This window comes from Ranitomeya variabilis, chromosome 3 (assembly GCF_051348905.1).
Source record: "Ranitomeya variabilis isolate aRanVar5 chromosome 3, aRanVar5.hap1, whole genome shotgun sequence".
In the NCBI taxonomy this organism is placed as follows: Eukaryota; Metazoa; Chordata; class Amphibia; order Anura; family Dendrobatidae; genus Ranitomeya; species Ranitomeya variabilis.
Genome location: NC_135234.1, coordinates 461,510,075 through 461,754,329, shown reverse-complemented (window position 1 = coordinate 461,754,329; position 244,255 = coordinate 461,510,075). Strand labels below are relative to the sequence as shown.

The 244,255-nt window shown below is 46.1% G+C and overlaps 1 protein-coding gene across 2 annotated transcripts; it reads right to left on the bottom strand.

The window, feature by feature from the left end:
- Positions 1–30,888: 30,888 nt before the first annotated feature.
- UXS1 (UDP-glucuronate decarboxylase 1) lies at positions 30,889–178,901 on the bottom strand. 2 transcript variants are annotated; one of them, XM_077296603.1, is made up of 16 exons: positions 178,589–178,901; positions 155,622–155,649; positions 124,230–124,281; positions 123,455–123,498; positions 117,900–117,960; positions 116,218–116,398; positions 111,274–111,378; positions 109,953–110,012; positions 109,519–109,640; positions 108,528–108,647; positions 83,168–83,211; positions 41,222–41,282; positions 40,035–40,092; positions 31,986–32,089; positions 31,687–31,798; positions 30,889–31,583 (listed from the first exon to the last, which is right to left on the bottom strand). In XM_077296603.1, exons 1-16 carry the CDS (start codon positions 178,680–178,682, stop codon positions 31,549–31,551), a joined length of 1,281 nt encoding a protein of 426 aa, XP_077152718.1. In that variant the 5' UTR covers positions 178,683–178,901; the 3' UTR covers positions 30,889–31,548. The 2 variants fall into 2 exon arrangements, with proteins under 2 accessions (XP_077152718.1, XP_077152720.1); XM_077296605.1 differs by having other exon boundaries at positions 124,230–124,278.
- Positions 178,902–244,255: the final 65,354 nt, after the last annotated feature.

Genomic DNA, 244,255 nt, shown 5'->3' with positions numbered 1-244,255 from the left:
CACGGTTGCATGGGCGATCAGGTGTGGGTGTGGTGGGGGCAGGTAAGCTGTACATTCAACTCATTCTGACTCCAAGCCAGAAGGGGGAGCTCTGAACCTGGTTTTCAGGGGTACTTCCCTATATACATTCTTGTCTGGAGGAGTAGTTAGATAGTCTGGTGCAGACAAGGAAAAGTGAAGGAGCACAGGAGAACTACAGAGCTGGAAGGAAGCCATGACTGGGCTCCTTCCAGGCAGAGGCGTAGAAACCGGGCACCGGGAGCCCGAGGCTGTGTGGAACTACAAGTCCCACAACACATCATCCAGATATCGCCCCCAGAACAATAATATCTGGTTCCACCAGGAGGACCCTTCCTCCTCAAATGTGTGTGATGGTCTACTATTCACATTGATTTTATGGAGGTTAAGGACCTCTTTTTAGAAGACTATTAGTAAAAGTTACGTTTTAAAACCACATTTTGATTTTTTTCTTTGCTAATGATCACCAAACATTAACACATTTCATTTAGAGAGCTAACAAAAAAAGTTAAAAACACTTAAAAAGCATCCAAGCAATGGATTGCCCAAATTGATCCAAGAAATACATATGCTCAATAATAAATGCCCCTAACAGCCTGATAACAACAATAACACAATCAATAATAAAAAATTAATACATTCATTGGAACTCTACACTGCAGATGTTGGGAAGGATTTGTGAGCAGAAGAGGGCAGTTGTTAACTGCCAGCATCAACAAGGCCATCGGTATTCAGTTCAGACTCCACAAATAAGACCTCAGGAGTGGACATGGATGTCAGACTTACTGTATGTACCATCCTCTAAAACTTTGAGGACTCCACCAAGATGGTGAGAGGCGATGACGTCATAATTAGCGCCACCATCCCGCTTCTCTGTTTTCTGAAATGCTCACAAAGAGGATGTATGGCAGGCGAAGCATGATGAGATGGAGCAAGGAACCATGCAGGGTGATTACACACAGCCCAGTCTCATCTCATCCCAACATTGATTGGGTGACAATGAGGAGGAAGAGGAGGAGGAAGAACAGGAGCTTGTTTCGTGCACTATAGAAGTTACTACCTGCACAACTGTCATACCGTCTGTTCAGCATGGATGGCCTGAGGACAGGGAGTAGGATGAGGAGAGGCTGGTCAGTCATCCTCTTGGTGAGGACACGGAACTCTTGACTGTTAGCAATCTGGCATGCATGGCTGAGTTTATGCTACGCTGCCTTTTCCGTGACCCTCACGGTCTCCAAATTTTGGGTGACAGTCATTACTGGTTGGTGACACTTCTAGACCCATGCTACAAGGAGAACTTTCTATCTCGTATTTCCGAGGCCGACAGGTCTACTAAAATGGGACAGTACCAGAAGGCCATTGTTGTGGAATTATTAAAAAAATTTCCATCAGAAAATGCTGGCGGCAGAGGTCACAGTTCGTTGGACAACCATGGAGTACATGCGATAGAGACACAACTGCAATCCAGCAGAGGCAGGGGAACACTGTCAAAGCTCAGGGAGAGTTTTCTCAGACCCTGCTATTGCACATGCCCTGAGGCACAGGGTACTCTCACAAGGAGTGCAAAGTTTGGGAAGATGCTGAGGGAGTACCTTGCTGACCGTAGCAACGTCCTCCGTGATTCCTCTGTGCCTTATAATTATTGGGTATCCAAGCTGAACACATGGTATATGGCATGGCTGTCTACGCCTTGGAGGTCCAGGCCTGCCCTGCCGCTAGCGTTTTGTCAGAGCTGGTTTTTAGTGCCGCTGGTGGAATTATAACTGATAAGCTCATCTGTCTGTCAACTGAGAATGCTGACAGGCTGACTCTTATAAAAATGAACAAGGGCTGGACTGTGCCTGACTTCTCAACACCACCGAATGATAGCAGTGTAACATAAACTCAAACCCAGTGTCTTTATTTGAGAGGTCTAGTCCCTTGCACCTCTTCTCATCCACACATGGTTATACACTTCCTGATTTTGGCTATTTGCTGTTGTCCTCCTCCTTCTCCTCATCCTCGTCCACCATATCACCAAGGGGACTGTGGTCTGTGATGCAACACCCACATAATTTTTTTAAAGGGTGTTTATGATGCCAGTAAAAAAATTTGTTGAACAGTATGTTCATGTATACCCCCAGGGGTAAATGTTTGTCAGCCCATACACTTAGTGCATGGGCATTGCAAGTATAGGAGACCCGCTCCTTTCTAATGGGAACATTTTTTTATGAGGCACTCCTCCACATCTCTTCCAAGGGGCATTGGAGTGCCTCCAAATTTTTGTCAGCCCTTGCATTCACTGTATAGGCAAACAGTATAGGGGACCCATTTCCTAATAATGGGAACATTGTTTTTAGGAGGCCCTCCTGTACGTCTCTTCAAACGGGTAGTCGGATGCGTCCAAATTTTGGGCAGCCCTGCCACTCACTGCATATGCAATAACAGTATAGGAGACCCACTGATAGTGAGGGCTGAACATAGCCCAAGGTGTGGAGGAGGATCTTTGTTTTTGGTTATTTATTTTGCCTTATATACAAGCCATTATCCTGGAAAGGATGTTCTTTAACATATTTACCAGGAAAATCAATTTTGGTTTAGTTTTTGTAAAAGTGGTGTAAGACTCTGACAACATTGTTCACAGCAGTGACTTGGGAGTCAGAAATGCTTCCAGGGGTTTTCCCCATGCTGTTCCCATGTCATTTGAGCACTGTTCCCATCGATTTCTGCAATTTCTAGTCCCTCTGCAGACCACCGGGGGCCGCCGGATAAATGCTCGAGTTTCCCATAGACTTACATTGGGCTCGTTGCTTGGGTCAAGCACGCCAGTATTCCAATTTGCTTGACCTGAGCAATGAGCACCCGAGTATTTTAGTGCTCGCCCATCACTATTCCTAGGTCAAAGCCTCTAGTTTCAATTTATTGTCTTTCTTAAGTCTAGAGCTCATGGCTATACATTGTCCTCTAAAAACTGCTTTGTGCTCTTCCCATAACGTTGCTTCTGATGAAACTGAACCTATTTTAAGTTCAAAATGTAATTTTAAATGAGGGTGAAGCTCCTCTCTGAGATGAGGCTTTTTTAATAACGTCTCATTAAGTCCCCAGTGGCATGATTGGGTATACAGGGAGGAGCTCTTCAGTGAAATTTCAATTGGGGCATGATCTGTCCATGTTATGGGACCAATTCCCACACCTGCCAGTATACAAAGGATAGGGGTGTTCTCGAAAAAGTAATCTATACGTGTATGGGTACTATGAGGTGTTGAAAAAAAGGAGAAAGACCTGTCCCCTGGATGATTAATTTTCCATAAATCATAAAGAATATTTCTTAAAGAGCTTATGAAATTCCTTAGAAATATGAATTTGGGATGGAAATGGTGGTTTACCAGATAAGGCAGAACTATCCATAGTTTTGGAGAACATCATGTTAAAATCCCCTCCTAAGGTTATAGCTTCAGGTGGGAGATATGAAATCTTAAGCATAACTTGTTTAAGAAATTTGATTTAGGTTGCATTAGGAGCACAGTTGGAGCAGCCCCCAAACGCAGGGCAGCGGGGTACTCGGTTCCCGGGTCTCTCGGTTCTGGGGATGTCGCGGTGGCCTGACCCGGTCCGTGGCCCTGCTAAGGGGCGCCCAAATAAAGATGTAGGTGACGGTGTAGGTCGCAGAAAATAACGAGGACACAGGGTTGCAGTCTCTTTACCTTTTTATTGAAGACTTCGGCATCCGCAATCCAGAGCACTGCTAACAGGGCTGGCTGAGACCGGCCGGTCCAAATGCACATCCAGAGTTCCCTTTGCAGGTGGAAATCAGTGCCTTCCTACTAGCGCCTGTGTGTTGTAGTACTTCCCTGCTGAGCACCACGGGATAGTCCTCACAACTGTCGTGTATGTTTCTGTTCTTTCTCTCCGTCCCCTAGATGATATGGATAGGATGCACCCGTATGACAGGGTAGGCCTGGAGTTATTTTATAGGGACCCTAAAGATGCCCCTCTCCCACAATTGCCTCCGTTGTCTTCATTAGGTGTAAAAGGTGAGACAGCCAACCTAAAGTTAACTGCCCTGCCGTAGTTCAAAGTAATGCGTAGAGCCTATTACTTCCTCGGTGCTCCGGCCACCGGCTACGCGCCTCAGAAGGATGTTGCCGATCTTGGGGCACGACTCCTTCTGGTTCTATCGCCTTTGTGCTGTGATCTCGTCTCTCACTTCTCCACAATATACTTCGCTTCGTGTCCTTTCTTAGGAGACTGCCGCTATAGGGTACAGGCACGGCTCCGTGACGATCTGTCTGTGCTAGGCCGCTGTCAGGATCCCACCCCTGACAGGTCCTCTCCCAAACTCTCCCGGGCTGCTTTCTCCCTCACTTCCTATCCAACCCCCAGTTTTACCCATGTGTGAGGAGTGGCCTAGTAAATAGGACCTTTTGCTCCCCCTGGCGGCCGGAGTGTAATGTGTGACTGTGATACCTGGCAAGGTGAACTCTTTTAGTGCAATCAGACGTACCATCACTCCCCCTGGTGGAAGAGCGACGTTACTGCAACGACCAGGACTCTGGGGCGCTGCACATACGTTACACAATATAAGAGGATTTCCCCGAGGGTGCCTTCTAATATTATGTATCTTCCATCATGATTCAAATAAGAGGAGGTTACCTTTATTGGGCATGTTCTTGAAAAAAGAATGGCTGCACCAGCTTTTTTTCCTATCTTGTATGGCAGAGAAAATTGTGGGGAAATGATGCAGAGCAAAGTTAAAGGAACCAAATTTATTAAAGTGAGTTTCCTGAAGGAACAATACACTGTGTGCAGAATTATTAGGCAAGTTGTATTTTAGAGGATTATTTTTATTATTGATCAACAACTATGTTCTCAATCAACCCAAAAGACTCATAAATATCAAAGCTTAATTTTTTTTGAAGTTGTAGTGTTTTTTTTTTTAGATTTGGCTATCTTAGGAGGATATCTCTTTGTGCAGGTAACTATTACTGTGCAGAATTATTAGGCAACTTAATAAAAACCAAATATATTCCCATCTCACTTGTTTATTTTCACCAGGTAAACCAATATAACTGCACAAAATTTAGAAATAAACATTTCTGACATGCAAAAACAAAACAAAAAACCCCCAAAAATTAGTGACCAATACCTTTCTTTATGATGACACTCAACAGCCTTCTATCCATAGATTCTGTCAGTTGCTTGATCTGTTTACGATCAACATTACGTGCAGCAGCCACCACAGCCTCCCAGAGACTGTTCTTAGAGGAGTACTGTTTTCCCTCCCTGTAGATCTCACATTTTATGAGGGACCACAGGTTCTCTATGGGGTTCAGATCAGGTGAACAAGGGGGCCATGTCATTATTTTTTCTTCTTTGAAACCTTTACTGGCCAGCCACGCTGTGGAGTAGTTGGAGGCATGTGATGGAGCATTGTCCTGCATGAAAATCATGTTTTTCTTGAACGATACCGACTCCTTCCTGTACCACTGCTTGAAGAAGTTGTCTTCCAGAAACTGGCAGTAGGTCTGGGAGTTGAGCTTCACTCCATCCTCAACCTGAAAAGGTCCCACAAGTTCATCTTTGATGATACCAGCCCATACCAGTACCCCACCCTCCACCTTGCTGGCGTCTGAGTCGGAGTGGAGCACTCTGCCCTTTACTGATCCAGCCTCTGGCCCATCCATCTGGCCCATCAAAAGTCACACTCATTTCATCAGTGCATAAAACCTTTGAAAAGTCAGTCTTAACATATTTCTTGGCCCATTCTTGATGTTTTATCTTATGTTTCTTGTTCAAAGGTGGTCGTTTTTCAGCCTTCCTAACCTTGGCCATGTCCCTGAGTATCACACACCTTGTGCTTTTTGTTACTCCAGTAATGTTGCAGCTCTGAAATATGGCAAAACTGGTGGCAAATGGCATCTTGGCAGCTTCACGCTTGATTTTCCTCAATTCATGGGTAGTTATTTTGCACTATTTTTGCCCAACACGCTTCTTGTGACCCTGTTGGCTATTTGCCATGAAACGCTTGATTGCTCGGTGATCATGCTTCAAAAGTTTGGCAATTTTAAAACTGCTGCATCAGTCTGCAAGACATCTCACAATTTTGGACTTTTCAGAGCCCGTCAAATCTCTCTTCTGACCCATTTTGCCAAAGGAAAGGAAGTTGCCTAATAATTAAGCACACCTTATATAGGGTTTTGATGTCATTAGACAACACCCCTCCTCATTACAGAGATGCACATGACCTGACTTACTTAATTGGTAGTTGGCTCTCAAGCCTGAACAGCTTGGAGTAGGACAACATGTATAAAAAGTATCATGTGATCAAAATACAACTTGCCTAATAATTCTGCACACAGTGTACATCTGCTTTTAAGAATCTAATTTCAGTTAAGGTTAAATGTCGCTTAACATTTTGAGTTAAGGCCTTTGACATTGAGTGAGACGCATTTAATCATGGTGGATATAAAAGGAGTAAGTATGCCAATGTAGACTCACCAAGGCTGGAGAAAGGAGGTAAAGTCTTGAGATTCATTAGGTTGCCTTTATGGTCAAAAGGTCTGGAAATGCAAAGAGGGGATGTAAAAACAGGAAGGGAGGGGAAACATACGTTGATATCTGACAAATAACAAATAAAAGTATCAAATATGCAGAAAAACATCACTTAAAGGAATTGTTTAAACTAATATTCCTATCTCCTATGGAAATCTGAACAACAACAAAGTATGTGTTCAAGATTTCCGTGGGAGCAATGGTATAGCCTCTCTAGACTCCCTTGAAATTGAAGGAACCAAAACTATTATAACTAGCAACAATTAAGATGATCAGAGAATTAAGTTTTAACTGGGAGGAAAGTCCCAGCAACTAAATGGTTAATCTTATATTCATGTGGGCCGAATTATAAAGCAGTACAAAACTTGGATATGATATTCATATACTACCACAGTGGAAACCCAAAATACAGAGAAAAAATTAAGCAGACTTTGTGTAAGTCATAATAGTTCTTGTCTCATTGGTAGTGAAGTGGGCTGAGTGGAGTTTGATCTTCCTCGTTTCTTTCGACTTGTTTGCCACAATGGGGAGGGGAAGGTGATGGCAATCCTAGTTCCCAGTCAAAGATCTCTGGAAGCGGAATATTTAAAGTTTTGCAGAAGGAAGGCAAGTCACTATGAACTTTCAAGGATGCTGATCGCCCCTCCACCCTAGCTGTGAGAGAGAAGGGGAATCCCCATCAATAGATGATGTGCAGGGCCGGACTGGCCATCGGGCAGTTCTGGCAGATGCCAGAAGGGTCGGTGCCAGTGGTGGGCTGCTGCACAGTGTGCCGTTGTCAGTGGCGCCAGCGCCGACTCGCCCCCCGCCGCATTCAACTATACCGGCGTCTATGATGCCGGTACAGTTGAATGCAATGAAGGAGGAGAGCGTGTCTAACGATGCTCCCTCTCCCATCATTCCCCGCTCTGCCTCGCGCTGACACTGCGGGTGCACGATGATGACATATCATCGCGCACCTGCTGTGTGCCGGGCAGTGAAGCGGCAGCTACCGAGACTGGAGCAGGGAGCAAAGCGGGCATGAGGAGAGGTGAGGAGTGTGTTTTTTTTTTCAACTGGATTGTGGGGCCATTTTCGGGGGGGGGGGGGGGGCTGTGCTGTATACTACTACGTAGGCTGTGTGGGCTGTATACCACTGTGAGGGCTGTATACTACTACGTGGACTGTATAGTACTGTGTGGGCTGTATACTGCTACGTGGGTGGGCTGTGCTATATTATGCAGGCTGTGCTATATACTATGCAGGTTGTGCTATATACTATGCAGGTTGTGCTATATACTATGTGGGTTGTGCTATATACTATGCAGGCTTTGCTATATACTATGGGGGTATATTATAGTCTATGGGGAGGCCATGTTATACACTATGTGGCTGTGTTATATACTATTGTGGGGGTATATTATATTCTATGGGGGAGGCTTTGTTATATACTATGGGGGGCTGCATTACATTCTATGGGGGGCTACATTATATATTATGGTGAGGTGGGCTGTATTATATTCTATGGGGGGCTGTATTAGATTGTATGAGGGATGATTGCATCATACTCTTTGATGGGGCTGCATTATATTCTATGGGGGGGTGGGCTGTATTATATTCTATTCGGGGCTACATTATATTCTATGGGGGACTACATTATATTCTATGGGGGGCTGTATTACAGTGGGGCAAAAAAGTATTTAGTCAGTCAGCAATAGTGCAAGTTCCACCACTTAAAAAGATGAGAGGCGTCTGTAATTTACATCATAGGTAGACCTCAACTATGGGAGACAAACTGAGACAAAAAAATCCAGAAAATCACATTGTCTGTTTTTTTTATCATTTTATTTGCATATTATGGTGGAAAATAAGTATTTGGTCAGAAACAAACAATCAAGATTTCTGGCTCTCACAGACCTGTAACTTCTTCTTTAAGAGTCTCCTCTTTCCTCCACTCATTACCTGTAGTAATGGCACCTGTTTAAACTTGTTATCAGTATAAGAAGACACCTGTGCACACCCTCAAACAGTCTGACTCCAAACTCCACTATGGTGAAGACCAAAGAGCTGTCAAAGGACACCAGAAACAAAATTGTAGCCCTGCACCAGGCTGGGAAGACTGAATCTGCAATAGCCAACCAGCTTGGAGTGAAGAAATCAACAGTGGGAGCAATAATTAGAAAATGGAAGACATTCAAGACCACTGATAATCTCCCTCGATCTGGGGCTCCACGCAAAATCCCACCCCGTGGGGTCAGAATGATCACAAGAACGGTGAGCAAAAATCCCAGAACCACGCGGGGGGACCTAGTGAATGAACTGCAGAGAGCTGGGACCAATGTAACAAGGCCTACCATAAGTAACACACTACGCCACCATGGACTCAGATCCTGCAGTGCCAGACGTGTCCCACTGCTTAAGCCAGTACATGTCCGGGCCCGTCTGAAGTTTGCTAGAGAGCATTTGGATGATCCAGAGGAGTTTTGGGAGAATGTCCTATGGTCTGATGAAACCAAACTGGAACTGTTTGGTAGAAACACAACTTGTCGTGTTTGGAGGAAAAAGAATACTGAGTTGCATCCATCAAACACCATACCTACTGTAAAGCATGGTGGTGGAAACATCATGCTTTGGGGCTGTTTCTCTGCAAAGGGGCCAGGACGACTGATCCGGGTACATGAAAGAATGAATGGGGCCATGTATCGTGAGATCTTGAGTGCAAACCTCCTTCCATCAGCAAGGGCATTGAAGATGAAACATGGCTGGGTCTTTCAACATGACAATGATCCAAAGCACACCGCCAGGGCAACGAAGGAGTGGCTTCGTAAGAAGCATTTCAAGGTCCTGGAGTGGCCTAGCCAGTCTCCAGATCTCAACCCTATAGAAAACCTTTGGAGGGAGTTGAAAGTCCGTGTTGCCAAGCGAAAAGCCAAAAACATCACTGCTCTAGAGGAGATCTGCATGGAGGAATGGGCCAACATACCAACAACAGTGTGTGGCAACCTTGTGAAGACTTACAGAAAACATTTGACCTCTGTCATTGCCAACAAAGGATATATTACAAAGTATTGAGATGAAATTTTGTTTCTGACCAAATACTTATTTTCCACCATAATATGCAAATAAAATGATAAAAAAACAGACAATGTGATTTTCTGGATTTTTTTGTCTCAGTTTGTCTCCCATAGTTGAGGTCTAACTATGATGTAAATTACAGACGCCTCTCATCTTTTTAAGTAGTGGAACTTGCACTATTGCTGACTGACTAAATACTTTTTTGCCCCACTGTATATGTATATTCTATGAGGGGTGATTGCATCATACTCTGAGGGGGCTGCATTAAACTATGAGGGGGCTGCATTATTTTCTATGGGGGGTTACATTATACTCTGTGGGGTGGCTGCATTTTACTCTGTGGGGTGGTGGCTGCATTATACTATATGGGGCTGCATTATACTGTATCGAGGACTATGGGGAATACTTTATACTATATGAAGAACTATGGGGTGCATTATACTATGGGAAGTGAATTGTACTACATGGATGACTATGGCGGGGCATTATACTATATGGAGCACTATGAGGAGTGTATTATGCTATATGGAGGACTGAGCAGTGTATTTTAATATATCAAGGACTATAGGGAGTGTATTATACTATATGGAGGACTGTGGTGCACATTATAATATATGGAGGACTATGGGGTGTATTTTACTAAACAAGTAAAATGCTGCATATTCAGATTGTTTTTGCTGGAACAAAAATCATTGTTCTCAGCAGCACATCGCCCGGTGTAAACTTTTGATGTGCTGCTGATAACATGATACTGTATGGTGATCTGTTAGTGATCTATTAGTGATCGTTCTGTCCCATCATTATTCCTCAGCTGGTGGAAAGAGGCCTGGAAACAAGCGTTGAACAACTTCAGTATTGTCAATCAAACTCATTTAGCGGCCTGAACTCAGCACATGTAAATACAACCGAAATGCTTTTGTGTGATGTTCAGTATGTTAGCATTTGGGGCCCCATTATAAACTTTGTGCAGCGCCCCAGGGTCCTGGTCGTTGCAGTAATGTCGTTCTTCCACCAGGGGGAGTGATGTTACGTCTGAAGGCAATAAAGGAGATCTCTTTACCAGGTATCACAAACCATACACCACACTTCACACTCCAGTCCACCAGGGGGAGCTATTCTCCTATCTATTAGGACACTCTTCACAATTAGGTAAAACTGGTGATCTGGATAGGAAGTGAGGCAGAAGCTGACTGGGCTTCACCCAGGCAGCACCTGTCAGGCAGCCAGAGGGGTAAGAGGAACATCTAAGAGTTGCAGACAGAGTGGTCCCTAACAGGGGTGGATCCTGTCAGAGGCCTAGACAGAAAGCCACAGAGCTGCATCGGCCCAGCGAGCGGCAGCATCCTAAGAAAGAGACACAAACAGTGAATTGTATTGTAGAGGGTGAGAAACGAAGTCATAGCACAAGGAGAGGAAACCATAAGGAGTTCTGCCCTGCAAAAGGCTGCCTCCTTTCTGAGGCACAGGATCCAGTAGCCGGAACACCGAGGGAGCAATTGTCTCCAAGCCTTGCTCCAGAGACTGGCAGGACAGATAATTCCACGTTACATGCCTGACCTATACCCAGGAGGCATGGTGGCAACTTGTGGGGGCTGGGGCGTGCTAGAGTCCCTGTAAAAAGCCTCAGGCCATCAGTCATATGGGTTGTTCCTATCCATCTGGGGGACAGAGAGAAAGACATAACATCTAGAACATCTACAACAGTTGTGAGGACCTTATGAGAGGCTCAGCAGTAAGGTACTACAACATCCAGGCGCTAGAGGAAGGCTAATGATTTCCACCTGGATAAGGGGACTCTGGATTTGCCTTCAGACTGGCTGGACTCTGCCTACCCTGTGATCCGGTGCTCTGGACTGTGGATGCTGAAGCCTTCAGTAAAGATAAAGAGACTGCAACCTTGTGTCTTCGTTCTTCACTGCGCCTTACGCCTCATACCATTCCCCATCTACACACTGGGAAGCCCTGGGGACACACTTCACCTGTGGGAAGGTATATCATCTAGCTGCCATAACATCACCCCAGCGGACCCCTCACAGCAGCGTCGGTCACCCTGACTGAATACCACAGGTGGCGTCACGAACACAAACTATCCCTTTAAAGACCTTTCCCCCATTTATCAACGGACGTCCCTAGGGCCACGGACCGGGTCAGCCACCGTGACATCCCCCTTGAGAACCGAAGGGTCCGACACCGAGTACCCCACTGCCCTACTGGGGGCGCTCCAATCTTTTGTCGTCACGAACAGGATCTACTTAAGCCTGAAAATCGGGTCATGTGCGCCTAAGAACTGTGCCAGAATTGTATTTGAACTGTGATTTGCTAAAAGACTGTGTATTACAAAAGACCGCCAAAATTCCCACCAAAACCACCGCCATTACAGCGCCATGAGGAGCGCAGGAAAAGAAGAAGGGCGTGGAGTTGTGGGTGTGAACGAACTGAGAAGCGCGAAAAATAATGGCCGCCCAGTCAAAATATCTCTGTACCTCGAGGACGTGTCCGTCAGCAGCCGAGATCCACCTCCTGATCCTCAATGGCGGGTGGAGACAAAGGAAAAGAAACCGCCCCCGGAGAGCGGGAAAAGGGCGAGGAAGGAGCAGGCATGGTGACCCCCAGATACCGGAGTGGAGCCGCTCCGACCCAGCGCAGACCCCCGTCACCGGAGGAGTATGCAGACATGCCACCGCTGGAGAGGATGGACCTCTTGGAGCTGCCAGAGGAGTCGCAATCCCTACCACCGCTGGTCTTGGCGCCTTCCTCGGAGGAGTGGAACGGCGTTGGAGGAGTTCCCCACGTGCAGGTACCAGGCACAGCCGCATCTTGGGGATCTGTCTGTCCCCCGCGACTGCACCTTCCCCCGCTACGACTGCCGGAACCCCAATGGCCTCACTACCAGGCCCCGGATCACATGGGCATGACCTTAGGGTCCTTCCCTGGGGAGAGTACCGGCGACGCCTAATAACTGAGAGGAGGGAAGAGGCGGAACAAGAGGCTCAGGGTGACTTGCAGGATGACTTCCCACCAAAATGGGGTGTTGTCGTAGTCTTCCACCCCCAGAAAGAAAAGGGCTTCATCCAAGAAATCGGATTGCCAGTGAGGGTCCACGTCACTCGGGATGAAGTGGAACCCTGCCTCAGAGGAGAATACACGGACCCAGACTTATATCCCGGGGATGCCGTGACCTACATCCGGTACCGGAAGGGAAAAGGTTGGTGGGCTCGGGATGTGCAGAGATGCGCAGCCCTCATAGCGTCACCCAGGGACCAGGAAAGCGCACCTACCACTGAGCCAGCAGCCGCAGCCCCCATTGTGGCAACTGCCCACAACCAAGCCACACAGACTTCCATTGTGGCCCATGATCTCACGGTTCATGAGAGACGAACCAATGGCATTTATCCAGCACCGGGTGCAACCCTGGACCTTACCCTTCCCAGGCCAGGAAGGATTACGTGCCAGGTAAAGCCCTGGAAGCCGTCTAAATAACCGAACGCTGACAAGAATGTAAATAGTTCCAAAAACTTTCCATTTTCTACTTTAAAACCGCTAGGGTTGCCTCTTAAAGGGGTCCCATGCTTAAAGGGATCCTATGTTTTGCACAAGCTTCTTTATTGCTACTGTGCATGATCACAAACTGTCCTTGTAAATAGTTGGCACCTTCTTAAGGGTGCTTTCTACTGGTTTTACATAGGAGGCTTTTACAGAGACTGCCTCTAACAGAAACTGCTGTTAATCTTGCTGTAAAAACTGCTTTGCTTTTCAGACCTGAAGAAAAACCCGTTGGTGTGGCAGAATTCCGGGTCAGGATACACATCTTGTAGCCCACCCAAGACCAACGATGGGGGTTCATCACGGGTCCCTCGCATCACGTCACCTTTAAACTGACTTGAATACTGATGATGTGATTGATATGTTGCACTACTTCAGAAAAGACTTGGGTTTACCCTTAAAGGGAATGTTTACTTGTTGCACTTTGCCTAAAAGTGATAATGTTTGAACGTATTGAGTAGTTAGATAGTAATAATGTTTACACAGCCGATAGTATGTAGAAGAAAAGGTTTGATAATGTATTTTAGATAAACTGAAAGAAAATGCAGTGGGCCCGTGGACGTTAATAGACTGTTCTGCATTTAAATAAAGTAAGCACGTGGGGGTTAGGCTGGGTTCACATTGCATTAATGTGTGCACGCTAACGGACAGCGTTGCACGGCAAAAATGTCGCAATTAACACCGTGCAACGGGTCCGTTAGCGTGCCCATTGACAGCAATGTCAATTTCTCCTGCAGCGCATTCCTAGCGCGTGCCTTTTTCGGCTCGCGCTAGTGATGTGCCGTTCTTCTGTGACGCGCCTCGGACGCTGCTTGCAGCATCCGCGGCGCGCCCGAGGTCCGTTCCCCGCTCTCGCAGATCGGGGATCTGCGAGAGTGGGGACGTTAACGCGACCCCAAACACGGCCCCTAAATAAACATTGCGTTAGCGCAATCCGCTAGCGCTAAACGGATTGCCCTAACGCAATGTGAACCTAGCCTTAGTTGAAAGTTTGCACTTAGAACTGTTTTGCAGTTAAATAAAATAAAATGTTTGCCTATGCACTTAATAGATAGTATACCTGTACGGGTAATTATATTTCATAGGTAGTCAGTACATCTGTTATTGGTCAGATATAGGAGCAAGTCAGTAATGTAAATATGTTCTTGTTTGTAACGTTCAAGAGTTCTCACCTCCCATAAAGGGAAACTTAGTTAAATTAATTTGTTTTATAGCATTTAAAAATTTGCATGTCTTTTGCTAATGTATTGTTGTTTTCTTTTCCCAGTCCGGGAGTACTAGATTTAACCCCAGGGTCCTGGTCGTTGCAGTAATGTCGTTCTTCCACCAGGGGGAGTGATGTTAAGTCTGAAGGCAATAAAGGAGATCTCTTTACCAGGTATCACAAACCATACAACACACTTCACACTCCAGTCCACCAGGGGGAGCTATGCTCCTATCTATTAGGGCACTCTTCACAATTAGGTAAAACTGGTGATCTGGATAGGAAGTGAGGCAGAAGCTGACTGGGCTTCACCCAGGCAGCACCTGTCAGGCAGCCAGAGGGGAAAGAGGAACATCTAAGAGTTGCAGACAGAGTGGTCCCTGACAGGGGTGGGATCCTGTCAGAGGCCTAGACAGAAGGCCACAGAGCCGAGTCGGCCCGGCGTGCGGCAGCATCCTAAGAAAGAGACACGAACAGCGATTTGTATTGTAGAGGGTGAGAAACTAAGTCATAGCACAAGGAGAGGAAACCATAAGGAGTTCTGCCCTGCAAAAGGCTGCCTCTTTTCTGAAGCACAGGATCCGGTAGCCAGAACACCGAGGGAGCAATCGTCTCCAAGCCTTGCTCCAGAGGCCGGCAGGACAGATAATTCCACGTTACCTGCCCGACCTATACCCAGGAAGCACGCTGGCAACTTGTGGGGGCTGGGGCGTGCTAGAGTCCCTGTAAAAAGCCTCAGGCCATCAGTCATATGGGTTGTTCCTATCCATCTGGGGGACAGAGAGAAGGCTACCGATTTCCACCTGGATAAGGGGACTCTGGATTTGCCTTCAGACCGGCCGGACTCTGCCTACCCTGTGATCCGGTGCTCTGGACTGTGGATGCCTTCAGTAAAGATAAAGAGACTGCAACCTTGTGTCTTTGTTCTTCACTGCGCCTTAAACTCACACCATTCCCCAATCTACACACTGGGAAGCCCTAGGGACACACTTCACCTGTGGGAAGGTATACCATCTCGCTGCCATAACATCACCCCAGCGGACCCCTCACAGCAGTGTCTGTCACCCTGACTGAATACCAGAGGTGGCGTCACGAACACAAACTCTATCCCTTTAAAGACCTTTCCCCATGTATCAACGGATGTCCCTAGAGCCATGGACCGGGTCAGCCACCGTGCCATCCCCCTTGAGAACCGAAGGGCCCGGTACCGAGTACCCCACTGCCCTACTGGGGGCGCTCCATTTGCCTAGGGCCCCACTTTGCCTAAAACCGGCCCTGCCTACAAGTGTACAAAGATATTATACAGTCACCATGTGACAAGTGGGCCTGTGTAACTTCAAAAGCCAGGGCTGAATTTTAGTCTCAGTCCGGCCCTGATGATGTGACACTCCTGTACAGTGGAGAGAAGGGGGCGAAGATGTCGCCTTTTTTACAATGTTATCCAGGATAGATTGGAGAATAGCTGGAAGTTGATCCTTTATAGTCCAGACTTTGCATTGTACGTGCTATGGAGACAATAGCTTCCTTAGTAGCAAAGTTGTGAAAGCAGCATATAATGTCACGTGTCAATAAGGAGTAAAAACTGAACGAAAAGGTCACAGCAAATAATAGGACAAAGTTTGAAAATATAAAATGTGATTTTTATTGAGACAAAAGATAAAAAATGGGCAAGTAATGGCACTTACAACACACAGAGAGTACCTCCAAACACAGGTGTGACCACAAACATTGGGGTAGCAATTGCATGAGACAAATAAGTGAAATGGTAGGCTAAGAAGTAAAAAAACAACTGTATACACCAGCCTGACCAAAGAACTGAGGCGAGCTTCCAGGGCTGCTGAGCGCAGATGGAAAAGATCCCACTCCAACGAACACTTCATCGCATTCAAACAGTCCGTCACTACTTTCAAGACCACACTCGCCACCACAGCTAAACAAACCTACTTCTCATCTCTCATATCCTCCCTGTCTCACAACCCTAAACAGTTATTCAACACCTTCAATTCTCTCCTCTGTCCCCCAGCACCTCCTCCCTCCCCACTTATCTCAGCTGAAGACTTTGCCTCATTTTTCAAGCAGAAGATTGATAACATCAGAGACAGTTTTGGTCAACAACCCCCAGAGCCCTTCCTCCCGACTTCCCAGCCCTCCACCTCCAAAACCAACTTCTCCACCATTACAGAAGATCAACTCTCCACTCTACTCTCAAGATCGCATCTCACCACCTGTGCACTTGACCCGCTCTCATCGGACTTCATCCCAAACCTCACCACAGTCTTCATCCCAACCCTAACCCATCTCTTCAACCTATCACTAACAACTGGTGTTTTCCCCTCAAGCTTTAAACATGCCTCCATTACACCTATCCTCAAAAAGCCTTCTCTTGACCCATCCTCTGTATCTAGCTATCGCCCTATTTCACATCTCCCCTATGCCTCCAAACTACTGGAACAACATGTCTACCTTGAACTGTCTTCCCATCTCTCTTCTTGATCTCTCTTTGACCGCTTACAATCTGGCTTCCGGTCACACCATTCCACTGAAACTGCCCTAACTAAGGTCACCAATGACCTCTTAACCGCCAAGAGCAAGCGACATTACTCTGTCCTCCTCCTCCTCGACCTGTCGGCTGCCTTTGACAAAGTGGACCATTCCCTATTATTACAGACCCTCTCATCCCTTGGCATCACAGACTTGGCCCTATCCTGGATCTCATCATACCTAACAGACCGGACATTCAGCATCTCCCACTCACACACCACCTCCTCACCTCGCCCCCTATCTGTCGGAGTCCCACAAGGTTCAGTCCTAGGGCCCCTGCTCTTCTCCATTTACACCTTTGGCCTGGGACAGCTCATAGAATCTCATGGCTTTCAGTATCACCTCTATGCTGATGACACACAGACCTACATCTCTGGACCAGATATCACCTCCCTACTAACCAGAATCCCTCAATGTCTATCCGCTATTTCATCCTTCTTCTCTGCTAGATTTCTGAAACTTAACATGGACAAAACAGAATTCATCATCTTTCTCCCATCTCACATGACCCCCCCCCCCCAACGAACCTATCCATTACAGTAAATGGCTGCCCACTCTCCCCAGTCCCACAAGCTCACTGCCTCGGGGTAATCCTTGATGCTGATCTCTCCTTCAAACCACATATCCAAGCCCTTTCCACTTCCTGCCGACTTCAACTCAAAAATATTTCACGAATCCGTACATTCATCAACCAAGAATCTGCAAAAACCCTAGTCCATGCCCTCATAATCTCTTGCCTTGACTACTGCAACCTCCTGCTCTGTGGCCTCCCCTCTAACACTCTCACACCCCTCCAATCTATTCTAAACTCTGCTGCCTGACTAATGCACCTGTCCCCCCGCTATTCCCCAGCCTCTCCCCTCTGTCAATCCCTTCACTGTCTCCCCATTGCCCAGAGACTCCAGTACAAAACCCTAACCATGACGTACAAAGCCATCCACAACCTGTCTCCTCCATACATCTGTGACCTCGTCTCCCGGTACTTTCCTGCACGCAATCTCCGATCCTCACAAGACCTCCTTCTCTACTCCCCTCTTATTTCCTCTTCCCACAATCGTATACAAGATTTCTCTCGCGTATCACCCCTACTCTGGAACTGTCTACAACACATCAGACTCTCGCCTACCATCGAAACCTTCAAAAAGAGCCTGAAGACCCACCTCTTCCGACAAGCCTACAACCTGCAGTAACCACCGATCGACCAAACCGCTGCATGACCAACTCTATCCTCGCCTACTGTATTCTCACCCATCCCTTGTAGATTGTGAGCCTTTGCGGGCAGGGTCCTCTCTCCTCCTGTACCAGTTATGACTTGTATTGTTTAAGATTATTGTACTTGTTTTTATTATGTATACCCCTCCTTACATGTAAAGCGCCATAGAATAAATGGCGCTATAACAATAAATAATAATAATAATAATAATATATATATAAAAAAATTCATATGAAGACATTCACAATTAGGTCCATCATGGAATTAAATCCAATTGCTTGTGTGAAGAAAACAAGGGTATGATATCTAAAATACAAAAGGTATTGTGTGCTCATGCAGACAAAAGAATCAAATAGAAAATTTTTTGGGTAGAAAGGAGGAAACCACTAAATCAAGATGTGCCTGTGCACAAAAAAGTAATTGTAATCAAAATCAATCAGCACTGGGATAGAAATGGCATATGGCAGAGAGGCAGATGTACAGTGCCTACAAGTAGTATTCAACCCCCTGCAGATTTAGCAGGTTTACACATTTGGAATTAACTTGGCATTGTGACATTTGGACTGTAGATCAGCCTGGAAGTGTGAAATGCACTGCAGCAAAAAAGAATGTTATTTCTTTTTTTTTTTTTTAAATTGTGAAAAGTCTTTTCAGAGGGTCATTTATTATTCAACCCCTCAACCCACCAGAATTCTGTTTGGTTCCCCTAAAGTATTAAGAAGTAGTTCAGGCACAAAGAACAACGAGCTTCACATGTTGGGATTAATTATCTCTTTTTCCAGCCTTTTCTGACTATTTAAGACCCTCCACAAACTTGTGAACAGCACTCAAACATGGTCAACATGGGAAAGACAAAGGAGCATTTCAAGGCCATCAGAGACAAGATCGTGGAGGGTCACAAGGCTGGCAAGGGGTACAAAACCCTTTCCAAGGAGTTGGGCCTACCTGGCTCCACTGTTGGGAGCATCATCCGGAAGTGGAAGGCTTATGGAACTACTGTTAGCCTTCCACGGCCTGGACAGCCTTTGAAAGTTTCCTCCCGTGCCGAGGCCAGGCTTGTCCGAAGAGTCAAGGCTAACCCAAGGACAACAAGGAAGGAGCTCCGGGAAGATCTCATGGCAGTGGGGACATTGGTTTCAGTCAATACCATAAGTAACGTAGTCCACCGCAATGGTCTCCGTTCCAGACGAGCCCGTAAGGTACCTTTACTTTAAAAGCGTCATGTCAAGGCTCGTCTACAGTTTGCTCATGATCACTTGGAGGACTCTGAGACTGACTGGTTCAAGGTTCTCTGGTCTGATGAGACCAAGATCGAGATCTTTGGTGGCAACCACACACGTGACGTTTGGAGACTGGATGGCACTGCATACGACCCCAAGAATACCATCCCTACAGTCAAGCATGGTGGTGGCAGCATCATGCTGTGGGGCTGTTTCTCAGCCAAGGGGCCTGGCCATCTGGTCCGCATCCATGGGAAGATGGATAGCACGGCCTACCTGGAGATTTTGGCCAAGAACCTCCGCTCCTCCATCAAGGATCTTAAGATGGGTCGTCATTTCATCTTCCAACAAGACAACGACCCAAAGCACACAGCCAAGAAAACCAAAGCCTGGTTCAAGAGGCAAAAAATCAAGGTGTTGCAGTGGCCTAGTCAGTCTCCTGACCTTAACCCAATTGAAAACTTGTGGAAGGAGCTCAAGATTAAAGTCCACATGAGACACCCAAAGAACCTAGATAACTTGGAGAAGATCTGCATGGAGGAGTGGGCCAAGATAACTCCAGAGACCTGTGCCGGCCTGATCAGGTCTTATAAAAAGACGATTATTAGCTGTAATTGCAAACAAAGGTTATTCCACAAAATATTAAACCTAGGGGTTGAATAATAATTGACCCACACTTTTATGTTTAAAATTTATAAAAATTTAACTGAGCAACAAAACTTTTTGGTTTGTAAGATTTATGCATCTGTTAATAAATCCTGCTCTTGTTTGAAGGCTCTAACTTATTTGCATCTTATTAAACCTGCTAAATCTGCAGGGGGTTGAATACTACTTGTAGGCACTGTATATTAAAGCCTGTGGAGTATATACAGATATAAATTCACTATGGATAAAGAAAAGGTATGCAAGGTGACAGGCAAAAATCTAAATAACTAACGTAGCATAGCTGAATAAAATGGTTACCTGTGCGGTCAGGTGAGTGGATGCAGGAATGCGCCCGACGGGCGTTTTGGAATAAATCCTTCATCAGGGGGTGTCACGTGGTAAAGCTGAAGATCCCTTTGGCCTTAGAGCACGGTGAGCTCTATCTAGCTTAATTTTGTTAGTGTTTGGAAGGCTTAGGATTCTATTGAAGATGGATTCCAAAATTTTTGAGAGGTCCTTATTTCCCTCTTGTTCGGGAAGACCCCTTAATCGGATATTATTACGCCTCGCTGTCCTCTATTATCGAAGTCCTCTAAATGCTGATAAGAAGCCCTAAGAGTTTCTGCCTTAGTGGACACGGATTCCTGGAGCAGAGTCAAATGTTTATATGTATTGTTGTGAGCTCCTTCTAATGACTCTATACGTACTGCAATAAATTTATTAACCTGATGGTCATGCAACACAGCGATCTCGGATCTACGTGTAGATTTCACCTCTAAGATGAGGGCCTCAAAATCCTCCCTAGTGGGAATTTGTTGTAAATAGACATGTATTTCCTCAGGAATAGAGGGTCTTAAAGGAGAATTAGTAATGGAAGAAGCGGAGCCAAGGTTGCTGTTCCCTGACTCCGATTCCTCAATAAGGGCAAAGAGGGATGGGGTAGCCACTAGGTCTCCTGGGGAGTCAGTTCGGTTTGCAGAGGTAAGAGTATCTTTGTTTACGCACTTTGATGGGGTCTTTATGGTTTAGGAGGCATAATGGAATCAAAAGATTTTGCTGCTATAGCGTTTCCAGTAGCTTCTGTTATGGACCTGGTGGTTAGGTGCACCTGGAATGACCTGATGGTTAAACTAGAAGACAGGACAAGCTCTGGGAAGTGGGAACTCTGCTGACCGCAAATCCTAATCCTATAACACACACACTAGAAATAGCTGTGGAGCGTACCTAACTCTCCCTAGACGCCTCTTCACAGCCTAAGAGCTAACTACCCCTAAAGATAGGAAAATAAGCCTTACCTTGCCTCAGAGAAATTCCCCAAAGGTAAAGGCAGCCCCTCACATATATTAACTGTGGGTTAAGAGGAAAGTCACAAACACAGGGATGAAACAGGTTTCAGCAAAGGAGGCCAGACTTACTAAATAGACTGAGGATAGGAAAGGGATCTATGCGGTCAGCACAAAAAACTACAAAAAGCCACGCAGAGTGTGCAAAAAGACCCCCGCACCGACTCACGGTGCGGAGGTGCCACTCTGCGACCCAGAGCTTTCAGCTAGCAAGGCAATATCATGTTAGCAAGCTGGACTAGAACTTAGCAAGTACTAAGAAATATATTCAGTACACAATGAACAACAAATGAACTAGCAGGGACTTAGCTTCTGCTGGAGTAGACAGGTCATCAGAAAGATCCGAGAGAGATCTGAACCAGTACTGATACATTGACAGCTGGCATGGAGTAACGATCTGAGTGGAGTTAAATAGAGAAGCCAACCTAGCCCCAAACGAGGGCAGCTGAGGAAGCAACCTCAGAACCAGCAGTTCCACTCACAGCCACCAGAGGGAGTCCACGGACAGAACTCGCCGAAGTACCATTCATGACCACAGGAGGGAGTTCGAGAACGGAATTCACAACAAGCTTCTGTTGAAAATAGAGATATTTCTGTAACACAAGAAAACTTAAAGTAAGAATGGCACTAGGCAGGTTGAAAAACAGCTAGTTCAGTGGTAGACGTAGGATCCTAATTAAGACACTCATGAGTGGTGTTCAACGTCAGATATTTATGTAAATCCAAGAAGAAAAAATAGAAGTGGCACTTACCCCGATGTTGCTGTGAATCAAAGTCCTTTATTCATATTACGAAGGAACAAACATAATATGGAGAGGCGGTTTGTAAGAGTAACGGTGCAGGAAGGAGGAAGAAAGGACGACGGCCGTTTCGCGCTTGTGCGCTTCCACAGGTCCAGGACCACGTCGTCCTTTCTTCCTCCTTCCTGCACCGATACTCTTACCAGCCGCCTCTCCATATTATGCTTGTTCCTTCGTAATATGAATAAAGGACTTTGATTCACAGCAACATCGGGGTGAGTGCCACTTCTATTTTTTCTTCTTGGATAGAGATATTTCTGTCATAGGGAGTTTGCCTGATGATGGGTTAAATTCCAGATTTGAGAGGGAGAGATTTGAGGTATTGCTGTCTCAAAGTCCCCCTGCTGAGAAGCTAAAGCATACATTGGGTGGAATTTTCCTGCACCTACTTTACTTGGGTCTGGAATATTGGCCCCTGACTGAGAAGGTCCAGAATCTCTGGCAGGATCCATGGGTCTGATAGGGAAATTGTCCTTAACAGGGAAAACCAAGGTCTTTTTGGCCAGAAGGAGGCAATCATAATCACTCTCGCCTGATCACTGATTTTCATCACTACCGCTGGAATCATGGCTACCAGAAGAAAAGCGTAAGCAATCTTGATGTTCCAGGGAATCTGGAGGGAGTCTACTGCAAATGGGTTTCCCCTTGGGTTTAGAGAACAGAACCTTTTTACCTTCCTTGTTGTTGCACAGATCTATTTCCGGCACTCCCCATTGACTATCAGCTGGAACACTCTGGAGTTTAAGGCCCATTCCCCCTGCTTTAGTCTTTTGTGGCTCAGGAAGTCTGCCTTGACATTTTCTGCCCCCCTTATGTGTAGTGCCGTAGGGACAAGAAATGTTGTTCTGCCACCTGGAAAATGCTGTTGGCTGCTACCATTAGGGAGTAGGACCTTGTTCCCCCTGGTGATTGATGTATGCCTCCGTGGCTTGGTTGTCTGACATAATGCAGACCTGGCGACCCAGGAAGGGAGAAAGCTTTCTATAGCCATTTCTGCCACCCACAGTTTTTAGATTTGATGTTTCCAGCTCTGGAGGCACCCATGACCCCTGAATCGCCTGACTTATCAGGTGTGCCCCCCACCCTGAGATGCTGGCGTCTGTAGTGATTATGTCACTTATCGGCCTTTCTCCTGGAACTCCTGACGTCAAGTTCGACCTGTCCGTCCACCACCTGAGGGACTGTCTGATCTCTGAAGAAAGACCTACCCTCCCTTCTAAACACAGTTTTAGCGATCTTTATGTGGACATTATCTCCCACTGCAGCTGTCTGGTATGGAATTGGGCCCATTTTACTGCTGGGATACAGGATGTTAAGGTTCCCAACAGGGACATTGTTTTTCTCAGGGCCATCTGTGGGAGTTCTATGGCTGCCGAGGCTAGGTTCATCATCTTCTCTACCTTGCCTATGGGCAAGAAGCAAGCCTGCAGTTCTGAGTTCAGGACAAGGCCCAAGAAGGTCTGTACCTTTAGGGGGTTGTAGCCTTGACTTTTGAGTATTCACCATCCAGCCCAGTTCTTGTAAGGTCGCTGACACCTCCTTCAACCGCGCAGCAGAGTGTTCTCCTTATTTCCCCACTATCAGAAAGTTGTCCAGATAAGGAACGATAACGGTGTTCTGGATGCGGAGGAAGGCCATCATCTCCGCTACCACTTTGGTGAATACTCTCGGGGCTACTGACAGTCCAAAGGGAAGCGCTCGGAACTGAAAATGTCTGACTTCTCCTTGAATTTGTAGGGCTACCATCAGGTACTTCTGATAGTCCGAATGGATTGGGATGTGATAGTATGCATCCTTTAAGTCGACTACCACCATAAAACAGTTGCGATGGAGAAGTTTTGCGGCTGTACTCACTGACTCCATCTTGAAGGTATGATTTTTCCCCCAGCAATTGAGACCTCTGAGATTTATGATGGTTCTGAATGAGCCATCCGGTTTTTTTTTTAAATCAAAAAGAGGGGTGAATAAAACCCCTTCCCTTTGTGTTCATCTGGAACCTCGCGTAAAACTTGTTTATCCACTAGGCCCAGAATCTCCATCTCTAGGGCAAGGTGTTCTGTCAATCTTCTGACGGGGTTACTACAAATATTTGATGTGGTGGATGATAGAACTCTATCCTCAGGCCTTCCTTCACTATATTCAGGACCCAGGCGCTGGAGATGTTCTCCCAGGCCCGAACAAAGAGTGAAAGCCTTCCCCCTACTGCTGTTCTGGCCTCATTGGAAGTGGAGGAGAGAGGACCGCCGAACATGAATCCACACTCCCTTTTCCCTCTATCTTCCCACTTCCTTCTCTCTCCCGGAGGACGTCCTCTATTGAATTTCTTCCTCAGAAAGGATGATCTTCTCTGCTCCCCTAAGAACCCAGGAAAGCCCTTCTTTCTGTCACCTTTCTCTAGGATGATGACATTCACGGAGATCACTCACCACCCGATGTCAATCAAGGGCACCGGATTCAGAGGCTGCGGTGGGACACATGATATATTCTTTCTGGACACAGAGGAGCCCTGAGATGCCCTGCTCCTCTGGCTGGGACGGCTGCTGCTTCTGCCACTTGAATAGCTGCCTTCCTTGTGTCCACGCTAATGGTGAGCAGTCTGCTGTGCTGGCTGCTGCAAATTGCTTTGGTCCATCCTTATCAGATGCGATGATCTGGGCTCAGCAGACTGCAAAAGCAGTCCAGACGCTCTTCATTCCAAATACTGGCCAGCATTGCATAGGGCGCAGTCATTTTGCTTCCAGTGCACTTTCCTGAAGTCACTCGGGCGTGCCTACCAGCATGCCTTGAGGCGCCGACATCTAGCAGCACCCGAAAGTAGCCCCATCCACTCTACGACGCTGAAAGCAGCTGGGAGCCAGCCCGGGTACGCAGCAGGGGGAGGGCGGAGCAAGTCAGGATAGAGCCGAATGTGCCGTCCGCGCCCGCTTGTACATCAAGCCCCCTGGGGACCCATGTACAGCACTACCATCAACTCTGTTCTTCCAGCGTCGGGACTGACCTGGGACCTTTCCTTGGAGACCATCCATTTCAGTACGGGAATCCCATCAAGGACAGGAACCCAACTGAAGTGGGGGAGAGGTACCGCCCGCCCTTTTATTTCAGTAGGTTCCTGTCCTGGCTGGGTGGATGCCTCACAGGTGTGCTGTCATGGGTGAAAAAAAAACCCGGGAGATTTCAGCCCCAGGCAGCAGCGGCAGCCGGCACTTCCTCAGTTACCATCCACAAGACAGCAGGAGACCTCAAGCCTGGACAGCCGATGGTGCTAGGACCCAGGGTGCTTCCACACCTCTCCCAGACCAGGCAGGGAGACCGAACTACCTGGTCTCCCACAGGCAGCAGCCCAGAGAGAATCAAAGCAGGTGAGGGCTCAGCTTGGTGTTCGGCGGATCTTCATGCAGCTGTATTCCCGTGGGGAGGCCACTCTCCTTCTCCAAGCTGCACTGAGCACAAGCACAAAGATGGCAGCTGCAGCTTTTCCTACGTGCTGCTTCACCAGATCAAATGCCCAATGTCCTCTTCACAGCTTTACTATTTCCCCACTCACTCAGGATGCTTAGAACAATTTTTGAGACCCCAGTGAATGGTTCTCCTCCAGGATATTGTATAGGATGAACAGAGCTCAGCTCAGACACGTCTTCTCAGGTCCACAGTATAACAATGAGCCTTGCTATGAGGATTTTTAAGTTTTATTATTTTCTACTACAGCATCTTTAATGCTTCTTTGGGGGCACTACATGTAGGTTAAATGCTACCAAGGGACGAGGGATAGAAAATTTAGCTTTTAATCAGATCACACAAAGAAAGAAATATTTAGTGCTGCATACAGTAGTGTTCAAAAGAATAGCAGTCCAATGTGACTAACCAGATTAACAACTATTTTTGGTACAAATTATATTACAACACGACAAACAATTTACCAGCTGGCGCAGTAGATTCTAAGAAAACCAACAGTCTCACCATTCATCATATGCATGTTTTTGAGTCTGTATCTGAATAATTAATTGAAAGCGGGTGTGTTCAAAATAATAGCAACGTGGACTTCAATTAGTGAGGTAAATCATTCTGTGAAGAAACAGGTGTGAATCAGGTGTGAATAAGGTGGCCCTTATTTAAGGGTGAAGCTAGGATATGTTGTACATGCATTTCTCCTTGAAAGCCTGAGAAATATGAGTAGTTCGAGACAATGTTCAGAAACAGTGTACTTTGATTAAAAAGTTGATTGGAGAGGGTAAAACTTATAAAGAAGTGCAGACAATAATAGGCTGTACTGCTAAAATGATCTCCAATACTTTAAAATGGAAAGCCAAACCAGAGAGACGTGGAAGAAAATAGAAGACTACCATTCGAATGGATGGAAGAATAGCCAGGATGGCAAAGGCTCAGCCAATGATAAACTCCAGGATGATCATAGACAGTCTCAAGTTACCTGTGAGTATTGTGACAGTTAAGGTACCTTCACACGAAGCGACGCTGCAGCGATAGCGACAACGATGCCGATCGCTGCAGCGTCGCTATTTGATCGCTGGGGAGCTGTCACACAGACCGCTCTCCAGCGACCAACGATGCCGAGGTCCCCGGGTAACCAGGGTAAACATCGGGTTGCTAAGCGCAGGGCCGCGCTTAGTAACCCGATGTTTACCCTGGTTACCAGCGTAAAAGTAAAAAAAAACAAACAGTACATGCTCACCTGCGCGTCCCCCAGCGTCTGCTTCCTGACACTGACTGAGCTCCGGCCCTAACAGCACAGCGGTGACGTCACCGCTGTGCTTTCACTTTCACTTTAGGGCCGGGCTCAGTAAGTGTCAGGAAGCAGACGCTGGGGGACGCGCAGGTGAGTATGTACTGTTTGTTTTTTTTACTTTTACGCTGGTAACCAGGGTAAACATCGGGTTACTAAGCGCGGCCCTGCGCTTGGTAACCCGATGTTTACCCTGGTTACCAGTGTAAAATATCGCTGGTATCGTTGCTTTTGCTTTCAAACACAACGATACACGGCGATCGGACGACCAAATAAAGTTCTGGACTTTATTCAGCGACCAGCGACATCACAGCAGGATCCTGATCACTGCTGCGTGTCAAACGAAACGATATCGCTAGCGAGGACGCTGCAACGTCACGGATCGCTAGCGATATCGTTACAAAGTCGTTTCGTGTGAAGGTACCTTTAGAAGAGGCCTGTGTGAAGCTAATCTCTAGAAGTCCCTGCAAAGTCCCACCATTAAACCCCCCCCCCCAAAAAAAAAAAAAAACCCACAAAAACCATCTACTGAAGCGGATACAATTTACCAAAGAACGTATCTACCGGCAAAAGAGAAATGGAGAAACATTTTGTTGACTGATTAAACTAAAATTGTTTTTGGGTCCAAGGGAGCAGACAGTTCGTCAGATGATCCCCAAACTCTGCATTCAAGCCACAGTACACTCTGAAGACAGTGAAGCATGATGGTGCAAGAATCATGATAAGGGCATGGTTCTCTTACTATGGTGCTGGACCCATTTACTGCATAACAGGGATCATCGACCAGTTTGCGTATATTAAAATACTTGAAGTCGTCATGTTGTCTTGCGCTGAAGAGGATATGCCTTTGAAATGGGTGTTTCAACAAGACAACGACCCTAAACACACCAGTAAACGATTAAAATCTTGGTTTCAGTCCAACAAAATTGAGGTTATAGAGTGGCCAGTCCAATCCCCAAGCCGTAATCCGATAGAACACTTGTAGTGTGATGTAAAAAATGCCATTTCTGAGGCAAAGCCAACAAATGTAAAAAAAAAAAAAAAATTATTGTGGACTGTAGTCCACGCATCCTGGGCTGAATAACAGTTGACAGGTACCAGAAGTTGGTCAACTTTATGCAACATAGATGTGACGCAGTTTAAAAAACAAACAAACTGTAGGTATACAACTATTAGGTTAGTGATCCACAAAAAAGTACATATTGTGAGTTTGCAAAGACATATGCAGAGACTATTTTTTAGAACAGCCCAATGTTCATTTTTTATTTTCTGTAAAGTAGTTAACATTTTCTATACATTTTCCTTAATGTTTTGTATTGGAAAATTGTGCAATGTTCCCAATGCATGGAAATAAAAACTACTATAAAGATTTTATGATTAACTCATGTTTTTGAACACACTGCTATTATTTTGAACCCAACTGTACCTGGGCACTGGCATCGGTTTCCCTTTTTTTTTTTTTAGGGAACCCATATAAAAAAAAACAAAACAAAACACTGTCCTCTTGTGTGGTCTTTCCTTTAATTCTGGACCCTTTCCATTTTGTGTCCCTTTTAGTGATAAGTGAATATACTCGTTACTCGAGATTTCCCGAGCACGCTCGGGTGTCCTCCAAGTAATTTTTAGTGCTCGGAGTTTTAGTTTTCATCGCTGCAGCTGAATGATTTACATCTGTTAGCCAGCATAAGTACATGTGGGGATTCCCTAGCAACCAGGTAACCCCCACATGTACTTATGCTGGCTAACAGATGTAAATCATTCAGCTGCGGCGCTAAAAACTAAACTCCGAGCACTAAAAAATACTCGGAGGACACCCGAGCGTGCTCGGGAAATCTCGAGTAACGAGTATATTTCGCTCATCACTAGTCCCTTTGGTTCAGAACCCCCTAAAAATTTGTCCTTGATGTACAAAAAGGTGTTTTGAATTTAAGGGAATTAATGTGGGGTAACCCTTTCTTTGAGTCTGTGGTTTTAGCCAAGATCTCATCTACGGATGACCCGAAGAGTTATTCGCCCTCAAAAGGGTATGCCGCAGACTAGACTTTAGGTGGAAGTCTCCGGTCCAGTTTTTTAAGCCAGAGGGCTCTTCTAGCTGAATTTGACAAGGCACAGGTAGGCGCTTGTAAACCAGGCTACGTCTGCCTGTCCATTAGAAGCCCTGCATCATCGAACAGGAAGCAATGTATTTCAGAACACCTTGCACATGGCTAAAATTTAACTTGGCTACTTTATCCCAGACTTCCGTCCTCGATTTCAAAGGGGTACTTTGGTTTCATCTCCTTGGGGATGAAAGCCTTCCTGTCTGTCTTTTTCCAGAATACTTTCTTGATTGAGAACAGTTATGGTAGTAATTTGGCCTGCTTTGGGAAGCGGAGTTCAAATTTCCTAGCCACACGAGGTGATAAACCAGTTAAAATATAAATTAAGGGGGGGTAGTCCCTTTTACACCCCGGGCCCTGTAGGTTTGGATTTTTTTTTCCCTTAAGAATAATGACCTTCATTTAAAAACTGCATTTTGTGTTATCTTTGTCTAATATTTAAATTTGTTTGGTGATCTGAAACAAAAAAAAAGTGTGACAAACATGAAAAAGAATAGGCAATCAGGAAAGGGACAAACTTTCACACCGCTGTCTATAAACAGTATACCCATGTATAATACACCTGTGTGTACTATGAAAGTATGTGTAGTAAGTGTGTATTATATATGACAGGTACAGTATTTCTTAATATATGCTCCATTGGGAGGGTGATAGGGGATGGGCTCAGGGGTTAGTCCCAGCCTGGAATTGTCAGAGCAGTAATAACAGGAGGCAGCCTGTCAGAATACAGGCAGTGATTTACTAGCTGTGATCCCAACCTCTGTGCGCTCTGGTTCTTGCTGTGTGCGGATGAGAAACCCAATCTTGCAGCAACCAGACAACATTGCGCTCGGCTCCGTGATCAGTGTCAGTAAATCACTGCTTGGAAAGTCTGACTGCAGCTGCTCCCTCCTGTCATTAAGGCTCTAAACAACGATTTTTGCCTTTCTTTGTTAGTAGAACAGGAGGTAGTCATGGGGACATTGAAATCCTGGCCGCAGCTGTGAGTTCATTCCACCCTGACAGTGTAGCTGGAAAAGTGTGTGCAGAGAGCAGGAGGCAAGGTCATAACAGGCAGCAGATAGTTCTCCCTCCCAACTCGTCCTATGAGGACACAGGCTGAACTGTGGAAACTAAAGTACTAAAGTAGTGTGCGCGGAGAACCTCCACAGCTGGCATCTCCTATCACAGCCTGCAGGGGAGACTGAAGTTCATAGCATAGCTGTGGGCTTCAAGAAAATGGTGCTGATCTCCTACCATAGCTGTGAGGTGGACAGCCCAGGGGGCCATGCCCAGGTCACAGCTAGAGGCACGACAAGGCAGGAGATTCGGTCTGACACTAACTGCAACTCCTATGCCCAGGGGCTGCCATATTTGATGTGTGTAAGTGTCAAGCTCAGACACTTACACACCAGCAAATGAAAACGGCAGCCCCCAGTGCCTGAAGACATATATAACAAGCTATAAAAACAGCAAATTTAATTTTTTATTAAAAATTATTGATTACGATTAGTGATGAGCAAATATACTCATTGCTCGGGTTTTCCCGAGCATGCTCGGGTGATCTCCGAGTATTTGTTAGATACAGTTTTCATCGCCTCAGTTACATGATTTACGGCTGCCAGAACGTTGAATACATGTGAGGAATTCCCTAACAAACAGGCATTCCTCACATGTATTCAGCGTATCTGGCAGCTGTAAATCATGCAACTGAGGCGATAAACTATATCTCCGAGCAATAAAAAATACTTGGAGGTCACTCGAGTAACGAGTATACTCGCTCATCACTAATTACGATATATAATCAATAATTACCGTAATACAAAACAAAAAATTGCAGCACCTTCCCTTAAAAACCGTATATACTCATTCAAACTCATAATGTAAATTTATATGCGTAAGAAAAGCACTAGCTGGCTATTGTTCTTATTTTATTAAAATCGCATATTCAACCACCATAAACTGATAATACTTTATTTTCTTTATCCAAGAATACACTTAACAACACAATAGTGATTCAAAATATTCTTATTTATCAGAGCTGCTTTCCAATTGAAATTTACAGCTTTGTGAACATTGAGGAGAACAAAGATGAGGTTTAAGTAACAAAAAAAAAAAAAAAAACGGCAAAAGAAAATAACAGAAAACCACAAAGCTTACCCACATGTTTTCCCACTCTTCAGGAGTATATTTAAATTGGCAGTATGAAAGAGTGGACCCTTACAAGACTGCCCCATGTAATGCATAGAGTACATACCATATTAAAGTACCTACCATATCTTTTATACATATATAAATAAATTGGCATTTTTATTTCCATGTTCACTTCAGCTTCAAAAAGAAACTAGTAATTTAAACCCGTTGTACTCGGCAGAGTCTGAAAAGGACTAAATGGTGATTCTTAGCTGGCCCCACCACCAGCAATAGGGCTGACCTGTCCTGAGACAGTTGCCAAAAACAGTCACAGCAAGATATATAAAATGTGGAGATTTCCATGGATTTCCTACTCTACTGTACATAGAAAGACATCTTTAAAAAGTGCAAGGCAATGTTTGCAGTTCTCAAATGTTAATAGGCACATCCATTCCTTTAAAGCAAGCTTCATAGGGAAATTCCAGTTTTATTCTTCATGATACCCCCTCAGAAGTCTATTTTCTTGTAAAAGAAACAAGGGGAAAGGGAGAACAAAAATTACATCCTGTAAACCATCAAGATAGCCGTTCTTCTTCACGGAGTGTTCAGTTATGTCGCATTCTACCTTTTTTTATTCTTGCCGGTTTTGGCTTGGGTATATATTGGTTATTTGCTTGGTATTCAAGTTCTTTGCTAAAGTAGTGAATTGTTTTATTCAAGCCTTCCTCTAGTGGAACCTGAGAAGAAAGAATAGCAAGAAAAACCATGTTACGGTAGCTTTCCGAACTTACACCAAGCAGTCAACAAGCAGTAATAAAGCAATTCAGAAACATATAACGTTAAAGAAATAAAACCTATATAGTATCTATTAATCTCCAACTGTACTGTGGAAATAATGCTATGATTAGCTTCCAGTATACATACCACAGGTTCCCATCCAAGTAGAAGTTTGGCTTTCCGGATATCTGGTTTTCGCCTTTGTGGATCATCTTGAGCTTCTGAAAGAAACTGTATTTCTCCACCACTCCCTATAATGGAAGAATAAACACTTAACAGTGGTTTGTGTTTTTTAGAACCATTAAAGCAAAAATAGATTAGTACTACCCTTGCCAAGTATGTACTTCTGAGCAAAATTGTACCTGAACCAGGGCAGCATGATCTTCCTTGGTTGACACTCGAATGTCGGCATCTTGCAATTAGTGGACCCCAGTGATGTCATGAAGTGCATCTTACCATTTTATTGGAGGGGTCTAAGTAATTGCAAGAAGTGCCCATTATGTTGGCATTCAAATGACGGACCAGGAAGTTTCCTTTCCCTTGGATGGCAGCCACGAAGTACAAAAAATGACACCAGACCAAGTTAGTGGAAATCTGGCACTCATCTTCTAATGAATTACAATCTTAAGTGCAGTGTCAAAGGTGTCTAATGTTTCCCATGGATAAAAATATGGCTGGCCTATGATGTTCAGACACCAATTTAACACGTACAAATTCTATCAAGTGTTTTTCAAGCACAGAACTTTTACATATTCTAGTCTATCTATGGTGCAGTTTATATGTCTATTTTGGGGCAGAACTCTACAAAATTACCCAAAGACATGTCCGATTTTGATCTGGACCACAGATTAATCTTGCCAAGTTTGGAAATTTGTCTGTTTGGAGCCATTAAAGACAAAACATGGCAACTTGCATATCACATGTGCTGTCCATTTGATAATAGAAGCCTGAGAAACCTAGTTTTTCTCTAGTCACCCTCCAAGACAGCACCATAGAAAGATACTCCCCGCCCTAATAAGGACAGGAAACAAAGGGTTCAAATAGCCTCCCCACTTCCTCTCTCCAGTGTTTTTTCCCATCACTATGGGGCATGAGGAGGTCCTCCGGCAGTGCACTGTGGCCGGCGACAGACTGCCTAGCAAACCTTTTTCAAAGCCGGGCAGCTCAGGCGATCGCTCCAGCCTTCACCTCCTGATAGCTGATCCCATCTCTTCTGGACACAGGACTCTTCCACTCTTCCTGCGCCTTCGATTAAAGCAGAGTGGCAGGAGCTGGGGGCCTCTCTGAGCTCCCCGCCTCTCCTCCTTCTCTCTTCCACCTCATGTTGTGTCAGGGGTGGTAACTGGAAGTGATGTAAGACGCGAGCGGTGGTCAGGTGACGTCACTTCAGTTTGTGTTCCACGGTGGAATGAACCACCGGAAGAACCGCTTGCGAGGGTACTTGCGCTTGCCGGGGCATAGTGGATCGAAGCGCACCTGGCGTCCTGGGATCTTTGGGTGAAGCACACCAATAACGACTGGAATAGTCTGCCTCTGGAAGATATTTCAAGCAGAGGGGGAGGATCATCCCATCAGGATGTCACGCTGGGATCTCGACTCCTATATAAGGAGCCTAGATAGGCACCACAAGGTATGCTATGATGGAGGGTGGTTGTGCTACATGCGCTGCATCTTCAGAACACAGCACGGTCCAGAACCCAGTAAGTACCTGGCTATGGTGTCTATCTTTGGAGCAGGAACATCCTTAGGAAGTTGTACTTACTGGTCCCTTCTCTCCTCTTTTTAGGGAGACAAGGATCCTGCTCCAAAATGGCAAGGCAAGTTGTCTCATAAATGTGCCATGTGTCTTAATATATTACCTTCTTTACACAAGAAACAACTGTGTCAAGACTGCACAGACAAAATTGTTAAAGAGGAACAGCCCTTTTTGATAGAAGAGTTAAGGGGAATGGTTCGCCAGGAAGTTCAATCATCCCTAGCCTCTTTTCCCCCAGTTCTTCCCAGTAACGTCATCAGGGGCAAAAAAAAGAGGAAGATATCCGTAGAGGAGCAGTCTGACTGACTCTCAGGGAGGTCCGGGATACTTCACCAGTGAGTGGTGGGAAGGCGGCAAATCTGTTTTAGGTACTGAACAGTCCCAAAGCAGTAAAAAAATATTACTTTGCATCAGAAGATAAGGAAGAGCTTTTGACAGCGGTGTGAATAGTGGTTAAGAACACAGTTCAGGATGAAATGTTTGAGGGTCTAAGAACGGAGAAGAAATTAATACTTCCAGTACATGAGAACGTACAAAAGTGGATACTGAATGAGTGGAAACTGCCAGAAAAGAGTTTAGTAACACCTATATAGCTGAAAAGAAGACTGCAGTTGGAGGAGAAAATATCCAAATGCTGGACAGAAATACCAAAAGTGGATATTCAAGTAGCAAAGGTGGCAAAAAGACAACCTTTCCCTTTGAAGATTCCTTCCAATTACGAGACCCTATGGATCGCAAGACTGATCGTCTGCTGAAAAAATCCTGGGAGACGTCCTTGTGTTCAAGAGAAGAACTACTGGGGTCTATAACTCTCTTACGAAAAGCCACGGGGTTCCTGGCCAACACCATCATAGAGTCGGTAAAGATGGCAGCTAGATCTTTGGTCTTATCGAATTCAGCTAGAAGGGCGTTGTGGCTGAAGTTATTGAGCAGAGACATCGCCTCAAAGATCAAACTTTGCTCTATTATCTTCAAAGGGGAGTATATGTTCGGTCCAGCCCTAGACGAATTATTGGAATCGACAACAGACAAGAAGAACATACTGCCAGAATCCAAAGTGGCCAAGAAAAGAAACTGTCCTTTCGTCCCCCTCAATTAACTGTCCTCGTATAGATGAAAGGGGGAAACCGGACGCTGGAGCTGTCCCAAGGGAGAGAGAGAAACATCTTGCTCTCCCAGGTACAATGTCAAGAAAAACAATGATGTTGAATCTGTAGGGGGTCGGATCTCCGGGTTTCTCTCCCAGTGGGAACTTCTTACCCCCAATCAATGGGTGCGACAGTCTGTCCAAACCGAGGTAAAGATAAAGTACTCCTCCAGACCGCCACAAATATTGAGAATAACCTCCCAATCATCTCAGGAGTTACAAAGCGCCTTAATGACTGGTCTCCAAAAGTTACTCTCTGCCGGGGTGGTATCCCCAGTTCTGAAAAAAGAGTGCTGATCACGACATTATTCCCCTGTGTTCCTAGTATTAAATTATAGTGTTTTTTTTTTTTTTTTTAAGACCTCTAAATATGTATATAAAGTACAGGAGGTTCACGATGGAATAGTTAAAAAGCACCATTCCATTGGTTGGACAAGGCTTCGTAATGGTAAACATAGACCTCCGGGATGCTTACCATCACATCACCATTCACCCAACACATCAAAGTTATCTGAGGTTTGCAGTAGCTCAGGGACGGCAAATACGTCGCTATCAGTTCAAAGTCCTCCAATTCGGCATTTCTTCAGCACCACTGTTCACCAAAATAATGGTGGAGGTGACTGCGACCATCCGGAACAAAAATATCTGTATTGTGCCTTTACCTAGACGATCTGCTACTCCTAGGCAAATCAGAAACTGTCCTCGAGGGCCACATACGAGAAGTTCTCAGTCTTCTTACATCTTAGGCTAGGTTCACATTGCGTTAATGGGTTAACACGAACGGACTGCGTTGCACGGCGAAATTGTCGCAATTAACGCCGTGCAACGGGTCCGTTAGCGCACCCATTGACAGCAATGTGATTTTTCCCTGTAGCGCATCGCTAGCGCATGCCATTTTCGGCACGCGCTAGCGATGTGCCGTTCTTTTGTGACGGACCTTGGACGCTGCTTGCAGCGTCCGAGGTGCGCCCGAGGTCCGTTCCTCGCTAGCGCAGATCGGGGATCTGCGCTAGCAGGGGCGGCGAAAGCGGACCCTAGAGAAACATTGCGTTAGCGCAATCCGCTAGCGCTATGCGCTTAACGGATTGCCCTAACGCAATGTGAACCTAGCCTTAGGGATGGTTAATAAACTATCAAAAATCCAATCTGATTCCATCCACCAGGAGCATCATCTTGGGAATAATGTTGGACTCACAATACCAGATGTCTCAACTGCTGAAGGAGAAAAATACTGATCTGGTCCAAGATAACAGCCTTACGTAATCGAAGAAAAGTATCTCTCAGGTTGGCAATGTCAGCACTAGGGTCCATGACCTCCTGTATCCCAGTGGTAACTTGGGCTATGGCCCACACAAGAGGTTTGCAATCCCATATTCTACATGGCTGGGATGGTGCCCTGGTGTCCCTGGGCAAAACTATTCATTTACCAGGTCGAGTAAGAGCCTCCCCCTCAGCTGGTGGCTCAACCTTAAAAATTTTAGCAGGGGAGTAGCCTGGGATCAAAATCCCTTATCAACAGTCACAACAGATGCCAGTGGAAGAGGATGGGGAGCCACGATCTCCCATGCCACATTCAAGGGGGTATGGTCCCAAGTTTTCAGCATTCGCTCTTCCAACTTCAGGGAGTTGAAGGCGGTTGAGGATGCACTAAAAGCAGCAGTTGACTTTGAAAAAGGGATTCATATAAAATTATATTCGGAAAATATGACCACAGTGTCTCATCTGCGACACCAAGGGAGCATGAGACCCGAAGGCCTGAAGGCAATTTCAAGCAACGACACATGCACTGCCTATCTGCATTCCACCTAAAGGGAAAACCGATACACCCAGGAGAATGGAGCCTAGGTAGCGGAGTATTTCAGGTGTTAACAGAAAAATGGGGTCTCCCAGAAGTAGACCTGTTTGCTACTCATCTAAATACAGAAGTGAGCAAATACTTCTCTCTAGACCCAAACGACATGCATAGCGGTGGATGTTTTAACCCACCGCTGGAACTTCAAGTTGGCATGCGCCTTCCGTCCGATTCCTCTCCTATCAAAGACGTTGCAGAAAATAAGGAGAGACAAGACAAAGACCATACTAGTAGCGCCTCATTGGTCAAGAAGCCGATTCGGCTCTCTGAACAATTTATAGGTAGATGGCCTGCTGGTTCTTCCACCAACCTTCTCCACCAAGGGCCGATTTGTCACCTGGATCCTCAAACCTTACAGCTTGTGGCCTGGCTTCTGAATCCATCATCCTAAAGGCTAGAGGTCTCTTGAATAAGGTGGTAAAGACTATGGATGAGCGAATAGCTTCTGATAACTCCTTATCCGAATAACTATAGCGCTTGCCGAATAGCTGCATCAGGACCCTGGATACCTGGAGTGCTCCCAATAATCATCTGTTTCGCACCGCAGTTGTGTGACAGTCACAACATATGCATGGACAGACTGTTTGTTGGGCTCTCCCTGTATGTGTTGTGACCGTCACACAGCCGCGACATGCAGCTGCGGTGCCAAACAACTGATTATCGGGAGCGATCTAGGTATTCGGGTTCCCGATGCAGCTATTCCGGAAGCACTATAGGTTTTCGAATAAGGAGTTAACCGAAGCTATTCGCTCATCCCTAGTAAAGACACTTCAAGGAAGTCAGTAAACAATTCTATCTACAACACAATATGTAAAACCTTCATATTGTGGTGCGGTTCTAACCAGCCGAATTAATTACATCCGAATGTGGCGCAAATCCTCGATTTTTTTTTTTTTTTTACAGAGTGGGCTGGAGAAAGGTCTGAAGACTAGCACTTTGAAAGTCCACGTTGCAGCTGTCAGCTCTCTCTCTTGTACTTTTACCAGACTCTAGTTGCTATCGCTGGGTGAGAAGATTTATGATTGCAGCCTTTTGTCTACAACCTAGGGTTCCCAATTTGGACCCAGCCAGGGATCGGAATGTGGTTTTCAAGGGCCTCACAATACCTTCATTTGAACCTATAGAAACTATAGACTTGCATAAATTGTCTTGGAAAGCAGTTTTTCCTGTTGGCCATCACGACAGCAAGAAGAGTGGGTGAACCACAGGCTCTCTCAGAGAACCCCACTTACGAATCTTAGAGGACAGAATTATTTTACGCCTAGATCCAACCTTTTTACCCAAGGTATCCTCAGAGTTCCATAGGTCCCGATAAACCGTACTGCCTTCTTTGTCAAAACTCGTCCAATAGTAAAGAAACGGAGTTTCAAACTCTGGATGTATTTAGAATGGTCCATCACTATCTTCAAAAGGTGAAGACTCTGGAGGAAGGACCGGAAAATCTTCATACAACAATTTGGGAAAAATAAGGGAATGAAGATTTGCTCTTTGAAGAGCACGATCGCAAATTGGATTAAGAAGGCAATATGTGGGCCTAAAGAAAACCAAAAGTTGGTACCTCCAGCAAATTTTACAGAACAATCCACCAGAGCTGTATTAGTCTCATAGGCTCAGAGGGCAAGCGCCTCTGTCAATCAGATTTGCAGAGTTGCCACCTGTTCCTCGGTCCATACTTTTTCAAAACATCACAGACTAGATTTAATGTCTAATACCAATTTGGCCTTTGGAAGGAAGGTTCTCCAGGCCATTTATTGTCACTTCCTAAAAATGATTCTTTGGCATTCCTCCTATGGTGCTGTCGTAGAGAAAATAAAATTAGACTTATTGGTATTTCGATGTATAGGAACCCACCACGACAGCAGGGGTAATCCCACCCTATTTTCTTGTTTCATTTGGGTGATTTAAATAAATATTGAAGCATATCTGGGTAGTCCTTTATAAATACACTAGAGAGAGGAAGGTACATTAGGCAGTCTGTTGCCGGCCTCAGAGCACCGCAGGAGGACCTCCTTATGACCCCTAGGGTCAGGAAAAAAAACAAAACAAAAAAAAACACTGGAGAGAGGAAGTGTGGAGGGGGCTATATGAACTCTGTTTCCTCTCCCTATTAGGGCGGGGAGTATCCTCCTATGGTGCAGTGGTGGAGTTTCTAGAAATAGAATTACCGGTAAGTAATTTTAATTTTTTCCTTTTGCATACGAGAAAAGCCTGAAGAAAATAATTGTAAAACTGATAGTGGCAAACAAATGAAAAATTGGTCATTTTTTTGTGTACTAGAAAAATGATCATTGCCCATCCTTCTCACACATTTTAATTAAAAGTCACAAATGAGGTCCAGCAGCCAGCATGGTCACAGTCAGCAGACCTGCTCTATTTTCCAGTGGCCAAGTGGATATGCAAGAGCAGTTTTCATTTCATTTAAATATTAAGAATGGAAACAAAACAGCAACATTTAACAGTTTATTTACTAGATACTATTTTGTGCTGCATAAGTTTGGAGCTGCAGCATAATTACAATATTTTTATAAAAACTCTTGTTATGAAAATTGTGGGATATTTGATAAAGCAAAAGAAAATACACAGCGGTCCAGTGGGTGGAGATAGTGAAGGCCGCCAATCAGTGATCAGACCGAACCACTGGACCTCTAAGCCAAGAATAAGCAAGGATATAACTTTACACATGTTAGGGCTTGTTTCCACTTGCGAGAAACACGTCCGTGTCTCGATGGGAAAACCAAGCTCTGGCGCCGGCACTCCAGAGCGGAGCGTGCGGCCGCATAGAAACACATGGAGCTGCACAGCTCCGCTCCAAAGTGCCGGCGCCAGAGCTTGGTTTCCACATGCGAGACACGGACGTGTTTCTTGCAAGTGGAAACAAGCCCTTATACTGAATCTCTCTCACAAACGTCCACTATACATTATTCTGCTCAGATGCTCCTTCACTATAACAATGTCAATAGATTTCATGCAAATGGTCTATTCAGAGAGGAAGAGAACTAGAACTCTAGTGCCATCTATTGGAAGTAGCAATCCTAAATAGATTTCATAGCGTTTTCAAGGTGAGGGTTCCTTTCAATGCAAAGATATGTGTTGTAAGGACAAACTGATATTTGGAATAATACTTTTTAATTTAGACAGCTATGTGGCAGAACAGTCTAAGCTGTAGATTTATCTTCAACATCCAAGTGATTCCATGGAGACCAATGGGTTCAGCTATAAATCAATAAACCACTTGAAAGAAAACAAAATGGTATCAATACTAATCAAAGACCTTTATCAGCAATTCACACAGTACACATACTGGCTACAGGTATTGAAAAATACAGAGTGGACTAACAAGTCCCCATTTACAGTCTGAGGGGTGTGTATGTATAATTATCCATCTGGTGATTACACATCTATTCAACAATTAGCAGGTTTCTCAATGGGGCGAGAACTCACCAACAAGTTGCTTAATTAATCTGGCAAATTCCAGGATGGTGTGCTCTTCTGGGTTTCCCTGTGGAGCAGACAACAGCAGATTAAAACTTTAATTGCAAATTGTAATTACCGTAATAACTTCACTGCTGAGATTAATGATTAGCTTTAAAACATTCTTCCGGTTACTTAGACTCCAATTACTTTACCAGGTGAAATGAACAATAATGTACAAAATAATGATGTTGTAGATTAGTTTTACCCTTCAGCGAGTCACGTGCCAATCATTGTGTTGCCTCCCTACCATACTAATGTGGTTACATGCTACCCTGGCTTTGAGTCATCCAGAGCATGCCAATTTACATCACTCGCAATATACTGCTTGTCAATTTATGCTGCAAGTCCATAGAGGAAGTCAATTTACATTACAGATATTCTTAAAATGTCATACCCAGCTCTGTTACATTGGAAAGGGGTTGAATTTTGGAAACAACCCCAAAACATTTGTAATTGATTGTAGAAGAAAAAAAATGCTACAAAATAAAAATGCTTAAAAAAAAAATAGAAATGTCAGTCTACATGTTGAGATCACTGACATTACTAAGGCTGTGACCATACAGTCCTGGGAGATCTCACATTACTACACGTGTCTTTTCAGGCAATTGAAGGTTTGGTGCAAATTGCAAAACTGCAAACTAATCTATATGCCAGGATCTTCGAATCTTTTAAATTTTTACTTTGTGATTAAGGTTTTGAAAAATGCGATCATCTCCAGAACACACCCATAAATAAGCCTCCAGTTACATTATTAACAGGAGAGTAGATCTGTTCCGGTCACGTCCTGACCTTTTACTTTTTTTTAAACTTTTAAAGGGAACCTGTCACCCCCTGGGCGTTTTTAAGTAAAAGAGCCACCTTCTTCAGCACTAGGGCTGCATTCTGTGAAGGTGGCTCTTTTACTTAAAAATGCCCTGGGGAGGTGACAAGTTTCCTTTAAGGTTGGAATCACAATTGTAGGCGATGCCCAGGAGTAAAAGGAAGGAAAGACTGACATTTAATCCCAGATTCATAAAAGCGATTTTGCCAGAATTCTAGCAAAAAAAAAAAAAAAAAGTGCAAGCAGCCACAAAATCTGGTCACGATGTATTTTAAGCTCGATAATGAAATATTACAGCAGAATGTAAATGTAAACCCAGATAAAGGAAACTTACCAGATTCACGGGACTGCTGACATTGCTGTTCATTAAAGCCACAAGCCCATTAACCAGGTCACTGGTAGAGAGAAGAACCAGTTCATTATTAAGGTTTCTTAAAAATCGGTCATTAGTTACGTTTTGGAACTACGGTCTGTTGGTATTGTTTTCTGTTAAGGGGTTGTTCGGTCTTCTGATGAAAGTCTGCAGTCACTAGACTTCTGAATTTATCCGTGCGTCCACTACACGCTGTCAAGATTCTACTGTGTTGTCAGTGACAGCGGGGGCTGTAACGTGACCACAAGGAAGCGGTTTCAATACTTCTGGCCACATTCTGACAAGAAGTGCCTGGCCTTGCTCAATTCATCTTTATTGATGCTGAGCATGTTTCACTGGCACCCGACTGCAGTATGCAACACGTATACTTGTAGTCATGCGACTGCCCGCTCTCAGAGATACCAGTGAATCCAGGCAGCTCATGCTGTAAGAATTCAGAAGTCTGCAATCACATGGCTGGACAACCCCTTTAACCAATACAGGTAGTGGCTTCCAAAAGCATTCCCCCACCTTGGCATTATTTGTGCTTTGCTACCCTCAAACCTGCAATTTCACTTTTTTGAGGGTTTGCATCAATTCATATGAAGTACATGCCTACAACTGTGAGGCTGTGTGCACACATTGCGGTTTTTTAGCTATAAAAACACGATAAAAACGCATAAATAACACATACATATGCATCCTATCATTTAGAATGCATTCTGCAATTTTTATGCACGATGCGTTTTTTCCACGAAAAAAGGCATCGCGGTAAAAAACCCAGCATGTTCATTAATTTTGCGTTTTTTTCCCGCGGTTTTCCCGCTATATAATGCATTGGGAAAGCTCCGGAAAAACCGCGAAAAAAAACCCGCGAAAAAAACGCATGCAGTTTTCTTGCAGAAAATGTCCGGTTTTCTTCAGAAATTTTCTGCAAGAAATTCTTACGTGTGCACATACCCTGAACATTTGGTTTTCTTTTTATTGTGAAACAATCAACAAATAGTACAAAATAACTGAAAACTTCAGTGTGCATAACTATTCACCCCAGAAAGTCAGTACTTTGCGGAGCCTCCTTTTGTAGCAATTACAGCTGCAAATCGCTTTGGATAAGGCTACTTTCACACTAGCGTTTTTTTGCATACGTCGCAATGCGTCGTTTTGGCAAAAAAACGCATCCTGCAAAGTCGTCTGCAGGATGCGTTTTTTCCCCATAGACTAACATTAGCGACGCATTGACACACATCGCAACCGTCGGACCACCGGCCGCAAAAAACGTTACATGTAACTTTTTTTGTGCCGACGGTTCGCCATTTCCGACCGCGCATGCGCGGCTGGAACTCCGCCCCCACCTCACAATGGGGCAGCGGATGCGTGGAAAAACAGCATCCGCTGCCCCCGTTGTGCGGCGCATGCACAGTATGCGTCGGTACGTCGGGCCGACGCAGCGCGAAGGCCCCGTACCGACGCTAGTGTGAAAGTAGCCTATGTCTCAGAGATCCCCACATCTGACCACAGGGATTTTTGCCCATTCCTCAAGGCAAATGCTCCAGCTCCTGCAAGTTAGATTGTTTCCTTTCGTGAACAGTTAATCTTCAACTCCAAATTGGATTAACCCCTTAACGATCGCTGATCCACATTTAAACGGTGGTCTTTAGGGGAATTATTCCCCCACTGCCGTTTTAAAATGACGATGAGGAATAAGGGAATAGCCCCCCCTCCGGCAATGGCAATTCCAGCGGGTGTCAGCTGCACACGACAGCTGACACCCTGCAGTATAGGCCTTGGACAGCTTTCCGACCTACTGGTGCCGATTAACCCCTTAAATACACCTGTGAATCGAGACAGCGGTATTTAAGTTGTTGGAAGGGGGGGCACAAGACCCCCTTAGTAACTATCGGACCCCCGCAATGAGAATCTCAGGTCCCGATTATTACCATGGCACTACGAGGTCATGTGATGACCCTAGGGTACAGTGGCCTTTAAGCTGGGTCTCATACTCTGTCAGTGAGAAAAATTATACATGTCCCACAGTAAAACGGAGTTAAAAAAAGTGAAAAAAGCAAAATAAAATGTCAAAATGTATATATAAAAAAACCCTGAAAAAAGTGCACACATCACTAAAATCTGTTAAGCCACTAAAAATGCAGCATTTGTGATAAAACAAAAAAAGTACACAATTCGGAATGACCTGCTCTATAAAACTGGCACGCAATTTATTGTTTGACAAATGCCATAGAAAGAAACAAAAAATATATGCCAAAAGTGTCACTTTTTCATCATACAGACTCAGAAAATAAGTAAATAAAAAGCAATCAAAAATGTAAAAGAAAAAAAAAAGAATCCCTAATATGGCTCATTCGGCAAAAAAAAAAAAAAAAAAGTTACGGCTCAGAATATGATGTGAAAACAAAATTCATTTTTGTAAAATATTGTTTTTAGGCTAAAAACATCAAATCATAAAACAAAATACAAGTCTTATCGATGTAATTGTACCGACCTGACAAACAAATCTGTATTAAATTACTTTTAACGCATGGTGAACGGTACAAAAAAAAAACAAAAACGAAAAAACAAACAAACCTAAATTTGCTGGTTTTAGTTCATTTTTTGTCTGAAAAATCTGAATAAAAAGTGATAAAAAATGATGCACCCCAAAATGGTACCAAGAAAATCTGCAACTCGTCCCACAAAAAAGCCCCCACACAGCTCTGTTCGCCAAAATATTTTTTATTTACAAAAATTTCCAGCTCTCAGAATATGGTGACAAAACTACTTTTATATTAAAAAAAAAAAGGATTTACTTTGTTATGGCAGCAAAACCTAAAACAATCCCCCCCCCCCCGCACTATATAAATCAGATATCGCTGTAATCGCACCGACCCAAAGACTAAATCCACCTTATCACTTGTACCGTACGGTGAACAATGCAAAATTAAAACTGAGAACTATTCTTGTACTGCTGTATTTAATTGTTCATTCTACATCCCAAAAACCGGAAAAAGGCTCGGCTCACATTTATCCTGCGCGCTCCAAAAACCGCGATTCAGACAAAACCCCGGACGGAACCACTCAATTATGAGGCAGATGGAGTCCCTTTGGACTGGTCTGATTTCCAGCAGTGTCCCATCATTTTAGTTGTCTTTTTAGTGAACAAGTGTGGGCGACCACAGATGTGTGCACTTCTACCGGAGCAGATGCCAAATAGAGCATGAAGTGTCTCCACCTGCCTCATGGTGGGCGGTTCCGTTGGGGGTTTTATCTGATTTGCATTTTTGTGGGATTTACACAGAAACCCCTACGCAAATGCTCAGCGTAGAACAAAAATGTGATCCCAGCCTTATAATGGAAGTGATCGAAAATTATTATGTACCCCAAAATGTTACGAATAAAACCCCTAATTTTTCCCACACAACCAAATCCCACTCAGGTCAGTCATTGTAACTATAGGGGGTTCCAACGTTACTGGTAGAACAAAGTCTCTGGAGAAGTGACATGGCTCCCACCCTCAAATAAAATCCAGTGAATTTTGCGCTCCCAAAGCCAAATACCCACATCCTTTTGAGCCCCACTGTGCCTAAACGAAAGTAAGTGGCCATGTTTGGCATTATTGTAATGGAGAGAAGGCACCTAATTTACGGGTACGTTTCACCATAAGCACAAGCTGGGCACAATGTATGGGGGCGCTACAATGTATGGGGGGCACTACACTGTGTGGGGACACAATGTATGGGTACTAGACAGGCAGATTTGCAATTCTCCAGAAGAAAAACAAGCCTGGCTTGGATGTTACAAAATAGTCACTGCAGCCGAAGATGAATTTATTGAGAGGTGCAGTTTCTACAATGGGGTCACTTGTTTTTTTCTGCTGTTCTGGCACCTTATGAGCTCCGCAAATGTTGACCACAAACTATTCTAGCAAAATCTGTGCTCCAAAAGCCAAATAGCCCTCCCTTTTTAGCCCTGACATGTGGCCTAACAGTAATTTCTGGGCAGCACTGGATTCTGGAGAAATTGCGCATTAAATTGTGGGATTTAGTTTCACACATAAACCCTCGTGTGCCTGGCAAATTTGCAGCAAGTACAAAAATCATATTTTTACCACTAAAATGTCATTTCCACATCTCAATGTTCTAAACTTCTGTGAGGCACCTAAGGGTTCAAAATACTCACACCCCTAGATGAATTCCTTGAGGGGTTTAGTTTCTAAAATGGAGCAAATTTTGGGGGTGTTTCACTGTTTAGGCACATCAGGGGCTCTCCACATGCGACATGATGCCCACAGACCATTCCATCAAAGCCTGCGTTCCAAAACATCACTGCTTCCTTTCCAAGCCCTGCTGTGCGCCCAAACAGTAGTTTTACTCCATATAGGGGGTTATCAGCATACTCAGGAGAAATTGAACAGCAAATTCTTTTGTTACCCTTGTGAAAATAAAAAAAAATTGGGGCTAAAAGTACGTTTGTGGGTAAAATGTGATTGTTTATTTTCACAGCTCTACGTTATAAACTGCAGTGAAGCAACTGGGGGTTTAAGGTGCTCAACACACATCTAGATATAGTTTCCAAAATGGAATAACTTGGGTGGGGTTTCCACTGTTTAGGCACATCTGAGGGCTCTCCAAACACGACACCTCGTCCACTCCTGATTCCAGCCATTTTTGTGTTAAAGCCAAAACAGTGCCTCTTCCCTTCCGAGACCTGCTAAGCGCACAGTGGATTTCCCCCTCATATCAGCCATCTGTGCACTCAGGAGAAATTGCACAACAAACTTTGGGGTCCATTTTCTCCTGTTACCCTTGTGAAAATAGCAAATTTGGAGCTAAAGTAAAATTTTGGTGAAAAAACTGAATTTTTTTTTTCCTTCCACATTGCTTTAGTAACCTGAATGGTTACCATAATAAACTTCTTGAACGTGGTTTTGAGTACTTTGAGAGGTGCAGATTTTAGAATGGTGTCCCATTTGGGTATCTTCTGTCATATAGGCCCCATAAAGTCAAATGTGATGTGGTCCCTAAAAAAAATGGTTTTGTAAATTTTGTTGGAAAAATGAGAAATTGCTGATGAACTTAGCCCTTCTAACTTCCTAACAAAAAAATACATACATGTTTCACAAATGATGAAGATGTAAAGTAGACATGTAAGAAATGTTATTTATTAACTATTTTGTGCAACGTAACTTTCTGATTTAAGAGCATAAGAATTAAAAGTTTGAAAATTGCGAAATATAAGTAATATCGAACAAATGTTACCACTATTATGAAGTACAATACGTCATGAGAAAACCCTCAGAATTAGTGAGATTCGTTATTATCACAAAGTGACACTAGTCAGATTTCAAAAATTTGCCTGGTCATTAAAGTCACTAAGTGATTAAGGTATGGGCTTCAACTCACTCCACTCCAAAACATTTACACATTTCCCCTTGAACCACTCAAGTGTTTCTTTCGCAGTATGGTTTGAATCATTTATGTTAAGGTGAATCTCCGCAACGGTCTCAAATCACTGACAAACAGATTTAGTTCAAGAATACCCCTGTATTTCGCACCATCCATCTTTCCCTCGACTTGACCATTTTCTGTTGAAAAACATCCGCACAGTATGATGCTGCCACCATGTTTTACTGTGGGGGTGGTGTTATTGAGGTGACGAGCTGTGTTTGTTTGGCACCACACATAGCATTTACCTTGGTGGCCAAAGAGTTCAATTTTGGTTAATCTGACCACAGCATCTTCCTCCATGCATTTGGGGAGTCATATCTTTTGGCAACCTGAAAACAAGCCTTACAATTTGTGTGTAAGTAAAGGCTTTTTTTCTGATCATTTTTCCATAAAAGCCACCTCTATGGAGTATACTTTGTTGGGAATTCTGCAGCTCCTTCAAGGTTACTTTTGGCCTCTGTGCTACCTCTCTAATTAATGCTTTCCTTGCACGGGCTGAGTGTTTTAGTGGGCGGCTCTCAATTGGCAGGTTTGTTGTGGTACCATGTTCTTTCCATTTGATAAAGGATTTGATGGTGCTCTGGGGAGGAGGGGGGAATCAGATTGGGATATACATACTTTTTTTATATAACCCAAACCTGACTTGTACTTAACAACATTGTGCCTGACTTGTTTTTTAGATATTTCCTTGGTCTTCATGATGCTTGGTTAGGGTTGACTCTTGCTTAATGGTGTTGCAGCCTTTAAGGGCTTTCAGAAAAGATGTGTATATACAGACAGATCATGTGACAAACTGCACACGTGTACTTCCTTTCACTAAGCATGTGACTTAAGCCGGGGGTCACACTTGCGTGTGCAATGCGAGAGACTCGCACAAGTCTCTTACATCAATACCCAGCACTGCAGTCGGCACTCGGGACCACAGTGTGCGGCTGCATGTATTTCTATGCAGCTGAACGCACCGATCCCGAGTGCCGGCGGCAGTGCCGGGTATTAATGCGCGAGTCTCTCACATTGCATACGCAAGTGTGACCCCGGCCTTATGAAGGCAATTGCTTACACCAGAAATTTTTAGGGGTTTCATAGCAAAATGGGTGAACACATATGTACATGCATCACACACAAATCTGATTACAAAAGTCTTTAAACATAAGATGTAATGTTACAAAATTGGTAAAAATGAGGGTGTATATACTTTCGCCAAATCACTGTATATTGTAAGGTCATGTGGCCTAGGTTGGTTACGCTTAACTGCAGGCTGTGCACAAGACATCAGGGAGTCCATCTCTTCTGTCATCAGTTTTGCTACAATTCTGCAGTAAGGGCGAGATCCAACAGTGCGGACAAATCTCTTCCCAACGGCAGTGGCCAATGGCTACATGGTTGTTAAACAAAATTTACTCTGCGGGTTGGAAGTGTTTTTATGCTGCAGTGTGCCAGATAATCTGTCCAAGAGAGAGATAAGCAGCCTTATGACCCCCTTAAGGCACAGTCAGATGACCGTATACATCAGACCGCAATGGATGGAGTGGACAGCTCGTCTCCCATATATTTCTATGGAGAAGTCACACTTGGGTCTGGAGACACCCCCTTGGGCTCTCTGTGCATTGCTGTTGATTTATACAGTTGTCTGAATGTGGCCTTAGAGAAAGAAAAACAGCGAGATCTCACAAGTAAAGCAGACTGCAGGAAAGCAGAGTATGTCTTTCATTATTTAGGCCACATTCAGACAAGGTGGATTTGTTATAGAGTCACTGTGTACAATAATTCACATGGAACAAAATAAAATGTGGCAACATGAATTACCTGGAGATTTGTTAACAAAATGTGTCTTAACTCATCACTAGGGTGTGTTCGCACTGTTTTTCTAGCAAATTTTGGATCAGAAAATGCCGGGTCAAAAAAAAAAAAAAAAAAAAAAAAAAAAAGGTGGCACTTTCCCCATGACTAAAAGATTATTCCTTTATTATACCCAGGAGGAGGATACAGGCTGGATTTAGCGCTTGGCAGCTTGTACCGTCCGTCGCTCTTTTCTTTCTGTATCACCACCCAGATGTAATAGAGGAATAACTTTTTATTATCATCATCTCAGTAATGGGAAAGTGTCTACGCTGAACACAGATTTTACCTCAGAATGGAGAAATCTGATAAAGACTGAACAATTTTGGCAGAAAGAAGAAAATCTCTGATAAGATATATTACAAAGATGCTTATTTTCATGTGTGCTATTGATTTATAATAAAAACGATGGTTACGTTTTAAACAATGATATTTATCTCCATCTGTGGCTCCATTTTTTGATTACAATTACTAGTAGTGCCGAACTATCCTCTTCATTAGTTGCTCAAAAATCTTCAGAATAATGGACCTTATTTCATTTCTATGTAAAAATTACACGCTGGTCATATGCTAAGGCCATTGTTAAAATGCTCAATCTTTCAAAAACAGCCATCAATTAGAAGTAGTGACACGTCCATTAATTCTGGCATTTTCTTCCAGAAAGACGCTCGTCGATTGGAAGGCCAAAAAGATGTCTGAGCAGGAGACCTGATGACTACCTGGAGCAGCGCTGAGAAAGGTTGGCTGGTGGAGGCATCTGACTAGTCACAGCGCCACTAAGCACAGCCACTAGTCACACACATACACCTAGCTGCAATTGTACATCCAGGCTCAGATTCACGAGGTGTAAAAAGGCAACCCCCCCTCAACCATTGTCGTCATCTCCATAGGGAACTTGAACCTACAAATTGTTTGATTGCTTATGCTATATACTGCAATACTGTGGTGGCTCGGTCTCCATAGTAGATCATGATATTCACTAATTACCGGTACTTAAATACTGTGGAATTGCACTGATTAGCAATAAATCACATTCTAAGCAGACTGAGCCTCATAGGAGAATCTAGATTACAGCGATGGGGGCCTTCAGTAGGCAACAGCTGCCATGGTAATCCATTGGTCATCAACGAGTTTGTTGCATGAGGCCGATGAGATTCAATGTGCGTGATAACCATCTTACATCCATTTAAATGCCACGGGCAGAGATTGACAGCAGCATCTAAATGGTTAACAGTCACAGCTGGAGCTCAGCTTTGGCCACGGCTGTTAGGAGACATATACTGGCTATGTAATATAGTCGGCAACAGCCACATGTGGAGGAAGCTCAGAGTCTCCTCAACATACTGGGAAGGGGACCTCATGTGAATTCCCGCCCCAGTGCAGGAAGTCATTAAAGACCACATAACATGGAACAGACCATACCCATCACCATGCCAGCAGTGGATATGCTGGAAATTACAAATATTGGGAAGGTAACTAAGGTGCAGCAAGCACTAAGCCTATAGATTACACAGATGGACAATCCTATATTATGCTGATAAATGCCATCACTCAGCGGGAGATCCAAATCTGCACCCTGTGTGGTAAATTATTGCTGCGGCATTAGGGGTAGATAGGAGAGGATGTCACATAGCCGGTGTAATATGGCGATGCATCATCCTGATCTCTAATTAATGATGCAGAGAACACCACTTCATAGACCATTGCTTTTATCCAAACCCCCCTCACATTTACAGTTATTACATATAATGGTTTTAGACAAAAGTCATTTATTGTACAAGCTGTGCAATATACTGTCACTTCTCCAGAACTCTGGTGACACATTTTATCATGTGGACATAAACACAATAGGGCCTTAGCCATATGATTACCGCAAGGGTGTCTGTGTCCATCACATACATTGTACAGGTATATGGGTGTAAACAAAGAATGTACCTATGGATAATTAACCAGCAAAACTTCTGAATATCAGAAAAAATCTGATTATCTTCATTTTCCGTTTTGATGGATGCACAGTGACACCATCTGCAGCAAGTTGATGCTGCAGCTCTCTGGAGATGGTCTGAGGATTGTCCTTCACTGATCTCACCATTCTTCTTCTCTGCCTTTCTGATGTTTTTCTTGGCCTGCCACTTCTGGCCTTAACAAGAACTGTACCTGTGTTCTTCCATTTCCTTACTATGTTCCTCACAGTGGAAATTGACAGGTTAAATCTCTGAGACAGCTTTTTGTATCCTTCCACTGAACAACTATGTTGAATAATCTTTGTTTTCAGATCATTTGACAGTTGTTTTGAGGAGCCCATGATGCCACTCTTCGGAGGAGATTCAAACAGGAGAACAACTTGCAAGTGGCCACTTTAAGTAGCTTTTCTCATGATTGCATACACCTAGCTATGAAGTTCAAAGCTCAATGAGGTTACAAAACCAAAAAAAGTGCTTTAGTAAGTCAGTAAAAAGTAGGTAGGAGTATTTAAAACAAGAAAATGATAAGGGTGCCCATACTTATGCACCTGTCAAATTTTGTTTGAATGCAGATTGCACATTTTCTGTTAGTACAATAAACCTCATTTCAAGGCAGAAACATTACTGTGTCCAATATTTATTAGATATATGAAACTGAAATAAATGTTGCAAAATAAACCATTTTTATAAAACATTAAGCTTAAGATTAATAGGGGTGCCCAAACTTTTTCATATGACTATATCTATCTATCTATAGATAGATAGATAGATATACACACACACATATATACACACTAGATGGTGGCCCGATTCGAACGCATAGGGTATTCTAGAATATGCATGTCCACGTAGTATATTGCAGTGACATCGTATACAGCACAGAGCCACATAGTATATTGCCCAGTGACGTAGTATATTGCACAGCGACGTAGTATATTGCCCAGCCACATATGTCACAGGTTAAAAAATACAAAATAAACATACTCACCTTCCGATCCGAGGGCCCCTTGTAGTTCTAACATACTCACCATACTTGTAGTTCTGTCGCCTGTGCGCGGTACAGGTGGCAGCTTCCGGTCCCAGGGTGTGATGACGTCGCGGTCACATGACCGTGACGTCATGGCAGGTCCTGCTCGCGCAGGCCCTGTGATGACGTCGCGGTCACATGACCGTGGCGTCATGGCAGGTCCTTCTGCCACACGATCCTTGGTATCGGAACCTGCTGCTTGCACAGAGTGGTTACTGGAGGGTGGCGAGGAGCGGGAAAGGCAGCGGAAGGTGAGTATACAGGTCCTTCTCAAAAAATTAGCATATAGTGTTAAATTTCATTATTTACCATAATGTAATGATTACAATTAAACTTTCATATATTATAGATTCATTATCCACCAACTGAAATTTGTCAGGTCTTTTATTGTTTTAATACTGATGATTTTGGCATACAACTCCTGATAACCCAAAAAACCTGTCTCAATAAATTAGCATATTTCACCCGTCCAATCAAATAAAAGTGTTTTTTAATAACAAACAAAAAAACCATCAAATAATAATGTTCAGTTATGCACTCAATACTTGGTCGGGAATCCTTTGGCAGAAATGACTGCTTCAATGCGGCGTGGCATGGAGGCAATCAGCCTGTGACACTGCTGAGATGTTATGGAGGCCCAGGATGCTTCAATAGCGGCCTTAAGCTCATCCAGAGTGTTGGGTCTTGCGTCTCTCAACTTTCTCTTCACAATATCCCACAGATTCTCTATGGGGTTCAGGTCAGGAGAGTTGGCAGGCCAATTGAGCACAGTAATATCATGGTCAGTAAACCATTTACCAGTGGTTTTGGCACTGTGAGCAGGTGCCAGGAAGCATGAAGTGCTCCAAAATCTCCTGATAGCTAGCTGCATTGACCCTGCCCTTGATGAAACACAGTGGACCAACACCAGCAGCTGACATGGCACCCCACACCACTGACTGTGGGTACTTGACACTGGACTTCAGGCATTTTGGCATTTCCTTCTCCCCAGTCTTCCTCCAGACTCTGGCACCTTGATTTCCGAATGACATGCAAAATTTGCTTTCATCAGAAAAAAGTACTTGGGACCACTTAGCAACAGTCCAGTGCTGCTTCTCTGTAGCCCAGGTCAGGCGCTTCTGCCGCTGTGTATGGTTCAAAAGTGGCTTTACCTGGGGAATGCGGCACCTGTAGCCCATTTCCTGCAAACGCCTGTGCACGGTGGCTCTGGATGTTTCCACACCAGACTCAGTCCACTGCTTCCTCAGGTTCCCCAAGGTCTGGAATCGGTCCTTCTCCACAATCTTCCTCAGGGTCCGGTCACCTCTTCTCGTTGTACAGCGTTTTCTGCCACATTGTTTCCTTCCAACAGACTTACCATTGAGGTGCCTTGATACAGCACTCTGGGAACAGCCTATTTGTTGAGAAATTTCTTTCTGGGTCTTACCCTCTTGCTTGAGGGTGTCAATGATGGCCTTCTTGACATCTGTCAGGTCGCTAGTCTTACCCATGATGGGGGTTTTGAGTAATGAACCAGGCAGGGAGTTTTTAAAAGCCTCAGGTATCTTTTGCATGTGTTTAGAGTTAATTAGTTGATTCAGAAGATTAGGGTAATAGGTCGTTTAGAGAACCTTTTCTTGATATGCTAATTTATTGAGACAGGTTTTTTGGGTTATCAGGAGTTGTAGGCCAAAATCATCAGTATTAAAACAATAAAAGACCTGACAAATTTCAGTTGGTGGATAATGAATCTATAATATATGAAAGTTTAATTGTAATCATTACATTATGGTAAATAATGAAATGTAACACTATATGCTAATTTTTTGAGAAGGACCTGTATAATGATTTTTAACATTAGATCCTTTTACTATTGACGCTGCATAGGCAGCGTCAATAGTAAAAACTTGGTCACACAGGGTTAATAGCGGCGGTAACGGAGTGGGTTAACCGTGGCATAACGCGGTCCGTTACCGCTGGCATTAACCCTGTGTGAGCCGTGACTGCGGGGAGTATGGAGCGGCCGCCCAGCACTGACTTCAGGGGAGTAGGGAGGGACTAATTGGACTGTGTCCGTTGCTGATTGGTCGCGGCAGCCATGACAGGCAGCTGGCGAGACCAATCAGCGAGTTAATAGCCGTGACGGAAGTCGCCGACAGAAGTACCCCTTAGACAATTACACTGTATGTATGTATGTATGTATGTATGTATGTATGTATGTATGTATGTATGTATGTATGTATGTATGTATGTATGTATGTATGTCCGGGATTGGCATCTGAACCGTCGCAGCTACAGGCACAAAATTTTGCACAGTCACACGTCTGGACCCCGAGAGCGTCAAAGCTATGTTGTGAGGTGAAATTTTAACCCCGGACTTTCCAATTCACCAAACAATTTTGCCCCTATCTACATAATGGGGAAAAAATGAAAGGAAAAGTGTTGGAGGCAAATTAACAGCTGCCAGATGTGAACAAGGGGGACTTAAAGAATGAGAGCGATGGCGCCAAAGAGTATATACTGTACAGTTGCTAAGGTGGGGCCCCAACATGGGATAATCACCACACCACCACGGGGATATGAACACACACACAAAATGCGCCACACACTACCACGTGCTCGAACACATATACCACCCTCAGCACACATTTCACCACACATACACCAACCTCGCCACATAAAAGTCGAAACACAAAAGTCGCCGCTCAAAACTCGCCACGCGCAAAACTCTCCACATGCAAAACTCGCCACACGTGCAAAACTCACCTCATGGAAAACTCGCCACACGCAAAACTTGCACACGCGAAAAAATTGCCACATGCACAAAAGTTGCAACACATGCAAAAGTTGCCTCACACAAAACTTGCACATACTCAAAAGGCACCACACATAAAACTCGCCACGCGCAAAACTCGCCATGCGCAAAACTTGCTGCACACAACTTGCTACACTAACCTGTCACATGCAACTCGACACACAAAAAGTTGCTACACGCATGTCGCCACACGCAACTCAACACACACAACTTGACACACGAAACTCGCCCTAAAACACACACAAGTCTGGTATTATCCTTCAAAAATAAAAATCTGATTAATAAGCAGACAAACTACAAGAGCAACAAATGTACCATATAGGAATTCGGCAGCTGTCAGTCACATGACCAGTCTATTATGTGTATGTGTGTGAGCTAATATATACTGCCAGGGGGTGGGCTTACTGTTGGCTGGGGATTTATCAGGCTGCCAATTTAGCTTACAAATACTGAGGTAAAAATACTGACCAAATAACGTGTGAACGAGGTCTAATACAGGAGGAGATGACATACAGATATATACTATATACAGGAGGAGATGACATACAGGTACATGCAGGAGGAGATGACATACAGGTATATACTATATACAGAAGGAGATGACACACAGGTATATACTATATACAGGAGCAGATTACCTACAGGTATATAGTATATACAGGAGGAGATGACATACAGGTATATGCTATGTATAGGAGGAGATGACATACAGGTATATACTATATACAGGAGGAGATGACACAGATATATACTACATACAGGTGAGATGACACACGTATATACTATATACAGGAGGAGATGACATACAGGTATATACTATATACAGGGGAGATGACACAGCAGGTATATACTATATACAGGGGAGATGACATACAGGTATATACTATATGCAGGAGATGACATACAGGTGTATACTATATATAAGGGAGATGACAAACATGTATATACTGAGGTGAAAATGAGAGGTGTGAGGTGAAAATGAAAAGGTGTGAGTGCAAAATGAGAGGAGTGAGGGAAAATAGTGGAGTGATCGGAAAATGACAGATGTGAGGTCGAAATGACAAGTGTTAGGGGGGAATGAGAGGAGTGAGGGGGAAAATAAGAGGAGCGAGGGGGAAAATGAGAGGTGTGAGGGAGAAAATGAGAGATGTGAGGGGGAAAATGAAAGATGTGATGGGGAAAATGAGAGGCGTGATGGGAAAATAAGAGAAGTGAGGTGCTATAACTAACCACAGATATTTATTATGCCCAGGCAACGCCGGGCTCTTCAGCTAGCTTAGATTTACAATCTCCATGCTTTTCTCATGGTCAACTTTATGTGGCCTGTTCAAGAGTTGGAACAGCCAAAAATCTGTTTGTCTTTGCACCTGAAGGAAAAACTAAGAATGTCGTTTATCAAAAGGCTCTCGATTAAGTAGTAGAAGATTACTTCACATTACTTGGCAAATTTAGTTAAATCTGTGTGGAGTATCTCTGGTGTTGAAATATATGTTGTAAAATGCTTCTATTAGCTTAGTTTTTGCCTTCAAATAATTACATTTCTATCTATTTGTTTTGTGGTTTTTTGTGCAGAATAAATTTTTGTTAACACATTCTATTTTGCTAACAGCAGTTATTACCCCGGGCGAAGCCGGGTAGTACAGCTAGTATATGTATATAGATATATATGTATGTGTGTATATATCTATCGATAGATATATATATATATACACACATACATATACACACATATTATATATATATATATATATATACATATACACACACACACATATATCTATAATATAACGCTGGGAGCGTCACTCTGTCCGAAGCCTTTATAGACTGCGCAAGCGCCGGCGCAGTCTGGACCTCACAGAGCGACGCTCCCAGGAGATCGCGGTATGCGTAAGCGCTGAACGCACACTGCGATCTCCAACGGAGAAACAGGGACGAGCCAGGAGGCGGAGGGTGAGTATACTTACCCGTCCCGTTCCACCGACGCCATTCCGGGCCATGAATATCCCCCTGCTTCCGGAATCGGCGCCTGCGCAGTCCGCGCTTTCCGGCGCGATTTTCTTGAAGACACCGTGTGTCTTCAAGAAAATGGCGCCGGAAAGCGCGGACTGTGCAGGCGCCGATTCCGGCACCAGGAGGACACAGAAAATGGCGCTGGAAATGAATAAGGTACCGCAAGTAACAAATTGCTGTGCCATGAGGCTGTGGCACTTCATGCCACAGCTATTTGTTACTTACGCCACTTACGTCCACAGCCACGCACAGCCGCCCGCACCCAGCACAGCCGCCCGCACCCAGCACAGCCGCCCGCACCCAGCACAGCCGCCCGCACCCAGCACAGCCGCCCGCACCCAGCACAGCCGCCCGCACCCAGCACAGCCGCCCGCACCCAGCACAGCCGCCCGCACCCAGCACAGCCGCCCGCACCCAGCACAGCCGCCCGCACCCAGCACAGCCGCCCGCACCCAGCACAGCCGCCCGCACCCAGCACAGCCGCCCGCACCCAGCACAGCCGCCCGCACCCAGCACAGCCGCCCGCACCCAGCACAGCCGCCCGCACCCAGCACAGCCGCCCGCACCCAGCACAGCCGCCCGCACCCAGCACAGCCGCCCGCACTCAGCACAGCCGCCCGCACTCAGCACAGCCGCCCGCACTCAGCACAGCCGCCCGCACTCAGCACAGCCGCCCGCACTCAGCACAGCCGCCCGCACTCAGCACAGCCGCCCGCACTCAGCACAGCCGCCCGCACTCAGCACAGCCGCCCGCACTCAGCACAGCCGCCCGCACTCAGCACAGCCGCCCGCACTCAGCACAGCCGCCCGCACTCAGCACAGCCGCCCGCACTCAGCACAGCCGCCCGCACTCAGCACAGCCGCCCGCACTCAGCACAGCCGCCCGCACTAACATCATTAGTGAGGGATACGTAAAAATATAATGGATATGAAATGGTTTACTGTATGTAAACCATGTCTCATATCCTGTCAGGCACTGAATTGCCGGCTTTTCTATAGGACACCTGTGTGTATTTCTCGCAAGGCAGACGTGTGGTCCGTGTGTAATCCGTATTTTTCTTGCCCCCATAGACTTTCATTGGCGTATTTTTCCTCGTTATACGCTGACAATCGCAGCATGCTGCGATTTTCTCAGCCCGTAAAATACGGCCGAGAAATATACAGCTGGTGGAAGCTGCCCCATAGAGAAAAATTGGTCCGTGTGCAATGCGTTGTTTTTGCGCCTCTCCCTCACCCGTATTTCTCTCTAGTGTGACGCCGGCCTAATAGAGGAAGGAAACTCACAAAAGAAGCCAGTGGGAATCCAGTCGCCCCAACGCACGTTTCGTTGCTACTTCATCATTCAGGACGCGTGTGTTGGAAGAGGAATGGAAGAAGTTTTACAGCATAGAAGAGCATATCAGATTGACCCTATAGGGAGATGTGTAAGTTAGGTGGTATAAAACGTCAGATAGAGATCACGTGGACATGTTAGAATCAATGACAGTGGTAGTGAAGTAATGCCCCCAATGCGGTGCATGCGCAGTAGTCAACCGCCACACACATCCACCATTCGGCGGTCCCGGAATGCAAGTGAGTAGCGCCATCATGGAGATGGCGCATGTGCACCCAGTGTCCACGTCACGGTGGACTAGAGGCAGAACATATGACGCATGCGCACCGGAGCGAAAAGACAAGAGAGCACAGAAGAGACGCGGCTAGGAAATAGGTTTATAGATGGATAAATACAGGTAAGACCTAAAGAATGGACCAAAGGACATGACAAGAGGAAATGATGGAATGGCACTATGTTAAATGAAAATATGGAATACATTAAGATGTATGGATGGTGGACGAAAATAAAAAATATTTAACCAATTTCAATTGTGTCAAGCTGTCATATTATTGAAAGGAGCAAAATGATAGTGGAAGAGAAATTAAAGTGTGGTGAAAAGAAGGGAAGAATAAGAAGCTAATGATAATCTGATTTGAGCTAAGATAATGCTATGAAAAAGAGCAACATAGCAGTCAAAATTAGTGAAGTATATAAGCAAATCTAGGCATAGATTTTGTGAGTATATAAAAAAAAAAAAAAAAAAAAAACGACCAGTAGCAAAAATATTATGGCTGTAAACTTGTAAATCTCATATTTTAAAGATGCTATGGCATAATAAAGAAAATATTAGGAATTGAGGGTGTATAAATCCCCTAAAAGATGTATTAAAGTGCAAGTGCTTATTATATTATGGACAAATCAATTTTAAGAGCCTAAAAAAAAAAAAAAAAAAGTATCCCTCATTTGTTGAGAATTCACATACAGACCAGTGGTGACTTCACTAGTCCTATGGACTTTATATTTACGGATGGGATATACACCATTTGTATGAATGGGGGAGAGTACAAACAATGATATTTTTTGATTCTTAATGTTCCCAAAAATTCATATACTATCATTGAATCATGCAGTTAATTTAATATAAGCCCTATTACTTTCAACAAATAATGAATATTCTTTTTGGCTCTTAATCCCTTAACGACCAGAGGTATTTTCGTTTTTGCTCCCCTCCTTCCTAGAGCCATAACTAATAATTTTTTGGTCAAAATAGCGATGTGAGGGCTTGTTTTTTTGTGGGACGAGACCATTGGTTTTAACATATCGTGTACTGTAAAAAAAAATTGCAGGTGCAGTGAAACACCAAAAAAGTACAATCCCACTTTTTTTTCTTACCATGTTCACTAAATGCTAAAACTGACCTACCTCTGATTATCCAGTTTTAATATATACATCTTCTAGGGCCCTCATTTCCTAATATTAACTTTATTGTGCCATAACATCTTTAAAACATGAGATTTGCAATTTTACAGCCATAATATGTTTGCTACTGGTCTTTTTTTGATACGCAAAATCTGTGCCTAGATTTGCTTCTATATATTTTCTGGCTACAATTTGAAGTCCCTCTTGTACTGTAAATTCATTTTTATAATAGCTCTTCAATAAAATATTGTTTTTAAAGTGTACATACATGCCTTCTTAATCCCGTAAGTATACTGTTTGGGAAGTGTTGTGTTTCTGATGTCTTGGAGGTTTATGTAATCACGATTGTGACTGATTGCTGTGATCATTTATCCCTGACTTGTCTGGGGTGTTCCTTGGTTTTCATGATGTTGCTTGATCCCTAATGTTCTCAAACAAACCTGTGAGGCCTTTACAGAAAGCAGTAGTTCCACTGAGAATAAATTACACACAGGTGGACTCAATTTACTAATTATGTGAATTCTGGAGGCAATTGGTCACTCAGGAATTTATGTATTTAGGGGTGCGGAATACAAATTCACATCAATCTTCAGATTTATATTTTTAAAATAATTTAAAAAAATGCATAATTTCCTTTATACTTCACAAATACTTGATACTTTGTATGATACACTAGCACTTTTAAGTTTGTGGGCATAATATGAAGTGTGGAAAAGTTCATGGGGGCATGAATACTTTTTCAAAGGATAATACAGCTCTGGCAAAAATGAAGAGCCCACCACATCAAAACCCTGTCTGTCATGATTCCCAATGGCAGGGACACGGGCAAAAACGGACTAGCTCTAGGAAGATGGTATCTCAGGTAACCGCGATGCTGAACCTAACACGCAAATAAAAATAGCCAGGGGGTGTGCCTATGTTTTATCCCTAGACACCTCGCGCCAGCCGGAGATCTAGCTGCCCCTAGAAGAGGAATACACAGACCTGGCTTGCCTCCAGGGAAACCCCAAACGTTATAGTAGCCCCCCACATATAATAACGGTTAGGCAAGAGGAAAACACAAACGCAGTATGAATATAGATTCAGCAAAGTGAGGCCCTCTGACTAGATAGATGAAAATACAAAAGAGGACTTCGCGGTTACCTCAAAACCCTAAGGAGCCATCCTGAAACTACCTTGACTCCGTTATCAACTCATGACACCGGAGTAGTAATTTCAGATCACTAGAGCTTCCAGCAGCACGAGAAATACAAATGCATGCTGGACAAAACAAACACAAAAAAGCCAAAGATTTCAACTTAGCTGAATTGCAGACTTGGAGCAGGTAGCAAGCAACAGAGGTGCTCTGGTAACATTGATCACCGGCACTAGAATGACTGAGAAGCCAGACTAAATAGGAAACTCCCAGTTTCCTGATGGGAACAGGTGCAAGACAAAAGTCAGCCAGTACCACCAGTAACCACCAGAGGGAGCCCAAAAACAGAATACACAACAGTACCCCCCCCTTAAGGAGGGGGCACCGAACCCTCATGAGAACCACCAGGGCGATCTGGATGCGCCCTATGAAAGGCGCGAACCAAATCAGAGGCATGAACATTGGAGGCAGTCACCCAAGAATTATCCTCCTGACCGTATCCCTTCCATTTAACCAAATATTGAAGTCTCCGTCTGGAAACGCGAGAGTCCAAAATCTTCTCCACAACATACTCCAATTCACCCTCCACCAGCACAGGAGCAGGAGGCTCAACAGAAGGAACAACCTGTACCTCGTACCTCCGCAACAACGACCGATGGAAGACATTATGAATGGTGAAAGATGCTGGTAGGTCCAAACTAAAAGATACAGGATTAAGAATCTCCAAAATCTTATAAGGACCAATGAACCGAGGTTTAAACTTAGGAGAAGAGACCTTCATAGGGACAAAAAGAGAAGATAACCACACCAAGTCCCCAACGCGGAGATGATGACCCACACGACGATGACGATTAGCAAACTGCTGAGTCTTCTCCTGAGACAACTTCAAATTGTCCACCACATGACTCCAAATCCGGTGCAGTCTATCCACCACAGAATTCACTCCAGGACAATCCGAAGATTCCACCTGACCAGATGAAAAACGAGGGTGAAACCCAGAATTGCAAAAGAAAGGAGAAACCAGAGTAGCAGAACTGGCCCGATTATTGAGGGCAAACTCTGCCAACGGCAAAAAGGTGACCCAATCATCCTGATCAGCAGACACAAAACACCTCAAATAAGTCTCCAAAGTCTGATTAGTTCGCTCCGTCTGGCCATTAGTCTGAGGATGGAACGCAGATGAAAAAGACAAATCAATGCCCATCCTGGCACAGAACGCTCGCCAGAACCTAGACACAAATTGAGATCCTCTATCAGACATGATGTTTTCCGGGATACCATGTAAGCGAACCACATTCTGAAAAAATAAAGGAACCAACTCCGATGAAGAAGGCAATTTGGGCAAGGGTACCAAATGAACCATCTTAGAAAAACGGTCACACACCACCCAAATGACGGACATTTTCTGAGAAACCGGGAGATCCGAGATAAAGTCCATAGAGATGTGCGTCCACGGCCTCTTCGGAATAGGCAGGGACAACAACAATCCACTAGCCCGAGAACAGCAAGGCTTGGCCCGAGCGCAAACATCACAAGACTGTACAAAGGTACGCACATCCCGAGACAGGGAAGGCCACCAGAAGGACCTGGCCACCAAATCTCTGGTACCAAAAATTCCAGGGTGGCCCGCCAACACAGAAGAATGAACCTCTGAGATGACTCTACTGGTCCACTCATCTGGAACAAACAATCTCCCAGACGGACAACGATCAGGCCTATCAGTCTGAAACTCCTGCAAAGCACGTCGCAAGTCTGGGGAGACAGCAGACACAATCACTCCATCCTTAAGGATACCCGTAGGCTCCGAATCACCAGAGGAGTCAGGCTCAAAACTCCTAGAAAGAGCATCTGCCTTCACATTTTTCGAGCCCGGCAAGTATGAAACCACAAAATTAAACCGAGAGAAAAACAATGACCAGCACGCCTGTCTAGGATTCAGACGCCTGGCAGACTCAAGGTAAATCAGATTCTTGTGATCAATCAAGACCACCACCTGATGTCTAGCACCCTCAAGCCAATGACGCCACTCCTCAAATGCTCACTTCATAGCCAAGAGCTCCCGATTACCGACATCATAATTTCGCTCGGCGGGTGAAAATTTTCGAGAGAAGAATGCACATGGTCTCATCACTGAGCAATCGGGACTTTTCTGCGACAAAACCGCCCCCGCTCCAATCTCGGAAGCATCAACCTCAACCTGAAAAGGGAGCGAAACATCAGGCTGGCGCAACACAGGGGCAGAAGAAAAGCAGCGCTTAAGCTCCCGAAAGGCCTCCACAGCCGCAGAGGACCAATTGGCAACATCAGCACCCTTCTTAGTCAAATCAGTCAGAGGTTTAGCAACACTTGAAAACCCAGTTATAAATCGACGATAGAAATTAGCAAAGCCCAAGAACTTCTGAAGACTCTTCAGGGAAGTAGGCTGCGTCCAATCACAAATAGCCCGAACCTTGACAGGATCCATCTCAACAGAAGAAGGGGAAAAAATATACCCCAAAAAGGAGATCTTCTGAACCCCAAAGATACACTTTGAACCCTTTACAAACAGAGAATTGGACCGCAAAACCTGAAAAACCTTCCTAACCTGTTGAACATGCGACTCCCAGTCATCCGAAAAAATCAAAATATCATCCAAATACACAATCATAAATTTATCCAGGTATTTACGGAAAATATCGTGCATAAAGGACTGAAAGACTGAAGGAGCATTAGAAAGACCAAAAGGCATTACCAAATACTCAAAATGGCCCTCGGGCGTATTAAATGCAGTTTTCCACTCATCTCCCTGCTTAATCCGCACCAAATTATACGCACCCCGAAGATCAACCTTAGAGAACCACTTTGCCCCTTTAATACGAGCAAATAAATCAGTCAATAGTGGCAATGGATACTGGTATTTGACTGTAATCTTATTCAACAGGCGATAATCAATACAGGGCCTCAGGGAGCCATCTTTTTTACCCACGAAAAAAACCCCTGCTCCTAAAGGGGAAGAGGATGGACGGATATGTCCCTTTTCCAAGGACTCCTTAATATACTCTCGCATAGCAGCATGCTCAGGCACAGATAGATTGAACAAACGACCCTTGGGAAACTTGCTGCCCGGAATCAAGTCTATAGCACAATCGCAATCCCTGTGAGGGGGGAGAGAACTAAGTTTAGGCTCCTCAAATACATCACAATAATCAGACAAAAATGCCGGAATTTCAGAGGGAGTAGATGAAGCAATGGAAACCAAAGGTACTTCCCCATGAGCCCCCTGACATCCCCAACTTAACACAGACATTGTTTTCCAGTCAAGGACTGGATTATGAGTTTGCAACCATGGCAATCCAAGCACTAAGACATCATGCAAGTTATGCAACACAAGGAAGCGAATCACCTCCCGATGGTCAGGAGTCATACACATAGTCACTTGTGTCCAGAATTGTGGTTTATTCCTAGCCAAAGGTGTAGAGTCGATACCCTTCAGAGGAATATGAACTTCCAAAGGCTCTAGGCTAAACCCACAACGTCTGGCAAAGGACCAATCCATAAGACTCAAGGAAGCGCCAGAATCCACATAGGCATCCACAGTAATAGTTGATAATGAACAGATCAAAGTTACAGACAAAATAAACTTAGACTGTAAGGTGCCAATTGCAAAAGACTTATCAACCTTTTTTGTGCGTTTAGAGCATGCTGATATAACATGAGCAGAATCACCACAGTAGAAGCACAACCCATTTTTACGCCTATAATTCTGCCGTTCACTTCTGGACAGAATTCTATCACATTGCATAATCTCCGGTGCCTGCTCAGAAGACACCGCCAAATGGTGCACAGGTTTGCGCTCCCGTAAACGCCGATCAATCTGAATAGCCATAGTCATGGATTCATTCAGACCTGTGGGCGTAGGAAACCCCACCATGACATCTTTAACGGCGTCAGAGAGACCTTCTCTGAAATTCGCCGCCAGGGCGCACTCATTCCACTGAGTAAGCACAGACCATTTTCGAAATTTTTGACAATATATTTCAGCTTCATCATGCCCTTGAGAGAGGGCTATCAAGGCCTTTTCAGCCTGAATCTCCAAATTAGGTTCCTCATAGAGCAACCCCAGTGCCAGAAAAAACGCATCCACATTGAGCAGCGCAGGATCCCCTGGTGCCAATGCAAATGCCCAACTCTGGGGGTCACCCCGCAACAAGGAAATAACAATTCTAACCTGCTGAGCAGGGTCTCCAGCGGAGCGAGATCTCAGAGAAAGATACAATTTACAATTGTGCTTAAAATTCAGAAAACGAGATCCATCTCCAGAAAAGAACTCAGGTATAGGGATCTTGGGTTCAGACATAGGAGCATGTATAACATAGTCTTGGATATTTTGAACCTTAGAGGCAAGAGTATTAAGATTTGAAGCTAAACTCTGGATATCCATTTCTCAACAGCAGAGATCTGAGCCATTCAGGGGTTTAAGAGGAGAAAAAAAAACAAAAAAACAGCAGATGGCAATTATGGCTAGACAGAACTTCTGAGTAAAAAAAAAAAAAAAAAAATGTCAGAAACTTCTTTTTTTCTCTCCTTCTTTAGCCAATACCTTTAATACATTATGGCCGGCAATACTGTCATGATTCCCAATGGCAGGGACACGGGCAAAAACGGACTAGCTCTAGGAAGATGGTATCTCAGGTAACCGCGATGCTGAACCTAACACGCAAATAAAAATAGCCAGGGGGTGTGCCTATGTTTTATCCCTAGACACCTCGCGCCAGCCGGAGATCTAGCTGCCCCTAGAAGAGGAATACACAGACCTGGCTTGCCTCCAGGGAAACCCCAAAAGTTATAGTAGCCCCCCACATATAATAACGGTTAGGCAAGAGGAAAACACAAACGCAGTATGAATATAGATTCAGCAAAGTGAGGCCCTCTGACTAGATAGATGAAAATACAAAAGAGGACTTCGCGGTTACCTCAAAACCCTAAGGAGCCATCCTGAAACTACCTTGACTCCGTTATCCACTCATGACACCGGAGTAGTAATTTCAGATCACTAGAGCTTCCAGCAGCACGAGAAATACAAATGCATGCTGGACAAAACAAACACAAAAAAGCCAAAGATTTCAACTTAGCTGAATTGCAGACTTGGAGCAGGTAGCAAGCAACAGAGGTGCTCTGGTAACATTGATCGCCGGCACTAGAATGACTGAGAAGCCAGACTAAATAGGAAACTCCCAGTTTCCTGATGGGAACAGGTGCAAGACAAAAGTCAGCCAGTACCACCAGTAACCACCAGAGGGAGCCCAAAAACAGAATACACAACACCTGTCATGGGCAGCCCAATCTCCAGACCTGAACCCCACTGAAAACCTCTGGAATGTAATCAAGAGGAAGATGGATAGTCACAAGCCATCAAACCAAGAAGAATTGCTTACATTTTTACACCAGAAGCAGTGTGAAAGACTGGTGGAAAGCATGCCAAGACGCATGAAAGCTGTGATTAAAAATCATGGTTATTCCACAAAATATTGATTTCTGAACTCTTCCTGAGTTACAACATTAGTATTGCTTCTAAATGATTCTAAACTTGTTTTCTTTGCATTATTTGAGGTCTGAAAGACCTGTTTTGTTTTTGTTTTTTTAATTTTGACCATCTTTCTTTGTCAGATAAAAATACAAAATGTACTGCTTGGAAATTCGGAGGCATGTTGTCAGTTTATAGACTAAAAGAACAATTTACATTTTACTGAAAAATATACCTGTAAAGAGAAAAATCAGACAAACTGAACATTTTGCAGTGGTCTCAATTTTTACCAGAGCTGTATTTAGAATATAATATGTAATATATAATAATATAATATGTAATATGTAGTATAATATGTAATATAAATATAATATATAGTATATAATCTGTAATATATAACATATAGTATAATATAGATTAGATTATACAAGTCTACACATACACACACACACCACACTTGTGTGCCTGCAGCAACACACAATATCAGTGACTGAGCTCTGCTAAATTTTTAAAATTATTAGAAAACCAAGTATCATTTCCTTTATATTTATACTTCTCAAATACTTGATACTTTGCATTTTATGTGACAGACTAGCACATTTCTTCACATGACATCAGAAACGTTAAATGTGGAGAGGAGAAATATATCTATATATCTATATGTATCACTCCATTGTGACATCACCAGAACCCACAGACAAGATCACAGGGAGAGTCAGACGTGACATCACAAGTCAGAATATTCTCAGCCAGGCAGCATGTGTTCAGGTTACACAAGGATTTGACAAGCAAGGTATTTATGGCAGTTCCCTCACATGAAAGGGAAATGTAAAGTGGGGGCCCACTCGTTTAGGTTTTACTCTGGGTGCACAGACAGCTCTGGGGTCCATTTTGGGCAATCACAGCTGAATGCACTAGTCTCCTGAAACCTGGGGACATGTTGGAAGTCGGAACCCTCCCTGCTGTAATACAACGCAGTAAAATTTTTTAAAAAAGGTCATAAAATTACTTTTTGGAGGAAAAAAAAATAAATTATATATACTCATACATTCTGTAATATGCCCTGTCTAACACCCCATTCACTAGCACTGTATTCTGATATATTGTCAAGTTTCTTTGCTAAAATCGGCAACAAATACATTGTGGTAATATGGATCAAAGTTTTTTTTTGTTTTCTTAACCCCTTTGAGACAAAGCCTGTTTTCACCTTCCTGACCAGGCCCATTTTTACAATTCTGACCACTGTCACTTTATGAGGTAATAACTGTGGAACACTTAAAGGGATCCCGGAGAGTCTGACATTGTTGTCTTGTGACATTGTCCTTTATGATAGTGGTATATAGACCCCTCAAAGTGACTTCAAATGTGAGATGGTCCCTTAAAGAAAATGGTTTTGCAAAATTTTGAAACTTTGAATTTTTATGCCCTTAAATCAGTCATAGTGCACAAAATAGTTAATAAATAACATTTCCCACAATGTCTTCTTTACATTAGCACAATTTTGGAACTACATTTTTTTGTTAGGAAGTTATAAGGGTTAAAAGTTGACCAGCGATTTCTCAGTTTTTTAACAAATTTTACAAAACCATTTTTTTTAAGGGACCATCTCACATTTGAAGTCACTTTGAGGGGTCTATATGATAAAATACCTATAAGTGACACCATTGTAAAAACTGCACCCCTCAAGGTGCTCAAAAACCACATTATTTTTTAATTACCGTATATACTCGCGTATAAGCCGACCCCCCTAATTTTGCCACAAAAAACTGGGAAAACTTAATGACTCGAGTATAAGCCTAGGGTGGGAAATGCAGCAGCTACCGGTAAATTTCAAGAGTAAAAATAGATACCAATAAAAGTAAAATTAATTGAGACATCAGTAGGTTAAGTGTTTTTGAATATCCATATTGAATCAGGAGCCCCATATAATGCTCCATAAAGTTCATGATGGGCCCCATAAGATGCTCTATACAGACACTTGCCCCTTATAGTGCTGCACAAACGTTATGGCCCCATAGATGCTCCATACAGGCACTTGCCCCATATAATGCTGCACAAGCATTATGGCCCCATAGATGATCCATACAGGCACTTGCCCCATATGCTGTGGCTGCGGTAAAAAAAAATAAAAAAAATCACATACTCACCTCTCCGTCGCGCAGGCCCCCGGCACTTTTCACCTGCTCCTCTTTCCTGTGTGGCTCAGTCTTCAGCGTTCTCCGCACTGACGTTCAGGCAGGCGGCGCGCACTGACCACGTCACGGCGCCCTCTGACCTGAGCTGACCCCTATGGGAGGTGGAGCCGCATATTCATTTCTGTAATGTGCGGTACCATGTGCCCGCTCAGTACAGGAAGGAGATGCAGCGCTGGAAGCAGGGACGTACAGGGACCGCGCCGGGAGCAGGTAAGTATAATTACACAGCCCCCTCCCCTGCTGACCCCCTGGTATGACTCGAGTATAAGCCGAGAGGGGGACTTTCAGCCCCAAAAAATGGGCTGAAAATCTCGGCTAATACTCGAGTATATACGGTATGATTATTTCTTTATATAGCACCATTGATTCCATGGTGCTTTACATGAGAGAGGGTTACATACAAATTACAGATATCACTTACAGTAAGCAAACTAACAATTACAGACTGATACAGAGGGGAGAGGACCCCGCCCTTGCGGGCTTACATTCTACAGGATGGTGGGGAAGGAGACAGTAGGTCGAGGGTTGTAGGAGCTCCGGTGTTGGTGAGGCGGTAGCTCCGGTAGTGGTGAGGAGGCAGCGGGGTCAGTGTAGGCTGTAGGCTTTCCTGAAGAGGTGGGTTTTCAGGTTCCATCTGAAGGATCCGAATGTGGATGATAGTCGGATGTGTTGGGGCAAAGAATTCCAGAGGATGGTGGGGGGGGGGGGGTGGGGGGGATATTCGGGAGAAGTCTTGGAGGCGATTGGGTGAGGAGCGAATAAGTGTGGAGGAGAGAAGGAGGTCTTGGGAGGACCGGAGATTACGTGAGGGAAGATATTGGGAGATTAGTTCAGAGACATATGGAGGAGACAGGTTATGGATGGCTTTGTAGGTTAGTATTAGTAATTTGAACTGGATACGCTGAGAGAATGGGAGCCAGTGAAGAGATTTGCAGAGGGGGGAAGTGGAGGAGTAGCGAGGAGAGAGATGAATCAGTCGGGCAGCAGAGTTAAGGATGGACTGGAGAGGTGCGATAGTGTTAGCAGGGAGGCCACAGAAAAGGATGCTGCAGTAGTTGAGGCGGGAGAGGAGGGCATGCACAAGGATTTTAGTAGATTGACAGTTGAGGAAAGGATGGATTCTGGAGATATTTTTGAGCTGGAGGTGACAGGAGGTGGAAAGAGCTTGTATGTGCGGTTTGAAGAACAGCGCAGAGTCAAGGGTTACTCAGAGGCAGCGGACTTCTGGTACAGGGGAAAAGCGTGATGTCATTAATTGCGATCGATAGCTCAGGTAAGGAAGATCTATGAGATGGAGGAAAGATGACGAGTTCAGATTTGTCCAAATTGAGTTTGAGGAAGCGAGAGGAGAAGGAGGATATGGCTGATAGACATTCAAGAAGTTTATTAACCCTTCAGGTGCTTCACAGGAATTAATGGAATGTGGAAGGAAAAAATGAACATTTAACTTCTTTTCACCAAAATGATCTTTAAGCAACCATTTTTTTTTAATTTTCTAAAGGGTAAAAGGAGAAAATATTTACCCCATATGTGGGGAAACCACAGTTTGGGCGCACGGTAGGGCTCGGAATGGAAGGAGTGACGTTTTGGATTGCAGACTTTGATGGAATGTTTGCGAGCGTCATGTTGCATTTGCAGAGACCCTGATGTGCCTAAACAGTGGAAATCCCCCACAATTGACCCCATTTTGGAAACTAGACCCCTGAAGGAATTTATCTAGAGGCATAGTTTTATGGTAATTATGCTTTTAGTTTTACTGGTGTATGAATTTATAATGTGGCGGTATGTGTAAGATGTGTGCGGTACATCAGATTATAAAAGTGTGTTGTGTCAACAGGGTAAAAACAAATTTTACTAATTTGTGGACGTGTGGTATGCTTTGAAGCAATCATTAATGCAAAGGCAAGGTTTCTCAGGGCAGGTTTCACAATGGTAAGTTGTGTCCTTTCGGATTCCCCTCTTGGAGGATACTCTGCACCGTTTTTGTGATCGTCCTGTCCTCGCTGTTTGGGGAACCTGTCCTGGGAAATGTTGACCTGGGACAATACAGGCACTATCAGATTCAGAAGTACTGGGACCCTCACCTTCCTGAGTGCCAAACATTAGGGCCTTGATGCCTTCCTCCTGAAACTGAAGGAAGGTCTCCGTATTACCTGCAGATCGGAACAGCACAAAAGCATTGTACATTGCCATCTGTACAAAGTGAACGGCCAGTTTTTTGTGCCATACTTTGCGTTTTCGCATGGCACTGTAGGGTTGGAGGACCTGATCTGAGAGATCTACACCACCCATGTACTGACTGTAATCCAAGACACAATCTGGCTTTGGGACTGGTGTTGTGGTCCCTCAAACAGTGACAAGGAAGAGGTTGTCACTGTGTATGGTGGTCAAGAAAAGGACATCATTTTGTCCTTATACTTGACCACCAGCGTGTTGTTGCTGCATTGGGCTCTGCTTTTGCCTTATCTCAGCGTCTGCCCAATTAGCGGCTAAGGGAGGCCTCACTGATTTTTTTCAAACTGTGCTACATGCAACTGTACCTCTGGCAAAGAGGGTCTTAAAGGAAAGGTGCCGCATTTTATTTTTTGTATTAAAAATGATTGTTTATGTAAACAATTATTTTTAATACAAATTTACATTTTTTAACTTTAGCATTTTTTTTATTATTAATTTTTTTTTCAGCCACTGGGCGCCGCCATTTTGCTTTGCAGGAGTGTAAGTGTAGCTGCACGGCACTTTCACTCTGCATTTACGGCAGCCCAGGGCATAGAGATCTGCAGTCGGGAGCCGACTATACCTACCATTATAATCTGCTTTCTGCTGTGTCTGACCACGCCCCCTGAGCCGTCCACACCACAGTAGAGGCAGGAGACCAGCGCCATCTTCCTGGAGCTCACACTGCAGCTGTGAGCTCCAGCTTACCAGGATAATCAAAGGAGCCCTGCAGCTATAGGAGGAGGAGGAGGAGACCAAGGACGGGAGGGAGAAGGACTCAGCCGGGAGCCGTGAAGTAAGTATCAGTGGGGAGGGGGAGAGGGAATCTAATCCTCTCCTTTGTGGTGCTGACTGAGCAGTTATCTCCTCTCATGTGTGTTACTGTGCTGTGTATCTACTCCTCTCCTGTGTGATACTGTCTGCTTAGCCATGCATCTAATCATCTCCTGTGTGATACTAACTGAGCTGTGTATCTAATCCTCTCCTGTGTGATACTGTGTGCTGAGCCATGCATCTAATCCTATACTGTGTGATACTATGCTGAGCCGTGTATCTAATCCTCTCCTGTGTGATAATATGTTGAGCCGTGTATCTAATCCTCTCCTGTGTCATACTGTCTGCTGAGCCGTGTATCTAATCCTATCCTGTATGATACTGTCTGCTGCGCCGTGTATCTAATCCTATCCTGTGTGATACTGTCTGCTGCGCGTGTATCTAATCCTATCCTGTGTGATACTTTCTGCTGCGCGTGTATCTAATCCTCTCCTGTGTGATACTATGTTGAGCCGTGTATCTAATCCTCTCCTGTGTCATACTGTCTGCTGAGCCGTGTATCTAATCCTATCCTGTATGATACTGTCTGCTGCGCCGTGTATCTAATCCTATCCTGTGTGATACTTTCTGCTGCGCGTGTATCTAATCCTCTCCTGTGTGATACTATGTTGAGCCGTGCATCTAATCCTCTCCTGTGTCATACTGTCTGCTGAGCCGTGTATCTAATCCTATCCTGTATGATACTGTCTGCTGAGCCGTGTACCTAATCCTGTGTGATACTGTGTGCTGAGCCATGCATCTAATCCCATACTGTGTGATACTATGCTGAGCCGTGTATCTAATCCTATCCTGTGTGATACTATGCTGAGCCGTGTATCTAATCCTATCCTGTATGATACTGTCTGCTGCGCCGTGTATCTAATCCTATCCTGTGTGATACTATGCTGAGCCGTGTATCTAATCCTATCCTGTATGATACTGTCTGCTGAGCCGTGTACCTAATCCTATCCTGTGTGATACTGTCTGCTGCGCCGTGTATCTAATCCTATACTGTGTGATACTATGCTGAACCGTGTATCTAATCCTATACTGTGTGATACTGTATGCTGACCTGTGTATCTAATCCTATACTGTGCTGACCTGTGTATCTAATCTGCTCCTGTGTGATACTGTCTGCTGAGGCTACTTTCACACTTCCGTCAGTACGGGGCCGTCGCAAACCGTTGGCCCGACGTACCGACGGATGTTGTGGTAAATTTAGCACAACGTGGGCAGTGGATGCAGTCTTACGACGCATCCGCTACCCAGTGTGATGAGCGGGGAGGAGGGTGCGGAGTTCCGGCCGCGCATGAGCGGGCAGAAAAAGCGGAACCGACGGACAAAAAAAGTTACATGGTACTTTTTTTTGCGCGTCGCGGCCGCCGAAACACAACGCATCCGTCGCACGACGGATGCGACGTGTGGCCATACGTCGCAATGTGTCGCTAATGTAAGTCTATGGGGAAAAAGCACATCCTGCGGGCAACTTTGCAGGATGCGTTTTTTCTCCAAAACGAAGCATTGTGACGTATCCCTAAAGACGAAAGTGTGAAAGTAGCCTGAGCCGTGTATCTAATCCGCTCCTGTGTGATACTGTCTGCTGAGCCATGTATCTAATCCTATCCTGTGTGATACTGTCTGGTGAACAGTGTATCTAATCCTCTCCTATGCACTCCTCTCCCCCCTGCATGTCTTTCCCCATTGCACACACAACTCAATGCGTGCGATAACAGGAGCTGCAGGGGTCATGCTGTATTATGGCATTATGTGAGATCTATATGACGGTATTATGTGATCTGTATGGTGGTATTATGCTTTATCAGTATTGTGAGAATTATATGGTGGTATTGTGTGTGATCTATATGGCGGTATTATGTGAGATCTATATGGCGGCATTGTGACAAGTATGTGGCGGTATTGTGTGATCTATATGGCGGTATTATGTGAGAACACTATGGAGGTATTATGTGTGATCTATATGGCGGTATGTGAGAACACTGGCGGTATTATGTGTGTGGTCTATATGGTGGTATTATGTGAGAACTGTATGACAGTATTGTGTGATCTATTTGATGGTATTGTGTGTGATCTATATGGCGGTATTATGTGTGATCTATATGGCGGTATTATGTGAGAACACTATGGCAGTATTATCTTCAGAAAGCGGACCATTATAGGGTGGTTCTGGCTGAGCACCTGCACGCGGGTCTGGGGTAATAGAGGGGGCAGCATGACCTCCAGTTAGGTGCAGTCAGGGGAGGGCTGGTGAGGCAGCTGAAGAGGAGTCTCATTTTTATCGTTACTATATGGCTACATTTCCTTCCCAGCGTCAGCCCGTACTTCGCCTGTCGCCTCACTTTCACACATCGCCAGGACAGGATGGAGAAGACAGGATCTGAGGAGGGGAATGGGGTCTGCATGCAAAGTCTGGATCAGAACAGGCCATCAATCCGCAGAAATGTTTCCTGGATTTCTGAGGAGACGGTCCATCCATGTGTATAAAAGACAGCGCTCTATGTACAATCCCTGGCTGCTCTGCGCACCAAACAGGGTGCCCCCCATAGACCAGCACACTGCTCTCCTGAAATACTCTGTGCTGCTGTCACCCTGCTCCCTCCACCACATATCTCCCAGAATCCTTGCTGCCTGCCATCATCGGTGACTGTCTACTTGTCAGTATAAGGCTGCTTTCACACTAGCGTCAGTACGGGCCCGTCGCAGTGCGTCGGCCCGACGTACCGACACATGCTGTGAAAGAAATGCCCGACGTGGGCAGTGGAAGCAGTCTTACGACGCTTCCGCTGCCCCATTGTAAGGTCCGGGGAGGAGGGGGCGGAGTTTCGGCCACACATGCGCGGTCGAAAATGTTGGACTCGACGCACAAAAAAAGTTACATGTAACATTTTTTTGTGGCGGCGGTCCGCCAAAACACGACGCAACTGTCGCACGACGGTTGCGACGTGTGGCAATACATCGCAATGCGTCGGTAATGTTAGTCTATGGTGAAAAAACGAATCCTGCAGACAACTTTGCAGGATGCGTTTTTTTTCTCTCCTGAATGACGCATTGCGACGTATTGCAAACAACGCTAGTGTGAAAGTAGCCTAAGGCTGCGGTCACACTAGCAGTATTTGGTCAGTATTTTACCTCAGTATTTGTAAGCCAAAACCAGGAGTAGGTGATAAATACAGAAGTGGTGCAGATGTTTCTGTTATACTTTTCCTCTATTTGTTCCACTCCTGGTTTTGGCTTACAAATACTGAGGTAAAATACTGACCAAATACTGCTAGTGTGACCGCAGCCTTACTCTGCAGTCACCAACAAAATGGCTGCTCACTGGATTCCTGAATATCATCCTCTCTTATCCCTTAGCAGACACCCAGAAGGGAAGGAGAGGAGACATCACACACGTCAGCAGACTCCGCCCATAATTACTGCAGTGCTGTAATGTGAGCTAGTTGTACACGAGGTTTTTCTGAAATTTCAGCAGCTGCTCCCCCTAGTGTTTAAAAGTGGAAATTCCAAAACTTTTAAAATTATTTTTCATATTTTACTAAATTATAAACAAATGATAATATTTTTTAAGAAAATGTAAACATTAATTCTTTACATTTTTACAATTGCTGCAAAAAAAAATTTTTTTGATGGCACCTTCCCTTTAAAGAGCGGGATGCTGGTGTAAAAATTATCAATGTAGAGGTGATAACCCTTATCCAGCAGGTGGTGGTGGTGGAGGTGAATATAGTCTTCTTAAAGAATGGGCCTTATTTTTTCCCCAAACCCTGGGGATGTGTGTGTAAGTGGTGCTTTTACACGTGTAATGTGTGGGGCTTGTGTATAGGGTACAATTTATTATTAAAAAAACAAAAACAAAAGAAAAAACTGAAAAAAAAGGAGATAGAAGAAAGAAAAATGAAAAGAAAAATCAGACGTAAAAAAATTAGTAGAAAAAAAAACCCTTTTTTCTTGTAAACTGTGGTGTCTGTTCACATGGGGTGCATTTGGATAGCGCTGGGCAGGCCCGCCTGATCTAATAGAAGGGTGTCACTACTAGGCCTGCCTGGATGCTGTGCATCTCCATTGTGTGAACAGCGCCACATACAAGTCTTATGTGCAGCAATGTGCCAAGCAGCCACCCCCTCCATTAGTTTGGTAGGCCGTGAGTGGCTGCCTCATCGGTTATGCTGCACCTGTGTTTTTTTCCATCTTAACCACATGGGTCCACTGCATCCTGATAGTGCCTTTGTTTGGAGGCCTAGGCAGGTAAGCATCTCTGCCATGTTTTGCTGTTTTTCTCATTTTTGGAGGATCTCTGAATCCTTTTTTTGTGCTTTTAGCTATAAACCCCCCCCCCCAAAAAAAAATAGATGTTCACTACACTAATGCCTTCCCTATAAATTTGCCAGACGCAACTAATTCTTTTTTTACCCAAGAAAAACGAATGTCACCAACAATGTGATATACACTCCCCTAATGCGCTAGAAATTACCCAGCGATAGCAGGTTTTTTTTATGCCAAAAACAAGAAGAAAAAAAAAACGCTACCTCCCTACCTATAAAACTACTCTATACGTTTTTCCCCACCTAAAATAAGATCGGACGTCACCAAACACTGACGCCGGCTATATTAACACACTACCTATAAAACTACTCTGTACGATTTTTTTCTCTAAAACAAGATCGGTCATCACTAACGCTGTGACGCCAGCTACACTATGGACGAGATAGGGCCATGCATACCAGGATAGGGATGAGGGGGCTATGCATACCAGGATAGGGATGAGGGAGCCATGCATACCAGGATAGGGATGAGGGGGCCATGCATACCAGGATAGGGATGAGGGGGCCAGGCATACCAGGATAGGGAATATTAAGTACAAAATTGACCACATTTTACTTCAATTTTTTTCCTCTTACTGCTGTAAGAGCAGTGAGACTATGGAACTCTCTGCCTTATGATATTGTAATGAGTGACTCATTGCTTCAATTTAAGAGGGGACTGGATACATTTCTGGAAAAGTATAATATTACAGGGTATATATATTAGATTCCTTGATAAGGCATTGATCCAGGGAACTAGTCTGATTGCCGTATGTGGGGTCGGGAAGGAATTTGTTTCCCCATGATGGAGCTTACTCTTACCACATGGGGGTTTTTTGCCTTCCCCTGGATCAACATGTTAGGGCATGCTAGGCTATGGGTTGAACTAGATGGACTTAAAGTCTTCCTTCAACCTTAATAACTAAGTAATAACTATGTAACTATGTAACTAATTTCCTCCTCTAAAACCTAGTTGAGTCTTATGGTCCAGTGCGTCTTATAATCTGAAAAAAACGGTACCTAGGTAGGGATAGGGTAAGATAGTGTACTGTATGTATATACATAGGAATATTGAATACAGAACTAGTACATGGTAAAAGCAATTGGTGAAGATACAGATAGATTTGATATTTGATAGCTATACAAGTTGAGAAAAGATAATGAAAAGCTTCATAGGTGATACAGATCTAGCTACAAATCTACCAATGTATCACCTATCACACTTGCCATTATCCTTTATCAACTTACAGAAAGATTTGATCTTAAATAGATACCTAGCTATATATCTTCACTGCCTTTACCATGCTATTTAGTGTCTGATTAGTTCTATATTAATAGTAATAATAATTTTATTTATATAGCGCCAACATATTCCGCAGCGCTTTACAAATTATATAGGGGACTTGTACAGACAATAGACATTACAGCATAACAGAAATCACAGTTCAAAATAGATACCAAGAGGAATGAGAGCCCTGCTCGCAAGCTTACAAACTATGAGGAAAAGGGGAGACACGAGAGGTGGATGGTAACAATTGCTTTGAGAGGTGGATGGTAACAATTGCTTTAGTTAATCGGACCAGCCATAGTGTAAGGCTCGGGTGTTCATGTAAAGCTGCATGAACCAGTTTACTGCCTAAGTGTGTAGCAGTACAGACACAGAGAGCTATTAACTGTATAAAGTGTATGAGAACATGATGCGAGGAACCTGATTATGGTTTAAGTTTTTTTTTTTTTGAATGGGCCACACAGGGATAGTTAGGTTAATGCGTTGAGGCGGTAGGCCAATCTGAACAAATGAGTTTTTAGGGCACGCTGAAAACTGTGGGGATTAATCGTATTAACTTGGGTAGTGCATTCCAAAGAATTGGCGCAGCACGTGTAAAGTCTTGGAGACAGGAGTGGGAGGTTCTGATTATTGAGGATGCTAACCTGAGGTCATTAGCGGAGCGGAGGGCACGGGTAGGGTGGTAGACTGAGACCGGAGAGGAGATGTAGGGTGGTGCTGAGCCATGGAGTGCTTTGTGGATGAGGGTAGTAATTTTATATTGGATTCTGGAGTGGATGGGTAACCAGTGTAATGACTGGCACAAGGTAGAGGCATCGGTGTAACGGTTGGTGAGGAATATGATCCTGGCTGCTGCATTCAGGACAGATTGGAGCACGGAGAGTTTGGTAAGAGGGAGGCCGATTAGTAGAGAGTTACAATAGTCCAGACGAGAATGAATAAGAGAAACAGTAAGAGTTTTTGCAGAGTCGAAAGTAAGAAAAGGGGAAATTCTAGAAATGTTTTTGAGATGCATATAAGAAGAGCGAGCCATATTCAATATACCTATGTATATACATACACTATCTTACCCTATTCCCTACCTAACTAGGTAGCCAGCCAGAAAAGTAATAAATATTATATATTTTAATGGTGAGGTGGAACTTATTATTCTAATACTAGTAATATCAAATTTGTTGGGAGCAATTTTGTGTGCGCCTAGGATCGCAGTGGCGATGCCAGCCTCTTGAATGTGCTCCTGCATTGGTCCTCTGCACACAGTGGGCGGCATTTTGTTAAAAAAAAAAATAAAAAATGTTTCTAGGACCCTACATTGAATGAGCAGGCGTAATATTTAAAATAGAAGGCAGATCACGTTCGGTGACCATCGGTGATCATTTAACCCCTTTACCCCCAAGGGTGGTTTGCACGTTAATGACAGGGCTAATTACAATTCTGACCACTGTCCCTTTATGAGGAACGCTTCAACGGTACCCGGTGATTCTGACATTGTTTTCTCGCGACATATTGTACTTCATGATAGTGGTAAAATTTCTTTGATATTACTTGCGTTTATTTGTGAAAAAAAAAACACGGAAATTTGGTGAAAATGTATCTTTTTTCTAACTTTGAATTTTCATGCCCTTAAAGGGAACCTGTCACCCCCCCAGGCGTTTGTAACTAAAAGCCATCTTGTGCAGCATTTATTCTGACAAGGTGGCCCTTTTAGTTATTGTTCGTCGCACTGCAGAAATAATCACTTTTGAATTTGGTTCCTCATACCTGTAAAATCGCCAGGGAGGCAGGCCTTTCCCCCCTCATCCAAACGCCTCCCAGCCGTCAATCTGCGAGAAGGGCGCCGCCTGCTCGGCGTTATTCAGTTGTCCAGGCGCCTGCGCGGTCATATTCTGCCTTGGGCATGCGCAGTTTGCGCTGCCCAACAACTGACATCACTTGATGTCTTGTTTACTGCGCCTGCGTGCACCCGTGGGATCTCGGGCCACGTGTGCAAGCAGGCGCAGCAAACAAGACATCAAGTGATGTCATTTGTCGGGAAGCGAACTGCGCATGCCCAGGGCAGAATATGACCACGCAGGTGCCTGGACAACTGAACAACACCAAGGAGGCAGTGCCCTTCTCGCAGAGTGACGGCTGGGAGGCATTTGGATGAGGGGGGAAAGACATGCCTCCCTGGCGATTTCACAGGTATGAGGGACCAAATTCAAAAGTGATTATTTCTGCAGTGCAACGAATAATAACTAAAAGAGCCACCTTGTCAGAATGCAGCATTAGTGCTGCACAAGATGGCTCTTTTAGTTACAAACGCCTGGGGGGGTGACAGGTTCCCTTTAAATCACAGAGATATGTTACACAAAATACTTAATAAGTAACATTTCCCACATGTCTAATTTACATCAGCACAATTTTGGAACCAAAATTTTTTTGTTTGTAAGGCTACTTTCACACTAGCGTCGGGCCGAGGTTCCCGACGCTAGCGTGGTCTCCACCGCACAACGGGGGCAGCGGATGCATTTTTCCAGCGCATCCGCTGCCCCATTGTGAGGTGCGGGGAAGTGCGGGGAGGTGGGGGCGGAGTTCCGGCCGCGCATGCGCGGTCGGAAAAAGCGGACCGACGGGAGCAAAAAACGTTACATGTAATGTTTTTTGCTCCCGACGGTCCGCCACAGCACGGCGCAACCGTCGCACGACGGTTGCGACGTGTGTCATTGCGTCGCAAATGCGTCGCTAATGTTAGTCAATGCAGAAAAAAACGCATCCTGCAAGCACTTTTGCAGGATGCGTTTTTTCGGCAAAACGACGCATTGCGACGTAATGCAGTTAACGCCAGTGTGAAAGTAGCCTTAGGGAGTTATAAGGGTTAAAAGTTGACCAGCGATTTCTCAGTTTTACAACACCATTTTTTTTTTTTTTAGGGACCACATCACATTTGAAGCCACTTTGAGGGGTCTATATGATAGAAAATATCAAAAAGTCACCATTCTAAAAACTGCACCCCTCAAGGTGCTCAAAACCACATTCAATAAGTTTATTAACCCTTCAGGTGCTTAACAGGAAATTTTGGAATGTTTAAAAAAAAAACAAAAAAAAACAAAAAAAAACAACGAACATTTAACTTTTTTCCACCCAAAAATTACTTCAGATCCAATTTGTTTTAATTTTACCAATGGTAACAGGAGAAATTGGACCCCAAAAGGTGTACAATTTATCCTGAGTACGCAGATACCCCATATGTGGGGGTAAACCACGGTTTGGGTGCATGGCAGAGCTCGGAAGGGAAGGAGCGCCATTTGACTTTTCAACGCAGTATTGGCTGTAATTGAGATCAGACGCCATGTCGCGTTTGGAGAGCCCCTGATGTGCCTAAACAGTGGAAACCCCCCACAAGTGACACGATTTGGGAAACTAGACCACCTAAGGAACGTATCTAGATGTGTGGTGTGCACTTTGAACCCCCAATTGTTTCACTAAAGTTTATAATGTAGAGCCGTGAAAATTAAAAAATCAATTTTTCCACAAAAATGATCTTTTAGCCCCCAATATTGTATTTTCACAAGGGTATCAGGAAAAATTGGACCCCAAAAGTTGTTGTACAATTTGTCCTGAGTATGCAGATACCCTATATGTGGGAGAAAACTACTGTTTGGGCACACGTCGGGGCTCGGAAGGGAAGAAGTGGCATTTTGGAATGCAGACTGATGGAATGGTCTGCGGACATCACGTTGCATTTGCAGAGCCCGTGATGTACCTAAACAGGTAGAAACCCCCCACAAGTGACCCCATATTGGAAACTAGACCCCCCAAGGAACTTATCTAGATGTGTTGTGAGAACTTTGAACCCCCCAAGTGTTTCACTACAGTTTGTAACGCAGAACTGTGAAAATAAAAAATCTTTTTCTTTTCCACAAAAAAGATTTTTTTAGCCCCCAGTTTTGTATTTTCCCAAGGGTAACAGGAGAAATTGGACCCCAAAAGTTGTTGTGCAATTTGTCCTGAGTACGCTGATACCCCATATGTGCGGGTAAACCACTGTTTGGGCGCACTGTAGAGCTCAGAAGGGAAGGAGCGCCATTTTACTTTTTCAACGCAGAATTGGATGGAATTGAGATCAGACGCCATGTTGCGTTTGCAGAGTCCCTGATGTGCCTAAACAGTGGAAACCCCCCCAATTCTAACTCCAACCCTAACCCCAACACACCCCTAACCCAACCGTAAACGTAATCCAAACCGTAGCCCCAAGCCTAACTTTAGCCCCAAGCCTAACCCTAATGGGAAAATGGAAATAGATACATTTTTTTTACTTTATTAGTTTTCCCCAACTAAGGGGGTGATAAAGGGGGTTTGATTTACTATTTAAAGTGGGTTTTTATAGCGGATTTTTGTTTGGCAGCTGTCACACACTAAAAGACGCTTTTGATTGCAAAAAATATTTTTTGCGTCACCACATTTTGAGAGCTATAATTTTTCCATATTTTGTTCCACAGAGTAATGTGAGGTCTTGTTTTTTTGCGGAACGAGTTGACGTTTTTATTGGTACCATTTTCGTCCACATGACATTTTTTGATCGCTTTTTATTCCGATTTTTGTTAGGCAGAATGAACAAAAACCAGCAATTAATTTAATTTCTTTTGGGGAAGGGGGGGTGTTTATACCGTTCCGCGTTTTGGTAAAGCAGTTTTATTCTTTGGGTCAGTACGATTACAGAGATACCTCATTTATATCGTTTTATGTTTTGGCGCTTTTATACAATAAAAACTATTTTATATAAAAATATAATTGTTTTTGCATCGCTTTATTCTGAGGGCTACAACTTATTTTTTCGCTGATGGCAGCTCGTTTTTTGCGGGACAAGATGACGTTTTCAGCGGTGCCATGTTTATTTATATCCATCTTTTTGATAGCGTGTTATTCCACTTTTCGTTCTGCGGTATGAAAAAGCATTGTTTTTTGCCTCGCTTTTTATTATTTTTTTACGGTGTTCACTGCAGGGGTTAACTAGTGATACAGTTTTATAGGTCGGGACGTAACGGACGCGGAGATACTAAATTACTAAATATGTGTACTTTTATTGTTTTTTTATTTACATAAAGAAATGTATTTGTTGGAACAATATTTTTTTTTCTTTATTAAGGATTTTTTTTTTTAAACTTTTTTACTTTGTCCCACGGTGGGACATCACTACATAGTGTCAGATCGCTGATTTGACACTTTGCAGAGCTCTGTGTCAGATCAGCGATCTGACAGGCAGTGCAGGCGCTGACAAGCCACCTCCATGCAGGACCCGGAAGGACCCCCGCGGCCATCTTGGATCCGGGGGCCTACAGGGAGGACACGCTCTGAATAACGCGATCATATCGCGTTGTTCTGATGGTCTCAGGGAAGCACGCAAGAGCCCCCTCCCTGCGTGATGCTTCCCTATGCCACCGGAACGTTGCAAACTTGTTTGATCGCAGTGTTCCGTGGGTTAATGTGCTGGGAGCAGTCCGTGAAAGTTCCTGGCAGTGCCGGATGTCAGCAGTGATAATCAGCTGACACCCAGCCACGCTCCCCCCGTGAGCGCGGCTGATCGCATATGATGTACTATCCCGTCGATGGTCATACGGGCCCAGGTCACCTCGACGGGATAGTACGTCTGATGTCAGAAAGGGGTTAGGCACAGAATGATAATGAAGAGGCCAGAGAACCAAGAAAAGACCCCCACAGGCACGCCCCGAAGCACAAACATATCAAATGAAAACGTCAAACAAAGATTACACATGAATCAAAACAGATTTCTTCACAGCAGGTATCATTTTAATCAGTAACAGCGCCAACATGACAATATCAGTAGTTATCGAGTATAATCCTGCTGACAGGTTCTCCAAGTCTTTACTAAAGATACCTTCACACTGAACGATATCGCTAGCGATCCGTGATGTTGCAGCGTCCTGGATAGCGATATCGTTGCGTTTGACAGGCAGCAGCGATCAGGATCCTGCTGTGTCATCGTTGGTCGGAGCTAGAAGGCCAGCACCTTATTTCGTTGCTGGATCTCCCGTAGACATCGCTGAATCGGTGTGTGTGACGCCGATTCAGTGATGTCTTCACTGGTAACCAGGGTAAACATCGGGTTACTAAGGGCAGGGCCGCGCTTAGTAACCCGATGTTTACCCTGGTTACCAGCGTAAACGTAAAAAACAAACACTACATACTTACATTCCAGTGTCTGTCCCCCGGCGTTCTGCTTCCCTGCACTGTGTCAGCGCCGGCTGGCCGTAAAGCAAAGCACAGCGGTGACGTCACCGCTGTGCTTTCCGGCTGGCGCTTACACAGTGCAGAGAAGCACAGTGCCGGGGGACAGACACCGGAATGTAAGTATGTAGTGTTTGGTTTTTACGTTTACGCTGGTAACCAGGGTAAACATCGGGTTACTAAGCGCGGCCCTGCGCTTAGTAACCCAATGTTTACCCTGGTTACCAGGGGACTTCGCATAGTTGATCGCTGGAGAGCTGTCTGTGTGACAGGTCTCCAGCGACCACACAGCGGCGCTGCAGCGATCGGGATCGTTGTCTAGATCGCTGCAGCGTCGCTAAATGTGACGGTACCTTAAGTGAAATGACTCAAAAATGGTGGCAGAATAAGAAATCTTATATAATAGAGAAACACACACACTAACCTGACATATTGAAACGCCCTAGTCTGTGATCCGGATCCATAAACCTACAGAAGAAAAATTAAAATCGTTACTTTTACGGCAAAATAGGATCTATTTTAAAAGACCCTCATCACCAATACAAAAGTAGAATTAACTATATTCCTTTTATAACATGTATGCAGTAGGAAAAATGGCTTAATAGATAAAACCTTGTGAGGCAGTCTTCTAACAACTCTTTCCTGTAAATAGAACAATTCCAAAAAAGTTAGGGCGTTAATTAAATTACAGACTTTCAGAAAGAATTTCACTAACACCTTAAGGGTATGTGCACACGTCCGGAATGCATGCAGAATTTTCCTGAGATAAACCTGAGGTTTTCCGCAGGAATTCTGCATGCGTACTTTTCACGTTTTTTGGTGCAGATTTTGCGCGTTTTTTTTGCGGATTGTATGCGTTTTTTCTGGACACTCCAAAACTATGGGAAATCACCATAAAATCAGCAAAAATAATGAACATGATGCTTCTTTTCCCGCAATGCATTTTTTTTGCAGAAAAAAACGCATCATGTGCACAAAAAATGCGGAATGCATTCTAATTGACAGGATGCATATGTATGCGTTTATTACTATTATTATTATTTATTTATATAGCACCATTAACTACATGGTGCTGTACATGAGAAAGGGGTTACATACAGAGTTATACAGTGCCTAAGGCCATGTTCACACTCTGCGGCCTGCTCTGCGGGTTCTCCCGCAGCGGAATTGATAAATCTGCAGGGCAAAACCGCTGCGGTTATCCCTGCAGATTTATCGCGGTTTGTTCCGCGGTTTTCGCTGCGGGTTTCCACCTATACTATTGATGCTGCATATGCAGCAATAAGCAGCATCAATAGTAATGTAAAAAATAATAAAAATTGGTTATACTCACCCTCCGATGTCCGGATCTCCTCGGTGCTGCAGGCGGCTGTGCCGACAAGGACCTTCGTGACATCACGGTCATGTGACCGCGGCATCATCACGGTCATGTGACCGCGACGTCACCACAGGTCCTGCTCGCACAGCAACTGAGACCGGACGCCGCGGGCAGCGCTGAGAGGTGAGTATAGCATCATTTTTTATTTTAATTCTTTTTTTTACACCAAAATATGGTTCCCAGGGCCTGGAGGAGAGTCTCCTCTCCTCCACCCCGGGTACCATCTGCATCGCTGCCATTCTGCACCAAGAAGTGACATGCTCCTTTTTTTCCGCAGAAAAGCCGCACGGCTTTTTCCGCGGAAATCCGCAGCGTGGGCACAGCGGGTTTTGTTTTCCATAGGGTAACATTGTACTGTACCCTGCATGGAAAACTGCTGCGGATCTGCAGTGTCAAATCCGCTGCGGATCCGCGGCAAAACCCGCAAAGTGTGAACGTAGCCTAAAAGTAGTATTCAACCCCCTGCAGATCTAGCAGGTTTAATAAGATGCAAATAAGTTAGAGCCTTCAAACTTCAAACAAGAGCAGGATTTATTAACAGATGCATAAATCTTACAAACCAAAAAGTTTTGTTGCTCAGTTAAATTTTTATAAATTTTAAACATAAAAGTGTGGGTCAATTATTATTCAACCCCTAGGTTTAATATTTTGTGGAATAACCTTTGTTTGCAATTACAGCTAATCGTCTTTTATAAGACCTGATCAGGCCGGCACAGGTCTCTGGAGTTATCTTGGCCCACTCCTCCATGCAGATCTTCTCCAAGTTATCTAGGTTCTTTGGGTGTCTCAAGTGGACTTTAATCTTGAGCTCCTTCCACAAGTTTTCAATTGGGTTAAGGTCAGGAGACTGACAAGGCCACTGCAACACCTTGATTTTTTGCCTCTTGAACCAGGCCTTGGTTTTCTTGGCTGTGTGCTTTGGGTCGTTGTCTTGTTAGAAGATGAAATGACGACCCATCTTAAGATCCTTGATGGAGGAGCGGAGGTTCTTGGCCAAAATCTCCAGGTAGGCCGTGCTATCCATCTTCCCATGGATGCGGACCAGATGGCCAGGCCCCTTGGCTGAGAAACAGCCCCACAGCATGATGCTGCCACCACGAAGCTTGACTGTAGGGATGGTATTCTTGGGGTCGTATGCAGTGCCATCCAGTCTCCAAACGTCACGTGTGTGGTTGGCACCAAAGATCTCGATCTTGGTCTCATGAGACCAGAGAACCTTGAACCAGTCAGTCTCAGAGTCCTCCAAGTGATCATGCGCAAACTGTAGACAAGCCTTGACATGACGCTTTGAAAGTAAAGGTACCTTACGGGCTCGTCTGGAAAGGAGACCATTGCGGTGGAGTACGTTACTTATGGTATTGACTGAAACCAATGTCCCCACTGCCATGAGATCTTCCCGGAGCTCCTTCCTTGTTGTCCTTGGGTTAGCCTTGACTCTTCGGACAAGCCTGGCCTCGGCACGGGAGGAAACTTTCAAAGGCTGTCCAGGCCGTGGAAGGCTAACAGTAGTTCCATAAGCCTTCCACTTCCGGATGATGCTCCCAACAGTGGAGACAGGTAGGCCCAACTCCTTGGAAAGGGTTTTGTACCCCTTGCCAGCCTTGTGACCCTCCACGATCTTGTCTCTGATGGCCTTGGAATGCTCCTTTGTCTTTCCCATGTTGACCATGTATGAGTGCTGTTCACAAGTTTGGGGAGGGTCTTAAATAGTCAGAAAAGGCTGGAAAAAGACATAATTAATCCAAACATGTGAAGCTCATTGTTCTTTGTGCCTGAACTACTTCTTAATACTTTAGGGGAACCAAACAGAATTCTGGTGGGTTGAGGGGTTGAATAATAAATGACGCTCTGAAAAAACTTTTCCAAATTTTTTTAAAAAATAAACAAAGAAATAACATTCTTTTTTGCTGCAGTGCATTTCACAATTCCAGGCTGATCTACAGTCCAAATGTCACAATGCCAAGTTAATTCCAAATGTGTAAACCTGCTAAATCTGCAGGGGGTTGAATACTACTTGTAGGCACTGTAGATATCATTTACAGTAAACAGGTTTACAGTGACACACTGGTACAGAGGGGAGAGGACCTTGTCCTTGCGGACTTACATTCTATGGGATAGTGGGGAAGAGACAGAAGGTAGGGATGAGGCGGCGGCGGCTCTGGCGGTGGTGAGGCGGCGGCTCGGTTATTGTAGGCTGTAGGCTTTCCTGAAGAGATGGGTTTTCAGGTTCCGTCTGAAGGATCCGAGGGTGGTGGATAATCGGACGTGTTGAGGTATGGAATTCCAGAGGATGGGGGATATTCGGGAGAAATCTTGGAGGCGATTGTGTGAGCAACGAATAAGTGTGGAGGAGAGTAGGAGGTCTTGGGATGAACGAAGATTACGTGAGGGAAGATAGTGGGAGATTAGTTCAGAGATATAGGGAGGGGACAGGTTGTGGATGGCTTTGTAGATCAGTGTTAGTAGTTTGAACTGGATTCGTTGGGGGATTGGGAGCCAGTGGAGGGATTTGCAGAGGGGAGAAGCAGGGGAGTAGCGAGGAGAGAGGTGGATTAGGCGGGCAGCAGAGTTGAGGACAGACTGGAGTGGTGCAAGAGAGTTAGCGGGGAGGCCACAGAGGAGGGTGTTGCAGTAATCGAGGCGGGAGATAATGAGAGCATGCACAAGAGTTTTGGTAAAGTGTGGGTTGAGGAAAGGACGGATTCTGGCAATATTTTTGAGTTGGAGGCGACAGGTGGTGGCAAGAGCTTGGACGTGAGGTTTGAAGGAAAGGGCAGAGTCAAGAGTTACCCCGAGGCAGCGGATTTCAGGAGCGGGAGAGAGCGTGATGCCGTTTACCATAATAGATAGATCAGGTAGGGGGGATACGTGAGGTGGGGGAAAGATGATGAGTTCGGTTTTGTCTACATTGAGTTTTAGGAAGCGAGAGGTGAAGGAGGATATGGCTGACAGACACTTCGGGATTCTGGACAGCAGGGAGGTGACATCTGGGCCAGAGGTAGATCTGAGTGTTGTCTGCATACAGGTGGTACTGGAAGCCATGGGACTTTATGAGTTGTCCTAGGCCAAGGGTATAGATGGAAAAAAGTAGGGGTCCTAGGACAGAGCCTTGAGGGACTCCGACAGAGAGAGGGCGGGATGAGGAGGTAGTGTGGGAGTGGGAAACGCTAAATGTGCGGTTGGATAGGTATGAGGCAATTCAGGACATGGCGAGGTCTTTGATGCCAAGGGAAGAAAGAATCTGTAGCAGTAGGCAGTGATCGACTGTGTTGAAAGCAGAGGACAGGTCAAGAAGGAGGAGGATGGAGAACTGTTAGCCTTGGCTGTGACTAGGTCATTAGTAATTTTTGTCAGGGCAGTTTCGGTGGAGTGGTGGGGGCGGAAGCCAGATTGGAGGTTGTCAAGGAGAGAGTTAGATGAGAGGTGGGAGGAAAGTTGACCATGGACATGCTGCTCAAGGAGTTTTGAAGCAAACGGGAGCAGTGATATGGGGCGATAGCTGGGCATAGCAGTTGGGTCAAGGTTAGTTTTTTTGAGGATGGGTGTGATGGTGGCATGTTTGAAGGCAGAGGGAAATGTACCAGAAGAGAGCGATAGTTTGAATAGATGGGTTAGGGCTGGAATAAGCATGTTAGTGAGGTTGGGGAGCAGGTGGGAAGGGATGGGGTCAAGTGCACAGGTGGTGAGGTGTGATTTGGAAAAGAGGCGAGTAAGCTCTCCTTCAGTGATGTTGGAGAGGGAGGTTATTAGGGAAGGGCAGAGGTCTGGTATATGGAGTGGTTGGGGTGGTGGACAAGTAAAGGTTTGCCTTGTTTGGTCAATCTTGTTTTTGAAGTAGGTGGCAAAGTCCTCGGAAGAGATGAAGGGAGTTGGAGGTGGCAGTGGTGGGCGGAGGAGGGAGTTAAATGTGCTGAACAGTTGTTTTGGGTTGTAGGATAGTGAAGATACAAGGTTAGTGAAATAGGTCTGTTTAGCAGAGGTGAGGGCTGATTTGAAGTCAAATGTAGCTTGTTTGAAGGCAGTGAAGTCGTCTGGCAGGCGTGTTTTCTTCCAACGCCGCTCTGCAACCCTGGATGTTTGTCGAAGTTTTTTTGTGACATTGTTATGCCAAGGTTGCCTATTGGTTTGTCGCACTGTGCCATGCGTGAGGGGCGACTGAGTCTATGGCTGATGTGAGGGTCGAGTTATAGAAAGCGGTGGCGCTGTCTGTGTCGTGCAGTGAAGATATGGAGGACAGGGGTAGGAGAGAGTCTGAGTGTCTAGATGTGCGAGGTTTCTGCGAGGATGTGGTAATGGCTGGACATGGGGGCAGGTGAGGAGGACAAGGATGAGAAGGTGAGTAGATGGTGGTCAGATAGGGGGAAGGGAGAGTTTGTGAGATTAGATAAGGAACAAAGGCGGGTGAAGATGAGGTCTAGTGTATGTCCGTCTGTGTGGGTGGCTGTGGTGGACCAATGGGCGAGCCCAAACGATGAAGTAAGGGCCAGTAGTTTGGAGGCTGCTGGGTGTCAGTAGGGATATTAAAGTCACCCATGATGATGGTGGGGATGTCGGCAGAGAGAAAGTGAAGGAGCCAGGTGGAGAATTGGTCGATGAAGGCAGTGGCTGAGCCAGGTGGTCGGTATATGACAGCCATTTGGAGATTGGTGGGAGCGTAAATACGGACAGAGTGAACCTCGAAAGAAGGGAGGATAAGGGAGGGTGGGGGTTGGATAGGGTTGAAGGAGCAGTTTTAAGAAAGAAGGATACCCACTCCTCCACCATGTCTGTTGCCAGAGCGAGGAGTGTGGGTAAATTTGAGGCCACCGTAACTCAGTGCTGCAGGCGAGGCCGTGTCAGGGGGCGTCAGCCAGGTCTCAGTGAGGGCCAGGAAGAAAAGGTTGCGAGAAGTGAGGAGATCATGGACCATGTGGAGCTTGTTGCAGACAGAGCGGGCATTCCAAAGTGCCCCAGAGAGGGGAAGCAGTGTGGTGGGGGTCAGTTGCACAGGTTTTAAGTGTGAGGGGTTGCGGTGGTTTCTCATAGTGTGAGGATAGGGTAAGGGGTAGTAATGTATGAGGCGGGGGGCAGGATTGGGGGGATGTGCGTTTATATAGCGTTTTTATCGCGAAAAAAAACGTGCAAATTCCTGAACGTGTGCACATACCCTGAAGGTGCAGATATTTCTTCCCTCCTTAAAGAAGTTGTCCACTACTATAACCTTTTTTTTCATAAATCTTGCTATTATGTGCCACTGAAAACATCTACTGTGTTTATTTTAGCAATATTACCTTTTATCATGCTGTAGCAGCACATCTTTAGTGCTGGATTCAGCTCTCATGGGGTTAATCGACAACTTCCTTTCTCCTGAGTTATTGTGCTCTAATACTACAAGTTCCACGATGCATTGCACTCGCCTGTAACTCTGCACCTGGCACACCCACTCCAAAACACACCCCAACCCCTCCCTCTCCCTTCAAAAAGATTTGTGATGTCATTTCTATCCAACCTCCTCTTTTACATTTGTCCAACCCACACTCCATTACACACGGATAGATAGATCTATCTATCTATCTATCTATCTATCTATCTATCTATCTATCTATCTATCTATCTATCTATGTCTATTTCCATAGATATGTCCATATCCATGTTTCTAAACCCCTTGGAGCTTTTTTCGTTTATCGCTCCCTTTCTTTCCAGAGCCATCATTTTTCCGTCAATATGGCCATGTGAGGGCTTGTTTTTTGCGGGACAAGTTCTACTTTTGAACGACACCATTGGTTTTACCATGTCGGGTAACAGAAAATGTGGAAAAAATTCAAAGTGCAATGAAATGGCAAAAAAAGTGCAATCCCACACTTGTTTTTTGCTTGGCTTTTTTTGCTAGGTTCACTAAATGCTAAGGCTGTGTGCACACGTTGCGGATCTGATTGCAGGGGTCTGCGGGCTGTTCGGATGTGTGCGGCACTGTGCGGGACTGTTCAGGTGTGTGCAGGGTCTGCGGGCTGTTCGGATGTGTGCGGGACTGTTCAGGTGTGTACAGCCCTGTGCGGGACTGTTCAGGTGTGTGCGCGAGGCTGTGAGGGGGGGTCTTTTGGGGTGTGTGTGCATGCATCATCCGATGGGACAACAAGTACGCAGCATCCAATCTGCAGCTCATTCGGATGTAATCCGGACAGTGGACACACATCCTACGCTATCCATACATCTATCAATAGATATATCTATCCAGACACATCTACAGATAGATATATGAATAGATAACTGCAAAACTGCACCAGGTTTTGATGCAGTTTTTGGTGCAGTTTTGATGCTTTTTTTGGTGCGGTTTATGCGCGGTTTTAATGCAGTTTTTGGAAATAAATAAACGGAAAATGTGCATGATTTGAATGGAAACATGCATGAAAAATCGGATTCCAAGGCCGGATTCATCATTTCACAGCTCAGTTTCATACGTTTTTTTGCCAGATCCGTCGCTGTGCGTTTTTTCGCCGGACAGAAAAAACGTTCCTCTGTATGTGTTTTCCATCCGGCGGAAACAGCTTTTTTGACGGATCCGGCAAAAAACGGATGAAACGTGTGGCCATCAGGCGCAATCCGGCGCTAATACAACTCTATGAGAAAAAAACGGATCCGACGGAAAAAAATGGATCCGTTTTTTTTCAAAACTCGCCGAATTGTGCCTCACGGCAAAAACCTGATGTGTGAAAGCAGCCAAATATATGGATAGATACATCTATGTATCTATCTATAAATATATCTATGGATAGATATATCCATAGATATATAATAGGAAGGCCGATGTTTCTAAGGCCTCTTTCACACTAGCGTCGTGCACTGCACATCGCAATGCGTCGTTGTGGAGAAAAAAACGCGTCCTGCAAAGTTGTCTGCAGGATGCGTTTTTTCTCCATAGACTTTTATTAGCGACGCAGTACGACGGCCCCTTACCGATGCTAGTGTGAAAGCAGCCTAAGGCTACTTTCACACTTGCGTTTTAACTAATCCGTCTTTTTGGGGAAAAAACGGATCCTGCAAATGTGCTCGCAGGATGCGATTTTTACCCATAGACTTGTATTAGTGACGGATTGCGACGGATGGCCACACGTCGCGTCCGTCGTGCAACGAATGCGTCGTGTTTTGGCGGACCATTGGCACGTCCGTCGCGTCTGCCATTTTCTACCGCGCATGCGCGGCCAAAACTCCGCCCCCTCCTCCTCGGACTTCAGAATGGGCAGCGGATGCGTTGAAAAACTGCATCCGCTGCCCACGACGTGCACAAATTTCACAATGTGCGTCGGTACGTATGCCCGACGCATAGCGATGCACCCGTACCGACGCAAGTGTGAAAGAGGCCTTAATGAGCGTTTAATTTAATAAAAACCGGAAAAAAACGGCGTGGGCTCCCACGCAATTTTCTGCGCCAGAGGGGGAAAGCCGACGGCCGGGGGCCAATATTTGTAGCCTGCTATGAATATCAGCCCGCAGCTGTCTGCGTAGCCTTTACTGGCTATTAAAATAGGGGGACCCCCCCAAAAAAATGACGTGGGGTCCCCCTATATTTTATAGCCAGATAGGCTACGCAGACAGCTGTGGGCTGATATTCATAGCCCAGTGAGGGGCCATGGATATTGGTCCCCCCCCCCCCGGCTACAAATACCAGTCCGCAGCCGCCCCAGAAATGGCGCATCTGTAAGATGCCCCAGAAATGGCGCATCTGTAAGATGCGCCAATTCTGGCACTTAGCCCCTCTCTTCCCACTCCCGTGTAGCGGTGGGATATGGGGTAATAAGGGGTTAATGTAACCTTGCTATTGTAAGGTGACATTAAGCCGGGTTAATAACGGAGAGGCGTCAATAAGACGCCTATCCGTTTTTAACCCAATACTAAAAAAGGGTTAATAAAACACGCACACATTAGGAAAAAGTATTTTAATATTCTTCATTTCACCATACTTACCATACTTCAGCGCCTGCAAAAAACGTAAAATAATCCGTATACTACCTGTCCGCCGTAGTTCAATTAATAACGAGTGTCCCACGACAATCTCTCCTATAGAACAGTGACATCGAGTGATGTCACTGCTCTATAGGACCTCAGTGACACACTGACAGGAGACAATGGCTCCTGCAGTGCATCACTGAGATTACTAAAGTTCACTGGTATCACTTTATGGCAAAAAGCTGCGTGGGAACTTTCTCATACAGCAATGCCATAAAGTGAAACTAGGGACTATTATCTCACAGGGGCATAGGAATACATTGAGGGGAATACATTGTGGAAGGATACCTTCCTCCCCTCATTGTGTTCCTGGGGCCCCTGGAGAGTGGTTGCTTTAGCTGATGCTCCTGCTCTCCACGGGAGATCGTCGAGGGACACTCGTTTTAATTGGATTTCTGCGGATCAGGGAGTATATTGGTTGTTTATTATTTTAAAATTTTTTACAGATGACAATGGCTTCGGGGATCAAGGTGACAAGTGATGGTGAGTATGTACTCTATGTTACATGTACTGTATGTCTGTATGTATGTATGTACTGTATGTATATACTGTATGCGGCATGTCGTCGCATGTTGTCGCATGCTGCATGTCGTCGCATGCTGCATGGCGCATGTCGTCGCATTCTGCATGTCGTCGCATTCTGCATGTCGTCGCATGGCGCATGTCGTCGCATGGCGCATGCCGTCGCAGGCTGCATGTCGCCGCAGGCTGCATGTCGCCACATGCTGCATGTCGTCGCATGGCGCATGTCGTCGCATGGCGCATGTCGTCGCATGCTGCATGTCGTCACATACTGCATGTCGTCGCATGCTGCATGTCGTCGCATGGCGTCGCATGTTCTGTATGTGTTCTATGTATGTATGTACTGTATATGTGTGTGTTTTTTTTTTTTTACATTCAACACATTTGCCGGATGATGGGACTACTACTGTCCCATCATTGGCTAATGTGTCACTGACTGTCACTGTAGCAGGCAGAGCCCGATGGGACTTGTAGTCCCATCGGACATGCCTGCACACAGAGACAACGCAGCCGCCACCACCACCGCACAGCCACACTCCAGCACCTTCGGCGGCACCTTCAGCACCACGCAGACCCCTGCCGTCGCACCAGCCGCCGCCTCGGGACCGGCCACCGCCTCGGGACTGGCCGCCAACGTACATTTCGGCCAGCAGATCCCAGCACCACAGACACCAGCACAGCCCCGCCCGCCCCCAGCAAAGCCCCGCCCGCCCCCAGCACAGCCCCGCAGGCAGCCCACAGTCCCGCCCACAGCCCAGTCACTCGAGTGACTGCTGACTGTGCGGCTTGGACACGCCTGTTACTGACGTCACGTCAATTTCCAGAGTCTGGAAATTGACGTGACGTCACCGGAAATAAGCGGTGGCTGCAGCCTGGGGATCACGTGACCCGGACTAAGCCACCAGCATAGCGCCGCTCACAGGCGAAAACGGCAACGCAAGGTATTTACACAATTCATCAGGGGACCCGAGGGGGATACATTGGGGGGATAATTGAAAGTAGTGGACAACCCCTTTAACTTTCAAGATCCACAATTGCATTATTTTTCCAGTAACACAACTGTATGAAGGCTTTAGGATTCTTTGCAGGATGAGTTGCAGTTCTGTATAAAAATTTTCTTTATGAAATAGAGTACACTGCATAACAAAAATATTCCGAGTAATAAAAAACAAAAAAAACACCCACTAAGATATAAATACACACTTGTTTTATGACAAAACCCTCCCATCAGACTTTATTTTCTCTTAATATATTGCTGTCATCGTAATATAGGAGGTCGAGGCGGCGGACCAGGTCGAGGCGGCGGACCAGGTCGAGGCGCCATACGAGCAGGGCTGTGGAGTCGGTAAGCCAAACGGAGGAGGAGGCGGCGGCGGACCAGGTCGAGGCGCCATACAAGCAGGGCTGTGGAGTCGGTAAGCAAAACGGAGGAGGAGGAGGCGGCGGACCAGGTGGAGGCGCCATACGAGCAGGGCTGTGGAGTCGGTAAGCCAAACGGAGGAGGAGGAGGCGGACCAGGTCGAGGCGCCATACGAGCAGGGCTGTGGAGTCGGTAAGCCAAATGGAGGAGGAGGAGGAGGAGGAGGAGGAGGAGGAGGAGGAGGAGGAGGAGGAAGACCAGGTCGAGGCGCCAAACGAGCAGGGCTGTGGAGTCGGTAAGCCAAACGGAGGAGGAGCAGGAGGACCAGGTAGAGGCGCCATACGAGCAGGGCTGTGGAGTCGGTAAGCCAAACGGAGGAGGAGGAGGAGGCGGCGGCGGCGGACCAGGTCGAGGCGCCATACGAGCAGGGCTGTGGAGTCGGTAAGCCAAAAGGAGGAGGAGGAGGACCAGGTCGAGGCACCATACGAGCAGGGCTGTGGAGTCGGTAAGCCAAACGGAGGAGGAGGAGGAGGAGGACCAGGTCGAGGCGCCATACGAGCAGGGCTGTGGAGTCGGTAAGCCAAACGGAGGAGGAGGAGGAGGAGGCGGCGGACCAGGTCGAGGCGCCATACGAGCAGGGCTGTGGAGTCGGTAAGCCAAACGGAGGAGGCGGACCAGGTCGAGGCGCCATACGAGCAGGGCTGTGAAGTCGGTAAGCCAAACGGAGGAGGCGGACCAGGTCGAGGCGCCATACGAGCAGGGCTGTGGAGTCAGTAAGCCAAACGGAGGAGGAGGAGGAGGAGGCGGCGGACCAGGTCGAGGCGCCAAACGAGCAGGGCTGTGGAGTCGGTAAGCCAAACGGAGGAGGAGGAGGCGGACCACCAGGTCGAGGCGCCATACGAGCAGGGCTGTGGAGTCGGTAAGCCAAACGGAGGAGGCGGACCAGGTCGAGGCGCCATACGAGCAGGGCTGTGGAGTCGGTAAGCCAAACGGAGGAGGCGGACCAGGTCGAGGCGCCATACGAGCAGGGCTGTGGAGTCAGTAAGCCAAACGGAGGAGGAGGAGGAGGCGGCGGAACAGGTCGAGGCGCCATACGAGCAGGGCTGTGGAGTCAGTAAGCCAAACGGAGGAGGAGGCGGCGGCGGACCAGGTCGAGGCGCCATATGAGCAGGGCTGTGGAGTCGGTAAGCCAAACGGAGGAGGAGGCGGCGGACCAGGTCGAGGCACCATACGAGCAGGGCTGTGGAGTCGGGTAAGCCAAACGGAGGAGGAGGAGGAGGACCAGGTCGAGGCGCCATACGAGCAGGGCTGTGGAGTCGGTAAGCCAAACGGAGGAGGAGGAGGAGGAGGCGGACCAGGTCGAGGCGCCATACGAGCAGGGCTGTGGAGTCGGTAAGCCAAACTGAGGAGGAGGAGGCGGCGGCGGACCAGGTCGAGGCGCCATACGAGCAGGGCTGTGGAGTCGGTAAGCCAAACGGAGGAGGAGGAGGAGGAGGCGGACCAGGTCGAGGCGCCATACGAGCAGGGCTGTGGAGTCGGTAAGCCAGGAGGAGGACCAGGTCGAGGCGCCATACGAGCAGGGCTGTGGCGTCGGTAAGCCAAACGGAGGAGGAGGAGGAGGACCAGGTCGAGGCGCCATACGAGCAGGGCTGTGGAGTCGGTAAGCCAAACGGAGGAGGAGGCGGCGGCGGACCAGGTCGAGGCGCCATACGAGCAGGGCTGTGGAGTCGGTAAGCCAAACGGAGGAGGAGGAGGAGGCGGCAGCGGACCAGGTCGAGGCGCCATACGAGCAGGGCTGTGGAGTCGGTAAGCCAAACGGAGGAGGAGGAGGCGGACCAGGTCGAGGCGCCATACGAGCAGGGCTGTGGAGTCGGTAAGCCAAATGGAGGAGGAGGAGGCGGCGGCGGACCAGGTCGAGGCGCCATACGAGCAGGGCTGTGGAGTCGGTAAGCCAAACGGAGGAGGCGGACCAGGTCGAGGCGCCATACGAGCAGGGCTGTGGAGTCGGTAAGCCAGGAGGAGGAGGAGGAGGCGGACCAGGTCGAGGCGCCATACGAGCAGGGCTGTGGCGTCGGTAAGCCAAACGGAGGAGGAGGAGGAGGACCAGGTCGAGGCGCCATACGAGCAGGGCTGTGGAGTCGGTAAGCCAAACGGAGGAGGAGGAGGCGGTGGACCAGGTCGAGGCGCCATACGAGCAGGGCTGTGGAGTCGGTAAGCCAGGAGGAGGAGGAGGACCAGGTCGAGGCGCCATACGAGCAGGGCTGTGGAGTCGGTAAGCCAAACGGTGGAGGAGGAGGAGGCGGCGGACCAGGTCGAGGCGCCATACGAGCAGGGCTGTGGAGTCGGTAAGCCAAACGGAGGAGGAGGAGGAGAAGGCGGCGGACCAGGTCGAGGCGCCATACGAGCAGGGCTGTGGAGTCGGTAAGCCAAACGGAGGAGGAGGAGGCGGCAGCGGACCAGGTCGAGGCGCCATACGAGCAGGGCTGTGGAGTCGGTAAGCCAAACGGAGGAGGAGGAGGAGGAGGCGGCGGACCAGGTCGAGGCGCCATACGAGCAGGGCTGTGGAGTCGGTAAGCCAAACGGAGGAGGAGGAGGACCAGGTCGAGGCGCCATACGAGCAGGGCTGTGGAGTCGGTAAGCCAGGAGGAGGAGGAGGAGGAGGAGGAGGAGGACCAGGTCGAGGCGCCATACGAGCAGGGCTGTGGAGTCGGTAAGCCAAACGGAGGAGGAGGAGGAGGACCAGGTCGAGGCGCCATACGAGCAGGGCTGTGGAGTCGGGAAGCCAAACGGAGGAGGAGGAGGAGGACCAGGTCGAGGCGCCATACGAGCAGGGCTGTGGAGTCGGTAAGCCAAAAGGAGGAGGAGGAGGACCAGGTCGAGGCGCCACACGAGCAGGGCTGTGGAGTCGGTAAGCCAAACGGAGGAGGAGGGAGAGGCGGACCAGGTCGAGGCGCCATACGAGCAGGGCTGTGGAGTCGGTAAGCCAAACGGAGGAGGAGGAGGCGGCGGACCAGGTCGAGGCACCATACGAGCAGGGCTGTGGAGTCGGTAAGCCAGGAGGAGGAGGAGGACCAGGTCGAGGCGCCATACGAGCAGGGCTGTGGAGTCGGTAAGCCAAACGGAGGAGGAGGAGGCGGCGGCGGACCAGGTCGAGGTGCCATACGAGCAGGGCTGTGGCGTCAGTAAGCCAAACGGAGGAGGAGGAGGAGGAGGTGGACCAGGTCGAGGCGCCATACGAGCAGGGCTGTGGCGTCGGTAAGCCAAACGGAGGAGGAGGAGGAGGAGGAGGACCAGGTCGAGGCGCCATACGAGCAAGGCTGTGGAGTCGGTAAGCCAAACGGAGGAGGAGGACCAGGTCGAGGCGCCATACGAGCAGGGCTGTGGAGTCGGTAAGCCAAACGGAGGAGGAGGAGGAGGAGGAGGAGGAGGAGGAGGACCAGGTCGAGGCGCCATACGAGCAGGGCTGTGGCGTCGGTAAGCCAGGAGGAGGAGGAGGAGGCGGACCAGGTCGAGGCGCCATACGAGCAGGGCTGTGGCGTCGGTAAGCCAAACGGAGGAGGAGGAGGAGGAGGACCAGGTCGAGGCGCCATACGAGCAGGGCTGTGGAGTCGGTAAGACAAACGGAGGCGGAGGCGGACCAGGTCGAGGCGCCATACGAGCAGGGCTGTGGAGTCGGTAAGCCAAACGGAGGAGGAGGAGGCGGCAGCGGACCAGGTCGAGGCGCCATACGAGCAGGGCTGTGGAGTCGGTAAGCCAAACGGAGGAGGAGGCGGCGGCGGCGGACCAGGTCGAGGCGCCATACGAGCAGGGCTGTGGAGTCGGTAAGCCAAACGGAGGAGGAGGAGGACCAGGTCGAGGCGCCATACGAGCAGGGCTGTGGAGTCGGTAAGCCAAACGGAGGAGGAGGCAGACCAGGTCGAGGCGCCATACGAGCAGGGCTGTGGAGTCGGTAAGCCAAACGGAGGAGGAGGAGGCGGCGGCGGACCAGGTCGAGGCGCCATACGAGCAGGGCTGTGGAGTCGGTAAGCCAAACGGAGGAGGAGGAGGACCAGGTCGAGGCGCCATACGAGCAGGGCTGTGGAGTCGGTAAGCCAAACGGAGGAGGAGGCAGACCAGGTCGAGGCGCCATACGAGCAGGGCTGTGGAGTCGGTAAGCCAAACGGAGGAGGAGGAGGCGGCGGCGGACCAGGTCGAGGCGCCATACGAGCAGGGCTGTGGAGTCGGTAAGCCAAACGGAGGAGGAGGAGGCGGACCAGGTCGAGGCGCCATACGAGCAGGGCTGTGGCGTCGGTAAGCCAAACGGAGGAGGAGGAGGAGGACCAGGTCGAGGCGCCATACGAGCAGGGCTGTGGAGTCGGTAAGCCAAACGGAGGAGGAGGACCAGGTCGAGGCGCCATACGAGCAGGGCTGTGGAGTCGGTAAGCCAAACGGAGGAGGAGGAGGAGGCGGACCAGGTCGAAGCGCCATACGAGCAGGGCTGTGGAGTCGGTAAGCCAGGAGGAGGAGGAGGAGGCGGACCAGGTCGAGGCGCCATACGAGCAGGGCTGTGGAGTCGGTAAGCCAAACGGAGGAGGAGGCGGCGGACCAGGTCGAGGCGCCATACGAGCAGGGCTGTGGAGTCGGTAAGCCAAACGGAGGAGGAGGAGGCGGCGGCGGCCCAGGTCGAGGCGCCATACGAGCAGGGCTGTGGAGTCGGTAAGCCAAACGGAGGAGGAGGCGGCGGCGGACCAGGTCGAGGCGCCATACGAGCAGGGCTGTGGAGTCGGTAAGCCAAACGGAGGAGGAGGAGGAGGAGGCGGCAGCAGACCAGGTCGAGGCGCCATACGAGCAGGGCTGTGGAGTCGGTAAGCCAAACGGAGGAGGAGGAGGCGGCGGCGGACCAGGTCGAGGCGCCATACGAGCAGGGCTGTGGAGTCGGTAAGCCAAACGGAGGAGGAGGAGGCGGCGGCGGACCAGGTCGAGGCGCCATATGAGCAGGGCTGTGGAGTCGGTAAGCCAAACGGAGGAGGAGGAGGCGGACCAGGTCGAGGCGCCATACGAGCAGGGCTGTGGAGTCGGTAAGCAAAACGGAGGAGGAGGAGGAGGCGGACCAGGTCGAGGCGCCATACGAGCAGGGCTGTGGCGTCGGTAAGCCAAACGGAGGAGGAGGAGGACCAGGTCGAGGCGCCATACGAGCAGGGCTGTGGAGTCGGTAAGCCAAACGGAGGAGTAGGAGGAGGAGGAGGACCAGGTCGAGGCGCCATACGAGCAGGGCTGTGGCGTCGGTAAGCCAAACGGAGGAGGAGGAGGACCAGGTCGAGGCGCCATACGAGCAGGGCTGTGGAGTCGGTAAGCCAAACGGAGGAGGAGGAGGAGGACCAGGTCGAGGCGCCATACGAGCAGGGCTGTGGAGTCGGTAAGCCAAACGGAGGAGGAGGAGGCGGCGGACCAGGTCGAGGCGCCATACGAGCAGGGCTGTGGAGTCGGTAAGCCAGGAGGAGGAGGAGGAGGAGGAGGAGGACCAGGTCGAGGCGCCATACGAGCAGGGCTGTGGAGTCGGTAAGCCAAACGGAGGAGGAGGAGGAGAAGAAGGAGGAGGAGGCGGACCAGGTCGAGGCGCCATACGAGCAGGGCTGTGGAGTCAGTAAGCCAAACGGAGGAGGAGGAGGAGGAGGTGGCAGCGGACCAGGTCGAGGCGCCATACGAGCAGGGCTGTGGAGTCGGTAAGCCAAACGGAGAAGGAGGAGGAGGACCAGGTCGAGGCGCCATACGAGCAGGGCTGTGGAGTCGGTAAGCAAGGAGGAGGAGGAGGACCAGGTCGAGGCGCCATACGAGCAGGGCTGTGGAGTCGGTAAGCCAAACGGAGGAGGAGGCGGCGGACCAAGTCGAGGCGCCATACGAGCAGGGCTGTGGAGTCGGGAAGCCAAACGGAGGAGGAGGAGGACCAGGTCGAGGCGCCATACGAGCAGGGCTGTGGAGTCGGTAAGCCAGGAGGAGGAGGAGGAGGACCAGGTCGAGGCGACATACGAGCAGGGCTGTGGAGTCGGTAAGCCAAACGGAGGAGGAGGAGGCGGACCACGTCGAGGCGCCATACGAGCAGGGCTGTGGAGTCGGTAAGCCAGCAGGAGGAGGAGGAGGCGGCGGCGGACCAGGTCGAGGTGCCATACGAGCAGGGCTGTGGCGTCAGTAAGCCAAACGGAGGAGGAGGAGGAGGAGGTGGACCAGGTCGAGGCGCCATACGAGCAGGGCTGTGGCGTCGGTAAGCCAAACGGAGGAGGAGGACCAGGTCGAGGCGCCATACGAGCAGGGCTGTGGAGTCGGTAAGCCAAACGGAGGAGGAGGACCAGGTCGAGGCGCCATACGAGCAGGGCTGTGGAGTCGGTAAGCCAAACGGAGGAGGAGGAGGAGGAGGAGGAGGAGGAGGAGGACCAGGTCGAGGCGCCATACGAGCAGGGCTGTGGCGTCGGTAAGCCAGGAGGAGGAGGAGGAGGCGGACCAGGTCGAGGCGCCATACGAGCAGGGCTGTGGCGTCGGTAAGCCAAACGGAGGAGGAGGAGGAGGACCAGGTCGAGGCGCCATACGAGCAGGGCTGTGGAGTCGGTAAGCCAAACGGAGGAGGAGGAGGAGGAGGACCAGGTCGAGGCGCCATACGAGCAGGGCTGTGGAGTCGGTAAGACAAACGGAGGCGGAGGCGGACCAGGTCGAGGCGCCATACGAGCAGGGCTGTGGAGTCGGTAAGCCAAACGGAGGAGGAGGAGGCGGCAGCGGACCAGGTCGAGGCGCCATACGAGCAGGGCTGTGGAGTCGGTAAGCCAAACGGAGGAGGAGGCGGCGGCGGCGGACCAGGTCGAGGCGCCATACGAGCAGGGCTGTGGAGTCGGTAAGCCAAACGGAGGAGGAGGAGGACCAGGTCGAGGCGCCATACGAGCAGGGCTGTGGAGTCGGTAAGCCAAACGGAGGAGGAGGCAGACCAGGTCGAGGCGCCATACGAGCAGGGCTGTGGAGTCGGTAAGCCAAACGGAGGAGGAGGAGGCGGCGGCGGACCAGGTCGAGGCGCCATACGAGCAGGGCTGTGGAGTCGGTAAGCCAAACGGAGGAGGAGGAGGACCAGGTCGAGGCGCCATACGAGCAGGGCTGTGGAGTCGGTAAGCCAAACGGAGGAGGAGGCAGACCAGGTCGAGGCGCCATACGAGCAGGGCTGTGGAGTCGGTAAGCCAAACGGAGGAGGAGGAGGCGGCGGCGGACCAGGTCGAGGCGCCATACGAGCAGGGCTGTGGAGTCGGTAAGCCAAACGGAGGAGGAGGAGGCGGACCAGGTCGAGGCGCCATACGAGCAGGGCTGTGGCGTCGGTAAGCCAAACGGAGGAGGAGGAGGACCAGGTCGAGGCGCCATACGAGCAGGGCTGTGGAGTCGGTAAGCCAAACGGAGGAGGAGGACCAGGTCGAGGCGCCATACGAGCAGGGCTGTGGAGTCGGTAAGCCAAACGGAGGAGGAGGAGGAGGCGGACCAGGTCGAGGCGCCATACGAGCAGGGCTGTGGAGTCGGTAAGCCAGGAGGAGGAGGAGGAGGCGGACCAGGTCGAGGCGCCATACGAGCAGGGCTGTGGAGTCGGTAAGCCAAACGGAGGAGGAGGAGGCGGCGGACCAGGTCGAGGCGCCATACGAGCAGGGCTGTGGAGTCGGTAAACCAAACGGAGGAGGAGGAGGCGGCGGCGGCCCAGGTCGAGGCGCCATACGAGCAGGGCTGTGGAGTCGGTAAGCCAAACGGAGGAGGAGGCGGCGGCGGACCAGGTCGAGGCGCCATACGAGCAGGGCTGTGGAGTCGGTAAGCCAAACGGAGGAGGAGGAGGAGGAGGCGGCAGCAGACCAGGTCGAGGCGCCATACGAGCAGGGCTGTGGAGTCGGTAAGCCAAACGGAGGAGGAGGAGGCGGCGGCGGACCAGGTCGAGGCGCCATACGAGCAGGGCTGTGGAGTCGGTAAGCCAAACGGAGGAGGAGGAGGCGGCGGCGGACCAGGTCGAGGCGCCATATGAGCAGGGCTGTGGAGTCGGTAAGCCAAACGGAGGAGGAGGAGGCGGACCAGGTCGAGGCGCCATACGAGCAGGGCTGTGGAGTCGGTAAGCCAAACGGAGGAGGAGGAGGAGGCGGACCAGGTCGAGGCGCCATACGAGCAGGGCTGTGGCGTCGGTAAGCCAAACGGAGGAGGAGGAGGACCAGGTCGAGGCGCCATACGAGCAGGGCTGTGGAGTCGGTAAGCCAAACGGAGGAGGAGGAGGAGAAGAAGGAGGAGGAGGCGGACCAGGTCGAGGCGCCATACGAGCAGGGCTGTGGAGTCGGTAAGCCAAACGGAGGAGGAGGAGGCGGCGGCGGACCAGGTCGAGGCGCCATATGAGCAGGGCTGTGGAGTCGGTAAGCCAAACGGAGGAGGAGGAGGCGGACCAGGTCGAGGCGCCATACGAGCAGGGCTGTGGAGTCGGTAAGCCAAACGGAGGAGGAGGAGGAGGCGGACCAGGTCGAGGCGCCATACGAGCAGGGCTGTGGCGTCGGTAAGCCAAACGGAGGAGGAGGAGGACCAGGTCGAGGCGCCATACGAGCAGGGCTGTGGAGTCGGTAAGCCAAACGGAGGAGGAGGAGGAGAAGAAGGAGGAGGAGGCGGACCAGGTCGAGGCGCCATACGAGCAGGGCTGTGGAGTCGGTAAGCCAAACGGAGGAGGAGGAGGAGGACCAGGTCGAGGCGCCATACGAGCAGGGCTGTGGAGTCGGTAAGCCAAACGGAGGAGGAGGAGGCGGCGGACCAGGTCGAGGCGCCATACGAGCAGGGCTGTGGAGTCGGTAAGCCAGGAGGAGGAGGAGGAGGAGGAGGAGGACCAGGTCGAGGCGCCATACGAGCAGGGCTGTGGAGTCGGTAAGCCAAACGGAGGAGGAGGAGGAGAAGAAGGAGGAGGAGGCGGACCAGGTCGAGGCGCCATACGAGCAGGGCTGTGGAGTCGGTAAGCCAAACGGAGGAGGAGGAGGAGGCGGCAGCGGACCAGGTCGAGGCGCCATACGAGCAGGGCTGTGGAGTCAGTAAGCCAAACGGAGGAGGAGGAGGAGGAGGTGGCAGCGGACCAGGTCGAGGCGCCATACGAGCAGGGCTGTGGAGTCGGTAAGCCAAACGGAGAAGGAGGAGGAGGACCAGGTCGAGGCGCCATACGAGCAGGGCTGTGGAGTCGGTAAGCAAGGAGGAGGAGGAGGACCAGGTCGAGGCGCCATACGAGCAGGGCTGTGGAGTCGGTAAGCCAAACGGAGGAGGAGGAGGCGGCGGACCAAGTCGAGGCGCCATACGAGCAGGGCTGTGGAGTCGGGAAGCCAAACGGAGGAGGAGGAGGACCAGGTCGAGGCGCCATACGAGCAGGGCTGTGGAGTCGGTAAGCCAGGAGGAGGAGGAGGAGGACCAGGTCGAGGCGACATACGAGCAGGGCTGTGGAGTCGGTAAGCCAAACGGAGGAGGAGGAGGCGGACCACGTCGAGGCGCCATACGAGCAGGGCTGTGGAGTCGGTAAGCCAGCAGGAGGAGGAGGCGGCGGACCAGGTCGAGGCGCCATACGAGCAGGGCTGTGGCGTCGGTAAGTTAAACGGAGGAGGAGGAGGACCAGGTCGAGGCGCCATACGAGCAGGGCTGTGGAGTCGGTAAGCCAAACGGAGGAGGAGGAGGAGGAGGAGGAGGAGGAGGAGGACCAGGTCGAGGCGCCATACGAGCAGGGCTGTGGAGTCGGTAAGCCAAACGGAGGAGGAGGAGGCGGCGGACCAGGTCGAGGCGCCATACGAGCAGGGCTGTGGAGTCGGTAAGCCAGGAGGAGGACGACCAGGTCGAGGCGCCATACGAGCAGGGCTGTGGAGTCGGTAAGCCAGGAGGAGGACGACCAGGTCGAGGCGCCATACGAGCAGGGCTGTGGAGTCGGTAAGCCAAATGGAGGAGGAGGAGGACCAGGTCGAGGCGCCATACGAGCAGGGCTGTGGAGTCGGTAAGCCAAACGGAGGAGGAGGAGGAGGCGGACCAGGTCGAGGCGCCATACGAGCAGGGCTGTGGAGTCGGTAAGCCAAACGGAGGAGGAGGAGGCGGCAGACAACGGAGGTCGAGAAGGAGGATGAGAGGCGCCTGACGACGGAGGTCGAGGAGGAGGACGACGAGAAGCACCAGACGACGGAGGTCAAGGAGGAGGACGAGAAGCACCAGACGAAGGAGGTCGAGAAGGAGGACGACGAGAGGCGCCAGACGACGGAGGTCGAGAAGGAGGACGACGAGAAGCACCAGACGACGGAGGTCCAGAAGGCGGACGACGAGAAGCACCAGACGACGGAGGTCCAGAAGGAGGACGAGAGGAGCCAGACGACGAGGTCGAGGAGGACGAGAGGCGCCAGACGACGGAGGTCGAGAAGGATGACGAGAGGCGCCAGATGACGGAGGTCGAGGACGAGAAGCACCAGACGGAGGTCGAGAAGGAGGACGACGAGAGGCGCCAGACGACGGAGGCCGACGAGAAGCACCAGACGACGGAGGTCGAGAAGGATGACGAGAGGCGCCAGATGACGGAGGTCGAGGACGAGAAGCACCAGACGGAGGTCGAGAAGGAGGACGACGAGAGGCGCCAGACGACGGAGGCCGACGAGAAGCACCAGACGACGGAGGTCGAGAAGGAGGACGAGAGGCGCCAGACGACGGAGGTCGAGGAGGAGGACGAGAAGCACCAGACGGAGGTCGAGAAGGAGGACCACGAGAGGCGCCAGACGACGGAGGTCGAGGAGGAGGCGGTCGAGGAGGAGGACGAGAAGCACCAGACGGAGGTCGAGAAGGAGGACGACGAGAAGCGCCAGACGACGGAGGTCGAGAAGGAAGAGGACGAGAGGCGCCAGACGACGAGGTCGAGAAGGAGGACGAGAGGCGCCAGACGACGAGGTCGAGAAGGAGGACGAGAGGCGCCAGACGACAAGGTCGAGGAGGACGAGAGGCGCCAGACGACAAGGTCGAGGAGGACGAGAGGCGCCAGACGACAAGGTCGAGGAGGACGAGAGGCACCAGGCAACGAGGTCGAGAAGGAGGACGAGAGGCGTCAGACGAAGAGGTCGAGAAGGAGGACGAGAGGCGCCAGACGACGAGGTCGAGAAGGAGGACGAGAGGCGCCAGACGACGAGGTCGAGAAGGAGGACGAGAGGCGCCAGACGACGAGGTCGAGAAGGAGGACGAGAGGCGCCAGACGACGAGGTCGAGGAGGACGAAAGGCGCCAGACGACGAGGTCGACAAGGAGGACGAGAGGCGCCAGACGACAAGGTCGAGAAGGAGGACGAGAGGCGCCAGACGACGGAGGTCGAGAAGGAGGACGAGAGGCGCCAGACGACGAGGTCGAGAAGGAGGACGAGGCGGCAGACGAGAAGCCAGACGAGGTCTAGACGGCAGATGGGGGTCGAGGCTCCACACGAGAAGCCAGACGACGAGGTCGAGAAGGAGGACGAGAGGCGCCAGACGACAAGGTCGAGAAGGAGGACGAGAGGCGCCAGACGACAAGGTCGAGAAGGAGGACGAGAGGCGCCAGACGACAAGGTCGAGAAGGAGGACGAGAGGCGCCAGACGACAAGGTCGAGAAGGAGGACGAGAGGCACCAGACGACGGAGGTCGAGAAGGAGGACGAGAGGCGCCAGACGACGAGGTCAAGAAGGAGGACGAGGCGGCAGACGAGAAGCCAGATGAGGTCTAGACGGCAGATGGGGGTCGAGGCTCCACACGAGAAGCCAGACGACGAGGTCGAGAAGGAGGACGAGAGGCGCCAGACGACGAGGTCGAGAGGCGCCAGACGACGGAGGTCGAGAAGGAGGACGAGAGGCGCCAGACGACGGAGGTCGAGAAGGAGGACAACGAGAAGCGCCAGACGACGGAGGTTGGAAAGGAGAAGGAGGACGAGAGGCGCCAGACGACGAGTTAGAGAAGGAGGACGAGAGGCGTCAGACGAAGAGGTCGAGAAGGAGGACGAGAAGCGCCAGACGACGAGGTCGAGAAGGAGGACGAGAGGCGTCAGACGAAGAGGTCGAGAAGGAGGACGAGAGGCGCCAGACGACGAGGTCGAGAAGGAGGACGAGAGGCGCCAGACGACGAGGTCGAGAAGGACGAGAGGCGCCAGACGAGGTCGAGAAGGAGGACGAGAGGCGCCAGACGACGAGGTCGAGGAGGACGAAAGGCGCCAGACGACGAGGTCGACAAGGAGGACGAGAGGCGCCAGACGACAAGGTCGAGAAGGAGGACGAGAGGCGCCAGACGACGGAGGTCGAGAAGGAGGACGAGAGGCGCCAGACGACGAGGTCGAGAAGGAGGACGAGGCGGCAGACGAGAAGCCAGACGAGGTCTAGACGGCAGATGGGGGTCGAGGCTCCACACGAGAAGCCAGACGACGAGGTCGAGAAGGAGGACGAGAGGCGCCAGACGACAAGGTCGAGAAGGAGGACGAGAGGCGCCAGACGACAAGGTCGAGAAGGAGGACGAGAGGCGCCAGACGACAAGGTCGAGAAGGAGGACGAGAGGCGCCAGACGACAAGGTCGAGAAGGAGGACGAGAGGCACCAGACGACGGAGGTCGAGAAGGAGGACGAGAGGCGCCAGACGACGAGGTCAAGAAGGAGGACGAGGCGGCAGACGAGAAGCCAGATGAGGTCTAGACGGCAGATGGGGGTCGAGGCTCCACACGAGAAGCCAGACGACGAGGTCGAGAAGGAGGACGAGAGGCGCCAGACGACGAGGTCGAGAGGCGCCAGACGACGGAGGTCGAGAAGGAGGACGAGAGGCGCCAGACGACGGAGGTCGAGAAGGAGGACAACGAGAAGCGCCAGACGACGGAGGTTGGAAAGGAGAAGGAGGACGAGAGGCGCCAGACGACGAGGTCGAGAAGGAGGACGAGAGGCGCCAGACGACAAGGTCGAGAAGGAGGACGAGAGGCGCCAGACGACAAGGTCGAGAAGGAGGACGAGAGGCGCCAGACGACGAGGTCGAGGAGGACGAGAGGCGCCAGACGACGAGGTCGAGAAGGAGGACGAGGCGGCAGACGAGAAGCCAGACGAGGTCTAGACGGCAGATGGGGTCGAGGCTCCATACGAGAAGCCAGACGACGAGGTCGAGAAGGAGCACGAGGAGCCAGACGATGTGGATGAGGAGGACGAGGCGCCAGACGAGGTGGATGAGGAGGACGAGGCGCCAGATGAGAAGCCAGACAAGGACGAGTACCCAGACGGGGTCTAGACGGCAGATGGGGTCGAGGCTCCATACGAGAAGCCAGACGACGACGTGGATGAGGAGGACGAGGCGCCAGACGACGTGAATGAGGAGGACGAGGCGCCAGACGACGAGGTGGATGAGGACGAGGCGCCAGATGACGAGGTCGAGATGGAGGACGAGGCGCCAGACGAGGTGGATGAGGAGGACGAGGTGCCAGACGAGGTGGACGAGAAGCCAGACGAGGTCTTGACGGCAGATGGGGTCGAGGCTCCACACGAGAAGCCAGACGATGACGTGGATGAGGACGAGGCGCCAGACGATGTGGATGAGGAGGACAAGGCGCCAGACGAGGTCGAGAAGGAGGACGAGGCGGCAGACGAGAAGCCAGACGAGGTCTAGACGGCAGACGGGGTCGAGGCTCCATACGAGAAGCCAGATGACGTGGATGAGGAGGACGAGGCGCCAGACGACGTGAATGAGGACGACGAGGTGCCAGACGAGGTGGATGAGGAGAACGAGGCGCCAGTCGACGTGAATGAGGACGAGGCGCCAGACGACGAGGTGGATGAGGAGGACGATGCGCCAGACGAGGTCGAGAAGGAGGACGAGGCGGCAGACGAGAAGCCAGACAAGGTCTAGACGGCAGATGGGGTCAAGGCTCCATACGAGAAGCCAGACGACGACGTGGATGAGGAGGACGAGGCACCAGACAAAGTGAATGAGGACGAGGCGCCAGACGACGAGGTCGAGAAGGAGGACGAGGTGCCAGACGAGAAGGATGAGGAGGACGAGAAGCCAGACGAGGTCTAGACGGCAGATGGGGTCGAAGCTCCACACGAGAAGCCAGACGACGACGTGGATGAGGAGGACGCGGCGCCAGATGACATGGATGAGGAGGACGAGGCGCCAGACGACGAGGTCGAGAAGGAGGACGAGGTGTCAGACGACGAGGTCGAGGTGGCAGGCGAGGCGCAAGACGATGTGCCAGAGATGACTAAGATGAGGACGATGACGAGGTGCCAGAGCGGACGAGTTTCAGATGCCTTCCATAAAACATGGCATTACAACTTTGGCCAATTTTATTTGCTAATGATGCAACTTCTCTTAGCTTATTAAAAGTGCTTTCATGAAGTCGATTCATCTTCATTCATTCCATCATGTTCGGTATAGAGACCAATTTCTCTCCTATAATCGTACTAAAAGGTTTGGTGCAGAAAATAGAACGTGTGGAGGTGAGGAACGGACAGGAGGTTTACACCATCCTTCAATTAGAAGAAACTCCTTAGGGGTCATTTAGACCAGTACTGTTTGCCGTGTGGTACTTACAGTTAACGGCTCTCCCTGTAGTGCTTGTAGTATGAAGTTACTGACGACTCGTCCATCATTCATGTGCATACGCGGCCCAAATGTATTAAATATCCGAGCCACTCTGACCTCCACACCTTCCTGCCAACAAGGGAAGCAGTTTAGAGACCACATTTTCTTCTAGTAAAAATTTTACTTTGTTTGTTTGGCAAAATAACACCCTACACAAATAAGTATGTATTTTCCTACCAATATTACTGTCCCCCAGTATCACATTACAGGGTTATTTTTATTAAGAGTTTTGGCGGGTTACCACTAACCAGCCTCCTGGCTTCTAGCTTTCCAGGGGTCGTTCCTGAATGACCGACAAAACAGACCAGCAACATGGCCGCACAGTTGGCCTAAACTGTCCACTGTAGCTTTGGTTCTGCAGCATCGTGAGTTCAGGGACAATTAAACTGGCTTGCTTTTATGTGCACTTTGTTATTGTAACCATTTAGGAAAAAGAAAACCCATGTAAATGTTTCCAATAAGTTGTGATGAGCTTTTCTTGATATGGCATAATATGTATTATATATGACATTATGTTATAAAAGCAGCATTTCCTTTATAAGGACATTCACAAAACCATCTCCTCAAACACTTCAGGTTTTTGTACGTTGTCACCTCAGGTCTATAAAAAATTGCCCTGGCATGGTTCATGAATTCCGTAATTTGTGACTTGAATAAACGCATTCTATTTTACATAATGAAACACCCTTTGAAATTTATCAAGCCGACTGCTGTGAAGATCAAGACATTATTGTATCCAGACGTGGCCGTGGCTGGCAGCCAGAACCCCTGAACTCAGCATCATTGAAAGTTATGGAAGAAACCCAATTTCAAAGGCTGATATAGACTGAATTTTGTGGTTTTCACAAAAAGAATGAGAAGTGATAGTATTTCAGTTTTCTTTGAAAAGAAATCAAGGTGAGAAGTAATACTACTCTCTATATTAGTAAGCATGACCAACCTGTTTCATATAAGCATAGCACATGGTCTCTGCTACTCGCTTTCCCTCATCATAACAAGCTCGGGGGCCAATAGGATTCACATGTCCCCAGTAGTCTTCATTTTGAGGGTGGACTTCTGGATCTGGTTATGAAACATAGGAGGAGATTAATTTCTTTTCCTCAAAGTGAATGTAATATAATGAGAAAGTAAGCCCAAAAAGGAATATGGGCTTTACAAGGAACCATTATATCAAACAACAAACATAAAAGGCCAAAGACCCCAAAATTCGAAATTGTATCATTAATCACAGTGTGGACTTTCTCTTTTGCTCTGCAGCCTGACACTGGGGATAATGGTGGGAAAGATAAGGAGAGGCAGGAACAATGTTGGAAGCGATTCCAAGTGGAAACCTCTTCAGCAGTAAGCTAAATACACGGCTGTAATGTCCATTACCTCCATAGACCTCTGAAGTAGATGCCAGTAGTAGCCGAGCTCCAACACGCTTCGCTAATCCTGAAAAGACAGAATAAACACCATGAATTTACCGTATATAGGTCTGTGTTCAGCGAATCAGGAGCTGAGGCCGATCTGTGCCAACGGCGGATTTAGATGATCGAGTTCTGCTGAAAACGAGCATGAATAGACAGAACAAGTCCCACGGCCTGTGGAAATTGGCCTTTTATAGAACATCTAAACTGCGTGAGGAAGAACGATTGTTTATGTGCAAACTGTAGAGAGGCAGAACGATCACATTGTTCGCTCACAGCCCCCATTTATGTCAGAGAGATATGCGCCCAGCAGGATTGCTTTTTAGGCAGCATAACATATGCAATCAATGAACAAGCGTTTTGCTCTTGCGTTTTTTCACTACTTTCAAACCAAATACCAAAACATTTTTTCTAGCCTGCTTTTATGATTGTAGATTTTTCATTCTTTCATTTTGGTATAAAATAATGGACTCCGATAAAACAGAATGTGTTATGGGCGACCATCTGCTTTATAAGTGATGCATTATCTTGCTTTGTAATCCTGCCTATGAGAATAAAAATTACCTCTGAAGTTATCGCTACAGAACAAAAATTTGAAACTATTACGCCTTCTGACTAATGTGAAAATCAAAGAAAAACAGGGGCCGAAAAACAACAATTATATAATTTATGTAGACTCATTTCGCCTCATGTTCTGTCCAACTTTCCATTTTTTTTTCTGCAGCCGCATTAGCACGGCCCTACTTCCCGCTGCCTCTACTAGACAAAGCTGTTCGAAAGCACAGTTCTTTTTCAAAAAAGGAACCCGTCTGATCTGCAGCAGAATTTTGTAGATCAAGGGTAGTGGAGCCAATTGATAGATCAGTGGGAAAGAATTTAGTGTAACTTGTAATTTATTGCTCAGAACTTCTGTTCTTTTCATGCTTACAAGTCCAGTGAGGCCCAATTACAGCCTTCCCTAGAGCTGTGCAGACAGATCCTGGTCAGTTAGTAAGTAGGACCATCCAGTGGACTCAAAGCTCTGCTCTGTCTATGTGGTTTTGTGGGTAAAGATTCAATATAAATCTTAATATAATGCTCTATGCATAATCTGCTCTTCTCCCATTGATCAGATTGGATGCATAATACAACAGGTTCCCTTAAAGCAGAACGTGAACTAGTTTTAATCCACTTTTTAATAAGGATGCATGCCATTTAGGAGTGGAAACAAAGGCAAAACATTCTCTGGATTAAAGAATGAAGATGGACAGCAGTTCCACTAATGTGCATGCTATATAACTACTCACCCAGCATGTTCAGAGTTCCTATGGTGTTGGTTTTTAAAGTCTTGATTGGATTATACATGTAATTAGGAGGAGAAGCGGGAGAGGCTAAATGGTAAATCTGGTCCACTGTGGAGGAAAAAAAAACACGTATAACCGTGAATTTTAACATGTAACTAAGAATTTTAATTCCAATTTGTGAAATGGCTTATTTCTTGAAAATTTACATTCATTTACAATTCAATTATCAGTTCGAGGCGGAAACTAGAAAAAAAATTGAAGCAAAACACGTAAATTCTATACGAATATCCCCCAACCTGGTAGGCATGGCCCCATCAGAAAAAACATTTGAAGAAAAACAAAACATTATACTTACCTGCCTGCGCTTCCTCGCGGCGTCCTGTTCCGATGCCAGCAGCTGATTTATCCTTGTAAGCAGCGCATGGCAGTTAAGTTATGCGCTGCTTACAAGCGGTGGACAGCTGCCAGAATACTCACTGCTCCCCATGCTGGGACTATGAGCATGTGGAGCAGTGAAGATTCACTGATCTTTAATAGCGTGCAGTGTGTTAGCTTCCTGCAGCTGCCGGGCTTTCATGTGTGCCCGCTACTAAAGGGAATGAATATTCACTGCATTCCACACCTATGGGAGTGGAGAGCAGTGAATATTAATTCATTTACGTATCAGGTACACACGAACACCCAGCAACTGGAGTAAGCTGCGACTAACAGCGTGTTCGCAATTAAATAGAAATTAATATTCACTGCTCTCCACTCCCATGGGCGTGGAATGCAGTGAACATTCATTTCTCTTTAGCATCGGGCACTGGAGTTAGCTGCAGCCACCAGCTCAAGCCTCCTGTGACCCGTTGCTGCTGCTCCCCCATCTCCCCATCCACAGCAGGTATATCCTAACTATAAGACGCACCCTTCATTTTCCTCTACATTTTTGGAGGAAAAAAAGTATGTCCTATAGTTTGAAAAATACGATACTTTAGTTTTCAATTAATTTTCAAAGTTTTGAAAAAAAAGAAATGAATTTCTGTGTTGCATGCCTTTACGTTTCTCCTCATAACCTAGGCTAGAACCAAGATAAAGAAACAGAAAAACACCACTCCACTCAGAACTATACAGGCTTTCGCCCGATATGTCACCAGAGTATCTTTGTTAACATTTTACCCATGTGGACTCCAATGCAAAATTTTGATAAGCTTTCCTTAAAAAAAATTATATGATCTAAAAAGGCTTTAAAAAAAATTCACAGGCGCTTCCTATGCTCATAGGGATCTTACAGGAAAAAAAAAAAAACCCTATATGAGCAGTGTCAATTTGAAAAACCCAAATTCCGATCTGTTCAGCCTGTGGTCTGAAATTGTAGGGTCTATATTTAAAAAAAATAAATAATAAAAAAAAATGTCATGACTTGTCCTGATTTTAAACCAGGCACATCATTAGATAAATCTAAAGTGGATAACATGAAAGATTTTTACAATAGTGATTAAGCGAGACATTATACCTGGCAAGAAAGATTGTTTGTCAATTTAGGTGAACGGTAAGAAAACTCATGTCCAAAAGAGCCTAGTTCTTGCAAATTTTTAAGACCTGTGACTTTTGAATTAAAAAAAAAACCTTTAGCCAAAATAAAAACTTGCTGCTCCGCGACCCAAGAATTGTGTCTTGGCTGGTGGTAGTGGTGCTGACTCAGTATGCATATGTACAGCACAACAGAAGACCAAGCTTATGATTGAAGGAGGCAAGCGGAAATATATTCAGATTGTAATTACCAAGGTTGGACTCGCCAAAGTACACTGTCTCAAATAATGTGTTCAGAGAAGATCCGGGCGGTGAGCCCACCTCAAAGACGCAACATGTCAGCTGTTTTCAACAGCTGACATGGGCATGACATGGGCATGCAATGGGCGCGAGCGGCATCGCGATCCGCCTGCACCCATTAACTAGTCAAATGCCACTGTCAAACTGACAGCGGCATTTAACTAGCACTCCCGGCCGGAAGTGCTCTCACCGCTGACCCTCATCACATGATCGGGGGTCATCAGTGCGTTGCCAACACAACCAGAGGTCTCCTTGAGACCACTATGGTTGTTGATGGCAGATTGCTGAGCGCCACCCTGTGGTTGGCGCTCATAGCAAGCCTGCAATTCTGCTGCATAGTGGTGATCTGAGCATGCTTCTAGCCTCCCATGGAGGCTATTGAAGCATGCCAAAATTAAAAAAAAATGTATTTAAAAATATTTAAAAAAATATATAAGGGTATGTGCACACGCTCAGAATTTTTCGCATTTTTTTTTTCGATAAAAACGCAACAATATGCATCCTATCATTTAGATTGCATTCCGTAATTTTTGTGCACATGATGCGTTTTTTCCGCAAAAAAAACGCATCGCGGTACAAAAAGCAGCATGTTCATTAATTCTGCAGATTTTTTGCGTTTTTCCAGCTATTAAATGCATTGGGAAAGCTCCGGAAAAAAACACGTAAAAAATTTGAAAAAAACGCATGCGGATTTCAGGCAGAAATGTTTTTTGTCAGGAAATTTCTGCAAGAAATCCTGAACGTGTGCACATACCATAAAAGTTCAAATCACCCCCCTTTCACCCCAATCAATTTAAAAAAAAAAAAAATCAAACTTACACATATTTGGTATCGCCGCGTTCAGAATCGCCCGATCTAATATCTAAGATCAATAAAAAAAGGATTAACCTGATCGCTAAAAGGCGTAGCGAAAAAAAAATCAAAACGCCAAAATTACGTTTTTTTTTGGTCGCCGCGACATTGCATTAAAATTCAGTAATAGGCGATGAAAAGAAAGTATCTGCACCAAAATGTTATCATTAAAATGTCAGCTCGGCACGCAAAAAATAAGCCCTCACCGGACTCCAGATCAAGAGAAATTGGAGACGCTACAGTTATCGGAAAATTGTGCAATTTTTTTTTTTCTTTAGCAAATTTTGGAATTTCTTTTTACTACTTAGATAAAAGAGCCTAGACATGTTTGGTGTCTATGAACTCGTAATGACCTGGAGAATCATAATGGCAGGTCAGTTTTAGCATTTAGTGAACCTAGCAAAAATGCCAAATAATAAAAACAAGTGTGGGATTGCATCTTTTTTTGCAATTTCATCTCACTTGGAAGTTTTTTTTCCACGTTTTCTGTTACATGACATGGTAAAATCAATGGTATCGTTCAAAAGTACAACTCGTCCCACAAAACATAAGCCTCCACATGGCCATATTGATGGAAAAATAAAAAAAGTTATGGCTCTGGAAAGAAGGGGAGCGAAAATCGAAAAAAGCTCCGGGGTGAAGCGGTTAAGGGTATCTGTAAATGCTGCGGGTTGGGCGCTGCATACTTGTCCAGCGCGGATGGGATTTCAAGAAATCCCATGTCCGCTACGCGTTCACAGATGCCCGCGGAGATGGAAATGCAGCACGTCTCTCCCGATGGTAGCATGTTAATTTCTCTAGTGGAGACGTGAGTCTCTGGAAGAGAAATTTCACCAATACATATATTGAATGCGGCGAATCAGCAGGGTTCAGTGAACACATGCGCATTTACCTGCATTCAATAGACGGCAGCGCTTTGGATGCAGCGAACAAAATGCTGCTAGTTCCGGGTCGTCTGCACATCTTTTCATTTATTAAACATATATGATTAGGATGACACTGCATTTAGAAAATCAAATCATGCTTCAAAATATGACCTTACCGAGATCCCGATTTAAATGTATTTAAGAACACAAGTAACGTGCAGTTTTAGAAAAAAATTATAACAGTTTTCTTGAAAATCGCCAATCAAAATTTAAAATTTGACTCAAAAACAAAATATCAGCAGCCTTGTAATGTATCAAATTAAAGCCTGTAACAATTTTCAAAATTCAGGCTTTCAAAACTTTAGAAATCTATAAAAAATTAACTAAAAGTTCAAAACTTTTTTAATTCACTAAAGTAGCACTTCAAAAAACATCAAAGAGTAAATATCCTAAGACATCAGGTAAAAAAAAATAAAATTCAGATTTGGATCACTTGAAATGGAATGACCCGAGCAGCATAATGTAGTGGTAGAGACCCCGATCCCAGTCATGTGTCGCTTACTGGGCTGCTTGTTTCAATAACAAAATTTATATCATATGTGTATACATATCATATGTGTATACATATCATATGTGTATACATATCATATGTGTATACATATCATATGTGTATACATATCATATGTGTATACATATCATATGTGTATACATATCATATGTGTATCTCTATCATATGTGTATATATCTCTATCATATGTGTATCAGCTGAAGATCACCACTGAGGAGTAGGTGTCTCGTGCCATGTAGTCTACCTACTCTGTTATCCAACCACTGATTGGCAGCTTTCTGTCTATGCAGAGTGTACACAAAAGCTGCCAATCAATGGTGTGGGTGTTGTCAATATTGAGTCCTGTATGACAACTGATACAGGCATCAGAGAAAAACAGATTTTATCTAAACTACAGTAAGCAGCCCCATAAGTTGTACATAGCTGGAAGACGGTCTCTGCCTCTACATCATGATGTTCTCAGATTGGGTGGCATAACCTGGTGACAGGTTACCTTTAAGAGCAGAAAACATTTCAACTCCCCCAGAGCACAGTGGTGGTTGTGTTTTATACCTCTACTTCCAAGGCTTGGCATTGTAATCTAAGGCTTAAAGAAGTTGTTTGACCACAGAGACCAATTTCATTAAGCTTCAGACGCACAATTCTTTAAACGTAAGACTTACTATTACTACTTCTATTTGAAAATGGCATTGCTCTGCGCTTGCCTTGACACACCTTTTTGCAGCAGATGTCGAAATACTAAACTTGAAAAACTTAGAGATATTGTTCACATACTTCATAAAAATCTACATGATCCATAAAGAGACTGAACAAGATGGAATTCCCCAGAAAAGAAGAAAAAGTGTTTACCTTCAATGTAAAGTGGTTCCACAACATCGTGATTAATGAGCTCAAAGTTCTCATGGCCAATCCAGTGCTCCACATTTCTTTTCCTACCAGTAAAAAAGTTGTCTACTACTGTAATCTCATGACCGTCCATCATAAGCTTGTCTGTGAGATGAGACCCAACAAAACCAGCACCTCCTGTTATCTGCAAACACAATTTGACAAATGAAAAAAATAAAATAAAATACAAAATTAGAGAGTGACAATATTTCAGGAATGTAAGAGTCCAAAAGGACAACTCACCATTTTTACCCCCCCAAAAAAATCAAATTATTCTTGGACAAGCAGAGATATTAAATTCCTTTTTCTGTTCAATTTGTCCTTTACAATTTTCCAGCAACATCAGTTCCCCACTTTGCCTGCCGTCTGCCCCTCATCTGTGTAGTGCAAGACGCTCCCTTTACATGAAAAAGGAATCTCAGTAGGATCAGCCCCCCTAAAGGCATCTATATGGGCACAAAGTCATAGAAAGCTGATCAAAATGATACCTTGTTATCTGCAATCAGATTATACTTCTTAATACGTAAATGAGCTGCCAAGATCTATGGGCAAGACACTGTTCTCCCCAAGAATTTGCCAGCGGAGCCTATTAAAATTAAGGGATCATTATTAGTGAGAGACATGTAATGACCGAATCTGTTCTCCAGATCTACATGTCTCACACAGGTAATGCCTCCTTTTAGAATAATCTCTGGAGGCAGATTCTTAAAGAGATGAGTAAGTAAGAAAAAAAAGTCAATTTCTCTGGAAAAAGACATCAGATCGCAGATATCAAGTTATTTTATTCGGCTTCCTATAACTTGCAAGTCCATGTAGATGGCTTAGGAGGGATGATCCTACAGACAGATTCCCTTTAAAGATATAATTCTACTACTCCCATAGTGTCCCATGGCATAAACTGGAATATGTAGAATAGAAGCCAGGCTGTGGCTATGATGAGAAGGCATGAACTGGGACACAGGAGACTTGATTGACAGAAGCATGGAGGAAAACATGATTAGCCAGGAGGAACAATGATGGATAAAGTCAAGAGATCCAGTGAAGCACGGGCAGCACAGTGGCTCAGTAGTTAGAACTGCAGCCTTGCAGCGCTGGGGTCCTGGGCTCATCCGCAAGGAGTTTGTATGTTTTCCCCATGTTTGCGTGGGTTTCCTCCAGGTACTCCGGTTTCCTCCCACACTCCAAAGACATACTGATAGGAAATCTAGATTGTGAGCCCCAATGGTCTAATGTATGTAAAGTGCTGTGGAATTAATGGCACTATATAAAAGTAAAATAAACTACAGTTCACTGGAAGTCACGGACATAAAGGAAGACCGACCACTGGTTAACCCAGTGACTCATGCTGTGGACTGGTAGCAGGGTGCATAGTCCCAAAAATTAAAAGAAAAAAGTAAATTTAACAACCAATTTGATAGCACTGCCTTCGCCTGTTTTCACTTTGAGAACTAAAACCATTCTATTGAGAAAACCTAGGCAACATGCCATTTTCATTTTCCACTCACTTCACAAACTCTTCATTTACAGACTCGTGAGATTATGGATCATAAGAGTGAAGGTGATGTAGCCACTCACATCTAAGCTGTATGCAAAAATATAAAAGCATCACAAGCCGTTATGTAGACGAGATGTTGTCTACCACTTACCAAAATTCTCTTCCTGTCCTTTTCTGATAAGAATTTCACAGGTGGGTATTTTTGAGTAAAGCTGGAAAAAAGGAAAAAAAGTTGAATTATTATACCGTAAATCAGTGAACAGTGTGGTCTCACCTATTCAAATACACAGCAAAAGAATATTACCGGAGCGTGCACAGTGCTAACCCTTAACCCGTTCATGACCTTGGGATTTTCCGTTTTTCCATGTTCATTTTTCGCTCCCCTCCTTCCCAGAGCCATAACTTTTTTATTTTTCCGTCAATTTGGCCATGTGAGGGCTTATTTTTTGCGGGGCGAGTTGTACTTTTGAACGACATCATTGGTTTTAGCATGTCGTGTACTAGAAAACGGGAAAAAAATTCCAAGTGCAGTGAAATTGCAGAAAAAGTGCAGTCCCACACTTGTTTTTTGGTTGGCTTTTTTGCTAGGTTCACTAAATGCTAAAACTGACCTGCTATTATGATTCTCCAGGTCAGTACGAGTTCATAGACACCAAACATGACTAGGTTATTTTTTACCTAAGTGGTGAAAAAAAATTCCAAAGTTTGCTAAAAAAAATAAATAAATAATCGCCATTTTCTGATACTCGTAGCGTCTCCATTTTTCATGATCTGGGGTCAGTTGAGGGCTTATTTTTTGTATGCCGAGCTGACGTTTTTAATGATAGCATTTTGGTGCAGATACGTTCTTTTGATCGCCCGTTATTGCATTTTAATGCAATGTCGCGGCGACCAAAAAAACGTAATTCTGGCGTTTCTAATTTTTTTCTGGATACGCTTTTTAGCGATCAGGTTAATGCTTTTTTTTTTTGATAGATCGGGCGATTCTGAACGCGGCAATACCAAATATGTGTAGGTTTGATTTTTTTTTTATTGATTTATTTTGATTGGGGCGAAAGGGGATCATTTCCGGCCGCCCGGCCGGATGCGGTAGTTAAATGCCGCTGTCTGCGTTTGACAGCGGCATTTAACTAGTTAATAGGCGCGGGCAGATCGTGATTCTGCCCGCGCCTATTACGGGCACTTGTCAGCTGTTCAAAACAGCTGACATGTCCCGGCTTTGATGCGGGCTCACCGCCGGAGCCCGCATCAAAGCGGGGCTTCTGACCTCGGACGTACTATCCCGTCCGAGGTCAGAAAGGGATTAAGGGGGGTTTCCCCATGTAAAAAGTTTAATTTTAATACATCTTGTAATAATAATTTCCATGATTGGATGTGATTAAATAAAATGCCCCTGTGCTGAGATAATCTTATAAATGTGCTCCTGCTGTGTACTGTGTAATGGCCGTATCTGACCGTACAGGAACATGGTCTGATCATACTCCTGGCCAGGTGAAGAAGTTTTTTTTTTTTTTTTTTTAAATAAAAAGTATAGACATGATAGCAAGGGGTCCCAAATGATTTTTTGTTCCGGTTAAACATGGGATTAAAAACAGGCAGGGAAATGTTCTGCCTCACAAAAAGATCCCGTTCTGCCCTGTCTGTATATCTGATGTATGAGGAGCTCTACAAAGAAAAGCTTTCATTGTACTGTAATGTGTGCATTTGTGAGATCAATATATGACCGGGGCCAAGTTGATATGTGGGTAAAGCCAAACGGCATAATGTGTGCGAGTTTCTTCACCACTGAAAGAGGACGGAGAATGTAGTTTGATTGTTAGATCTGCTTTTTTTAGATCATGTATTTCAAATATGGATTCTACAACTCCAACCAAAATAAGCAATGATCTGTCACTAGCAAGCCTACAAAAGCTTCCCAAAGACCCCAATTTACATATGCTAAAAACAGATCAAATTGAATAGATTTATGAGCACAAAACATGTATGCATTAAAAGGGTTATTCGGATCTCCTAGATCCTATCCCAATATGTTGTAGATGTAATAATATTAGTAAATACCTCTAATTAGAAATGTAGTATAGTTTTTCTGATTTGCTATGTCTTTCCTCATGCGGAGGCATTGCAGGACCTTAGGTATCCATGGTTATGACCATTAGCAACTAGCTAAGGTTCTGCAATACCAGCACATAAGGAAAGACATAGCAAATCAGAAAAACTATACTACATTTCTAATTAGTGGCTGCTAAAATTTTCTTTACCTAGAGAAAGATTCAGTCATGTCCCCTAGTGAAGGCAGAAGGGGCATGTCAGCACCCCTTTGTCACCAATCACCCAAGGCAGATGTTCCCCACCGGCAATGCTAAGCTCCATGACTGAAAATACATAATATACTGTATAATGATGGAAATATTTTGCTTGTTCCCCTCCACCCCCTAAATACACAAGGAAGGGTTCACCAAAGGTAAAGGCCGTCTTAATAGAATATCTCAACTTAAAAGAACAAAAGGAGTTTGACAGTTCTGGAAGTGACCTGATTCTCAACCACGTCAAAGATAGTGAAAAATACATGGTCCATATGGAGGAAAAGCTACTTGAAGAGCCATGCTGGAAAACCGCAAACTGAATAACCCTCACAACCCACGTATCTCACACGGGAGCGCTGTCAGCTCGCGGAGACCTAAATCTATGACATCCCATTTCTGTGATCTAAACTCTAGCATCAAATTCATGGGAAATGACAGGAGAAGTTTGAGGATGCGGAGAGCTAAAAATACATGAACATAGGGACTAAATCAGCATAAATGACAATATCCTCAAAGCAACAAGGGCAATAATACAGGAAACTAAATTTAACGGGAAGCCAGTCAGAAAATGACTTCTTGTTACATGTATATTGTAAAGGCAAGGGTTTTCAGCGTGCATATATGTTTATACCTATAGCGATCCACATATGCAGGGTCCTGTCCCCATCCTGACCCTCCAGGTCACAGTGATAAGCCACTTCTTAACTGAGGTAAGAAAGGCATCAAAGCTCTCAGCCAGCAAGGGGGGTCAGACCCTAATCTGGTGGGGAACATGAACCTTTGTTTTGGTAGCACAAGTTAACAGGAATGGGACGGCTGTTAATTAATCAGTGGTTCCATTCTATCTTATCAGCTGAGGTAAAGGTACATCACAGCCCTCAGCCAGACAGGAGCCAAACCTTAAGCAGCTGGTGGGGAACGATACAAGTCCTCCCCCACACCTGGCCTCAACTCCGCTCATTTGCTAGACTTAGGCTACGTTCACATTTGCGTTGTGCGCCGCAGCGTCGGCGCCGCAACGCACAACGCAAACAAAAACGCAGCAAAACGCATGCACAACGCTGCGTTTTGCGCCGCATGCGTCCTTTTTTTGATTGATTTTGGACGCAGCAAAAATGCAACTTGCTGCGTCCTCTGCGCCCAGACGCGTGCGCCGCAGTGACGCATGCGGCGCAAAACGCAAGTGCGACGCATGTCCATGCGCCCCCATGTTAAATATAGGGGCGCATGACGCATGCGGCGACGCTGCGGCGCCCGACGCTGCGGCGCAGACCGCAAATGTGAACGTAGACTTAAAAAGCCCAAAAGGCACACACTCCACAGCAATCTGACCACTGGCATTGCATTCATTATCTTACAGGGAGCCATAATTCTCACCTGTATTAGGCCACGCTCGGTATATGGGGTAGTTTTACCACAGTATTTGTGAGCAAAAACCAGGAGAGGGCGATAAACATGGAAGTGGCGGCATGTTTCTATTAACACTTTTCCTCTGTTTCACTTCTGGTTTTGGCTTATAAATACTGAAGTAAAGAAAACTCACCGAATACTGAATGTGTGAATTTAGCCTTGTAGTCCAGAGTTTCTCTAAGGGTATGTGCACACGATGCATATTTAGTGCAGAATTGGTGCAGAACTGCAGCAGATTTTTCTGCTGCAGAAACGCTGCAGAACTGCACTGTGATTTACAGTACAATGTAAATCAATGTGAAAAAAAAAAAGCTGTGCACATGGTGCAGAAAAATCTACGCAGAAATGCTGCAGATTTCAAAGAAGTGCATGTCACTTCTTTTGTGCGTTTCAGCAGCGTTTCTGCACCCCTCCATTAATAGAAATCTGCAGTGGTAAAATCTGCACAAAAAATGCATAAAAATCGCACAAAAATACGCACAAAAAACGCACCTGCGGATTCTGCCAGGAGATGCAGATTTAGTGCAGAAAATTCTGCACCACATTTCCTACGTGTGCACATAGCCTAAGGCTACGTGCACACGTTGCGGATTAGCCTTAGGAATTTCTGGTGCGGATTCTACTTCTCCTGGCAGAAAACGCAGCTGCGGGTTTGTTGCATTTTCTTGTGAGGATCCGTAGCGATTTTTGTGCGTTTTTGCTGTGGTTTTCTTGGGGATTTGTGGCGTTTTTTACCCCTGCGGATTTCTATAATGGAATGGGTACAAAAACGCTGCAGATCCGCAAAAAAGAAGTGACATGCTACTTCTTTTAAACTGCAGCGTTTCTGCAGCGGATTTTCCGCAAATTGTGCACAGCTTTTTTTTTTCTCATTGATTTACATTGTACTGTAAATCAATTACGGATCCGCAGCGTTTCTGCACCGTAAAAAACGCTGCGGATCCGCAGAGAATCCACAACGTGTGCACATACCCATACAGTTCTGCTGTTTAGTGTCAGCATTATCCACTGGATCAATGTCTATATCAGGGGTGGGGAACCTCAGACCCACAAGCCATTTATGGCCCTCAATCACCTTATATCCGGCCCCTGGACAAAATTCCAGGGGACCGCAGTGCTTGGGTCAGCAGCTGTACTTTGATGGCCGCTGGCCCATTATTTTTTTTCTTGCTCTATCAGCATGGGCACACAGAGTTCACTACTGAGCTCTGAGGCGCGTGCAATACAAGATCACATGCGGACACTAGTTTTAGCCCTTGACATACTTTGTGGGAGGAGTTACAGCCCCCCAGGGATGGTATATATATATCAAAATGGCCCTTGGCAGGAAAAATATAAATTAAAAAAAAAAAAAAAAAAAAAGAAAAAGATTCCCCACCACTGGTCTATATAATGCTCAGTTTAGGCAATTTTAACACCAGGCACTATACAATAATTTGATTCATAAAGTAAGAACGCTCCTGAACTACATTATAAGAGCAAAAATACACAGCATCATAAATTCACCAAAACGCATCGTGTCATTTTAACCTTAGACTTTGGTTTGACAACACTCTTGTCTTTTTCCAATGGCAACCAGCAGAAATGTGACTACCCCGTGCCAAAAAAAACAGGTAATTCCGGAGCAGCACCAGAGAAATCAACTATAAAATGCACCCATCAGATATACCTTCATCCACTGCATGACGATTACACTATGAAAGATGGTGGAGCTGTGGTTTTGTTAACTGGAACATATTGGGAACATCGCGATTACAAACCAGTATGTTAATGACAGCAAGAGTGGTGTCCATAGCTTTTCCTGCTTGCTCATGCATATAGAAGAGCTTGGACCAAGCAACTGCTTAATTGCTTCTGTACGTATGTGCAGAAAGGGGACGCTATGGACACAGTAGTCAATTGATACTTCTTGGTGCAATTTTTGTCACTGGAGTTTTTCCACTGCGGAAAGTCTGCAGGTGGAATCAGTGATGCAACATTACAGAAGACTTACCTTTTTTCCAAATTTCTTATTTTTTCTCTAAGTGGAGCAATCACCTGTATAAAAGAATACTGGAATTAGATCGGAAAATAAAAGGTTTGGGATGTTTCAAAGTTTTTCTTCATGCTCTTTCTTCATGAGCGCACCGCTTCCCTGCCTCCTGAAGATCACCGGCTAGTTGTGTTGCTCTTGAATTTTGCCAGTAGAGGGGCACTGAAGCTGGACAGATCCAGATTTACTTTTTGAGAAGACGCGGCTATGCATTGCAATTTGGACAGAAATCATCCAAGTCTCTGAAACCTCTGTTTTGCAATAACGATAGGAAAACATTAACACTGTCCTGAATAGCTGTTCTAATTATTAGGTACATAATGGAAAATATGGCTTCCAATTCAATAGTCAATTATATTCAAAATGATGCAATCTGGTTTGCTTTTTTTTGAGGAGGGGGCACTTAGACATTTTTAACTAATTTTTAATTAATTGTGGCATCAATAGCTAATACAATTATGTAAAAGACTGAGAAATCTAGAACAGTATACAATCCAGAGAGACTAAACAGCCGAAATATACTAACTCCTCGCTCCAGAACTGCTGTTCTTGAAATAGGTGGTTTTATGAAAAAAAAAATCTTTATTTAGAAGGTCAACCTTGGTGAGGAGCGCTGGGTCCCATCACATAGTGCTGACATTTCAAATGAAATAACATGATGGAATTGGCAGGCAAATCAAGACGGAACATTGGTGCGATAAATGCTGTGTAAGGCACGGGACATAATTGAACAGACCTCTTCGATTTTCTTTTCCATTTTCTGCTCCCCGATCTCCTGGATTGACCTGCTGAGAAGAAAAAAGTAGGTAGGTCAGGACAATTATATCTGAAGAATGAGGCCATCTCTATACAACACTTACTTATCCGGTTTTTGGTGAAACTAGTTTAACCAAGAGTTTGTGATCAACACACCAGACAGGCACAGGTTAGAAAATCACCTATAATATCTAGTTATCAATTTCAGGGATCTACAAGGAATCAGTGACCTTCATAGGGATGAATTAAAAAAAAAAAAAGTACGGGATACAAAAGCCGATGCAAAAATAATAGTCATTCAATAACCATAATAGTAATAAAACGAAAGCATCTAAATTTCACAACCACCGTCAAATAGAATGTGAACTGTGCCTGTTAGGCCTACTGCACCTGACGCAGGGTTAAATTTCCTGCACTTTCTAGAACAGGACTCAAAGAAACATTGAACTTATAGTTTATAAGTGAAACATTAGAAGCAGTACATGTTTAGGATAAAAATACTTTTATTAAGCAAAATGGCAGCACTACAACAAAAACATGCCCGCACTTGGAATACAAAGACAGTAATATAATGGTAAAAGCATATAATAAAGGGAAACAACAAACCACAATATCAAAGAACAATACAAAATGTAATCACGCAAGTATAGCTATAAATGGCAATAAATAGCCAATGTATACAATAAAACTACATTAAATAATGGGGTGTCCCTGCTGTTGGCATAAAAGGGGAGGAATGAATATCCTGCAGAAGGGATTTTCCCAAATTTACTGATGCAAACAAATGGTTTACAAAACATTATATATAGCCGTGGGGGGGGGGGGGGGGGGGGAGTACCAACCAAAAAGGAAGAGGATTATAGAACGTGAAAATGATAAATATAGATTATAAGATATACAGTGGGTAAAAAAAAAGTATTCAATCCCTTGCTGATTTTGTAAGTTTGCCCACTGACAGACATGAACAGTCTATAGGGTAGGTTAATTTTAACATTGAGAGATAGAATATCAAAAATAAAATCCAGAAAATCACATTGTATAGATTATATAAATCTATTTGCATTTTGCAGTGAGAAATAAGTATTTGATCCCCTACCAACCATTAACAGTTCTGGCTCCTACAGACCAGTTAGACCAGTGGTTCTCAAAATGTGGGTCGCAACCCCAGCGGGGGTCGAACGACCAAAACACAGGGGTCGCCTGAAGCCATTGGAACACACATTTCCGATGGCTTTAGCCGCTCAGAAGCCGCGCTACTGTCTGCAGCAGCGCTATTCAGCTGGAACGCTATGGACGTGCGTTCCAAACTGAATGCCTGCGCGCATGCACAGACGTGATTGCATCATCTGTCCGGGGCCTAAGGAGTGGGGGAACGCTCCACAGTTCATAGCGGCACGCCTGCTCATCCATAGCAGCACATTACATGTGTCCGGCGCTTGCTGATGCCATCAGTGGGCAGACGCAGCCAGCGCCGGAGGACAGAAGCCTAGGAGGCGGAGAGCCAAGAGAGCCTGCGAGACAGCCTGCTGGTGTAAAAAAGGTTAATAATGTAAAAACAGTACACACACACCATACACACAATACTGTGTAAGTGTAAGGTGCTTTGTGTGTAATCATTACACAGTACACAAAGCAGCTTACACTTACACAGTGTGAACTACATCGGTCTAATACTATAAGAGACCACTATAAGATGTAGTTCACACTGTTCCCCAATGTATAATTATCTCCCATATCTCCCACTACTTTCCCATATTCTAAATGAGGAAATGCTGAAATCAGCGGTTTCCAGCATTGAATCCGCCTCCTATTGATTTCATTGTGAGTGCGGCGGATTTTGTGGAATCTCGGGTTACCACACAATCCGCCGCAGCCTCCTATTGATTTCAATAACAGGCGAAGAAATGACAGTTTCCGACAATTCTTCCTCTCCAATTTAAGTCAATGGGAGGCCGCAGCATATCCCGCTCAAATATTGAGCATGTTGTTTAATTTTTTCCACGCTAGAACTTTTCCTAGAGCAGAATAATTCCAAAGGTGGAATCCGCCACCCCCAATAGACTGAACGAGGCCTCACACTGAGGAATCTGCTGTGCGAATTCTGCAGTGTAAAAGATCTGCCTCCTATAGAAGTCTATTGGGGGTGGCGGATGTGAATACGGCCCCCTGGTCATACGGTAGTAACAGGTGTGTAATAGAAAACAACACAGGGAATAGTAAATAATAGGAAACTTTAACAAACTATTTAGACGCGACCATCTTATTTCTTCTTTAGCAAACCGTCTCATATCAATGGGTCGTGTAGACAAGAATATTAGGAAAAGAAAATACGCTGAGGATTTCTTGCAGTATGGTTTTACCTCAATAATTACAGCAGGAATTGAGAAACCACAATGTGTTATTTGTTGTGAAGTTCCCTCAGCTGAATCTATGAAGCCAAACAAACTAAAACGCCATTTTGATAGCAAGCATCCAAGCTTTGCTGGCAAGGATATCGACTATTTTAGAAGCAAAGCTGATGGGCTCAAGAAATCTAGATTAGACACTGGTGGCCAGTACCACAAACACAATGTAGCAGCTGTTGAAGCATCATATTTGGTGGCACTCAGAATCGCTAGAGCTATGAAACCTCACACCATTGCTGAGGAGTTACTGTTGCCAGCTGCAAAAGACATAGTTCGAGTGATGATTGGAAATGAATATGTTCAGAAATAGAATGCAATTTCCCTATCTAACGACATTGTCCGCAGAAGAATAGAGGACATGTCTGCCGATATTCTTCATCAGGTGATCCAGGAAATCTGCACCACTACCAATATTCAATATCCAGCTTGATGAATCTACAGACGTGGCAAACTGTGCACAGTTATTGGTTTACGCGAGGTATATGAATGATGGCGACTTTAACCCCTTCACCCCCAAGGGTGGTTTGCACGTTAATGACCGGGCCAATTTTTACAATTCTGACCACTGTCCCTTTATGAGGTTATAACTCTGGAACGCTTCAACGGATCTTGGCGATTCTGACACTGTTTTCTCGTGACATATTGTACTTCATGATAGTGGTAAAATTTCTTCGATATAACTTGCGTTTATTTGTGAAAAAAACGAATATTTGGCGAAAATTTTGAAAATTTCGCAATTTTCCAACTTTTCATTTTTATGCCCTTAAATCACAGACATATGTCACGCAAAATACTTAATAAGTAACATTTCCCACATGTCTACTTTACATCAGCACAATTTTGGAACCAAAATTTTTTTTTGTGACGGAGTTATAAGGGTTAAAAGTTGACCAGCAATTTCTCATTTTTACAACACCATTTTTTTTTAGGGACCACATCTCATTTGAAGTCATTTTGAGGGGTCTATATGATAGAAAATACCCAAGTGTGACACCATTCTAAAAACTGCACCCCTCAAGGTACTCAAAACCACTTTCAAGAAGTTTATTAACCCTTCAGGTGTTTCACAGGAATTTTTGGAATGTTTAAATAAAAATGAACATTTAACTTTTTTTCACACAAAATTTATTTCAGATCCAATTTGTTTTATTTTACCAAGGGTAACAGGAGAAAATGGACCCAAAAATTTGTTGTACAATTTGTCCTGAGTACGCTGATACCCCATATGTGGGGGTAATCTACTGTTTGGGCGCATGGCAGAGCTCGGAAGGAAAGGAGCGCCATTTGACTTTTCAATGCAAAATTGACTGGAATTGAGATGGGACGCCATGTTGCATTTGGAGAGCCCCTGATGTGCCTAAACATTGAAACCCCCCACAAGTGACACCATTTTGGAAAGGAGACCCCCTAAGGAACTTATCTAGATGTGTGGTGAGCACTTTGACCCAACAAGTGCTTCACAGAAGTTTATAATGCAGAGCCGTAAAAATAAAAAATCATATTTTTTCACAAAAATGATCTTTTCGCCCCCATTTTTTTATTTCCCCAAGGGTAAGAGAAGAAATTAGAGCACAAAAGTTGTTGTGCAATTTGTCCTGAGTACGACGATACCCCATATGTGGGGGTAAACCACTGTTTGGGCGCATAGAGCTCGGAAGGGAAGGAGCGCTATTTTACTTTTCAATGCAAAATTGACTGGAATTAAGATGGGATGCCAAGTTGCGTTTGCAGAGCCCCTGATGTGCCTAAACATTAAAACCCCCCACAAGTGACACCATTTTGGAAAGTAGACCCCCTAAGGAACTTATCTAGATGTGTTTTGAGAGCTTTGAACCCCCAAGTGTTTCACTACAGTTTATAACGCAGAGCCGTGAAAATAATTTTTTTTTTTTTTTTTCACAAAAATGATTTTTTAGCCCCCAGTTTTGTATTTTCACAAGGGTATCAGGATAAATTGGACCTCAAAAGTTGTTGTCCAATTTGTCCTGAGTATGCTGATACCCCATATGTGGGGGGGAACCACTGTTTGGGTGCATGACAGAGCTCGGAAGGGAAGGAGAGCCATTTGGAATGCAGACTTAAATGGATTGGTCTGCAGGCGTCACGTTGCATTTGCAGAGCCCCTGATGTACCCAAACAGTACAAACCCCCCACAAGTGACCACATATCGGAAACTAGACCCCCCAAGGAACTTATCTAGATGTGTTGTGAGAACTTTGAACCCCCAAGTGTTTCACTACAGTTTACAACGCAGAGCCGTGAAAATAAAAAATCTTTTTTTTCCCACAAAACTTATTTTTTGGCCCCCAGTTTTGTATTTTCCCAAGGGTAGCAGGAGAAATTGGACCCCAAAAGATGATGTCCAATTTGTCCTGAGTACGCTGATACCCCATATGTTGGGGTAAACCCCTGTTTGGGCACACGGGAGAGCTCGGAAGGGAAGGAGCACTGTTTTCCTTTTTCAACGCAGAATTGGCTGGAATTCAGATCGGATGCCATATCCCGTTTGGAAAGCCCCTGATGTGCCTGAACAGTGGAAACCCCCCAATTATAACGGAAACCCTAATCCAAACACACCCCTTACCCTAATCCCAACAGTAACCCTAACCACTCCTCTAACCCAGACACACCCAACCCTATTCCCAACCGTAAATGTAATCCAAACCCTAACCCTATCTTTAGCCCCAACCCTAATTGTAGCCCCAACCTTAGCCCTATCACTAGCCCTGACCCTAGCCCTGACCCTAGCCCCGATCCTAGCCCCAACCCTAGCCCCAACCCTAGCCCCAACCCTAGCCCCAACCCTAGCCCCAACCCTAGCCCCAACCCTAGCCCCAACCCTAGCCCCAACCCTAGCCCCAACCCTAGCCCCAACCCTAGCCCTAGCCCTAACCCTAGCCCTAACTCTAACCCTAACGGGAAAATGGAAATAAATACATTTTTTAATTTTTTTATTTTTCCCTAACTAAGGGGGTGATGAAGGGGGGTTTGATTTACTTTTATAGCGGGTTTTTTAGCGGATTTTTATGATTGGCAGCCGTCACACACTGAAAGACACTTTTCATTGCAAAAAATATTTTTTGCGTTACCACATTTTGAGAGCTGTAATTTTTCCATATTTGAGTCCACAGAGTCATGTGAGATCTTGATTTTTGCGGGACGCGTTGACGTTTTTATTGGTAACATTTTCGGACACGTGACATTTTTTGATCGCTTTTTATTCCGATTTTTGTGAGGCATAGTGATCAAAAACCAGCTATTCATGAATTTCTTTTTGGGGAGGCGTTTATACCGTTCCGCGTTTGGTAAAATTGATAAAGCAGTTTTATTCGTCAGGTCAGTACGATTACAGCAATACCTCATTTATATCATTTTTTTATGTTTTGGCGCTTTTATACGATAAAAACTATTTTATAGAAAAAATAATTATTTTGGTATCGCTTTATTCTCAGGACTATAACTTTTTTATTTTTTTGCTGATGATGCTGTATGGCGGCTCGTTTTTTGCGGGACAAGATGACGTTTTCAGCGGTACCATGGTTATTTATATCAGTCTTTTTGATCGCGTGTTATTCCACTTTTTGTTCGGCAGTATGATAATAAAGCGTTTTTTGCCTCTTTTTTTTTCTTACGGTGTTTACTGAAGGGGTTAACTAGTGGGCCAGTTTGATAGGTCGGGTCATTACGGACGCGGCGATACTAAATATGTGTACTTTTATTTATTTATTTTTTTATTATTTAGATAAAGAAATGTATTTATGGGAATAATATTTTTTTTTTTTTCATTATTTTGGAATATTTTTTTTTATGTTTTTTTACACATTTGGAAAAATTTTTTTTTACTTTTTTACTTTGCCCCAGGGGGGAACAATACAGATCGGTGATCTGCCAGTTTGCATAGCACTCTGACAGATCACCGATCTGAGAGAAGTGCACGCTGCTTCACAGTGCCTGCTCTGAGCAGGCTTCTGTGAAGCCACCTCCCTCCCTGCAGGACCCGGATCCGCGGCCATCTTGGATCCAGGTCTGGAGCAGGCAGGGAGGGAGGTAAGACCCTCGCAGCAACGCGATCACATTGCGTTGCTGCGGGGGGCTCAGGGAAGCCCGCAGGGAGCCCCCTCCCTGCGCGATGCTTCCCTGCACCGCCGGCACATCGCGATCATGTTTGATCGCGGTGTGCCGGGGGTTAATGTGCCGGGGGCGGTCCGTGACCGCTCCTGGCACATAGTGCCGGATGTCAGCTGCGATATGCAGCTGACACCCGGCCGCGATCGGCCGCGCTCCCCCCGTGAGCGCGGCCGATCGCGTATGACGTACTATCCCGTCGGTGGTCATACGGCCCACCCCACCTCGACGGGATAGTACGTCAGATGTCAGGAAGGGGTTAAATAGGAGTTTCTTTTTTACAAACCGCTTGAAACAACAACAACAACAACAACAACTGCACATGATGTTTTTGATGCAGTTGGTTCTTTTCTAAAAGCGCATAACATCTCCTGGGAAAAGGTTTGCGGTGTTTGTACAGATGGTGTTCCTGCTTTGCTAGGATCTCGCTCAGGATTTCAACGTTTGGTACAAAATGAATCGCCAAAAGCAATCGCCAAATATCAGCAACGAAGACACTGAAGCGAGATTTACAAGAAGTAATGAAAAGCGCCATAATATGTGTCAATTTTGTTTAGTCGAGCGCCTTAAACAGTCGGCTGTTTTGGCAACTGTGCAACGAGCTAGATGCGCCAAATAATGCTCTGTTATTTCACACTGAAGTCAGATGGTTGTCAAGAGGAAAAGTTTTAAAACGTGTCTTTAACCCCTTTACCGCCAAGGGTGGTTTGCACGTTAATGACCAGGTCAATTTTTACAATTCTGACCACTGTCCCTTTATGAGGTTATAACTCGAACACTTCAACGGATCTTGGCGATTCTGACATTGTTTTCTCGTGACATATTGTACTTCATGATAGTGGTAACATTTCTTCGATATAACTTGCGTTTATTTGTGAAAAAAACGAATATTTGGTGAAAATTTTGAAAATTTCGCATTTTTCCAACTTTGAATTTTTATGCCCTTAAATCACAGACATATGTCACGCAAAATACTTAATAAGTAACATTTCCCACATGTCTACTTTACATCAGCAGAATTTTGGAACCAATTTTTTTTTTGTTAGGGAGTTATAAGGGTTAAAAGTTGACCAGCAATTTCTCATTTTTACAACACCATTTTTTTTTAGTGACCACATCTCATTTGAAGTCATTTTGAGGGGTCTATATGACAGAAAATACCCAAGTGTGACACCATTCTAAAAACTGCACCCCTCAAGGTGCTCAAAACCACATTCAAGAAATTTATTAACCCTTCAGGTGTTTCACAGGAATTTTTGGAATGCTTAAATAAAAATGAACATTTAACTTTTTTTCACACAAAATTTATTTCAGCTCCAATTTGTTTTATTTTACCAAGGGTAACAGGAGAAAATGGACCCCAAAAGTTGTTGTACAATTTGTCCTGAGTACGCTGATGTGGGGGTAAACCACTGTTTGGGCGCATGGCAGAGCTCAGAAGGAAAGGAGCGCCATTTGACTTTTCAATGCAAAATTGACTGGAATTGACATGGGACGCCATGTTGCGTTTGGAGAGCCCCTGATGTGCCTAAACATTGAAACCTCCCACAAGTGACACCATTTTGGAAAGTAGACCCCCTTAAGGAACTTATCTAGATATGTGGTGAGCACTTTGACCCAACAAGTGCTTCACAGAAGTTTATAATGCAGAGCCGTAAAAATAAAAAATCATATTTTTTCACAAAAATGATCTTTTCGCCCCCATTTTTTTATTTTCCCAAGGGTAAGAAAAGAAATTAGACCACAAAAGTTGTTGTGCAATTTGTCCTGAGTACGACGATACCCCATATGTGGGGGTAAACCACTGTTTGGGCGCATGGCAGAGCTCGGAAGGGAAGGAGCGCCATTTGGAATGCAGACTTAAATGGATTGGTCTGCAGGCGTCACGTTGCAGTTGCAGAGCCCCTGATGTACCCAAAAAGTAGAAACCCCCCACAAGTGACCCCAAATTAGAAACTAGACCTCCCAAGGAACTTATCTAGATGTGTTGTGAGAACTTTGAACCCCCAAGTGTTTTACTACAGTTTATAACGCAGAGCCTTGAAAATAAAAATTCCTCTTTTTTTTCACAGAGATGATTTTTTAGCCCCCAGCTTTGTATTTTTACAAGGGTAACATAATAAATTGGACCCCAAAAGTTGTTGTCTAATTTGTCCTGAGTTCGCTGATACCCCATATGTGGGGGTAAACCACTGTTTGGGCGCATGGCAGAGCTCGGAAGGGAAGGAGCGCCGTTTGGAATGCAGACTTAGATGGATTGGTCTGCAGGCGTCACGTTGCATTTGCAGAGCCCCTGATGTACCTAAACAGTAGAAACCCCCCACAAGTGACCCCATATTGGAAATTAGACCCCCCAAGGAACTTATCTAGATGTGTTGTGAAAACTTTGAACCCCCAAGTGTTTCACTACAGTTTACAACGCAGAGCCGTGAAAATAAAAAATCTTTTTTTTCCCACAAAACTTATTTTTTAGCCCCCAGTTTTGTATTTTCCCAAGGGTAACAGGAGAAATTGGACCCCAAAAGATGTTGTCCAATTTGTCCTGAGTACGCTGATACCCCATATGTTGGGGTAAACCCCTGTTTGGGTACACGGGAGAGCTCTGAAGGGAAGGAGCACTGTTTTACTTTTTCAACGCAGAATTGTCTGGAATTGAGATCGGATGCCATGTCCCATTTGGAGAGCCCCTGATGTGCCTAAACAGTGGAAACCCCCCAATTATAACTGAAACACTAATCCAAACACACCCCTTACCCTAATCCCAACGGTAACCCTAACCACACCCCTAACCCTGACACACCCCTAACCCTAATCCCAACCCTATTCCCAACCGTAAATGTAATCCAAACCCTAACCCCAACTATAGCCCCAACCCTAACTGTACATGAATAGCCAAGAGACTCCTTTGTGGAATAAATTAAAACATAACTTTTAATACTGTTATTATAAAAACATTTTATGGACAAAAAACGTGATAAAGTGCAAAATAGTGCATACCAGTGCTCAATAAAAAAAATGGTTTTGTCTCACCAAATTAGTTGTTAGTTTCTGGCAGGAGCCTATTGATGCTTGAAGAGGGAGGGGGGGAAGAATGTAATCACTATACTGCCCCAGTCGTGCCCCTGTGTTGCTCCTGCCCTGACAAGGGCGGTACCCAAGTCAGGCTGAATTTTTGTACCCACCATACAAAGAAATTTAAACTTCCCTACGCGTTTCCTCTCACGTGCGTGAGACTCATCAGGGGAAATACAAAAATGTGGGATATTCTATTCAGAAAAAGCGCCCCTCCATCGGGAGGTGACTGCTATGTGTCCGATGCTTGCGGTTTTTTAGCATAGACTAGCTAAAAAAACGCAAGCATCGGACACATAGCAGTCACCTCCCGATGGAGGGGCGCTTTTTCTGAATAGAATATCCCACATTTTTGTATTTCCCCTGATGAGTCTCACGCACGTGAGAGGAAACGCGTAGGGAAGTTTAAATTTCTTTGTATGGTGGGTACAAAAATTCAGCCTGACTTGGGTACCGCCCTTGTCAGGGCAGGAGCAACACAGGGGCACGACTGGGGCAGTATAGTGATTACATTCTTCCCCCCCTCCCTCTTCAAGCATCAATAGGCTCCTGCCAGAAACTAACAACTAATTTGGTGAGACAAAACCATTTTTTTTTATTGAGCACTGGTATGCACTATTTTGCACTTTATCACGTTTTTTGTCCATAAAATGTTTTTATAATAACAGTATTAAAAGTTATGTTTTAATTTATTCCACAAAGGATTCTCTTGGCTATTCATGTATATTATTTCCCAGAGATTGGTTTGAAGTGTCTAGATTTGATACATCTTGCTGGTTAAGACCAACCCTAACTGTAGCCTTAACCCTAGCCCTAACCCTAGCCCTAACCCTAACCCTAGCCCTAGCCCTAGCCCTAACCCTAGCCCTAACCCTAGCCCTAACCCTAGCCCTAACCCTAGCCCTAACCCTAACCCTAGCCCTAACCCTAGCCCTAGCCCTAGCCCTAGCCCTAGCCCTAGCCCAAGCCCTAACCCTAATGGGAAAATGGAAATAAATACATTTTTTATTTTTTTATTTTTCCCTAACTAAGGGGGTGATGAAGGGGGGTTTGATTTACTTTTATAGCGGGTTATTTAGCGGATTTTTATGATTGGCAGCCGTCACACGCTGAAAGACGCTTTTTATTACAAAAAATATTTTTTGCGTTACCACATTTTGAGAGCTATAATTTTTCCATATTTGAGTCCACAGAGTCATGTGAGGTCTTGTTTTTTGCGGGACGAGTTGACGTTTTTATTGGTAACATTTTCGGGCACATGACATTTTTTGATCACTTTTTATTCCGATTTTTGTGAGGCAGAATGACCAAAAACCAGCTGTTCATGAATTTCTTTTGGGGGAGGCGTTTATACCGTTCCGCGTTTGGTAAAATTGATAAAGCAGTTTTATTAGTCGGGTCAGTACGATTACAGCGATATCTCATTTATATCATTTTTTTTATGTTTTGGCACTTTTATACGATAAAAGCTATTTTATAGAAAAAATAATTATTTTGGTATCGCTTTATTCTCAGGACTATAACTTTTTTATTTTTTTGCTGATGATGCTGTATGGCGGCTCGTTTTTTGTGGGATAAGATGACGTTTTCAGCGGTACCATGGTTATTTATATCTGTCTTTTTGATCGCGTGTTATTCCACTTTTTGTTCGGCGGTATGGTAATAAAGCGTTGTTTTTTGCCTCTTTTTTTCTCACGGTGTTTACTGAAGGGGTTAACTAGTGATATAGTTTTATAGGTTGGGTCGTTACGGACGCGGCGATACTAAATATGTGTACTTTTATTGTTTTGGTTTTTTTATTTAGATAAAGAAATGTATTTATGGGAATAATATTTTTTTTTTTTTCTTTATTTAGGAATTTATTTTTTATTTATTTTTTTACACATGTGGAAAATTTTTTTTTTTACATTTTTACTTTGCCCCAGGGAGGCACATCACAGATCGTTGATCTGACAGTGTGCACAGCACTCTGTCAGATCTGCGATCTGCTGTGCAGGGCTGCAGGCTTACCAGCGCCTGCTCTGAGCAGGCACTCGTTAAGCTACCTCCCTCCCTGCAGGACCCGGATGCCGCGGCCATCTTGGATCCGGGACCTGCGGCGAGGAGGGAGGTAGGAGACCCTCGGAGCAACGCGATCACATCGCGTTGCTGCGGGGGTCTCAGGGAAGCCCGCAGGGAGCCCCCTCCCTGCGCGATGCTTCCCTATACCGCCGGTACACCGCGATCATGTTTGATCGCGGTGTGCCGGGGGTTAATGTGCCGGGGGCGGTCTATGACCGCTCCTGGCACATAGTGCCGGATGTCAGCTGCGATATGCAGCTGACACCTGGCCGCGATCGGCCGCGCTCCCCCCGTGAGCACGGCCGATCGCGTATGATGTACTATCCCGTCGGTGGTCATACGGGCCCACCCCACCTCGACGGGATAGTACGTCAGATGTCAGAAAGGGGTTAAGCTTCGTGATGAACTGAAAACATTTTTTAAAATTAGACAGCAAGACCGCAATTCGAAGCACTTTTTAGGCTGTGTTCACACGTTGCAGATTATTCACAGTTTTTTCGCGGTTTTCCCGTATAAAAACGCTATAAATCCGCAAATAATCTGCTTATATTATGCATCATATCATTTTTAATGAATTCTGCACATTTTGTACACATGATGCATTTTTTTTCCGCATTAAAAACGCCTCGCGGTAAAAAACGCAGCATGTTCATTAATTTTGCGGTTTTTTTGCGGATTTCCCACTTAAAATGCATTGGGAAATGTCCGGAAAAAACGCGTCAAAAAAGCGCAAAAAACCGCATGCGGTTTTCTTGCAGATTTCTTGCAGAAAATTTCAGGTTTTCCTCAGGAATTTTCTGCAAGAATTCCTGAACGTGTGCACTTAGCCTTAGCGATAAAACTGAGCTGCAGAAAATAGCTTACTTGGTGGACATCTTTGTCATCTTGAATGACTTAAATTTATCACTGCAAGGACCAAACGCAACGTGCCTCGATTTGTCCGAAAAAAATGAGATCATTCCAAATGAAACTTTAGCTTTTTAAAAATATATTGGATAAAAATAAAATTTACATGTTTCCTACATTATCTGCCTTCTTTGAGGAACATGACATTGAGCCAGACGAAAAAAAATTATGACGACAACTTCTGTGAAAGAACATTTGCACATGCTTGCAGACGAAATTTCATCATACTTTCCTAATCTACCTGACACCCCATTTGCACTTGCCAGAAGTCCATTCACAGTGAAAGTTGAAGATGTTCCGGAGACAGCGCAAGAAGAGTTCATTGACCTAATTAACAATGATGCAGCAAGAACAGATTTCTCTACGATGCCACTGACAAAATTCCGGATTAAGTGTTTACAGTTATATCCTATTCTGTCTGAGACACTGCTGCGCCGCCTTCTTCCTTTTCCAACATATCTTTGCGAAACAGGGATTTCCTGCTTGCTGGTAATCAAGTCTAAATACCGAAGTAGACTTGTTGTGAAAAATGATCTTCGCTGTGCCCTTGCTGCCCCAAGAATTTCTGAATTGGTAGGCAAGAAGCAACCACAACCATCTCACTGAAGTTGGCAGCATACTGTTGTAAAATATTGCACTGTTTACTGTTATATTACTGTTATATTTAAACCCATGCTATGCCATGGTGAAATGTTATTTATTGGAATTAGTAATAAAATATTTCTCAACATTTAATTAAATATTGTTTTTGTGATTAATCACTATGTTTAAATTATGTTTGATTTGTAGCAATGAGAATACATAATGCATATCAGGTATTTACATTCCGAGTCATAACTGTAGCAAAATTACAGTTATGAAGTAGCCACCAAAATTATTTTTTGGTTTGGGGTCACCGCAACATGAGGAACTGTATTGCGGGGTGACGAGAAAGGTTGAGAACCACCGAGTTAGGCGCTCCTAATCAATTTGTTACCTCCATTAAAGACAGCTGTCTTACATAGTCACCTTTATAAAAGACTCCTGTCCAGACTCAAACCTCTACAACATGGGCAAGCCCAAAGAGCTTTCTAAGGATGTCAGGAACAAGATCGTAGACCTGCACAAAGCTGGAATGGGCTACAAAATCATAAGTAAGACGCTGGGTGAGAGGGAGACAACTGTTGGTGCAATAGTAAGAAAATAGAAGAAAATCAAAATGACTGTCAATCGACATCGATGTGGGGCTCCATGCAAAATCTCACCTCGTGGTGCGTATCTTTGATCATGAGGAAGGTGAGAGATCAGCCTAAAACTACACGGGGGGAACTTGTTAATGATCTCAAAGCAGCTGGGACCCCAGTCACAAATAAAACCATTGGTACTACATTACACCGTAAAGGTTTAAAATCCTGCAGTGCCCGCAAGGTCCCCCTGTCAAGAAGGCGCATGTGCAGGCCCGTCTGAAGTTTGCCAATGAACACATGGATGATTCTGTGAGTGATTGGGAGAAGGTGCCAAAGGAGACAAAAGTTGAAGTCTTTGGCATTAACGCAACTCGCCGTGTTTGGAGGAAGAGAAATGCTGCCTATGACCAAAAGAACACCGTCCCCCCGTCAAGCATGGAGGTGGAAACATTATTTTTTTGTTTCTCTGCCAACGTCACAGGACTACTTCACAGCATCAATGGGAGAATGGATGGAGCCATGTACCGTAAAATCCTGAGTAACAATCTCCTTCCCTCCGCTAGGACATTAAAAATGGGTCGTGGCTGGGTCTTCCAGCAAAACAATGACCCAAACCATACAGCAAAGGCAACAAAGGAGTGGCTCAAAAAGAAGCACATTAAGGTCATGGAGTGGCCTAGACAGTCTCCAGACCTTAATCCCATAAAATACTTATGGAGGGAGTTGAAGCTCCATTGCCAAGCGACACTCAAAATCTTAATGATTTAGAGATGATCTACAAAGAGGAGTGGACGTAAATTCCTCCTGACATGGGCACAAACCTCATCAACTACAAAAAACATCTGACTGTTGTGCTTGCCAACAAGGGTTTTGCCACAAAGTATTAAGTCTTGTTTACCAGAGGGACTCTTTTCTCACTGCAAAATGCAAAAAAATGTATATAATCTATACAATGTGAATTTCTGGATTTTATTTTTGATATTCTCTCTCTCAATGTTAAAGTTAACCTACACTTAAAATTATAGACTGTTCATGTCTTTGTCTATGGGCGAACTTACAAAATCAGCAAGGGATCAAATACTTATTTCCCTCACTGTAGATTATAAGATATAGATTATAAGATATAGATTATAAGATATAGATTATAAGATACTAGATGGTGGCCCGATTCTAACGCATCGGGTATTCTAGAATATGCATGTCCACGTAGTATATTGCACAGCCCACGTAGTATATTGCCCAGCGACGTAGTATATTGCCCAGCGACGTAGTATATTACCCAGCGACGTAGTATATTGCCCAGCGACGTAGTATACAGCACAGAGCGACGTAGTATATTGCCCAGCGACGTAGTATATTGCCCAGCGACGTAGTATATTGCCCAGCGACGTAGTATATTGACCAGCGACATAGTATATTGCCCAGCGACATAGTATATTGCCCAGTTAAGTAGTATATTGCCCAGTGATGCAGTATATTGCCCAGCCACGTAGTATACAGCACAGAGCCACGCAGTATATTGCCCAGCGACGTAGTATATTGCCCAGCGACGTAGTATATTGCCCAGCGACGTAGTATATTGCCCAGCGACGTAGTATATTGCCCAGCGACGTAGTATATTGCCCAGCGACGTAGTATATTGCCCAGCGACGTAGTATATTGCCCAGCGACGTAGTATATTGCCCAGCGACGTAGTATATTGCCCAGTTACGTAGTATATTGCCCAGTGATGCAGTATATTGCCCAGCCACGTAGTATACAGCACAGAGCCACGCAGTATATTGCCCAGCGACGTAGTATATTGCCCAGCGACGTAGTATATTGCCCAGCGACGTAGTATATTGCCCAGCGACGTAGTATATTGCCCAGCGACGTAGTATATTGCCCAGCGACGTAGTATATTGCCCAGCGACGTAGTATATTGCCCAGCGACGTAGTATATTGCCCAGCGACGTAGTATATTGCCCAGCGACGTAGTATATTGCCCAGTTACGTAGTATATTGCCCAGTGATGCAGTATATTGCCCAGCCACGTAGTATACAGCACAGAGCCACGCAGTATATTGCCCAGCGACGTAGTATATTGCCCAGCGACGTAGTATATTGCCCAGCGACGTAGTATATTGCCCAGCGACGTAGTATATTGCCCAGCGACGTAGTATATTGCCCAGCGACGTAGTATATTGCCCAGCGACGTAGTATATTGCCCAGCGACGTAGTATATTGCCCAGCGACGTAGTATACAGCCCAGCGACGTAGTATACAGCCCAGAGCCACGTAGTATACAGCACAGAGCCACGTAGTATATTGCCCAGTTACATAGTATATTGCCCAGTTATGTAGTATATTGCCCAGTGATGCAGTATATTGCCCAGCCACGTAGTATACAGCACAGAGCCACGCAGTATATTGCACAGCGACGTAGTATACAGCAGAGCCACGTAGTATATTGCCCAGTGACGTAGTATACAGCACAGAGCCACGTAGCATATTGCCCAGTGACGTAATATACAGCACAGAGCCACGTAGTTTATTGCCCAGTGACGTAGTATACAGCACAGAGCCACATAGTATATTGCACAGCGACATAGTATACAGCACAGAGCCACGTAGTATATTGGCCAGTCCCGTAGTATATTGCCCAGCTACGTAGGATATTGCCCAGCTACATATGTCACAGGTTAAATAAAAAATAAACATACTCACCTTCCGAGGGTACCCTTGTAGTTCTGTCGCCTGTGTGTGGTGCAGGCAGCAGCTTCTGGTCCCAGGGTGTGATGACATCGCGGTCACATGACCGTGACGTCATGGCAGGTCCTTGTCGCACCGTGACGTCATGGCAGGTCCTTGTCGCACACCATCCTTAGCACCGGAACCTGCCGCTTGCATGGAGTGGTCACCGGAGCATCGCGAGGAGCGGGAAAGTCAGCGTAGTTGAGTATATAATGATTTTTTATTTTTTTTTTATTATTTTTAACATTAGATCTTTTTACTATTGATGCTGCATAGGCAGCATCAATAGTAAAAACTTGGTGACACAGGGTTAATAGCGGCGTTAACGGAGTGAGTTACCCGTGGCATAACGCGGTCCATTACCGCTGGCATTAACCCTATGTGTGCGGTGACTGCGGGGAGTATGGAGCGGGCGCCGGGCACTGACTGCAGGGGAGTAGGGAGGGATTAATCGGACTGTGCACGTCGCTGATTGGTCGTGGCAGCCATGACAGGCAGCTGGCGAGACCAATCAGCGACTTGGATTCCATGAGAGACAGAGGCCGCGACCAATGAATATCCGTGACAGAAAGAAAGACAGACAGAAAGACGGAAGTGACCCTTAGTCAATTATATAGTAGATAGATTATAAGATATAGATTATAAGATATAGATTATAAGATATAGATTATAAGATATAGATTATAAGATATAGATTATAAGATATAGATGGTTAGTGTTTATTAAGGCGTTAATACATGAATGTAGAAAAGGGGAGTGCACATACCTGTGGGGTCTACGGTCCAAGTAGGGCGCACACCCCGACGCGCGTTTCAGAACTTGTCCTTCGTCAGGGTGTCCCCCGTCCAAGTACAACATTTGGAAAAATCCCTTATGCAAGATATTCATTCTTCCCTTTTGTGCAGACAGCAGTGACATACCATTATTTAATTTAGTTTTATTGTATACATTGGCTACTTATTGCACATGATGTCATTTATGGCTATACTTATGTGATTACATGGTGTATTGTTCTTTGTAGCCTTTATTATATGCTTTTACCATTATATTTATTACTGTCTTTATATTCCAAATGTGGGCACATTTTTGATTTAGTGCTACCGTTTACCATTTCGCTTAACCCCTTTACCCCCAAGGGTGGTTTGCACGTTAATGACCGGGCCAATTTTTACAATTGTGACCACTGTCCCTTTATGAGGTTATAACTCTGGAATGCTTCCGGTGATTCTGACATTGTTTTCTCGTGACATATTGGGCTTCATGATAGTGGTAAAATTTATTTGATATTACCTGCGTTTATTTGTGAAAAAAATTGAAATTTGGCAAAAATGTTGAAAATTTCGCAATTTTCCAACTTTGAATTCTTATGCCCTTAAATCACAGAGATATGTCACACAAAATACTTAATAAGTAACATTTCCCACATGTCTACTTTACATCAGCACAATTTTGGAACCAAATTTTTTTGGTGTTAGGTAGTTAAGGGTTAAAAGTTGACCAGCAATTTCTCATTTTTACAACACCAGTTTTTAATGGGACCACATCACATTTGAAGTCATTTTGAGGGGTCTATATGATAAAAAATAACCAAGTGTGACACCATTCTAAAGACTGCACCCCTCAAGGTGCTCAAAAACACATTCAAGAAGTTTATTAACCCTTCAGGTGTTTCACAGGAATTTTTGGAATGTTTAAAAATAAAATGAACATTTAACTTTTTTTCACAAAAAATTTACTTCAGCTCCAATTTGTTTTATTTTACCAAGGGTAACAGGAGAAAATGGACACCAAAAGTTGTTGAACAATTTGTCCTGAGTAAGCCGATACCCCATATGTGGGGGTAAACCATTCTTTGGACGCATGGCAGAGCTCGGAAGGGAAGGAGTGCCATTTGACTTTTCAATGCAAAATTGACTGGAATTGAGATGGGACGCTATGTTGCGTTTGGAGAGCCCCTGATGTGCCTAAACATTGAAACCCCCCACAAGTGACACCATTTTGGAAAGTAGACCCCGTAATGAACTTATCTAGATGTGTGGTGAGCACTTTGACCAACCAAGTGCTTCACAGAAGTTTATAATGTAGACCCGTAAAAATAAAAAATTAAAATTTTTCCCACAAAAATTATTTTTTAGCCCACAGTTTTGTATTTTCCTCAAGGGTAACAGGAGAAATTGGACCCCAAAAGTTGTTGTCCAATTTGTCCTGAGTACGCTGATACCCCATATGTGGAGGGAACCACGGTTTGGGCGCATGGGAGAGCTCTGAAGGGAAGGAGCGCCATTTGGAATGCAGACTTAGATGGAATGGTCTGCAGGCATCACATTGCGTTTGCAGAGCCCCTAATGTACCTAAACAGTAGAAACCCCCCACAAGTGACCCCCATATTGGAAACTAGACCCCCCAAGGAACGTATCTAGATGTGTTGTGAGAACTCTGAACCACCAAGTGTTTCACTACAGTTTATAACGCAGAGCCGTGAAAATAAAAAAAATAAAAAATGTTTCCACAAATTATTTTTTAGCCCCCAGTTTTGTATTTTCACAAGGGTAACAGGAGAAATTGGACCCCGAAAGTTGTTGTCCAATGTGTCCTGAGTACGCCGATACCCCATATGTTGGGGTAAAACCCTGTTTGGGCACACGGGAGAGCTCGGAAGGGAAGGAGCACTGTTTTACTTTTTCAACGCAGAATTGGCTGGAATTGAGATCTGATGCCATGTTGCGTTTGGAGAGCCCCTGATGTGCCTAAACAGTGGAAACCCCCCAATTATAACAGAAACCCTAATCCAAACACACCCCTAACCCTAACCACATCCCTAACCCCAACCGTAAATGTAATCCAAACCCTAACTTTAGCCCCAACCCTAACCCCAACCCTAAGCCTAACGGGAAAATGGAAATAAAAACATTTTTTTTAATTTTTCCCTAACTAAGGGGGTGATGAAGGGGGGTTTGATTTTCTTTTATTGCGGGTTTTTTAGCGAATTTTTATGATTGGCAGCCGTCACACACTGAAAGACGCTTTTTATTGCAAAAATTATTCTTTGCGTTACAGGAAAGAAATATATCTTGGTATCGTGTTAGCCAGTAGATAGAAAAATATTTAGAATTGAGAGTCCTCAGTGGTTGATACCTTTTAATGGCTAACTGAAAAGATGGTAACAAATTGCAAGCTTTCGACACTACACAGGTCTCTTCATCAGGCAAAGACTAAAACAAATTCTGAAGAATCACATATTTATGCACAACATAGTATAGAGAAAAAAAAAAAAAAAAAAGAGGGGAAAAAATGTCACCTAGCTTATCCATGGTTTTTTTCCCCCCCTTTTTTTTTTCTCTATACTATGTTGTGCATAAATATGTGATTCTTCAGAATTTGTTTTAGTCTTTGCCTGATGAAGAGACGTATGTAGTCTCGAAAGCTTGCAATTTGTTACCATCTTTTCAGTTAGCCATTAAAAGGTATCAACCACTGAGGACTCTCAATTCTAAATATTTTTCTTTGCGTTACCACATTTTGAGAGCTGTAATTTTTCCATATTTTGGTCCACAGTCATGTGAGATCTTGTTTTTTGCGGGACGAGTTCACGTTTTTATTGGTAACATTTTCGGGCATGTGACATTTTTTGATCGCTTTTTATTCCGATTTTTGTGATGCAGAATGACCAAAAACCAGCTATTCATGAATTTCTTTTGGGGGAGGCGTTTATACTGTTCCTTGTTTGGTAAAATGGATAAAGCAGTTTTATTCTTCGGGTCAGTACGATTACAGCGATACCTCATTTATATCTTTTTTTATGTTTTGGCGCTTTTATACGATAAAAACTATTTTATAGAAAAAATAATTATTTTTGCATCGCTTTATTCTGAGGACTATAACTTATTTGTTCACTGATTACGCTGTATGGCGGCTCGTTTTTTGCGGGACAAGATGACGTTTTCAACGGTACCATGGTTATTTATATCCGTCTTTTTGATCACGTGTTATTCCACTTTTTGTTCGGCGGTATGATAATAAAGCGTTGTTTTTTGCCTTTATTTTTTAACAGTGTTCACTGAAGGGGTTAACTAGTTGAACAATTATAGGTCGGGTCGTTACGGACGCAGCGATACTAAATATGTGTACTTTTATTGTTTTTTTCTTTGTATTTAGATAAAGGAATGTATTTATTGGAACAATATTTTTTTTTATTGGTATTTATTTGGAATTTTCTATTTTATTTTTTACTTTGCCCTGGGGGGGGGGGGGGGGGGGGACATCACAGTAGTGATAGATCGCTGATCTGACACTTTGCTGTGCACTGTGTCAGATCAGAAATCTGACATGCACAGCAGGGAGGCTTGCCGGCGCTTGCTCTGAGCAGGCGCTGTGAAGCCACCTCCCTGCAGGACCTGGATGCAGCCCTGCGGCCATTTTGGATCCGGGGCCTGCAGGGTGGAGACGCTCCGTACAAGTTGAGCAAATTGCCTTGTACCGATCATCTCAGGGAAGCACGCAGGGAGCCCCCTCCCTGCGCGATGCTTCCCTGTACCGCTGGAACACTGCGATCATGTTTGATTGCAGTGTGCCGGGGGTTAATGTGCCGGGGGCGGTCCGTGACCGCTGCTGGCACATAGTGCCGGATGTCAGCTGCAATAGTCAGCTGACACCAGGGTGGATAAAAAACGGTAATTAGACATACCGGTAATTATATTTCCAGGAATCCATCCTGACAGCACCATGGAGGACGTCCTTCTTATCCGCAGTGGGACAGGAAACCACGAGAGTTCAAAAGGACCCTCCCCCTTCCACCCTTCAGTGATTTTTCAAGTAATACTTCTGGATGGATGCAAAAAGAATTTATTTGAACACAACAAACATGTATACAAATGTTACTTCACATAGGTATGTATTACATGTAATATAGGGAGGGAACTACCAGTGCTGTCAGGATGGATTCCTGGAAATATAATTACCGGTATGTCTAATTACCGTTTTCCAGGTCACCACCTGACAGCACCATGGAGAAGTACCAAAGGAGACTTTTTGGTTCTAGGGCGGGACTACTGCGTGAAGCACCTTCCTGCCAAAGGCTAGCTGAGATGACACAACGTCTAGTTTGTAATGCCTGGAAAAGGTACTAAGACTGGACCAAGAGGCAGCCCTGCAGATCTGATCTGCCGAAGCGCCCCCTTTCTCTGCCCATGAGGTGGCCATTGCCCTAGACGAATGAGCTTTTAAGTTGTCTGGGGGATTCTTACCCTGTGCTTTATAAGCTAGGCTAATAGTGGACTTTATCCATCTAGCGATGGTAGATTTTGAGGCTTTTTTCCCCTTATTTGGGCCTCCAAATAGAATGAATAAATTAGTATCCTGTCTCCATGCCCTAGTCGCCTCTAGATACTTAAGGACAGTTTCCCTAACATCCAAGTTATGATAAAACCTTTCTTTTTGGTTTTTGGGAGACTGACAGAAAGATGGAAGTACTACCTCCTGATTTATGTTTGAGTCTGAGACGACTTTCGGAAGGAAGGCTGGATCCAGCTTTAGAACCAGCCTATCCTCAAAAATCTGCAGATAGGGATTTTGAACAGAGAGAGCCTGGAGTTCCCCTAGCCTTTTAGCTGACGTAATGGCCACTAGGAACGCCGTTTTGAGGGAAAGATTAGAGATGTTTATATCCTCAGCTAAGTCAAAGGGATCTTTGCATAACTCATTAAGGACCAGGTTAAGATCCCAAGGAGGGATGGTTTTCCTGATCAAGGGTCTCAGTCTTGAGACTGCCCTGGAAAAACGAGCAATCCAGGGATGGGAGGCTAGAGAGGAGTCATAAAATACACTGAGGGCTGCCACCTGGACCCTCAGAGTACTTGGTTTTAGACCCTTTCTAAATCCTTCCTGCAAGAAATCAAGGATCTTGGGAATGTTAGGGCAATCAAGATCAACTATCGTATCTCCACAAAAACTGCAGAACCTCTTCCAAATTTTTAAATAAATTGCAGAGGTCACAGGTTTTCTACTTGCTTGGAGAACGGAGATGACTTCTTCCGATAGACCTCTTGCTTTCAAGATCTGGCGCTCAGGATCCAAGCCGCTAACTGGAGGCTGTCTGGGTTCTGATGAAGAACCGGGCCCTGGAGAAGTAGATCTTTTCTTTTTGGAAGGAATAGAGGTTCTTCCACTGCTAGTTTTCTCAACAAGGGGAACCAGCTCCTCTTGGGCCAAAACGGAACCACCAGGATGACCCGAGCTCTGTCCTCGTATATCTTCCTCAGGATTCTTGGGATAAGTGCAAGAGGGGGAAAGGCGTAAAGGAGACCCCTGCTCCAAGACTGGGAGAGTGCATCCACTCCTGTCGGATCTTCCCGAGGGTTTAGAGAGTAGAAGGTTCTGACCTTTGCGTTCTCTCTGGTGGCGAATAGATCCACTTCTGGAGTTCCCCATCGCTGGCATAGATTGATGAAAACTTCGTTGTTCAGTTCCCATTCTATGGCTGACAGCCTTTTTCTGCTTAGAAAATCCGCCACCTGGTTCCTTGATCCTTCCAGGTGAACTGCTGAAATCGAGAGGACTCTTCCCTCCGCCCACCTGAATATTCGATCTGCAAGATGCTGTAATCTTAAATGCCTCGGACCTCCCTGATGACGTAGGAAGGCTACCGTCGTCGTATTGTCCGAGAAGACTTTCAGGTGCTTGTTCTCTAGCAGATGTTGGGCTGAATAGAGGACCTTCCAGACCGCGTGGAGTTCTCTGTGGTTCGAGGAATTCATCCTTTCCTCTGGGCTCCATTGTCCTTGATAAAATCTTCCTAGGACATGACCACCCCATCCCTGTTGACTTGCGTCTGTGGTCACAGTGATAGCTGGAGAGAGGATCCATGGTACCCCGATCTGTAGGTTCTCTGGGACCGTCCACCATCGGAGAGATCTTCTGACCTGAAGGGAAAGACGGAACTCCCTGTCCAGAGACGTCTGTCTTCTGTCCCAGGAAGTGAGGACTGCTCTCTGTAGGTGACGAGAATGAAATTGGCTCCAGTTGACGCAAGGAATGCAGGCCGTCATCATTCCTAGGATCTTCATTGCGTCTCTGATGGACACTCGGCTTCTTGAAAAATGGAGAATTTTCCTTATAATGTCGACCCGCTTCTTGTCTGGAAGAAAAGACACTCTGGCGTTTGAGTCTAGGATAACACCTAGAAATTTTATTCTCGATCTGGGGGTTAGGTGGGATTTTGACCAGTTTACCACCCAGCCTAAATTCTGCAGAGTGGAGATCACGAATTGACAGTCGATCCTGAGCTGCCCCACAGAATCTGCTGTCAGAAGGAAATCGTCTAGATAGGGTACTATCGTGACATTCTGATTTCTCAGATAAGCCACTATCTCCACAACGATCTTTGTAAAGACCCTGGGCGCTGTTGCTAACCCAAAGGGAAGGCAGCAAAACTGGTAATGGTAGATCTTTCCGTCTTTTTCTACCGCAAATCTGAGATATCTTTGGTGATCTCTGTAGATTGGAACATGGTAATATGCACTTTTTAGGTCTAAAGTGCACATTACCATGTCTTTGCCTAAAAGGGGAATTGTGGAACGAATGGATTCCATTTTGAACCTCTTGTACACCAGAAATTTGTTCAGGGGTTTGAGATTTATTATGGTTCTGGATTCTCCGGTGGGCTTTTTTATAGAGAAGAGGCCTGAATAATGACCCCTTCCTATTTCCCCCTGAGGAACTGGGGATATTGCTGCCATCTGCAGAAGATCCTGAATGTCCGACCACATAGGGGAGACGGAAGAGAGATGTATGTTGGACACGAAGTATTTTTCTGGGGGAAGAGAGCTGAACTCTATTTTGTACCCCTGAGAAATGATCTGGCGGACCCAAGGACTTTTGGTAATTCTTTCCCACGGTACCTGAAAGCCCAATAGTCGCCCTCCTATTCTGATGGCGTCATTTCTTTCGAAATTCTGTTTTGGAAGTTGAGGGACCTGAATCCCTGTACCTGTTCCTGTCTCTGTCTCCCCCTTTTTGGTAGCTCCACCTCCCCTGCTTGCCTTTACCCCTGTAGTCTGACCTCTGACCGTAATAGGGTCTGCGAAAGGGCTGGTATTTTCTCTTTTTTTCCTCTGGAAACCCCTTCTTTTCGTCAGAGGCTTTTTCCAGGATGTCGTCAAGGATAGGTCCGAAGACCCTTCCTCCTAAGAACGGGATGGCGCACAGCTTGTTCTTAGAATGAACGTCACCTGACCAATTTTTCAACCAAATAGCACGTCTGGCTGCATTCGACAAAGACTGACCCCTGGCTGTAAACCTAACCGATTCTGCTGTAGCATCTGCTAAAAAACCGGTTGCAAGCTTCAACAGAGGAATTGCATTAATAATGGTTTCCCTAGGGGTTTTGGACGATAACTGATCCTTCAAGTCGTCTACCCATAAATGCATCGCCCGTGCTACAGACGTGGCCGCTATGTTCGTGCGGATTACTGCTGCCGAACTCTCCCAGGACCTCTTTAAGAGTCCATCCGCTTTCCGATCCATCGGCTCCTTTAAATTAGAGGAGTCCTCGAATGGAATGGCGGTTCTCTTGGAAACCTTTGCCAGAGGAATGTCAATCTTTGGGATGTCCTCCCAGTCCTTGACATCTTCGTGATTGAAGGGGAGGCGGAGTCTAAAGTCTTTAGGAATTGACAATTTCTTTTCTGCCTCCTCCCATTCCTCTATAATCATAGAGCGAACGTGAGCATTGACAGGAAAGACCTTTGAGGTGTGAGAGCGCAGCCCCCCAAACATCTCGTCCTGCACTGAAGGGGTAGACGTGGGTTCTTCAATCTGCATAGTCTGTCTAACAGCACCCAACAGTTCCTCAATATCATTAGATGAGAAAAGATATCTTTTCCCCTTCTCTGGGGGATCTCTGCTCAATTCCTCCTCCTCTAGGTCGGATTCGAAAGAGCTGTCCACGGACGACAGATCAGATTCTCTCTGCCTTTTCCTGGATTTCTGGGAATCCTGGGGGTCAGGCTGCATGGGCTGGGGAAGCGATAGGCCGGATATTGAAGCCTGCACTTCTTCTCTGATTATGGTCCTCATGTTCGTCATCAGAGCGGCCTGCTCTTCCCCCAAGATACGACTGGTGCATGACTCGCATAAGGACTTCTGCCAGGAGTCTTTCAGTTTTATGGCACAGAGGGGACATTTCTTGCCTCTCCCAGATCTCTTAACCGTTGAGGCCTATAATATATAATATATAATATATATAAAGGGGTAATTTCCTTATAAGGTCTCCTTTATGAGGGGGCAGGGCCTGGGACTTACATGCGCCTGGGGCTCCTGCAGCGTATCAAGCTTTGGATTATCCTCCATTTTCGCTCGACAAGCCACCCCAGCCCACACATACCTTTTATACCGATGCCGCCATGTTCCGGACCTCCCACGCTTCAGGGTAGAAGGAGATGAAAGACGCCGAACCCATGCTGCCGGCCGCGACCCGGAAGTGACGAGCGCAGCAGCCGCGAACCGGAAGTGACTCGTGCAGGAGCGCGAACTCCGAAGCGCCGCGCTCCCCTATCGTCACGCCGATTCCCGCTCTCCAGGATGACCTGCCATACCCCCGAAGCGCTTGGTCAGGACTCCGCCACGCAGAGGCGCCGTTGCAGGTACATCGTGGTTCTTGCGTCCAGGGTCGAGAGCCCCCAGGGGGGAAGCGACCCATAAACCAGGAGCAGCGCTTACACTGGTTAAAGCTGAGTGACCCTATATTACGGGTATCAGCTTGGCAGATTCTTCCAGCGGGAAGGAAGAGGCCGAGCCCCCCCGATCCACGCTGTCTGCACGGAACTGACGGGACTCTCGTCGTTCCCATCCACAGTGGGACAGGAAAAACACTGAAGGGTGGAAGGGGGAGGGTCCTTTTGAACTCTCGTGGTTTCCTGTCCCACTGCGGATAAGAAGGACGTCCTCCATGGTGCTGTCAGGTGGTGACCTGGAAATCAATGTTTTTTAAAAAAAATCAAAAAAATCGGATTTTTTTTATTTAAATCGGATTTTTTTGATTTAAATCGGATTTTTTTCAATAAACTGCTTTTTGAGGAAAATATTTTACCATCCAAAGGTTCTTCCATCATGAGATAAAGCTGAGTTGTTTAACTCAGTAGAATAAAGGCTGTATATGTGTAACATTCACAATGCCATGCTCTTCCAGAGGTTTCTGTAGGATTAGTGGGCAGTTTCTCTCCTATATTATAACAGACGCTCGCTTTACTTACGCAGTTCTCAAAACTGAATTTGACTCCGCAGAGGTCCCAGCCTCTTCTTCATGGCAAAAATGTGACAACATGAACAGAGTTGAGAAAAAGACCTTAATCCTATTGTTCTACAAACCTATGAATACAGAATCAACCCCTTCAGTGCCAAGTCCAAGAAGCTAGACAATATGTTTCTGATTGTTTGGAGTGGAATAGATCTGCACAACACAAGAAGAATGTGAATCTAAGTGTTTTGAGGAGGAAGGGCAAGCAGACAAAAAAATGAAAGTGAAACTTTGAGCACAATACTGCAGCATAGCCACAGACAGACAAGTCTGGATCTGTTTGTGTGTACGATCTGAGGTTTATTACATTCTTTCCTTATAATGGCAGCAGGCCGTAAAAGAGACCCAGTTTGGGAATATTTTAATGAAGCTCCTTCGCCTATCGGTAAGGCAGGCATGCGTGCAAAATGCAAACGATGCAACAAAGATGCAAGGCCTGGTGGCGTGAATGAGGCAACATCATGAGAAGTGCGGTGATGAAGATGACCAAAGAAACACTTCACTATCAACATCTTCATTTCCCTTCTGGTTGCAGTTTTCATAATGTGATTTTAAACGGCAAACAAGTCCTTGGATATCCTTTTGACAGTATTTGCACTTTGCTCTTGCACCTTTCTTTCCAAGATCTGCTGCTGGCATCTCAACAAAATGAACCCAAATAGGGTCTCTCTTACGAGCTGCCATGGCTCACACAGATCACTTATGAAGTTTGATTGTTACTACAGCCAAGTACTGCTGACTATCCAACAAGTTTGGGCATGTCAACTGAATGGAAAAAGAAACTAAACCAAAAGTGAAACCAAGCTAGAAGTGTGGAATTAAAGAGGCAGTATGAACAAAATGTGGAGGCTATTAATAGTTTATACAATTAAGACATGCTGCTTTTAAACACCTACCTATTGCCATATAGTAAAACAAAAAAGATTTTTACTCACTTTGGGGTCCCCCCCTCACCCTGGCGTTAGATCGTTGCCCCTAGTTTCGTCCGTGTAACTATGGGCGCACATGCGCACTGCTCTCACTTCTCATTTTAATCGTGATTTATATTAAAAAAAAACCTTTTGATTTAAATCAGTGATTTAAATCATGATTAAAATCATGATTTAAATCGATCCGATTTAAATAGAAAAAAATCTTTTGATTTAAATTGTGATTTAAATCATGATTTAAATCGGCGTGATTTAAATCAATCCACCCTGGCTGACACTCGGCCGCCATCCCCCCGTGAGCGTGGCTGATCGCGCAGAACGTACTATTCCGTCCTTGGGAAGTAAGGACCACCCCACATGGACGGAATAGTACGTCCAATGGCAGAAAGGGGTTAATAAAAGGTATTTTTATCCTAAACATCTACTGCTTCTTACATTTCCCCTTTTAGACCATAACTGAGGTTTTCTTTGGTTCTTCCTGAATTTTTGAATAATCTAGCACTCACTCACCTAGCAACTATATGTCTTCTATTACACATAATGGTTGATTTTCAATTCTACGTTCAGTATGTGTTTATCCTAGAAGAGAACTCATCCTAAACCTGTTGGGTTTGTGGGGTATTCAAGTGTAAAAGGTTATAAAGAGAATATTTATATTAGGTAAGACCTTTTTGTTTATTTTAAAAAGCTATTAGGTTGGGTCAAATGAAATGAAGTACATCTACATCACTTAAAAGGGAATCTGTCAGCATTACATACACCAAAATATTTATATGTGCAAGTAGCCTTTTCAGAGAAGAGTATAGCAATACAGTTACACAGCCAGTCCTTCCCTTTATTAATAAGAAATCAAGAGTTTGATTTGATATGTAAATGACACTGAAGTTATTTGTGGATCTGAAGCCTCTGTCACTCCAGCTCTATTCTTCACCCAGTGATGCCAACTTCTGCTAGACTCAAAGCGCCTTTTTCTGAAGTCAGACAGCAAGGAGACTCTCAAAAACCAGGAGGCAGCGCTGGGAAGGAATAGTAGAGCTGGAGTGACAGGATTTGGATTTACGATAGCCATTTGCATTTCAAATCAAACACTGATATCTCCGCAACGGACTGGATTGCTGGACTAGTCTTTGAAAGAGATACATGCAGATATAAATAGCTTGGGGGGGTGAGGAAGATTAAATCCTAAGGGTACCGTTACACAAAACGATTTACCAACGATCACGACCAGCGATACGACCTGGCCGTGATCGTTGGCAAGTCGTTGTGTGGTCGCTGGAGAGCTGTCACACAGACAGAAGTGACGTCACCGCTGTGCTCTGCTTTTACTTTACGGCCGGCAGTCAGTCAGTGCGGGAAGCAGACGGCGAGGGACCTGACGGACACCAGAATGTGAGTATGTACTGTTTTTTTTTTTTACATTTACGATGGTAACCAGGGTAAACATCGGGTTACTAAGCGCGGCCCTGCGCTTAGTAACTCGATGTTTACCCTGGTTACAAGCGAACGCATCGCTGGATCGGTGTCACACACACCGATCCAGCGATGACAGCGGGAGATCCAGCGACGAAATAAAGTTCCAAACGATCTGCTACGACGTACGATTCTCAGCGGGGTCCCTGATCGCTGCTGCGTGTCAGACACAGCGATATCGTATGGATATCGCTGGAACGTCACGGATCGTGCCGTCGTAGCGACAAAAGTGCCACTGTGAGACGGTACCCTAACTGCAGATTCACTGTAAGGAAAGAGGACCTTTCAGCTCTCCTTATTTACAAGGAGTAAATATCAACAGTGGAGCAATCATTAGTATAGTGGTTTCCACTTTTGGAAAAAAGAATATGACCAGGGCAGCACGGTGGCTCAGTGATTAGCACTGCAGCCTTGCAGCGCTGGAATCCTGGGTTCAAAACCCACCAAGGACGTCTGCAAGGAGTTTGTATGTTCTCTCCGTGTTTGCGTGGGTTTCCTACTGTTTCCTCCCACATTCCAAAGACATACTGATAGGGAATTTAGATTGTGAGCCCCATCGGGGACAGTGATGATAATGTGTGCAAACTGTAAAGCGCTTCGGAATATGTTAGCGCTATATAAAAATAAAGATTATTATTATTTGTCCCTGAAAATTAATCTCATCTGGAAACATAATCCTCTTAATATATTGCAATCATGTTAAATAGCATTATGTACTTACAATTGCTCATTTTGCCTTTCTACCCAGCTAATCATTCTGGTTACTACATAGAGAAGGGAAAAGAGAAGTACCTTGCCCCTGTAGAAATCATTCTGCTCTTCTAACTCTTGAACCAGCAGTTCCCCCCTCCCCACCAGGGACTTTTATAGTGACTCATACATGACAAATTGACCTCCTGTTCCTACATAGAGCTTCGTAGGGTTCAATGAGCCAGTTTTTAATCACATGAGGTCATAGACCTAATGGAAAAGAAGAATTATCTGGGTAGAAAGGCAAAATTAGCAATAGTAAGTACACAGTGCTATATAATGGATTACTGCAATATATTAAGAGGATAAAAACTTTGATAGGAGGAGGAAGAGTGCTTCTTTAATGACTGTGTAGTCAAGCTAATCCTTTGTCAAAAATCGAGATCAGAGTTCTAACCTAAGGGCAAGTGCAGACATTAAGTATTTGGTGTAGACATTTCTGCATCTCTTGGCAAAAAAAAAAACGTAGTGTAAAATAAGCACTTTTTTGGTGCAGATTTTTCCCCACTCAGTAGGGGTGAGATCTGAAAATCAAAAATAAGCAATGTTGGGTTAGGGGGAGGTTGTTTGACCTCTCCTCCGAAGAAAGCTTCCTGCTCTCCCCGTATGGACACTTAACGTTCTTCAGGGATTTGTCTAAGGAGACTTTGAAAAAACGACGGGATTTTGCATCGGTTATGCGGGAGCTCCGGAGGTTCCATTTTGCCTACTCGTGGTCGCCGTCCTCTACTCTCTTGGTGAAATTACTGTCCGGAACTGTACACATCACAACCCCTAAAGAGGGCTTATCCTTCCTGAAACAACAGGGTCTGAATCTTTCTGGAACCGACAATAGCCCTACCTGAAGTGAAGCTCTGTTATATACACAAAGTTACCTATTCTATAGTCATATCTCTTCCCAACGGTTAGCTTTAATAATGACCCAGACTTTTTGCTGCCCGCATAGTCGCAGGATCACCCGAGGGTGTTCCTGGACATAATAAGCAACCATATAATTTTCTGTAAGCCAGAGTTCACAATAGGCCTTCACATTATATGGCATACTGATTATAAAGCGAACCAGTACAAAGTACTACTTATATCACTTTAATAGCTTACTGAGTTATCTTATTTCCATTATGTTTATATTAACCTACTATGTGACCGCCTACTTCCCCTATTGTTATAGGGGCTTACTTTCCTTATGTCTACCCCATCCCTTCTCCCCGTCCCTTCCCAACCTATCCTTCCCTGCTAAAAGTTAAAATCCTAATAAAATATTTGAAAGAAAAATAAGCAACGTGTGTATGAGACTCCAGGATTCTCATTCACTTTGCTGCATCAGGAAATCCTTCAGGTTCTGTGAGAAATCTGCACAGAAAAATCAAAAAAGCGACTAATCGCAATGTGTGCACAGGCCCCATCAGGTATAGTCGCAAGTTTTTACATTGCTTACAATAATGGATAAAATTAAAATAACCTTACCTCATGTTGACAAAGTTTCCCCAAACGGCTGAAAAATAAAGAACAAATAATGTACAACTGATTATATACCGTAATTATTTTTTTTCAGTATCCACTGATACAATATGACAGCTGACATTTTATAAACTTTTGCAATCTCTTACCACATTTAAATAGAAAAAAACCACACCATTAAGCATGCACAAGGTCAACAGCACATCGTCCGTTATCAGAAAGATAACCGTTTCAGGGTTATGTTGAAAATTATTGCAGTTGAAGACGCTTCCAAGAAAAGAGAAGTCACATCGCCCTTTTCAGTCTCATCAGAAATCATTTTTCCATCATGCACCACTCCAGAGATTTTACCAATTCTGTGTTCGGGAAGTGAGTGTAAGGCTATGTGCACACGTAGGAAAAGTGGTGTAGAATTTTCTGCACAAAATCCGTATCTCCTGGCAGAATCCGCAGCTGCAGATTTGCCGCGGTTTTTATGCGGAATTGATGCGGATTTTGTGTGGATTTTGTGTGGTTTTTGCCACTGCTGATTTTTAACATGGAAGGGTGCAGAAACGCTGCAGATCCGCACAAAAATAGTGAAATGCACTTCTTTGAAATCCGCAGCAATTCCGCACTGATTTTTCCGCACAGCTATTTTTTAATCCCATTGATTTACATTGTACTGTACATCAGAGTGCGGTCCTGCAGCGTTTCTGCGCGGAAAAAATCAGCTGCGGATCCGCAGCAAATCCGCATCGTGTGCGGATAGCCTAATGCACGTAGTCACTCACCGGTTGCCTTCTTCACCCATTTTCAGCCCTGTCCCGGCACCACCTGACTGCAGTTGTGACCAGACAAGTCGCACAGTGGCAGACATGTGTGACAGAGGTCACCTTTAAACCTCCTCAATGCAAGTATATGGGAATTCAGAATGGACGTGGCTCCGTAGCCTCGTATTGAGAAAAGCGACTTCCGGAACACAGCGATCCGCAGCTTACCAAGCCATTACGTGTTGCCAGAGTGCGGCTGTAAACAGATAAAGATGCTGACAGTCGAGAATGGAATTACAGGTGAGATACTTGCATACATGATTCCTAACAAAGGGATAGAGGAAAAAAAAAAAAAAGGCTGGCGTTTGACTTTACATAAAAGTCGGGAAGTTGCACTTTTTTGTGTGTTGGATAACACGATCCAACTCCATTCTAATCATTGGTCCCTCCATAAGAGCGCATTCACATGTCAGTTTTTAGCGGGCCAAGTGCTAACGCTATGTGCCCGCGACGCAGAAGTAGCAGCGTTTTGGATGCAGTGTATTTTTGCAGCATCCAAAACGAAGCGTTCTAGTCACACAGTTAAATCGGCCTGTGATCAGTGATTTCCCGCATCTAGTGAATGGCTATGCGCGAGACTACGCAGTGGAGGCTAGCCTCTCCGCTGCAGATAATCAACATGATACAGCTCGTAAACCTGCGCCGCGGGGGAGTTTACGTAGCGTCAAAGTACAATGCAGCGCAAATTCATTTTTCCATCAACACACCTGTATGAGGGCTTCAATGTTTTTGCAGCTCGAGCTGCAATTGCTAAGAGCCACCAATAATCATATAATGTATGAAAAATCAAATCATGGAAAAATATCTAAATCTTTCTAGGGTGGAATGGAAAAATAACTCTTCTACCAAAAATGGCTTGTATACAGGCTTTTAGGTTTTAATGGTATTTGTGGCGCCCCTAGGGGTATTTGCCACAAAAATAGTTATTGAAACCAAATACAAATACTAAAATAGCAAGACTGCACTACCATCTCCGGCCAGCTCCAGAGACTCCCCTTGATCTATTCCGCTCTGAGAAAAGGACTGGCAGTTGGGTTGAGGAGCTGAAAGTGAGAGGTCGTATAACTGAACTCCTAATAGCCCTATGACGGATTATAGGCCCATAGTACCCATAGTAGGAAAAGAGGAATAGAGAAAAAGGACATTGTGAGAACCGGGTAGCAATAATCACTACCCAGAATAGGCGCAGAGACGGATACCGGATCCGTGGCTATATTCATTATATATAATACAGCAACTGGAAGGACGTGAGGTGATATCAGCTTCACTAGGGTATGACGCAGCAACAGACACAGAGTTCAGCGGTATTCCCAGAGGGGGTGAGCCGACAAAAAGGACTCGGGTTGTCCGTCAAACCAGCAGCCAGTTCACATACAGCAGCAGGGCCAGACAGAAACTGCGCATAATAAGAGGTGGAAATCCTGACAGGGTCAAAGTAATTAAGAGTTCTTATACAGACTCTGGTGACAGTATTGGTTGCAAATCCCTTTTTGTTGAAGTAAACTGATTAAACGTTTCAGCGCCTCAGTCTTTCATTTGGACAATAGCCATCGATCCAGGATCGGGGTCATCACAGCTGGGAGGACCTGCTGCTGATCAAGTACGTGTCTGTTCCTTCATGATATCCCTTACACTGTGCATCGCCTGAGGCCACAGCACCGGGTCAAGCCACTAGTGACATCCCCCTCAAGAGACAGACCTCATTGATCTGGTGCTGGGTACCTCGGTCTCCTGGGCGTCACATATTCATGTTATAGGGAACCTGTCCCTGGTATTTCATCTGCAGGGAGGATATTATAGAGCAAAAGGAGCTGATCAGATTGATACTTGCGGGAAAAGTTTTAGTCAAACTTGGATATTATTAATTTTACTGCCAGGTATACATGAGTCCAGTGGGTGGTCATATTTAGTGTTGCCTGTATGACTGTCCATGCAGAATGCTGTCAATCACCGAGTAGGACCACCCACTGGACTCCTACATACAAAAACCAAAGATTTAAAACAAAATACAGGTTTTAATCAAATTTCTTCAAACCCATTTATCATTCTCATTCATACTATGCAGTACACAGATTGGACAGTATGTACTACACAGTAATTGGTATGTGCTACAATATTCTTAGTCCCATAACTTTATTTTTATCAGTCGAGTTGTACAAGTGCATGTTACAGAAACGGCTGTACCATTTAATGGCAATATTATTCTGAGCTTTTTAGTAGTTTGGACTTATGGATGCATCAGTTGAGTTTTTATTTAAAAAAGCCAAAAATGTAATATTAGCAAATGCCTCCAATTAGACATGTAGTATAGTTCTCCTGATTCACCATGCTGCTTGCCCCATATGCACCACATGGGGTAAGCAACATAATGAATGAGGAGAACTATACTACATTTCTAATTGGAGGCATTTGCTAATCTTAATACATTTTTTGGATTGATTGGATCTTGGAGAAGCAAATACCCCTTTAAATATAAAAGGTAGGGGGCGTGGCCTGCAGCCAAGGGAGAAGGACGTGAGCTTCATGTGCTCCGAGGATTGATGCCTTAATCTTATTAATCCCAAGCAATACAAAGCCCATCCACCTCATTACAGAGGGATATCCACGTCCCTAGGGATCTGAGAACCTGCTTGTGGCTGAATTGGCTATTAATCAGGACGGAATTAGCTGTAGTAAACTGGGGCCTGCGGGAAGGCCTGAAGCCCGTCCGAGTTACTATCTCTCGCATCCCAACTGCTGCGTTGATCCGGATGCCTTAACCACATAGAGGGAAGAAACTACACGCAAGAAGAAAGGTATCCCCCCCGTGAAGCACCCAGTATCCCTCCCTGACACCTCTTGACAGTGACGCCGGTGACTGGTGTCCGGGGGCCGCGGTCACTTTAAGGAGCCACCCGCCCGCCCGCCCGCCATATTCGGCGCGATCCCTGCCGCTGACCGACTTGTCCTGCGGTGAGGGCGCGTCATACAGAGAGCCGCCGCTGCTCACCCGCCTGATACGGTCCCACTGAGGGGTGCCTGTCCTCCTGACCTGCCTCCAACTGTGTGATCCCCCCGCTGCGGCGGTCGGCGGTGAGCGGTGCTGCGGATCGTGTGTGGCTGGCGGAGACGACGAGGAGGAGACGCCCATACCTGCCGCTTCCCTGGTCTGGAGCTGCCTGGCGGTGAGTGACTCGCTCCGAGCCCCTGGAGCGTTCCCCGCCATCTGGCCGCTCTGCGGAGCTAGCGTGCGGCTTCTGTGTCTCCCTTCCCCCATCCTCTGTGCAGGGAGGAATAAGAAGCACGGGCTGTGGGTCTATGAATTGGAGGGGGTGAAACCCGGATTCTTCGCTCAACCAGAACTAAACAAGGGAGAAGGAGTCTACAACATAACTCAGCCAAGGGGGAGCTGTGTGAGGGGGAGGTACGGATAGAAGATCATAACAAGAAAAGGGCCATCTTGGTCAGATCTGGCACTAAAGAGTCTTACTGACCCATCTGTCTCCTGCCCCCCTCCTCGTACTCCCTATATACAGAACTTTGGTTTGGCTGACCCCTTGGCATTGTTAACTGGTCCCCCTGGAACTGTGACCACAGTGCCGCACTGTGACTGCTGTTGACAACCTAATCAACCCTGAACACCAATACACCTCTGAGGTTAATCTTATATCCTTGGCTCCAACATAAGCTAGAGGCCCACAGCATAGTTTACCATAAGAGAATCCTGTATTAACTGTTGGTAATAAAGTGGTCCTCTCCTGCCATCTTGTGGCCACACCGAGAATTGGTCCTCTGGCTTAATAATAATAGTGTTTGCCTCATAAACAGAAGTTTCTTCCGCGGACGGCATACGGTCATTCTTCCATGCTATATACCCTCTGAAGCCGTGATGAGCTTTCTCACAAACATCATGAGCTAAATCTCAATCTGGCGCGCAGGTGATATTTTATACAAGAGGCGCTTTAAATAAATATAATGGTAAAAATTAATAAAGAGCGCAGTAAAATCAAAATCTCTTCTAATATCTCACAGCAAGACAAACAAAAAAAAATGGAGGTGTTCCTGAAACATAAACCTCTTTCAGCTCGTTCAGCTAATAGAAATTCTCACTCTATCAACGCTACAGAAGACCGCTTAGATGACTCTGCCTCTAGTGATAGCGCCCCAGAAAGCGACGCTCCACAATCTGCTTCTGGAGGAATATCAAAATCATTCCTCAAAAAAGCTCTAGCCATGGCAATGAAGCCATTAATAGCTGAGGTCTCGGGCCTTAGAATGGACATACAGCAAATCGGCAATAGAGTCGAGACCCTGGAGACCACACAATCCTCCATAATAAATCACTCTCATATGATCAAAGAACATTTGGAGTTCCACAGGTCTCAATTAAACTCCGCTTCATTTCTCCTGGAGGATCAAGAAAATCGGAGTCGCAGAAAAAATGTTAGAGTGAAAGGCGTTCCGGAAAGCGTCTCTAATGAGATTTTAGAAAAATCAATCAGGGAAATCTTCGCTATGATACTCCCGCAAGATAGATGCGATCAGATGATAATAGAAAGAGTACACCGCTCACTCCGACCCAAACCCAGGTCCTCAGACCCTCCGAGAGACGTGATTTGCGGCCTCCTGAGTTACTTGGACTCTTCAGCAATTCTGAACGCTGCCAGAGATGCAAAGAAAACCCTATCTTATGAGGGTTCTTCTATACAACTTTATCAAGATTTGGCCCCCTCCACCCTTATAAAAAGGAGAATCCTGAAGCCTTTATTGGAGGTCCTGCGATCTAATAAAATTCTTTACAAGTGGTTATTTCCATTTGGTTTGTCCATTCAAGGTGGAGGAAGGCAAGTAACAGTGCGCCACCCTGATGATCTTGCCAAAGTCTGGGATGCTTTCCAAATCACGGCAGTTGAAGTCCCTTCCTGGCTGCCCCTTGATACCTCTTTGTACACCCCTCCCGAGCTTCCTCCGCTGAAAGATCAAGGGGACTGGTCTCCGACTAAGAGATCCCTATCACCCAAACAGGGGAAGTCTGGAAACAAGAAGAAGCCTCCACCCTGATTTCACCTTTTGCATCCTCGCTTTTTGCGAGTTTCCTGAGTCACATGCCATTGTTCTTGTTTTCCTTTATAGTTATGAGTCTAATGATAAGATACTCTTCATTATAAACACCTATTTCCGTATATATTTCGATAAGGCTTGCTGGTCACATATACATGATGTATTGTTTTTTCTCTTCACCGGCGCGCCTACGATGGACAGTTCCGTCTACCTTGGGGGATGATACGTGCCCCTGCCCCTGCAGTAGATGGGATTAGTTGTGTTAACATACTTACTTTTTTCCCCCTATTTGCCTTTACTGTTTTAATTGTTATACTTGTTCCTGTATTGTTATACCCAATTTGGTACACACGTGTTGCTATCTCTCTAATTGCTTTGCTGTCAAACTATGGCGGATAAAGACCCACAATCAGCTGCTTTAAAAGTAGCTTCGTACAATGTTAAAGGCATACGTTCTCCAAGTAAACGCAGCCAAATCATAAGATTCCTGCACTCTAAAAATTCTAATATTATTTTTTTACAGGAAACCCACTTTAAAACGGGCCGCACCCCAGACATGTCGCGATCGCTTTTCCCTGCCTGGTACCATTCCACAGGCCCTTCAGCATCTAGGGGCGTGAGTATTGCTATCCATAAGAATGTTCCGTTTAGCCATCAGGACACCCTTTCTGACCCAGAAGGGAGATACGTTATGGTCAAAGGACTTATAGCTAATACACAAGTTACTTTTTGTAATCTTTATGCCCCTAACAATAATCAAATTAAATGGATCTGTAGAGTATTAGACACTCTTAGACTGTTTCAGGAAGGCCTCTTGCTGGTGGGGGGGGACTTAAATGTCTCACTTGACCCCTTATTGGATACGTCATCGGGCAGATCTTCAATTTCACAAAAAGCCTTGAGAAAGCTCCATCTGGGCCTTCAATCCTTAAATTTGACAGATCCGTGGAGAACCTTATTTCCAACATCAAAAGACTACACTTTCTTTTCCTCACCTCACAATAGCTATCACAGAATAGATTACCTGCTGCTACAGTCCTCACACCTACAGTCAGTAAAATCGGCAGATATAGATGTTATTTCTTTATCTGACCATGCCCCGATTTTTCTGGAAATATTTGTCAGTTCCCTGCCAAAGCCGGCTTTCACTTGGACTCTGAATGAAACACTTCTAGATTCCGTCTCACATCTGACCAGATTCACAACCATCCTTGGCCTTTATTTCAAAGAAAATTCACCTTCTGGTCCTTCCATACCAATGGTCTGGGAGGCCCACAAAACTGTCTTAAGAGGAGAATTTATGGCCCTGGGGTCTTACTTGAAAAAGCAGAGATCGAAGGAGGTTCTTTCAATTCTCCACCAGATAAACTCTGTAGAAAAGCTTCACAAAAAATCACAACTAGCTAAAGCCCGAGCGGAGCTGAACATACTTAGATCTTCTTTAAAGGATCTTTTGAATGTTCAATCTGCAAAGATCTACATGAGAAGCCAGCAGAGATTTTATCTGCATGGTAACAGGAGTAGTAAGATCATGACCTCCCTTTTGAAAAAGCGCAAAGGCCATACCTTTATAAAAAATTTGAAATCCCTTAGCGATGCAGAAGTGACTAATTCATCTGATGTTGCTGACGAATTCCAAAGTTTTTATGAACGCCTTTATAATATAGATCCGCCTGAAGACATGAAAGATCCTGTTAAAGCAATAGACAATATTGTCAGCTTCCTCTCCCCCCTAAAACTTCCCTCGCTTTCAGAGGACGATTGCTCACTTTTACAAGTACCAGTCACTCCTGAAGAGGTATTAGATGCCCTTTCATCTATTCCTAATGGTAAGGCTCCGGGTCCAGATGGCCTCCCGATAATTTACTATAAAAAACTGATAAAACCGCTACTACCTCATCTTGTAACCCTTTTTAACTCCTTCCTTACAGGGGACTTACCGCCCCGTCAGGCTCTGGAAGCTTTTATTACAATAATACCGAAAGAAGGAAAAGACCCAAAGCTTTGCAGTAGCTATAGACCAATATCCCTCCTTAACACGGACACGAAATTATGGGCAAAAATATTGGCTATTAGATTACGAGGAATTCTCCCTAAATTAATACATCCTGACCAAGCAGGGTTTGTCCAGGGACGGGAAGGGAGGGACAATTCTACTAAAATAATCCAGTCCATAATGTATGCTAAAAAACGAGACATTCCACTAGCCATCCTGTCCACTGATGCTGAAAAAGCGTTTGACAGGGTGAGCTGGAGGTTTATGGAACAAGTACTCCTCAAATTTTCCTTCCCCCCACAATTTATTTCGGCCATTCTCTCTCTATACTCTACCCCCACTGCAAGGATTAGAGTAAATGGCATTCTCTCAGGCAGTCTTAAGATTAGCAATGGTACCAGGCAGGGGTGCCCGCTGTCCCCATCCTTATTTATATTGATCATTGAGACATTAATCCAAACTATCAGACAAAATACACAAGTTGAGGGCCTCCGAATAGGCAAATTGGAAATAAAAACGCTAGCATTTGCGGATGACCTCCTGTTTGTCGTCACAAACCCAATCAAAGCCTTCCCTGAAATATTGAACACGCTTAATCACTTCGGCCAATTATCTAACTTTAAAATTAATTTTTCAAAATCAGATGCTCTTAACATAACCCTACCAAACTACCAATTGAATAAGCTTCGGAATTTAACCCCCTTCCAGTGGTCCACAGCTTCCATGAAATATCTGGGAATTTGGCTAACTAAAGACCCTGGTGACCTCTTTAAGTTCAACTTCTCTCCTCTATTGAAGAGAATTGAATCATTGATGAAATCCTATGACCTCCCCACCTTATCTTGGGTGGGAAGGGGAAATATATTCAAAGCTTATTTGATGCCGATTATACTATACAGCATGAACATGGTCCCCATTAGCTTACCACTCACTTTCTTCAAAAATCTCAGATCTTTGATCATACGTTTTATTTGGAAAGGCAAACCATCGAGGCTACCTTTCAAGCTCCTTACATTCCCGGTTACACGTGGAGGTTTGGGAATACCAAATCCGTATAATTACTACAAAGCTATCCACCTTAGTAGATGGCTGAGGATAGTATCAGATTTTGACAAAAACACGTCTTGCACTATAGACTCAACATTACTAGGTACCAAAGGCATCCCGTTTTTGTGGTCTTATTCAAAACCACCTACTTCTCTTAGATTAGATGAAGTCACTTTGGCTACCCTTCGTCTCAGGCGATCGGTTCTTAAAGACCTCCCAGCTTCGACATTCCCTTCACCTTTCACTCCCGTGTCAGTTGTCCCGTACTTAATAGATCCAAATTTCAAAGACTCATACAATATATGGTCGACTTTACCTAAAAGCTCCCTAGGCGATTTCTACACTAATAGCAACAACGAGAGAAACGCATGGCCTTTCGATACGTTGCTCAAACCTAAAAATTTTCTTCAAGAACAACATGTCATACGTACTTTTTCGCAATTCAGAAGAAGATTCCCAGACAAATCACCCTGGTCATATCTAGACCTTATGCTCAAAACGTCTTTCCCTAGATTTAAAACCATATCAAGACTTCATTCTTATATCATCTCCCCTCCTGATAACTTCAAACCCACCTTTATCTACTCTTGGGAGTCAGAACTTGGACTCCAGTTCTCGGATTCCCAGGTTGCTAAAATTCTCCAGCATGCACGGGGTTTCTCGCGTTGCATTCTCCTCCAAGAGAATGCGTATAAGATTTTAACGAGATGGCATTTGACACCGGCAAAATTACATCATTTAGGACTAGCGGACTCTGATGCGTGCTGGAGATGCGGAGGTCAACAGGGAAATCACACCCATATTTTCTGGACTTGTCCATTAATCAAAAACTTTTGGTCAAGTGTTAATCTTATTCTTAAAAAACTGGACTTGATCCAATCTGATCTAACAGCACAAGAAGCTTTACTTTCATGCCCGTCTTTCAACTTCAATCCTCATAAACACGATCTTTTGCCGCTGATGATCAGTTCTGCTAAGCACCTAATCACCCTACACTGGCGAAGTACGACCCCACCAACACTAGAGGAATGGATCACCAAAACAGAGCATATCTCTAGACTAGAGGAGTTGTCGAGCTGGGAAGTATACAGGCACCATATATACTCTAAAACTTGGAGACCGTGGAAACTTTTTCATGAGAATCATAATGTCTGCTCTAATATGGGTCTCCCGCCTTTTCTCTTGACAGCTTAATACACCAGTTATTCACTCCTTCATATGCACACGTGTTTACCTTTTCTTCTTTGTTCTCCTGTTCTTGGATTGTTATGGTTGCTCCTATCCTTCCTATGCCTTTCCCCATTCTCCCCCACTCATCCATTTCCCCACCCTCCTTTACTTCCCCATCCCTTTCCTATTCCTCCCTCTCTTCTTCCCTTACCCCCCCCCTCCCCTACCCAGATTGTTACTCTTCTGGTTTAAATGTCTAATGCCAATATCTTCTGGATACTTGTTATACTGATATTTCCAGACGTTTTTGTAAACTTTTCTTTCTAAATAAAGAATTTATAAAAAATAAATATAAAAGGTAGGCTCAGACAAATATGATCTGTAGATCTCATTCCCTAACATCTCTTATTTCAAGTTTCGGCTAAGAACAGGTGGGCACTGGCAGTAGTTCAAAAGGTTTTATCAGGTTAATTAACTGGTAGGTTCAAGAATAGATGTCAGCTACATCACCTCCTGCATCCTTATAAATAGGAGACAGAAAGCAGGGCTAACACGTTTATATCATATGGCCAAGAACATTGGGACACCTACACATTAGTATGGGAGCTTTAATCACACCCCATTCTAAATCCATAGTCACTCCACTTTCCTTTGGGTCATATTTCCTCTTTTTTGTTCCAGATTGAGCCCCAGAAAAGGATTGAGAGAAGGAAGCTAGGGAAGATTGACTCTCTGTCCTGATGCACCATTCCTCTTATTTCTGCAAAAATGCTAGGCGTTACACTGTGGAACGCAACCTGAAGTGACATTGTGCATTGTGAATCCGTGGTTCTTATCACTTCCTGAGCGCTAGCAGCATGCTTGGGACACAGGGAAAGGAGGAGAAGACAGAAGTAAGGCTAAGGAGCCACGGGAAGACCTCAGCCCCTCACCATCCAGCATTGGCCCAGGACACAAGAAGATGGTGTGGTCCCGCTCCAGCAGAAACAGCATACAGGGGTGAAAAGCAAAGGCGATTGATCTCAGGCTGCCCGGCTACTGTAAGGTATGAAAAAAGGAGTGACTGTTCGCTGACCACAGCACACCAGGAAACCTCTTTATCCCCAGGGAATAGGAAAAACACTGAAGATAGATGAAAGGGTGGGGCTATTTAAACCACTTGCCATTTCCAGCCCCTATTAAGGATTGGGAAGCAACCTCCTGTGGTGCGGTCTTGGAGGGGATTAAAGAAAATGACCTTCCCCAAACGGTTCACAAAAAGATTGGATGCATACTTTGACCACAACATTCTATCTTAATTAACCAAACGCCTACTTTAAGTCTATTCCCCTTGGCTTACTGATCTATAAGTTGACTTGAATTTGTGTGTTTCTTATTCGTCAAGAGTGAAATGTTGACTGTTATTGTAGGTTAAATTGATATTTCTAAATGGACGAATGATTATTTACCACTTCTATCAGCTCCTACAGTTTATTGTACGTTTATTTTTTGCAAAACAAGGATGCAGGGTCACTGACCAATGAAGTTTGCCAATATGTTAATTACCCATTGTCCAGGTCAGCTAGATTGATGACTTGCAAAACAGAGAAGTAAAAACCATGCAAATTGATTAAATAGTCAAACAATGCACGTTAACCTCATCACATCTATCTTCTTGATCACTTGATGCTAGTTTGAAGGACAACATTTGTAATCTATATAAGTGGGATATGCCTCTTAACAATATACAGGTGCTTCTCACAAAATAAGAATATGATCATGCACAAAGTGAAACTCATTATATAGAGTCATTACAAACAGAGTGATCACTTTCTGTTTTTTTTTCTGTTAATGTGGATTATGGCTTACAGCCAATGAAAACCCAAAAGTCATTATCTCAGTAAATTAGAATACTTTTATACCACCAGCTTGAAAAATAATTTTAAAATCCAAAATGTTCACCTACTGAAATGTATGTTCATTGAATGCACTCAATACTTGGTCAGGGCTCCTTTTGCATCAATTACTGCATCAATGCGGTGTGGCATGGAAGCGATCAGTCTGTGGCACTGCTGAGGTGTTATGGAAGCCCAGGTTGCTTTGAGAGCAGCCTTCAGCTCATCTGCATTGTTGGGTCTGGTGTCTAATCTTCCTGTTGACAATACCCCATAGATTCTCTATGGGGTTAACGTCAGGCGATTTTGCTAGCCAATCAAGCACAGTGATACTGTTGTTTTTAAACCAGGTATTGATACTTTTGGCAGTGTGGACAGGTGCCAAGTCCTGCTGGAGAATGAAATTTCCATCTCTAAAAAAGCTTGTCGACAGAGGGAAGAATGAAGCGCTCTAAAATTTCCTGGTAGACATCTGCGCTGACTTTACTCTTGATAAAACACAGTGGACCTACACCAGCAGATGACATGGCTCCCCAAACCATCACTGATTGTGGAAACTTCACACTCGACCTCAAGCAGCATGGATTGTGTGCCTCTCCACTCTTCCTCCAGACTCTGGGTCCTTGATTTACAAATTAAATGGAAAATTTACTTTCATCTGAAAACAACACCTTGGACCACAGAGCAACAGTCCAGTTCTTTTTCTCCTTGGCCCAGGTTAGACGCTTCTAGTGTTGTCTATTGGCCATGAGTCACTTGACACAAGGAATGCAATACTTGTAGCCCATGTCCTGGATATGTTTGTGTGGTGGCTCTTGAAGCAATGACTCCAGCAGCAGTCCACTCCTTGTGAATCTGCACTAAATTTTGGAATGGCCTTTTCATAACAATCCTTTCAAGGCAGCGGTTATCCCAGTTGCTTGTGCACCTTTTTCTATCACGCTTTTTCCTTCCACTCAACTTTCCATTAATATGCTTGGATACAGCACACTGAACAGCCAGCTTCTCTAGCAATGACCTTTTGTGGCTTACCCTCCTTGTAGAGTGTGTCAATGACTGCCTTAAGGACATGTGTCAAGTCAGCAGTCTTCACCATGATTGTGGAGCCTACGGACTAAGAGACCTTTTTAAACACTTATGAAGCCTTTGCAGGTGTTTTTTTGTAAATTATCCTAATTTACTGAGATAACGACTTTTGAGTTTTCATTGGCTGTAAGTCATAAATATCAACATTAACAGAAATAAACACTTGAAATAGATCACTCTGTTTGTAACGACTATACGAGTTACACTTTTTGTATTCAACTGAAAAATATTAACTTTTTGACGATATTCTACTTTTGTGAGAAGCACCTGTACATCCATACAGCCAAGTCATCCAAGAGATCCAAAGACCCAGAGACTCTTTACAAAACCACAGCCAGGAACACTACAGGATAGCTGCTAGAGAATGGTTCCATCACGAGGGACACAGATTTCATATTCTACAGGATGCCAGTCCCGGTTGAAAGAATACAGTTCGGGGGGGGGGCGTGGTTTGCCAGGGGAAGGAGGCAGACGTGTTCCACAGGAGCTCCTGGTAATTCCCCTTAAAAAGCTCCAAAAAGCATACTTAAAAGTGGACTTTTAGACTCCTAGAGCATTTATAACATGCCAGGAGCCAGCCAAGCTAGGAAGGGACCAATTCCTACCAAGAACGTCCCGGTTTGGAGCCAGAGGGGAGCAAAGAGGAACGGAAGCCTGGGACTCATGGAAGGACTTTGTCTGGGTATGCAAAGACTGAGCCGTGCCCTCCTCACACCCAGCATCAGCCAGAGAAGCAAGAAGCACCGCTGCACAAAAAGCCCCCGACTAGCAGGACTCCCACAGCTGCCAAAGCTCCGGATCAGCCCCGCAGCGCGAAGGACAGAGGCCGGGATGAAGCGGTGTTGCGGCATGTCGGGAGCAGCCCGAGAAGCAAGATGGCGCCCGTGACGTCACAGCTAAGGCACAGCGCTCCTGAGTTTGTGCCGAAGCTGCGGCCGGCGACCGAAGCGAAACTACAGGATACAGCGGCGCCGGTGAGAGAGGACGCGCCGCTGCAACAGGATGGCCCTGGGGAGCTGCATGCCAGCCTGGAGCAAGCACCGACCGGCAAAGCCCAGCAAGTGACGATAGCCGCAAAGCAGCACAGCAAAGCCGGAAGTCGAGCGGCGCCCTTACAGCAGGACGGGAGAGTAAATGACAGGCGGGATTCACCGCAACTACCAAGCAGCCATGAAGACACCAGCCACCGACGGGTGCTGAGGGGGCTGGGAATAGAAGAAAAGGGTGAAGCGGTGAGTAGAACGTCACAACTCTTATATAACACTACAAACCCTTCACCCTATATTAATGACTGTGCCACCCCTGATCACCAATGCGACTTCACTGCTACTACTGAGGAGCATTTTGGGGAGAGGAAAATTAAGGGACAATCGTGCAGAAATGACAATGGGGAGAGAGGGGAGCCTGAGGAGTGGAAGGACAGAGAGGAGGTAGGCGGGCCAATAAGGAGCGCTGGAATAGAGCCAACAGTATCGCCACTGCCACATAGCTCCATACACTCTCCTCAGAACTGGAGGAACTGTGCCTCTCTAATCTCACCCCACAGTACCCCAAATTTCACAGGGATGAACCATGAAATCCCTAACAAAGGTCAAATAAGCAGAGATCCATCTACTAAAAGGTCATCGCCAGAACCCTGGAACGATGGTGACCAGTCCTCTGTCACTCCAGAGGGCGATTTGCTCGTACACATGAAGTTACAACAAAACATAATGATGGAAAAATTTAACCTGCTATTTAAAAAAAACGTCAGATTTTGTGACAGAATTAACCCCCCTTCTCATTGGAGTCCAAAAGGAACAGGAGGCTATAAACTAACTCAGATAACTCCCCTGACTCAGAGGGATCAGAAAATACCCTCTCAGAAGAATATATTAAAACGACAGACAACTCTGATAGCGAGAGCAGTGACTTTCACAATTCCACAGATTCTAACGTAACCTCCACCCAGAATTCCCTTCCAGGGAGCCCTATGGAGTTTGAGACCCATGTGCCTACAAAACAAAGTCAAAAGAACCAGGATGAGAGACCCGAGATCCATTCTCCGATTACTTTAATAGATAACATTCCAGCTTCCGACGACCACCCATCCGAAAGCTTCATGATAGACATTTGCAGAGCTCTTTTAACATCAACAAATTATTTGAAGAGGGGCAACAATCATACTGGCTATGATCCAAAAATTTCCGTTTCTCAACAACCAAACACGGAAAGAGCCTCTGAATCATTTATTAAACAGCTCTTTAAAAGATTTAGCTCATTTTATTGTTGGTGACTCTAAATTTTGCCCCAACAGGGACAGCAGTACTCTGCTTCAAGACCAAAGGCGGATGGAGCCTCTGGTCCAAAATTATCGTACTTTGCTTCCTGCCCAGACTGGCAATCCGCAAGTATTCTTGGACTCTCTGGAGGGGATCCAAAAAGACATCACTTTCTTCAGAGAATGGCCAACTATGAGGACTTCAGAAGAAAAGACAATATTAAAATAAGGGGCATACCTGAATCGATTCAACCTACACAGCTAAAAGAGTATATTTCTAAAATGATTTCCCACCTGTTACCCAAAAGAGAAGGGGAAAATTTAATTTAGAAAGTCTTCAGAATCCAAAGGCCTCCATCTCTCCCTTCACATGTTGCCTGCGACATCATTGTGTCCTTCTTCCCCATAGGGGTTAAAAACGACCTTCTTGGGTTGACAAGATGCTCAAAAGTTCTCCCAGCCCCATACAGTAACCTATCTTTTTTTAAGGACCTGTCAAAAATAACGCTACAAAGACGTAAATCTTTTTTCCAAACCACCCGGGAACTCACACACGCTGGAATCCGTTACCAGTGGACAAAGTCTTCCAACTTACATGTGAAACTTGCTTCAAAGGCGTACACCCTCTCAAGTCCAGAGGAGGGAATGACCCTCCTAAAAAGAGTGGGACTATCGTTTTCTTCAACTCCACCTGATGCCGTCCCTCTGGCCACACCGGAACCATACCCTACTTGAAAAAAGTATATTTTCCACTTCATTGTCTTACTGATACTGAACCGGACATTGCCCTCCAAGTGGTTTCTGGGTCACACAAGGTGACCCCGGACCTGGGCAGGTTTTCATGTTTTACTGAGTGCTACAGAATTTAGTCTTGTATTTCAACTTGAGTAATTATCTTGACGAGGGAAGCGCTGTTGAATTCAATAACACATTTATCTACATCACAAGCTCATGTATACATATAAGTACTCTATTTTAGGCTAGTTTTCAGGTTTTACTTAGCTACAACACAATCTTATATTTCAGTTACATTGTTTAAGCCTTTTCAATAATATATTAATCTACATCATAAGCTAATGTACATATGTAAGAACTATGTTTTAGGATGTATCGTCAAAATATGACATCTATATGTATGTAAACCTGCCTCTTTTCCCCTATTTTCATAGAGGTTTCTTTTCCTGATCTCATATCCCTTCCCCTCCTCCCCCTCCTGGTTTATCCTACCCAGTTAAAAAATTGTTAAAATCCCAATAAAACGTTTGAAAAAGAAAGAATACAGTTCTGCTCCATTGAACATCACTGAACTATGGATATGTTTTGGGTAGTCAGGATTTGTACCCACCAGTCACCTGAGCCCCATGGATACGTTTAGGAAAACTAGGAATGGGACCCACTGGTCACCTGGCTCCATGGAGATGTTCGGAGAAGCCAGATTGTGATCGTCACCAGGCGCTTACCCTCAATGGACTGTCAGCCTCCTAAGCTTGTCGTTACCGCCTCTCTGTGCGGGCTACAGGTGGGGTAGTCGGCACTGGAAGCTCTGAAATCACTGCTGCTCTTATTCCGCTGAGTCAGCGGAAGGGTGAGGTGTAACTTGCACCATTTGGGTATTTTGATGGGACTGTTCTGTGTGTTATTTGACGGTTATCTAGTTCAAAAAAGTATTGCCACACTGTTTTACCCTCACCCTGTGTTGTCAGAGTAGTATTAACCCAACAGTAAAAGGAGAGTCAGCATTCGGTGGGATGATTCCTAGTCTATGTGGTTACAGCTAGGGACAAGAGCACCCGCGGATCACCGTGTCTCCACACATACATTTGACCAAAATATCTGGCTATACTAATGTATTTATAAATTTAACCTCACTGGAACTAAGAAGCCTAGGTCGAGCCCTGAAAAACCACCAAGTAGCAGTATCCTTCCTCCACCAAAATTTACAGCTGGCATAAGTCAGTCAGGTGACTGTCTCCTGGCATTCGCCAAACCAAGAGTAATTAGTCACAGAGCACCTTTCCACTATTCCATAGGACAGTGGCGGTATGCTTAACAACGGTTTCCTATGCCTGGCATTGTGCTTGGTGAAGCAAGGTTTGCCGGCAGCAGCTCAGCCATAGAAACTGGCATAAAGCACCATAGTTTTTGTACGAACGATAAATCCCAAAGGATTGGAGCGCTGCAGTTATTGGCTCTGATTCAAAGTTTTCACCAGGATACTAACGGTTCGAAGAATCACATTGTTTGCGTAACTTTGAGTGTGCAATTTTTTATTTTTTTTTCCTAAATCAGTCACAGCTAGCTCTGGCAATTTTCTGAAGCGTGGGCTTGGCCAGGTTGGGTCATTGCTGTACTCGGCCAACAAATTGAACATAATTTATGTTACAAGGCTGGTGTAAATTATGATAGGAATGGACTTCAGTTCATGATGGGAGTGCATTTCTAGCGGTGGTAGAACCCCAGACTCACGAAGAGATCCACGCCTCCATGAATTTGGCATATCCAAGGCCACGTTCACACGTTGAATATTTGGAGAGTTATTTTACCTCAGTATCTGTAAGCCAAAACCAGGAGTGGAACAATCAGAGGAAAACTGTAATGGAGACACGTCACCACTTCTGTATTTCTTACCCACTCCTGATTTTGACTTACAAATACTGAGGTAAAAAAAACTGACCAAATACTCAAGGTGTGCACGTAGCCTTAGGATATAAGCACACAGCACCTTTAAGAAGCTGACAGAACCATCAAGTTCTCCAAGGCGAAATTGCTTCAGGAAAATGTAAGCAGTCGTATTTCTGAAGCATTGTCTATGGCGTCTGTACAGTCAGTTTTGTGGTGGCTCTGCCGCTGGCATCTTTGCTCTGTACTTTCTAGTTTATAGGGCTGGTGGCCTCCAAATGAAGCTGCCTAGAGAAAGAACATGGTATTTTTAACTGTTTCAAGGTTTCCAAACACTGAAGAAGTTATAAGAAGTGACAGACGCGACTCAATCTCATTTAGACAATGCTGTGCATTATGTTCATATCTGGCGACACTTAGGCTATGTGCACATGTAGCAGATTTTTTGCGTTTTTTTGCTATAAAAATGCGAAAAAAACGCATACATTATGCATCCCATCATTTAGAATGCATTCCGCAATTTTTGTGCACATGATGCGTTTTTTTTCTGCGAAAAAAACGCATCGCGGTAAAAACCGCAGCATGTTCATTAATTTTGTGGATTTTTTGTGGATTTCCCACTATATTATTGCATTGGGAACCTCCGGAAAAATCCGCAAAAAAACGCACCAAAAACGCGAGAAAAAAACAGAGAAAAAAACGCATGCAGATTTCTTGCAGACAATGTCCTGTTTTGCTCAGGAAATTTCTGCAAGAAATCCTGAACGTGTGCACATAGCCTTACAGGCAGAATCCGCCTGAAAGATATTGTGTGCACTGTTACCACAGTGCAAGCTTCACCAAGAACGGCTCATGAGACCCCCCAAACTATGAATTCGGGCCATGGAGACATTAGTGACTTATGCAACTCGCATTTAGCAGACCCATGGCAGAGTCGCTACAATTCCCAAACTCTTCAATAACACTTTTTGGAATATTTAAAGACTCACTCCCATGAATAATTTTTTTTTCATGAAATCTGTGTATATGTTAGCATAATCACCTATCGCCATTTTCTCAGGTATACAGCACAGTACCGCTCCTCCTCTGACTATCCGGGTCACTCAGCATTAGCCAGAAGCCTCTTTTAGAATGTACGGTAAGTCTATTGTAAAAGCCGCTTCTGGGTCAAGCAGAGCGCAGTGTGATCTGGACAGTCCCAAAGACACTCAGAAATGGAGCAGAAAGGTGCTGAAGAAAAAAAAAATGGAAGCTTTAAGGCTGCTTTCACACATCAGTTTTTTGCAATCAGTCACAATCCGTCGAATGTTGAAAAAAACGGATCCGTCGCAGATTGTGAAAAATTGATCAGGCTAATTGGATCCTAAAAAAAAAAAAAAGTCAGAATACTCAGTTAAAATAAAATGGAAACAGTCGCCGGCTTCCGTCATTTGATGGATCTGGCGCCATAGGCTTCCATTCTAGCAAACTATGTTTTTTCGACGGACACACAAACATTACTATGTCCGTTTTTTCCACTGCTGGATAACCAATTTTCGAAGGAACCGGCGAAAAACGGATAAAACGTGAGGCCATCTGTCGCAATCCGTCGCTAATACAAATCTATGAGAAAAAAAATGGCTCCGGGCGGCAACTTTTGCCGCATCCGTTTTTTTTCAAAATTCGCCAGATTGTGACTGACTGCAAAAAACTGATGTGTGAAAGGGGCCTAAAAGAAAAAAAAATATCCACAAGCAGACTTGTTACAATGCTGGCATATTCAGTGAGGTCTTTAGGATTCGAGACCGTGCTCCACAAATGTTAGTAGATCCAGCGACTACCCATGTAGTCTGAATTTTATATACGCGTGTCAGTGAGACTGAATGAAAAACCTGAATGCAAGTGGTGGGCCCCAATACTTCTGTGGATGTTATATCTGCGGCCAAGGTTGGTAGTGATGGGCAATCCGGACCTTTTTGGGGAGCTGGACCATTTGGCTCTACTCACCAAAACACCTGGCTCTTTTCAATCCCAAATGGATCACTATTTAACATGTATTCACTCGCAGTCTGACCTCAAAACTGATCACCTACAGTCAGCCATTTACAGTCCATTTCCCGGGTAGGGGGGATTTGGGGGTTTTCGGTTACCTTGGCATTTGACCACGTTTGACAAACCTAATTCTTTTTGTGAACTTTTTGGTTCGCTCCGACTCTGTCCGTACGCTGGTGGAGATCTCCCAGTTAAAGGGCATCTGTCATTTACTCTAGGCAAGAAGAGGTGCTGCAGGCTTGGGAAACTAAAAACAGTTTTAGAGAAAGGTTTGCCTGAGATCAGTCCTCATTCAGGTGTCCATGAATTTTATGCGTGTACTTCACGGCCCTAACACATTCCCATTATAATCATTGGGAGCGGTTCACATGTCCGTTTTTCACAATTTCCAAATATAAATCAAAATCAGACAATTCAGTTTTTGGTTGGAGACAGGGATCAAAATTACCCATGCAAAGTTTATGGGTCAAGGAAAATGATGGACAGCACATGGATGGCATCAGTGTGAAGTCCATGATTAACATTGCAGTGTATAGGAGACGCTTTGTATACACGTATATATTTCTCCCTGTAATTTGTGACAATCGCTGATGGTAAAAACGGACATGTTGACCAAACACCAGGGAAACTCGGACTGTGCTTGCACACGTGAAAGTCACTGAGGTCTGAATGAGGCCTAGAAGGTATAGATGCAATACAGGACAAACCCCATGGATGTGTAAATATTGTGACTGGGCACCAGAGACTCATCACGTGCTACGGACCCTAAACTCCCATGATCTATAGAGGACCCCCTTCAATTAAAAGTTGATGGCAGAGCCCAGTGATATAACAACAGCAACGTTTTACACAACCTCAAAGGATTCTAGATATGTTGCACAAAAGTAAAAGCTTCCTGTGACCTAATGAGGTGTTGGCAGTTGTAGTAATTATCCCTTGATGTTCCCACATAGAGAACTAGCCCCTGGCTATAATATTTGCTACCTATCCTGCACATTTAGGACGCTGCCTCCTGGAGTGGAAGCCATTTGTTTTCTTCAGTGGCCAAACAATAAGCAAACACTTCAGACACCAACTGAAGACAGCGAGGAGCCAGCAGCTAATGTCTAGGCGCAGAACCTCACCCCTGACAAAAGCAGAAGAAGAACACAGCGTCTACGCTGCAGAGCACATGTATCAGCGCAAGTCAGAACAACTGTGCTGCTGCTGAATATATACAAGGTTCTGTGGCTCCATAGATAGGAACAATACTTATAAAAGGGGCATGGCAAGAGTGAGGTAGAGGGGGAAAAAGATTAAACAGGTCAGACCTGGTCATTAATGTGTCACATTCCAGACTACATGAATGAAACCCACTTGAACACAGTGCCCACTTTGTATAAGTGGCAGTACAGACACCTTCCTATAGACGGCTCTGCTGCTGCCTCCTGTATCCATTACTGTACATTGTAGGAAGTGAGCAGTATACAGCAGTCGGCACCGATGTTAACTCCGCTCCACACTGCCTTTTAGTAGGAAAAGTTCCAGCATGGCAGCTCCAGGCCGTGAATGAAGAAAAAGGGAGCATTGCCCTCTAAAGTACAGGACATCACTCACACTGGGCAGCATAAAGAACCATCAGCAATACATGCCCACACAGCAGGTATATGGCATCACACAATGCCATGGCCACCCACATCTGAGTGCGCCGTCCCCGCTGTCACCTGGCTGCGCCGTCACCTCTCTATGCCATCCCCACCGCCTCCACTGTCACCTGGCTGCCACGTCCCCACCGTTGTCAACTGGTTGCGCCGTCTACACCGCCTCCACTGTCACCTGACTGCGACGTCCCCACCGGCTTCGCTGTCACCTGACTGCACCTTCCCCATCGGCTTCGCTGTCACCTCGCTATGCCGTCCCCACCGCCTCCGCTGTCACCCGGCTATGCCATCCCCACCGCCTCCGCGGTCACCCGGCTATGCCATCCCCACCGGCTTCGCTGTCACCTGGCTGCGCCGTCCCCGTCGCCTCCGCTGTCACCTGGCTGCGCCGTCCCCATCGCCTCCGCTGTCACCTGGCTGCGCCGTCCCCATCGCCTCCGCTGTCACCTGGCTGCGCCGTCCCCATCGCCTCCGCAGTCACCTGGCTGCGCCGTCCCCATCGCCTCCGCTGTCACCTGGCTGCGCCGTCCCCATCGCCTCCGCTGTCACCTGGCTGCGCCGTCCCCATCGCCTCCGCTGTTACCTGGCTGCTCCGTCCCCATCGCCTCCGCTGTCACCTGGCTGCGCCATCCCCATCGCCTCCGCTGTCACCTGGCTGCGCCGTCCCCATCGCCTCCGCTGTCACCTGGCTGCGCCGTCCCCATCGCCTCCGCTGTTACCTGGCTGCTCCGTCCCCATCGCCTCCGCTGTCACCTGGCTGCGCCATCCCCATCGCCTCCGCTGTCACCTGGCTGCGCCGTCCCCATCGCCTCCGCTGTCACCTGGCTGCTCCGTCCCCATCGCCTCCGCAGTCACCTGGCTGCTCCGTCCCCATCGCCTCCGCAGTCACCTGGCTGCGCCGTCCCCATCGCCTCCGCTGTTACCTGGCTGCTCCGTCCCCATCGCCTCCGCTGTCACCTGGCTGCGCCATCCCCATCGCCTCCGCTGTCACCTGGCTGCGCCGTCCCCATCGCCTCCGCTGTCACCTGGCTGCGCCGTCCCCATCGCCTCCGCTGTCACCTGGCTGCGCCATCCCCATCGCCTCCGCTGTTACCTGGCTGCGCCGCCCCCATCGCCTCCGCTGTCACCTGGCTGCGCCATCCCCATCGCCTCCACAGTCACCTGGCTACACCACATCCACTGCCAGCACAGCCCCTCCCCACACTGACCACCACCACATCACACAGGGAACATGGAGGGTACCAGGGCCATTTGGCCAGTGGGCACATTCAGCATGACACACCAGGAGTATGAGACACATATATACATGGGAGCATGGCACAGAAGTGACCAGACCAGCCTCACATTGCCCCCACCGCACGCTCCGGGCAGACTGGCAAAGAATGAATGGGCACTCACAGGCTACATAGGCGATCAAGGCGAGTGCAATGAGCAGCTTCATCGTCCTTCTATTGATTGCAGTTAGTAAGCGACGCATTCGGCTTTTCAGCATCACCAGCCGGACCACGTTCCGCACCCGAAGTCGGAGCCGGGGACATGAACCCGGCGTCTCAAGGGAATCCCAGGAGGAGAGCTGAAGGCCAGGACAGGGGTATAGTGAGTTCCTGCCCGGTCAGGACACAGCGCATGCGCGCGACTCCACTGCACTTCATATACTCTGGACACAGGAAGCCATAACACCATGCAAATAGACGTGTGAGCATGCGCGCCACTGACTGTGGGTCTCTGATCACGTGACGGTACGTCAAGACTTGGCGTTCTGTGTAGACTATTAGCAACGCCACGCTGTGGTTTACCTGGCGAAGGGGACAGCAGGGCGCAAACTACGGGAGCAGAGAGGGGACAGCAGAGCGCAAAATACGGGACCTGACGGGGGCAGCGCCAATGGCGGCAGTGTACGTGACTGCCCTCTGCCTACTTCTCCCGGCATCGGGGTTGGGAGGATTATAAGCCCACGCTTGGAGCGGAGTGATAGCCATGGCATCTAATGGTTAGCTGTAGGACAGGCCTCTGGCTTACAAAGTCATTATTTGGATTTCTTTTGAATCTATCACCAGATTGTGGCGCCTAATTTGAGAGCAGCTTGCTAGGGAGGCTAGTTCCAGAGATGTGTCACTAAGTGGTTTGCTGTAGCTATGATAAAATCACGGATTTGTCAGCAGGAGACTATCACTATAGAATTAATAAACCTGCTGCCAGATATTCCTCCATAATCATGAGCTCTGTATAACCCACCTCTTATTGGCAGCTTTCTGCCTATGCACAGTAGAAACAGCGTCCAATCAGTGGTGTGGACGGGGTTATTCTGAGCTCGGGTAGCTTTCTGCCTATGCACAGTGAACCAAGAAAGTGTCCAATCTGTGGTGTGGACGGGGTTATTCAGAGCTCAGGTAGCTTTCTGCATATGCACAGTAGACAGCATCCAATCAGTGGTGTGTATGGGCTTATTCAGAGCTCAGTATTCAGAGAATGCGAAATCTGTAGCAGATAACACAGTGATTTTATCAAAGCTACAGCAAGCAGCTAAGTAAGTTACACATTCCTGGAATCAGCGTCTCTGTCCCTACGTCTTGCTGCTCTTATATGGGGTAGCAAAAACATGGTGAGGGATTTTCAATAAAGAGGTTGTCGGAGGATGAATAATTGATTACCTAACTGTAACGTCAGCAAAATGAGATGGGTGGATGTGTAATAAGGAGGACTAGAGTCTGAATAGGGTAAAAAGATATCAAAGTGTAAGGAAATAATCTTAAAATATATAGTGATACATAATTATTCCATTTCTTCTAATGACGACTGGTTCCTCTGTGTCGCAACTCCATGAATCCCCTTGAACACTTATTTGCCAAGTCTTCCCATCCCCTGTGAAAGACCACCTCGTCGATCTCATAGGAGGAGAAGACCTAGATCCTAAGTCCTCGGTGTAAGTCCTTCCAGGTATTTGTTTAACCCCTTAGTGACAGAGCCAATTTGGTACTTAATGACCGAGCCAATTTTTACAATTCTGACCAGTGTCACTTTATGAGGTTATAACTCTGGAACGCTTTATCGGATCCCGCTGATTCTGAGATTGTTTTTTCGTGACATGTTGTACTTCAAGTTAGTGGTAACATTTCTTCGATATTACTTGCGATTATTTATGAAAAAAATGGAAATATGGCGAAAATTTTTAAAATTTTGCAATTTTCAAACTTTGTATTTTTATGCCCTTAAATCAGAGAGATATGTCACAAAAAATAGTTAATAAATAACATTTCTCACATGTCTACTTTACATCAGCACAATTTTGGAAACAATTTTTTTTTTTTGTTAGGGAGTTATAAGGGTTAAAAGTTGACCAGCAATTTCTCATTTTTACAACACCATGTTTTTTTTAGGGACCACATCACCTTTGAAGTGATTTTGAGGGGTCTATATGATAGAAAATAACCAAGTGTGACACCATTCTAAAAACTGCACCCCTCAAGCTGCTCAAAACCACATTCAAGAAGTTTATTAACCCTTTACGTACTTCACAGGAACTAAAACAATGTGGAAGAAAAAAATGAACATTTTACTTTTTTTTGCAAACATTTTACTTCAGAACCATTTTTTTTAATTTTCACAAGTGTAAAAACAGAAATTTAACCACAAATTTTGTTGTGCAATTTTTCCTGAGTACACCGATACCCCATATGTGGAGGTAAACCACTGTTTGGGCGCACCGCAGAGCTTGGAAGTGAAGGAGCACCGTTTGACTGTTTCAATGCAGAATTGGCTGGAATTGAGATCGGACGCCATGTCGCGTTTGGAGAGCCCCTAATGTGCCTAAACAGTGGAAACCGCCCACAAGTGACACCATTTTGGAAACTAGACCCCCCAAGGAACTTATCTAGATGTGTGGTGAGCACTTTGAACCCCCAAGTGCTTCACAGAAGTTTATAACGTAGAGCCGTGAAAATAAAAAATCGCATTTGTTTTCACAAAAATGATTTTTTCGCCCACAAATTCTTATTTTCACAAGGGTAACAGGAGAAATTAGACCACAAAAGTTGTTGTGCAATTTCTCCTGAGTACGTCGATACCCCATATGTGGAGGTAAACCACTGTTTGGGCGCACCGCAGAGCTTGGAATTGAAGGAGCACCGTTTGACTTTTTCAATGCAGAATTGGCTGGAATTGAGATCGGATGCCATGTCGCGTTTGGAGAGTCCCTGATGTGCCTAAACAGTGGAAACCCCCCACAAGTGATACCATTTTGGAAACTAGACCCCTTAAGGAACTTATCTAGATGTGTGGTGAGCACTTTGAACCCCCAAGTGCTTCACAGAAGTTTATAACGTAGAGCCGTGAAAATAAAAAATCTCATTTTTTCTACAAAAATGATCTTTTTGCCCCCAAATTTTTATTTTCACAAGGGTAACAGGAGAAATTAGACCACAAAAGTTGTTGTGCAATTTCTCCTGAGTACGTCGATACCCCATATATGGGGGTAAACCACTGTTTGGGCGCACCGCAGAGCTTGGAAGAGAAGGAGTGTCGTTTTACTTTTTCAATGTAGAATTGGCTGGAATTGAGATCGGACGCCATGTCACGTTTGGAGAGCCGCTGATGTGCCTAAACAGTAGAGACCCCCCACATATGACACCATTTTGGAAACTAGACCCCTTAAGGAACTTATCTAGATGTGTGGTGAGCACTCTAAACCCCCAGGTGCTTCACAGAAGTTTATAACGTAGAGCCGTGAAAATAAAAAAATCGCATTTTTTCTACAAAAATGATCTTTTTGCCTCCAAATTTTTATTTTACCAAGGGTAACAGGAGAAAATGGACCCCAGAAGCTGTTGTACAATTTGTCTTGAGTACGCCGACACCCTATATGTGGGGGTAAACCACTGTTTGGGCGCATGGCTGAGCTCGGAAGCAAAGGAGCGCCATTTGACTTTTCAATGCAAAATTGACTGGAATTGAGATCGGACGCCATGTCGCGTTTGGAGAGCCCCTGATGTGCCTAAACAGTAGAAACCCCCCAAAAGTGACCCCATTTTGGAAACTAGACCCCCCATGGAACTTATCTAGATGTGTAGTGAGAACTTTGAATGCCCAAGTGCATCACAGAAGTTTATAATGCAGAGTCATGAAAATAAAAAATATATATTTTTTAACAATAAAGATTTTTTAGCCCCCAAGTTTTTATTTTCACAAGGGTAACAAGAGAAATTGGACCCCAAAAGTTGTTGTCCAATTTGTCCTGAGTATGCTGGTACCCCATATGTGGGGGTAAACCACTGTTTGGGCGCACGGCAGAGCTCGGAAGGGAAGGAGTGCCATTTTGGAATGCAGATTTTGATAGAATTGTCTGCGGGCGTTATGTTGCGTTTGCAGACCCCTAATGTACCTAAACAGTAGAAACCCCCAACAAGTGACCCCATTTTGGAAAATAGACCCCCCAAGGAACTTATCTAGATATGTGGTGAGAACTTTGAATGCCCAAGTGCTTCACAGAAGTTTATAATGCAGAGTAGTGAAAATAAAAAATATTTTTTTTCCCACAAAAAAGATTTTTTTAGCCCCCAAATTTTTATTTTCACAAGGGTAACAAGAGAAATTGGACCCCAAAAGTTGTTGTCCAATTTGTCCTGAGTATGCTGGTACCCCATATGTGGGGGTAAACCACTGTTTGGGCACACGGCAGAGCTCGGAAGGGAAGGAGTGCCATTTTGGAATGCAGATTTTGATAGAATTGTCTGCGGGCGTTATGTTGCGTTTGCAGACCCCTAATGTACCTAAACAGTAGAAACCCCCAACAAGTGACCCCATTTTGGAAAATAGACCCCCCAAGGAACTTATCTAGATATGTGGTGAGAACTTTGAATGCCCAAGTGCTTCACAGAAGTTTATAATGCAGAGTAGTGAAAATAAAAAAATATATTTTTTTCCAACAAAAAAGATTTTTAGCCCCCAAGTTTTTATTTTCACAAGGGTAACAGGAGAAATTGGACCCCAAAAGTTGTTGTCCAATTTATCCCGAGTACGCTGATGCCCCATATGTGGGGGTAAACCACTGTTTGGGCGCACGGCAGAGCTCAGAAGGGAGGGAGTACCATTTGACTTTTTTAGCGCAAAATTGGCTGTCGTGTTTGGAGACCCCCTGATGTACCTAAACAGTGGAAACCCCCCAATTCTAACTCCAACCCTAACCCCAACACAGCCCTAACCCTAATCTCAACCCGATCCATAATCCTAATCACAACCCTAACGATAATCACAACCCTAACCCCAAAACAGCCCTAATCTCAACCCTAACCATAACCCTAATCAAAACCCTAAATCCAACACACCCCTAACCCTAATCCCAACCCTAACCCTAATCCCAAACGTAACACTAATCCCAACCCTAATCCAAACGCTAACCCTAATCCCAACTCTAACCCTAACTTTAGCCCCAACCCTAACTTTAGCCCCAACCCTAACCATAACTTTAGCCCCCGTCGTCACAAAAAAAGTTCAATGTAACCTTTTTTTTGTACGTCGCGTCTGCCATTTCCGCGGATGCGTGGCCGTAACTCTGCCCCCTCCTCCCCAGGACATAGACTGGGCAGCGGATGCGTTGAAAAACTGCATCCGCTGCCCACGTTGTGCACAATTTTCACAACGTGCGTCGGTACATCGGGCCGACGCATTGCGACCGCCCCGTACCGACGCAAGTGTGAAAGAAGCCTAAGGCTACTTTCACACTAGCGTCGTACTCGGCCCATCGCAGTGTGTCGGGCCGACGTACCGACGCTAGCGTTGTAAGCGCCGCACAACGGGTGCAGCGGATGCTGTTTTTTCAACGCATCCGCTGCCCCATTGTGAGGTGCGGGGAGGCGGGGGCGGAGTTCCGGCCACGCATGCGCGGTCGGAAATGGCGGACACGTCGCACAAAAAAGTTACATGCAGTTTTTTTTGTGTCGACGGTCCGCCGAAGCACGACGCATCCGTCGCACGACGGATGCGACATGTGGCAATCCGTCGCAATGCGTCGCTAATGCAAGCCAATGGAGAAAAAACGCATCCTGCAAGCACTTTTGCAGGATGCGTTTTTTCTCCAACGACGCATTGCGACGGAAGCCAAAAAACGCTAGTGTGAAAGTAGCCTAACTCTAACCCTAGCCCTAACCCTAACCCTAAATTTAGCCCCAACCCTAACTCTAACCCTAACTCTAACCCTAACCCTAACTCTAACCCTAACTCTAACCCTAACCCTAACTCTAACCCTAACCCTAACTCTAACCCTAACCCTAATTTTAGCCCCAACTTGTCTTCTCCTGCCGGCCGGCAGATGGCAGCAGATGGCGGGCGCACTGCGCATGCGCCCGCCATGATGAAAAAGCCGGCTGGCAGGAGAAGACAGAAGAGGACCCAGGGACCCCGGGTGAGTATGATAGGGTCCCCGAATCCCCCTATTTCTCTGTCCTCTGATGTGCGATCACATCAGAGGACAGAGAAATAACTGATCGCTTTTTTTTTTTTTTTTTTTTTTTTTTGCGGTCGCCGGTAAACTGTTAATTACCGGCGATCGCAAAGCAGGGGTCGGTGCAAACCGACCCCGATCATGTTCTTTGGGGTCTCGGCTACCCCCGGCAGCCGAGACCCCAAAGAACATCCGGGTGCCGGGCGGCGGGCGCACTGCGCGTGCGCCCGCCATTTTTTCCCGGAAAAAAGATGGCGGCGCCCATGGGGAGACACGAGGAGCACCGGGGGAGGTAGGTAAGTATTGGGGGGCTATTGGGGGCCATCGGGGACCACATTTCTCTGTCCTCCGATGTGCGATCACATCGGAGGACAGAGAAATTAAACGGCAAATCGCGTTTTGTTTTTTTTTGTTGCGACCGCCGGTAAACGGTTAATTACCGGCGATCGCAACTCGGGGGTCGGTAAAAACCCCCCGAATCATGTTCTCTGGGGTCTCGGCTACCCTCGGCAACCGAGACCCCAGAGAAAATCCGACTCTGGGGGGCGCTATTCACTTTTTCCACAGCGCCGTTAATTAACGGCGCTGTGGATTAAGTACCCTTAGCGGCCGCCGTTAAAAGGCGTATCGGCGGTCGTTAAGGGGTTAAAAAGGCCCTTTTCCATCAGGTTTGTGTACGTTTATCTAAAGGGAACCTGTCAGCAGGATTGTGTGCGTTTATTTAGAAGGAATCTGTCAGCAGGATTGTGCACAGTAACCTACAGACAGTGTCAGGTCAGCGCCGTTATACTGATTACAGTGATACCTTGGTTGATGAAATCTGTCTTCTGGTTGTTGTTTAACCCTTAACGACCGCCGATACACCTTTTAACGCTTTTTAACGTCACTGTGGAATAAGTGTATAACGCCCCCCAGAGTCGGAATTTCCCCGAGGTCTTGGCTACCGGGGGTAGCTGAGATCCCAGAGAACATGATTCGGGTCGGTTTTTACCGACCCTGATGTTGTGATCGCCGTTATTAATGGAATAACGGCGACCTAAAAAACAAAAGTCAGATTTTTCTCCAGTCACCTTCCACGACAGCGGTACCGGAGGATGTCTCCCCACCCTAATGGGGGACAGGAAACACAAAAGAGGTTAAATACCCTCCCCTTCCTGCAGCCTCCAGTGTTTTTCCTGTCCACTATGGGGCATGAAGAGGTCCTGCTGTAGTGCTGCCGTGGCCGGCGATCAGAGCACGCAGTTTACTCACTCTATAGCCGGGCAGCTGGGGTTGGGCGCGACGCTCTCCTCCCTGCAGAGCTGCTCCCGTCTCCATATCCTGGACTCGAGACCTTTGTCCCGCTCCTCCCACGTCCCTTCTGGGGTAAAGCAGAGCGGTGATGTGTGGCCAGTGTCCCCTTGCAGCTCCCCTGCTCCTTCCTCTCCCGACGAGCGCCGGAGTCTGTGACGCGTGAACCGGAAGTGACGTCCCCGGAACTTCCGGTTCACCTCATATGCGTTCCAGTGTGGAACGCACGCGCGCCCAGCACTTTGCCGGAGCACGACGGATGCGACATGTGGCAATCCGTCGCAATGCGTCGCTAATGCAAGCCAATGGAGAAAAAACGCATCCTGCAAGCACTTTTGCAGGATGCGTTTTTTCTCCAACGACGCATTGCGACGGAAGCCAAAAAACGCTAGTGTGAAAGTAGCCTAACTCTAACCCTAGCCCTAACCCTAACCCTAAATTTAGCCCCAACCCTAACTCTAACCCTAACTCTAACCCTAACTCTAACCCTAACCCTAACTCTAACCCTAACCCTAACTCTAACCCTAACCCTAACCCTAACTCTAACCCTAACCCTAACTCTAACCCTAACCCTAATTTTAGCCCCAACTTGTCTTCTCCTGCCGGCCGGCAGATGGCAGCAGATGGCGGGCGCACTGCGCATGCGCCCGCCATGATGAAAAAGCCGGCTGGCAGGAGAAGACAGAAGAGGACCCAGGGACCCCGGGTGAGTATGATAGGGTCCCCGAATCCCCCTATTTCTCTGTCCTCTGATGTGCGATCACATCAGAGGACAGAGAAATAACTGATCGCTTTTTTTTTTTTTTTTTTTTTTTTTTTGCGGTCGCCGGTAAACTGTTAATTACCGGCGATCGCAAAGCAGGGGTCGGTGCAAACCGACCCCGATCATGTTCTTTGGGGTCTCGGCTACCCCCGGCAGCCGAGACCCCAAAGAACATCCGGGTGCCGGGCGGCGGGCGCACTGCGCGTGCGCCCGCCATTTTTTCCCGGAAAAAAGATGGCGGCGCCCATGGGGAGACACGAGGAGCACCGGGGGAGGTAGGTAAGTATTGGGGGGCTATTGGGGGCCATCGGGGACCACATTTCTCTGTCCTCCGATGTGCGATCACATCGGAGGACAGAGAAATTAAACGGCAAATCGCGTTTTGTTTTTTTTTGTTGCGACCGCCGGTAAACGGTTAATTACCGGCGATCGCAACTCGGGGGTCGGTAAAAACCCCCCGAATCATGTTCTCTGGGGTCTCGGCTACCCTCGGCAACCGAGACCCCAGAGAAAATCCGACTCTGGGGGGCGCTATTCACTTTTTCCACAGCGCCGTTAATTAACGGCGCTGTGGATTAAGTACCCTTAGCGGCCGCCGTTAAAAGGCGTATCGGCGGTCGTTAAGGGGTTAAAAAGGCCCTTTTCCATCAGGTTTGTGTACGTTTATCTAAAGGGAACCTGTCAGCAGGATTGTGTGCGTTTATTTAGAAGGAATCTGTCAGCAGGATTGTGCACAGTAACCTACAGACAGTGTCAGGTCAGCGCCGTTATACTGATTACAGTGATACCTTGGTTGATGAAATCTGTCTTCTGGTTGTTGTTTAACCCTTAACGACCGCCGATACACCTTTTAACGCTTTTTAACGTCACTGTGGAATAAGTGTATAACGCCCCCCAGAGTCGGAATTTCCCCGAGGTCTTGGCTACCGGGGGTAGCTGAGATCCCAGAGAACATGATTCGGGTCGGTTTTTACCGACCCTGATGTTGTGATCGCCGTTATTAATGGAATAACGGCGACCTAAAAAACAAAAGTCAGATTTTTCTCCAGTCACCTTCCACGACAGCGGTACCGGAGGATGTCTCCCCACCCTAATGGGGGACAGGAAACACAAAAGAGGTTAAATACCCTCCCCTTCCTGCAGCCTCCAGTGTTTTTCCTGTCCACTATGGGGCATGAAGAGGTCCTGCTGTAGTGCTGCCGTGGCCGGCGATCAGAGCACGCAGTTTACTCACTCTATAGCCGGGCAGCTGGGGTTGGGCGCGACGCTCTCCTCCCTGCAGAGCTGCTCCCGTCTCCATATCCTGGACTCGAGACCTTTGTCCCGCTCCTCCCACGTCCCTTCTGGGGTAAAGCAGAGCGGTGATGTGTGGCCAGTGTCCCCTTGCAGCTCCCCTGCTCCTTCCTCTCCCGACGAGCGCCGGAGTCTGTGACGCGTGAACCGGAAGTGACGTCCCCGGAACTTCCGGTTCACCTCATATGCGTTCCAGTGTGGAACGCACGCGCGCCCAGCACTTTGCCGGATTCAGCTGCCATGTGGGGCGTTGCGGTTTCTCTCTACCCCCCACACCTGGACCAGGGAGAGGAGGAGCACACAATCCAACGCAGTAACCTTGGCTACTTAACCCTGGTTAGGGTTCACATCCAGGTAAGGCCCCCTGTCTGTCTGTGTGACTGCAGCTTACTGACTGACCATGGATGGTGATAGACCCCTCTCTGCATCTGCCGAGCCCTGCGTCCTCCCTCCTACTGTGAGTAGTGGGCTAAGGTCCCTTTCCCTTTTTACTTCTAGGTGGCAATATACTTAGTCCCCTTCTCTCTCTCTTTTCAGGGAGACAAGGCCTCTGCCCCTAAGAAAGACAAAACTTCCAGAAAAACAAGACCGCAAATGTGGTGTGTGCATCAAATCTTCCTTCCTCATACAAGAAGAAGCTTTGCCAGACCTGCACTGATGACCTTATTACGCTCCGAACAACCATCACTGTTTGAAAGCATCAAGTCCCTCATTAAGCCAGAAGTTCAGTCCTCAGTATCGGCCCTTTCCCAGTCTCTGTTACCGCAGCCACCTCCTCCCAAACAGAGGAAATTGTCAACGGTGGTTTCTGACTCAAACTCTGGTGAACTGCATTCTTCTGACTTGGAGGATTGGTGGGAGAATGAGGGCTCCACTTCTAACCCCAAAGAGGATAATAAAAAATACTATTTTTTCCTCTGAGGACATACGGGAATTAATTAGTATGGTCAGGGGGGGTCAAGGGTTTCCCAGTACATGAAAATTTTACATGAATGGGAGTCCCCTGAAAAAGGGCTTAGTGTTCCATCTGAACTGAAAAATCGCTTCCCTCTGGATGGGGACGTCTCTCTGTGGGATATCCCAAAGGTGTCTAGAGTGTCAAAAAAGACAGCCCTCCCATTTAAGGACTCATCTCAACTCAGAGACCCCATGGACCATAAAATGGAAAGCCTACTAAGGAGGTCTTGGGATACCTCCACGAGCCTCCTTAGATCAAATATAGCGTCCGCCTGTGTGGCTAGGTCTCTGTTTCGCTGGCTCCACACCCTAGAGCAGAGGTGTCAAACTGCATTCCTCGAGGGCCGCCAACAGGTCATGTTTTCAGGATTTCCTTAGCATTCCACAAGGTGCTGGAATCATTCTGTGCAGGTGATTAAATTATCACCTGTGCAATACAAGGAAATCCTGAAAACATGACCTGTTGGCGGCCCTCGAGGAATGCAGTTTGACACCTCTGCCCTAGAGGATCACCCTACCCAGGGAACATCTAGAGAAGTAATCCTGGATTCCCTTCCCCTTCTCCAGAAGGCTACGGGATTCCTCGCTGATGCCTCAGCAGAATCGGTTAGAGTGGCATCTAAATCAGCAGTCCTTTCTAACTCAGCCAGAAGGGCTCTATGGCTGAAATCCTGGAGTGGCGACATCACTTCTAACACAAAGCTTTGTGCCATTCCTTTTCAGGGTCGCTATCTGTTTGGGCAGGCCCTTGATGATATTCTAGACAAGGCCATAGACAAAAAGAAAGCGCTTCCTGAACAGAGAAATCCGAAAAAAAGTTTTTTTGTCCCTCAAAAGATCAATCCTCTCAAAGGGATTTCAAGGGGAAGGGCAAGACAGGCCGCTGGAGCTATCCAAAAGGGGGGAAGGGTAGGAATATCCTTGTTCCCCAGTCCCAGCAGACTCAAGACGAAGAGTGACTATCTCCAGGGCGTCGGGGGTCGGCTCTCGGGCTTTATCAGCCAGTGGATTTCCATCTCCTCCATCAGTGGGTACTCGGTACTATCCAGGATGGTTTAAAAACTGGAATTCGAGAGCCCTCCCCCTTACCGCCTAAGGATCACCCCATTGCAGAATCTCAACCCTCAGGATGCATTTCTTTCCGGACTTCAAGAATTACTCCAAACAGGTGTGATTTCTCCAGTACCTCTACAGGAGATAGGCAGAGGACACTATTCTCGCCTATTTCTAGTCAAGAAGCCTTCAGGGAAGCACCGGATAATCATCAACTTGATACCCCTAAATCGGGTAATTACTTACAGAAGATTCAAGATGGAATCAGTCAGGTCCGCGATTCCCTTGATAGGTCACGGCTGGGTGATGGCTACGATAGATTTAAGAGACGCATATTATCACGTCCCAATCCATCGAAAATTCCGGAAATTCTTATCCCAAAATATCCCCAAATCAGAGGATAAAACACTATCAGTTCAACGCTCTCCCCTTCGGAATCGCATCGGCTCCTCGAGTCTTCACAAAGATCATGACGGAAGCAGTGGTGTTCATACGTCTTCAAGGGATTTGCATAGTACCATATCTAGACGATCTGCTCATTGTCGCTCCTTCTATCTCCCGTCTGAATGTGGACATAGCAAAGACTCTAGAGATCCTGGAGTAATTGGGTTGGATACCGAATCGGGAGAAATCAGATCTACTTCCTTCCACAAGGAAAAAATTCCTAGGAGTCCTTCTGGACTCAGAACTAAAGAAATCCTTTTTACCCAAAGAGCGCCAGCTCGATCTGGTACAGAAGTTAACGGAATTCAGAACCCTGAAAGCCCCCACTTTGTGACACTCCATGTCCATTCTGGGGTCCCTAATATCCTGTATCCAGATGGTATCATGGGCCCAAGCCCACATGAGTCCTTCAGTCCCACGTTCTATCATCTTGGGACAGGCAGCAGAACTCTCTATCCAAGAGAATTCTCCCCAATCATGTCAGAGCATCCCTAGCATGGTGGCTATGTCTCCGGAACCTCCAACGGGGAGTCAGCTGGGACCAAGTCCCACTAAAAATACTCACATCAGATGCCAGTCTAAGGGGATGGGGAGCCATAGTCGAGGGAACTCACTTCCAGGGCACATGGTCCCCAGACACCAGAGCTAGCTTGTCAAACTTCAGAGAGCTGAAGGCGGTGGAAGAGGCCTTAAAGGCTGCGTCGGCTCTTGTTCAAGGTCACCATGTCAGGCGACAACATGACCACTGTAGCGTACCTTCGTCATCGGGGGGGCACGAGGTTCGAAAGACTAAAATCCCTGGCTTCAAGAATTTTTTCCTGGGCAGAAAGGGATGTGCATCCAGGGGAATGGTGCCTAGATCAGGAAGTCTTCCTCTCCCTAGTATCCAGATGGGGGATACCGGAGGTGGACTTATTTGCCAACAGACAGAATACCTAGCTGCAGACATATTTTTCTCTAAATATGACAGATAGAGCGCTGGGCATGGATGCTTTCTCATACCCCTGGGAATTCAACCTCGCCTATGCTTTCCCTCTGATCCCGATGCTGTCGAAAACCCTACAGAAAATCCGATCCGAAGGGGTCACTACAATTCTGATCGCCCCCCATGTGGCCGGGAAGGAGCTGGTACAGTGCCCTGTTAGACATGGCACAGGAGGGCCCAATATGTTTACCTCAGAACAGCGATCTACTTCGTCAGGGGCCATTATTGCATCCAAACCTACACAGGTTGAATCTTACAGCATGGCTACTGAAGCCGAGATACTAAGAGCAAGAGGCCTCTCCTATGAAGTGATTCACGCTCTTCAAAGAAGTAGGAAACCAATAACCAATGCTATTTACACCAAAGTCTGGAAGAAATTCTCATCTTGGTGTCTGCCGAACATCCCAGACCCATTCCATCCGAATATTGCTCAGATTCTAAACTTCCTCCAGAAAGATCTAGATTTGGGGCTTAGGCCTAGTACCTTAAATGTCCAGGTCTCAGCCCTAAGCTCATATTTTGACCAGAACCTAGCCATCCACCGGTGGATAAAACGCTTCATAACCTCAGCGAGTAGGATCTGTCCCAGAGTTCGTAACCGCATTCCTCCTTGGGACCTAAACTTGGTCCTTAAGAGTCTAACTCAAGATCCATTCGAACCTTTATCAGTCTTCTTTAAAGGTTCTTACCCTAAAAACTGTATTTTTGGTGGCCATCACCTCCGCCAGACGAATAGAACTACAAGCCCTATCCATGCAAGAGCTCTATTTGAGGATAACATTTGATAGTATAATCCTCCGTCTACACCCTACATTTTTACCTAAAGTAACATGAGACTTTCATAGAGGTCAGGACATAGTGCTGCCCTCATTCTGCCCAGATCCCTCTAACAGGAGTGAAGAATTCTTCCACACCCTGAATGTCTGTAGGGTGGTTCCATATTATCTTTCACAAACTGAGAGTTGGAGGATTGATCGAAATCTCTTTGTCCAACAATCAGGAAAGAACAAAGGTAGAAAGGTGGCAAAAAACACAATCGCCAATTGGATTAAGCAAGCCATATCTCTCTCATACTCATCTCAGAATCTTTCCACCCTTCTTCACTGAAGGCCCACTCTACACAGTCGGTGTCAACATCATGGGCAGAGAGAGGTGACGCATCTACGGAGCAGATTTGCAGAGCCGCCACCTGGTATTCGGTTCATACGTTCACCAGGCATTACAGGCTAGACTTTAACCGGGATTTAACATTTGGCAGAAGAGTTCTGCAGGCTGTTGTCCCCCCTAAGAAATTAAGTTGTTGGTACTACTCCGGTACCGCTGTCATGGAAGGTGGCTGGAGAAAATAGAATTAGTCTTACCGGTAATTCGGTTTCTAGGAACCTTCCACGACAGCATTAATTTCCCTCCCTATTTAATGATACTTATAGATTGGTTCCTGCACCTAAGTGGTAATTATACGTGCTACTGTGTCCAGAAAAAACACTGGAGGCTGCAGGAAGGGGAGGGTATTTAACCTCTTTTGTGTTTCCTGTCCCCCATTAGGGCGGGGAGACATCCTCCGGTACCTCTGTCGTGGAAGGTTCCTAGAAACCGAATTACTGGTAAGACTAATTCTATTTTCATTTCATTTCTCTCTCCTCTGATATGATCACACATCAGAGGAGCGAGAAATAGGGTCCCCTGATCCCACACGGCACCTCCAGAGTCCCTGCATCTACCTATGATGTCCCCCGGGCTGCTGGCGTTTTCTTCCGGGAGAAAATGGCAGCACCCGGCAACAATAGAACATTTTTCCAATTGGTTCATTTTGATCACTGTGATAGACCCTATCACAGTGATCAAAATAAAAAAAAAATAGTAAATAAAAACACCCTTAGTTAGGGAAAAATAATGAAATAAAAAAAAATATTTTTTTCCATTAGGGTTAGGTTTGGGCTAAAGTGAGCTTATCTAAAGTTAAGGTTGTGGTTATGGTTGGGATTCCGACTTGGTTTGTGGTTACGGTTGTGTTGGGGTTAGGGTTGGGATTAGGTTTTGGGTTGGGGTTAGGGGTGTGGTTATGGTTAGGGTTGGGATTAGGGTTAGGGTTGGAGTTAGAATTGGGGGGTTTCCACTGTTTACGTACATCAGGGGGTCTCCAAATGCAACATGGCGCCACCATTAATCCCAGCCAATTTTGAGTTCAAAAAGTCAAATGGTGCTCCCTCCCCTCTGAGCCCTGCCATGCACCCAACAAACAGTGGCTTTCCCCCAGATATGGGGTATCGGCGTACTCAGGAGAAATTGCACAACAAATTTTGTGGCCCATTTTCTCCTGATACCCTTGTGAAAATAAAAAAAAATCCAAAGTAAATTTTTTGTGAAAACTGTAAAATGTTCATTTTTTCTTTTCACATTGCTTTAGTTCTCATGAAGCACCTGAAGGGTTAATAAACTTCTTGATTGTGGTTTTGCGCACCTTGAGGGGTGCAGTATTTAGAATGTTGTCACTTTTGGGTATTTTCTGTTATATTGACCCCCCAAAGTCACTTCAAATGTGAGGTGGTCACTAAAAAAAGGTTTTGTAAATTTTGTTGGAAAAATGAGAAATCGCTGGTCAAATTTTAACCCTTATAACTTCCTAACAAAAAAAATTTTGTTTCCAAAATTGTGCTGACGTAAAGTAGACATGTGGGAAATGTTATTTAGTAACTATTTTGTGTGACACCACTCTCTGATTGAAAGGGAACCTGTCACCTGAATTTGGCGGGACTGGTTTTCGGTCATATGGGCGGGATTTTTGGGTGTTTGATTCACCCTTTCCTTACCCGCTGGCTGCATGCTGGCTGCAATATTGGATTGAAGTTCATGCTCTCTCCGTAGTACACGCCTGCGCAAGGCAATCTTGCCTTGCGCACGCGCAGTATACTTTGCCCAACTGCTTGCAAAGCCGAAAAGCATTAGTGCGCATGCGCCGGCGCACTATGTCCCGGAAGTATTTCGCTGTGTTCCGGGACATAGTGCGCCAGCGCATGCGCACTAATGCTTTTCGGCTTTGCCCGCAGTTGGGCAAAGCATACTGCGCGTGCGCAAGGCAAGATTGCCTTGCGCAGGCGTGTACTACAGAGGACAGAGCATGAACTTCAATCCAATATTGCGGCCAGCATGCAGCCAGCGGGTAAGGAAAGGGTGAATCAAACACCCGAAAACCCCACCCATATGACCGAAAACCGGTCCCACCAAATTCTGGTGACAGGTTCCCTTGAAGGGCATAAAAATTCAAAGTTTGAAAATTGCAACATTTTCAAAATTCTTGCCATATTTCCATTTTTTTCATAAATAAACGCAAGTCATATCAAAAAATTTGTACCGCTAACATGAAGTACAATATGTCAAGAAAAAAAGTCTCAGAATCAACGGGATCCGTTAAAGCGTTTCAAAGCTATAACCTCACAAAGTGAAAGTGGTCAGAATTGTAAAAATTGGCTCTGTCACTAAGGGCTTAAAGGGAACCTGTTACCCCCCCCCCCCCCCCCCTTCCGGCGTTTTTAGCTAAAAGAGCCACCTTCTGCAGCACTAATGCTGCATTCTGTCAAGGTGGCTCTTTTTTGGGGGGTCCCTTCCAGCGCTGCAATATCACTTTTTATAATTTGCCCGCCATACCATTAGTCTGTCCGGGGGCACGTCTTTCCCCCCTGGACACAAAGGCCATCCAGCCATCACTTAGCCCCTCTGTGCGCCGCCTCCTCTGCCTTCATTAACGTCCCCGGCGCCTGCGCTGTAAGTTCCTTTTGTGTCCAGGGGAAAAAGACGTGCTCCCCGGACAGTCAAAAGGTATGGCGGGCAAATTATAAAAAGTAATATTGCAGCATTGGCAGGGACCCCCAAAAAAAGAGCCACCTTCACAGAATGCAGCGTTAGTGCTGCACAAGGTGGCTCTTTTAGTTAACGCCAGGGGGGGTGACAAGTTCCCTTTAATTTTTATTTTCAGTTTGTAGTTAATGATATGCTCGTGCACTAAGGTGTCTGGAGGGGGTCTTCATGTGGTGTTCTGATTAGCTATTCATAATGCAGACTGTTGACAGGTCACTGCTCCCTCACTGACCTCCCCCTAGTTTACATAATGAATATCTGTATATATTAAAAGAAAAAAACTTTCTGCAGGCTGGTGCCAGCCGTGCCATCTGCTCTGCAGCACAATCACGTTTTGTGTGCCAGTAATACATTATATTCAGGATATTCAGGGAAAAGAAGAAAAGAAATCAGTTTGAAAATGGCGCCCGCATGCGCATTAGCTGCTATTGGTATCTATAGCTGCGATCCGATAGCTGCTACTGATGAACAGCCGGTGGTACAATCTTACTGGAGAAGAAAAAAAAATTCCTCCTCCAAGATGGCGCCGCCCACGCCAATGTCCTAGCAGCTCAGAGCTAGGCGAGGAGGGAGCAGTGACCTGTCAGCAGTCTGCATTATGAATTCCTAATCAGAGCACCACATGAAGACCCCACACAGGCCGACCCAGAGCACGAGCATATCATTAACTCAACTGAAAATACAGATTAAACAACAACCACAAGACGGATTTCATCACCCAATGTATAATTGTAATCAGTATAACGGCGCCGACCTGACACTGTAGGTTACTGTGCACAATCCTGCTGACAGGTGCCCTTTAATGTCTCTTTTAGTTTGTTAATTAACTCCTAAGTGTATCTGCCACGTCCGTCAATGATACCCCTGGATCATCCTGAAAACATATTTTAATTGTGTCAGCCACGTCTGTTCGCAGGCTTTGTAGTCCATGTTGAGACTGGATTTAGCTGCTGTGAAAAACACAGAGAAGATTAGAATTATATACAGATATGGACTCCGGGAGCAGGGAGGTGGACAGCAGGGCGCAAACTACGGGAGCAGAGAGGGTGGCATCTTACGCGTGGTTTTTACCCAGAGTTCTTCTATGCCCGGACTGTATTGGACTGCAGGGCTTTTTCCTAGTGCCATCCATCTTATTTTTGCCATAGAGAAGCCCTTTGGGTTTACCATGTATATATTAATCTGGAGGGAAACAGATTCCAGTTAAAAACCCTGCAGTAAAGGGTTTGGGTGTGACAGTGTGGAGTTTGTAAGATGCCGAGCAAACGGCTCTGCAAAAGCTCAGCCTGTGTGAAGGAGCAAAGCCCCAAGCAGAGCGAACTCCTGGCACTTCGCGCCATTATACGGTGGTGCAGTCGCCCTCGGCAACCAGTCGCATTTATGGACTGTCTTGTTTCCTGGCTGCAATCCGGAGGATACCGTTTGTTTTGTTTGTATGTTTTGGACATTAAAACTACGTTTACTTTAATCTCTCCTGGGTCACTGCCTCTTCACTGCACAGTGAGGACACCGCTGCACTACAGCACATACCGTACACTTTTACGGTGTAGCAAGCACTTCTTCCTCTTTCTAACATTGGCAAATCAATCTGCAGTGAAGAAAGAAGACTGTTTGTCAGTGCTATTGAGGGAGCATGTTCCTCTTTACCCTGTGTGTTTTTGTCTGCCTCTGTCAGCATCATAAGTAGGAAGAAGTACACGACTCCTGTGAAATCACTCTGATAATGCCCATTTGGACTTAAAAAAAATAACTGTTTAAGTGCCAAAACCCTGCAACACAGAGGCGAATATATATATATATATATATATATATATATAAAAAAAGTTATACTCTTCACCTGTTACATCATGTGTCCTGTTCAACTTGAAAAATTTGGTGAAACAGAGACCGATATCTGAAAGACTCTTACTTAAAAGAGGACCAGTAAGAATCTTTAAGATAATGTAGTCTCCTCCGTCCTAAGTTGTAGAAAACCAATGACATCCAGGACAGCTTTTTTTTTTATCTGGTTCAGGGATCTTCAAATCCTTACCTTTTCTATTCTAGATTTCCTCCAATAAAGTCTTGAGAAAGACCGTGTAGTTAGCACCCTGAAGGTACGATCTCTGCTCTTAGCACTCTTTCTCAATATACTTGAAGAATCGCTAACCATCCAAGGGTTCTAAGGTTTTTCTTTAGAGTGGTTACTAGATCCCTTTTAGTCCCTGCTCCTAAGGTGCCCCAATGTGACTTAAATGTAGTTTTAAAATCTATCACTAAAATCCCTTTTGAACTGATCAATGTCATTCTTGTAATACCCTTGACCCTAAAATGCTGTTTCTTGATTGCAGTGTCATCGTTTAGGTGCACTGGGGATCTCCAAGCAATGTCCAGTTCTCCTCCGTACACTGCTATTTCATTGGTCCCAGAAGACTGTCTTTTCCTCTTTTTGTGACACTTCTAAATTAGAAAAAGAAGGAGTCCACTGCTTATACAAGAAGAAATCTGTTATTAAAGAAAAGAGAGGATTATGCAAGCTAAAATAAAGGTATAGCCATAATGGCCAGTTTTCCTTTCCTAAGCTTTCTGTGCATTGGGGCAGGACTGTTGGTACGGTCTCAAGCTCTGCCCCTCAGTTGCTTTTGGTGTATGTATATATGTATCGGCACAAAGTTAGATGCCAACTCAATGACAACCCAAGATCTCAATATGCACATGCACTGCTAATTTACTGAAGACCACTTGGAGGTCAACCTGCGCATACTCCTCCACCAGTGCCATTTTCCTGAAACCTGTCACAAGATCAGCGCACACGAGGACAGCGCTGACGTGAAATTTAAAACAGGACAAAGATACAGAAACCAGAGGCAGCAGAGCAGACTTGGGAGAGCCAAAGGCCCTACCCACAGTCCAACCTCAATGCACATTAAGCATAGGCAGCCCGCATCAAAGCGGGGGTTCTGACCTTGAACGTACTATCGCGTCCGAGGTCAGAAAGGGGTTAAGAAGTTAATTTATTTCAGTTCTTCAATACAAAAGGTGAAACTCATATATTATATAGAGTCATTACAGAGTGATCTATTTCAAGTGTTTATTTCTGTTAATGTTGATGATTATGGCTTACAGCCAATGAAAACCCAAAAGTCATTATCTCAGTAAATTAGAATACTATATAACACCAGCTTGAAAAATGATTTTATAATCCGAAATGTTGGCCTTCTGAAATGTTTGTTCAGTAAAATGCACTCAATACTTGGTTGGGGCTCCTTTTGCGTCAGTTACTGCATCAATGCGGCATGTTATGTGTTGTGAATTCTGCTTTTGGGTTCCCTCCGGTGGTGGTAGGTGGTAATGCCGTTGTCCCTGAGTTGCAGTCCTGGTCAGGTGTTTCTGCTGATTGCAGTTCTGACTGGGGTATTTAGGTGTGCAGGATTCATTAGTCCTTGCCAGTTGTCAATTGTTGTTGGGAGGTGTTGGACCTCTGCCTGGTTCCTCCTGCCTTTCTGCCAAATCAGCAAAGATAAGTGTCTGGGTTTTTTTTCTGTGGCACACATGCTGTGTGCTTCATGATTCAGTGCTATTCTTTTGTGTTTTCTTGTTTGTCCAGCTTAGATTGTGTCAGTATTTTCTCAGTCTTGTTGGATTCTCTGGGGTTGCAGATATTCAGTCTACGTCTTTAGTTAGATTGTGGAATTTTTTGTATTATCTGCTGTGGATATTTTTTGAAGGGTTTTAATACTGACCGCCTAGTATTCTGTCCTATCCTTTCCTATTTAGCCAGAGTGGCCTCTTTTGCTAAATCTTGTTTTCTGCCTGCGTGTGTCTTTTCTTCTCCTACTCATAGTCAATATTCGTGGGGGCTGCCTATCCTTTGGGGTTCTGCTCTGAGGCAAGGTAGTATTCCTATTTCCATCTATAGGGGTATTTAGTCCTCCGGCTGTGTCGAGGTGTCTAGGGTTTGTTAGGCACACCCCAGGCTACTTCTAGTTGCGGTGTTAGTTCAGGATCTGCGGTCAGTATAGTTTCCACCTACTCCAGAGAAAGTTTCATGCGGCTCCAAGGTCACCGGATTACAACAGTTATGGAGGCAATCAGCCTGTGGCACTGCTGAGGTGTTATGGAAGCCCAGGTTGCTTTGATTTGATAGCAGCCTTCAGCTCGTATTTGGAGGTACGAGGAGCATGGGCTGTTCAGTAGCAAGAGAACAACACCTACCATAAACTCGGAGCAGACTTTCCTGGAACGTCTGGGGCCTACAGTCCAACTGAGGCACTGAGAAGCCGGCCTCAATATTTTCCTAGGAGAGGAATCACATAATGGAGTTGGGCCGGTACTCAATGAAGCTGCAGTGCTGGACAGAGTATCCAAGGAATCAGAAATGCCAGAGAGGAAAGAGATAGATCAGGCCGAGTGAACAGCGGACATCAGAATGTGCAGTGCTGTGGATTTAGAAAACAGAAAGCTTTGTACCCAATACTGCATGTTTCAATATGATTAAATTGGACAGTTAAGTAAAAATCTTTATTATAAAATTAATTTGCTGTCCCCTAATGTGTGTGCTGCAGTTTTTGAAGTTAAAGAACCATAGACAGCAGAGGCCTGTGACCAGGGTGTGGGAACACAGCAGCCCTCGCCCATGACACCTGTCCTGTGCACCTTGCAAGCTTTGGCAGTGTTCATCTTTCTGAGGTGGGCACAAGTGCAATCCACCATGCTTTTGTGCATTCCTCAGAAAGTTGGCCACTGCTAAAAGTGAGGTCAGAGAAAGCACAAAGTGACTCCATCTGCCTCGTTAAGGTCAACATCCCTGTCACAGGTTGTGCTATTATCTGGTTTTTAAGGGCTTCAGACAGAAGCCCTGATGGAGCAACTGACTTTTGACAAAAAAATAATATGAACATAGGCTTGACGTGACAGGCCTTTAACCCCTTTCTGACATCAGACGTAATAATCCGTCCATGTCACCTGGGCCTATTTGACCAGGGACGGACATGGGTGGTGAGCGGGCGATGACCACCGGGTGTCAGCTGATTCTGACAGCTGACACCTGGCACTAAATGTCAGGCGTGGTCATGCACCGCTGTAGGCACTTTAACTCCCTAAATGCTGCGATCAAACAAGATTATTAGACCTAAAATCCCCAATATATATTTAGGGAAAAAGAGGCATAGGCAATAAATTTAAATTCGTTAAAAAAACATCTTTTTAATAGATCAATTTAAAATGAAACAAATGTATGAAATAGGGAAATGCTCATAATACATATGGCTGGGAACACTATCAAAACCAGGTGGTATCACAGTAATAATGGTAATCTTATTTAACAGCAGCAAGCAAACAGCAAAATAATGTTCTATGAAATCTCACTACAGATAATATAAAATATATTGCACATATTCAATTACAATGGAACATAAGTTCCTAAGGTGCTAAGTATCCTTGAAGTCGAGAACTTTGCTATAAAACACTAAATAGCCTGCTGAACATTATAAAGACATATGCCCCCTATTTGAGGAAGCCAGTCAGGTGAAACGACGTTGTCGGGGTCGCTGTGGAACGCTCCGCACCAGGAGAGATATCCATGTAAGTTTATCATTTTCATCTATATTACAGATAGCAGCTCATGAAGATGCACTATGCACTTTATAATGTTCAGCAGGCTATTTAGTGTTTTATAGCAAAGTTCTTGACTAGAGTATTAAAGACATTTTGAGGGATCTTGCTCCATTCCTTTTGCAAATCTACAAACAATTTTTATTGCTATGGGTCCGGGCCCCAACTCGTTGCCCTATCTCATTCCAAAGGTTCTCTATAGGGTTCAATTCAGGTTATTGGCTTGGCCAATGCTTTCTGACCTCAAATAATGCAAAGAAAAAAAGTTCATTGTTATTTAGAAACAACAATACTAATGTTTTTAAAGTTCAGAAATCAATATTTTGTGGAATAACCATGATTTTTAATCACATCTTTAATGCGTCTTGGCATGCTTTCCACCAGCCTTTTACACTGCTGGCCCAAAAATGTAAGCAGTTCTTTGTTTGATGGCTTGTGACTATGCATCATCCTCTTGCTTACATTCCAGAGGTTTTCAACGGGGTTCAGGTCTGGAGATTGGCTGCCCATGACAGGGTTTTGATGTAGTGGTCTCTTACTTTTTGCCAGAGCTGTATGTGGTACTTCACTATGAGAGCAGTTGAATTCCATATATACCTCTTTTTGGCTTTTGCCAGACTACACTCTCAGAATAATAAGCTTCCTGACATTTGGTGATAAATTTGTCTTTGCCATGTTTTCACCGCAAACCCCCCAAAAAAATTCTGGCAAAATTTAACTACTCATGACAAAATATGCAAAACATTTGACCCAGCAAATGTTGAAAACTAAGGCTACTTTACTCGGACTCCCATGACAGCACGACGAGAGGGGATCCGCCCATTAGGAACAGGAAACCTACAGATACAAAAGGGCGGCACCTTTCCCCTGCATCAGTTGGTTTCCTGTTCCTAAAGGGACGGGTGCCTACAGATTGATCTAAAGGAGCCCAGGCCAGCCGGACCGAATCTGGTAGCGGGGGGGTCTCCTACCTCGGCCGGTGCGGAGAACCCTGGAGACGCCACGGTGGTCCTGGCTGGACTGCACGCGGTGGCGTTCGCAGCAGGGAGCGGAGTCCGGAGGATTTTCCTGCCTCCATCAGCGTCAGCGCCGGTAAGTTTATCCCATTGGTGGTGCAGCGGTGCGGCAAATATGGGGTGCCGGCGTCAGGACTGTGTGGGTGAAAACCCGGAGCACTGCGGTCCGTCCCCAGCATCCTGCACCGCTCTCAGTGTGTGCTGGAGCATTTCCGGGTGCGGTGACGTGAGGGGGCGGAGTTAGTAGCCGCTTCCGGGTCGCTAAGTGTCTGCGCATGCGCAGTCAATCCAAGATGGCGGCGCCCATCGCATCCTAATTGCCGGCTTTTCCCACAAGGTTTCCTGCCCTCCCTGCTGTATCCTGAGCCAATAGGGTAGCGCTGGCCTATCTGCTGACCGGATCCAAGGGGGATTTAAGCAGGTGACGACTGCAGAGCCCTGCTTTTGGTCGCAAGTCATCATGGAGAGTGGTGGTGAGCAGCAGCAGCTGCTGGATGAGGTGCGTCAGAAGCCCAAGGACAAGGACAGAAGCGACCAGTCCAGTCGAAGAAGCTCATCCGCAAAAGGATCCAGAGCTTCGGCTAGGAAAGAACCCCCTCGTATTCCGGTACTTACTTTGGCGCACGGGTAAGTGATCTACGTGAAAGTTCACTCTGTGACGCAGGCCCCTTATACTTTATCATTCTAGGGGAAGAAAAGCACGGACAAGTCAAAGCATAAGGAATGTGCCCTCTGTGGGGTCCCCTTACCTGATTCTTGTCCCAAAAAATTATGTGCCCCCTGTATACAACAGACGGTGAGGTCTACAGGAGTGGTTGGGTGGAAGTGACATTAGGTCAGATAGTAGTTATCACCTATATTGTCCTCCCCTAGGTAGCGGAAGAATCTGTGAGTGCGGCTAACCTGAAGGAAATGATCTGTTTGGAAGTAAGGGAATCCCTACGGTCCCTATCCCAAGCAGGAGGTTCAAAACATAGGACCCCCCTGGACTCTAATTCTTCGCAGGAAGAAAGAGAAGAGGGTGCCTATCACTCAAGTCCTTCCTCCTCTTCTTCAGATGAGGAGTCTGGACGATTCTGTCTACCCCTGGATAGAACTGACAAAGTCGTCAAGTCTGTTAGAGGCACAATGGGTATAGAAGAACCCAAGCCGCAGCCCTCAAAACAGGATATGATGTTCAGCGGATTGGATCGTAAAAAACATAGATCTTTTCTGGTGAACGAAAAGATCCAAGACTTGATTCTCCGAGAATGGAAGAAACCCGAGAAAAAGGGTTCCTTACCGCCAGCATTGAAACGCAGGTACCCTTTTGATGATCCGGTTGTGGAAACATGGTATAAAGCCCCTAAGCTGGATGCGGCGGTGGCAAAAGCGTCAAAGAAAGCCTCATTGCCATTTGAGGATATTGGGACCCTCAAGGACCCCCTTGACAGAAAGGCAGATACTTTCCTTAAAGGAACCTGGGAGACGGCGGCGGGATCTCTAAGACCAGCAGTTGCCGCGACGTGTACAGCCAGGTCTTTAATGGTCTGGCTGGATCAGTTAGAGTCCCAGCTCAAGGACGGCGCTTCCAGAGATTCCATTCTGAAGGCTTTACCAACAATGCAGAATGCTGCGGCCTTTCTGTCAGACGCATCTGTGGACTCAGTCAGGATGGCGGCTAGAGCGGCAGGACTCTCCAACGCGGCTCGTAGGGCTTTATGGTTGAAGTGCTGGTCAGGCGACATTCAATCCAGAACTAAGCTCTGCGCCATCCCGTGTAAAGGAGAATATCTCTTTGGACCAACTCTGGATGAGTTGCTGGAAAAGGCGGGGGTTGATAAGAAGAAATTTCCTAATCCGTCTTCAGCATCCTACCGCCGGCCCTTCAATAAGAGGAGATTTGGTCGTGGGAAAAAATGCGGATCCTCACCCTCTAGAGAGAGTTTTAGATGGGAGGATAGACGCGGAAGAGGTACGGGCTATATGTTTCGCCGTTCCTCGAAAGAACAGAAAAAACCGGACCAATGACTAGCAATCCCTGTGGGGGGTAGACTGTCAGCATTCTCCTCAGCTTGGTTTGACATTACGAACAGTAAATGGGTCCGAGGCATTATAGCAAAAGGTTTAAGACTTGACTTCGATCACTGGCCTCGAGATAAATTTAAATTAACCCCTTTACATTCCTCCCCCCTTGAGCAAGCAGCCTTGGAAGCAGAAGTCACGAACTTATGCTCCAAGAATGTTTTGATTGAAATCCCAGTATCAGAAAGAGGGAGGGGATTTTACTCTCCTCTTTTTCTGATCAAGAAGCCAGACGGATCGTTTAGAACGATCATAAATCTCAAAGGCCTTAATAAATTTCTGACCAATGAATCGTTCAAAATGGAATCAATTGGTTCAGCAATAAAAATGTTGTTTAAACACTGCTTCATGGTAGTTGTAGATTTAAAGGATGCATACTATCATGTCCCAATACATGAAGACTTCCAGAGATTCCTGAGGGTAGCTGTGTCAATGGGGGGGACAAATTCGTCATTCATTCCAGTTTAGAGCTCTTCCCTTTGGCTTATCAGCGGCTCCTAGGGTGTTTACCAAGTTAGTGGCCGAAGTCATGGCGCACTTACGAGAGTCTGACATCTTGATTGTCCCCTATTTGGATGATTTCCTTATAGTTGGGAGTTCGGCAGACCATTTCCTCTCTCCGCTAAAGGTAACCACAACCAAACTTGAGCATCTGGGGTGGATTGTGAATTATGAAAAATCCCGATTACAGCCCCAGAAAATACAGAGATTCTTAGGACTGTTGTTAAATTCAGAAACCCAACTGTGTTGTCTTCTGCCCGACAAGTTATTACACATCCAACAACAGGTGTCTAGAGCAACTGATAATCGATCCATGACACTTAGACAAGCTATGTCACTGTTAGGATCTCTAACCTCGTGCATTCCCGCTGTCCGTTGGGCCCAATTTCACACCAGACCTTTACAATCCGAGGTACTGGTTAATGATAGAATCTTACAAGGGTCCTTGCAAAGTCAGATTACTTTGGGTCCAAAAGCACTGACATCTCAATTTATCGGCAGGAGTTCCCTGGGTGACACAGGCGACACGTATTGTAACGACAGACGCTAGCCCTTCAGGTTGGGGAGCACACATGGATGACATGATAGTTCAGGGTCTATGGAACCCCCTAACATCAGCCTCCTCCAACCAAAAAGAGTTAATGGCAATTGAACTTTCAGTTAAAAAATTACTCATATATCTGCAGGGTCACCACGTCAAGATCCTCTCGGACAACCAGGTGGCGGTCGCGTACATAAATCACCAGGGTGGAACTCATTCCGAATCACTAATGAGAGTGACAGATCGTCTATTCCAGACTGCGGAAAACCATTTTCTATCTTTAACCGCACTGCATATAAGAGGAAAAGAAAATGTGAAAGCGGACTTTCTAAGCCGCAACACCCTGAGACAAGGGGAGTGGTCTCTAAACAGTCTCGTGTTCAACCAGATTGCCCACAGATGGGGACATCCAGAGGTGGATATTTGCCACCAGGGACAATCGAAAGACAATAAAATTCTGTTCCCTAAATCCCAGGGAGAATCCTCTGGTGGTAGACGCCTTTCTGATCAGTTGGGACTTTCGGCTGGCTTATGCGTTCCCCCCGCTGGCCCTGATACCTCTGGTAATCAGGAAGATAAGAGAGGATCGGGCAAGAGTTATTTTGATTGCCCCATTCTGGCCCAGAAGGGCCTGGTTCACCTGGCTCAGGATCATGTCAGTGGAAGACCCCTGGGTGCTTCCGGACATTCCAGATTTACTCTACCAGGGTCCGATCAGCCATCCTCAAGTAAAGAATCTCCATTTAACGGCATGGAGTTTGAGAGGGCGTTACTGAAGGACAAAGGGTTCTCCCCAAATTTGATTGAAACCCTTATGAAAAGTAGAAAGCAGATTACAACAACAATCTACGCTAGAACCTGGCGGAAATTCCTGACCTCTTCTGACTTTAACTTAGAAGAGGGAATACCTATAAAACAGATCTTAGAATTCCTGCAAAGGGGCTTAGAGCTAGGTCTATCCACTAGTACCCTAAAGGTACAAGTTTCGGCCCTAGGGGCCTTGTTTTCCTGTAACATCGCCAATAATTATTGGATCTCAAGGTTCATTAAAGCTTCTACTAGGGCTAGACCCATACATAAGGATAGATCTATGCCTTGGGATCTTAATCTAGTCCTGTCAGCATTGACTAGAGAGCCGTTTGAACCATTACAATCAGCTTCAATTAAGGCCTTATCCCTTAAGGCCCCATCTCACATAGCGAGATCGCTAGCGAGATCGCTGCTGAGTCACAAGTTTTGTGACGCAACAGCGACCTTAGTAGCGATCTCGCTATGTGTGACACGTACCAGCGACCAGGCCCCTGCTGCGAGATCGCTGGTCGTGTCGGAATGGCCTGGACCTTTTTTTGGTCGTTGAGGTCCCGCTGACATCGCTGAATCGGTGTGTGTGACACCGATCCAGCGATGTCTTCACTGGTAACCAGGGTAAACATCGGGTTACTAAGCGCAGGGCCGCTGAGAAAAGCTACTTAAAGTGGCCACTTGCAAGTTGTTCTCCTGTTTGAATCTCCTCTGAAGAGTGGCATCATGGGCTCCTCAAAACAACTGTCAAATGATCTGAAAACAAAGATTATTCAACATAGTTCTTCAGGGGAAGGATACAAAAAGCTGTCTAAGAGATTTAACCTGTCAATTCCACTGTGAGGAACATAGTAAGGAAATGGAAGAACATAGGTACAGTTCTTGTTAAGGCCAGAAGTGGCAGGCCAAGAAAAACATCAGAAAGGCAGAGAAGAATGGTGAGATCAGTCAAGGACAATCCTCAGACCACCTCCAGAGAGCTGCAGCATCAACTTGCTGCAGATGGTGTCACTGTGCATCGGTCAACTATACAAAGCACTTTGCACAAGGAGAAGCTGTATGGGAAAGTGATGCGAAAGAAGCCGTTTCTGCAAGCACGCCACAAACAGAGTCGGCTGAGGTATGCAAAAGCACATTTGGAGAAGCCAATTTCTTTTTGGAAGAAGGTCCTGTGGACTGATGAAACTGAGATTGAGTTGTTTGGTCATACAAAAAGGCGTTATGCATGGCGGCAAAAAAGCACAGCATTCCAAGAAAAACACTTGCTACCCACAGTGAAATTTGGTGGAGGTTCCATCATGCTTTGGGGCTGTGTGGCCAATGCCGGCATCGGGAATCTTGTTAAAGTTGAGGGTCGCATGGATTCCTCTCAGTATCAGCAGATTCTTGACAATAATGTTCATGAATCAGTGACAAAGTTGAAGTTACGCAGGGGATGGATCTTTCAGCAAGACAATGATCCAAAACACCACTCCAAATCTACTCAGGCATTCATGCAGAGGAACAATTACACTGTTCTGGAATGGCCATCCCAGTCCCCAGACCTGAATATCATTGAACATCTGTGGGATCATTTGAAGAGGGCTGTCCATGCTCGGCGACCATCAAACTTAGCTGAACTGGAATTGTTTTGTAAAGAGGAATGGTCAAAAATACCTTCATCCAGGATCCAGGAACTCATTAAAAGCTACAGGAAGCGACTAGAGGCTGTTATTTTTGCAAAAGGAGGATCTACTAAATATTAATGTCACTTTTCTGGTGAGGTGCCCATACTTATGCACCTGTCAAATTTTGTTTGAATGCAGATTGCACATTTTCTGTTAGTACAATAAACCTCATTTCAAGGCAGAAACATTACTGTGTCCAACAGTTATTAGATATATGAAACTGAAATGGCTGTTGCAAAAAAAAACAATTTTTATAAAACATTAAGCTTAAGATTAATAGGGGTGCCCAAACTTTTTCATATAACTGTAATGCTGAGGTAGCATCGTACGCAGTGAAGAGGCAGTGACCCACAAAGTTCAAACACAAAAGTCTCTTTACTCTGTTACTTCACACATACAGGTGCATAGCGTTTTACAGTACACGACATCAAAGTTACACACAGTTGCATTTCGTCTCAGTGCCTGTTTCAAAGCACTACACTTCATACGGCTTTAGATTGCAGTCCTTAAACAGCCGGACCTCTCCTTGTCCAGTTTCCCTGGGCAATCGTACACCATATTACAATCTCCAAACACACAGCTTTACATGTCGCAGACACTACACACGCCAGTCCTCCTCTGACTAGTTCCCGTGGGAGTGTTGCATCGCTGTATTACAGTCTCTCTACTCACACAGCCGTACACAGCCCAGGATATCCTCCAGATAGCAGCCGGGCACCATATCCACCTGTTTGCAATCGTTACACATGCCAGTCATCTTTTGGGCACAGGAAATCCACCTCTGGTACACCTCTGGGCACAGGACTGTCCACATCCGTCTCTTTCGGGCACAGGACATCCACCTCTGGTTCACCTCTGGGCACAGGACTGTCCACATATGAGACCAGTTACCATGGATGACTTGCATCGCTGTACATGCTCCAGGTGACAGGCCATTCAGCTGCCATAGCTGCTGACTTCGCTGGCCTTTGCTGCTTCACACACAGCCAGTGCTCCGCAGGCCTCTGCTCTGCACAACAGCACATACCAGACTGACACTGACGTTGCACCTGAAACCTTACACACCCATACACCTTACTGCAGGGTTTTTAACAAACAAACCTGTGGCTTTCAGCCACATGGAAAAGTCAGACTGGAAATCTGTGACTTCCATGCGCACCTATGGACTTCATCCGTCTCCATGCACAAATTCGGCAGAACACAGTGACCCCTACCTGTGACACGAGTCACTGCCTCACTATATATATATATAAATATATATATATATATATATATATATATATATATATATATATATATATATATATATATATCTATAATATAACGCTGGGAGCGTCACTCTGTCCGAAGCCTTTATAGACTGCGCAGGCGCGACGCTCCTAGCGTTATATTATAGCCAGTGCCAGGAAAAAAAAATGGCGCCGGAAGGTGCGGACTGCCGGGAGCAGGGGGTCGGGAGCAGGGGGACATCGTCCACATATTTTAGCCCTGATTATGCTGTGGCACTTCATGCCACAGCAATTTATTACGTACGCCATTCCTTTCCTTTCATTGTCTTGCTCCTCCTGGTGCTGGAATCGGCGCCTGCGCAGTCCGCGCTTTCCGGCGCCATTTTCTTGAAGACACATTGCAGTGTGTCTTCAAGAAAATGGCGCCGGAAAGCGCGGACTGCGCAGGCGCCGATTCCGGCACCAGGAGGACACAGAAAATGGCGGCGGAAATGAATCAGGTAGCGCAAGTAACAAATTGCTGTGCCATGAGGCTGTGGCACTTCATGCCACAGCTATTTGTTACTTACGCCACCTGATTCATTTTCGCCGCCATTTTCTTTCTCCTCCTGGGGCCGGAATCGGCGCCTGCGCAGTCCGCGCTTTCCCGCGCCATTTTCTTGAAGACACACTGCAGTGTGTCTTCAAGAAAATGGCGCCGGAAAGCGCGGACTGCGCAGGCGCCGATTCCAGCACCAGGAGGAGCAAGACAATGAAAGGAAAGGAATGGCGTACGTAATAAATTGCTGTGGCATGAAGTGCCACAGCATAATCATAATCTCCCAGGAGGAGAAAGAAAATGGCGGTGGAACAGAATCAGGTAGCGTCTTCACAGGATCCCGCCCTCATTACGCTGTGGCACTTCATGCCACAGCGATTTCTTACTTTTAGGCCCCCTGACTCCGGCCAATGAATGTCTCCCTTCTCCTGCAATCGGCGCATGCGCAGTCCGCGCTTTCCGGCGCCATTTTGTGGGAAACCTCAGTGTGTCTTCAAGAAAATGGCGGCGTAAAGCGCAGACGCACTCAGCACAGCCGCCCGCACTCAGCACAGCCGCCCACACTTACCACCGCCGCCCGCACTTACCACCGCCACCCGCACTCACCACAGCCACGCACAGCCGCCCGCACTCACCACAGCCACGCACAGCCGCCCGCACTCACCACAGCCGCCCACACTCACCACAGCCACGCACAGCCGCCCGCACTCACCACAGCCGCCCACACTCACCACAGCCACGCACAGCCACCCGCACTCAGCACTGCCACGCACAGCCGCCCGCACTCACCACAGCCGCCCGCACTCACCACAGCCACGCACAGCCGCCCGCACTCAGCACCGCCACGCACAGCCGCCCGCACTCACCACAGCCACGCACAGCCGCCGGCGCTCAGCACCGTCACGCACAGCCGCCGGCGCTCAGCACAGCCACGCACAGCTGCCGGCGCTCAGCACAGCCACGCACAGCCGCCGGCGCTCAGCACAGCCACGCACAGCCGCCGGCCCTCAGCACAGCCACGAACAGCCGCCGGCACTCAGCACAGCCGCCCGCGGGCAGTAGAGCCGGAGAGAAAAAGATGGGAGCAACATATGGCAGAATGGAAACAGGAACAGGCAGAATGGGTGCAGCACATGACAGAATGGGGGTGTAGGATGGGAGCACATGACAGGATGGGGCGCAGGATGGGAGCACATGACAGGATGGGAGCAGCACATGATAGATTGGGGGCACACATGACAGGATTAAGCAGCAGATGACAGGATGGGGGCTCAGGATGGGAGCAGCACATGACAGAATGAGGATGCAGGATGGAGTAGCACATGACAGGATGGGAGAGCAAGATGGGAGCAGCACATACCAGGATGGAGACCATATACCAATATAAATGCTCGCCACCCGGGCGTAGAACGGGTTCAATAGCTAGTATATATATATATACATATATACATATATATATATATATATATATATATATATATATATATATATATATATATATACATATATATATATATATATATATACACATACATATACACCGTATTTTTCGGACTATAAGACGCACTTTTTTCCTCAAAAAATGTGGAGGAAAATTGGGGTGCGTGTTATAGTCGGGATGTACCAGCTCTGGACGCGGGAAACAGTGCTCCCATGGGAGTGGAATGCAGTGAATATTCATTTCTCTGAAGTAGCGGCACACGTGACCGCCGCAGCTGCAGGAAGGTTCCAGCTGACACTGTGCTCGCTATTAAAGAGCAATGAATACTCACTGCTCTCTGCGCACACAGTATCGGCGTGCAGAGCAGTGAGTTCTCCAGCAGCTGCCCTTCGGCTTGCAAGCAGCGCATGATGTCCCTGCCATGCGCTGCTTACAAGTATAAAGCAGCTGCTGGCATCGGAACAAGACGCTGTGAGGGAGCAACGGGAAGGTAAATGTAATGGTTTGTTTTTTCTGATGGGGCCATGCATACCAGTATGGGAGTGGGGGCCAATCATGCTAGGATAAGGATGGGGCCATGCATACCAGGATAGGGATGGGACCATGCATACTACGACGAGATGGGGGCCCTGCATACCAGGATAGGGATGTGGGTGATCATTCCTGCCAGGATAGGGATAAGGGGGACTATTCCAACCAGGATAGGGATGAGGGGCCATGCCTACCAGACTAGAGATAAGGGGAACATGCATACCAGCCTAGTGAAGAGAAGGCATGCATACAGGGATGCAGATGAGGGCCATGCATACCAGGATAGGGATGAAGGAGCCATGCATACTAGAATAGGGATGAGGAGGCCATGCATACCAGGGTAGGGATGAGGGGGCCATGTGCATCAGGAATGGGATGAGGGGACCATATATACCAGGATAGGGGATGTTAAGTACAGAATTGATCACATTTTATGCTTCAATTTGTTTTCCTAAGTTCCTCCTCTAAAACCTAGGTGCATCTTATGGTTATGTGTATCTTATAGTCCGAAAAATATGGTGTATAGGGCTGATATCGGAGTGGTACAAACAACATATTGTTGATCGAGAGTAAAATGCAAAAGTGCAGAGAGTCAATCCAGTCAGTGCTGAAGTTTGAGATTAATGGATAGAAAACCATAACCAAATATTACCAGCGTATTCAGTAGTGATAATACCACTATACTGATCAATAAAGGGATTGTCCAGGCTTGGTGTTAAAGTGTATGTGACTTCAGACTTTTAAATCCTCACAGCGCACATTGTCATGATTCTCCGGTGCCGATGTTGGGGGCGGCCATCATGTGACCCCAAAAAGGACCCTATATAGTATTGAACTGAACTGAACCTGAAGGGAACTGGCCAGTCACTGCAAACAATGTTTATGTTTATTTTCACTTTCACCCCTATAATCTTTCACTTTCTGCTACCTCCCCCAATCCCCACACCAAGTAAGGAACTGTTCATCTGCTCTTCAGTCCTCCCAATCCATCTCACCTCCTCCTCTGAACTGTTCCTCAACATACAATCCTCTGTCTCAAAGCACAGGCAGCCCCCTCATGCCCTCTCCTGCTCCCACCTGCTAACACTATCTCTGCTCCTTCTCACTGCTGGTGATATCTCTACAAATCCTGGTCCTCCTCACCATATTCCCACAGTCATTTCTACCTCCCACCCACTCTCCATCACAAACTTCCGTAACCTCTCTAACCTTATACCCATTTGCCCAGCCCCCACTTCCCCAGTCCCACTAACAGGAGCTCTGTGGAACGCTCGCTGTCTGTAACAAGCTTTCCTACATCCATGATCTCTTTGTTACTACCAAACTCTCCTTCCTCGCCATCACCGAAACCTGGCTTACCCCTTCTGACACAGCCTCCCCTGCTGCACTCTCTTACGGTGGCTTCCACCTTTCTCACACACCCCGCCCCGGCAGCAAACATGGCGGAGGGGTTGGTTTTCTCCTGTCAGATAACTGCTCCTTCACCCCAATCCCACTGCCACCCTCTGTTACCCTCCCTTCCTTTGAGGTGCACTCTGTGCGCATCTACTCCCCCTCCAACCTCCAACTGGCTGCCATTTACCGCCCCGCAGGACCAGCCACCACCTTCTTTGACCACTTCACCACCTGGCTACTTCATTTCCTTTCTGCGGACATCCCCACTATCATCATGGGCGATTTCAACATCCCCATTGACACTTCCCTCTCAGCTGCCACTAAACTTCTATCTCTCACTTCCTCCTTCGGCCTCACTCAATGGTCTTCTGCAGCCACTCACAAAGATGGTCACACACTGGACCTCATCTTCACCCGCCTCTGCTCCCTATCTAACCTCTCTAACTCACCTCTTCCACTCTCTGACCACAACCTTCTCACATTCTCATCTCTCTCCACTCCATGTCTACAATCCCCACCCCACAAACTTTCACATCCTCGCAGAAATCTTAAACATCTTGACCTACATTAATTCTCGGAATCCCTCCTCCCTCTCACAGACATAAGTTCCATACACAATGCGGATGACGCTGCCGCTCTATATAACACCACAATAGCTGTAGCTTTGGAATCTGCTGCCCCACTTACACATACCAAAGCTCGCAAAATCAACAGACAGCCCTGGCACACCAGCCTGACCAAAGAACTGAGGCGAACTTCCAGGGCTGCTGAGCGCAGATGGAAAAGATCCCACTCCAACGACTACTTCATCGCATTCAAACAGTCCCTCACTACTTTCAAGACCACACTCGCCACAGCTAAACAAACCAACTTCTCATCTCTCATATCCTCCCTGTCTCACAACCCTAAACAGTTATTCCCACTTATCTCAGCTGAAGACTTTGCCTCATTTTTCAAGCAGAAGATTGATAGCATCAGAGACAGTTTTGGTCAACAAGCCCCAGAGCCCTTCCTCCTGACTTCCCAGCCCTCCACCTCCAAAACCAACTTCTCCACCATTACAGAAGATCAACTCTCCACTCTACTCTCAAGATCGCATCTCACCACCTGTGCACTTGACCCGCTCCCATCCCACCTCATCCCAAACCTCACCACAGTCTTCATCCCAACCCTAACCCATCTCTTCAACCTATCACTAACAACTGGTGTTTTCCCCTCAAGCTTTAAACATGCCTCCATCACATCTCTCCTCAAAAAGCCCTCTCTTGACCCATCCTCTGTATCTAGCTATCGCCCTATATCACTTCTCCCTTATGCCTCCAAACTACTGGAACAACACGTCTACCTTGAACTGTCCTCCCATCTCTCTTCTTGCTCCCTCTTTGACCACTTACAATCTGGCTTCCGGTCACACCACTCCACTGAAACTGCCCTAACTAAGGTCACCAACGACCTCTTAACCGCCAAGAGCAAGCGACACTACTCTGTTCTCCTCCTCCTCGACCTGTCGGCTGCCTTTGACACAGTGGACCATTCCCTATTATTACAGACCCTCTCATCCCTTGGCATCACAGACTTGGCCCTATCCTGGGTCTCATCATACCTAACAGACCAGACATTCAGCGTCTCCCACTCACACACCACCTCCTCACCTCGCCCCCTATCTGTCGGAGTCCCGCAAGGTTCAGTCCTTGGGCCCCTGCTCTTCTCCATTTACACCTTTGGCCTGGGACAGCTCATAGAATCTCATGGCTTTCAGTATCACCTCTATGCTGATGACACACAGATCTACATCTCTGGACCAGATATCACCTCCCTACTAACCAGAATCCCTCAATGTCTGTCCACTATTTCATCCTTCTTCTCCGCTAGATTTCTGAAACTTAACATGGACAAAACAGAATTCATCATCTTTCCCCCATCTCACGCGACCCCCCCCAACGAACCTAACCATTACAGTAAATGGCTGCCCACTCTCCCCAGTCCCACAAGCTCGCTGCCTCGGGGTAATCCTTGACGCTGATCTCTCCTTCAAACCACATATCCAAGCCCTTTCCACTTCCTGCCGACTTCAACTCAAAAATATTTCACGAATCCGTACATTCCTCAACCAAGAATCTGCAAAAACCCTAGTCCATGCCTTCATCATCTCTCGCCTTGACTACTGCAACCTCCTGCTCTGTGGCCTCCCCTCGAACACTCTCGCACCCCTCCAATCTATTCTAAACTCTGCTGCTCGACTAATCCACCTGTCCCCCCGCTATTCCCCGGCCTCTCCCCTCTGTCAATCCCTCCACTGGCTCCCCATTGCCCAGAGACTCCAGTACAAAACCCTAACCATGACATACAAAGCCATCCACAACCTGTCTCCTCCATACATCTGTGACCTCGTCTCCCGGTACTTACCTACACGCAACCTCTGATCCTCACAAGATCTCCTTCTCTACTCCCCTCTTATCTCCTCTTCCTACAATCGCATACAAGATTTCTCTCGCATATCACCCCTACTCTGGAACCCTCTACCACAACACATCAGACTCTCGCCTACCATCGAAACCTTCAAAAAGAACCTGAAGACCCACCTCTTCCGTCAAGCCTACAACCTGCAGTAACCACCGATCAACCAAACCGCTGCATGACCAGCTCTATCCTCACCTACTGTATTCTCACCCATCCCTTGTAGATTGTGAGCCTTCGCGGGCAGGGTCCTCACTCCTCCTGTACCAGTTATGACTTGTATTGTTTAAGATTATTGTACTTGTTTTTATTATGTATACCCCTCCTCACATGTAAAGCGCCATGGAATAAATGGCGCTATAACAATAAATAATAATAATAATAAATGTGGTCCCGCACAAACAGACCACATATAATATGGTTCTCCCCACAGACAGCCTCATATAATATGTTGGTCCCCACACGAACAGCCCCCTATATTGTATGATGGTCCCCAACAAACAACCCCTTGTATAGTATGATGGTCCCCCCACAAACAGCCCTCTGTTATATGATGGCCCCCACAAACAGCCCCCTATATTATATGAAGGTCCCACACCAGCAGCCCCCATATACGGCAGTATGATGGTCCCCCACGGTCAGCCCCCTACATATTATGATGGTCCCCCACAAACAGCATCCATATAGTATGATGGTCTCCCAAAGTCCCTCCCCCCAAAAAATATCCTTATACTCACCTAATCCTGGCTCCTCGTCCTCCGTAGCGGCCGTCTCCTCTTCTGTCGCGTGTCTCTGTGGACACTGGTGGTGCGATGCAGTCACATCATTGTACTACTGACATCACCTTTGTGCTGCAGCCTCCAGCAAGCCCCCAGCAGACGTGATATCCGCAAGTAAGTGATGGATCCTGCCGCTCTGTGCTCCATCAAAATTGTTAATAGCAGGTAATGCAGCCCACGGCCGGATTGGACCATCTGGCATTTGCCAGAACTGCCAGATGACCTGTCTGGCCCTGCATGTAAGCAGTAGAGTGCTTGTGCATTTTGAACTTCTGATTTTTGGCCATGGTATAAAATAGCACACACTACCTGCTACAAGCATTTGTAATCAACACAATCTAGTGGTCCCCACCTTTTCTTCAGGGATGACGTAATGTACATTATTTATGTGACCACTGCTGCCAGTCACTTGCCTCAATGGTGATGCAGGCATGTTTAGGACATGAATGTTGAGGTCATTAATTGGCTGCTAAAGTCACTTTAGTGAAGTGATTTCAACACTGCAGGACTACTCGAGTGATGATAATTGCTTTAACAGGTGATCAATGGTAATTTTATTTTATAAAATTTCTGACCCTTAACCCCTTCACCCCCAAGGGTGGTTTGCACGTTAATGACCGGGCCAATTTTTACAATTCTGACCACTGTCCCTTTATGAGGCTATAACTCTGGAACGCTTTGACGGATCTTGGCGATTCTGACACTGTTTTCTCGTGACATATTGTACTTCATGTTAGTGGTAAAATTTATTCGATATAACTTGCGTTTATTTGTGAAAAAAATGGAAATTTGGCGAAAATTTTGAAAATTTTGCAATTTTCCAACTTTGAATTTTTATGCCCTTAAATCACAGACATATGTCACGCAAAATACTTAATAAGTAACATTTCCCACATGTCTACTTTACATCAGTACAATTTTGGAACCAAATTTTTTTTTTGTGACGGAGTTATAAGGGTTAAAAGTTGACCAGCAATTTCTCATTTTTACAACACCATTTTTTTTTAGGGACCACATCTCATTTGAAGTCATTTTGAGGGGTCTATATGATAGAAAATACTCAAGTGTGACACCATTCTAAAAACTGCACCCCTCAAGGTGCTCAAAACCACATTCAAGAAGTTTATTAACCCTTCAGGTGTTTCACAGGAATTTTTGGAATGTTTAAATAAAAATGAACATTTAACTTTTTTTCACACACAATTTATTTCAGCTCCAATTTGTTTTATTTTACCAAAGGTAACAGGAGAAAATGGACCCCCAAAGTTGTTGTACAATTTGTCCTGAGTACGCTGATACCCCATATGTGAGGGTAAACCACTGTTTGGGCGTATGGCAGAGCTCGGAAGGAAAGGAGCGCCATTTGACTTTTCAATGCAAAATTGACTGGAATTGAGATGTGACGCCATGTTGCGTTTGGAGAGCCCCTGATGTGCCTAAACACTGAAACCCCCTACAAGTGACATCATTTTGGAAAGTAGACCCCCTAAGGAACTTATCTAGATGTGTGGTGAGCACTTTGACCCACCAAGTGCTTCACAGAAGTTTATAATGCAGAGCCGTAAAAATAAAAAATCATATTTTTTCACAAAAATGATCTTTTTGCCCCCAATTTTTTATTTTCCCAAGGGTAAGAGAAGAAATTGGACCCCAAAAAATGTTGTGCAATTTGTCCTGAGTACGCTGATACCCCATATGTGGGTGTAAACCATTGTTTGGGCGCATGGCAGAGCTTGGAAGGGAAGGAGCGCCATTTGACTTTTCAATGCAAAATTGACTGGAATTGAGATGGGACGCCATGTTGCGTTTGGAGAGCCCCTGATGTGCCTAAACATTGAAACTCCCTACAAGTGACACCATTTTGGAAAGTAGACCCCCTAAGGAACTTATCTAGATGTGTGGTGAGCACTTTGACCCACCAAGTGCTTCACAGAAGTTTATAATGCAGAGCCGTAAAAATAAAAAATAATATTTTTTCACAAAAATGATCTTTTTGCCCCCAATTTTTTATTTTCCCAAGGGTAAGAGAAGAAATTGGACCCCAAAAAATGTTGTGCAATTTGTCCTGAGTACGCTGATACCCCATATGTGGGTGTAAACCATTGTTTGGGCGCATGGCAGAGCTTGGAAGGGAAGGAGCGCCATTTGACTTTTCAATGCAAAATTGACTGGAATTGAGATGGGACGCCATGTTGCGTTTGGAGAGCCCCTGATGTGCCTAAACATTGAAACTCCCTACAAGTGACACCATTTTGGAAAGTAGACCCCCTAGGGAACTTATCTAGATGTGTTTTGAGAGCTTTGAACCCTCAAGTGTTTCACTACAGATTATAACGCAGAGCCGTGAAAATAATTTTTATTTTTTTTCTCAAAAATGATTTTTTAGCACCCAGCTTTGTATTTTTACAAGGGTAACAGAATAAATTGGACCCCAAAATTTGTTTTCCAATTTGTCCTGAGTACGCTGATACCCCATATGTGGGGGGGAACCACTGTTTGGGCGCATGACAGATCTCGGAAGGGAAGGAGCGCCATTTGGAATGCAGACTTAAATGGATTGGTCAGCAGCCGTCACGTTGCATTTGCAGAGCCCCTGATGTACCCAAACAGTACAAACCCCCCACAAGTGACCCCATATTGGAAACTAGACCTCCCAAGGAACTTATCTAGATGTGTTTTGAGAACTTTGAACCCCCAAGTGTTTCACTAAAGTTTATAGCGCAAAGCCGTGAAAATAAAAATTCTTTTTTTTTTTCACAAAAATGATTTTTTAGCCCCCAGTTTTGTATTTTCACAAGGGTAACAGGATAAATTAGACCCCAAAAGTTGTTGTCCAATTTGTCCTGAGTACGCTGATACCCCATATGTGGGGGGGAACCACTGTTTGGGTGCATGACAGAGCTCGGAAGGGAAGGAGCGCCATTTGGAATGCAGCCTTAAATGGATTGGTCTGCAGGCGTCACGTTGCATTTGCAGAGCCCCTGATGTACCCAAACAGTACAAACCCCCCACAAGTGACCCCATATTGGAAACTAGACCTCCCAAGGAACTTATCTAGATGTGTTGTGAGAACTTTGAACCCCCAAGTGTTTCACTACAGTTTATAACGCAGAGCCGTGAAAATAAAACATCTTTTTTTTCCCACAAAAATGATTTTTAGCCCCCCAAATTTTTATTTTCCTAAGGATAACAAGAGAACTTGGACCCCAGAAGTTGTTGTTCAATTTGTCCCGAGTACGCTGATAACACATATGTTGGGGTAAACCCCTTTTTGGGCGCACGGGAGAGCTCGGAAGGGAAGGAGCACTGTTTTACTTTTTCAACGCAGAATTGGCTGGAATTGAGATTGGACGCCATGTCGCGCTTGGAGAGCCCCTGATGTGCCTGGACAGTGGAAACTCCCCAATTCTACCTGAAACCCTAACCCAAACACACCCCTAACCCTAATCCCAACGGTAACCCTAACCACACCCCTAGCCCTGACACACCCATAATTCTAATCCCAACCCTAATCCAAACGTAAATGTAATCCAAACCCTAACCCTAACTTTAGCCCCAACCCTAACTTTAGCCCCAACCCTAACTTTACCTCCAACCCTAGCCCTAACCCTAACCCTACCCCTAACCCTAACCCTAAACGTGACTGAAATACGTGGCACTGAAATACGTGGCACTGAAATACGTGGCACTGAAATACGTGGCACTGAAATACGTGGCACTGAAATACGTGGCACTTAAATACGTGGCACTGAACTATGTGATTCGTGGCACTTAAATACGTGGCACTGAAATACGTGGCACTGAAATACGTGGCACTGAAATACGTGGCACTGAAATATGTGATACGTGGCACTTAAATACATGGCAGTGAAACACGTGGCACTGAAATACGTGATACGTGGCACTGAAATACGTGGCACTGAAATACGTGGCACTGAAATACGTGCAACTGAAATACGTGCAACTGAAATACGTGGTACTAAAATATGTGGCACTGAAATACGTGATACGTGGCACTGAAATACGTGATACGTGGCACTGAAATACGTGATACGTGGCACTGAAATACGTGGCACTGAAACACGTGGCACTGAAACACGTGGCACTGAAATACGTGGCACTGAAATACGTGGCACTGAAATACGTGGCACTATGACTGTCAGAAAATGTTCATTAAACGGTTAGGGGTGAGGTTAGGGGTAGAGTTAGGGTTAGGGTTTGGATCCCTTTATCACCTTGATGGTGGTGGGTGGCTTTTCAGTGTGTTTTCTGTTTTTTTTCGATAAAAATGCATGCGTTTTTAACGCAAACAAACGCATGTGCTTAAAAACGCAAGAAAATACTGCAGGTTGTATTTCTGAAAATGAACGCATGCAGAAAAAAAACGCATGCGTTTGAAAACGCGACCAAACGCGTACAAAAAAACCGCATGCGTTTTCAATGTTAAATATAGGGAAAAAACGCATGCGTTTTTTTGTGCAAAAAACGCTGCAGACAAAAACGCAAGTGTGAAACCAGCGACGCTTTTTATAGCAAAAAAGTTTTTTGCGTCTCCACATTTTGAGACCTATAATTTTTCCACATTTTGCTCCACAGAGTCATGTGAGGTCTTGTTTTTTGCGGGACGAGTTGACGTTTTTATTGGTAACATTTTCGGACACGTGACCGTTTTTGATCGCTTTTTATTCCGATTTTTGTGAGGCAGAATGACCAAAAACCAGCTATTCATGAATTTCTTTTGGGGGAGGCGTTTATACCGTTCCGCGTTTGGTAAAATTGATAAAGCAGTTTTATTCTTCGGGTCAGTACGATTACAGCGATATCTCATTTATATCATTTTTTTATGTTTTGGCGCTTTTATACGATAAAAACTAAAATATAGAAAAAATAATTATTTTGGTATCGCTTTATTCTCAGGACTATAACTTTTTTATTTTTTTGCTGATGATGCTGTATGGCGGCTTGTTTTTTGCGGGACAAGATGACGTTTTCAGCGGTACCATGGATATTTATATCAGTCTTTTTGATCGCGTGTTATTCCACTTTTTGTTCGGCGGTATGGTAATAAAGCGTTGTTTTTTGCCTCGTTTTTTTTTTTTTTTTTCTTACGGTGTTTACTGAAGGGGTTAACTAGTGGGGCAGTTTTATAGGTTGGGTCGTTACAGACGCGGTGATACTAAATATGTGTACTTTTATTGTTTTGTTTTTTTTATTTAGATAAAGAAATGTATTTATGGGAATAATATATATATTTTTTTATTATTTATTTAGGAATTTTTTTTTTTTTTTTTTTTTTACACATGTGGAAATTTTTTTTTTTTACTTTTTTACTTTGTCCCAGGGGGGGACATCACAGATCATTGATCTGGCAGTGTGCACAGCACTCTGCCAGATCGACGATCTGCTGTGCAGGGCTGCAGGCTTACCAAGTGTCTGCTCTGAGCAGACACTCGGTAAGCCACCTCCTTCCCTGCAGGACCCGGATGCCGCGGCCATCTTGGATCCGGGACCTGCAGCCAGGAAGGAGGTAGGAGACCCTCGCAGCAACGCGATCACATCGCGTTGCTCCGGGGGTCTCAGGGAAGCCCGCAGGGAGCCCCCTCCCTGCGCGATGCTTCCCTATACCGCCGGTACACTGCGATCATGTTTGATCGCGGTGTGCCGGGGGTTAATGTGCCGGGGGCGGTCCATGACCGCTCCTGGCACATAGTGCCGGATGTCAGCTGCGATATGCAGCTGACACCCGGCCGCGATCGGCCGCGCTCCCCCCGTGAGCGCCGCTGATCGGTGATGACGTACTATCCCGTCGGCGGTCATACGGGCCCACCCCACCTCGACGGGATAGTACGTCTGATGTCAGGAAGGGGTTAAACAGTGTTCTCCAAATGCTATTCCACTATCTAATATATAATTGCCTAGAATACTACTTCCTGCAATTTGTGCCAACTTCCGTGGCTTTGTCCGGAGCTAATGTCCGGAGCTAATGTCCGGAGCTAATGTCCGGAGCTAATGTCCGGAGATAAGTGACGTCACCAGTGTCCTACACCCAGGCAGAGCACAGGGGCCCCAGGCAGCATATGGGGCCCCAGGCAGAGCACAGTGGCCCCAGGCAGAGCACAGGGGCCCCAGGCAGCATATGGGGCCCCAGGCAGAGCACAGGGGCCCCAGGCAGCATATGGGGCCCCAGGCAGAGCACAGGGGCCCCAGGCAGCATATGGGGCCCCAGGCAGCATATGGGGCCCCAGGCAGAGCACAGGGGCCCCAGGCAGCATATGGGGCCCCAGGCAGAGCACAGGGGCCCCAGGCAGAGCACAGGGGCCCCAGGCAGAGCATAGGGGCCCCAGGCAGCATATGGGGCCCCAGGCAGAACATGGGGCCCCAGGCAGAACATGGGGCCCCAGGCAGAGCACAGGGGCCCCAGGCAGAGCACAGGGGCCCCAGGCAGCATATGGGGCCCCAGGCAGAGCACAGGGGCCCCAGGCAGAGCACAGGGGCCCCAGGCAGCATATGGGGCCCCAGGCAGAGCACAGGGGCCCCAGGCAGCATATGGGGCCCCAGGCAGAGCACAGTGGCCCCAGGCAGCATATGGGGCCCCAGGCAGAGCACAGTGGCCCCAGGCAGAGCACAGGGGCCCCAGGCAGAGCACAGTGGTCCCAGGCAGAGCACAGGGGCCCCAGGCAGCTTATGGGGCCCCAGGCAGAGCACAGTGGCCCCAGGCAGAACATGGGGCCCCAGGCAGAGCACAGTGGCCCCAGGCAGAGCACAGGGGCCCCAGGCAGAACATGGGGCCCCAGGCAGAGCACAGGGGCCCCAGGCAGAGCACAGGGGCCCCAGGCAGCTTATGGGGCCCCAGGCAGAGCACAGTGGCCCCAGGCAGAACATGGGGCCCCAGGCAGAGCACAGTGGCCCCAGGCAGAGCACAGGGGCCCCAGGCAGAACATGGAGCCCCAGGCAGAGCACAGGGGCCCCAGGCAGAGCACAGGGTCCCCAGGCAGCATATGGGGCCCCTGGCAGAGCACAGGGGCCCCAGGCAGCATATGGGGCCCCAGGCAGAGCACAGGGGCCCCAGGCAGCATATGGGGCCCCAGGCAGAGCACAGTGGCCCCAGGCAGAGCACACGCCAAATCGGAGGCCGAGGGTCCCGCCAACCAAATCGGAGGCCGAGGGGCCCCGCCAACCAAATCGGAGGCCGAGGAGCCCTGCCCACCAAATCGAAGGCCGAGCGGCCCCGCCCACCAAAGCGGAGGCCGAGGGGCCCGGCCCCGCCCACCAAAGCGGAGGCCGAGGGGCCCCGACCACCACATCGGAGGCCGAGGGGCCCCGCCCACCACATCGGAGGCCGAGGGTCCCCGCCCACCAAATCGGAGGCCGAGGGTCCCCGCCCACCAAATCGGAGGATAAGGGGCCCCGCCAACCAAATCGGAGGCCGAGGGGCCCCGCCAACCAAATTGGAGGCCGAGGAGCCCCGCCCAACAAATCGAAGGCCGAGCGGCCCCGCCCACCAAAGCGGAGGCCGAGGGGCCCGGCCCCGCCCACCAATTCGGAGGCCGAGGGGCCCCGACCACCACATCGGAGGCCGAGGGGCCCCGCCCACCAAATCGGAGGCCGCGGGGCCCCGCCCACCAAATCGGAGGCCGAGGGTCCCCGCCCACCAAATCGGAGGCCGAGGGTCCCCGCCCACCAAATCGGAGGCCGAGGGTCCCCGCCCACCAAATCGGAGGCCGAGAGTCCCCGCCCACCAAATCGGAGGCCGAGGGGCCCCGCCAACCAAATCGGAGGCCGAGGGGCCCCGCCAACCAAATTGGAGGCCGAGGGGCCCGGCCCCGCCCACCAAAGCGGAGGCCGAGGGGCCCCGACCACCACATCGGAGGCCGAGGGGCCCCGACCACCACATCGGAGGCCGAGGGGCCCCGCCCACCACATCGGAGGCCGAGGGTCCCCGCCCACCAAATCGGAGGCCGAGAGTCCCCGCCCACCAAATCGGAGGATAAGGGGCCCCGCCAACCAAATCGGAGGCCGAGGGGCCCCGCCAACCAAATTGGAGGCCGAGGAGCCCCGCCCACCAAATCGAAGGCCGAGCGGCCCCGCCCACCAAAGCGGAGGCCGAGGGGCCTGGCCCCGCCCACCAAAGCGGAGGCCGGGGGGCCCCGCACACATCGGAGGCCGAGGGTCCCCGCCCACCAAATCGGAGGCCGAGAGTCCCCGCCCACCAAATCAGAGGATAAGGGGCCTCGCCAACCAAATCGGAGGCCGAGGGGCCCCGCCAACCAAATTGGAGGCCGAGGAGCCCCGCCCAACAAATCGAAGGCCGAGCGGCCCCGCCCACCAAAGCGGAGGCCGAGGGGCCCGGCCCCGCCCACCAAAGCGGAGGCCGAGGGGCCCCGCCCACCACATCGGAGGCCGAGGGTCCCCGCCCACCAAATCGGAGGCCGAGGGTCCCCGCCCACCAAATCGGAGGCCGAGGGTCCCCGCCCACCAAATCGGAGGCCGAGGGTCCCCGCCCACCAAATCGGAGGCCGAGGGTCCCCGCCCACCAAATCGGAGGCCGAGGGTCCCCGCCCACCAAATCGGAGGCCGAGGGTCCCCGCCCACCAAATCGGAGGCCGAGGGTCCCCGCCCACCAAATCGGAGGCCGAGGGTCCCCGCCCACCAAATCGGAGGCCGAGGGTCCCCGCCCACCAAATCGGAGGCCGAGGGTCCCCGCCCACCAAATCGGAGGCCGAGGGTCCCCGCCCACCAAATCGGAGGCCGAGGGTCCCCGCCCACCAAATCGGAGGCCGAGGGTTCCCCGCCCACCAAATCGGAGGCCGAGGGTGCCCCGCCCACCAAATCGGAGGCCGAGGGGCCCCGCCCACCAAATCGGTGGCCGAGGGGCCCCGCCCACCAAATCGGAGGCCGAGGGGCCCCGCCCACCAAATCGGAGGCCGAGGGTCCCCGCCCACCAAATTATTCTTACATTTGAATAAATAAAGTATATATGGATTCTAGACTCCCGATTCTTTAGAATCGGGCTGCCATCTAGTTTCAATATATTTAGGGTGTATTTACTAATCTTGTGCTCACATTATCACAAAAATGCTAAATATTCTGCTATGATTTTGTAAGAATACAGTATGTCACAACAGTACAAATGAATACCTTTTATTTTGTGGTGATGGATCTACAATAAATGTTAGAAAACAAAAAAGAAAATATTTTAATAAACAATATGATTTGAAAATGTAACCCCTTCATGGCCTTGGACGTATCCATACGTCCAGGTTGGCTAGTACTTAACAACCTTGAATGTATGGATACGTTATGGAGATTTTGTGCACATAGGGGATCTGTACGCGTGATTGCCGCCGGGTGTCAGCTGAATCTGACAGCTGACACCTGACATTCAGTGCCAAGAGTGGTGCCCGCACTGCTCCTGGAACTTTAGCCCCCCATAATGCTCTCAATATAGCTGTGATTGATATCGATCGCAACATTTAGAAGGCAGGCAGAGGGAGAAAGCCCCTTCTGCCCTCTGATTGGTGACCCCGTGACGTCATCGCGGGGGGCCCAATCGTTTTCATGGTGACCCAATGCCGTCATGACATTTGCACTAGCAAGTTAGTTAGATCATGCGCACTGCATGATCTAACTAGCTTGTGTTTGCGGGCTGACATGCTATAAAGCATTGCAATGTTCGTGTATTGCAATGCATTAGAACTGCATTTAAACTGCAGAAAGTGAAACTAAAAAAAAGTTGTAAATATATATAAAGATTTTTATGAAAAATAAAATAAACAATAAAAGTACACATTTGGTATATGACGTGTCCGAAACGACCCTACCTATAAAACTGTTACACTAGTCAACCCCTTCAGTGAACACCTTAAAAAATAAAAAAGACAAAACATGATTTACTATCATACTGCTGAACAAAAAGTGGAATAAACTGCGATGAAAAAGACGAATGTAAATAAAAATGGTATTGATGAAAATGTCATCTTGTCCCACAAAAAACAAGCTGTGATACAGCACCATCAGCGGAAAAGTAAAAAAGTTATAGCTCTCAGAATAAAGCGATGCAAAAATAATATTTTTTTTTTATAAAATAGTTTTAATTGTGTAAAAGCCTCAAAACGCACAAAAAATATATATAAATGTGGTATAGCTGTAATTGTAATCATACTGACCCAAAGAATAAAGCAATAAAGCTGCCTTATGAATTTTACCACCCGTGGAACAGCATAAAAAAAAAACTAAAAAACAATTCCTGAATTGCTGTTTTTTGTTCATTCTGCCCCTCAAAAATCAGAATAGAAAGCAATTAAAAAATGTCATGTGTCCAAAAATGGTACTAATAAAAACATCCACTCGTCTCTCAAAAACCAAGCTGTCAAATGACTGTCAGCAGAAATATGGAAAAATTATAGCTCTCAAAATATGGTGATGCAAAAACTAGTTTTTGCAATAAAAAGCCGTTTTAGTGTGTGACAGCAGCCAAACATAATAACCTGATATAAATCTGGTATCGCTGTAATCGTACCGACCCGAAGAATAAGGTCATCTAATCACTTATACCGCATGGGTAACAGTGCAAAAAATAAATAAAATTCTTCATCTGCTATTGATTTTTCCATCCTGCCTCCCAAAGATCGCAATAAGGCTCAGCTTACATTCATCCAGCGCTCTACGCTGAGCGCTTACATCGGGGTTTCCATGTAAATCTGTGAAATACATGATTCAGATGGAACCCCCTGTGGAAGATTGATTATAATGAGGCAGATGGACACACTGCGGACACCGTCTGACCACCTATGAGCCAGCGCTGTCTTTTTAGACGTGCATAAATGAGCGATCAGCCACAGTTCTGAAAAGGACAACACTGAACAGAGGCCACGTGGAGTCCAGAGTAACTCTGCTGCCTCATTATAGTGAATGGAACCCTTGCGAGTTTCATCTGAATCACATCACTTAGAGATTTTGATGGAAACTCAAAAGTAAGTGCTCAGCGTAGAGCGCAGGATAAACGTGATCACAAACATTATGTAAAATGTTCCCAGAAAAAGCATAAAATCAATCTGCAAAAAAAGCAAGTCCTCACTCAGGTCCGTCATCTGTTATCGGAAATATAAGGAGCTTCCACTATATTGGTAGTACGAAGTGTCTGAAAAAGCTAAATAGCTCATCGGCCCCCTCCTCCTGAGCCCCCGTGTGCGTAAACTTCATTTAGCATCCACATACTTGGAATTTCTGTAGCGATTACAGCCCGCCAAATTTACTGGTGCATGTCTCCAGAAACCTGAGCTGGGTATAACATACTGGTCACTACAACACACTGGTCACTACAATGTACTGGTCACTACAACGTATTGGGTACTACAATGGCAGTTTGCAATTTTCACTCAGCAACATCCACTGCTGCTTGTTTCTGGAAAACACCCAAGGAGTCAAAATCATCACTAGAACTGTATATAAATTCCCAAAGGGGTATAATTTCCAAAATTAAGTCAGTTGAGGGGGAATTCTGCATGTCAAGCTTTCTTTACATGGAGTCTGCAAACTATTCAAGGAAAATCTGCGCTACAGGAGGCAAATAGCCGTCCATTCCTCCCGAGTCTCGCAGTATAGCTAAACAGCACTGTACAGCCTCAATTTTGGTGCAATTTTTGCCCATTTCAACATTGTGAAAAGGTAAGATCTGGGGCTAAAAATAGGTTTTGGTGGTAAAATGTTTTATTTTTCTTCACTGTCCAATGGTATAAAATTGTGACACTCTTGTGGTGTCAATCTGATCACTGCACTCCTAGATAATTTCATTGAGAAGTGTATTTTGTAAAATGGGGTCACTTATAGGAGGTTCTGCTGTTCTGGCACCTCAGGGGCTCTGCCAATGTGACATGGCATCCACAAAACAGTCTAGCAAAATCTGAACAATATGGTGCTTCTTCACTTCTGATCTTTGCACTGTATTTCAAAAGTTCTTTCCCCCACATATGGAGTATCGGCATACTCAGGAGAAATTGCACAACAAATTGTATGGTGCAATTTTTCCTGTTACCCTTGTGAAAATGCAATATTTGGGACTAAAAAACATTTTTGTGGGAAAAATGTTAATTTTTTTCTTTTCATCATGGCTCATCGTTATTCTGTGAAGCACCTTGGGGATCAAGATGCACACCACACATCTAGATCAGTTCCCTGAGGAGTTTAGTTTCTAGTTTCTAAAATGTCACTTTTGAGAGGTTTCCACTGTTTAGGCACATTGGGGGCTCTCCAAATGCAACATGGCGTACTCTAATTAATCCAGCAAATTTTACTTTCAAAAAGTCAAATGGCGCTCCTTCCCTTCCGAGCTCTACCGTGTGCCCATACAGTGATTTTTTTCCCCCACATATGGGGTATCAGCATGCTCAAGAGAAATTGCACAACAAATTTTGGGGTCTGTTTTTTCCTGTTACCGTTTGGGTCTGAAGTAAAATTTTTGTGAAAAAAAGTTAAATGGTAATTTTTTAGCTCCACATTTCATTAATTCCTGTGAAGCACCTGAAGAGTTAATAAACTTTTTGAATGTGGTTTTGAACACCGTAAGGGATGCCGTTTTTAGAATGGTGTCACTTGTTGGTATTTTCTGTCACGTAGGCCCCTCAAAGTCACATCAAATGTTGGAAAAATGAGAAATTGCTGATCAACTTTTAACCCTTATAACTGCTTAACAAAAAGCATGTTTCAAAAATTGTGCTGATGTAAAGTAGACATGTGGGAAATGTTATTTATTAACTATTTTTTGTGACATATCTATCTAATTTAAGGGCATAAATATTAAAAATTTGAAAATTGCTACATTTTCTAAATTTTTGTTTTTACACAAATAAACGCAAGTCATATTGAAGAAATGTTACCACTATCATGACGTACAATATGTCATGAGAAAACAGTCACAGAATCAGTGGGAAACTTTGATGCGTTTCGGAGTTATTACCACATTAATTGACACTGGTAAGAAGAATTGTAAAGGTACCTTCACACTGACCAACTTTCCAACGATAACGATAGCGATCCGTGACGTTGCAGCGTCCTGGATAGCGATATCGTTGTGTTTGACACGCAGCAGCGATCTGGATCCCGCTGTGAGATCGCTGGTCGTTGCTGAAAGTCCAGAACTTTATTTGGTCGTCAGATCAGAGTGTATTGTTGTGTTTGACAGCAAAAGCAACGATGCCAGCAATGTTTTACAATGGTAACCAGGGTAAATATCGGGTTACTAAGCGCAGGGCCGCACTTAGTAACCTGATATTTACCCTGGTTACCATTGTAAAAGTAAAAAAAAACACTACATACTCACCTTCTGATGTCTGTCACGTCCCCCGGCGTCCGCGCTGCTGCTCAGAGCTTCCTGCACTGAATGTGTCAGTGCCGGCCGTAAAGCAAAGCACAGCGGTGACGTCACCGCTCTGCTTTAGGGCCGGCGCTTACACAGTGCAGGGAAGCGGACGCCGGGGGACACGACAGGCACCGAAATGTAAGTATGTACTGTTTGGGTTTTTTTACATTTACACTGGTAACCAGGGTAAACATCGGGTTACTAAGCGCGGCCCTGCGCTTAGTAACCCGATGTTTACCCTGGTTACCGGGGACTTCGGCATCGTTGGTCGCTGGAGAGCTGTCTGTATGACAGCTCTCCAGCGACCACACAACGATGAAACAGCGACGCTACAGCGATCGGCATCGTTGTCTATATCGCTGCAGCGTCGCTTAATGTGACGGTACCTTTACTTTGCCTGGTCATGAAGGTGAAAACAGGCTTCATAAACAGGCTTCATATTTTCACCTTGGATATGTGATGTTTAATCTATTTTTGCAGATCAGCAAGGCCTTTTTACTTGATAAGAGGCAATTATCTGTTTTGTTTCCTCGTGTGCTGTAGTGTACAATGTATCTGTTTCTTTCCCAAAGCAAAATGAAGCCAAAATAAAAGAACATCCTTCAGCATCAAACAGTGTAGATAATACATGGTAATGGTTAATGAAACTGTTACTTTATCATTGTAAATATAAAAGCTTTTGTTGTGTGATACAATAGCCTTGATAAGCAACCCTTCTACAGTTGGGGAAAAAAGTATTTATTCAGCCACCAATTGTGCAAGTTCTCCCCCTTAAAAAGATGAAAGAGGCCTGTAATTGGCATCATAGGTAGACCTCAACTATGAGAGCCAAAATGAGAAGACAAACCCAGAAAATCACCTTGTCAATTTAGAGGCCTTTTCCCCCACTGTATGTGTCTATAAAGGAGAATACAGAGATTTTGTGTCTTTATTTTTGGAATCGTCAGGCTATATTCTATGATTAGTTTATAGCTCATGATTTTTACATGCGTTGTTGGCGTTGATAATTTTGGGAATTATAATAAGTAGATAGGAGAGGGTAAAAAATCCTGTATTTTTTAAATCTGATATAAAATACCTGGGAATAAAAATCACAAAACCACTAAATAAAATCCCAGAGGAAAGATTTTAAGAAAAATTCAAGTTATCTTAAGCTGGAGTTACACTAAACGACTTACCAACGATCACGACCAGCGATACGACCTGGCCGTGATCGTTGGTAAGTCGTTGTGTGGTCGCTGGGGAGCTGTCACACAGACAGCTCTCTCCAGCGACCAACGATCAGGGGAACTGTCTTCAACGATGCGAAGTCCCCCTGCAGCACCCGGGTAACCAGGGTAAACATCGGGTTACTAAGTGCAGGGCCGCGCTTAGTAACCCGATATTTACCCTGGTTACCATTGTAAAAGTAAAAAAAAAAAAAACAGTACATACTCACATTCTGATGTCTGTCACGTCCCCCGGCGTCCACAGGGTTAAAACTGCTTTCGGCAAGAGCGCTGCTAATATGCAGCGCTGCTGCCGAGAGCTTCCCTGCACTGAATGTGTCAGCGCCGGCAGTAACAGCGGTGACGTCACCGCTGTGCTCTGCTTTTCGGCCGGCGCTGACACAGTCAGTGCAGGGAAGCTCTCGGCAGCAGCGCGTGCATATTAGCAGCGCTCTTGTCGAAAGCAGTTTTAACCCTGTGGACGCCGGGGGACGTGACAGACATCAGAATGTGAGTATGTACTGGGTTTTTTTTAACTTTTACAATGGTAACCAGGGTAAATATCGGGTTACTAAGCGCGGCCCTGCTCTTAGTAACCCGATATTTAACCTGCTAACAAGTGAACACATCGCTGGATCGGCGTCATACACGCTGATCCAGCGATAACAGCGGGTGATCAGCGACCAAAAAAGGGTCCTGATCATTCCCCAACAACCAACGATCTCCCAGCAGGGGCCTGATCGTTGGTCGCTGTCACACATAACGAGATTGTTAGTGGGATCGTTGCTACGTCACCAAAAGCGTGACGTTGTAATGATATCGTTAACGATATTGTTATGTGTGACTCAGCCTTTAGACAATTTTAACAAAGCTATTATCTCATGGTTGTATAGAATTGTCTTATACAAGATAATTATGCTCTCAAAAAACCAATACATGTTAAGGACAATCCCTATTCATACCTCAAATTCTAATTAAGCTGGATAAACAACTATGAAATTACATCTGGCAACAAAATCCTCCTAGAACTGCTAAATCCCTTCTTTTCAAGAATAAAAAAGGAGCCTTTAGTCTCCCCAATATTCAAGCTTTATTTTGACACGAATATCATTCTCCAAAGCAGGAACTGGTTAATTCATAAAAATGAATCGAGGATGGGTAAACATAGAGAGAAACTCATTTCCAGACTCATCTTTGTCTAATCTAATCTTAGCCCACTTATTAGTTCCTTCACTCCTTGCCCCTAAACATCAAACTTTAGATGCTGCAATTTCATCCTGTAAAAAGTTGTTTAAACTTACTAAACAGTAGAGTTGAGCACATTTTTCAATATTCGGCTTAGATTATGATTGCCGAATTTGCAATATTTGCCGAAAATAGCCGAACACCATTTGAGTAAGTGGGAGTAGAGATGAGCAAATCTGTTCGAAAACGATTGCAAACATATATTCGGCACGAATATGACACAAATGTGGCACATTGGGATTCGGCGACTGTTTTTCCGAACATATTCGCTCATCTCTGATAAACACAACTGGATTTTATTTCCATGTGAAAAAACCCCAACATCATTCTTTCAACTAGTCATTCCCAATTTTCCGGTACAACAAATGGGAAAAACTGGGAGTTAGGGACTGTTTTTTTCTCTTTAAGGGTTCTGAGCTAATTTTTTATTGAATTTTCATTCTTTAAAAATTTCACATAACCTCCAAAACGAGTAATTTTTAAACTTACTTGATATTAGGAAATATATAAGGAAACCTCACTCTTCCTATAGTTTTACCTAGAGCTATTGTTAGCTTACTGGATAATACTACCAAGGTGCTTATTTGGAACAGAAAGAACATAAACATGATGTTTAACAATGATGTCTCCTTTGAGAAATCGAAATCCATATTAAAACAGGAGGACGAACTAAATCAAAAATTTTCACTAGAAAATTGGGAAAAGGCAATTCAGTCATTATTGTGTAAGTCAAATATAAATGATTGCCTCTGAAATTTTTTTTCAAAATCCTCTCCTGCTGGTACTTCACTCCTGATAGACTAGGTAAAGCTTTCTCAGGCCAATCTGACCTTGCTGAAAGAATTGCAGTGAAAAGGGAAGTTTGACACATTTTTTGGTCATGCCCCCCAAAAAAACCTATCTGGAATGAGATCAGCATCTTCCTGAATAATCTGAAGAAAGATGTGGTCACCCTTTCATCTCATTTGGCACTCCTTTCTCTCTGTGCCGATAATATAACACCTGATATTAGGTACATAGCTCTTTATATTTTTGCAGTTACTAAAATTCTGACAGTAGCCAAATGGAAAACAACGGAGATCCCATCTATCAAGAATATTATTGAGAGAATATCATCTCATAACTTCTTTGAACTGGCCTTTGCAGGTAAGACCAATAACAAAAAGAATTACTTGGAAAGATGGTCCCTCTGGAATTCCTTATTTTTAACATGATTATTTCACTACTGCTTTTATTGCTTAACCAGAAATTATATATTCTTACTAGGTTTGTTTATTTGTCCTTTTCATTGTTTGTTATGAAGATTTGACCTTGATGTTCTTCGTTATTCCCTTCCCTTTGTCATTTCTCCCATTCACTCCCGCCACCTTAGTTTTCCTTTTTTCTTTTTTTGCTGTCCTTTTCCCTTCTTTTTGCCCCCTTTTCACATATACCTTTTTCCCCTTCCTTTATTTTCCTTTTTCTATTCCTTATATACTGTAGTTAGTTAGGAAACATACGATTGTTATTTTATTCTCTATTTCAGTTTAAAAATTAAGGGATATTTTCTCATTGTACTTATGGCTTGTTATTCACATATTCCTTGTAGTATCGTATATTGTTTCCTCCCCCCTTCCCCTATTATTGTACAAAAAAAAACCCTTTAGTAAATATCCCCTGGAAAAATACATAAAAAAAAATCCTACAATTTAATTTGTAAGGCATACCTAAAAGTAGAACATGGGGAGGTTTCAACAGGTGTCTTCTTGTTTTGGAAATGCAGTTTATTTTTCTTAAATGATGCCTTGTCGATAGTGCTGTAGCCAATTAGGTCCCTTTCACACATCAGTTTTTTGCCATCACTCGCAATCCGTCGAATTTTGAAAAAAACTGATCCGGCGGATCCATTTTTTTCTCATAGACTTGTATTAGCGACGGATTGCGACGGATGGCCTCACATTTCAGCCGTCGTTTGCCGGATCCGTTGAAAATTGTTTGTCCGGCGGCCGGAGACAACGGACATAATAACGTTTTTTGTGTCGGCCAAAAAACGGACAGCGACAGATCCGTCGCCGTCTGTCATTTGCTAGAATGGAAGCCTATGGCGCCGGATCCGTCAAATGACGGAATCCGGCGACTGATTCCGTTTTTTTTAATATCATGCTCTGATTTTTTTAGGGTCCAATTAGCCGGATCAGCTAGTCGGATCCGGCAAAAAAAACAGATCCATCGCATCAGTTTTTCACAATCTGTGACGGATGCATTTTTATCAAAATTCGACGGATTGCGACTGATGGCAAAAAACTGACTGAGCCCAGTGGCCATGCCATCTACTGAGGCAGAGCTTCTGAACTCTGTAGCATTGATATCACAATTGACAGCTCTGCAGTCAATAAAAGACACTGGAATCAGCAACGGAGACATCATACTGTAAGCAGGGGACTGTTAGTGTATTATATTTTACTGGGGGAGGCTTTTGGGACATAGTGCTATGAGGACTACAAGGGCATCATAATTAGGGAGGCTGTGTATCATACTGGGTAGGTGAGGGTATCACACTGTATGTGAGGGCATAATAGGGAGAATTACTGGCACATCATAATGTATGGAGCGAGGACTGACCCTCTGTCTGCATCATACTGTGTTGGGGTCATGAAAGCAGCATTCTACTGTGTGGAAACACTAATGGGCTTCACTAGGGGCAGTTTTTTTTATATGGGCACTGTGAGGGGTTAATTCACTCAGCTGCTTCCCAAGGTAGACACAGGACTGCTTATTGTGATATAACATCTGCTGATTTATTGTGGAACAGCATAAAGCATAGCAGGGTTTAGCAAAGTAAACATGGCCTTTCTGGCAGGGCCGGACTGGCCATCGGGCAGTTCTGGCAAATGCCAGAAGGGCCGGTGCCAGTAGTGGGCCGCTGCACACTGACTCACCCTTCCCCCCCAGCGCCGCCGCCACATTCAACTATACCGGCGTCTATGATGCCGGTACAGTTGAATGCAATGATGGAGGAGAGAGCGTCACCTGACTCATTCCCTGCTCTGCCTCTGACACTGCTGGTGCGCGCGCACTCACTGTGTCTCAGGCAGTGCAGCGGCAGCCGCCGAGACAGGAGCAGGGAGCACCGCAGGTACGAGGGATGGTGAGGAGTGTGTTTTGTTTTTGAATGGAATGTGGGGCCATTCTAGGGGGGAGGAGAGATGTGGGCTCTGCTGTATACTATGTGGGCTGTGCTCTATACTACTATGTGGGCTCTGCTGTATACTATGTGGGCTGTGCTCTATACTACTATGTGGGCTCTGCTGTATACTATGTGGGCTGTGCTACATACTACTGTGTGAGCTCTGCTGTATACTACTGTGTGGGCAGTGCTGTATACTACTGTGTGGGCAGTGCTGTATACTACTGTGTGGGCTCTGCTATATACTACTGTGTGGGCTGTGCTGTATACTACTGTGTGGGCTCTGCTGTATAATACTGTGTGGGCTGTACTATATACTACTATGTGGGCTCTGCTGTATACTACTGTGTGGGCTGTGCTATATACTACTATGTGGGCTCTGCTGTATACTATTGTGTAGGCTGTGCTATATACTACTGTGTGGGCTCTGCTGTATACTACTGTGTGGGCTGTGCTATATACTACTATGTGGGCTCTGCTATATACTACTGTGTGGGCTGTGCTGTATACTACTGTGTGGGCTCTGCTATATGCTACTGTGTGGGCTGTGCTGTATATTACTGTGTGGGCTATGCTATATACTACTGTGTGGACTATGCTATATACTACTGTGTGGGCTGTGCTGTATACTACTGTGTGGGCTCTGCTATATACTACTATGTGGGCTGTGCTGTATACTACTGTGTGGGCTCTGCTGTATACTACTGTGTGGGCTGTGCTATATACTACTATGTGGGCTCTGCTGTATACTACTGTGTGGGCTGTGCTATATACTACTATGTGGGCTCTGCTGTATACTACTGTGTGGGCTGTGCTATATACTACTATGGGCTCTGCTATATACTATGTGGGCTGTGCTGTATACTACTGTGTGGGCTCTGCTATATACTACTATGTGGGCTGTGCTGTATACTACTGTGTGGGATCTGCTGTATACTACTGTGTGGGCTGTGCTATATACTACTATGGGCTCTGCTATATACTACTGTGTGGGCTGTGCTGTATACTACTGTGTGGGCTCTGCTATATACTACTATGTGGGCTGTGCTGTATACTACTGTGTGGGCTCTGCTATATACTACTGTTTGGGCTCTGCTATATACTACTGTGTGGACTGTGCTGTATACTGCTGTGTGGGCTCTGCTATATACTACTGTGTGGGCTCTGCTATATACTACTATGTGGGCTGTGCTGTATACTACTGTGTGGGATCTGCTGTATACTACTGTGTGGGCTGTGCTATATACTACTATGTGGGCTCTGCTGTATACTACTGTGTGGGCTCTGCTATATACTACTGTGTGGGCTCTGCTGTATACTACTGTGTGGGCAGTGCTGTATACTACTATGTGGGCTCTGCTATATACTACTGTGTGGGCTCTGCTGTATACTACTGTGTGGGCTCTGCTATATACTACTGTGTGGGCTGTGCTATATACTACTGTGTGGGCTCTGCTGTATACTACTGTGTGGGCAGTGCTGTATACTACTATGTGGGCTCTGCTATATACTACTGTGTGGCCTCTGCTGTATACTACTGTGTGGGCAGTGCTGTATACTACTATGTGGGCTCTGCTGTTGTGAATTAGACTTTTTTGGCTCCCTCTAGTGGTTACTAGTGATATGACTCTGGGATTTCCTTCCCTCTGTCTGCACCCAGCTGGGTCGTTACTTCAGGGGTGTTGCTATATAAACCTCCTGGAACCTTAGTCCAGTGCCTGGCATCGGTGTTATCAGACTCATTCTGTTTGCTCCTGTTTGCTGGTCCTGGTTCGTGTTAAATTAAGCTAAGTCTTGCTTCTTTGTTTTTTGGGTTATTTGTTTGCTATCATTTTTGTCCAGCTTGTACTAAATGTGATTCCTGACCTTGCTGGAAGCTCTAGGGGGCTGGTGTTCTCCCCCCGGGCCGTTAGACGGTTCGGGGGTTCTTGAATTTCCAGTGTGGATATTTTTGATAGGATTTTTTGCTGACCATATAAGTTATCTTTCTATATTCTGCTATTAGCTAGTGGGCCTCTCTTTGCTAAATTCCTAGCTCATTCTTATGTTTGTCTTTTCCTCTTACCTCACCGTTATTATTTGTGGGGGGCTTCTATCCAACTTTTTGGGGTATTTCCTCTGGAGGCAAGAAAGGTCTTTCTTTTCCCTTCTAGGGGTAGTTAGCTCTCCGGCTGGCGCGAGACGTCTAGGATCAACGTAGGAACGTTCCCCGGCTGCTGGTATTTGTGGTGCTAGGATTAGTTATATGGTCAGCCCAGTTACCACTGCCCTATGAGCTGGTTTTCTGTATTTACTGACTTAGCATTATTCCTGAGACCCTCTGCCATTGGGGTCATAACAGTATGCCAGGCCAATATTGAATGTTTAAAGCATTGCAGAAGTGGGATAATAAGAAAGGAAATTCTGAGGTTTTTTTTCCTTCCTTCTCTTCCTCCCCTTTACCTTTGAGTGGCGTGTGCTTGCTGCAGACATGAATGTGCAGACCTTGATTACAAGTGTTGACCAGCTGGCAGCTCGTGTGCAGGGTATACAAGATTTTGTTACCAGTAGTCCTATTTTAGGTTTAGGAATTTCAAGAATAATTGTAAATTGTTTCTTTCTCTGAGACCCCGTTCATCTGGAGATTCTGCTCAGCAAGTTAAAATTGTTATTTCTTTTTTACGGGGCGACCCTCAGGATTGGGCTTTCTCGCTAGCGCCAGGAGATCCGGCATTGGCGAATATTGATGCGTTTTTTCTGGCGCTCGGATTGCTTTACGAGGAACCCAATCTTGAAATTCAGGCAGAAAAAGCCTTGCTGGCTATTTCTCAGGGTCAGGATAAAGCTGAAGTGTATTGCCAAAAATTTCGGAAATGGTCCGTGCTTACTCAGTGGAATGAGTGTGCTCTGGCCGCAAATTTCAGAAATGGCCTTTCTGAAGCCATTAAGAATGTGATGGTGGGTTTCCCCATTCCTACAAGTCTGAATGATTCTATGGCGCTTGCTATTCAAATTGACCGGCGTTTGCGGGAGCGCAAAACCGCTAATCCTCTGGTGGTGTTGTCTGAACAAACACCTGATTTAATGCAATGTGATAGAATTCAGACTAGAAATGAACGGAAAAATCATAGACGTCAGAATGGGTTGTGTTTTTACTGTGGTGATTCTACACATGTTATAGTAGCATGCTCTAAACGCCTAACAAGGGTTGTTAGTCCTGTCGCCATTGGTAATTTGCAACCTAAATTTATTTTGTCTGTGACTTTAATTTGCTCTTTGTCTTCTTACCCTGTTATGGCGTTTGTGGATTCAGGTGCTGCCCTGAGTCTTATGGATCTGTCATTTGCCAAGCGCTGTGGTTTTGTTCTTGAACCGTTAGTAAATCTTATTCCTCTTAGAGGTATTGATGCTACGCCATTGGTGGAAAATAAACCTCAGTTTTGGACGCAGGTGACCATGTGCATGACTCCTGAACATCGGGAGGTGATTCGTTTTCTTGTTCTGCATAAAATGCATGATTTGGTCGTTTTGGGTCTGCCATGGTTACAGACCCACAATCCAGTCCTGGATTGGAAGGCAATGTCTGTGTCAAGTTGGGGCTGTCAGGGAATTCATGCTGATTCCCCGCCGGTGTCTATTGCTTCCTCTACTCCTTCAGAAGTTCCTGAGTATTTGTCTGATTATCAGGATGTATTCAGTGAGTCCAGATCCAGTGCTCTGCCTCCTCATAGGGACTGTGACTGCGCCATAGATTTGATTCCAGGTAGTAAATTTCCTAAGGGAAGATTATTTAATCTGTCAGTACCTGAGCATGCCGCAATGCGTTCATATATCAAGGAGTCTCTGGAGAAGGGGCATATCCGTCCATCCTCTTCCCCTCTTGGTGCGGGATTCTTTTTTGTGGCTAAGAAGGACGGATCTTTGAGACCTTGTATTGACTATCGGCTACTGAATAAAATCACTGTAAAATTTCAGTATCCTTTGCCTCTCTTGTCGGACTTGTTTGCCCGGATTAAGGGTGCCAAGTGGTTCACCAAGATAGATCTTCATGGTGCATACAACCTTGTGCGCATTAAGCAAGGTGATGAATGGAAGACTGCATTTAATACGCCCAAGGTTCATTTTAAGTACTTGGTGATGCCTTTTGGGCTTTCTAATGCTCCCTCAGTATTTCAGTCCTTTATGCATGATATTTTCCGGAAGTATCTGGATAAATTTATGATTGTTTATCTGGACGATATTCTGGTTTTCTCTGAAGATTGGGACTCACATGTGGAGCAGGTCAGGATGGTGTTTCAGGTTTTGCGTGAGAATGCCTTGTTTGTTAAAGGCTCAAAGTGTCTCTTTGGAGTACAGAAAGTTCCCTTTTTGGGGTTTATTTTTTCCCCTTCTGCTGTGGAGATGGACCCAGTCAAGGTCCGAGCTATTCATGAGTGGACTCAACCCACGTCAGTTAAGAGTCTTCAGAAGTTCTTGGGTTTTGCTAACTTCTACCGTCGTTTTATCGCTAATTTTTCTAGCGTTGTTAAACCTTTGACGGATATGACCAAGAAAGGTTCTGATGTTGCTAACTGGGCTCCTGCAGCCGTGGAGGCGTTCCAGGAGTTGAAGCGCCGGTTTACTTCGGCGCCTGTTTTGTGCCAGCCTGATGTCTCACTTCCCTTTCAGGTCGAGGTGGATGCTTCTGAGATTGGGGCAGGGGCCGTTTTGTCACAGAGAGGCCCTGGTTGCTCGGTAATGAGACCATGTGCTTTCTTCTCTAGGAAGTTTTCGCCTGCTGAGCGGAATTATGATGTGGGCAATCGGGAATTACTGGCCATGAAGTGGGCATTTGAGGAGTGGCGTCATTGGCTCGAGGGTGCTAAGCATCGTGTGGTGGTCTTGACTGATCACAAAAATTTGATGTATCTCGAGTCTGCTAAACGCATGAATCCTAGACAGGCCCGCTGGTCATTGTTTTTCTCCCGTTTTGACTTTGTGGTCTCGTATTTACCAGGTTCAAAGAATGTGAAAGCTGATGCTCTTTCAAGGAGCTTTGTGCCTGACTCTCCTGGAGTCACAGAACCTGTTGGTATTCTTAAAGAAAGAGTTATTTTGTCAGCCATTTCTCCTGATTTGCGACGTGTGTTGCAGAGATTTCAAGCTGGTAGACCTGACTCTTGTCCACCTGACAGACTGTTTGTTCCTGATAAGTGGACCAGCAGAGTCATTTCCGAGGTTCATTCCTCGGTGTTGGCAGGTCATCCGGGAATTTTTGGCACCAGAGATCTGGTGGCTAGGTCATTTTGGTGGCCTTCCTTGTCACGGGATGTACGGTTATTTGTGCAGTCCTGTGGGACTTGTGCTCGAGCTAAGCCTTGCTGTTCCCGTGCCAGCGGGTTGCTCTTGCCCTTGCCTGTCCCGAAGAGGCCTTGGACACATATTTCCATGGATTTCATTTCTGATCTCCCGGTGTCTCGGGGTATGTCTGTCATCTGGGTGGTATGTGATCGCTTTTCAAAAATGGTCCATTTGGTGCCTTTGCCTAAGCTGCCTTCCTCTTCCGATCTGGTTCCTGTGTTCCTTCAGAATGTGGTTCGTTTACACGGCATTCCTGAGAATATTGTGTCTGACAGAGGATCCCAGTTTGTTTCCAGGTTCTGGCGATCCTTTTGTGCTAGGATGGGCATTGATTTGTCGTTCTCGTCTGCCTTTCATCCTCAGACTAATGGACAAACTGAGCAAACTAATCAGACTCTGGAGGCTTACTTGAGGTGTTTTGTTTCGGCAGATCAGGATGATTGGGTGACCTTCTTGCCGTTGGCTGAGTTTGCCCTAAATAATCGGGCTAGTTCCGCTACTTTGGTTTCGCCATTTTTCTGCAACTCTGGTTTCCATCCTCGTCTTTCCTCGGGACATGTGGAGCCTTCTGACTGTCCTGGAGTAGATTCTGTGGTGGATAGGTTGCAGCAGATCTGGAATCATGTGGTGGACAACTTGAAGTTGTCACAGGAGAAGGCTCAGCGTTTTGCCAACCGCCGCCGCGGTGTGGGTCCCCGACTTCGTGTTGGGGATTTGGTGTGGCTGTCTTCTCGATTTGTTCCTATGAAGGTCTCCTCTCCTAAATTTAAGCCTCGCTTCATCGGTCCTTACAAGATATTGGAAATCCTTAATCCTGTGTCCTTTCGCTTGGATCTTCCGGTTTCGTTTGCCATTCACAACGTGTTCCATAGGTCTTTGTTACGACGCTACGTTGTGCCTGTGGTTCCTTCTGCTGAGCCTCCTGCTCCGGTGTTGGTTGAGGGCGAGTTGGAGTACGTGGTGGAGAAGATCTTGGATTCTCGTCTCTCCAGGCGGAGGCTTCAGTATTTGGTCAAGTGGAAGGGTTATGGTCAGGAGGATAATTCCTGGGTGGTTGCCTCTGATGTGCATGCGGCCGATTTGGTTCGTGCCTTTCACGCTACTCATCCTGATCGCCCTGGTGGTCTTGGTGAGGGTTCGGTGACCCCTCCTTAAGGGGGGGGTACTGTTGTGAATTAGACTTTTTTGGCTCCCTCTAGTGGTTACTAGTGATATGACTCTGGGATTTCCTTCCCTCTGTCTGCACCCAGCTGGGTCGTTACTTCAGGGGTGTTGCTATATAAACCTCCTGGAACCTTAGTCCAGTGCCTGGCATCGGTGTTATCAGACTCATTCTGTTTGCTCCTGTTTGCTGGTCCTGGTTCGTGTTAAAATAAGCTAAGTCTTGCTTCTTTGTTTTTTGGGTTATTTGTTTGCTATCATTTTTGTCCAGCTTGTACTAAATGTGATTCCTGACCTTGCTGGAAGCTCTAGGGGGCTGGTGTTCTCCCCCCGGGCCGTTAGACGGTTCGGGGGTTCTTGAATTTCCAGTGTGGATATTTTTGATAGGATTTTTTGCTGACCATATAAGTTATCTTTCTATATTCTGCTATTAGCTAGTGGGCCTCTCTTTGCTAAATTCCTAGCTCATTCTTATGTTTGTCTTTTCCTCTTACCTCACCGTTATTATTTGTGGGGGGCTTCTATCCAACTTTTTGGGGTATTTCCTCTGGAGGCAAGAAAGGTCTTTCTTTTCCCTTCTAGGGGTAGTTAGCTCTCCGGCTGGCGCGAGACATCTAGGATCAACGTAGGAACGTTCCCCGGCTGCTGGTATTTGTGGTGCTAGGATTAGTTATATGGTCAGCCCAGTTACCACTGCCCTATGAGCTGGTTTTCTGTATTTACTGACTTAGCATTATTCCTGAGACCCTCTGCCATTGGGGTCATAACACTCTGCTATATACTACTGTGTGGGCTCTGCTGTATACTACTGTGTGGGGTGTGCTGTATACTACTGTGTGGGCTGTGCTATATACTACTATGTGGGCTATGCTATATACTACTGTGTGGGCTGTGCTATATACTACTGTGTGGGCAGTGCTGTATACTACTATGTGGGCTCTGCTGTATACTACTGTGTGGGCTGTGCTATATACTACTATGTGGGCTCTGCTGTATACTACTGTGTGGGCAGTGCTGTATACTACTGTGTGGGCTCTGCTATATACTACTGTGTGGGCTGTGCTGTATACTACTGTGTGGGCTCTGCTATATACTACTGTGTGGGCTGTGCTATATACTACTGTGTGGGCTCTGCTGTATACTACTGTGTGGGCAGTGCTGTATATTACTATGTGGGCTCTGCTATATACTACTGTGTGGGCTGTGCTATATACTACTGTGTGGGCTCTGCTGTATAATACTGTGTGGGCTGTACTATATACTACTATGTGGGCTCTGCTGTATACTACTGTGTGGGCTGTGCTATATACTACTATGTGGGCTCTGCTGTATACTATTGTGTGGGCTGTGCTATATACTACTGTGTGGGCTCTGCTGTATACTACTGTGTGGGCTGTGCTATATACTACTATGTGGGCTCTGCTATATACTACTGTGTGGGCTGTGCTGTATACTACTGTGTGGGCTCTGCTATATGCTACTGTGTGGGCTGTGCTGTATATTACTGTGTGGGCTATGCTATATACTACTGTGTGGACTATGCTATATACTACTGTGTGGGCTGTGCTGTATACTACTGTGTGGGCTCTGCTATATACTACTATGTGGGCTGTGCTGTATACTACTGTGTGGGCTCTGCTGTATACTACTGTGTGGGCTGTGCTATATACTACTATGTGGGCTCTGCTGTATACTACTGTGTGGGCTGTGCTATATACTACTATGTGGGCTCTGCTGTATACTACTGTGTGGGCTGTGCTATATACTACTATGGGCTCTGCTATATACTATGTGGGCTGTGCTGTATACTACTGTGTGGGCTCTGCTATATACTACTATGTGGGCTGTGCTGTATACTACTGTGTGGGATCTGCTGTATACTACTGTGTGGGCTGTGCTATATACTACTATGGGCTCTGCTATATACTACTGTGTGGGCTGTGCTGTATACTACTGTGTGGGCTCTGCTATATACTACTATGTGGGCTGTGCTGTATACTACTGTGTGGGCTCTGCTATATACTACTGTTTGGGCTCTGCTATATACTACTGTGTGGACTGTGCTGTATACTGCTGTGTGGGCTCTGCTATATACTACTGTGTGGGCTCTGCTATATACTACTATGTGGGCTGTGCTGTATACTACTGTGTGGGATCTGCTGTATACTACTGTGTGGGCTGTGCTATATACTACTATGTGGGCTCTGCTGTATACTACTGTGTGGGCTCTGCTATATACTACTGTGTGGGCTCTGCTGTATACTACTGTGTGGGCAGTGCTGTATACTACTATGTGGGCTCTGCTATATACTACTGTGTGGGCTCTGCTGTATACTACTGTGTGGGCTCTGCTATATACTACTGTGTGGGCTGTGCTATATACTACTGTGTGGGCTCTGCTGTATACTACTGTGTGGGCAGTGCTGTATACTACTATGTGGGCTCTGCTATACACTACTGTGTGGCCTCTGCTGTATACTACTGTGTGGGCAGTGCTGTATACTACTATGTGGGCTCTGCTGTTGTGAATTAGACTTTTTTGGCTCCCTCTAGTGGTTACTAGTGATATGACTCTGGGATTTCCTTCCCTCTGTCTGCACCCAGCTGGGTCGTTACTTCAGGGGTGTTGCTATATAAACCTCCTGGAACCTTAGTCCAGTGCCTGGCATCGGTGTTATCAGACTCATTCTGTTTGTTCCTGTTTGCTGGTCCTGGTTCGTGTTAAATTAAGCTAAGTCTTGCTTCTTTGTTTTTTGGGTTATTTGTTTGCTATCATTTTTGTCCAGCTTGTACTAAATGTGATTCCTGACCTTGCTGGAAGCTCTAGGGGGCTGGTGTTCTCCCCCCGGGCCGTTAGACGGTTCGGGGGTTCTTGAATTTCCAGTGTGGATATTTTTGATAGGATTTTTTGCTGACCATAAAAGTTATCTTTCTATATTCTGCTATTAGCTAGTGGGCCTCTCTTTGCTAAATTCCTAGCTC

Excerpts from the sequence above, each read along its gene's own strand:
- UXS1 (XM_077296603.1), bottom strand. The coding sequence starts at position 178,682 with ATGCTGAAAAGCCGAATGCGTCGCTTACTAACTGCAATCAATAGAAGG. Across the intron at positions 109,641-109,952 it reads TACTTCAGAGGTCTATGGAG|ATCCAGAAGTCCACCCTCAA; the intron begins GTAATGGACATT and ends TTTCATAACCAG. Across the intron at positions 108,648-109,518 it reads GCTATGCTTATATGAAACAG|GAAGGTGTGGAGGTCAGAGT; the intron begins GTTGGTCATGCT and ends CCTTGTTGGCAG.